Below are 288,358 nucleotides of genomic sequence, written 5' to 3' on the forward strand. Positions count from 1 at the left end.
ACACAAAATAAGACTTTGTTTCCATTATGAATATTACGGGCACATTTAGCAGTTCTTGGGAGTCTGATGTTTTGTTGTGTTTAAACTGCTAAATTCTTAGATATGCATGGATAGATAACATTTTACTGTGCTTATGGAAAAGGAATTCATTCATAAACATTTATTTAATAGAGAGTAGATGTGGGTGCTGTTTATTGAATACGTACTATACTGACTGGTGTAAAACTCTAAAACAGAAAACTGTTGTAGATTCGGTATTATGTAAATACTTAAATGGTTGCAATATGTGGGCTATTCAATTAAACAGTTATTCAGTTAAACAATTTCCACTGTATTGCATCCATATATTTTTGCTGAAGGTGGTGACAGATTAGAAATTATTTTATAGCCTTTTTAACTGGTTTTAAAAACCCAACTGCTTTTATTTGTGTAAAATAGAGTGAAGACAGCATGCTGCAGATTTGTAAAAAGCAAGATAATTAGAGCTGTATTTGCTGAGTTCCAGTGGGAGAGGTGTATGGGGCACAGGGGAGTTCCCTATTTTAATGATTTCAATTGGTGGTAGTGTACAACCTGCCAACGTTTTACAAGATGGTTTGACTAGAGCCCATTATTGCTTAGAAAAACATGAGTATGTAAAGAAAGACAAATTAGTTCCACAGAAGACAAACACTGGAACATCTGATTGTCAGAAGTCATTCTTTTGAATATTTGCTTAATTCAAAGCAAAAGACTGTTATGCAGTACCCATACAACAGCTGGGCAAGTACCATGTACTGGTAGCTAATAGAAATACATACATTTTTGTTGTGGACAGGGATAGGAACATAGTTATCAGCTGGATTGTATTATGTTACACAGAGAAGGCAGTCTACTTGGATGTCAGCTGTGAAAATGGGAAACCCTTAGAAATGCCACAGAATCCCACAGTGCAAAGAAATACAATTCCTCGCATTCTGTACAGCACTGCTGCCTTCCTGATCAAAGGGGAGCTTGCTAGGAAAGGTTTTCTAGTCATTAGCTCACAGTGAGTTCACTAAAAAGTCTGAGCTTCCTAAAAAAAATACGTCCTGTCTCTTCAGCGGTGCTAATTTATTATGGACCTGTTGTAACGCTATCATGATGACGAATGTAAGCTGTGAAGTTTTGTTAAGAAATCAGTTACCCTGCAGGCCTGTGGTGCATAAGTCAAGGAAATACATTTGGAAGAAAACCAACTAAAACCAAAAAGGATCCTGTTTATACTGTCGACAAGCTTGATGTAGGGTTTCAAATGGAGCAAACAGAACACACATTTGGACTGAATATTACAATGAGAGCAGAGCTCTTTGGCTTAAAAATGTGTATCCAGAACAGTAACAGAGTCTGTTGAATGCCTTGGAGCAATTGTTAGTGAAACAAAACAGACACTTGTCATCGATTGCGCATTCTTAGACATGTGCAGAAAGGCTTATTAAATGTTCATGCTAAAAAGCATTCCTATTTATTTTATTTTCTGTTAGAAACTTACATTTTTTTTTAGAAGAGTTGTCATCATTTGTATAAATATAACATAATTAACATAATGATATATTAATTTGTTACAATAGTGTTGTTTTTATATTCAACATACTGTGCTGCATAGAGAAAATAGATCAATCTAGTTGGCCGCCAGATTTGAAATTTAAATAAAATGGTTTATTAATATTTATGAGGATCCCTTCTACACAGTATGTGCATGCATTGTTTTTTTTTCTTGACAGCACTGCATTTATTATATTAAAATAATAATAATGGAGAATCTAATACTTCATAATACAAAATCTTACGTAGCAGAGATCATGGAGAACCAGTAACCTTAAACAGAAGCTGTCCCAAGTGAAGCCTAACTCTTTTTTTTAAATCGTCATTTTTGGCGCTTTACTATATTATTCCAAAGAATGTATGTTGTGGTAATCTGACCAAACGTGGGTCTGGCTCAGACTTCTACTGTTGGATTCGAATATCATTTAATTCCATGTGTAAACATTTGACCTCTTTGATAGGAACACCTCTCTAAAACATTACCTCATCTACGACAGCTGAGACGGGTGACCTCATTTGGAGATAGTTGTAATTTTTCCATGGCTGGAATCGTTATAGAAGTCTCTTTGTTGCGTTAGTTCCATGGGCTTGCTACTGTGTAGGTGGTAGGTGCTAGCCACTGGCTGTGTCACTGGACTACAAGGAATGATCACATAGAACACTAAATGTTTAAACATAGATTACACCAAGTTGTCAGTTTGCAGAATCATCAGTCAATCATATTTAGGATTTTATTTATTTATTTATTTATTTTTATTAAACAGACAATTGAGTAATTAACAGCAATGATAGATTTGTAGGTGTTACTAACCAGTTAAGTAATGCTTTATTATTCAGGTTTGCCACTATTCACCTGAGCCCTATCCCAAAGCCTTATTTAACAGGTGTTACAAATATTCGAAATGCAAATTATGAATGAACAAAAATGCTAGTGCTGCATGTGTTTAGCAAAATGAGCTTTTTTATTCATGAATCTTGTGGCATTTTTTGTCAAATCCATTGCATAAAAGTATTTTTATATTATGGTTTAACTTTTGTGCAATGGTTTTGTTGTCACACTTTTGTAAAATGTTGGAAAACAGTATTGGAGAAGTAAATTATCATGTAACTTTATATAGGGTAAAGAAAGGGTCAGTTCAAACTGGCTTTCTAACAGAGCTGTCCTGATAAAGAATCTGTTTGCATATTTCTGTCATTGGTACGAGCCGATATGCTAAACAGCGGATGAAGGAAAAAACAAGTCAAGTTGATGGAACAGTTTCATAAAAGGGTCCTATTGAGTACTGCCATGTCATTTTCCCTCTAGCACTCTTAAGCAGCAGAAAACACAAATGGCACCTTGTAACCAATGATCATAATGAAATAGTGGAGACTATTCACCATTCTTGGAAAACTGAGATGGCTGTATTACTGAGAGTTTCTGGAGGGGATAATAAACACAAAACTACATTTACTACCTCCTAAGTGTGGCTACAAAATAAATAATGCAATTATTTAATGCACAGTGACTAATTTAAAAGGCAATCTAGAATCAAGTTTGCCATTTCATGTCAGTCTCAATAAGCAGTTGATTGTAACAATAAACCAATGCTTGTTTGTTCTAAAATTATTTATTTATTTATTTATTTATTTGTTTGTTTGTTTATTTATGACTGTGATTAAGAAGTATTAAACAAACTGTTTTTAATGTTTCTGCTTATTATATCCCTGCTATTTTTGGGTAATTTAAACTTATATATAGGCAGCCTTGGGCTCAAAAAACCCCTAAAACTTCTTTCAACGTTCTTTTTTTTTTTTTTTTTACAGGTCCGAAACAAAGATTTGGTCTCCAACTGTTACAGAAGACAGCAGAGCAAATCCTTTTAAATTCAGCTTGGAGTCAGAACCTCAGGTATGCATTATAATTGCAATTTATTTACAAATAACAAGAGCAACATCTTTATAGCAGTAAGAAGATTCAGGACTCTGCACCAGGATCTGTAACCGTGGGAAGTTACAATAGTCTTGCAAACTGGTAGCAGGGAACAAGAGAAAGGTTATAAGCAGAAGGAAGTATCCTTTATAAAACTGTAGTATGGTACACTAAGGTAAAGGTGTAGTTCATTTTTGTAAAGCATTGTAATATCCTAGGGAAATCAAAGTAAAGATGGCAGGTAAGCCAGCATTGAATACATTATTGATAAATAATAACTCCCACAGAAACTTGATTTTAAGGTAATTAACCTCTTCCTTCCATGTTCAGTTAAAGGTATATGGTTAAGATTAGGAATTCTAGAGCTCTTTAGTGATTATTTATTTATTTATTTAACCAGGAGATTTACCCATTGTCATCAAGGTTTCGTTTACAAGGGTGTCCTGAAAACAAAAATACAATCGACAATAGACAATCGCTATGTATAAAAAACAATTGCAATGTATAGACAACACAATAAAAACATGTGTGGTTCGGTCGTAATCAGCAGCCTGCAGAGATTTAAAAATAGTATACAAGTCATATATAATATGTGTTAATGTGGACTGAGGGAGAAGCATTGGCAAGAGCTTCTAAATGAGAGCTTTACAACCAGAGAGGGAGAGGTTCTCAAATTCCAAAGTCATGCTACGATGGAAACAATTCCACGTCTTGGGGAGTTGATCTGCTGAAGAGAATTCTCCCATTCGTGTTCGAGCCCTTGTCCCATGTCATGACAACACAACTAAATTATTGAATGTTCAGTTTATTTCGGGTGAAATATAGGCTCTTAACTTAATCGGTTTTAAAACTGACATCTTTATTACATTTATACTCTGTTTCTGCTAGAAAGAGGCAGTTACCGACAATGTATGTGATATCTTTTGAAATACAGGTCTGCTTTAGTCCTGTTAGAGTCTGAGAATCCAAATTAATAGCACATGTTGCTTTACAAGATAAGACTTTAAAGATTCATTACCATTTTCCAAAAAAACTGTTCAGGAACAGAGGAGCAGATCCTTTTCTGAAGACAATAATCAAGCTTTCAGAAAACAAAAAGTAAAAAAAAGCATGTATTTATTTTACTCTAGTTCATAACAAATATGTTATGTAAAAATGTTTTATACAAAATTATGTTTTACCAAACTATGCTACCATATGCCTATCTGTAAATTGACATAGACAGCTGTACAGAATAATGACCTTTCTTGATTATTTCCTGTGATTCTATATATAACACAGATTGATGCCAATCAGTTTGATGTATGTAGGCACTTAGTGGCTGTATTGAATATCAGTAAAGTATGCCCTTGTTTTTTATACAAGCATATGTGTACTTGTTACAGATAGGTTTGATCCAAATTCCACCCAAAGCATTTTTTTTAACAAAATACATTGGCAATAGTATTATAGTAGCAGTAGAAATTTTACAAAATTAACCGATCATGGCATTGAGCAACAATTGTGAGGCACTGAGTTTGGATCTAATATTGGACAGTTAGTGGTATAGATATGTATTTTTTTCTAAGATATTGCTGTGGAAGACATAATACTGCTGTTAGTTTTTGCCTTTCAAAAAGGCTCAAAGTAAGATTTAAGTAAAAGTAGCATGTAAATAAAAAAGGAAGCTAAAACCATGAGGATGCAAAAGCGGCTTATGTGCAGAAAACGCAGTGCAGCAGCACAAGCGAGTTTTGTAAGCTTGTTGCACTTTTTCTGGACTAAGAAGCTTAGTCTGATCCTGCCAGCCTGTTGCAGTCATCGACGGGCTATGAATTCTCATGTTTCCTTGGTACTTGATACATAGTAACAGCTTATGTTCTTTGTAACCATGTTTACAAACACTTTCCTACTGGAATCATTGCAAAAGCAGTGGAGCACGCCATCTCCAACCTTAATCTGAACTTTGTATATAGCTTCCAGTTAACCTTGTCTAGCCACTAGCCCACCTTCCTACGCTTAATCTAGCAGGGGGAGGGGGAATGTTGAAAGAAGTGGGAATCAATCAAACAGTCATACAATCTACCTACACAGGATCAGACAATGCCACTGATGAGATCCGTTTAGATCACATGGGAAAAGACATAATCAAGCAATTTAAACCCCCCTGGGGTTTTTTTGCAAGAGCCCCTACACATGTACCTGTATCACGCATATACACTTGGGCTATCCCTGGAGACTAGCTCCTGCTATTTCAAAGTGGAATCTTTAACTAATGGTACTCTTTATGCTAATATGGAAGCATTTTAATAGAAGCATATGGTCCTGCTGTATCTTTTTGGAAAAGCTGATGTCGGATTTGACTCATGTGAGTAATTGACTGGACCTTAACTTGTAAACCTTGACATGCTTCGTTATTGGGGTCACATCCTTTGCAAAAAAAAAAAAAAAAAAAAAAAACCTTTCCTGAAAAATAAGCACAGTTATTGCTTCTGAAAAGTATTGTGTGTGTGTATATATATATATATATATATATATATATATACACACACACACACACACACACACACACACACACACACAATTAATAAAAAGAGAGAGAGAGTCCCGTGGGAGAAAAAAAACTCCTGTAGTCACTGTTTTATGACACTTAGGCTGAACAATGCAAGGTGTTTCATCTCAGATTACAGTCCTGTGTTGAATTGTTGCACCTGTGTGTTGGAATTCTGTAATGGCAACTGCAGTGTCACATGGTTTCCCATTTCACTCAAAGTAAAATAGATGTCTTTTTGCATTAGAAAAGAGCGTGAATATTTGCGGGAGCCCTATTCTTTTTTCCAACCTTGCAAAGAAACAGAAGATTGTTTTAAAATAGCAATCTGAGTCAGTCTGTGTGTGTGCATAACACAATCATCAATCAGCAACCCTTTTTATATAGGGTAAACCTACAAGAGTAATTACAGCAAATTGTGTCTTTACCAGGGACAATGTACAGATTTTAACATTCATGGCAAGTCACAAGATGTGTTGCACCCAGACTTAGCTTCAAGCTAATTTACATGGGGAGTCCCTGGGCTTATAAGAAACCAAAAAACATAATAATATACAAGCAACACATACAAACAGCACATTACAATACATACAAGAAGATTAAGAGATTAGTTCATGTAAACCAAAATCCCATATACTGTATTATAATTATAAATACAGCAGCTACCAAATACCAATACTGTTGTGAGCCTAATAAATAGAACTAAAATGGATTCCCTTAATAAATACCCACCCAGCCTTTATAATATATTAAAATCGTTCTCTTAGAGATATTACAATGCATACTGTATTACACATGTATTCATATGTAATTGCATATTTTTTTTAAGTTTAGTTACATTCATCAAAATGCAATATGTAACCTTGCAAAAATTACTATACTGCAGTATTATTACAAAATCCTCATGTTTGCCATATATGTCTTTTGTGTCTTAAATAATTGTTGATGCAGGATTCTGCCAATATAAGTCTAATTACGCAACATACAGGAATATTAACACAACATTACAATCAGTTAAATAGTTATTTATGCCTTGCAAAATGACGTGTTAACAGAATAACTGTATATCAATCCAAAATAGCTCATGCTATTATAATACAGTTGGATGCACTTTAGACTGACTGCTCCATGATAGAACAATTTAGTAAAACTGTACTAAAATTAAAATGACTGTGATTATCAGCAGTTCAACAAATATTGTTCAAGTTACCACATAACAGATTCATTAAGTCTGCAAATAAGTACAAGCTGTTTTTAAATCTGACTGTCTTTGATCTTCCTGCGGGCGGTCATGTTCAATTTACTATAATTGTGCTGCACTGGATTAAAAACTAATTTGATCAAAAATTGCTATTGCAACATAGTAATCCGTTGTGGTGAATGAACGCTTTTCAAATCTACCTGAAAGCATTATTATTATGTTTAATAAAAGGTATTTTAAAAGAGTGATATTGTTTTGAAAATAGAGGTCTTACCAACTAGTCATAGCATACAGTTTAATTCATATTAAAATCTTTGTTTTGAAAATATTGCCTTCGTACACTCTCAATGGGCTTTTATTTCAATGACTAGTACTGTGCATACAGTGTTAAAAATAAAGGCCTTTTTGTATGTGGCTATTAGTGCAAACCATCATGTGAAATGCTATTTTTCCAAAGGGATTATCTTGGTGTATGAAATCATAGGAGTTAGGAGCAGTTAGGAGGCATGTGATTTCAATTAAGCCAGTTCTCACAATACCAAATATAATAAAGCAGAAATTACAGTGTCATAAACAATGCCGGGGGGGGGGGGGGGGGGGGGGGGGTGGGGTGAGGTGGGGGGACTCACAAAACAAAAAAAATTTCCTGAGACAAGACTCTGTTTTGTTTTTTGTTTTTTTATAACATTACTCTGCACAATGTTTTTTTTATATTATATATATATATATATATATATATATATATATATATATATATATATATATATATATATATATATATATATATATATAATACATTGCTGTATAACATGCAAAAAATAGTAGATTTTCTGAAGGCGTTTATTACAAATAGGTCAAGTGGCGCCCGGCCCAAACTGGTATCTCAGCACTTCCTTAATTTTATTCAGTCAACCACAGCAGAGAGACATGCTTGGCTGCCTTTGTAAAACAGCTCGGTGAAACTTGAAGACTGGTTCAAAATGCTGTTTCTCATGAAAAATAACACTATATTTTATAAGCATCAACACTAACTCACTGTAATTCTCTCAGTCTCTCTCTCTCTCTCTCTCTCTCTCTCTCTCTCTCTCTCTCTCTCTCTCTCTCTCTCTCTCTCTCTTGGATTCAGGCTCTGCTTTCATTATCTGTAGTACAATACATAAACAACATTACTAGAAAAAGTTGTCTTTTGCAAGGAAATGAATGGTGGTAATATGTGAACATACACCGATAATGTTTATTGTACAGTAACAACTAGCCTGTTGATGCTTTGCATTTGCTATTTTTTGTGAAAATACTTCCAAATCTGGCAGGCAAATGTTTTGTCAAAAAAGGTCTGCATTAATGAAATACCTGATCTGCTGGCCAACAGTATAAGTATGGTGAGTTCAGCTTCAGGAGAAGCAAGTCTCCAGATTTGAATATCACATGGTGTTGGAGCTGGGCGTTGGTCATTTTCTTTTAGTACAATATTATAGGGTAGTGTTTTGCATTAGAAAAATGGAAAGTAAATGCTTTGCTATCGTGCTTAGAGATATCGTATCAGCAGTTGTAAACAGAGGTGTGCTGGAAATCTTGCAGCAATTGCTATGTCTCTGGTGGCACTGACTGTGCACAAAGCTAAATTGCATGAAACTGCAGCCATAGCACATTAAAAGTGTAACTGGAGGCTGGGTGTGAATGATGATCACACACACTGCGAGTGTCATCTAGTCTGCATTTGAGATTATGGACGTTTTAACCTCCGTTCACCAACAGGGGTCACACTCTGTAATGGCAGTGAATCACACAACACTGCCCATCGTGGCAACAGAGGTTTTGTTCATTTCCTACTCCTTCCATCTTGTTGTTTTGAGTCCCTTTTGAACTGGCCGAATGCCATGGTCCTCAATACCTCTTTCTGTTTAGCAAGACAAAATCCTTTATATGTAACACATTGCCTGGAAGAATTACCCTTTCGTGTTCTAACATGAGTACGTGTACGACAAGTTTCTGCAACCATCTGTATTTCTCAAGAAGCAATATTCCTGCAGTATAACAAGCCAAGGTTCAGTGCCAGGTTTTGTTCTAAAGTTAATACACACACACACACACACACACACACACACACACACACACACACACACACACACACACAGGCTGTCCTGCACAATTTAACATTTTATTTATCTTTGTCTTTTCTCTAGGATTTTGGGCCTTTCAGAAGTGGACACAACAGAAGACCAGCCCCCTTTGTGCATGATGGGCCTATGAATAATGGCAGTTCAAAACCAAATGCACAGTACAATAATCCCATGGGACTTTATGCAAACAACAACAACAACAACAACGAAACCTCTTTGCCCAAGCAAATAGGCAGACTCAGTATCAGTTCTCCACAGAGGTCTGTGAAGTTTATAAATTAGACTCCTGTCAGCACGCATTTCATTCTATAAAGAATTCGCTGTAGTCCACGTTATAACTAACTGTGTCAGGACTTGCACACTTTAGTCTCTTACTATACCCTTAAGATAAAATGAGGTCGAAAACAAAACAGTTTAAAAAAGATATGTAGAATGTAGAATGAAATCTGATTATTGCAGAGTTTTCATATTTTTAAATGAGAGTCATATTATACTTCTGCTTTTCCTTTCTTACAGTCCAGAACCACGGATACATTCCCCAAACCCCAGAAATGGTGTTGACACAGAGTCTGACGTCTACAAGATGCTTCAGCATAGTGATTATGAGTCATCATCAGAACCAAAGCAGTCTGGGTCCTTCAGATATTTACAGGGAATACTTGATGCTGAGGATACTGGTAAGCACACTTTGGGGTAGCATTTGTCTGTTATTACTGTATGTAGTTATATATTGCTGTCTTGTACCAATGCATGTAACTGTAACAGTGTATTTAAAGTTATGCAGCTTTAATCATATACTGCTGGTATAGCAACAGCACTGTTACATATATATATATATGTATCATATATATAGATATATATGTATATATATATATATGACCATATATATATATAGTATATATATATTATATATATAATTGCTTAACGTGCTTTGAAGATTATTGCGCACAAAAACATTATTATATTACTTGTGATGCATATATTAAAAAAAAAAAAAAAAAAAAAAGCAAATAGCAGGTTTATCAGGGCCTGTCATGATAAATTCAAATACACTGCAGAAATAAAGTGTTGTGGTTGAAAGTGTCTCTGACTGCTGAGCTGTTTAGGGCTCTGTATGGGAACACACCCTCTGAAGAAGCCTGCTTCCAATGCTGAATGCACCACTTACTGTGCAGTGTTAAATGGGTCACATTCACAGGCAGCTACATGTGCTTTTTTCTTTATATTTCGTGAAACGTATTTTGGCGTTTTGCAATCATTCTGAGGTTTTCTGGGTTCAGTTGTTCCCATGTTGATTCAAACTCAAAGCCATGTTCAGGCAGATTTCTAAGGCTATTGTTTATCAGTAATTCCAGAAGGTAGGAATAATAATTTTTAAATATATATTTTAATAGTTTTGGAATCAAGTGTAATATTTTCATTACATTACTTTAATGTGAAGGTCTGTTGAACCTTGACGTGAGTACTAACATGAGGAGCTCTGGGTAGAGAAAGGTCATCCAGACTCTGGTGGGATCTCAGGAATGTCACCTGGCCACTGTATTCTCAATGGAAACTCGTGGTTATTCTGGCTGCTGGCAGCTGTATATTTAACAGAGAGCAACTGTTTTTTATAATGTGAAACATTTTGTTGCCAGTGACAACATTACTCTCATAATGACCTGTTTCCTGCTGTGTACTGACAGCTCTGCTCAAAAAATGTTTCATCAGTTAACTGAGGCTGAGCTTGGAGCTTTCCACCAGTCCAAACACCAATGGCTGCAGTATTTGGGGATTTGAAATGGGCAAACAGGAGTAATCCGCCCAGGGAGTGACATTAAACAAAGGCTCTATTGATTTGGTATCATGAGGCTGTGGCAGCTGATTTGCCCAGTCTCTAACCGTTTTAACAGGGAAGTCCAGGGAACGCTGCTTGAGCTGCCTAAACTAAATCACTTTGAAATTGGAATCTTAAGAGTGCTTTTTTCTTAGCGTTGTAAACCGTTCATTTAATGTTTAAAACTCTTAACATTCCTGGTTTCAATTCAGGGAAAATGGGATAAGGGTTCTCCAGTGACTATTTCTTTTTTAATCCACATGGGCACAACTTATATATTTTTTCTTGTTTTGGCTTGTAAAAGAAATGTATTTCATTGTTGTTTTTTTATTTTCATTTTATTAAAAATAACCAATTGATCTTTAGTGCCAGTGATTTAAAATACCCAGTACATCTTAAGAAAGTGTATTTTAAAGCCTTGGTCATCACTCCTTCAAGTTTACACAGCTGACAACCAATGGAAAGCAATAATGTAATGTTTTCTTTTTTTTTTTTTTAAAGCCATTAGACTGCATTTTAAACTTCTGGAAGTACAGAATTCATTTCTCAGTGTTTAGTTCTTGACAGCCTCTCCGCAGCTCAGGGAGAGTGTGATTTTAACACTTCTGTGCTCTTGTTTGTCTCATAATGTGGAATGTCTTAACTGCCAGCCAACTACATTTTTCTTCTTAATGAATGTGTTCATGCTGTGCCAGTGCTGGCACTTGTGCTGTGTTTAACATTAGCATTAAAAAGGGCTGTGGAGAGAAGTGTCTGAGAGGCAAGGAGTGCACAGAAAGTAACAGGCCCTTGTTACAATGATTCTTGTTTCCATGAAGGCCTACACATTGTTAACGGCTTGAATTAAAATGGATTCCCATTAGGGGTGTATAGGGGTATACTCAGTTAATTTAAACCGCCACTGAGATCATTTCAATTTGTGTTGCTGGCTCTGAAAAACAAACCTCTGTTTGTAAAAACAGGTTCAACACAGGATATTAAAATAAGCAACCTACGGTAATTTAAACTCAAGTAGACACGTAGAGATCTGTATACTAAAATAAGCAACCTATTATAGTTGAGCAATTTGAACAGTTCATTGAAAGTGACACTTTTGGTCTCATTTAACCACTCTCTTTGTAAAATGTGAAAGGGCTGTATTTTTTTTTTTGTTTTTTCCATTTTATTTAACATACCAACAGTCATTAAACTCTCCCTCACCATTATTTTCATCCATTCAGCTGGTATGGTGTTACACTCCTAAACTGTGCTTCTAGTTCCTAGGATCTACACAGTTTTACGAGATTGTTTAACTATACAAAGATGTTGTTTGAAAACTGTTGTTAACATTAAAGTTTTTTTTTTTTTTTTTTTTTGTTCAATAAGAAACAAGAACTGACTCACTATGTGCTCTATAAACCCTTTGTCAGGCGAAAAACCAGAAAGACCAGCCGTCACCAAAAGTGTGAAATCCCCAGTACATAAAGTGGGTAGCAGCGTGCCTGGACTGCAGAAGCTCCCTGAGTGTACCAGATGTGGGAATGGCATTGTGTAAGTATAGGAGGCTTGGCTGAGCCTTAGCTTTCTTATGACTGCAAACGGTATGCACTAAATATTTTTATGTCTTTTTTTGTGTGTATGTTCTTATTTATCCATCTTACTTTTAATGAATTCCTGTTTTGGATCCAGGCATGCACATGAGAGTATCTATCCTTTTTATTGCATGGAACAATATCAATAGCGTACAATTTCAGTTTGCAAGCATTGCTTGTACGGTATCTCTAATTAGCACAGTTTGAGCAGACAGGCTGCACAAGATGACAGCTGTTATACAGTAAGAGACACCCTACACAGAACTATGAATCAGAAATGTCATTGTTTTTTTAGCTCACAGTTGTACTGTATATTAAGCTCTAGAATTCAGCTACTGTTCTCAATGGAGTGGGTCAGTAGTGCAGGGCATTCAGAAAGCTGATTTGATCTCGAGGTTGCAGAAGTGATCCCTAATTGGGCTTTCCTTTGTCCTCCCTCACTCTGCAGTGGTACAATAGTGAAAGCACGGGACAAGCTTTACCACCCCGAGTGCTTTATGTGTGACGACTGTGGCTTGAACCTGAAACAGCGCGGGTATTTCTTCATTGAAGAGCGGCTCTACTGTGAGAACCATGCAATGGCTAGAGTCCAGCCTCCAGAGGGTTATGATGTCATAGCTGTTTACCCCAACTCTAAAGTCGAACTGGTCTAAGTTTGCGCATTAACATTGAAATTTTACTATTATTATTTTTTGTTTGTTTGCGTAAATTAACTATTAATGTTCTGTCCTCTTGAATTAGGATATCCAGTTACTCATAAATAATAATTTGGTTATCCATGGAGTATCTTCATTCCTATTTAGTAGAGTAGTGCATTTCTTATATTTTGTATTATTCAGAATTAAATATCTCATCCTTTTTTTTTAAACGCACGTTTAGTACTAAAATCATAGTGTCATAAATTCTTTGTTAAAGGAGGCAACAGGCTTTAAAAAATAATGGCACTTTATCCTGCATTTGATAAAGTGTGTTTTGATCAATATATCTGAATAATAAATAGTTAATTAAACAGTAAAATGCACATTCTATTCCAGTGGGCAAGCTTTTTTTGTCTTATCACAGGCTGTAAGACTGGTTGTGTAGATATGAATTCCTGCATCGCTCCATGTGCTAATGATTAAAATAGACGTCCTAACAATCCTGCTAAAGCTTTGTCAACCTAATTGTTTGTTTGAGCAACACAGCTTTCAGTATTGGATACATTGGATTTTGAAACTCAGTTGATGCCAAACCAAAATCTGTCAAATTTCCTTACATGTTGAAATTGTATAACAGACTTCTGGCGAAGTGCACAGCCTTCTAGTTAAATGTGCACGCTTTTAACTCTGCTTCTTCAACTGACAGAGACAGAGACAGTGCCATCATTATAATTGATCGTTACATTTTAATTCAGTAATCAAAGTAGTTCATTGTATTTTTTAAAGATGTTACAAGATGACAAGTTTGGATGGTTCTTATTAAATAACCCCAATCAGTCTAAATTGTGCTGCTATGTGTTTTCGTAACTATAGTCCTGATTGATTTTGTGATCAAAAGGGTATAAATATTACTATGTTTTGATTGGTTATGTAACTGATATGACCGGCTTTGAATGATTTCAAAGGTTAAACTTTGAAGAGCATTTGTACAACACATAAAAAAAAAATAGAAAGAGGTTTGGCTTAATTAAAATCTGAAATAAGTGATTCTCACAAAACCCAGCAGGCTATAGGAATTTCTGACCATTAGCAGTGAAGTGTAACCAATTCAGTGTGTTTTAAAAGTGTTTTAAATGCACAAAATACAAACCTTTTCCAACTGAAACAATGAAATTGGTAGTTTTGTTTTCACCCCTCTAATAATGTTATTTTACATACTTTTTTGAAGTTCTGCTTGTATGTTGTACTGAGTGTTTGCAAATAAAAATAACTGTTGAAAGTGATGTGTCAGGTAGTTTTAACAAAAACATTTTTTTTTTTTTTTTTTTTTTTTTTTGTTCTGCTTAATTTATTTTCAAGCAAGTTTCCTTGGTTATTTTACCTGGGTTGGAACATTTGTTAAACTGCATACCTTGTATTCAGTAGAATAATGAATTTCACCATAGAATTTTCTACTCAGTGATTAGGGGGGGGCTGGTGACTTATTTACTGGTCTTTCGTGCCTTTCACCAGTCCAGTTCAGGTCACAAATTAAGTGAGTGATCACATGATTCAGCACAGAATTGTTAATCTTGTTTAGGAGAGTCCAACATCTGAACGGACAGCTGACCTATTTGCCATTGAACAAAACGCTATCAACGATTACCATCCCATTCGTATTGACCCCTAGATGCATACTAGCCTGCTGGCATTGATTTCAGATTTCAACATGCTCAGTGCAGCCATATGAAAACATAACTCTTAAATATGCCTTAAATTAGAAACGTGCCTCTTTTTACCGATAAACTAATTAAAAGAGGATTTGTGATTTTAGGACTTTTTCTATTATTAAAAGTAAGCACGCAGGCTCACCTGCTGCACATGTTAGCATGCTAGCAGGAGTTGATCTTTATACTGTACATCTTTACATTTTGCAGTGGCACCAGTAAAATTACTCCAAATCTCTTAAATGAATCAATCTGATTTTTAACATTAAAAACCCTATAGATCAGTGTCCTGGTTACATAATGACTGGAACAGATCCCCTGGTTTACCTGCCAACCTCCTGACTCAGTCTGCCTCATTTTCCATAGGTGGGTAGGAAGGGAGTTTGACAAGCTCATCCAATACACCACGCATTGAAGGTGCACTTAAATGTTGCATTAAGCTTTAGTTTAAGATGCCTAAATAATCCCTTGCAATGGTTAGATGATCCGTCCATGAAACACACCGGTGCCTGGAACGTGTTCACTTTTCCCACTTTTGGATTGGATTTCACATTTCTTTGTAGCTCACTGACCACTCACCCTACAGTCTGACTGCTGAACAGCAAACTCTTTCAAGCAGCACAGTTGTGCCTTGTTTTTTTCACTTTAGGATTATTGATTGATTTTAAGTTGTTAATAGTAACTGGACAGTTTATTCATGGCTGAAGGATGTGTGTGTCACAGTATATACAGAGCTCTGAAGTATATGTTGGTTTTAGAGGAGATATTTGGCTTATAAATGATAAACAGTGGAGTGCTTTACATCCTGTAAAGTTTTTCTTCTATGAAAAGTTTGTTAAATATCCTGAAAAGGCTCAGGAATAGTAAAAAGACACTTAGCATGAGTATAAAACACCACAGTCATCTTAATTCTTGTCATCATCTTGTTGTTCATGTTCTCTTTCATATCCTGGTGACTTTTTAAAACTAAAAACTTTGAAAGCTTTCCAGTGGCCTCCCTACATGTCTTCTCTAAGTAAAGCAGGTATACCAGAGTCTAACCATTAACAACCCCTCAACACTTACTCCCAGGTTGATGTTAGAAATACATCAATAAGGTTTGAGAGCTCTTGGAGGCCTCGGGCGCTGTTACCCTGGATTTTAAAACAAGTTAAAGAAAGAAGAATACATTAGGTAAGAGAACTGTTATATCAGCTGCACAAGAGCTGCTCTTAAAATGAAATCATAAAGGCATATAGTAGTTCACCAGAATCCTCATGTTTTTTTTTTTTTTTTACAGGACAGCATGTCTCTTTAAAGTAGGTTTCTTGTAAAAGGTTTTCCAAATGTTGTCAAGCATGTTTTAAAGTATTCCCCTTTAAATATAAAACATGGACATCGAGCCGCAAAATAACATCCTGTGCTGTATTTACCCTGGACCCTTTCCATTTTCTCTCGCATGCAACAGCGTATAGCTGTAACTGAGCTCCTGGAAAATTGTTAAAAATCACATTTCTTTTGAGTTGTCTGTCAGTGGCAATTGCATCTTGCCTTCTTGAGTGAAATTATGAACATAAAGTATGTCGTTATCTCATTTGTTTCTTTGCTGCCCTGCTGTTGAGTATTTTTAAGACAACTAGCCAGATTTACAAAGGCTTGCTCTCATGCAAAATCATGCACAACAAGGTTATATAAAAAAAAGAAAATATATAAACTGTTAATAACTGAAATAATTTTCCACTCATGTTTTACAATATTAACAACTTGTTGATGGCACCTGCTTTAGAGGGATAATATAAACCAGATTAAAATTAAAATCACTTTCAGCTGGTTTCATGGACTCTGATTAGCACTAATCTTAGACTGTATATGTCTGTTAATGTATACTACAGTAATTCTCAATGGATTTATTCATCAACTAGGCGTGTATTGTCAATTTAAAGCAGAAACATTGTGTGCAATTCAAAAGTTTGTTTACAAAATATGAACAATGCCAAATACATAAGACAGTTGTTTCACTGGCTTTAATAAACTTGTCCTTCTACATTTATGTAAACTTCAAAACTTGTTTAATATTAGCTGAAGAGTTTGTTATGTGTTTTACATCTTCACTTCAGTATTGACTTAAGGTTTCCAAATATACACTTTGGATGTGTCTTAGACTGCAGAAAGACATACATTTCATTGCTATATAACCCCAGAAAAAAACAAAAAACAAACAAATAACAGACCTTCACAATGTGCTTGAACAGAAAGGCTTTATAAACCAGGTCAGCCAAGCACGAGAAAAAAACAAACAGCTTTGAGTGCTCCTATTGAACAAGTTTTATTTATTTACCATCAGAATTTTGTAGACTGAAGAATTTAAAATTAAACCTTTGTTACGATATCACAGATGTACATAGAAGAAAAAACTAAATGAAGAATATTCAATGTTTTTCTTTATTTATTTTCTTTTAACACATTCAGAGGGAATAAGCTGCCCGGCTGAGGTAATAATGTTATTTTTCAGCTGCGAACTCCAATCTGGATGCTTATCAGTTCGTTTTGCATATTGTTATGGCTTTATAAGATTGTCAGCCTGCCAGTCACCATAACAAACCCTCAACTCACTGTTGTGCTAAGGAGCCTTCAGCTTCAAATAGAGAACTGCATTGTGTAATCTGAGGTTACAGACCATCTGATAAAACGTTGCCATAGATCAGTGGCTAACAAGATCTGTGATCGAATCCAATTAGCTGACTCTTGCATTGTTGCCATCTGCACTGTGAAAGCTTTAACCTCATCTCATTCCAGTAGCAAACTGGGCCAGCCACCGGTTCAATCTCCACTCATCTACAATTCTTTCAAGAAGTATTTTAAACTCGTAGCCCCAGTTCATCGCTTTAAACTCAATCGGAGTGGAAGACGGGAAAACAGCACATGTGAATCAAGTTCTGGAAGTCTCAGCCCAGGTTTGTGTGGAATGACAACTGGATAAACGAGGATCAGCACAGATGGTAGGACATCAGATCAAAGGGAATCTTAGCTAGCATTACATTTACACCAAGTTCCTGCGCAAAACACTTCTCTACAACTGCAGCCCTCTCTTATTTTACTGATCTTGCAAGAACCCTCTCTTGAGTGACACATGGGATAGGAAGTGAACAGATGGGGGTTTGTTTTGTTGTTTGGGACCAGCTCCCTGACTTAACTTTCTTAATTTCTCCTATAGCCAGCACTGACAGAAGTGCAGCCAATAGGGTGTGCAGCCAAATCCACAGGCGTCATCAAGTCTGCTGCATCGTGATCTTTCTAATGGCAGGGCTTGTGAAAATTGTTGTACAGGAGTTTGCTCACAATGGTCAGAGGTGGGTTACAGCTAGTCGGAGCGTGTTCATTTGTTTGTTTTTATTTTTAAAACTCATCATTCAGGTTCAAGAGATGCTGCTTCTGGCCTAAGGTAGATTTTCGTGCTGAAGATAATTGTATTAGTGTTTTGTTTATTAATAATCTCTGCTCTCAAAACAGATCTTGTTCCTAGACCATTCTATGAGCTAAACAGGCAATTCCTTGCAACAGCTTGGTTATACTGTACCTATTATACCACAGCCTGTTGATATAGACTTCATGTGGAAACATTTGTCATACAACACTGACACAATTCTATAGAAAAAAACTACAAAGATCATATTTTCAAAATAGGAATATATATATAAAAATAATTTAAAAAAAACTACATGAGATGTCACGTCTGCAAATGCTGTTAATTAATCTAGGCGCTGTTGTTTTACTGTTTGATTTTCAAGGGCGTTCAAGTTGTTACTGGAATATTCTGGTAGGGTGTACACCGGTAATCACTCCTTCTTCTTGATAACTTTCCTGCTTTTCTTTGAAAGGATATAGCTTTGCATTCAATAGCTATTACCTTGTACAGCACATCCAGGGTTCCATTCCATTCATTCTGCCACTTTTCTGTATTTCAGTTTCACAGAAGCTGTTAAAACCATACAATTAACAGACTGTGAAAAACAAGACACACCACAAAAGAGGTGCATTAACCTGCAATGAGTGTGGAATATATTGGAACACGACCATAAATGCTTCTTGACATGAATTCAAAAGTGAATAATATATTAGTTCATGCATACTTGTGCTGGAATGTTCAGCATTGTATTATTTATAAAGTGTTTAGCAGCATTCTTCCTTCTATAAAAACATGCACTGTGGAAAATGACCTTGAATGGGTGAGAAGCTCATTTCATAAAAGCATCAGTCACTACAAAATAGGTTTATTTTTAAAATTGCCATCTACTGAAAGCCACACCGCAATGGCCTTCATTTAAACATACAAAAAGTTACAGCTAAAAAAAAAAAAATTGGTAAGATCCAGAGCCAATAAGCCCTGTCTGCTAAAACAAATCCCCCAAAATTTGATGCAGAGCTACAAGGGACATTAGATCCAAAGGGGCAGCCAGACTCCCACCCTCGTAAACATTCAGAAACGCAGACTCAGACCACCAGACTCGACAATGTGGAATTCCAAAGCTGCAGGACAGAAAGAGAAACAAAGAAAAGAAAAGCATGTGTCTAAACTGTTCAGAGTGTGGGGGGGGGGGGGGTCCTTTTTTTGCTTCACATTTAGACAACAGTTTCAAGCCATCAGCCGTTTGACTCAAGTTTGTACTGTAGTTTGACGTTCGTTAACACGATCTTGTGAAAAGTGGAGCAGCTACATTTAGAGCAAAATGAATGTCTTGCTTAGGGGGGTATGCCAAATCCTTGGTGCATTCCTATTCAGAAACCCTGCAGTTTTATAATGGTCCCTCCCAGGTAGTACAATCAAGGAAGCAGCAGTGCGCCACACATACAGAACTCCAAGCACACAATCAAACAACTGCTTGTTTATCGAAATACATCTTGTTAGAGAATGTTAACTAGAGTTACATTCTTCCACTTAATTCTCATTTGCAATTCACAGCTTAATTCTACAGATGCTCTGAACTAACAAAACGAACCTGTCTTCAGCAGATTCATTTTGGAGTCAGGAAGCTGATTGAATCATTTGGCTCGGCTCTCCCGCACAGTGTTAAATTGTTAGAATTGACCAATAGATATCCATCTATTGCAAACAGTAGAATCACAAGGGCGCTGTGCCTTTGGTTCCCTAACCTAGGTGTCACTGTTTTTGCAGTGTTTCAACAACGGCTTTCAAGAGTCAAAAGTGCCACGGAAAGCCTGATAAAATGAACACTGTGCTTGCAGACCGGCTGCATTGAATAGCGTCAAACCTAAGCTACTGTGTTAGCAGCAATAGCAGTCATTTATTGGAAAAAAAGATGTTACAACAAGATTTTTGTGTACACGTGTCTTTCTTTAAAAGAAAAATTCAGAGGAACACCACGGTAAAAGTATAAAATCAATTTTAAAATGATTTACCGGAGCACGAAACAGTTTTTCTGCCTTGCTGTGCTGTGACAAAATGAACTGCACAGCAGCACTTTAAAAGCATGGTAAAGCCCAGAAAACCATGGTGATAACAGAGTGGTATTGTAAAGCATGATAAACTATGAAAATGCATTGCAAGCATTCATGGGGAGACACAGATGAAGGTGGAAATATTTTTCTAGTGGACTAATTGAAATAATTATTATGGAAGTGTACTTTTATGGGTAGCAAGGCAACCACAAAGTGTTTCAACAAGACTATCTGGGAACATCCTAACAAAGTAGCTATTTATCTTCATTTTATTTACTCAGTCGAAAAAACCAAACAGACAGAAAGAATGTTTTCAAAACTACAGGCATCTGATGCTACTTTTCATTCAGTATGCTACTCATTAAATTACATGGGCTGCTTAACTATAGTTCAGTTAACATGATACAATCAGCATGGTATGCACTGATGTTGTGGGTTCTTTTAAAGACCGCTTTGCTAAAACTGCATCAATATAATGTGAATTTAAAGCATGAAGGCACTTTCAGCCAACAGTACATGGGCAGGGTGCCCAGGAGATGAAAATTGTCATGGAAAGAAACACTCGTTAAAATACTTTCAATTAAAACAAAAAAAAAAGTGTTCATCAGTTATCACATGTCAGCGAGGAATCTTCTCCCAGAGCTCTGTGGCTGCGATCCTGACACAAGTGAATAGATGAGATACTCAAAAATTATTGATTGCCTGAAAGCACTTTTAATTTCTCAACCTAGGAATGTGTGAATCTGCTGTGAACTGCGTAGGCTGTTAAATTAACTACAGATCAAACGAGCAGTTTATCTGTCACATTGAAGTTAATTTTTAGAACATGCCTAAAAATTCACAGAAACAGCATGAAAAGTGTTTTACTGTTTCTGTAATTGTAGATAATTTTATAAACAGTGTAGATTTTCACTTTTAATTAGATTTAGTTTTAGAGAATAGCTTCTTATCCACATAGTTCTTTTGTTATCTGCTAATGTACACAGTAAGGTCCCTACATTTAGCAGTGATTAGACTTTCTTGTCCACTAAATGTATGGAAAATGTCCAGGTAATTACTGTGTATGCCCACAAAACATGTACAACTTCCCCACATTTAATATCATTTTTATCAAACAAGGATAATTCTGCAACATGCTTGGTGAATCGATATGCCACTCTTGTTGCAGAGGGCCCTATTCACAAAGCAGTTAAGGACTGTTTTAATAAACATTTTTAAGGAATGTTTATAAACATTCCCTTAGGTTAAACCGTGCTTGAAAATGAAAATAAACTAAGGAAGGTTTCATGAACTGACAAAAAAAAAGTGTTCATTACCAAAACACCACCCAACTGTACCATAGGTTTATGGTATATGCCCTAAACAGTTCTTAAAGGGATCATTACAAGGTTATTCATCCAAGTGTTGCCCAGGAACAACCCTGCTTCCAGTAGCTTTGAGACACGGGGGCCGGATGCAAGGAGGTATGCCTCCAGACCTGCAGGCCGGCTAACTCTGCTGACTGCTGTATTAAAACCACCCTGTTTTAGAGAAGACAGTAAATATTGTTTTGATTAAAAAACCTCAAATGTCCTGCAGGAACGAGATGAAAGCTCTTAGCATGGGTCGATTGTGGAGAGGGTGAGTAAAAATAAAAGAAGGGAAGTGTGCATTCTCCATCCATCTTTCTCTTGCTGCGGGTCAAGTTAACTAGGGACACCAATGACAGCCCCAATTCCAGAGGGTCTGGCTGCCAGCTCTGTATGCACTGTGCAGTAAGCCAAATGAGACCCAATAAAATTCTATGCAAGTAACAGCAAGCTTAGTGTGTGCCGTCCGGTGTCAGCACATTGTGTATCTTACAACCCCAATGGCTTCATAGAGATGGAGTGTAACGGCTTACTCTATAATCCTGGGCTTTATTTAGTCTGCCTTCAACAGAGTATATACAATTTGAAAGGCCAACATTACATTTATAATTTTCCTCTCCTTTTTTTTTTTTTTTTTTTTTTTGCTTCAGTTCCAAATGCCTTACAGAGCTTCTCATTTCCAGCCATATCATGTTATTATGGTTTCCTGTTTCAGATAACATCGACTGTCATTATTTTATTTATTTTTGTATTTCTTTCTTTTTGCAAACATGTAGGCTTCACGGTATAATTGAAGTAATCTGTGAAGGCTGCCGCAGCATCTCTTTCCTGTTTTGCTTTTCTAGATAAATCTTGCAGCCTGAATTGTGTGTAGTAACCATACTCCTGACCCAGCACGGCCCGCAGTGGTTGATGGAATTGATCCAACGCTGTCTCATTTTTACCAGGCAGTAGCAGATGTTGCTGACATCGTTCAGCTGTTTTACTAGTTGACTTTTTGAATAGTCCAGTAATGTCTGACAATTAGGATACAGACTCCCCAGTATAGTAAACAACTTTTCATTAAAGCATTTAACATTGCCACACATCTTATATATTGAGTATCTACAGGTTTTTAGATACAGATAGAAACAATCACATTGTATTGCTTGATAATAATGCACACACACTATCTGGTCCTTATATTTATTCACATTTACCTTTACTTCAAAAAATGTTTTAAATAGGGTTTTCATTTAACAGACAATGCCACTAGGTGTCCAAATGATGTAATTGTGGCACTGTTGCTAATTTGCAGGCCTAAAATGAAGTGGTTGGGGTTATGGCAAAATACAAGAAGAAAACAAGGGTTCTTTATTTGCCTTTGTCATTTTAAATCATAAAATCCTTGTTAGCAATTTTTAAACATGTGTTCAAGACTGTTCATTCGGAAAACATGTAGGCACTGACACATGGACCTGATTACAGGATTACTCGATATAAAATAACAGTCATCACCTTTTTTTCCTGTAATTGGAGCCAATGCCAATGAGTCATGCCTAGTTAAGGTTCATTCCCCATATATCACAGGTCCAGCTGTCTCCCTGCTTTACTGTTTATGAATGTTTACTAGTTACTGTTTTTTTTTTTTTTTGTCAGCTAGGCCAAACTGATAACTCTTCCAATGGTCCTTGAACTTCTCAAGAAAGAAAAAAAAAAGTGTTATCCTGTTTAAACACTTGTGTCAGTAAAAACAAAGCACTTCTGATTATTGTTACAAAGCCAAGAGGGTTGGAGATACCTTGCCGCTGATTGGGAATTATACTGTCTGCTGATTAGAACTGGTCAATCCTACAGAAGCAGCCTTTGATAATGCTAACTGAGAAATAGTGCAATAGTATTATGTGTACTGCATTTCATCTGTGCCCTGTGCCCAGTCTGCAAAACTCAATCTCATCTCGTTCCAATATCAAATTGAATCTGCAGCTGCTTCCATCCAATCTGTAACCAGGCATTACACAAAAGTACCCTGTATCATGGTTTTGTATAATGGCTATTCATAAATTAACAACATTTCCCTGAATGTATAATACATTACAGGCCCTCATATTCTTCTTGAAGTTGAATTTAGGAGTTCAGCTCATTGGCCCGGCATTAATTAAGAGGAGGAGGTTTGTCTTTCTAGAAGTGTCTGTTTCATATATCAGGCCATTTAACACTGCATTGCAAGCTTCATAAGTCTTAGATAAATTCCAGCAAGAGTACAAATGATGAATGCTTTTAGTGTTGCATGTGGCTGTTTTCAAGATAGAGATGAATTAGGCCTGTATGGGATACAAGAATTTGAGGTCAATCTGCTGCAAAGTATTAATTCAGCCACAGCAGGAGGCTGCAATGTGGCTTCAATAAATAGAATTATTCATACTGGGGTCTGTTTCTCCCTTCTGAATCTGAATGCAGGTGTTCTGGGTTGTGATTGTATTATTATTCCAGCTCATGTTTGCATGCTTTTGGGATATATTTTTTTTATATAAATTATATTTTTTTCCCTGATTTTCTCCTTAATTTAGAATGCCCAACTGCTTTTCCCCTCACTGCAGCAATCCCCCACATGGCTCAGGAGACCCAGAGATTCATTGGGCAGCCTCTGATCCCAAAACCAAGACAGCTTCCTTTTTCACCTAGGAACTTGAGAGTGGATATCAGGGAGCTACTGACCTCTGGAGGACAAAGCCAGCACTGCAGATGTCCACTCTGAGCATGCTGGGTGTCTGGCCAGCAGGGCTCACTGTAGAGCGATGAGGAGAAACAGTCCCTCCAGTTTTACCTCCCTAACCCATGGGAGTGCCTGGGCCAATGTGACCCTCCTTTTGGGGTCCCCAGTGAAGGTTGACCTACTCTGCACAGCCAGGATATGTGAGCCTGCGCTGTGTGACTCACCCTGTGCACCACGTGGCTGCGTTTCTACCAGGTGAGCCACTCAGGGACGCCCCACTTTTGGGATATATTCTAAAGGGTTGGCGTCTTTAAGAATGAGTGCTTATCAGACCTTATGTGGGATATTGGGAACCAATCTTGGTATGTGATTTCTGGTTTAAACCAGTTTTGTGAAACAAATGGAATCCTCTTTTTCCCCTTTTAGCTTGTCTAAAACGACAATCTTGCTAAAGACACAGTGCTTTTCTAAATCCTTTTGTAATAAAGTACTAATAAAAGGTAATTTACATATCTGAACAAAATCTAAGAAAATCTTAACGGATGTGCCAAAATGTTATTTTTATTTTTACTGATAAATCCATTACAAAAAAAAATTCTCGCTTGAACTAAAAACTATTTTAAAAGCTTTTCTAAAAAATATATTAGGTGCTTTTTTTCCCCCCCAGACTTTTTACACCAGTATTAATCTTATGTTAGTAATAGATGCCAAATAGAAACTGCGGTCATCTGATCGTGAATCATAGGCCCCACTAAAACTTGCAAACATTCAAGCAATTTAGTGCCATACAAAGGCGTTATTCACAACCTGCACTGTTGATTGAATTTAAGGCAAATAGTTGAGGATTACAGTGCCCTGGCCGCACCCAGCACAGTGCTTTCTTTTTCAGCCCCAGTAGATCTTGGTCCATTGTTTGTGAGTTGTGGTTGTTATTGTACATATGACAATTTTTTTTTTTTTAATGTTTGCCACTTTGGGTCATATGTCCAATGGCTTTTACTCCAAATTGAATTTCAGCACTTTTGCTGAGGAACTCCAATTTATAAATTACCGTCTACGCAATATTGACTATTTTCAAGTCCCTTGTCTGAGTTGTTTAGCTTTGAGAACTTAACCTGTTGTGTTTGCAGCATAGTGGTATCCTGCCTGCGACCTTCAATCCCACAGCACACCACGCTTCCAAAATCGCTGCCAAGCAAACGACAATATCTTCTGCCACAGCCTCCTGGCGAACTACTTTTGCAGTTCTCACACTTGGATGCTGCGATGCTGAGTAACATTCTGTTCCACTCATCAACTTAAGTTTTTTTTCGGAAAAATGGGCTGCAAAAGGAAGAGTAAAACTAACCACACACAAGTGTTCCTTTTAAAACCGCATCAAAAGGCATGCATTCGGACCAAACTCACAAACCTTTTTATACTGGTTCTTTTTTAAAAAAAAAACCACACACACTACTTAAATATAAAAATTTGTATGACTAACAGAGTTCTGCAGTCTGTTTTGTTAACACATGTCCTCATCAAGGAGAAGCTAGACCTTATTGTATTGTATTTGTTTACTAACACTGCTTTGTAGACAACGGTTGATTAAACTTTTAGGCCAAGTTTAGGCCAAACACAATTTCTGCACAGGCTACTCTTCCCAAACTAAAATATTTTACAGCATGCTTTGAGGGGTGTTATAAAGTCACTCTGCCACTTTCCTATCCAAACTGAGGCAATCTCCTGTATCCAGTGTTGGTACTGCCAGTCTGACCATCTTGTGGCACATAATCTGCCAAGTATATATATTTTTTTACTTTTTTTTTTACTTTACTGCTGTAATAGATACCAAATTACGTTATCACCCTCTGGCAAAAGCATACTGCATAAGGGACTATCTATTATTCAACAGTAGAGATAGACTCCATAGTTTAGAAACACTAAACAAAACTTCATAAATTCAGTGATCCGTGTTTCGACTAAAAGTCCTTTTTAAATGTCTTCAGTAACAGTGGAAATGCTTATCAGTGAATTTATTAAGTTTCTTCTAGCATTTAGGATCACAATCATTAAGAAGCTTTCAATAAGCACCACGTTTGTGGTGTGCATGATTTTATTGAAGTAATCCTTTGTCTTTACCTTTAATTCCTGTTAGTTATTGCCTTGATCCAAAGTTAAAAAAAAAATAAATAAAAAGCAGTGGCTCAAGGCTGTGGGTGGTGCATGTTTGATGGGTAGTCGTTAAGAGTTAATGAAATGGTATAAAAATACTGTTATGTGTGTCCTTTCAAGCAGATACAATTACAACTACTGTACAAACTCTCCGTTTTTATGTCTGATGTCATTAAACATGTCATTTGGCATTGGTAGCCAGAGCATCTGGAAAAACTGCTGTGAGAGAATTTATTTTTTATTTTTTATATTGATTTATAAAAGACTGAAATATGACTGAATCATACAAATAACTTTTTTTTTCTTCTCTAAGATAGAAGTCCTTTTTGTGTGATTGACAAACATTTTATTGTTCCCTCCCAGCAAATCTTTCCTCTCAAAGTCTACTGTATAGAATGATAATCTAACCAAGAGCTGCTTTCCTGGAAAGTACAATTGATCACAGGGTATGGGAAATACAAGACAGTACAGAGCATGTCTACCAAAGTAAGCTGTGGCAGGCAGGGGAAACCAATGGTATCAGAAGCAATGTTTTACTCCTCTAAAGGGATCATTTGTACCATCTACACTGCTCCATTATTACATTTAAATTGAAATTATTATTTAAATGTCTTACCTGTTTAATATCTAATTATGTGTGCTATGCAGGGATGGAAATAAAGCTCCTATTGCATAGTGGCTTCACCCATTCCAGGTTTTACTTTCAGCTTGTGTGTCTTATTAAACTAATTAAACCAGGAATGGATATGAAAGGGGAAGCATGTTTCCATGCCTGATATGTATGACTCCCCTCTTGCCTTGCTTACTAACTGTTCCAGAAAACGGTGGTCCTGAAAGTGAGGTGGACAGACATATCAGTGTTGCACGGGCTCCGATGCTTTGCTATTACATTTTTTCAACAAAAGTTTCTCACAGAAAATGTGTCTTTATTTATATAAATCTTCACAACTCTTAATGGCTAGAAAGCATCGTCTGTTTGGCTTTTTCTGTTAAACAGTCAATAAGGCACCTAAAATGACACTCAAACAGGCTTATTTCAAATGCCCCTTTTTTCTAACAGGTATTCTTGTGCCATCTAGTGGACAGTTTGATAGCTGTAGTTAAATACAATGAAAAAAAAAAGAAAACTGGCTAGTTTGGTTTATTATTAATTGCAATGTACGCCATTTGTATTTTTTTTTTTTTTTTTAGCAAACTCATCTCAAAGGTAACACAAGCTAAGATGTTTTATCAAGAAAACCAAGAGACTTCCCATCTGCCACTTGCAAATTTGATGTACACAGAAGCATTTTGTAATGCAGTGGTACTCAATGCTGGCCCTTGAGATCCATTCCAGTCCTGGTCTTTATTCCAATCAAGTCCTACATTAGTTAATTGACTCTTAACAGCTTAAATTAACTACATTAGAACCTGCTTTGTGTAAAACCCAGGAATGGAATGGATCTCAAAGGCCAGAGTTAAGTACCACTGTTATACTGCATACAAGTAAATACAGGGATGCAAAATAAGACTCTTATTACATAGTAGTTCCACTTATTCCAGGTTTTAATACAAGCTTGATTAGTCACAGTGTGTAGGTATAACAAGCTGAGGTGTGACTTATTAAACTCACAGTAAAACCAGGACTGAATCAAACTGAGTCTAGTTTCCATCTCTGAAATACCAAAATATGAACTGCAAATGAGTTTGAGTTTCTGACAATCTGACAGTCGCGATCGCCCTGAGAAGCCATTGCTTTCATTTTTAAAACACTGCATTTCTACAGTCACACCATCTCAGTAGACTGGTGCATTGAAGTGCTATTTTAAACTGTAGCGCACTAAAATAAACCTGGTGCCATCATGAGATTGAGAACATACTGTAGGGCCCCAGTCAGTTTAATATTTCAGTAGATCTGTGTCAAAATGCTTCTCAAGCTTCTCTTGAGTGCTAGTGGCTTGCCAGGGACATGGGTAACTAAGAGAAGATCAGCCAGTATGGCTTTGTAGGAGCGCCAGCACCACCTTATGCTTGTTTGGATGAAGTTTTCTACTATATTGCTGGCAATACACTACTGAGCAATAGATTGTGCCAGTGCTTAGTAATAAAAAGACCATGGTTGAATTTTGAAGATAATTACTTAAATTAGTTTAATTTAGTTTAATTACTTTGTGCCCGAAGGGCCAGCATAGGTACATCTAACTAGTGCAAACACTAAGAGACAGCTGACCATACTCAATAAAACAACAATAGGACAACACAATAATCCAAACAATTATTATACAGCTCAAGTCGTTTATGAAATGGCACCCCGAGATTAAATATGTTCAGCAAATAAATACATGGCAGCTATTGTTATTTTTTATATTACATGGATTAAAAAAATATGATAAACATATGTTGTTGTTCAAGATATGTGTCAAAACTACGCAGAACAGAACGTACTTTACGGGTTTATCTGCTACTAACTACAGTACCGGCGTCTTTTCGTAATGCATAAACACAATAACAAAATGTTGAATTCAGAACGGTACTGTAATCTTAAAAAGACGCCACCTACCGGCTTTACAAGGAAAATGCAACGCACGTTGCTCCAGTTTCGTAGCCTGACCAGAGGCTCTGCGGAAAGGCCGCATTGCTATACAGCAATGTTGTATAGCAATGGCTGTTGAAAACGGAACATGTTAAATTTGTGACAAATGTTTTTTGCTTGAGCTATTCTGGGTTGTTAATAAGTAGTTAAATTAGTTTCTACGTGTGTAGCTCTCATATTATGTTATTATTAAGCAGATAATGTGAAGATAAGAAGCAGATAATATAGCGTATGAATGGAAGACGGGACAGCATGGTTTCAGCTGTTTACACGGCAGGTTCCCTTTCAAGTGGAATGACAACCATTACCGAACGGGAAGAGCCTCTCTGACCGTCAATCACTGATCATAAATACACTCATCGGGTTTAGATACTAATCGAGGCCATGTAAAGCCAATTTTATGCGAAGCAGTATAAAAGGCCGAAGACGCAAAATCGACCTTTGAGGCTACGACGGGAGTGAAGCCGACCACCACAACATGTAAAAAGAGAGGGAAACAGTGTTTTTTCTGGGTAAAGAGTAAATTTCGTCAAAAAGAGTGCATCTCGACTCGACGACGAAAAAAAACATTTGAAATGAACCATCCCATCCCATCCCATCCCGAAAGGGGGGGGGGCGAACGGCCCCTCCCGAACGACCCCGTCTGTTCGTTGCTTGTATACCGAACAGTGCGTGTCACAGATTCTTTGACTTTCTTTGCTTTTATATATTATATATATATATATATATATATATATATATATATATATATATATATTATATATATATATATATACCTCTGATATAAACCTCTCCAAAAGTTCGTGACCCGCTGCTCTGTTGATTCCGCTCTCGTCTGACGCTGTACGGGTACAGACCACTAGAGAAAGCTTTCGTTTCCCTTCAAGTACGACTGCGCTGCTAGTTTCACTTGATTCAACTCAGTTTATGTAATAATTACAGTTTTATGAAGACCTATTCAGCTGCCAACATTTCCCGGAAAACGAGGAACATAATATCGACAACATAATACCAGCATTCTGACACAAACAGCGACGCTCAGGTTGTATTGTTTTGTCTAATGCCAGAGATATTGTAATTGAAAAAAAGATATCAATGGAATTTCAAGGTTCAGTGTTGTTATGAAAAGGCTTTCGCAAGCTGTGCCTCATGTGTGCGGAACATTGGATGCATATATAATCAGGAAACGGGGTTCCACAGGTCACTCGAGTTAATCACTACCTAGACCCGTGAAGGCTGTAAAGCACGGATAACACAGTAACACAGAGGCAGTATCGGCAATGCTTTCCTCCGGATAATATAACAACAGGGCCGTGCCGTCAGAGTCACTATGACAAGAGATTATGATGAAATTACTTCTTTTTTAGGTGAATGGGGACCCTTTCAAAGGGGGATTTTCTTTTTACTGAGTTCCAGCATCATTCCTAACGGCTTTAATGGTCTATCTGTCGTTTTCCTCGCTGACACGCCAAGTCACTGGTGTCATATTCCCACAAATACCAATATTAGTCTTCAATGGAGAAACGTGAGCATTCCTTTGGAGGAGGTGAATGGGGAATTGCAGTACAGTAAATGCAAAAGATACAGCCTGGGCGTGATCCGAAACCTGTCCGCTATGAATTACCTGCCACATGTGGATGTAAATGTCACCGAGATAAAGCAGGAGCGTTGTCTCGATGGCTGGGAATACAGCCAGGAGACGTACATATCCACAATAGTAACGCAGGTGAGTAGGGGTCTCATTTCTGACTCGGAGACGCCAGTTATATGTAATACCAATAGTAGGGAGGGACGGTTTCAGCTTTTTATCAATTTATTTGTGTTAGTTTTTTTTTTTTTCTGTAAATATGCCGTTTAATAAATACGTTTTTCATCTAAACATTCAGATATGACAATGTAAACATTTTGTAGCTATTTATAAATAAATAAATAATAAGAATAATCTGTCCATTTTCTTTGCCATATTTCAATTGTTATTAGTTTACTTTAAAAGGAGTTGACTTTACTAGCCACGTAAGGTCAAGTATTTAATTACAATAACATCTTAGTAAATCTAAATTTCACTTCTTCTAAAACATCAGCCCTGCTGCTAGATTTGAAATGTGCCAAACTAGGCAGCTGCTTCATAAAGCACTATAAACAACTGCTAAATATATCAAACTTTGGCACCAAATAACTCAACAAATCTCAATTTCCAGGATGTTTTCTCACCTGATTTTTATAGCTAGATTGTGGAAAATATAAGATGCAGCCAAAGTAGGCACTTAGTTCTGTTATGTCACACAGTATGTCAAAGAATTAACATTTCCAGCATCTTTTTTCATTTGACTCTTGTACTAAACTGCCCCCACTGCTAGGCTGTGGAATACAGTAACATTTTATCTTGGAATATTTGAGATATTGTATGACAAACTAAGCACTTAAGACGCACAACCAATGAATAATAGATTGCAAACTTGGATCTAAATCTAATGGACGGCAATCATTCAAAATGCTTATTGTTACAAAAAGTAACTAGTTTGGCACACAATATTTCAAATTTTAGCAGAGAAAATAGTAAAGTATAATATTCACCTGAAAAAAAGTTCCTGGAATCTGAGATTTAAATTTTTTTATTATTTTTTTTTTTGCATTAGGATCAATAGAATGCAATTCAACAACAGTGGCTGTTGTTTTTTCCTGTGTATTAAAATGCTTTGCAAATGTAACTTCTCAGCTTTCAATAAGTACCAAGCTGCTTACTTTTTTTTTTTTTTAATCCCATTTTAATAAATTCTTTGTTTTCCTTATTACTCAGACCAGACCAAGACAGCAGGTTCCAGTGTTTCTAAAGTGTTTAGTGTTTCTTTGTCACCAGCATTATTAGGAACCAGGAAACAGCAGGAATGTTTTTTAATTTTTATTGTGTTATCTAGAGTTTTAAAATACCTCCATATTGTAGGTGTTAATTGCAAGCAAAAACAGAGGCTTGTGATATATTGAGAGGTGAGATGTTATATGTTTCCTTTATTAAAATTCTAACATGTTGGTTATTATTATATAAAGATAGTGAATGGGCTCCAGCCCCAATGTTCAGAGTTGTCCAGGCTCAGTTTTTGAGAGGGCAGACAGGCCACTGTGTGTCAAGGTCTTGTAACTGAGCCCTGCTCCTGTTCTCTCTGTTGCAGTGGGACCTTGTGTGCGGCAATGACTGGAAAATACCTCTTACTACTTCAATCTTCTATTTGGGGGTGCTGTGTGGATCCTTTATATCGGGACAGTTGTCAGACAGGTACTCTGACAGAATGGCATTCCCCATTATTTCTTTATTGATTTATTTAGTTATTGGTGAATTTTACAAATACGAAATACTGCTGGGAACCACATCAGATCCCCAAATATATATATGTTGCTCCACGATTCAGCGGCTCATCCAGGAAAGGCACAGGTGCAGTGCAGGGTGAGCTGTTTCACCGGGAGCCTGCTGGTTGCAACTGTGGTCATGAGCACTTGATCTTGGCTGAGTTCTCATCAGCTTTTGCGCTCGCTTGGATTGTCAATCACCTGAGCTTAGTTTAGCTCATGTAGCGACTCCTCCTGGTCCAACTCTGTGCAGAAATGTTCCTTACACCCACGGTTCAGTAGCCTGGTAATAGCCGTTGCTTAGTTCAGGTGTAAAGAGGCGATTGACACCAGTAATAAATGGTCAAGTGAGAACATGCCTTGTTTAACATATAACATACTATCACTATATAAAAAAAAAAAAACATTTTGTAACTATAAGCTTGCATAGCAGCTGTGTGTCTTATTGCTAAATACAATATATTTTTTTTTTTTTTTTTTTTTTGGAGGTATGGGAGGAAGTTAGTACTGTTTGGGACCATGGCAGTTCAGACTTGCTTCAGCGTCGTCCAGGTCTTCGCTCCAAACTGGGTGGCATTCTGTGTGCTCTTCTTCATAGTGGGGATGGGTCAGATCTCCAACTACGTGGCAGCATTTGTACTGGGTATGTTGGCTTTGTGTCGACCAGTTGCCAGTTACAAATAGACAAGCCTGCTTGCCTGTAAGTAGAATGTGCATCATGTTCTGCAGTATGAGATCCGTCTTGTATAACTCATTATACAGCAACCACACGCCCTTTCATCTATTATCTTCAAATGACACCTGCTGTAAAACAACTGCTTGCTGATAAAGGGACGCCTAAGCCCTGCCCTCAGAAAGCTTCTGTGGACTACAGTGGTAACTAAATAAATAACTTAAAAGAGATGTAGTGTAATAGTGATAATGGCATGGATGTAGTGTGTTGCTCTGTAACAGTGAAATACCCTTGTTCAAATAATGCACTTGGCCACAGCAATGCCATTATACCCTTACTTATCTACCCCAATTGTAAGTTCAGGAGGTTCTTTGGAAACTGCAAGCAGCATCGTTCAGTGGAGATTAGATTCTATGATAAGTTTTACTAGAAAGGTTGTTACACAAGGGACTTGGTGGTAAATTATGTAGTTAACACTTTGCTTATGGGAGTCCAATTGATCGTGTCAATGGGGGTGATTCACTAACATTCCTTTAATCATTAAAGCAAATTAGACTTTAACTTTGAAATTGATCCATTCAGCATTTTCTCTGTTGTAATCTCCCTGGAATGACTTAATCAGGTTAATTTTTTTTTTTTTTAACTGTACCAAGTCTTTGTACAAGTGCTTAGGCTCTATTAAGAAAGAGGTGCTGATGTCGTAGAACTATGATTCCCAAACTGCAGTCCGTGGATGATTTCCCTGACATCCACACCTTAAGTCAATCATAATTACAATTACATTTACAGCAGACTTATTTGCTGAAACTGCAATTACAATTACAATGCTATTGTGTTCAATTACAATTACAGTATCAATTATGCTGCAATTCTAATTACAATTACACTAAAAAGTAATACAACCAATACATTAACATGTTAACTATTTATTCTAAATAACCCAGCAATAAACACTGGGACAAATACATAAACATTATATATTATCATTTTTCAAACAAACAGGGTCAAAAGTGGATGAAAATACAAGAATAACGATCGAATGGCAAATAGTTGACCCCAGGTCTGCTGACATCTAGCAAAGCAATCTACAGGAACGGAGTTAGCAGACTTTAATTTTCTTCCCAACAGGAACCGAAATCTTAGGCAAGACCGCTCGCGTGCTCTATTCCACGCTGGGAGTGTGCCTTTTCTTTGCGATCGGCTACATGCTGCTGCCTTTATTTGCTTTCTGCATCAGAGACTGGAGGATGCTGCAGCTGGCCTTATCTGTCCCTGGGTTTCTTTACATCCCTCTCTGGTGGTAGGTTTGAATGATGAAAATGATATAATTTTTTATTAAGAAGCTTTTGTAGTACAAGTGCAATGCAGCAGGTTGTTTAAACACAGTTTATATGTGGTTGTGGATTAACCTTGTTATTACTATGTAATCACACATGCAATTACATAGTAAGTGCAGTGTCGATAGAAAGACTGAAGTGTTAGTATAGTTTGTAAGAATTGGCAAGGTCAGAATAGGTTCTTGCTTAGCTTTAAATCTGCATACAGTATGTGTTTGTTCAAAGTGCTCTAACTAACCACTGCAGAATGTGGTGCCATTGCCTAGCTACTGGTGTTCATTGAGTCTGATTTGCTAGGACAGTACTAATCTTTACGTTTTTGCAGAGTTTGCAGTAAACAAGACATAACGTTTTGTATTTTCTTTTTGGTTTTTTGAAGCATGGTTTTCAGTTCTGCAGTACCATAGCTTAGCCAGTTGAAGGCAGCTGTTAATATCTGTGCTGGTGTGTTCCCGGGCTGCTGGATTCACGCTGGGTTGCTGTTTGTGTTGCAGGTTCATCCCAGAGTCTCCCCGGTGGCTGCTGTCGCAGGGCAGAGTGGAGGAGGCTGAACAAATCCTGCAAGATGCTGCCAGGAAAAATGGGGTCGCTGCACCCACCAGAATCTTTGAACCTGGAGAGGTACCGGCACTTTTCCATTGCACAGGGGTGGAAATAAGCATAGCCGTTTCATTCATTCCAGATTTTAATACCCACTTGATTAGCCACTGTGTATTGGTAACAAGCCCAGGTGTTTTCTTATTAAACCCACAGTAAAATCGGGAATGGATCAAACTGCTATGCAGTGGGAGTCTTATTTCCATCCCTGTAGGATATCTTAACCTTTTCAATGTCGCAGTGTACAGTTCCATCAGTATGTGAGCAATGGAATCATTACATGCAGAGGACAGGGTGATACACATGTTTATTAACCCTACCTTATAAGTTATGTGTGCTGTAATTATAGCTTACTCAAAACCACATTCTACAAATTCTATTCTACTCATTTTATACTGCGGGAACATGTTATGATAACCGTAACATCAGACAGGTGGAAGTTGGATTCCATACTAAAAATGAAGTTCTATTCTTAAGTTCTATTCTTAAATGTAAACAGCTGGCCTGCATAATTCCACAGTAATAAGAAGTGTGGTGCTATAAGAATGTTTAGAGGGGGCGGCACTCATCCTTACACAAGGTTCACACATCTGCATTTGTGACAATTCGGACATTGAGTGACTTCAATGTAGTGGAAACTGGAGTTTCTTTACAACAGTTTCGGTTTGTCTAAGGGTTTTGTTTTTTAATTGGTAGCTATGTAACTGTTTTATTTGCACATCATTTTTTTAAATGTTGATAGTATACATTTACATTTACATTTAAAATAAAAACTACAGACAACAGTAACTAAAAATAAATAAAATGCTAAACATCTGTACGCAGCCCAAATATATTGCAATTGAAACATGTTTTAATTCAATTTGGTCAAATATCCTTTTGTTGAAAAGGGTCAAATATGATTTGGGATTTGGGTTGAGAATATCACATACACCTGTTGTATAAGAAAATATGTTTTAGGTGCCATTATTATTATTATAATTCTGAATTCAGATCTTGCATTTGGAGTTGGGAATGCAGTCAGAGGAATAGGTGTTTGCATGGGCTTTATATAAACTGTGTAACTTTATACTGTCTATTGAAGTGGTGTCAGTTTACTTGACATAATTACATTATGTTAAAGTAAGCCTTGCCAAGGTTGCATAAATATACTGTACAAATAAACTGAGCATTACAACTTGTAACTTGATATCCGAATGCAAGTTTCAAAAAGAGAGCACAGCTTTAAACTGGGATTAGCAGCAAATGGACCATTAGGACCTTTCAGCTGAGCAGGCATTGTTTCTGAAAGTACTGCTTGCCAATTTGGAAGTAAATCGGATGAATTTGTACAATAAATCGTTTGTTCTGCTCAGTGCTTGTTTAGCTGGATCATAATGGGGTTTATGGTCCTATTATATAAAAGGCTTTGAAGTTTCTGAGTCTTTTAATTATTTTAGGGTTTGTCGCTTCAGTTTTTTAATACCTTGTTAATGGACCAGCTAGGGTGTCGCAAAGATTAGAGAACCTTTGGAGAATGTAAATGGCCCTTCATCAGGTGAATATCGGCTTTGAAGAATATATTATAGTGTACATAATTACATCCTCATTCATAGATATACTGAAAACTCACTATTTTAACAATTAGCCACAACGTTTCAACCTCTGCCTTTGTCAGATAGCATTCTTCTTCATGAAGTATTTCCAGTGATTGATGAGTATCCTGTTGGATCCTGATTCTCCATGGATACAGAGCTGCTTGCTGCTTTTGAATTCTCCAGCTCTATCTTGCTGGTTTAAGAAATAGATGGCTCAGTTTATGTTACAATAGCAAGCCTGTGTAGGTTACAAGAAAAAGAGAAATACCAAGAAAGCAGACTGCAGCAACTTCGTCTGCTTTTTGAGACGAGAGATGAGCTGTGTGGTTGTTTGTCAGTCTGCCTCTGTGCTTGGGAGAATATCCTTCATGTTTGACTCTTCTAACTTCGTAAAAGTCAAAGTATGTTGTGAGAATGTGTGTAATGTTGTACTGTGTACTCGCATACCTGATAGTGTGTGTGTGCATCAAACAAAATTATGTGAATTCCTGCCACACACAGAGCACAATATTCATTTAGATATATATTTCTACACACACACGCGCGTATGGTTGATTATGTGTTTGTTTGTAGAAAAAATGCTGTTTTGATCTTCAGGTATCAGATTGGACATCTAAAAGTAATCAGTCCCATAGCGTCCTGGATCTGCTAAGGACCAAAAACATCTGCACCATGACGATTATGTTCTTTACTGTGTGGTGAGTACCAAGGATTGGGAGCAATTGATTTGATGTGCACTGCCCTGCCAAGAATCACTGGCATGCTGTATGCCCCTTTGGGTTAAGCTGCAGCTATACGGTATGTATAGCATTAGTGCACACTATGGACAGCCCCATTGGAAAATAATCTAGTGTACTGCACTGCAGGACACATTACCATGCCTCGTTGACTCCGAACTGTTGTGCCCCATTTCCTTCTGCCACGCTCTTCATTTTCTTTTCTTTTTTAGGATGACAGTAAGTGTTGGATACTTTGGCCTGTCTTTGAACACACCCAATTTGCACGGTGACCCCTATTTAAACTGCTTCTTCTCAGCTGCCACTGAAGTCCCGGCGTACATTGTCGCCTGGTTACTCCTGCGATGGTTTCCGAGGCGGTACAGCATGTCTGCCACACTCTTCCTCGGTGGAGCTCTTCTTTTCTGCATTCATCTTGTTCCACCAAGTGAGGTTTACCTTCAGATACTGAGAACCATCTGCAGTCATTATGAAACAGCATGGCTAGTGGTTTCAAGGGGAAGTGATTGGTCGTGATTATTGCATTCCTCAAAGTTTCCCTATAGCTAAAGTTAGCGGAATACAATTGCCTGAATGATTGAGTTTTATTAGACAAGGCCCCTTGTCAAAATATTTGTCTACCACAAGTCTCTGAGTATTTATGATTGAGTATTATGGATAAATCCACTATTCTGAGCTTCTTTTAAAGGTCATCGCTTTGCAAGAGATTTTTTAGGTAAATGATAATTTTAAAAAAGCATATGATTGTCAAAATGCTTGTTGAGTAGACATTGTATGATTGAGTGTGGATAAAGAAGCAAATATCAAAAACTAGCAAGAGTACGTTAAAGGTGAAATTTTGGCCACGTTGTCTGAAACCCATTTGCTTCTGTCTTGGGTTTCATTCCCGGCACCCTTTATTGGAGATTGAATGTTTACCCAACCTTCATGATATTTTATTTGGATTTTTATTCCAGATTTAACAATGGTGTCTACCGCACTAGAGATGGTTGGAAAATTTGGCATCACAGCTGCGTTTTCTGTAGTGTACGTCTTCACAGCAGAGGTGTACCCAACTGTAGTGAGGAACATGGCGGTGGGAACTTGTTCCATGGGGTCCAGACTGGGCAGCATCATCTCTCCGTACTTCATCTACCTGGGTAAGAAACTGCACAGCCCACCTGCTTCAGGGAGGGCTGCTTTTACCTGTTCACCTGACACCTGAACGAAAAGCTTCAACACCGAGGCAATACCTTCACTGGTGGGATACCAGGGACCACATAGTTTCAAAGTGTTTTCTCCATTCTTTAAGTAACACCTCATTTTTTTTAAAGGAGAAAAAAAAAAAAAAGCATATATATTGTTTATTTATTTATTTTTTAGGTGAAAATACACTGAGACAGGTATTGTTTATGGAATAATTGTATTGCCTATTATCACTTTAAATAGAATGGAACATGTGAATCATAAAAAGGTCCAATGTCCAGAGCAGTCAGGATAGTGGGGAAATATTGAAGTGTGATGTTGGCTACAGCTGTCCCAATGAGTAAAATAAACAGAGCACCCTGTGTGCATTCTTGGTATCTTAGTAACAGAGAGTGTATGACCACACTTTTTTTTTTTCCCTTTCTATTTATTTTTTTGTCTGCATTCTGACACAGGTACGTATGACAAGTATTTGCCTTACTTTCTGATGGGGAGCCTCACAATGTTGTCAGGTGTTCTCATTCTCCTTATACCTGAGAGTTTCAGAGTGCCCATGCCTGAGACCATCAACGAGATGCAGATGATTAAAGGGTAGGTAACACCGTGTTACTGGATCAACCAGAACCAAACAAGCCTGCCCAAGTGGCTGTTTTACCCACATGCGATATTGCAGGAAGACTAGCAGCTCTACAACCAGGAAAATTAAATAGAGAACATACTGTAAACTCGGAAGAATATTAGAAACACAGTAAAGCCTGTTGTAAGAAAACCAGTGTTCCCAACATTAATTTTTCTTGTGTATGTGTGTATATATACAGTGTGTATGTGAGCTCTGTGTGCGCCTCAGTCCTATCCTGATGACCCCAGCCTGACATTCAGATCAGGACCTCTTTCAAGTTATAAACGTACAACCTGAGTACTAGATTACTTGTATTATGTGGAAATGATGTCACAGTAAGTCCTGTCGCTGTCCTGTTTTTTTATGATTCGGTGCTCTTACCTTTGGTGGGTTTGGTATCAGATGTGTGGTGATTTAGTCGAATATGTCCACCAGAGGGAGATAATAAGAAGAACTGCGTTCTCGACTGTCTAAAGAATTAAGGTTTGAGAACTCCTCCAGTGCAGTGTGTTCACTGTATATTCTGCAGTTGTGAGTTGTGAATGAGTTTTTCTCCCTGACAATTTTTTTCTTTTTTTTTCTACAGCCTGAAACCTAAAATGTCACACAAACCCCGAAGCCCTGCTGAGGCAGAATAAAGGAATACTGCAGTTTTTAAAGAAACAGAAGCTATGCTCTGAGCAGCATCTTCTTCAACTAGACTAGTCTGAATCCAGTGTGCAGAATTGGCACCTACAGGACAATACTCTTTCCAACCGTGTGCTAATGTTGAATCTATATGCCTTATCCATGACAGTCAGGGTGCTGACAGTTTTATAGACTCAGATTAAAACTGGACTGGCAAGCAACATTCTCCATACTTCATTATTGTAAATCAAAAATCTAAATGAGAAACAATGTATTTCTTTATTTATTTGTTTATTTATTGCATTTATATAGCGTTTTTTATACAAAAGCATCGCAAAACACTGTGCAGTACACATCGGAAAAAAAAGAACAGACCACAATCCATTTGTATAGCATGTCACACACACAACTGCCACAGTCAGACCATTTAAATAACAGTATACACATAGTTATACAAAAGCAACACGTTTACAGTTACATTAAAAACCACTAAGATAGGAAAGCCATTTTATAAAAGTGTTTTTAGTCTTGACTTGAAAACTGTAATGGTCCCAGATTTTAAATCAATTCTATGCTGCACAGGGAACCAGTGTAAAGAGGTCAAAACAAGGGTAGTATGTTCACTTTTCGTGGGTTTAGTCAGAATTCACTTTTTCTGGTTTTAGTCAGAATTCTAGCGGTGGTATACTGAACAAGCTGCAAGCGGGATACCACATGTTTTGGGACACCAGAAAAAAGTGCATTACAATAATCAGTTCTAGATGAAGCAAAAGCATGTCATTGAAAACCTTAGCGTTTCCCAAGTTACCCGAGGTGCCTTAGCTGTAAAGTGTAATACAAATTCACATACTGTACTTGATGGAAGTATTTCATGGGATGTCAGAAAAATACCACCGTGTTCATTAGGTGGCGCCCAAGTCATGCAGTCTTGTTTGCTTTTTATGGTATTAGTAGCAGTAATCATTTACAGTACTAGTGCCTCCTACAAATATGTACTGATGGTGAAGAGCCTGGAGGTTACTGTTTGTCCAAGCTATGTGAGATCAATATAAACTCGGACAGAGGTGATGCTAACATGTAGTTTTAGGGTGTCTCCAAGCTGTAGTGCAATCTTTCAAACACGACTCAATAAATTAATCATTAGTTCAGTAATAAGTTATATCAGATTTACAACTACACAATTGAAGAAGTATATAATGATGTCATGTAAAACCATTTTCATAAGCAGTGTAAACACATTTTATTCATTAGATTGCAACCTTTTAGGTAAGGGGTCCAGCAGTGACAAGTCAAGGGATGGTCTACAAAGTACCAGAATAATGAGTGGTGATGTTTTATCTGATGTGGCAAATGAGCAAACTATTGTATAGACATAAACAATATGTTTTTCTGTACAAAAAGTGTTTAGCAAAACTGAATATTAAACACACAAAATTTATGGGCAACATAAGCATCTGGTAATCTCTTGGCAAGGGTATCTTTTTAAATGAAAAACATTTATCATTTTGAGCGTGTGCAAATACTGGTATGTGTTTGGCTGCCATTTCACAAAATAGTTCACACGGAAAGTTAAACCTCCCCTAATTGATCTTGTCTTCAAGCAGCAGGTCCCGTTGCTGCAGGTTGCTCTCTAGCTGTGCCCACTTGACTATTTATGGATTATAAAACTGTCCTAACATGAGAGGAAGATTACTCAATCTACAACACTCTGGTAGTCTGATAGTTTTGTTCCAGGAAGGAGATGAACAAGCAGATGCTTTTGTTAATGGTGCATGTATAGCATGTACAAAGAGTGATGCCCACAAAAATGCAGACTTGAAAGTTCTTGTCAGGTCTTGTCAATGCACTGAGCAGTGTTTCCATGGAAGGAGGGTGTGAATCTCTTGGTATTGTATGGGAGTGCTGTACTAATAAACAACAGTTTGAAAGAGGTGTTGAAGTTCAACTGGTATACTTGATCTATTAGTACAATTACAGAAAACCAAAAGTGGAGGCAAAAACATCAGAGATGGTGACAGTGACACCTACTGGTCACTGCATTGCAGGTGGGATAAGAGGATGCCCACTCACCATTTAATTGATCTGTTTTATTTTCCTGCTCACGAACAAAGATATCAGTCGCTCTACAAAAGTTGTGCTTCCGTTAATAGACCATCAACTGGGAAAAAGGCAAGCCTAAGTGATATTCAGTAAGATGGATTAAGGCTTGAAACAAGATACCATCGCTTGGCATAGTAAAAGTACCTTGATGCTTCTGTAGATAATGAAGAAGAAAATATGAGGCATTCCTTCTTCGTTCCACACCAGCAGTCACTGCAGGTTAACTCAGCTAATGTAAATCAGCATAGCATTGAAACAAACAGTGTTGGCCTATGAAGTTACAAGCTATACCATGATATATGCCAGAGTATATTCATTTACTGACAGTGTTCAATTTTAGTCTTGGGATGTGTAAAAGATAATAACACCTGTGCGGAACTTCTGTTTTTGGAGTCATGGTAACTGCAAATACTGTGACTATGAATGAAAATAGCCTGGATCCTCTGCAGTAGCGGCTGTTATAACACTGAGATCAGTCTCTGCACTGCCTGTTATCTTGAACTTAAAAAAAGATATTGAAGAAGAATTGTAACCACTGTTATACAATCTATATTCTTACTTGTAAGCAAAAGAAACCTTATCGCCTCATAGGGTTGCAGATTATTGCCCAGCTAGCTGTGTCATTAGTGAGTTTGGGCTGTTCAGTAAATGGCAGTACATAGAAATAGATTAAATATAAAATAAATTTGTCCAGGTCTCCTACTGCAGCAAAAATATGAAGGAGAATATCTGAAAATGAGATTTGCACTCTCAATGTGTTTTTAACTGGTTAAACAAAGAATCAACAAGAGACTCAATCCTATATGTAGTTAGATTATCAACTGCCACTGAGCAGGAAAACTCTTGAGAAACCGTTGCCGTGGTATTTTGTGGTATTTCTGTACCATGCACCATTTCTGTATATCTTGTCACAAACACCGGAAACAAAAAAGGCTGTTCAGTCCTATCCCTTGATGCCTCCAGGATCCAGGGGGGAAATAATACAATTACTCTCTCTCTCTCTCTCTCTCTCTCTCTCTCTCTCTATATATATATATATATATATATATAAAGAAAATGTAGCCATTTTTTCCATCCAGCTAAAAAGGTAGGTCGATTTTTTGATAATAATAACATTTTTGTGTACCTACATTACCTTTTTCTTTTTGATTTTGCACCTTTTGGTACACAGCAGTTTTCCTTTTTCCATATATATATATATATATATATATATATATATATATATAAACACACACACACACACACACTCTACCGGTCAAAAGTTTTAGAACACCTCCATTTTTCCAGTTTTTATTGAAATTTACACAGTTTAATGTCTCAGTGTACTCTGAAATTAAAGCATAGAACAAATAAACAATTGGAGATAAAAAGAAATCATGGAACAGTTTTGTTTAATAAAATTTAATGTAAATTTTTGACTCAAAGTAGCCATCTTTTGCAGATATAAAAGCCAACATTCTTTCTACAATGGAAATCAAATATTGTTCGGAAAGTTCTTCCCAACACTGTTGCAGAAGTTCCCACAAATGTGTTGCACTTGTAGGTTGCTTTGCTTTCACCCTTCTGTCTAGTTCATCCCAAACCAGCTCAATGGGGTTGAAGTCTGGAGACTGTGCTGGCCATTCCATGATTTGAAGCCTACCATCTTGTTCTTTTCTTCTAAGGTAGTTCTGACATAGCCTGGAGGTATGTTTTGGGTCATTATCTTGCTGTAGGATGAACCCCTGACCAACTAGGCGTATTGCATGGAGCTGCGAAATGCTGGGATAGCTGTTTTGGTTCAGGGTGCCACTCACTCTGTGCAAGTCGCCGACTCTGGATCCAGCAAAAGAGCCCCAGACCCTCACGCTTCCTCCTCCATGTTTCACAGTTGGTGTCACACACCGAGGAACCATCCTTTCGGCTACTCGATGGCGTACAAAAGCCCTGCGTGATGAACTGAAGATTTCAAATTTTGCTTCATCGGTCCATAAGACCTTCTTCCAGTCTTCAGCAGTCCACTGGCGGTGCTTCATGGCCCAGGCAAGCCTCTTTTTCTTATTTTGCCATCTTAGCAATGGCTTTCTTACTGCTACTCAACCTGTCAAACCTGCAGCTCGAAGTCTTCTCTTCACAGTTGAAACTGAGACTTGCTTACTTCGACCAGTGTTAAGCTGTGCTTGAAGCTGTTGTCCTGTGAGCCGCCTATCACGCAAGCTGTTGACTCTCAGAAACTTGTCTTCTGATTCTGTTGTGGCTTTGGGTCTGCCAGACCTCTTCCTGTCAGAGTTTCCTCCAGTTTCCAAGTGCCTTTTGATGGTGTAGGAAACTGTACTCACTGACACCTTGGCTTTCTTTGCAATTTCTCTAAAGGAAAGACCTACACTTTTAAGGGTTATAATGGTCTGTCTGTCTTCCTTTGTTAATTGCCTTTTTCTCGCCATTATGATAGCAATATACTACTTCCTGCAGTACAGTACTGTCCAAAGAATGCTTAAGAGGGTGTAGTAACACAGTCTGTTCCAACACTGCTTTTATACAGACAGAGGGTTTGTAAGTAATCAACAAAAGTTGGGACACCTGTAGGAATTGTTAGCATCAACTTTCAAGGCTTAATTTACTTCCATTGCTGCAGAACAGCTGTAAGTTGTTAACCCATTACTTGTTCCCTGAAGAAGGCCTTTTTGTATAACTCTGAAATGTTCATTATTTTTCAGTTTTTGGTAACCTAAACTTTATTTTTTTTTAACCTCTGGCAGTTTACAGCTTACCTTTGTCCCATTTCAGGTTATTTACTGGACTTGAACTGCTTAAATTTCAATAAAAACTGGAAAAATGTGGGTGTTCTAAAACTTTTGACAGGTAGTGTGTGTGTGTGTATATATATATATATATATATATATATATATATATATCCTATATATATATATATATATATATATATATATAGTATATGAAAACTTTTCACAGTTTTAATACCATTGTAATTGTACCTGGCAAGATGGCATTTTTATTTTGTCACTCAGTTAAAGCCTGTCCCCACCCCCTTATGCGTTGAAAGAAAAAGTGAAAGTAAAATCAACTGAATACTGCGTATGGAACAGAAAAAACAGCCACATGCATTTCAACTAATGGATTTTAAGCTTTTCAAATGGATTTATTGGAAGTTATGTCTACAAAAACAAATTATCTATTTGATTTATTTTTGACAAGGTAAGTCAGATTATATGTTATTTTAAAATATAAAATACAACAGTAATGTATACAGAATAAATGCAAAATAAACAAAATGGGGTTTGAAACCATTGTATTAGTCTAGAACACTTCTTGACAGCTTTAGGATACAGCTATGAAAGTGTGATACATACAAATTAGCAAAGATTATATAAATGCTATTCCACAGATTTGTTGTTTACCATCTTAAGCGTTCCGTTAGAGGTGAATTCGAAAGTAAAACTTAAGTAATTTAATAAAAGCAATTGAATATATTATACTTTGTAACATTAAACTATATAAAGTGTCACATTGTTGCAAAGTAATTTGAATGATAATGTAAATATATGTTTTTATATACATGTATATTTTTTTTAAAAACAGTACTTTTTATTTTCACTTTCTGTTAGTGAAAGTGCGTGTGGCTTAATTACTTTGCTAAATAAAATGTGACTTGAACTTTCAGAACATCGTATTAGAGTTTATTAAATGTGAAATGTTATTTATATATATATATATATATATATATATATATATATATATATATATATATATATAGGTGGTTGGTGAGTTCATATCTCAATCAAATCTTTGTGATGCAGGATTCACTGCTTCAGGTTTAAGGTTAGAATTTTAAAAAAGCATCCTCTTGCACACAATGTTGTTTTTGGATTCATAAGAAGTCATTTGTGCAGTTACGTTTATCTTTATTTACCTAAATATTTTTGCAAAAGTATAATTACAGTGCATACATTAAGTCAATATAATTAAATACTGATACTGCATTTAAACATAGCTATGACAGATTAAACTTTCATGGCATTCCAAATCATAGCGTTGGAATCCAATTTGAATACTTCATGTCCCTCTGATATTTCAGACTGCAAAGATGGCCGATGCAAACTGAGCCAGCTTTTTTTTTGGGTGGTGGTGGTTTTTGTTTAAAAGGCTAAACTATTTCTATTTCCATTTAAATATGAAAATAAATACTATACTGTCACACGAATTTGGTAGAATAATTAAGTTTAGGGTCTTATATACTTGGTACCAATACTGTAACATGTGTTTAAGTTTATCTTTATTAAGAAACCTTTATTAAGATAAATGTTTAAAAGGTTATAAATGATGGAATGCTGTCAGTAGTGTGCAGTGGCCTGCTGTAGAGAGCAGAGAGCTGTTGAATGTGGTGGAAATTGGTACTTGAGAGTTAAGGTGTTTTTTAGATGATATCAGAGATGGGGCTGCCTTTGGGCAGAGATGAATGAACAGATCTGATGCCGTTGCAGAACCTGAAAGGATGGAAGTGCGTTTGCTCTGAGGCTGCTGTAAAACATATTGATTTGATCAGGAGCAGTCTATGAGTGTATTGTCCATTGCAGTATAGGAGAACAATTTGACTGAAATGTTGAAAATCGTAGGGCATAGTTTCCGAAAGTGACTGGTAGCTCAAATTGAATGAAATGGACTTTGAAAGTTGTCTTAAGTGCCTTGATGAAGTTGGGGCAAATGAAGAAGCGCAAATCTGGGAACAGGAAGGTTGCAGGAATGGCCTGAAGCAGGGAAGATGGAAATTAATGTGAGGGTGGATTCTTAGCATCTCAGAAAGCTGCTAAGCTTGGCTTCCTGACCAGGTCCTCGAGGGAAGAGGTCTGGATTTGAAGAATTCAAGTTAATAAATGTAGCGAAACGGTTGAGGCAGACAGGGACTGAGAATCCCTCGGAGTAACAACGAACTGCAGGAATTTATACAAAGTTTGGAGTGTGCGGGATTCGCCCTGGCAATTTACCACTCGCAGTGGAACTCCATGAAGCAGGAATAACTTGGTCTGCGGGTTTGCTATAAAACAAAAACAAACACAGACAGACACACAGACAAATAACAAACTAACAGATTGACAAGTGAACCGACTCGCCCCCAGGTAGTTTGCGTGGCTAATCCTGCCAGGGAGGGTAGAGAAGCCGAATACAACTATAAAACTTGGAAGCTCCGCGAGGGAGGGCCTTCTACAGCATCCACCGAATTACACCAAAAGGTTAACATCAAAATGCGGGTTTGGCGTGCTACATATGATAAGACAAATCCTCATTTATTTGCTACATGTAAATATCTGTACATTCAGAATGCATTACTTCTTTATTTTATAAATTGTCAATGTTTTGGGTTCTCACCAAATGTTCCAATCCAAAATAAGAACATTTTAATTACATTCTCCACCTTGCAGTCAACACCGGGATATGAAACAACAGTTTGTGTTGAAAATGTAAATACTTTTCATAATTACCGTGATCCCGTGTTTTACCACAATCGCCACGGTTTTATTTATTTGTTATTGCGTCTTCGGTTTTTCTCAAAGCGGGAGTCGTTTTACCTGAGCATTTTTCTCATTGGATTTCCAACACTGTTACGTCGGTAAATTCAAACCTTGCACAGTTGATAACTAAGGAAATAATAAATGCAATTAAGTCATTTTAAAATTTTGACTGTGTGTTCCCACTTTTGGTACCAAGCATTGCAGACTGGCCCCTTTCACCCTGTCACACCTCCACATAAAAGATATCTTTACTTCATCACAAAAGTTACACAATACTACCTATTATGAAGTGAATCAATCAACCATAACTACAGATGCATTACATCAGTATTAAAACCTATGTGATTTCAGAATTCCCCGAGGATAATCACGGCTTACTCTGAAATCCCGCCTCCTGTGTTTGAGAGACTGTTTCGCCTTGACTCTGTGTCACAAGGTTTCCAATGAAAGCAGAGTGCTCGGAAACACAACACCGCTGCTCCCGCCCTCAAAGTTTCTTCTGGTTCCTATTCTGCATCTAAAACGTTTTCCCCTTATTTATATAAAATGAAAAGTGATAATGCTACAGTCATCTAAAGAAACGCTAAGGTGCACTTAGTAGTTATTACACCAATTAACATAAACATGGAAAATAGTTCATATCAATGTTTTGTTTCCTTTTAGAAAAAAAAAAAATAAACATCTCAACCAAAAGTTAACCCCCGTTAACAGATATCATAATAAAAGCAGCTGTGGTCAAAAAGAGTCAAGTAAAAAGTAAAAAGAGTCAAGCGTGTTACTGTAGTGAAGTGTAAAGCATTAGAAATGATTTGTTACACGTTGCCGATATGCTATATTGTAGAACATGCTATTGCAGCTTTATGTAACCTCGACTTAGATCTGTGCTGGATAGCTTTTTTGTACAGTCGCTGGCAGACTTGCTGTAGGGGGAAAAAAGTTACAATTTTGCATTTGGAAAACAAAAAAGTTTGTTTAATTTGGTGGGTGCTCAAATAACACTATGTAAGACCATTTTTGTTCCTGAGTAGTAAGTATTATTTCCTAATTGCTTATGCCTCAAAAGTATAGAAAATGGCTATTATTCCCCACAAACTTTGCTTTTGTGACCAGGACAGTGGTATTTTGAAATTTACCTATTTCCAATGAGAAAATGGGCGAATTTGGGTCTTTTCGTTCACATAAAGTAAAAAAAAAAACAACATATGAATCCAAATTAACATGTATTTATACTAAAGTAATACAAAAATGACTACAAAAGATTTAGAAGTGAGTAGTTTTTCGAGATTTACGATTATACTGTAAATCACTTTAATGAGTCAGCCCGTAAATGTAGTCTCCCATCACGTTCTCGTTATACTGTCCTTGGTAGCGACGTTCAGAGTCCAGTATATCCTGGTGGAAGCGCTCGCCTTGCTCCTCCGAGTATGCTCCCATGTTCTCCTTGAATTTATCAAGATAAGCATCAAGGATATGGACTTTGAGGGACATCCTACAGCCCTCTGTGCCATAGTTCTTCACCAGAGTCTCAACCAGCTCCACATAGTTTTCGGCCTTGTGATTGCCCGGGAAGCCCCGAACCACTGCGACAAAGCTGTTCCAAGCCGCATTCTCCTTAATAGTGAGCTTCTTGGGGAATTCATTGCACTCCAGGATATTCTTTATCTGTGGTCAGACGAAGACACTGGCTTTGACCTTTGCCTCAGACAGCTTAGGGAAGAAGTCTTGAAGGTACTTGAAGGCTGCCGACTCCTTATCTAGAGCTCTGACAAATTGTTTCATAAGGCCCGATTTGATGTGCAGTGGTGGCATCAGCACCTTCCGGGGGTCCACCAGTGGCTCCCACTTGACGTTGTTCCTCCCCACAGAGAACTCGGTCCGCTGTGGCCAGTCCCACCTGTGGTAGTGTGCCTTGGTGTCCCTGCTGTCCCAAAGGCAAAGATAGCAGGGAAACTTGGTAAAGCCGCCTTGGAGACTGAGACAAAGTGCCCTCCCCTGTGTATGTTATCTGTTATATGTTGTGTAAATGTTGGTGTATAGTCACTGGTACACGGGATATAAACGGGTCTGTAACACCAGTGTTTAAAATGTATATTTGTATTTAGGCACATGATTGTACATCACTTCACGTACATTTAAAGTAGTTAATATGTGAGCACAAGGTTGCACATAATTAATTCACGTGCTGGGATTCAAGTGAATAATTAATTCTGACGCCGCCCACTTCGGCCGTTTCTGTGACAGAGACCCATCAGGAATGCCACCATTTTGAAGTCTCCTATGACCTCCCAGCCATACTCACGTATCCACTTAGGCAGCTGGAACTAAACTGAACTGGTGGGCTTAAGGCCCCTGTATTTATACTACTATTTATATTACTGGAAAGTTCTAGAAAGTTCTAGAAGTTACTCCACGTTTACTCAGCACTGACTCTATCTGGAATGTTCTGGAAAATAGGTACATTTCAAAATATCACTGTCCTGGTCACAAAAGCAAAGTTTGTGGGGAATAATAGCCATTTTCTAGACTTTTGAGGCATAAGCAATTAGGAAATAACACTTACTACCCAGGAACCAAAAAAAATAAAAAAATTGTTACACGGTGTAATCAAATGGCAACGAAAGTAAAATGATCTCTAAACTGTTATGTAAATGACAGAGTGTTACTTAAAGAACGCAGGGCTGTAAACGGTCCTGGTGGATTCCTTTTGAGGTCTTCAGGCTCATTTCCTCCCCTGCGCTGCAGTGACTGTGCTGTTTCCATCAGCATTCCACATGTTTCTCAAACATGGAAGTCATTGCTCATGCTAACTCGCTCACTCGAGTGTTATTGTTTGTTATTTTGCTGAAATTCTGAAAATATTCGTTTATTTTACGTATAAAAAAACTAAAAAAAACTTGTACGCTATTGCATTGCATATTAAAGAAAACAGTGTGTTGTTTTTGTGCATTTTCATTTGCAAGGGAACTGTGACATTAGGGCCTTATCGAGCACTATATTCTGCCATTTGAATATTTTTGGATACTGCTTTAATTCTGGAAACTGTGTTGTTTGTCTGTTTATTTTTTTTAATATTTTGCTAAATTGCATTAACTTTTACGTTGTACGCTGTTCTGTGCATGGGTAACATTTTGATTTAATTTTACTGTTGAGTCGTTAATGTGGAATTGTACATACTTCTACAATAAGTACTGGATTTAAAAGTATGTTTACATTTACACTCCACATGTCCACATATGGCAAGTGACATTTTCATAATCATGTCGTTCTGAATTAAAATACTTCTATTGAAAATATAGTACTGTATCAACAAAACCAATTTACAGTACATCTAAGTGGAAGCCTACCTATTTTAAAACACAATCCTTTCAGCTAGGTATTTTTGACATTGTGTTTTTTTTGTGTTCCCTGAAAAATGTGCAAGGACTGGAACGGGCCAAAATGAAATAATCTGATTTGCGTCACAGTCTTTTAACCATCACTGAAGTCAACATTTTGTAGGGTTGGATATGGGAGTGTTGACAGTAGAGTAACAAAGAAAGTGTTAGCAGTGCCTATCTTGTCCTGTAGGCGGCAGTATCACTCTTTTTAACACGTTTTAGTAAAGTCTTTGTGTCCCCCAGTGCAGCTTTTAAAACAAAGTTCCTTTCGGCCTCTGTACTTTTTATATTTGAGTGGAAATTGGGTATTTATTTTCAAGGGTTAACAGCCTTTGGAGCACAGCCAATGTAGCTTGGTGTTTATAGTTTAAGTCGAAAACCTGAGAACAAAAAACCTTGAACATGACACTTCTCTTCACATTTATTTATTTATTTAAACACTTGAGACCGAGGCCTTGTTTACAAGGGGTCATGGGAAACAATAAAAAGGACAATCCCCAATTACAAACAGCACTGTAAAAACATGTGGTTCAAACTTAATCAGCAGCATCATACAGAGATCATGAAACCTAAATAAGACAGATATCTATCTGATAATGTGAACTGAAGCAGATCCCAAATATGAACTGTATAACCAGAGAAAGAAGTGTATCGAATTCCAGTCTAATCCTATCAGCTATTCAGTTAGGTTAAAATAAGTGGGTAGTCCTTACAGTAAGGTAAAATAAATAACTTCTTATATAAATAGACTTAACAGTAGGGAGAATGTAAAACAGTATTTGGTCACGTTACACACACACACACACACACACACACACACACACACACACACACACACACACACACACAACTGTTTGACTGTACAGCCTATTAAAAAGTTTCAACATTAATTAAATGTTTTACTACTATTATCAGCTCTCTTACACAAATGCTTAAATCACTTTCTAATGCATTTCCAGGAAGTCAGGCTTTATGCAGGCATTGTTTGTCATACAGAAGTAGTGGTAGCCTTAGTGCCAGCTGAAGAATACAAAGAGCTGTTTTAGTCCCTAACAGAGAACAATAAAACTGTAGCCTACATCTAATCAAGTATCATAATCAGAGATTCTGGTTTTCGGTTTTTCATTTTCCTTCTCTCTCCCTCCCTTTTATACCAGAGGTGCACAACTCAGGTCATGGAAGGCCGGTGTCCCTCCTGGTTTGTGTTCTAACCATACCCTAAATTAGTTAACTGGACCAATTAAATGAATACCAGATTGTTTAAATTAGCGACGCACTACTAGAAACTAACGCAGTGGAAATTAATAAGCTGAATTCGGCGATCAGAGCCAGAACGAAATGTAGGTTCAGATAGAATCAGCAGAGATCAATGCGCGTCTTTTGTGAACTCAATCAAGATATGAGGGTAAAAAGAAACAACTTCCTTAGGGAATTAGTGTTTGATTAAGAAAGCGAATCGGCTCAAAATATGTTTAAAGGGACATCACGTGATCAAAAATAAAACCTGAAAACTCGAAGCCCTGCTTATGCACCGGCATGTAGTGACTCTTCCAGTTTGTCCCACTTTGAGAATGCTTGAATCTATTACTGCATTAACTATTAAATTGATTATTAGAAAGTAAAAATACAGAACCTTACAAGCGGTTTCAAATAGCACTAGATAAAAGGCTCCACATCTAAGAACCTTTTTGGCTCAATTTGTTTGACCGAACAGTACAACAAATAGTCGAAGTTTTCTTCTAGTGCTTAATCAGTAAAAACAAGATCAATGGCATGATATTGTAGTGACCCGGACTACTGGGGGCTCGAAAGACCCGCTGCTGTGGGTGTTATGTGTTGTACGCGTTGTGTGCGTGTGTTGTTAAACGGGTGTGGATGCGAGTGTGCGCACGCAGCCGGGAGTGAATGTGGTTAGTTAGATTGCACGGCTGCGGAGGGTTGCGTGTGTGAATGGTAGAGGGGAGCCGTTAAAAAAAGTGAGTGTGACCGCTTTGAGTGACAGGTAGTACCTGCCAGCAGTGCATGAGAGGAAGCCAGCTACAGTTCTGTTTGTACTTAGTAATTAAAAGACTAAACGACACTCACGTTGTCAGCGACTTAAAAGGGACGGCGCCACAATATTCTCTGTCAATTTGTTGGTGTTCCGACCCAGTACAGTATTAAAGTACTGATCAGTGTCTCTTTGCAAGTGTTTCTATGAAGGCTGAAACTGTGTGAAGTGCCTAGTCTGCTAGACAGTACAAATCAATGAGCATCCCTCAATATCATTCACACCATTTTCACACCTATTCTTGAATTTGCAGTGGTTCAATTAATATTAGACCAATTTCATGCAGGGGATGGGCAATTAAAGGAAAGGTTGTTTAACACTTCGAACAGTTTTTGTCAGTATGTTATGCACATGGCTGTATTACATGTCAGCTGTAACTTTTTTGTCCCCTGTGCAGCTTCTGGGCGGTTTTAGTAATAAAGTTTATTGCACAGAATGGGAAATCAATAATGTTATGTTGTTCTCACAGGTGTGAGTAATGGCGACTGGAAATGAGAAGCAGTCACAAATCAATTAGCAATGAAAATAACAGAGAGGAGCCACATTCTGAAAAATGATTTTTGGCAATTTTTTTATTTATTTATTTATTTATTTTTAATGTGGGAAATACAATACAATAATACAGTACAACAAAACATTTAACAAAAGGACTAAAAGGGAACAAGGAATAGTTTTCTTGAGTATAGTGGATAGAGTTGATCGAACTTTATGCCAGAATACAGCCACATCTGGACATTCCCAAACCATATGAAAAAAAGTGCCCATGGCACCCAGAGGACTAAGCGCACACAGTGGGGTATCAGTGAGATTCATTTGGAATCATCTCCGAGGGGTTAGATATATTCTGTGAATAAAATTGAAATGGATCAGCTGGTGATTAGGGTTTTTGGAGCATAGATTATCCCAAACAGTAAACCAGCAGATTTTTGGCAATCTTGAACAATATATCATAAAGTGTTAACATTACCACTGCCCATTTTATGGAATCCTGTTCAGGTTGGATGTTAAATTCTTGCTCTTTTAATTATTTATTTATTTATTTATTTTTGTTGCTGCTTTGCCATGCAATACAATGTAAACAAAGGATAGCTAAGATCACATGCACTCAGTTGGAGTGTGACTAAAACAACCCAAACTAGAATCATGTCACCTGCCGCCGTGGCACACTGTCATCACAGCATCTGCACTGTTTCAATAGAACTGGAGGCAGGACCTGTGGTGTAATTGTGCATTAATGCATTCAAATTAGCACACTGCACACTTCCCAGAAGAAAGGTAAAAATGGACGATGGACCTCTTTTTTATGTTTGGATGGACCGATGCAGTATTTACTTGCTTCAGTTTCAAAATAAATATGAACCAAGTTTGTGCCTAATTTAACTGATTTGCCATGAAGGTCAAAGGTTTCCCAAAAAGCTTTATACTGTGTGGGACCTATGTTGCCTGTGTGACAGTGCCCTCTAGTTTTGTTTGGTACAGTATAAATGCAAAGAACAGAAGTTGTTTGCATTGTGCACTACGCTTTGCAGGGCTGCAGATAAGGTAACCCTTTTGCAAGATGCTTTAACTATTGGTGTCACGCTTATGTTACAGAATGGCTGCATTAATGTTTTATAAAGGTAGGTAGGGCTGTGACAGGGTACAGTACCTTGCCAAGGTTGCTCTGCCTCAAAACAAAGGATGACATTTGCCTGTTCAAAACATGTGCCAGCAGGCTGCTCACACAACCTGAAAGGGGAGTGAATAGCAATTTCAACTATAAAGGGAAGAATAAGCTTTTGTAAATTTAATGATGCAGAAAGGAAGTTCTCCACTATTAAAGGAAACAAGGCTCTTTATGGAAGTTGTGTGACCTTACTGTACCTGGGTTTCTTGGCAGTGTAAACTAAAAACATATCTGTTTAGCCGGGCCTGTGGTGTCTGTTATTGTTGTGCAAACCCGTCCAGTTCAACTTGGTTTGTGGCAAATCAGTATTCTTTTAGCTGTTTACAACACAGTGCCCTGAGATTCCTCTCCATGAAAGATGATCTAATAGTTTTTCTTTTTTTTCACATTGTATTGCATTGTATACCATATCTTAGCATACAGAATGTATTCCTTGTGATGATCCTTTGTGTCAATAGAATTATGAACTTACACTAACATCAAAAGCAGTTAACACAATTGCAAAACTGTGCATGCAATGGAACATATAATATTACAATTGCAAAACTGTGCATGCATTGGAAAATAAAATACTACAATTGCAAAACTGTGCATGCAATAGAACATAAACTACTACAAAGTTACTTTGCATGTAACTATTGTACCCCCTCGGAAAAAAAGTACAGCTGTTTTCTTGGGAATTTTATACATATATAAAAAATGTAATAGTCTAATCAAGTTGTGTAGGGGAATAATTGCATAGAACCATTCCTGTACCTGTTTGTTGCTACCCTGTACTACATTTATTCACTGAGTTATATGTTTTAAAATCTTTTGAGTTTATGATCTATTAAGTTTATAGAAATAAAGTAAATGTATTAAACTGCAGGTAAGTGTGACTGAAGATGCTAAACTGTGGGTGGTGTGACAAAAAGGAACATGTCTCCTGCTTATCTGTTAATTAACCCAACTGAGCTGGCTCCAGCTTATCGGTTGAAAGGGAAACGACCCTATCTTTCTGTAAAGGTATAATAACTGTATGCTAACTCTGTATGGCAGAACACTGCTCGGGCTTCCTAACACTGATGTGTTGAGCTGTTCTCGTTTGCGCAAACTAATAAAGCTTTATATCTCTGAACACCTGGTGCAGTTGGCTCTTTTAATTGCGGACCTGAAAAGTTCCATGACATTTGGCGGTCATTTCTCAGGCTTACATTTTACAGTACCCTTCTTTCTTAGTTTTCCCAGGTGCTTATCATGTTTTTATCATGTTTTATCATGTTTGTTTATTCTGTATCATACTTTTTTTATCCTTTTTGTTTTGCCATGGCATACTTTCATGAGCATGATCATTTTAAATTCAAATACCTGCCATACACGAATGCCAGATGTGGGCTTTTGCATAACATAAAAAATCTGTCAGTTTTATATGAACGGCTGAAGACCTGCTTAAAATAAGCCAGTGAGTGGAATTGTAAGTATCAGAACATTGTGTGGAATGTTGTTTTTCAGAGCTGTAATACCTGTTTGCACTCCCTCGGCTGCTGTCCTGTGCTCAGTAGATAAGATGCTGCTCTTGTGCTAGTTGATTTAAAACATAGGCTCAGATCTCACATAAGTGATTTAAAATAAATCACTCAACGTGCCAGAAGATTGTTTTATTTAATGAAATATGTGCATGATCACTGCCTTGGTCAGTAGAGAGCCAGAGAGGAGGGGGGTAAATATAGCAGGTATGATGCCTCTAGTTCAGCACTACAACAGGGGTGAATGTTTGTATAGAGGGGTCACTCCTGCTGACTCCATAAGGCAGGTCAAACCATTGGCTTTCTACAGTAGCATTCCCCATCCCTTCTGAAGTCAATCAGACCCACCTGGTAGAGTAGAGATCCTTATACAAGTTTAACACTGTATTTTTGCATGGCACTTTTACTATGCTTTTCCCATAGTTATGCTACACATTTACCATGGCTTACCCTGGTTTGCCATGTTTTTTTATATGCTTTACCATACCGCTTTGTGCTTATTTATGCTTTACCGTGCTGTCACTGTGCTTTATTACACTTTGCTATGTTTTTACTATAAGAAAGTTTTTATAAGGCTCGAACAACAGCTCATCTCCACAGCTGCAGCTTCTGTACCATGTCATGTTAATGTGCTGGCATGCCTAACATATTTGTGTGCATTATCTGATGCCATACAAAGTAGCTGCAGCAGAGTGTGTGGAATTCTGCAGAATATATTGCTGTTAGTTACTTCTCATGTTAGAGTACATGTCCATGTTTTTATATCCACTTTAAAAGAATCATAACAATTTAGCATACTATCATAGCAAACACAGTGCCATCTTTATGATCACGGTCAATGCAAATAAGCTTATACCAGGAAACGCCGCAGTTGTAAAACTGGCTTTGCCAGCTGCTTACGGGAAAAGCTGTTTCTCTCTAATGCCCTTAGTTAACCTATAATTTTTTTTTTTTAATGAAATGGCATGTTGCCAGTGAAGATTGTGTAACAGGGCGGAGACTGGGCATGCGCCCTGCAGGCGAGCGTAAACTGCAATGCTGAAGAGCCCAGCCATGAGCCGGATCTCATAGATCGTCGAGGTTAAAAGGGGGGTGGAGTGTAACGGGCAGTGTTGTGTGATGCATTGCCGTTACAGATTCTGCCCTGTCTCCTGTTAGTGAGATGAGATGAGGTTAAAAGCTCTGAAACCACAAATACAGACGAGCCCGGCTCTTTTGCATTATGGTTTAGACGCTCGCTTGCACTGTGCCCTGTTGCACTTGCACACTGTTTGAGTATACATGCCTACCATCGATTTATAGTTTGTGTAAAGCTGTATGAAGGCTGACTGATTTGCCATTTATACATTACAACCTTTAAATAAATTGAATGTACCTTTCGCAGCAGGACTACACTTGCCAGCAGTTAGTGTGTGAACCTCCTCACAGACATCACCTTTAAATCAGGAAACAGGATATGACCCAGACTTGAACTGTGTAGTTATGTGTAGAAGGTAACAGTTTACCTGTAAACCGTAAAATGCTGAGCCTTTAAAAATGATCTTGGAATTACAGGTTAATTGAATACACCACTATACAAAGAGGTCCTTTATAACTACAATTGAATGAATTGCAGCCTGCTTATATTCAGTGATATAATGCATCTTTTTTTGGCTGTAATGCACATCATCCATAATGTTGAACGCTCCCATCATACATTTTGAGTTGAAGAGCTAAGTCAAGTTGGCAAGCAACCTTCTGCAGAAGGTGATAGTTTGCCAATAAAGACTGTAGTGCCTGTGAACTTTGTACTGAAAATTACAGAAATCTGATTACATTGTTCAGTGCAAAAAGAAGAGACAGACTCCCATTAGGCAAACTTAAGCCATACTTACTGGATACTTTAGAATTCTGTACATTTTTTTTCTTTAATTTAACTACAAAGCATTACAAGCAATGCATTACTCTCTGAGACCGCATTGTTTTTCTTTTAAGATGAGATTCTCATAGCAGTAAAAAACAAAGACAACATATTTGCGTGAAAATGACAAGTATGATTGATGGGTTATCAAAGGACAGATCTTAATCAGCTCCTGAAAAGAATAATTGTGTTATGGATGCAGACCTTGTTTTTGACACGAAAGAAGAATTCTTCCTAAACAAGTCTAACTTGTTGACAGGTGTGTGTGCATCTGAAACTTGCAGCCTCACATTGGAGGCAGTATACACGGTGTGATGTGTTGATCTGAAGGGTCGTTTTTCATTTTCTAAAATGCAGGGGTCGCTGTGCTGAGTCAGACAGTACTAATCAGACACAGTGGATCACAGTAACCATCTGTGGTTGCTGCAGTCCAGGTGAATTTCCTGATAATATAAAATCCCAAATCCAGCATTGGCTTATCCCAGCAGTAGGGTGATATAAAAGTGCTAGGAAATAAAAAATAAATTTTTTTTTTTCCTTTACTTTGATTTAAAACCAGGTTTTACAGTAACTGTTGCCTGCTGTCTGTGGCTATGTGGAAAAGCAAGCTAGTTCTCACTACATATTTGAAAAGTCTAGTGCACCTTAGGCCTATTTAAGTAGGGTTATCATATGACTCTGTGTACACTAGGACAGTGTGGGACATTTCAGACTTTTCAACTCACATTGCAATGCATTCTGGTACATTTTACCTGTCTCAGGTACCTTTCACAGCAGGACTACACTTACCAGAATGTATTGGGGTGTGAGTTGAAAATCCTGACCTGTCCTTGTGTATGTGGAGTCATATGGTAACCCCTCATTTAAGGCTCCTGTTGCGTTTGAAAAAAACTGCAAGGGCAATCTTGGTGGAAGCAAGTACAGTCAAAATGCAAATAATTTTGATGGTGTGTTTAAGCATGACATGTGTTTAATTAGCACACACATACTGAAGCTGGGTCTTTTGCAGGCTGGTAAAACCTTATTTCTTTTTCAAATGTTCATGTCAATGGTGTGGCTCTTTTAAACAAAAAGGTTGGACAGGTCTGTTCTGGGTTATATAACTTGTATTAGCATTGCAGGCATGTGAGCATAGGTCAGTGACCACATGTCACTTTTTTGAAAATCAAGAGGCTTGTCAGCATTGCTCTGTAGGATCCTTGTGTGTGTGTGTGTGGGGGGGGGGGGGGGTTATATAAACTTACCTTTGTAATAAAAACTAATCACATGTAGTGTTAATAAAAGGGATGTTCTACACAGCCTGTAGCACCTAGTATACCATTTTCAGTATCAAAGCAATGTATCTGATTATACTGGCCGCTGAGCTGCACATCAGGTTAAACTCTAAAAGCCCTGCATTCTCTTAGTACACTCTTTTTTGTGATTATAATTTTAGCTTACCTTACCTAACCTTACCTTACCTTACCTTACCTTACCTACTCAATATAATCTTATAAGCAGAGAGAATGCACGATGAGTCAAGCGATCCACTGCATGATTCAAGATTAAAATGTTAACATGCTTAAACCTTATATTTATATATATATTATATATATATATATATATAATAATATATATATATATATATATATATATATATATATACGATTTACGAAAGCTCTCCAGAAATACCTGTTTCAGACCCCTCTGAAGGGTTACGCTAAATCATGAGATCAATGCTGTCGAACCCCACAGTTTTTTCAAATGAAGGCCAATAGAGCGTGTGGTTTCCCCCATTGGAAAGAGTGACAACCTTTCATCTGTTTTGGTGTCTAAATGAGTAAGTTACTTGCTGCAGTTTGAAGTCGAGATATATTGTTTGCCTTTTGGATCTGAAGCTTAGTTTGTGATTGAAACTTATTATGTTTAATTGTGCCACAATACATTTATAAAAGAAAGAATCTAAATGTTTTTTTCATTGACTTTTAAATAACATTACACTGGTGAATTATGCATTCATCTTTTAATAAAAAAAAAAAACAACATCATGGCCTATTTGGTGTTTTACAATGATGACAGGGTGTGTGAATTTCTAGTGTAATAAGAGTTATGTCATGATTAGTGTAGTCTATTGTGAGTCTTATTTTAACTCTGTATGATTAGCTCAATACAACAGTTAGTCACTTTAGACTAATCGTTTATTAAACATCACATTCACTATTCATTCCCTCCACCCTCATCCCCGCTAATAAGGAATATATCCTTATCGGTAACTTGGATTGAATTTAAGCAAATATACAGATGCAGCATAGAAACATATAACATAAATATTACAAATACCACAGCGCTTTGTCTAACAGTATGAAAACCACAGTAGACACGCTATGCCAGCTGAAAGAAACAACAACCAAATGGATTGCACAAGCAGCAAAGAAGACCAGACCCTTTAAAAGGTCTTTAAAAAAAAATAATAATAAATGATCCAATACAGCACGTTTAATTCTTCATTGTCTGTATGGGGTTTGAACATTTTCATTGTCTGTGCATTTCCCAATAAGAGCTGTGTGGTAGTTGGAATCTGCAATGGCTGTGGTATTATTTATTGCTGTTATGCGCGGGCAGCGAACCTGCAGTTTACTGTTTACTGTTTTCAACCACATGTGTGAGAATGATGCACAGTTTCTCAGTATCGTTGTTCAAGGGGGAAGACAGATGCAAAAGAGGGGGGGGGGGGGGGGGGGGGGGACTCAAATGTATCTGAACAGTTAGAAAAACAGGTTGGGCTTAGAAAAATGTAAATACATTTTAAATATAAAAAGGACACTTTTAGCTATAATGTATGAAAAGTATAACACTCTGACTTTCCCTTTGCTACTCATACCTGCCTGGAAAATCAGAAATAAACTGATTTCTTGAATTGTTTTTGATACAATTTTCACTGTGGTAGCATCATTCATAAAAGAAAAAACATTAAAACTGGAATAAAAGCAATTTCTATACGTATTACCAACCTATTTTATTTTTAAACACTGATATGAAGATTGTTGCAAAAACACTTATAAAACTTTTTTTTGTTTTGTTTTTACAGTTTGCAAAACCTTTCTCAAAGATGGAAAATATATTTTTTCAGATGCATAGAATAACAAGTTTTTCAACAAGTTGTGTTGTTTGATTCTGTTTGGGTTGTTATTAAGAGTTCTTGTTTTTCAAGAATGGGTTTGATTGAAACATGTCTCCATACAATCGATGCTACTCAAAGTGTGGCTTTAGGGCATTTAGTTGCAGACCAACGGACACCCTTCACGCTGTTGCTGTTTTGTTAATCTTGTGACTCATTTAGTCATTGCTGTGACTGCTCTGATTGTATACTGGGTGGCACTGCATATGCTTAGTGACTTTGTCAGAGCTACAGATTGGTGCAATTTAAACAATTCTCTACCGAGTCTGTGTTTTCCACTGTGAACAGTTTGCTTACATATATAGTTGTCTCCATAGTAACCGTATGACGTGTCTGGTCAGCATCTCCACACTGGAAAATTGCCCCAATTGCCTTAATGAAGTGGTTGATACAGTATAACTTTCCTTATATCTGTTAAGTAGGAACACGTATAAAGTATTTAGAAAGCATGTTTGTTCTTTAAAACCTTCTACAATGTACCATAGTAAATGTGTGCAATGTTTTTCTGCTTATATTGCTTTGTATTATATTTTTGCATGTACTAACATAGTTTGTTTTTCCATTGTTTCTTTCTCAAAACATGTACTGTGTTTTGCTTAACTGTGCTATGATTTTTCCAGGGTATGCTGCAGCTCATATTAGAGACAGGTTTGTGTTATCTGTGCAGTCCCTATTTTGATTGAAGCATCTCCCGTGCTAGACAATGAGACAGGTCCCAATGTGATGCTGTTTATCATGAGCTAATCTAAATTAAAAAGACTGCTTGACTACTTTTAGTTCCAGTCTAATTATTTATGACTCTGTGCCAATTATAATTCAGCCTGAAATGTACTGCCCAAATAAACTGTAGCTGTAGGTTTAAAAACAGGTTTGTTTGTGTACCCTGTGTGTCCAGGAACACGTGACCGCTGATAATATCATCATGGAGGCAAGTTCCATATTTACACTGCCAAGATTTCCTTCTCCTTCTTCAAAGAACCATCTGCCTATATCAACTAGACCAAAAGTGTATAATGTAGTCTGTGCATATGCACATTATTTTTTGTTCCCTTAATGCATTATTTATATCATTTGTGATGGTTTAATAGACAAGAGTGATAATTGTTTCATGCATCTCTGAACAGGACAGACAGTGTATTATAATCCTCTTAGTCTTGTCTCAGACCATTAGGTCATTACAGCGGTCATTATCCCATAGTAGATAATGGCAAAAGCCCAGGATTTTTAAATGTCTCTCACACTGTAGTCCCTGGCATTGCTACATTATTAAAAACAGTGAACACAAATCTAAATGACAGCTATTGATTTTAACACATTAGTTAAGTTCATTTTTACAGTGAGTAATGCTGGCTTGTGGAAAATAATTACTGTAAAAACATTAAAAACCTTTGTATAAGTCTATTTAATAGGTATTTTTGGGGGGTGCTAAAGGGGGGCACACTTATACATCAGTTTTTACGGTATTTGGTTGAACAACTAAATAAAATACCTGAAAAATGATATTTAAACAGACCAGTGAATTTCACTGCTAATAATAATATTTGAACTGGAGTGGTTTAAAAAAAAAAATGTGAAAAGATAGAAGTGAAAATGGCCTGTTTAAGAAACTAATAGCATCTGTTGATAACCCCAAAGTCTCTTTAGTGGCAGGATGTTTGAAAACCCAGCCTTCTGAAGAGTGATACACGATCTAACCCACTGCACACCGTTGCTCTTTGCAGTCCATAAGGTTGTTTTTTGATGATGAATTAAAATTAGATTTGAATGTAATCTTTTTTAAGATCTCTCAGTGGCAAAACTTTATAGTACATTTAGGAATGTAGATGAAAAGATGTATGCAAGGAAAGCATGGTTAGTTGTTAGCACATGAAAACAAGCTTGTGTAATAATGAATCTGTTCTTGTGCAGCTCTTGCTGCCATACAGCAAAGCACATTGGACTAGGAGCTGCAACAAGAGGGAGATTTACTCAAGAGACGAATACTTGTACATCCACAATGGACTTGAATCAGAAAGGGCTAGAACAAGAATGTTCCCTCTGATGTCTTTAAAGATGTAAAACAATTGTAGTGTGAAATTGACCTTTTAAATTAGAAATACATTTTCTAAGACTACTTGATGATGGCATAATCATATCATGGAAATGTAACAAAAAATGAGTCATTCATTTTCTAGTATGATTTGCCAATTTATTAGTTTTTTATTTTGTTGTGTTATTAAACCTGCATGTCTTGTGAGGCCATTGTTAATCACAGGAGTAATGTCATTGGAAATCTATTTTATTGATTATATTCCCCAAGGCACATTCTTTGGCCAGTGATCTGTGACTGCCTCTCCCAGTCTTTGAGAGTTTAGGAGCTGAGTGTACACACACTAGTTTTGTTATGAGTGAATGCAGTTTTGAAATGTGATTTACAGTAAATGCACTCCCTTTCTAATGAATTCTCCTGAGAAGACTATACTTCAGAGCGTGCATAGACTTCACACACAGGATCCTGTTATATTGAAGTGCTACAGCAGTATATCATGAGAAGACAAGGATTAACCCTACCGGTCCCTAGAGACAGGACCTGCTCCTTATATGCATGCTATGTAGGTGGTATAGATTTGATTGTTTCTTCCACATGGTTTTGGCCAATACTATTGTTTGTAGGTTTGCACTGTTATGATTCCTAAAACACTACCTGTGCAAATCAAGCGCATTTTATAAACTTGACCTATTTTAATATCCTTCCATGACCTCATTGCAAGACTTGAAAAATTCAGCATAGAAGGTGGTTCAATTAGTCCAGTGTTAATACTTTGCATTCAAATATGTCATAATTCTATATGGCGTGTTTTGATTTCTATTGCTTTCCAAGCAATTATGACAGCTAGCATGGACAACTAAAAACCTAAAAGCGTGGCATTTCAAGCCCTGCTGATTATAGGGCTGTAGGTTATTTTTGTGTTTGTTTTTGTTTTTTATTGTGGCGGACAAATATACTGTAGCAGTATATTGCAATTTCACTGTAAATGTTAGCATTGCAGATCATACAGTATGCAGTAAAAATATTTTGTTTGCATTCCTCTATGAAATACCAGGCTAATCCATGTTAGACAAACCACTGGTACAAGGTAGGGTTTGTAATTAATATATAAAGCAGGCAGCAGTTACTGTATCAGTAATTAACATAATTTACAGAGCATTTAATATAAGGAATAGTGTACAGTGAGCCTCTTATTCCAAATCTCAAGAGCCCTAAACCCGAGATGGCATTACAGCCTTATATGTACAAAACCAGTAAGTAAATGATTTTATGTTTTTTCTCTGGAAGTAAGTTCCTTTGATGCTTGCTTTCATCTTGGTTGGTAAAGCTATCCTGAGTCCAAAACCAATAAAGTGTTTAATCTTTGTGCTGTCACACAACAACTCAATTACAAGGCTGAAGTGTACAGTATGTATCCGGTACTACTTATTATTATAAGGTAATAATCTTTTATTGTTGTCGTTAAAATTGTTAGCAGTTGTAAGCAGTTACTGTAAAACTGGTGTTTTTGCCAGATGCTAAGGAATTAGCAAACTGGTCCAGTTTCTGTGGTGGCTCACAGTGCTGGATGCCCTGCCTTTTCAATTCATTATCATCAAACTGAAGTATTGTCCTTATGTAATAAAAGCTATTACCATATATGATTGTTCGAGCTGAGGTTTCCTATAAACCATGTGCAGTGAGATTCAGCAAGACTTTGACCCTGATATACAGTACAGGCTCTCACATGTAGTGGGGTTGTTAATGAGAGACCTTCAATTACTGGTGGGGGCATTGAACTGCTACTAAATAAAGCTATTGAAAAGTATTTGAGAGGATTTGGAAAAGAAATTGCAGTGCTATTGCATCCTCCAGTTGGAAACCCACAAAAGGATCCTACAGTGTGTTACAGTATCATATCCCTTTTACAATGCACAGTACAGATGTTATTTTTAACAGGAAGAGCTACACAGAAGAGCACTATTGAATCTAAAATCTGGTCTTGTATTTTGCTTGTATTTCTTATAAAACCAAACCAAAAATGTTTTCCTTTGTTGTAGAATTACTCTGAAATGTCTTTTGTATTGTTATTCACCTCCTAGCAACACCAAGTAAATAGATCTCAGGTGATACGAACAGCACCATACCTGTCATGCTATTTGAAGAGTACAATTGGTCCTTCCCTATTTATATACTGACATATGAAATATATTTAATTATCTATTTATATATCTATATATAAATTAATCTTTAACAATAACTTGCATGACCTTGATATTGATAATCTTTGCTGTAGCTGCAGCTAGGTTTGGGTAAATGTAATCCATTATTGACGTTACTCGTTTATCAAATTGTTTTAGTGTTATTTGTGAACTGTTGGGCAAAGGGCAGAACACATAGCTGCTCTGGGAAATGTTGAGCCCTGCATAATTAGGTCTCCAAGACCAAATAAGGAATTTTGTTGTCACTCCACAAATAATTACAGTACATTAAACCAAGAGATTAGATATATATATATATATATATATATATATATATATATATATATTCACTCTGCACACAATATGTAAGCACATCTTAAACGTATTGATTTGTTTGCAATATTCTTAGAGAACCAACATTCGCTTGGTTAACTGCTATAAGCTGTTTCCGGTGAGAAATGTTATCTCAAAGGCTACTGCACTGTACAAAATCCCAAATAAAAAATGGACCACACCATGGTGTATTTGAATGAAACCAGGATTTGACACAGTGTTATTCCAGTCTGTGGAAAGTTATATTCCACGTTTGTCCATGTTTTTGCTTTTCAATCATAAATTATTTTTTTAAACTCAGTTGTAAGTGGGACTGTGCCTCTGTCTTCCATGCACCCGTCCCCTTGATAAATAATATGAAATATACGTTGTTTGTGGTCCTGTTGACACACCACTGTGTTGCTAGTTTCAGTTCTGCAGGTGCAGTATCTTTTGATGCAATTTCCTTTTAAAAGCCATTGAATCATTTGTTTATCCTGCTTCGTCTTAATGGAGGAAACTCTAAGTCATTTTATTACAGTACCTTTGCAGTATTTTATAAGGTTGCAGCTGTGATAGTTTAAGTGTCATACAAGAGAGATTTTTTTTCATCATCATCTAGTGTGTGCAACCACTGGTGATGGAAAGTGTGCATAAGAGCAGTTTTGCACTTTTAATCCGACCACACTTTTTTACTCCTTGCTGTCTGTAAAGGTAAACAATGCCTGCTTTACATGTAAACTCAAACGTGAAAATCCACTGTTCATGCCAGCTGGCAGCCTGGTGGATACAAGACATATTTCTTGATTCACTTTCCTAGAATTATGTAGTAATATGTAGTTTTGTTTATTACAATACATCAACCTCATCTGCTAGTGGAATGTTTCATGAGGTGAACTGAATGTGTGCTGGTTTGAGTGCAAATCCAGTTGATTCAGTCTCACTAGACTGTTGTTACCATTCCCCTGCTGTTTACTTCGGTGACCTGCTCAGTACATGATCTGAAATGTGCCACACAAATCTGCTGCCTTGTCTTTCCACATTCTTACACGTTCTCTCCATGTTCTCCACAAAGCTTTTTAAATCTGATCGATAGAGGCTGCATGTCCACGTCCAACACTGGCACAGCGGTCCTTGTACACTGATACAGATCGGGGTCCAACACTGGACCTCAGTTGCATTGAGTGCCTATGAGAGTTAGCCTATGACAGTCCCCCATCATTTTGTTCATGCCCATCATTTGTAAATCTACAATGGCGTAGTTATTATTCGCCCTTCCATGGCAGTGCATCATGCACGTTGTTTTTTTTTTTTTTTTTAATGGCTTGCTCTCACCTAGTTGAGTCAAGCATTCATGTATTGTAAGTAGAGTGGGCAAACATTAGTATAATAAACAGGTCATGAAGCAGTGCTGATAAGAGGTTGTAAAGCAGTATATTCCTGTAAGTGCATACGTGAGGTTGCTCGGGTCCAACATGAAGGTGATACCCGCCCCTGGTTTCTGTGCTGCACGAGTGAAATTAAATGAGAGGTCCATATACCATGTTTTCTGGTTAATGGGTGGCTCAGCTAAACGTCACTGCAATTAACAGTTAAAAGCCTTGTTAAGTGGAATGGAACGTTGTTAGTATTATTATTATTATTATTATTATTATTATTATTATTATTATTATTATTATTATTATTAGTATTATTATTAGTATTATTATTACTTTATTTAGCACAAAACAAGACCCTCCAATAAAACCCTGTATTCGAGTATACCTGTAGCGATTCTGCAGTACGACAATAGTGGTTTTGAACAAAAAAGTTACTGGGTTGTGTTTTGAAGTGCAAAGGCAAATTCTTTTCAAAAATAATTATTATTAATATAAAACATTTTGAACAGCATCATTTAACAATCTTTTAAGTGCTCTTTTCTGCAACTTTTATTGTGTAGTTTTACTGTTGCAATAGTTTTATCCTCTGTGTTCAATACTGCATTCATTTACTGAAAGTGTACTACAGTTTGTTTTAAATATATACATAAGGGAACTGTCCTGGATGTACTGTGCATTTGTTAATATTAAGTCGTTGACCCTGATATACTCTATAGCAGCAATATTTGCACCTTGCCACTTTAATTCTGCTTACTAGTCAAGTTTCACAGGGACTTAATTATATTTCCATTTTCTAGCGGGGGAGGTGCAGTGAATGCAGTGTTTGACTTGCAATAATAGTTCTATCAATTTGCCTCCCTGTGCATGCCAGCTGTCTCAAAGAACTGTCTGAGCAGTAGTTGAGGTATGCACAGACGGTGCTTCTAAAAAGACATTAGTATCCTCTTATTCTAAACAAACAGGCTGTGGCCACTTTCTTTGGCACAAGGCTTATCCCTTGCAGTTGTATCTTCTGTTCTTCCCAACACAGACCAAATTGTGCAATCAGTTTGGGTTTGTATGCTTTTTAAATAGAAATAGACTTGCTTTCTATAACTTGTTTATGTGACAAAGCATCAGTTTCTTTCCAATCCCTAACACAAGATATTTTGTACCACATGTAGAAAGATCTGTAATTCTCTTCTGCAAAATCTGTCATAGTTTTAAAAAGACAATTACAATATATAGATCCCTCTGTGACAGAACAATATGGGGTCAGATGTACTAAACGTTGGCTTCAGCGCAGTGTTCTCAGAATAAGGCAAAACCTTCTATCAGCTATTCAACAAACTTCTCATGCAAAGTTTACATGTTATTTTTTTTTTTATACTTTCCTTTGCTGAACAAAAGTAGATCCTTATTCAGCACACGTTATAACAGCCTTATAACATGATCTTATAACACAATAACATAATATATAAAAGTTAATAGCATAATGAATACATTTTTTATAGACTGATTCCCATGAATTCCGATTCTGCCTATAGAAAGAATCGTAAACTGTTGTGACATAAATTATATATTCAATAAACAGGGATATTTTTGTTAATAACATTATTTTGCCTTTTATTGTAACTGTGTTACCATTCAGTGGAGAGAAAATCATACAGGTGTACAGAAGGGGTACAGTTTTAAAAAATTAATTGTATTATTAATTGTAGAGTATATGGCTGGATATCTGTTGTAAAGGTGCACTGCAGTATACCATGGTCAGAGTACAGCAAAGTGTTAAACTACACACGTGGGATAAACCCTGGAAAAGCAGATTCAACTTCAGAATGGCCATGAAAATGTATAGCAATAAAGTAATACAAAACTAGCTAGAACGCGTAAAACTAAACAAAATAGCTTGCAGTTCTCTAGTAGCACACTGACCTCTTACACTCCCCTTACGAAAGCATTGTTTGTGAAAGATTTTGGCAACAGCATGCAGATGGCCACTAGAGGGAGGATGGGCAGAGTACATCATTTTTATGATTGCTGCTTCTGTTTGTTTAAAATACACAGGAAGCTGTTTAGCTCTGCTCAACACAAATAGAACCCAGACAGCAGAAAACTGGCTCAGACTACTAACGTTTAAAAAATATTTTAGTTTATTTTTTATCAGTATAAGCCCATGAATTACTGTTTAGGCAGGACTGTTTTGTTTGTCTCCCTGTGTCCTCTTTCCCTTAAACACATTCAGCATTGCAACCACAGCATGTCAGATAATAGTTACTTCACAGAAACATCTCATTTGTGTCAGTTCTTATAATGTGATCTCCTTTCTTCTGATCTGCACTGTCTTTAAAAATATACAGAATAATACCTTTATTAAAACTGCTTGCTTTCTACCAATGAGATAACAAAAAACGTAACTTCTCAGCTGTGTATCTCTAGCGAATAGAGGCCATATATTGTGCTTTACACAATGAGAGTTGGAATGGTATATCACACTGAGGCCTGTATGGTTATAGTGGTGCAAGTTGGTTTATGTGTTCTTATATTTCACAGATGAATTCCTTATGGTCTGAACTTTATTTACTCAGTTAAACCTAGGGAAATACCATAAGGCAAATGTTTTCTGTTTGGTGTTTTTGAGGGGGTTACCTAATCCGCACTGAGAGTGAACTACAATACATTTATTTTAATCCTGACCTCATTCCTCTGTTTAGTGTACAGCACACTGCTTGGAGACTGCAAAAAAGCAAGTACTGTAGTGTGTGGTATACAGAAACTTGGGGGTAGGGGGGAGGAGTATTTATATGAGGCAGGATATCAATTTTAAAATATGCTGATGTAAGGCAGTTTAAATATGTTTAACTGTTTCACTGCTGCGCTTACTGGTAGATATTGAAAAGTGGTTCGTTTTGTGTCTCGTTATTACCCATGGGCTGCAGCTATGTCGTTACAGTGTAGCTGCTAATTAACTAAAAGTGCCACAGAGTTTGTATGTGTTGCGGAGAACAATACAAAGGCCAGGCAACTGCTTGGCTGACAGCCATGTACTGAATTGTATTAGTGTGGTGAAGGATCTCTGCCATGCTGCCCTCTTATGAAATCTTCCAGCCGCGATCAACTAATCCTTGAAATCACGACACAGTCAGAGGGTTTAGATAAGTTCCGGTGTCAAGCAATTAGGATATACATGTAACATTATAAAACAAACTGCAAAAACTCACTGAGTATTACAATTCAGTTTACATCATCAGATTCCACTGTGTGGTCATCACTAGAGTCACTTAATTTTTTTATTTAATTTTTTTTTTTATTTCACCTTTATTTTAGCAGAGATTCAAGAAAGTGGCATATAAAACATAAAAAAAAAGCACGTGTTTTTCTTGTAGTCTCAACTTTATTTATTGGTTTAATAAATACAAATAAATACAAAAAAAAAAAACATTCTTGTCTTCTTCACCATTTGTGACCAAAACTCACTTCACAGCACAATATCACTGGCAAGTGTGTTGAACTGATCTGATGGAGTCATGGCCCATTTCCCTACTCTAATACAGAGCATCTGAACCCTGTAGTCATTGTCTCTGAGTACAGCAACATGTTGCTTCTTCCTGTAGAGCTTCAAACAAAGATCAGATCAGGGTGAGATAATAACCCAGGGTGACCTGGAACTGCAAATTATGGACTCTGTAAAGACATGCCAACTGATATAACAACTGCCAAACATTCATCTCACAAATCTGACAGGAAAGCAGAACAAAAAAAAAAAAATGATACGGGTTAGTTCTCATACAGAGCATTTTGTGTGATATATCTTTGTAGGTTGCAGACTGCCTTTCTGCATGACTGAATGATGGACCAGGTTTTAGCATAAAGACTTATTGGAATGGTAACTTATATGGTAAAGACTTATATGGTAATGCATATTGAGTTGTGCACTGTACTTCACTGCTGCACTAAGATATGCATGGCCAGAGGACTGAATGTCCAAAGTTTGTGCAAAATGTAATATATTATGAAGATTTGAAGTCATTTGAAGTACAGGTATATAAACATTGCCATTTTTGCTGTATTAGCTAATGGCAGGTTGTATGTGTGCAATACTTCACATGGCTGTAACCATGCTTGTGATATTTAGAGAGCCCATTATCACACCAGTAGCAACATGCTCACCACTTCCTTGAGAACGCTGCTATTTTGTGGGCCCACTGACAAACAGCTGCTGAAAATAAGTCAACACAACCAAAAAAGCAGAACTAGAGGTGTGGGTCAGAGAAGACGGCAGGTAGTGACTGGAACAAGTATAGAGTAACTTTTTTCCAAAACAGTTTTATCAGATCTGCTTTTTAAAAAAAATGTATTTATTTATTTTTTACAGCGAGTAATGTCTGTGTGGTTAAGGATCACTGGATTGCCATAGCTACCAACCGTGAGGTTGTGTCTAAAACCATGATTCTGCTGTACTGTTACTGGTTTAATTTATTTTTCCTATCCATATTGGTGACCACTTTCCCTTCGTTTTACCATTGCAAATACACTGATGACTGGTGTGTTGGATACTGTTCCCACGGACTGTCTTTTCTACTGTGCCACCTGCTCAAATGCATAGACTGCATAGACTGTTTCCAATTGTGCTGCTCATAAATCTTTATGGTGCTGCCAAATCTAATGAGGTAGACTGGTCCTGCACTTAATGTAAATATATGGAAATTATGTCACAATGGAGGCGAGGTTATGGGACAAAAAATGTAACCATAGAGATAAGCAACTGTCAGCAATAAGGGAGTTTCATCTTGAGGGACTTGTTTGGAGTTTGGAAATCACCAAGTCATGTTGGACCATGCACATGACTTTGTTTATGACAGAGTAGCTCTGTGGGCTGGGTAGTTTGGTGCTTCCCCATCAAAACCGCTTCCTGAGTTTAACATTCACACGCGATCGTTCGTCCCAAAATATCAGAGTAAATAAACTACAAGATTTGTAATAAATAAAATACAAAATGAAGTTTCAGAAAACAGGTTATTTAAAAAAACGTAAAATGTCCATGTGACAGGGCGAGGAGCCCTGCACATGAAAAGGGGGCAGGGCAAAGCCCTGCCAAAAATGTATTTTTTGTATTTTTAGAACAGGGCACCCCTCCTCTCCTATGCAGTTTATTATTATTATTATTATTATTATTATTATTATTATTATTATTATTATTATTATTATTATTATTATTATATGTGACGGTGTAGCTGTATGTTTTGTTTTTGTACTGTGCTGCAGCGTGGATGGGAAGCCCCATCCACATTAATAAACTCATGCAAATAGTGGCCGAGGGGTAATAGAATAATTGCTAGCTAGTTAAACCCCTGGGCCACAATATATAAGTCTGCGGCTCTCTGCACTGGGGGTGGCTGTTCAGAGGAGTGAACGAGAGCGAGAGAGGAGGGTGAAAATAAAGATAGACATAAGTAGGATCAGTGAAAGCTAATGCCCAGCCTGATCGCATTGTTTAGTGTTTGTGATTTGTTTTTGTTTGACTATTATTTTTGCTCTGTGCGCAGTGTGTTTTTGTAAAAATATTTTATTTATTTTTGTTCTTCAAAAATAAACACCGACACCAGGCCTTTGCAACTGCAGTTGCTTTGTTTGTTTTTGTTCCTGCTTCTGGCCTGATGTCACCACTCTGCCAACCCTGTCACAGCACAAGAACCTGAAAATATTTAGCAACGTTTTATTTTAATTGTACCCTGCAAAACCATGTAGCTTTCATGAAGGCTATTACCATAACCCGTCATAATCTCTTTCAAAACCATTTTTTAAATGTTGTCATAACTGTTGTTATTAAAATGCTGCTAACATCTTATTACCCATAGATCTCCATAAAACCTGTTCAAGTCATGTGATTGTGGTTTTTGAAGTGAATACTGCCTGTATGAAATTATACAGATTGTTATGCCATTGCAGTGTAATTACTACTCCTATAACATGTATAATTACACAATGCAGTCGACACAATCCCTTTCCTTGACCTGAACACTTTTATTGATTTATCATTATTGTAACAGGGTGTTATTTTTATCATGCAAACTCTGTCTGCTGTTATATCCTGTAGACACAAGAATGTAAGATGTGAACTCAAAGGTAGCAATTGAACAGGTTGTAAAACTGGGAGTCAGATCCCAAGGTTACCAAACTACTGTAAATGTTTAAAAACAACAAAAAAAACACACAACTTGTAATAACTCTGAATGTTATGCTCAGGGTCTTTAAACTTGTCGTAATCATTTATAAGATCCTTCATGGATTACGGCTACCATGTCTCCAAGAACTACTAACTCTGTATATTCCTATTCATTCCTTGAGATTAGTTGTTTCAAAAAATGGTCTTAAATCAGAGCCTTTTTGTTGCTGTGCTCCTTGTTTGTGGAACTCTATTCTGGTTGACATTAGGCAGGTTGAAACATTGGATTCTTTTAAGTCATTAAAACATTTTTGTTTAATGTGCTTTCATATAAATGGTTGTAGCTGGAGTGTTTTGTACATACAATCTCTTTTGTTTTGTTTGTATCTTTGTACATGCTCTGGAATGCCATTGCATGAAGAGTGCTATATTAAAATATATTTGTATTGTATTGCATTGCATTTTTATACACCGTAATGCTAGATTTGTAACAATTTGTAACAGTCTTATCATAATTGTTCACTTTCCCAAAAACTCCAAGCTTTCATGAATGTCCCGCTATCTGTGTTTCTCTCACTAATCAGTCACAGACGCAGGGGAGTTCACGCACAGGTCCTCATCAGGAGATGTCACAGAAAATGTTGCTGGTGTTTGAGATACAAAGTGTGTGGTCGTGTAAATAAAAAGCAGACACTAATATGCTGTAGGTTACCTTTATATAGGGAGATTCAATAAACAAATACAGCCATTGCTGTACAATTCGGTCACTTTCTGGAAGCGTAGTATATGGGTTTAAAATGTGGACTTTAAGTTGTGCCACAGAAGTTATAAATAACACAGCTCTGTGTGTGGATTGAATCGCCCCTCCTAGGAATCCAGAGGAAAACATGAGAGATGTTTCTTCCTGAAGAAGACAGCACAGCCAGCTTTCAGTCCTTCCAATCAGTGGAAAACTTCCTTGCTATTATTTTACTCAGCGTCAGTAAGCAGGGGAGGAAAGCAGGTATTCAGCAGGGATTCATTCAGTCACGATTACACACTTGGCAGCCAATCCAAGTGCTGAATTGTACAAAGCCATCCACTGACCTACAATTGTCCAGTCATTTATTATCATCCCTGGTATAAAAACACAAAACCATTGTGTGTATATACAGTAAATAAATACAGATCTAAATACAAGTTACCTTTCAATAGCTTTTGTCAATCTGTAATCTATTGTGTCCCTTTTTGTACTGAAGCATATGAAAGGCTTGTTGCATGGTAACTCTACAGCCATTTATGTAATTACAGACTTATTTTATTGCAATTATAGTGTAGTCAGAGACACGCAATACAAAGTGTTACCAATAAAAACAGGTTTGCAAAGCAATGTACTGCAAGGAGAAGCACGGTGTGAGTGTGTAAAATTACAATGACAGAGGATTCTTGGAATCTATGTTGAATGCACTGTCATTCGAGATAAAGCGTTTACTTACAAATGTGTCCTGACCTAGCAGCCGCTTTCGCTATGATAACTGTGCGTTTAACCATGTCTGATGGAAAAACTTTGAAAATGAATCTGCAACTTCCAGAACCACATTTAAACAGTCGAGAATAAAGAATATTTAACTATTAACGTGTGTCAATATATTTCTCAAAAAACAAACATTAACCTTCCTGCGTTTCTTTTTTAGTTGTAAGAACCAGTGCACGTTCTGAGTGCAACTACTTTAAATTAAACCAAAGAAATCGTACTCTAATCTGTATTTGTAATGGTGCTGTCTTCTCTGTTGTTTTAATCGTTAAGGTATATTAAAGTAAGTTTACGTCTGTTTTAATGGATGCATAACTGTGTTTCTCACCACGCTTGACAAGCTGCCATTTTCATTTTTAGCTTCCAGTAGAAAATAGTTTTTCCATGGCTACTGTTACATTGTGAGTTGATTATTGTGTATTTGACCGCAATGTAATGGCGGAGTTCCACAATGTAAAATAGAACTGCCAGCCGTTTATGAAGGCGTGAGTGGCTAAGAGATAAAACAATTCAAATAAAAACAAAAGCGAAACAAATCAATTTACAACGGCATTGGCTTCAATCTTTTATTCTAAACAATTACTCACAGATACAGGCAACGCGACTAGCTCGATTGCTAGCAGGTTTATTGCTGTTTTATATAGCGCCCCTTTTAATGCAAACACATAAAATAATGAATACTTCAAGCCGTTTCTTTGTTAATGCTACATGCTGCTATTTGTTAAGTATTTTACGAAAGCAGCGGTGTGTAGTGTAGAAAGCAACCCGCTTTCATTAAGGAATGTAGAGCTACACAATATTTGATCTTGACTTAATACAGCCCATGGTTAAACGATGTTAACTACAGCTTTAAAAGGCAGTTAAACAGAACACAAATACATATAAAAATCTACCAACCCTATATTAATAAGTAACAGTTGCTACCAAATGCCCAGCAGTCGTGCGCTGCCTTTAAAACTGTAACTGTTTCCCAATGCGTCTACACAACGAATGGACAAAAGGCAGAACTTTCTTGATTAGCGATGTCTGGTACATGTTTTCAAGTCTGATCTGTGTACGTTAGAGACCAGGACAATTTATAATGTGTGAATAGACCTATTTAACGTGTCGAATTGAATGAAAGCATTTTCATTTGTATTTTATTGTATTTATTTTAAAAAGACATCTAAGGACAGTACATCTGATTTGCAACGTAGTTAATACGTTGTCTTGTTGTCTGCTTTGGGGCGCGGTTTCTTATGGAACTCACTTGGTTTGTGCATATTTTGATGGTGAAATGCACACAGAATGACAATTTTGTATATATTTAAATATTGCCGGAAGGTGCCCCCACCTTTCATTTTCAGCACCCCGGGTCTGAAATTCGTTCCATGACTAGAAATATTTGTACTTCCTTTGAGCAAAAATCATTACTAGTTTTAAAACGCAACTTTCTACTGTTCTCAGAGGTTACCACTCTAAGCGCGAACCGCGCAAACCGGCGACCCCGCGCACTGCAAGCAACTCTTAGCCAAAGTGAAAAAGAGCGGGCTCCTCTGCATTCATAGTTTTAGGGCTTTTAACGTTCTCTAATCTCACCGACAGGTGACAGGACAGAATCTGTAACTGCAATGCATCACAAAACACTGTCCGTTACATTGAGTTAAGGGTTATTTGCCAGGCTAACATCTGACTCAGTAGCTGAAGAGAGAAAGCTTGGCAGGGTAACTGATTGCTGGTCGTGTTTGTTTGTGCTGGATACTGTATGGATTTGTGTTTATGTTTTTGGTCATAGCTCTCTGATAGGAAACACGTAATGCCTTTGTAGTTTTCTTATTTAACAGGTTTAAAACAAGGCCCAATTGAGATTCTACAGGGTATACCACATCTCAATGGCTAAAGAAATATCACCCTAAAGATGTGTTAGAGAGATACTGTGATGCTATTCATCTGAACATCAGTAATATTAAAATCCACCACTGTATACAAATGAATTGCAGTCAGAGAGTTAGTTGTGATCCTATAACACTGAGGTTTAGAAGGAATGTCAAGTCACATTTGTGTTTATTTGTAAAGCTTTGTGGAAATGTTCTTGCATTCCTCTTGCTTTTGTCAGTTGCAGGCCTAGTTGTTGTTTTCATCTGGAGATAATCTCTATGCTGGCCTTACTTGGTAAATAATATCAGGAAAACCCCCTCTAATTGAACCGAGGGCTGTGGCTGCAGAAAAATGCAAAAAAGTCCATAGCGGTTGGTTCAACTCGATAGTAGCCATGCCAAAAAAAACAAGCTGCTGTGCTGAGTTTCCTTGTCAGGTTTTTTTTTTTTTTTTTTTTTTTTTTGTAAAAATGTTGCTTATGTATTAATATAGTGTTGTGGTTTCAAAACGGGCACATAAAATGGGAACAAGTGTTTGTTACATTGTAATTACGGACAATAACTCACCGATTAGGGTTAGTGTTACAAGCACCGCAGCATTCATTTTCACCTGTATTTTAAACAGCTGTGATATGATAATGTACCCTCTGTGATGAATTGTCTCTGGTGATGATTTATACCTGGTGGTGAACTACTGGTGATGAATTGTTGGTGATAAACTGTTTGTGATGAATTGTTTGTGATGAATTGTTCGTGATGAATTGTTCGTGATAAATTGTTGGTGATGAATTGTTGGTGATGAATTGTTCGTGATGAATTGTTGGTGATGAATTGTTTGTGATGAATTGTTGTGATGAATTGTTGGTGATGAATTGTTGGTGATGAATGAATTGTTGGTGATGAATTGTTTGTGATGAATTGTTGGTGATGAATTGTTGGTGATGAATTGTTGAATTGTGATGAATTGTTGGTGATGAATTGTTGGTGATGAATTGTTGGTGATGAATTGTTGGTGATGAATTGTTGGTGATGAATTGTTGGTGATGAATTGTTGGTGATGAATTGTTGGTGATGAATTGTTGGTGATGAATTGTTGGTGATGAATTGTTGGTGATGAATTGTTGGTGATGAATTGTTGGTGATGAATTGTTGGTGATGAATTGTTGGTGATGAATTGTTGGTGATGAATTGTTGGTGATGAATTGTTGGTGATGAATTGTTGGTGATGAATTGTTGGTGATGAATTGTTGGTGATGAATTGTTGGTGATGAATTGTTGGTGATGAATTGTTTGTGATGAATTGTTGGTGATGAATTGTTGGTGATGAATTGTTCGTGATGAATTGTTGGTGATGAATTGTTGGTGATGAATTGTTGGTGATGAATTGTTGGTGATGAATTGTTGGTGATGAATTGTTGGTGATGAATTGTTGGTGATGAATTGTTGGTGATGAATTGTTGGTGATGAATTGTTGGTGATGAATTGTTGGTGATGAATTGTTGGTGATGAATTGTTGGTGATGAATTGTTGGTGATGAATTGTTGGTGATGAATTGTTGGTGATGAATTGTTGGTGATGAATTGTTGGTGATGAATTGTTGGTGATGAATTGTTGGTGATGAATTGTTTGGTGATGATGAATTGTTGGTGATGAATTGTTGGTGATGAATTGTGTTGGTGATGAATTGTTGGTGATGAATTGTTGGTGATGAATTGTTGGTGATGAATTGTTGGTGATGAATTGTTGGTGATGAATTGTTGGTGATGAATTGTTTGTGATGAATTGTTCGTGATGAATTGTTTGTGATGAATTGTTGGTGATGAATTGTTTGTGATGAATTGTTTGTGATGAATTGTTGGTGATGAATTGTTCGTGATGAATTGTTGGTGTGATGAATTGTTTGTGATGAATTGTTCGTGATGAATTGTTGGTGATGAATTGTTGGTGATGAATTGTTGGTGATGAATTGTTGGTGATGAATTGTTGGTGATGAATTGTTGGTGATGAATTGTTGGTGATGAATTGTTGGTGATGAATTGTTGGTGATGAATTGTTGGTGATGAATTGTTTGTGATGAATTGTTGGTGATGAATTGTTTGTGATGAATTGTTGGTGATGAATTGTTGGTGATGAATTGTTGGTGATGAATTGTTGGTGATGAATTGTTTGTGTGATGAATTGTTGGTGATGAATTGTTGGTGATGAATTGTTTGTGATGAATTGTTTGTGATGAATTGTTGGTGATGATTGTTGGTTGTTGGTGATGAATTGTTGGTGATGAATTGTTGGTGATGAATTGTTGGTGATGAATTGTTGTTGGTGATGAATTGTGATGAATTGTTGGTGATGAATTGTTGGTGATGAATTGTTGGTGATGAATTGTTGGTGATGAATTGTTGGTGATGAATTGTTGGTGATGAATTGTTGGTGATGAATTGTTGGTGATGAATTGTTGGTGATGAATTGTTGGTGATGAATTGTTGGTGATGTTTGTGATGAATTGTTGGTGATGAATTGTTGGTGATGAATTGTTGGTGATGAATTGTTTGTGATGAATTGTTGGTGATGAATTGTTGGTGATGAATTGTTGGTGATGAATTGTTGGTGATGAATTGTTGTGTGATGAATTGTTGGTGATGAATTGTTGGTGATGAATTGTTGGTGATGAATTGTTGGTGATGAATTGTTGGTGATGAATTGTTGGTGATGAATTGTTGGTGATGAATTGTTGGTGATGAATTGTTGGTGATGAATTGTTGGTGATGAATTGTTTGGTGATGAATTGTTGGTGATGAATTGTTGGTGATGAATTGTTGGTGATGAATTGTTGGTGATGAATTGTTGGTGATGAATTGTTTGATGTGATGAATTGTTTGTGATGATTGTTTGTGATGAATTGTTGGTGATGAATTGTTGGTGATGAATTGTTGGTGATGAATTGTTGGTGATGAATTGTTGGTGATGAATTGTTGGTGATGAATTGTTGGTGATGAATTGTTGGTGATGAATTGTTGGTGATGAATTGTTGGTGATGAATTGTTGGTGATGAATTGTTGGTGATGAATTGTTGGTGATGAATTGTTGGTGATGAATTGTTGGTGATGAATTGTTGGTGATGAATTGTTGGTGATGAATTGTTGGTGATGAATTGTTGGTGATGAATTGTTGGTGATGAATTGTTGGTGATGAATTGTTGGTGATGAATTGTTGGTGATGAATTGTTGGTGATGAATTGTTCGTGATGAATTGTTGTGTGAATTGTTGGTGATGAATTGTTGGTGATGAATTGTTGGTGATAAATTGTTGGTGATGAATTGTTGGTGATGAATTGTTGGTGATGAATTGTTGGTGATGAATTGTTGGTGATGAATTGTTGGTGATGAATTGTTGGTGATGAATTGTTGGTGATGAATTGTTGGTGATGAATTGGTGATGAATTGTTGGTGATGAATTGTGGTGATGAATTGTTGGTGATGAATTGTTGGTGATGAATTGTTGGTGATGAATTGTTGGTGATGAATTATTGGTGATGAATTGTTTGTGATGAATTGTTGGTGATGAATTGTTTGTGATGAATTGTTCGTGATGAATTGTTGTGATGAATTGTTTGTGATGAATTGTTTGTGATGAATTGTTTGTGATGAATTGTTCGTGATGAATTGTTTGTGATGAATTGTTTGTGATGAATTGTTGGTGATGAATTGTTTGTGATGAATTGTTGGTGATGAATTGTTCGTGATGAATTGTTGGTGATGAATTGTTGGTGATGAATTGTTGGTGATGAATTGTTTGTGATGAATTGTTGGTGATGAATTGTTTGTGATGAATTGTTCGTGATGAATTGTTTGTGATGAATTGTTTGTGATGAATTGTTTGTGATGAATTGTTTGTGATGAATTGTTTGTGATGAATTGTTGGTGATGAATTGTTTGTGATGAATTGTTTGTGATGAATTGTTCGTGATGAATTGTTTGTGATGAATTGTTGGTGATGAATTGTTGGTGATGAATTGTTTGTGATGAATTGTTTGTGATGAATTGTTTGTGATTTGTGATGAATGTGATGAATTGTTTGTGATGAATTGTTTGTGATGAATTGTTTGTGATGAATTGTTTGTGATGAATTGTTTGTGATGAATTGTTTGTGATGAATTGTTTGTGATGAATTGTTTGTGATGAATTGTTTGTGATGAATTGTTTGTGATGAATTGTTTGTGATGAATTGTTTGTGATGAATTGTTTGTGATGAATTGTTTGTGATGAATTGTTTGTGATGAATTGTTTGTGATGAATTGTTTGTGATGAATTGTTGGTGATGAATTGTTTGTGATGAATTGTTTGTGATGAATTGTTTGTGATGAATTGTTGGTGATGAATTGTTTGTGATGAATTGTTGGTGATGAATTGTTGGTGATGAATTGTTTGTGATGAATTGTTTGTGATGAATTGTTGGTGATGAATTGTTGGTGATGAATTGTTTGTGATGAATTGTTGGTGATGAATTGTTTGTGATGAATTGTTGGTGATGAATTGTTTGTGGTGATGAATTGTTGGTGATGAATTGTTGGTGATGAATTGTTCGTGATGAATTGTTGGTGATGAATTGTTGGTGATGAATTGTTTGTGATGAATTGTTGGTGTGATGATGAATTGTTGATGTGATGAATGTGATGAATTGTTTGTGTGATGAATTGTTTGTGATGAATTGTTTGTGATGAATTGTTTGTGATGAATTGTTTGTGATGAATTGTTTGTGATGAATTGTTTGTGATGAATTGTTTGTGATGAATTGTTTGTGATGAATTGTTGGTGATGAATTGTTCGTGATGAATTGTTGGTGATGAATTGTTGGTGATGAATTGTTTGTGATGAATTGTTGGTTATGAATTGTTCGTGGTGAATTGTTCGTGATGAATTGTTTGTGATGAATTGTTTGTGATGAATTGTCATAGACCCGCTGACAACGGTTGTTGTTTTTGTCATTAACCATGGTGTTACACCACATGTGTAATTACTGCCTTGTTACACTGTAATTACAGTGTAGTTAGAGGCAAGTCAAATACATTCTTACCAATAATCACAAGGTTGCAAAGTAGTTCAAACCTAATATTGGAAATTAAACCACATTGTGTCTAAATCCGTCAATGGCTTCTCCGTGAAATATTTGTCAAAGAATTCTCTACTGTAGGTTTTGGTCTTTTTGAGTATCACACAACTAGTGGTCCAAACCAGGTTTCTAGTTCTTAAATTCTCTCCTTTCATAAAGCATGCTGTGGGTGTTACTTGCTATATGAACTTATAAACAAAGCTATATGCAAATAGAAAAATTATATCCTTATATAAAACACATACCACGAGCATGTAAATGTATTGCACTGCAATTATTTAAAAATGCATTTATATACTATAAGTCCTGAAGCCGTGCTCACAACTGAACTGAACATCAAATACGACTGTCTCGATATTTAAAATGAAGATATGATGGCCCTGCTTTTCTACACCTTTCATATCAGTTTAATTCATACCCCCACCCAGTGTAGTGCAGTCACCATTTTTTGTCTAAGTATCCACAGCAGCACTCTACCTTAAACTAGGAAGCAAAGGCATTAAGAAACACATGTTAACTACACAGACAAAAACAGAACCTCAGATGTCCCAGTTCTTCAAATTGAAGAAACGTACGTGCCTGAAAGCCAACCATTACAGGAATCCAAATGAACTAATAGTAAATATCAGCGTTTGCAATAATATTGTGCAGCATGTATCCAATCTTTTCACTTCCCAGCTAAGACTGGCATATACTGGCACGCGCATCATGTTCTCCAACACCGTCTGTCTGGGTGCACTTCTCTGTAAAGCAATACAAAATGGAGTGGGCTGTAAAAAAGCCAGCTATACTATTGGATTTGTGTTTTGCAAAACACCCATATGACAGTAGTCTACTGTCGGTGAGGAGCATTTGGTCCAAGCAATAGAAGATTTTCTAAAATAGACATTACAAAAAAAAAAAGCAGTGAAGCTGTTTCAGTGTTGTAAATCGATACAACCAGAGTGCTCTTCTTTTCTGGGAAAATAAAATACTAATAAAATACTTCACTGAGCTCAAACAGAATGTAGAAAGCAGAAGATACCACCATGCTGTGTTTCATAGCACTGTATTTATAGAAGCCACATCTCTGTAGCTTTTCTTTTCCCTTGTGCTGGCCTCAACAAATGTGTAGGAAATTACTTGGCAGATCTTCTACAGTGAAGGCCCAAGCAATGTGTTTTGGGAAATTGCCATGTTTTGTTCTGCTGCAGTAGTATCACTGCAATATGACTCACTTCAGCTGTGGTTTTGTGTTCGAAACTAGAGGGAACCACGTGTCTTATCAATTTGACAGAGCTAGCAGTTTGCTGACTGATTTTCCTGAGTTATCTGAATACTGGGAATATATTCAGTAGACAAGCTGAACAACAAGTGAAGGATGGTGTGCTTCCCAAAATAACACTGTCTTGCAAATAACAGTTACCCACACATGTGACACAAGTACCTCGTCACAGACTTTTATTGGGTTATACTCATTTTTCAAATGTGATTTAAAAAGGAGGAACAGGATCCCTATCATTTCCCAGAAGCCCTTCTATTGGTTGCACTACAGACCACCTGTTACACAACATGCAAAGGAAACTTGAAAACTACACATTTTTTATTAATCATCCTAAGAGCACAAATGAACTTTGCCAATCATAAATTAACCTATGTAAAACAATTTTTGTTCCTGGGTAGTAAGTGTTATTTCCTAATTGCTTGTGCCTCAAAAGTATAGAAAATGACTATTATTCCCCACAAACTTTGCTTTTGTGACCAGGACAGTGATATTTTGAAATTTACCTATTTCCAATGAGAAAACGGGCGAATGTGTGTCTTTTCGTTCACATAAAGTCAGAAAAAAAACAACATATGAATCCAAATTAACATGTATTTATACTAAAGTAATACAAAAATGACTACAAAAGATTTAGAAGTGAGTAGTTTTTCGAGATTTACGATTATACTGTAAATCACTTTCACGAATCAGCCCCCAAATGTAGTCTCCCATCATGTTCTCGTTATACTGTCCTTGGTAGCGGCGTTCAAAGTCCAGTATATTCTGGTGGAAGCGCTTGCCTTGCTCCTCCGAGTATGCTCCCATGTTCTCCTTGAATTTATCAAGATGAGCATCAAGGATATGGACTTTGAGGGACATCCTACAGCCCATTGTGCCGTAGTTCTTCACCAGAGTCTCAACCAGCTCCATATAGTTTTTGGCCTTGTGATTTGCCCAGGAAGCCCCGAACCACTGTGACAAAGCTGTTCCAAGCCGCTTTCTCCTTACTAGTGAGCTTCTTGGGGAATTCATTGCACTCCAGGATCTTCTTTATCTGTGGTCCGACGAAGACACTGGCTTTGACCTTTGCCTCAGACAGCTTAGGGAAGAAGTCTTGAAGGTACTTGAAGGCTGCCGACTCCTTATCTAGAGCTCTGACAAATTGTTTCATAAGGCCCAATTTGATGTGCAGTGGTGGCATCAGCACCTTCCGGGGGTCCACCAGTGGCTCCCACTTGACGTTGTTCCTCCCCATAGAGAATGCGGTCCGCTGTGGCCAGTCCCGTCTGTGGTAGTACGCCTTGGTGTCCCTGCTGTCCCAAAGGCAAAGATAGCAGGGAAACTTGGTAAAACCGCCTTGGAGACCCATCAGGAATGCTACCATTGCAGCCTCTTGATGCCATCTCAGAAAAATGCAGATATGTATCCACTTAGGCAGCTGGAACTAAACTGAACTGGTGGGCTTAAGGCCCCTGTATTTATACTACTATTTATATTACTGGAAAGTTCTAGAAAGTTCTAGAAGTTACTCCAAGTTTACTCAGCACTGAATCTATCTGGAATGTTCTGGAAAATAGATACATTTCAAAATATCACTGTCCTGGTCACAAAAGCAAAGTTTGTGGGGAATAATAGCCATTTTCTATACTTTTGAGGCATAAGCAATTAGGAAATAACACCTACTACCCAAGAACCCAAAAAAAAAAATAAATTTGTTACACTGTGTTACAAATATAATTCTGAATAAAAAGGAATAATAAGCAATACATAGCAACTATATCCTCTGGTACTTTATACACTCTTCTGGTAGGGGATTTCTCAGTTTATTCTCTTTGAAAAAGATAATTGAATAGACATTGTTTTTTCAATGGCTATTGTTTGCTCTTTACTGACACTATGCTTGCAAACACATTGAAATGCATTCAAATGTGCAGGTAGTACATGCCGCCCACTGATTTGACCATTGTATTTTTCTTAATAAATCTATTTGCAGCTTTGCCCTAATCAGGGTCCTATCTGTACTGTGTTTTTAAACTTAGAGAATGCATCTATAAACTAAAAAAAAGAACAAAAAAAAAAAAAAAAAAAAAAAAACAAGCGGAAAACATATGTTATCATGTCAGATGTTAATCATGACATTTTAGAGGACTGTATTTTACAAATATAACCCACAGTTGTAGGTGTTGGAAAACATGGATCGAAAATTGATTAGCAGTTTGCTACACATGTGGACTGGCAGAGCTATACTGGTGTTCTTTTCTGAAAGGAGACTAATATTGCAGATAGCAGACTGTTTGGTTCAAATTGCATGTACTGCTAACCACTGATAGAGACATTGCGTCTACAAGCTCTTGCCCAACATTGACTGCAAGCTAACAAGATAACAATGCTGTGGACTACAATTAGCACAGGCTCTAAAGACTTCAGAGAGATCAAAAGAGATAATGCCACTGGATCAAATGGGTCTCAAGAAGAAAACAAAAGGCAGATTTATGGACCTTTTGTCTCCAGGAGTGTGAAGAATGCACTGAGTTCAGAAGTTGTCACGCTAGACTACGCACACAGACACACACACACACACACACCACACACACACACACACACACACACACACACACACACACAATAAATTAACAGAATAATGTGCTGTACCTTGGCCATTGGTTAAGTGTCAGAGAAAGGGAAGGTGGATCATCTACACAGAAGGGTATTTAATGTCATGCAAACATTGTAATGATGAGTATTCTGTTTGTCCTGTAAATGGGACCAGACTCCCTGCATATTTCAATAAACCTAACAACTGATTGAAGAACAGGACTCTGTGCATTACCTACTCACCATCCATTTTTTTTAAGTTACTTCGGTAGGAAACAACATGGATGCAGTTGTCACCAAAAACAGTGGAAACCACACGATATGCCAGTGTAGAAACTTAAAAATGCATCATTCAGTGTTTGTATGGGTTCAAAATTAACACAAAAAGCAAGTGCAGTTAAAATGACAGAGACAACAGCAGAGTACACATGACACAAGTAAATAGACACCCAAGTTTGAAAGAACACCTCTTTATTTTGGAAGCATACTGTAGCACTGGCAAAATATAAGTGGGGTTAATACTTTGGGTTCCAAACCTGTGCCTTATTTAAGGCAGAAACGTGCTGACACATTGTGTCATTAACTAAAAACAAATTTGTCTTTCCCTGTTTGCAGATCATCTGGAGTGCGTCTACATTACCATGAACACTGCAAGACTGACAAGCATCGAGAGCATACTGTAGTGGGTATATTTACCTTTTCAGTAGTTGTTGTGTATTCAATGAAATTTGCACACTAATTCTTCTATGCAATGGTGCTTTATTGCAACAACTGTTCATGATAACTTACGTATACATTCTTAAAAGCCATCTCTGGTGTACATCCTGCTTCGATTGGCTGCTTAGCTGTCGTCGTGGGCTCACAACAAGAACTATATCATCTCGGTTAAGCACATGTTAGTAAGAGCATGCTAATCACATACTATTCACATGCACAAGAATCCCAGCTATTCTGTTTTTGCACCTGGCTAGTCTGCAAATACATCAAGAATGCAGTTTACTCCAAATCACAGGTAGTGCAATTTTGTATCTGAAAGCAACACAAAAATAAACCATAACTGCTCACAAGCCACTGCTTTAAATGTTGCTTTGTTTACTCACGGTTTGATCATTTAATTAGGTGTGGTTTTACTAGCTGAAAAAAAAAAATGCAGCACCACTGGCACTGTTACAGCACTGCCAATGAAGCCAAATCTATAATACTGCTTAAAATGTAATACTAGTATATGTCTTCATGCTGCACAGCTGTGTATTGTGCAACACATTGGCTGGCCAGAGCATTATGACACTTTACAATGCTGGGTCATCCTTGTAGGTCAGTCAGACTTTCATGAATTGTTGTAATGTGTGGCTGTATGTTTTTAAAAATGATGTGTCATTATGACAAAGTGCCCGCCCGTGTGTATTTTGTGTTATGTGTTAATGTTGGTGTATAGTCATTGGTACATGGGATATAAACGGGTCTGTGTAACACGAGTGTTTAAAATGTATATTTGTATTTAGGCACGACGATTGCACAGCACTTCACGTGCAAGTAAAAAGTAATAATATGTGAGCACAGGGAATTGCACTTTATTAATTCACGTGCAGTTGTACCGAGACTCCAATTGAATGATTGATTAGCAGTCGAGTCTCGGTACAGCTGCATAAAAGCAACATGTTTTCACCCACTCGAGGTTGTGTGTTTGGTGAGTGGAGAACGGGATTAGAGACGGAGGTAAGAATAAGAAGAAGAAGAAGAATAATCGTTAAATCAGCTCACCGTGTTTGTCTGTATAGTCTGTTTTGTTTGTCTCTTTTGTTTTGGCGAATGTGCCGTGTCCTGTATTTTTGTTTGTTACAACCTTTTTATTTTCTGTCCTGTTTATTTATTAAAATGCTGAGCAAAACCATTTGCTCAGCTTCACCAAACTCCACCTCTCTTGTTGTTTATTTCCTGTTTCTGGTCTGACGTCACCCACTCTGGCCGTCTTTGTGACAGTCATGCATTTCTGTTAATTTAATCTTTCTCTGTTACCGTCTCAACAAATAAAAGTTAAATACAAACAAAATATACAAGTTCAGTGTTTTTTTCCAATCTGTAATTCACTTAATGGTTGCAGCTGTAGAAAGCAATCTCAGCATGTTTCATTCCTTGCTGGTTTTGTGTTAAACAAAAAGTAGTCAATGCTGGTGGGGTTCAGATTAGGATCAGGGCTGCAAGCAAATCACTAGTCTAAGCAGTCCCAACTTTCTGATAAGTGTTGTCTATCATGGTAAGTGCATAAGTAATGCCGTGTTAAAACATAGGACAAAACAGCTAGGGTTGACATAGGACAGCTAAGCAAGGTAAAGAATTGCAACAAATTAAAATCACTGTGGCATAAAAGGGTAAGCACAAAACAAACTGTAAGCAAGCACAGGAAACTGCTAGCATGACTTCCCCCTGAAAATCAGACTTTATCGTTGTAACACTTTGAAAATTTGAGAACAGATGGTTCACAATAATTACTTGGTTGTGTATTTTCGAAATGTTTTACTTGGCAAGAGCTTTTATGACATTAACTGAAGAAGGTGAATTTTGCTTTGCTCAGGTTGGCTCCCTGCTGCTCCCGCCATCAGCAATACAGTAGGACTGATAATACATGTTAGAATTCATGTTTTTGAAAAACAGGTGAAAGACAGCATATTTGATTTACTTGATAAAAAGTGAGCAAAAAGCGTGTTAGAAAATACTAAATGTACCAAGCTCTTTTTTGTACGGTACTGTAGATCATGCTTTGAGTTTTGTAGTTCGATTTTATGATGCAGTTTTTTGGAAATGTTTCATAAAATGTTTCAGACTGAAAATACATAAAATTGCTTCACCCATAGTTTCATTTGAGAAGGTAGTCTATTTTCCCTTCAAAAGACAAACAAATATATTCCCTTTTGGTCATGATTTTTAAATAACATTTCTAGAAATTTTTAAAAAAGTTTGTGTGAACTCTATGGACTTAAGGAAGTTACCCTGCAAAAACATTATGCATGATAAAATACTTAGATAAGAGACAACATGGCATAACGATTATATATGCAGTGACTGGAGGGTCATACTACTGTATAAAACAGCCAAGAAGATGAAGTGGCACCAAGTGAATAACTAATCAGCTCTCTAAGGAAATCTAAATCTACTGTTCACACACCTTAACAAACTCTAGCAATCCAAAGGTGCAGTTTTAATGTATTACAGAATAAGTGTGAGTTTGTAAGGTATTTACTGGAAATGCTCCAAGTTACCTTACTTCTCTGTTAGAGACATGCAACTCGCATCAACCACGCACCAGGATAACATTTATGTCTACGTGCATCCTGGTACTGTAAATGCTGTCCTGTATCCATATTGGAAATCTTATAGAAAAGCCTGCTGTGAATTTCACATGGAGAAAGGGAATCACATCATAGGGTAAACCAGTGAGAAAGCAGACCGACAATGTGACCAATTCTTGCATCACTGTTATATATCTTACTGTAAAGAAGGCACTTTGAATATCGTGTCCACTTAGAATCTTTCAATAGCTATTTATCATTAGGTGGGGAATTCAACTCTAACCCAATCCCAAATTACTGTATGCAGAGTATTACAGGTTTTTAGCTTTTAAAAAAAAATTACAGTAGTTACTCAAACTATAAAGCCACTGGAAATATGTTTTTGTAAATCTGACGGCCACTAACCAAATAACAAACCAGATTGAACAGCAATTGAAACATACGCTACATTCATTTTAATTTTTTAATTTTATTATTTTTTAACAAAAACTTTCAGATACTCTGTACAACTTCAATATTTACAGCTATATACAGGTCACATTATAGAGCTTTTACCTAAGGGATAGCATTTTTAACAAAAGGCTGCATCAAAATATAATTTGAAGTTACATGGACTGTTGCATCTTATCCCACTCTTTTCTTACAATACCACATTCCGCAATACATAACTATGTAATGTTATGTGTGAAGCTGTCTTGTTGTCTCATCCACACATGAATCTCTGTCTCAAAGTGATGTCTAGCGCACATCTCCACTCATAGGCATGGCATAATAATGTTTGCAGATTGCAGAACATGAAAAAGAAAGTCTCTATTGCAGTATTGTTGGTGCATATGGAAACACAAATAAGAGATTTCACATCGTTTTAAATCTCAATGGAGTACTTTCTGAAAGTCTGATGCTCACCTGTTCCTGAAGACAGGAAAGTGCACTAGCCTAGTGGGGTACTGAAATTTAATTAAAGGGTCCATTAACAGAAGGAGAATAAGTATATGAATGAACAGCAAAATATTCAATAAACTATTTTAAAAAAAAATTAATATATTGGTCTATCCTGCACCATTTACCAATATAATGAAAATGTAATGAAGATGATACAAATGTCTGCAAATCATTCCTTGAAGTCCCTCGGTCAAAGTTTTTTTTTTTTTTAAGGAAACAATTTATACATTATTTACTGTACAAGCTTATGTATTTATTTATAACAACTACTGCAAGCAGGCAACGGGTGCAAAGCTGGATGACGATTGCCAGGAATTGATGGGGTCAAGATAGCTCACAAGATCCAGTCCTGTTTTCAGTTCGGTATAAAATCGTAATTCAATTTCACCTGAAAAGAAAGGTAGAAGCAGGAATTATTTTACTGAAATTAGATATGAAAAAAAAAAAAAAAAAAAAAAACACCATTGCAGTATTAGCTAAATAGCTTAATATGTTGTACTTGTTATTTGGAACTGCTGCAGCATTCATTTAAACAGTACATTGGATTATACTTTGGTGCGTTATTAATTTATCTTTCAAACTGTGTGCATTCACAACTACACTAGATACAGCAAGCTCCATTGCATTTTAGCTCATCATGCACAGTATTTGTGAAATGTTTTACTGTGTTATAAAAACAAATACAAACATATTTCATGTCAGAATACCGTCAGTCCCCAAAAAGTCTTAATTTTTGGCGCTGTCGAGGGGAGACTTTTTGCAATTTTATTAATGTAATCTGAAGTGACCGCTGAGAGTATTACCTGCAACATCACTCCAGCTGTGATTGGTATTTTGTGGCGTTAATGACGTGCCTACTGCATTGCTCAGGAAACCTTTGCCATTAATATTGCTTTGCTGCCACTGTGTCTGATCTTGCTCCAATTCCTGTGCCATCTGAAAGAGCAAAAAAGGAAATCTTTGGAACGACAAAAACAAAGTCACTATCTATTATGATATATATATATATATATATATATATATATATATATATATATATATATATATATATAATATACACTTAGAAATCAGGCAGTCAAAGTGTGGGGTCTAGCCACTACCTATTAAACAAAACAAATGCAACATACTACACACCTCAATGACATCATGTAGGTTACTGTCCTCCACTTCTTCCAGATCTGCAAAACAAAAGTAAAAACAAGTTGAGTATGCGCTCGGGCCTTCCTAAACAGGCGCAGTACGCTCTGCCGTGCCCTTTCGGTTTTGTTCAGACATTTTGTTGAACGGGCATGCATATGAACTCTGTTTTAAGGTAAACTATGCCTTTATCCCCACTGCCACTAGTAAATAGACCTTCTGTATCAATCACTCTGGAATGGTGGTGTCCCCACTGCCACTAGTAAATAGACCTTCTGTATCAATCACTCTGGAATGGTGGTGGTATAAGTGTCGAAGCTATCAAAGTCTAGTTTATCATCGTCTGCTGAACTGTAAATGATGCATCGATTTTAGTGTGCCGCCTTGTTAAGCTTTGTGGAATAGGGCAATACCAACCTGGAGCGGGTAAGGGGGACACCTGGAATGTGTAGATGTCATTTGTGCTGTCGGCTGTGGAGATCTCCACCGTATGGCTCCATTCTGAGGGCACACTAATGATGTCGTCGTCAAAGTGGTTGCTACTAAATTCTACTGGGGCGAAAAAAATGACAATTATGGAAGGGGTTCCATTAAAAGCAACTACTGTACCTATTATAAAATTAACTCTCCCAATGTTTTTTTAACAGGTAGCTAATTTGCTGTTCAACCTAATTGCTCTGCATATGCCTTGTTATATTGGTATAATTGTTAAGAACAATGGACGAAATGATAAATAATATCAGGCGTTTCGGTATAAATTCTTATTAAAGTTTCCCACGGTAAACGTGCATGGTTTCCCACAGTTATAATAAGCATTTCTTAGTTTACTATGGTTTGCTGTTTAAAAAACAAAAAAAATGTATATGCTTTACCATGCTTACCTACACTTTACCACACTTTCACTATGATTTATTACACATTTCTATAATTTTTGTATGGTAAACTCTTTTTAAAAGAGAGTCATGAGAATCCAGAATACACAACAAAAAGGAACGTTTCTGTTAAAAGGTTCTCATACCTAAATGATTATCTGTGCAGTCAACCTGCGCGTCCTGTGTTGGACTGTCATGTGGGGCTGTGTATGTGCTGTGATCATCTGGAAGCTCATGTTCAATGTAGTCAGAGTCTTCAACCTTCAATTTCGTGCTCATCACCTGTAGGCAATATAAGACCTCAGTAAGACCCAAGCAATGCTCTAACGAATAGCCTTACACTTACTGTACTCTCATGCAAACTATGCCAAGTGTCATTATGTTAACGTAGCATTAGATGGATTCAGACCACTTGCTTCACCTAAAGAGTCAATAGCATTGTAGATAAAGGGCACTTTTGAGTTTCCAAGCTCTGTTTAAATGTGTACTTTGTTACCTGTTAAAGTGATTACGTGTCTATTGCATATTCCACGTTCTCTATTTTAAATTCTAGCAGGATTGTTTGTACATGCACGACTGCACCACATAAATACAGTTCTACTGAACAACATAAATGAGTGAGTTGATGACATGCGTCCTACTCAGTGTATATGTTCTATCTATTGTTGTGGAAACCAGTTACTCTGTGTAATTCACCACAGACGTTACAGACGACTGTCTAGGTTCAGTAATAGAACTCATAGGCGGCTGTGTAGATGTGAACTAGGCTGCACACATGTTGTGCTGAGTTCGGTCAGACTAGCTCTTCTGGACAGACTTCTGGTTGAGGAATAATGAAACACCCAAATAAAAAGATGACAGGTAGTTGGAGGACGGGCTTAGCAAGAAAAGAAACCCGCTCAGCAGGCAAGAAAATATTTTGTTTAATTTACCTTGTTCTTATTTTTGTTTCTGGCCTCTTTTGTCCGTGATTTTTTATCTGTAAATAAATAGAGTAGGTGACATTAACGAAAACTAATTGTTTTCACATGGTTTTCATGATCCTATAACGAGATGTTTAAAAAAAAAAAAAAAGGGGGGGGGAATTTTTTTTTTTTTTTTTATCTGACAAAAACAGTAGAAGTGTTTTGGTATGTAGACCACTAGGGTTTTTAGGAAGCACGTGTAAGAAATCCACAACTAAAACAAAAACACTCAATGTAGGCCAATGAAGACACACTGAAAGAAATGATTACAAAACTTTCTTTACTGCGGCTTGCTAGTGTTTTAGGTGATTGTAACAGGTAATGTATTGCCTAGTTACCTTTCCTCTGTGCCTTGCTTACTGGAGGGAGCATTCTGTACACTCGAATTGCACTGGAACCCTTATTTATGCTTCTGTCCTTGACTTCTTCGATGTCTGGGAGAGAGTTCATTGCACATCGGAAGTTGGCTTTCCACGTTTTCGGGTCTGGCTCGTTATAGTCTTGTTTGAATTTCCCTGAATAAAAATAAATAAATAAATAAAGACAGAATTGCACTTTATATATATAATATATAATATAATATCTATATATAGATATATATATATTATATATATATATTATATATATATATTATAATATATATTATATATACAAAAGAGTGTATTTTAAGCTTCAGTCTAAATACTAATGGAACCATATTTATTTAATAAGAACTATAATAGCAACAACATAATTTCAAATATGCAACACTGCTGATTGCCTACCTGTGTGTATGGCCCACTGTTTGAACAGGCATGCGTCTTTGTCTAAGTCCCAGCCGTGTCGGGCCGCATGCTTCCAAGGGATTTGGAACATTTTCTTCTCCTTCAAAGTGATTAGTGAACACATTTAGTACATTATTTGTGAGTTCTGTACTGCATTATCGCTATATTACCATTGGAAATATATATGCATTTAAATAGTGCAATAACCATTTGTTTTTGCAAACCAGAACTTGTATACAGTTTGAACAGTAACAAAGACTGCGTCTTTGTAAATGCACAAACATATACATATTTAAACCATACATGACAGATGAAATGCACATCAACTATTATTTAAGAAAGATCAAACAGTTAAAAAAACATGTCTTACTTTATTGATCCAGACTAATCCTGGAATTTCATTGGAATCGATTTTTTTTTCCAGCCAGGGTCTCATGCGAGTTCTGGAAACGGGCATTTTGGCTGTGGATATAAAACCATTTTGCTATTTCAATACAATGATTATATAGATTTAGTTAGAAAGTCTCAAACTTACATTCACTCTGCTTTATTTTGCATGTATGTATATTTTTTTTCCTTCCTCTAAACAGTTAATTGAAACTAATACGTCATGCAGGGGCTCTGAGGCCCCTCACGGGCAAAGCAGTTCACACAAAGTGCAGAGAGGAACAGCAACAGTCCGGAAACGCAACAATATGCACGTTCGTTGCATTTAATTACAGAGCAAGATATTTGAATAGATGCCATGTATAATTCGAAGCAAGAACTAAAGCACCCTAAAACGTTACAGCCATGCTGGCATTCAGCGCTCTGCAGAACAACACGCCGGGGTCGGTGAATTTACAGTAACTTGGGACCAAAGGTCAACTGAGGAAAGTAAATTACAATTACAAATTCCACGCTTTGCAAAATTTTTCATCTACACCACTTTTATTTTAATTTTTTTAACATGACGGTAACTGTCAGGAAACTGGCAATTCTAATCATATAGGCCAGGCTTCCACGTGTTTTTCACAATTTATGCAGTTTACAAAGTTTACAGTAGAGTAGGGAATGTACGCTGTAACGTACAGCCAAGCAGATCAAACATCAGTAGGTGCTTGGGTGACAGGTATTCAAATGTTATTGATAGTTTAAGTCTGATAAAAAAATAAAAAATAAAAAAAAAAACCTTTGTTTTGTGTTAATAGTAAATGTGGTACATTGCTGAAAGTTCTATAGAATAAATATGTGTCCTACTGAAATATAAAACTATTCAAAAACAAAAAAAACAAAACAAAACAACAACAACACACACACACACACACACACACACAAACATGTTATTTAGTTATGGATCTATTTGTTATCCAATAGTTACTTTCTAGCAGCATTCAATGACCAGACCTTGAAGCGAAGTAATATGCACTTGAAACTTATTGATCAACCACATATTTTGAAAAACGACGGTAATCGCATGTTAAAAATATATGAAAATAAATTGTGCCTATGTGCGTCTATTCTGGTACAGCGACTTCCTGGACAAAGCACGGTAACAGCGAGTCTGTTCCATGCAGTTCTGAAAATATCCAAAACAATACAAACGACCCTGTATTTTAATACTTGTTTTAACATTTATTCTGCATATTGCTTGTATATATTAAAATACAGTGCAATAATAATAAAAAAAAAAACAAACAAAAAAAAAAAAAACATCAGTACAAATAATAACAATGTAACTCACTGTTTTATCTGCAAATCTTCAATCAAGAAGTTAATCCGATGAGTGTGAATGCGTCTTGGCTATATTAAAAGTACAGTATATCCTTTCGTTGCAGAGGTTGACGCGTTCTGAATTCCTCCTTGCAATATTCTGGCTCTTTATAAAAACACACACAATCGCGGGATTTCCCAGTGATATCACGCCAATGAAAATGCAGGTGGGATCAGATCTACTGCTGTCAATTCTCTCACATCTTATTGGCTGCATGCGGTCTAAGCTGATTTCCGAGAAATCATACCGTTGTCGCTCTAGTGGCAGACGTGATAAAAAAGTAAGTAGTGCGCCTCTGGTGTAAGACATATATGGCACAAGTGAACTGCCATACAGTTGTGTACAAAAATAACAAAACAATACAGTATGGGTTGATAGCTGGAAGCAGCCTACCGTTCTGGAATGTTTCATTCTCGTAGCCGTGCTTTTGTGGAATGCACCAAGTTCACATTAACCCTTAAGCACCAAATACACATTTCTTTGAAAAGAAAAATCTAAACTAAAGCTGTATGTAATTCAATACATTACCTTTAGACTTAACTTGTACGGTTACCATAATGAGACTAAGTTATCATGACAATATAGTTAAAAGAGAACATTCAAATAACAAGTAGATGCCAGATGCTCCAGAAAATTACAAAGTAGCCTCAAAAGAGCTAGTGCTCTACCATTTTTAGTACACTAAAGGATGTTTTGCATTAATTGCAGTAATACTGACATATGTAGTATTTGTTTTAGTACATTCAATTTATAAATAGTATCATTAAAAGGTACCGCTGTGTCAGTGTATTCATTTCAGTGCAATGCAATATCATCTACAGTAACATCTGAGCAATGCAGTGGGGCTGAGTAATTGTCTCCAGTGCAAAGTAAGTACATCCAAAATATTACACTGTAAGTACAATAAAAAATAAAAAAAAATAGCATTATCAAAACACATTGTGCTGTGCTAGAGAAAACATAATAAGGAAACAATGCAAACAAAGGGAGAATTTAGTGTTCAATTTTACAGCACTTTGAATCAGTATTTCTAATTGTTACCTATGCAAAGTATATTGTGTATAAAATATAAAGCACAGCATCTAAATGATGGGCTGCGGCATTCCTCTGGACCGTGCCCACAGGGCCCCTATAGATATACCCTACACCCAGCCAGTAATAACAGTTAGTTAAAAAGCACGCACGTGCATATCACAGAGCAAAAAAAAAAAAAAAAAAAAAAAAAAAGTTCAAACCCTCTTACCAAACTTTTCTTGATAGTCACGTGAGTCTGACTTGTGTTTCTCTTAACTGCAAAGCAGCTATTTCCAGGAATCGGCAGTACATGCGTCTGGCCAACAGGGGTAGACTTGAGATGTGTCCTCCCGGCTGCTGTAAGTGTGTACCTGTTATTGCAATTTAGCATTTGCATATTGAGCTGTAGAAGAAGAATGGCCAGAGCCTCTGGGACCCCCTCAATTAGTTAACAATGCATACGAATTGAATACACTTACAGTCTAGTTAGTTTGACCATAGTGTAAATGCTCTGAGAGGTTCATAAAATCTCCCGTGCATACAGATATATTTCAATACCACGTTGTTAATAATAATAATAATAATAATAATAATAATACAATGTTTTAATGATGTTCAAGGAGCTTCCTATTAAAAAAACATCACAAAACTTCAGATTAACACTGCGAAAGTGGCTGCAATTCATTTGCATGCATTTTAACTGCAGCAATTCGTGTTTAGTGTTTTGTATGCCGATAAAAAAAAAAAAAAAAAAAAAAGAATCTGATTAAATGAAAAACAATGATGTTGCGTTTTTGGAAGGAATACCATATGAGGTCTATGAAAAGGTGCTCGTGTACAGCGAGTGGGAATGGTGGTGATTTCCTTTGGAATTTTTCTCTCCAGTAATGTAGTGCTTTGGGTTTTCCCAGCATGCTAATATTCCAGATGGCCTTTCAAAGAAGGCGGGTCTACAGCGTCCTGGCACTGACACGTCCCTTTCTGCTACGTACCGCTGCAGTTAACTGGATGCTGGGAACGTGTGGGTTTTACCAGGATCAAGGGGACGGATAGGAACATAGCTTGTTAAATGTAAAGCTTCTATTATTTCTTCCAAATAATATGCATCCACGTGTTTTCTTCCCCTAGTACAAACATGCCTGTTGAGCTTCACGTACAAAGCGGGAGCAGGTTTGATTACTTTAGTATGTATTGTTTTGTACAGTAGTTGCAGGTCGATGTGGCTATGTTTTATATACAGTTAAACCACAATATTTGCTCAGGCAATTTTTGTTTTTGTACACGGTCTATTTGTATTGCCGTTGCGCCCGAAGGCTTAGGGTTACCTGAAATGACAGCAAACATGGCACGCAATCTCACCTGAAACGCACTGCACATTTGACGTGACTTGGTTTAATTGGGATACATTACTTTCAAATTAACCGACATTGCTTTTAAAAGCTAAACATGTTCGCGTAGCACAGTGCGGTGAGTACGTGACTACGCTGCGACTGGCGTAAATTGCGTAAACTACGTTGAAATCTTGATGGAGCTGAGTCTCGTGGTTTGGCTGCTGTGTCACCATAGTAGTAGCCTATCCTTGTGATAAGATGTGATTTAATTATGTTTAATTTCATGTAGAAATACATTTTAAAAATAAATAAATAAATAAACATGAATTTAGTTTTTTTTTTGTGTGTGTGTGTGTATTATCTATATGTATATATATATATTGTATATATATATATATATATATATATATATATATATATATATATATATATATATATATATATATATATAATTAATGTATAAATTATCTATTTAATATTGAATCACGATGTGATGTGATGCCCTTCTTTGTCTTTCAGTTTAGAAACAAAAAGTATTAGGTTTAATATAAACATAAATATAGGTATGTTGCCATTGTAACATATGGTGTAAAATAACTAATTGTTGTAAGAATTCATTTGTTGTTTTTTTAATTGTAGCCCATACCATATCAAAGGTGTTTTTGTGTTCCAGCTGCTATTGGTCTCTGTAGGTGCATTTACTAGAAGATATCCTTACTGGATTAAACCCACCAGTGATGTGAATGTACTGTAAAGTTAGACCAGTAAACCAGGGTTCATCACCACTGTATAATAAAAAAGATGGCACATCCGAAGATATTTCTGGTGGATCAGAGCATGAACTATAATGGCCTGAAATGGATACCTATAGGTTGTTGCATCAATAGCTGATTTTTTTTTCTTCTTTGAATTTTCCTGTGCTATGTGCAGCCTTGATGTGATAAGCAGTCCCAACAGATTAAATTCCTTCTTGCCAGTTTATCATTGCCAGCCCTTCCCTCAGTACACTGGCAGTGCTCCCAGAAAACAGTGGAAGCATTGAGTGATTTAGGAAATGCACAGTGGTGAAATGACTCCCCCTGGTGGTTAGTGCGCTGTTTCAGGACCAGTACCCACTATCCCATTGCAACAATGGATCATTATGGTGTTGTTGCATTTTTTGTTTTGGTTAGTATTGATTATTTATCACTTTGTAAAAAATAAATTACAAAACATATTGGCATTTTTTTATGACAGTGGTGTAGGCATGTGACAGATAAGATGTAAGTTAAATACAAGACCTTGTTTATTTTCTTTTCAGAAAGACATGGAGACATTCAGAGACATGGAGACATTCAGAGACATGGAGACATTCTGAGACATGGAGACATTCAGAGACATGGAGACATTCAGAGACATGGAGACATTCAGAGACATGGAGACATTCTGGCTTTGTGTCAGCTGATTGACAATCCTCCCCTGCATACAACAGAAAACACTTTGAGGAAACAAAAATAATTCACACATTGTTGCATCGGTTTTGGTTTGTGGGTGCCTTGTATTTTTGGAATCATTGCAAAATCACCGACCTCAACTGCATGTTTGTCATTGTGAATGTAAACATGTGAAAACAAGTTATTAACAGTAAATGGTATTAAACTGGATTTTAATTCAACCCCGAGCACACAATTCAATCAAAATAACCCAGGAAATATTGGAAAAATACAACTTTTTTTTCATCATTTTGTCTTGAGTGTTATTTTGCAGAGGTCCTGTAATAACTGATGCATGCAAAATTCCAGTACAGATCAGAAACATTTGATACCGGTCTCCTGTTTTGCTAAATTTAACCAGTTCCCATTTCCCAGGATTGAATAAAGAACACGACCCATTTAACATTTCCTCGAATTTATAATACTCTGTAAATGTTGAGGGACGTCCTTTGATCTCCGGAAGCCCAACATTCATGAACAGATTTATACTAGAATATGATCCTGGGTGACTATACACAGCATTCTTCCTTATTCTACTCCCATGTGCTTATTAGAAACCAGACTGGCTTCCTCTTTACTCAAAGCCTGCAGCAATGGGGGTTATAAATGATGTCTGAAAATAGCTCATAACATTGTACAGGAACCTTCTGATAGGGAAGCCTAAGACTGAAAGATGAACCACAATATGCATCATACCCAAAGAGTGAATGCTAGTGAGCACAAAGCGTGCTGTTTGGATTTTGAAATGATTTTAAATGTGACTCCTTAATGTTCCCATGTAATGCCCTCTTACTGTACTGTATGGGTTTATTTATTTGTTTGTATAATTCTCTATTGCTCTTTCTGTATACCAGGCTTACTAACTAATGCCATTGTGCTATTGGGAAGACTCTTATTGAAAGTGAGTTGGTTTTAGAAATGACCTCTATGGATTTAAAACTCATTTATCAATCTGCTCTTTAGAAACTCATCTTCTCGGACGCTGACCTGTGGTTGAAATGGAATTTGCTGGAATAGTTAATAGGCATAGTACTGCTAGGACTTTAAATAGTTCAGGAAATCCTTGATTAAGTGTCCTTGCTATAATTATGTACCCAGTTCCTAGTATGACAGCAATAACCTGTTTTGTTTCTTTACAGTGTTACCCTTGTGTAGAACATTGAGGTACTACACTATGCTTTAGCAATGTGAGCATAAGGGCTACCTTATGGAAAATTAGTGCATCTAGTGGCTGTGTAATCAGCTACTGTAGTAGCATGAGCTTGAAAGCAAAGGGAAATTGAACTATGCATCAGTTGCAGGGTCACTTGCAACAACATCTCAGCCGAAAGACGGAGCATAAGAAGATTAAGTGACTTGCTCAGGGTCACACAATGAGTCAGTGGCTGAGCCGAGATTTGAACCGGGGACCACTGGACCACACAGCCTCCATTATGTTGATATACTGGAATTTATCGAATATATTAGATGCCCCATACTATTAATATATACTGAATACAGCTTGCTCCTCCACTCCAGTAATGCACTTCAGTTTTCAATGCCCTGGTATAGTGACATCTGGAGCTGTTCCCCACCTATCAGCCAGTTGCATCTGCCTTCCCATTTCCCCTTGAAGAAAACCCCATGACACCAAGCATGACAGACAGACAGAAACACCCTTTCTTCAGTCATGTGCCAACTGTCAGCCATATCACTCCATTTACAAAACACAAACTCTTACAATACAGCTCTCCTTGCTACTGTGATAGACTATAAGAAACTAACCATGATCTCAGTTTATTACCCCACACAGACCTGCAGAAGTGTGCAGGTGGAGACTATAAAGTCCTGTGTGCATGTGTTTACTTGGCCACATGGTCTGTTTGCATATGGAGAGAATCAATTTCACTGTGGGTGCTCACTTTGTAACGGAATGGTGACTTTCTCTGACTGGTGTGTATGGGATTCTCAAGCCTCACAGCCTGGATCTCTTTAGAAAGTGGTCTTATGATTTAAGCTTATTGGATGGCTTTATATCATCTTAGCTTTCCTAAAACTTCTCATCTGTTTAATATTATTTCGATGAGATTGTTATTTGCCAGATTACTGACTATTCCTGAAAAAAAACTGATTTTTAAGGTGGATTGTGAGGATGTGAGGTGGGGAAGCATATTAGCGTTGCGCTGTGCACTGAAGCCCCTACAAAAATCTGGTGTACTGAAGCCTGTGCAATGTTATTATTCTCCCCCACCTCACTTCCTCACAATCAGCCTTGAGGATTCTTTTCAGAAACATGTTTTGCTGCTTGTAACACTTCATCAAAGCCGAAACAACAAAAGAAACCCACACAGAGCTAATGGAATATGAGTGACACCTCTCATTGTATACGATGTTGCTTTAAAGGTTAGGAGACAGACTTTGTGAATATGGTCCTCTGTGCATACAAATCCCCTCAGAGCCATCTGTCTGACAGACCAGTGGACAGCCCGTCAAGACAAGGCCAGTGCACTTCTGTAATTTACAGCCATTGAATTGAATGGTGTCGGCTAGAGTGATACAATACTGTTCTGAGATAGGAATTGTTACAGTACACCACTAAAACATAACTCCCCCAGCAACCCCCCAGTCGCTTTCATCTGGTTACATCCTACTGTGGGATTTTCACTGCTAAACTACTCAACGGGAAATGAGTTGACGATAATTAGAGAAGAAGAATCCAGAGGGTGTTGTCTTAACAGCCACCCAGCCTGAAGAGACGGTTGCATGTTTACGATACAGATTCCGGTTCACCGTACAGCCAAGTTACGTTGCTTACTGGCAGACACAGAACACCATTCTAAACCCTGCAGATCATGAACAGGTGGGTGCTATTCCATATTAACAGCTGCCTTCCACACAGTGTCTTTGAATGTCTTTGAATGTATAGATATATATTTATACACTGAACAAAAATATAAACACAACATGTAAAGTGTTGGTCCCATGTTTCATGAGCTGAAATAAAAGATCCCAGAAATGTTCTATATGCACAAAAAGCTTATTTCTCTCAAATTTTGTGCGCAGATTTGTTTACATCCCTGTTAGTGAGCAGGCCACTCTAAAATGTGAAGTTTTGTCACACAACACAATGCCACAGATGTGTCAAGTTTTGAGGGAGCGTGTATTTGGCATGCTGATTGCAGGAATGAGATCCACATCTGACTTCTTCACCTGCGGGATCGTCTGAGACCAGCCACCTGGACAGATGATGAAACTGTGGGTTTGCACAACCAAAGAATTTCTGACAAATTGTCAGAAAGAGTCTCAGGGAAGCTCATCTGCGTGCTCGTCGTCCTCACCAGGGTCTTGACCTGACTGCAGTTTGGCGTATTAACCAACTTCAGTGGGCAAATGCTCACCTTCGATGGCCACTGGCATGCTGGAGAAGTGTGCTCTTCACGGATGAATCTCAGTTTCAGACAGCGTGTATGGAGTTGTGTGGGCGAGCGGTTTGCTGATGTCAACGTTGTGAACATAGTGCCCCATGGTGGTGGTGGGGTCATGGTATGGGCAGGCATGAGCTGCAGACAATGAACACAATTGCATTTTATCAATGGCAATTTGAATGCACAGAGATACCGTGACGAGATCCTGAGGCCCATTGTCGTGTCATTCATCCTCCGCCATCACCTCACGTTTCAGCATGATAATGCATGGCCCCGTGTCTCAAGGATCTGTACACAATTCCGGGAAGCTGAAAATGTCCCAGTTCTTCCATGGCCTGCATACTCACCAGACATGTCACCCATTAAGCATGTTTAGGATGCTCTGGATCGATGTGTACGACAACGTGTTCCAGTGTGTGTGTATATATATATATACTGAAATTCTTAGTTGTTAAAACATTGAATTTTCAAAGATTGTTCCTAGTTTTTGTTTTGCAGAAAGCAGATCAATTGAGTATATAATTTGAAACTGTGATTCCTCATAGTTTTGTGGCTCTTAGGGATCCTTCCTTGGATTGAGCAAACCCACATGGAGACATGTCTGCTCTGGACATTAAAGCTGGCTTTTGTTCAAAGCTAAATGTATTTATCTAAAAACTGCATTCAAATGATGAACTGATGCACTGTACATTACCGACTGCTGTGTGGTGTCGTTTGCGTACAGCCTTTTATAGGCACTTATTTCATACTGTCGTTTATCTTTGTGCTGTGAATAGTGAATACATATTTACAATTAACAAAATTCCAGGTCCCAGTGTTTTCAATGTAATAGTACCGATCTTAAACAAATATCCCATCTTTTACTTTTGAGCCGTATTCTCCTGGACATGTTCAGTTATATTTGGGAAACTGACTTAAACCATACACAAGGTAACTATTACAGTTTGTTGCTACCGATACCCGACATTAGTGGTCGCTGTAGAGTCGAATACATTATCCAATCAAGCTATACCTGTTATGTACCTGAAAAAGCGGAACATATAAGGAGAACACAATGTAAGTACAACGGTATATAATACTCGTTTTAAAGTAATGCCTAAAGCGTTGTTTGTGGACTGGAAATGGCTTAAAATATATTTCTGTTTTTAAATATCACTTGGCGAGTACGATTCGCACATTCAGAATGAATTACAATGACAGTTCCCTGCGCTATAATAATGCAAGTTCCATGTGTATTGCGTAACAGCCGCATTTAATAAAAAATGCTACGCGAGTGAACATCATATTATAATACGTAAGGATGCCGTAAAGAAAACCGGAAACGAAGATGGGTAGAATAACTTCACCTTGTGCTGACCGGCTCACCTTCAGCTCTGATGAGTTAAATTGGCAAACGTGTAGATGATAAGAGATAATAAAATAACAGAACAAAATAACGATATAAAAACTGAAGCTAATCGGGTAAACAAAACAAAACCCTGATAGCAAAACCCCGGGCACGATTGCTTTGCAATCCACTGGTGAAAAGTCGAATCGACTAGCTCAGTAGATTGTCGTCTAATCTCCCAGATTGCCCCAGTGTTGCTGCAGTGTCTACTGCAGTCTTCAACTCCTACACCGCCAGGCTCTCTCTGCTGCACCGAGCTCAATGCGAGAGAGATGATTGCCTTCGTTCTAGTCTCTGGGTCCATTTGGATGGTTTTAGGTAAGTGAGTCAATACTACTACTACTACTACTAATAATAATAATAATAATAATAATAATAATATAATAATAATAATAATAATGCTGCAGTTAACTGATGTGCACATTTCATGTGTCAATTGAAAGCGAGCATTATGGCATGCTGTCAGTACTGTGTAAGCATGTCAGTCAATAACAAGTATAACAGAGCAGTATCGCAATGCGAAATGTTAAGTCATATAAATGTATTTCTATCTACCAGTATGTAGAATTGCCTATGCAATTTATATTTAGAATTAACTCTTTTTTTTTTTTCTGGTTGTGTGCTGAGATCATTTTGGCATGTTCTGTAACAAACCGACACCCTTTTAAGCTTAGTAGACGACGTATATTTAATATTAATACCACGGGAGCAATGAATATGATATCTAACAGAATCAAACCATTTTAAGATTATAGTATATCCCAATACAGAAATTTGCTAGATTACATTACTTAGGTGAACGTGTGCAGTGGATTGAGAGAAAACAAATGTAAAAAATAGATTGTATTCACCAGCACACTGTGATTAAAAATAGATAGCTATTATTTCAATATTAATTATATGTAGCCTTTACCATAGTTGTTTAATATACACTGTTAAATGTGTAGGGTTGCCGATAATGCTGCAGTTAAACCACCGTTTCAATCTCTTTTTAATGGTAACTACCATTTTACAATATTTGTAATGTAAAATTACAGAAAACTAAAAGGAAAGCAGGATTTTTTACAGCTGCACTGCTGAAATGTACGGGTTATTGAAATTTGAATGTTCATGTGTTATTATTTTTACATGATTTTCACGTGGTTGCTGCATATAATTATTTATATTATTATTATATACATGTTTTATTTTAATTCGTAGTGAAGTGAGTGCTATTTAACTCAACCGTTGGTTGTGTACAATTCTGTTGGGCCTCCCAAACAGAAACAGCTGAGTCGAGAGTTGGAGCTGTCCACTGGCATCGAGGTGCTGCACACCGCCAGGCCGGTGAGCGCAGAGGTTTGCAGATCACGCTTTAGTTCTTATGAGTGACGGGTAACTCACTTCGGCTCTTTCTTTCTTTCTTTCTTTCTTTCTTTCTTTCTTTCTTAAATGTTGCTTGACGTCATATTTAAAAATAGATTTCTTGTAGTTTCTTGAATTTACAACTGTCGCTTGTGTTTATGTGCACGCTCAGGGGTACAATCTAACTATTGATATTTACTCTTGAAAAGTGGTTGGTTTATTGTAGGTCTTACACAGTGGTGAATACTGCATACACTATATATAATGTATTTATTGCAGCTTCTTAACAGAACACCACAAAGCTATGTTTTCATCAATAATGCAGTGTACCAAAACTAGCCAGGCTAGGGGAACATACAGTAAGAACTTGTTCTTCAGAGTTTATCTTACCTCATTAAAAAAAAAGGGTTGCTTTAAAAAATAACTGACTTAACATCATGCATTAGACAAAAATATACGTGACACATTTGTTCATATTTTGTATTTGAGCCAATAAATGAAGGAGAAAGAAACCATTAACATTTTTTAAAATAAGGGAAAAATGCACCAAATAAAGTTAACAAATCAGAAAAATAGCAACTGCTGTATGTTTAATTTAGGGGTTGGTAAATAATCAAGTGTTTCTTATTCATTTTAGAATTGTGCTAATTGTGAGGAAGAATACATCTTTGTAGAATCTATCCATTGGTCCTAATGGCACTCTGGGTTAAATATAAAAACCCAAGCAAAGCTATTGGCTTGAGAGTCTGATAGAGAGTGATACAGAGGCCTGCCAAGAACCAACCCAGACTTGCTCTCTACAGCTCCCACTGGAGATTTGCATAATCTCTCTGTAGCCATGAGTAGAAAACACATTTTCGAAAGGCAAGCCACTGAAAATAAAGCAAGACCACCTATCAGTCATTGCCTTTTTTTTTTTTTTTTGTACGTTACTGTGTCTTTAGTTTTCCCCCACTGGCATTAGTTGGTAGTCGAAGGATGCTTGTTTCTCCCAGTCTTCTTAAACAAGTCAACACAGTGCATAGGGAACATATATTGACATGCTGTATTGCTTGATGTAGAGACAGATCCAGAAGGCAATTAAACTAATCAGATTAATTTGACAGCCGTGTAAATGGAAAACTATTGCAGGGGTTACCTCTGAACAGCAGTCTCTTCACTCATAAGCTATAAGCTGACATTGCTGGATCCTAATTGTCAGTGACAGTTTACAGACAGAGAGGTACAAGCTTCATGAGAGCCTCTTTATTTACTATTGTAAGCCCCTGCAAATCAGAGTTAGCCTTGCTTCCAGTCACCAAGTGGTGAATTGATCTAAGAGTAGTATTTAACTTTCTAATGGGCAGAAGTAACAGCCACTGGAAATCGTGAGACTCTGTTGCTTTAATATCAAGTGCTGAAGCTTTTGTTTCACGTAGTGCTGCTGGAAACTTGACTCCCACGCTCGTTGCTCCCCCTTTTAAATGGAAAAAAGTGCTCAGAGCTATCTATCACAGATCAGGTTGTTTTTGAAGGAGGCTTTCTTAGTTCATCACACAAGCCAAAGTTGGAGGTTGGTGAAATAGTACATGGTTTCCTTTGTCTGTCTGTTCGGATGAATTGTCTGCAGTGGTAGGATTTAAATGGTTTTGTCAAAGGAGGGCTGGGAAGAAGGAAGTTGAAGAGTCTGCTCGTCAAACACAAATAACTTTCTCCTTCCAAGTCTGTTACACGTAATTTGTTAGATGTCTTCTAAAGGACAGCCATTCTGTCACATGTGGTGGTTTGTGATTTCTGCTATCTTGCTGAAAGGGTTCTGTGTGTCAGTCACTGTGTGTCTGCAGTAGACTGGGTATCATGTTCATACTTCTCAGTGAGCTACAGAGAATCGTGAGCCCTAAGGGGCCTACTTTGCACTGTGAAATAATTCCTTGAGAGTGGATTTATAATTGAATCTGTATGCCACAGTGCAGCACTATTTAAAGCAGGATGTATTCTATTGAGGTAAAAAATTAAGGAAGAGTTCCCCTTACTCTTAAATAGTATTGAGCCTCATCTTACAAGTAAAAAGCGAAGGATCGTTTTAAGCGTGTCTAAGCTTTCTGTGTATTTTACCATTAGTTAGCGGTGTACAGTAAGTGGTAATGACCAGTGATTGATCATCAGTTGTAAACGTGAGGGAGGGACAACTTTTCTTGTTTTGAAATCAACACGTTAATGAAGGGATGTATTGAATACCTGCCGATAAATACTTCCTAAAAGCGAGTACGGGTGTCTGTGCACCCCTGCCAATAACGGTTATGAAAATTGAGCACCATTAGCAGCTGGTTAATTCAATTAAAAACCTTCAGGACGAAGCATCACATTTTCTAGCTTATTTCAACAGCAATTTACATGGCCCAATGCACTTGAAATTAGAAACTGTGTGAAATATGATGAAAAGATGATGATTCATTTCTAGCACAGTGGAAGGTCAATTTATTAAGATATAAATCAAGCTGTCACTAGAGCTAGAGAAGAAAAAAGGCAAGATATCCTACTGGTTGATATGTGTTGTACTGTAGCCAACTAGTTAAGGATTGGGTAACTTGCAGTGTAACCAATACCAATCTATGTCAAAACTAGCTTTAGTGAAAACATAAAATAAGCAGACATGAATTAGGCGATGCAGGTTGCGAAATTACCCATTAATAAGTTAGATCTATTTGGTTTTGCTTTTACAAAGTTTAACTCATACTTCTTTAAAGATTGCTTGTTTAAAGTGTGTTCTCCATGGTTAGATAGCACTTAGAAACACAAAAATAGAAGTGTAAACAAAAAAACACTAAAATGCCAGCAGCACAGCACATATCAGGAAGCAACCAAAACAAGCCTTTAGAAATGTTTAAATTCAAGTAGGCCTTGAGTGTAATATTTTAAATTGAGATGCTTTTTCTTCAAATTAGGGACTTGCTGGCAAACAATATTTTATTGGCAAACATTCATGTTTTCAGAACTAATGAAAATTAATCATTTTAGCCCTGCTATTAAATAGAAAGATCAGGTTATTGAAGGCCCCCAGAGATTGTATCAATGGCAGTTGTGTACACTCGAGGTACTTTGTCAGACGGTTTCTGAGTGGAACATTCAATTCTGAACCCTGGACAATACAATATTTTTTGGCTAGTGGACAGTCATAAGGGGAAGCATCGGTGTATCATTTTATTATCTGTTAGGATTACTGAGATGGAAACAGGCAATGAAGTGGTCTAACCATAACGATTACAAAAAAGTCAAGAAAATCAGCCATTTAAAGAAGTGTATCTAAACAGAGGCCAAGTATACCGTGACTTTCATCAGTACTTTCCATGAAGTGTAGGAAATGGATAGTCACACATGAAAGTCAATATATTGTAGTCTACCATAAAAATGAATCGTACACACCATTGCAAATAGGACCACCTTCCTGTACGCCCTTGGTTTTACACATGGCAGAGTTGATACACTAGTGAAGGGAATACCCTATAGCAGAAATCAAATTATGGATAAGCAAGAAAAGCAATAGGTGTTCTACCTGTTCTTCACCTAGGTATCACTTCTTTTCCTACACCTTTCAATATAGTGTATTAGAAAGGCATAAATAATGCCATGTGGGAATTGAAATTGTTTAGAAGTTTGAACACATAGAGCTGAAAACACTGTCTGCTCTTAACCTCTAACACAGATCTCTCCATATTGTCTGTGTAATTCTTCACTGCATGCAGGCTGCCATCAATAAAGTTTTAAAACAACCATGCATCATGCTTGTTATTGCCATGGCGGCATTGCAAGCTAGGACGTTCCACTGGGTCCTTCATCCAGAGCCATAACACACTCAGTAGTTCTAATTGTAGAAACACAATACACCCAGTGACAAGGGTTTCAACAAGAAGTCGTTTTCTCAATGCACCCCTTCTTATTGTACTCTCCAATACATTGTCTTCCCTCTGAAGAAGAAGCGAGTCCCCACTGGGTTCCATTCCAAAATTCCATATTCCATTCACCTGGGATCTCATCTGCTTTAATGTGGGAGAAGTGAAAGACACAGAGCTGGTTTGGTGTTTTGTTCTGAATAGCCGTGACTATCCAACACAGAGAGCATTGGAGGAACATCTCGGGATCAGCATGGAGGAGAGATGCGCCCTTCAAGGTTAAAAGATAAGAAAACCTGTTAGAACTTCTCAACTGCACAATTTCAGCAAGTAATTATAGTATAGCAACCGTCAGGAAATCGGTTGACTTTAATTGTTAGCTAATGTTATTGTACACATGTATTAAGTATATATCCTACTGTGTAGTTCTTTACTTGTTTATTAGTGCAGTCTGATATGATAAGGACCCTATGTGTACTGTTGTATGGTAGAAATAATACATGGCAATATACATGCATTCATTTTGTAATGCCTTTTTCAGGAAGGCTTGCTAAACAGTTTGCTGCTTTATCATTATCGGCTTATACTGTGCAGCCTACACAGTGGACAAACTCTGCATCAGTCTTGATGCTGCGGTGCACAGAGATATGCTGATTCCACATTACTGCAGCTAGCAGTGTTACTGGGTTATGGCGTATACTTATTTCTTTCCCTCATTTCACTGGGGGATACTGATATTGACTTGCTCCTTGAAAAGCACTTCGCTCAGGGCTTTGTGCTTTAGTTCTGTATCAGCTAACAAAAGAGGAAAAAAAAGTCAGCTTTGGAAAGCATACATTTTTTCCATGGAGGCTAGGTTGGACAGAGCAGAGCAGAGTTGCTGTGCCAGCCTTCTTTAACGTTAACTGCAGGGCGGCTCCCTGGAACACAGCCCTGGAGATGCAGCTCCTCATGTTTCTAGGTGATCCTTCCTGGGGGACTGCAGTTCATTCAGTTTAAGAGGCCATTCTGATCAACCACTCAAACATGCACTGACACAATAAATATAGATCAGATAAATCATTTACATCATGAATGAAAGCAAAACGGACTGTGCATGTTTAATTATAGGCAGCTTGTCAGTCTTAGGAGCTTGCTGTCCAAATGCATGACTGCTGGGAGTCTTGGCATTCCTAGGGCTTTGGCATATAAACGTACCATCCCTGGATACCATCGTTATACTGAGACAGGGTGATCTTGAACAGCGCCTCAGCAGATGAGCAAGTAAACCATCCTACTGTGAGGAAGTTTGTACAGTAATGTGTGTTTATTACCATACTGTATCTGGTGACTTTATGTACCAGCTGAATTCATAACTTCTAGAATCCCCATAAGAAAGCTGGCCAGGACATTGAGTTGTCCTTCATTCAACTTTCCTCAAATCTTGTCTTATAAAGCAAAGAATACAAAGCCCAAGAACGAGAAATTCCATCTAGTTTGCCATATGCTTGGGATCTGCTTTGCCATACATGCCTGTGACTTACCATTGGTGCTTCCACCATGCTTTCACTGTGCTTCTCTACGCTTTGCTGTGATTTACCATTGGTGTTCCTTGTTGTTAAGTTTGAATTGTAGCTTTGCTGCTTATTTCAATTTATTCTGGTGCTGTGATAGTCAATGTTTTCTGGAGTAGGCAATGAAAAGATCACTGCTAGCAGACACCATGACAACAGAGTGGAATCAGCCTTTCCATGTGTCATTCGTTCAAGCAAGTAAATGACCTGTAAGCTACAATATCTGTCATGTGCTCTTTACTCAGATAAACTGATCATGCTGCACGTAGGCTTTTTAATTGAATAATTTTCAAGCTACGGTCGTTTACAAGGTAAAGTGCGAAAACTCTCTATAGATGGCATAATCTCTAAATAACTGCCTTTCTGAATCATTCCGGTGAATCTCTGAGACTGGGTTGCATTACTGTGGGCTCCAGTTCACCTCCAGTAGTTACAATTTCTGGCTGTGGCCTCCGATTGCTGCAATTCCCTTTTAAAGCATTTTCTTTTAATTATATCCAATGCAATTGGTCTGCAAATGCTAAAAGAAAGCACTGAAAGTGAAATAATATTTGAAAAGTTTTGAAATAAATACTTTATTTTGATATTGAATTGCTCCTTGAAAAGGGCTTGGCGCTTTAATTCTGTATAAGATAGCAAATGAGGGACAAAAGAAGGGGTTGGAAAGCATTATTGTTCCATGGAGGTCAGAAGATAGGTATAGCGATTTGGGGATATGCTGTCTATTTTATGGGCTGTAAAAGCAGAACTAAGGACTGTATGGTACGAACATTGGGTGTGAAAGCAAATACAATTCCACATCAATAATCAAGAGACTAAAGTTGCTGTGTCAGCCTTCATTAACGTGAACTGTAGAGTGGCTCCCTAGAATGATTTGTCTTATTTGATGTGTTGACTGTGGCCAGCACGTCCCAACCACTTATTTAACACTGAAGTGGCCCTGTGCTACTTGCTGGTCTGTTGGCTGTAAAGTGCATCAGACATTAGGGAAAATGAACAGGTTCATCATGCATTAATTTATAGTTTGTAAGCACCTGTTAACTGTCAAACTTTGCAAAACACCAGTGTTTTAGTTAATACATAGACTTATTAACTTTAACAACTATGATAAAGATTAATATGAAACGTTATTGCATTAATCAGACTTTCATACAGAGTTAGTGGTTTGTGAATAGGTACCAGGCATAATCTCTTCAAACATCATATTATCTCAATTAAGATAATATAATTTCCTTAACATTTCCCTTGAGTGATACAGTAAATTGAATTGGTCCGTGGTCCTCTCTTCAAAGTGCAGTGCATTACACAGACAGCATGTTTTTACAGGGGCATTATGGTAGGACACAATTAAAGGATTTTTAAATGTCTTTTCTTTTCTGTAACTAACCAAATGAAAAACGAATGCGGTGTTGGCAGCGTTGGAACGGGCAGGTTTAAACTGTCCGTTTTAGGGATTACAGAGTGTGTAAAAAGGGTTTATCTCTGGTCCTGTCCAACACCACTCAACTCATCCCTGTAAGACAGCTCAGGCCTGCCTGTGAATCACCTTCTCTAGTCTTGCCATCTAATGCAATTACAGCAGAAAGCCCTTTTGCCCTTGATCTCGAACAAAAGAGGGTGCTGCTTTTTTTTTTGTTCTCTAAATAGCAGAAGAGGTATTCGAGACATCTGGTCAAATATTATTACTGTACACAACATGTGCTTTGCAACTGATGGCCTAAATACTGCGATAGCAGTCTCTGGAATACACACCCATTTTACTTGTCAGATGAACACAACCTTCCTCATTTTCCAAAATAAATAAGTATCTATTACCACTGAAGAAGAGTGCTGTTTATAGGATCAGCTATGAAGACTAAGGCATTGGATGGTAAATGTTACATAACTGCATGTAGCATGTAAAATATGTCCCAGGAAACCTTGCATGGAACACGAAGAAGACAAGTTTTTAACCTCAGGTTGAAATGTGTGGGTTTTGTTCTGTTATGTATTGTTTCCATCAAGTTAATTTTAACACCTATAATAAACTGAATGATTGTAATTTTTTTGTTGTTGTTGTTGTGAGGAGCATTGATGTAGACCTTGGAATTGTTATCATGGGACACATGTTAATGAAAGATTAAAAACCGAAATTGTAAACGCTGTATGTGAAACCATGCTGCAGGAATGGAAGTGATTTACTGAAGAACTCCCAGGCTGCATTGCAAGCGGCTTTTGCCAGAGGAACCATAAGGCACTTTCCTTACAAAGGCTTAGTTGTTTTTGTGAACTCTTAATACAATGACATAACTCCACATTGCAACATAATCAAGTTAGGCTTGTGTAATAGTTAGGGATCTACTTAAAAAAAAAAAAAAAAGGTTTCAAAAGTACTAAAAGTGGCTGTTTAAGCCACATTTAGTACTTTTGAAACCTTTTTTTTTTTTTTTTATCTGCCGTTACAGATTCTGTCCCCTGGCAGTGAGATGAAGTTAAAATCCCTATAACTAAAAATGCATACGAGCCCGGCTCTTTTGCATTGTGGTTAAGATGTTCGCTTGCAGCTTGCGGGGTCGCCAATTCACACCCAGCCTCCACTCTGTTACTTGACAAATGTTTTGAGATACAGACTTCATATAGGTTTTGAAAACACCTTGGGTGAAATTTTGCAGGAGACTTCAATCTGATACATCTGTCATATGTGTTAATTGATCTTTACAATATGCTGCCCTGCACTGAATATGCAAGCACAAAGCCGGGTGCCTCACTGTTAAAGCTTCTCTTTCTCTGCAGAGATTAGTAACACGTTGATTGAGAAGATGCAGGCCCAGGAGATCCTGAGGAGCCTGCGCCTGCCCGAGCTCCAGGAGTTCAGCCAGTTCTTCCGCAGCCTGCCTGCCCCCACACTGGTCGGGATTGGGGCTCTCGCCGCTGTCATTGCTTACTGGCTGGCCACCAGACCCAAGGCCATGAAACCTCCCTGCGACCTCACAAGGCAGTCCGAGGAAGTGGAGGTAAGCTGCTGCGAGGTGTCATTGCAAAACAGTTTCCATCTGCCACTGGGGTTGGCTTGAAAGAGATTTATATTTGTAAACTCAGAATAGTCCTTCATGCAAGCAGAAAGGTCCAAAACCCTGAGGTTGCAAGTACCCTTTACCATCCTTGAACAGACATTACAGCTGAGAACAGGAAATACTTGATGAGTTCTGTGCAACTGCTCTTTGTTCCTGACTATATTGCAGAAACTCAGTCTGTAGGAATAAGTCTTGTTGACCTGATTTAACCTATTCCTGCAAATTAAATTTTTGTTTTCCATTTTGTGGCAATATTCCTTTAACACTGTTACCCTGGTTCGTCTGGTAAAAAAATGCCTTTAGTTAATGCATTAGCTGAAATCGTTTTACGATTCCAAGGTAATTCTGGCACATTGCTTGACCTGTAATTCCAGAAGCCAGAGAAATAAAAGTTGAGTCTGTGTTTGTCCTTTATGTTGTAGCGCTACGCTGGTGCACGCCGCTCTGTCCTGGGTGACAATCCCAAGCTGCTAACACACTATTACGATGATGCGAGAACGATGTACGAGGTGTTCCACCGAGGGCTGCACATAGCAGGCTAGTACCAAGCACCATCACTGGGGCAATGTCATTCCCTTCAAACAAAACAAACAAAAATAAAGTGGTTTACAGTAATATGTCAATTTGTTAGTAAAACTACAGCACATTAAATGATAAGAAACATGCGTTGGCACAGCAAGCTAACTAATGAGAACAAAGTCTCCTGAAGTTTCTCAGCATGTCTGTAGTGTTCCATACAAGCATCAAAGTTGTTTCAGCATATCTCTGTTGACTTCAATTGGACCACAGTCTTTGGGAATGATGCCCTAAACAGCTATGCTTCCACCCCCAAACCAGCAGCCCTGCTTTCAGGCAAGCATACAATATGCCTCCAAGTTGTTAATAAATTACCCTGTATTGATGTTTTATTGCAGTACTGAAAAAGTGCACATATTAATTTTTAGTGTACTGTCATTTTCTTTTTCAATGCTGGTGTCAGTTAGCCAATACATTTTTAGTTAACCTGTGGTTTGTTCCTGTGTAATTAGGTGATGGTCCTTGTCTGGGCTCCAGAAAGCCCAATCAACCTTATGAATGGCTGTCATACAGGGAGGTAAGTAAGCCTCTGCACTGCAAGCAGCATCAATCCCTTGTGTCTGTGCTTGATAGAATAATCACTGAACATGATCACTAGGTTTAACTGTACCTGCATTCTCAATAGAAATGATGCAGACATTAGGTTCCAAAGTAGCTACTTTGTATAAAAGCTGTGCTCTAACCATAAGCAATCACAGCGTTAGGATTTTCCTCTGGGGTTCATCATGTTGTGTATTTGGTCTTAGTTGACATGGTACTATGCAATTCACTTAAACAGAGATTCTTGTGCAATGCTTATCTGCAATGAGTTATGTGTTTCCAGATTAGCATGTTACATTCAGCATTACACAGTGGTTTGAGGCATATATCTTAAATCCTGCTAATGGAACACCATTGGTGTTCAAACAAAATCATGTAATCGCAATGCAATCTGATATGAAGGAACTCAACCCAGTAAAAGTTTACAAAAAAGCTAACATACCAAGCTCACACAAGAGGGATCAAAATTGATGTCTCTTTCACATGATTGTATGCTTGCACTGGTAGTTTGCACTCTGTAATAATGAACTGCAATGCAGTGACCCAGAGTAACAATGACCCTGCAGAGCAGTGTCTCCTCATGTTTCTTGCAGACGGTGGGTCGTTGTGTGCTTGCATTCAGCATTCAAGTGCACCCCCACCCCGACACAATGCTCCCCCCTGAGCATGGGGTCTATCCATTTCAAGTGTCTTCAAGTGGCTTGGTTGTGTAAGCTGTGTACTGTGACATTGATTTCTTGTGAGCTGAGCTTGCTTAAACCGGCACATTGCGAAGGGATCCTCTGCCAGTTAGGAGCAAAGGGCAAATAGCTGAGCAGCAGGCGAGGGAAACACAGTAGCTGATTAATGGGAATGAACTTTGATTAAACTCTGTGTTTATGGGATAAACTTCCTTGCAGTTGTTTTATTAAACTGCAAGGAAAAGATAAACATCTATTTTTTTGCTGGCTTTTTCCAACTGTATGCATTCATTACACTGAGGTGTTCCTGCCGAACTTTAGCCTCTTTTTTTAATCAAGCTTTTTCATTGTGCTTTATCTGTTTTGCAAAACAGGAATATATATATATATATATATATATATATATATATATATATATATATATATATATATATATATATATATATATTTCCTGTTTTGCAAAACAGATAATAAACCTACCCCTATTTTGGGATGTAAGACAAACTCGAGTTTAATATGTCTTACAGACCTAGGGGTTAGTTTTTCATTATCAAAATGTGTTTGTATGTATAGTATGTATAGGGGCTGTACACAAGAATCCTGGAATGGTTTCTTACTAGTTTTGATTAGCTATTGTCACATCACAAAAATAAATGGTGCAATAGCACGTTTGAGTAAAAGCCTATGTGGTTGTAAGTACACTTCCTGTCCTTGTACTGGTTAATACAGCATGCTGCTTATTAATCACAGTGTTCTTGCTGCCCCCAGGTTTCAGACAGGGCTCAGTGCCTGGGCTCGGGGTTGATTTTCCAGGGATGCAGACCTTGTCCAGAGCAGTTCATTGGGGTCTTTGCACAGAACAGACCGGAGGTAGGGCATCAGCATTTCAAGGATTATTATGGACAAATGCTGCATGTTATTTCCAAGATATTATACACCAGAAAAATCTGTATTATTATTATTATTATTATTAGTAGTAGTAGTAGTAGTAGTATTAGTAATCATTTTATTTCCATTGTATACTACATTCCTGGCTTGGTAAATATGCTTCAAACACGTGAAATTATAGATGTTGGGTGTACATATGTAGAAAGTTCAGCTAGACTAGACTTAGATCCCAACACTAAGGCATCCCTGAAACGTATTAAGGTTCACTTACTTAATCTGTTAAAGTACATTTTGTTACTAGCTGAAATATAAATGTATAAAAACAGAAGTGATCCCATGCTGATAACCCTTGGTTGTTGTTCTTCTTTGGCGTGTGCAGTGGATTATCTCCGAGTTGGCTTGCTATACCTATTCTATGGTGGTTGTGCCACTTTACGACACTCTAGGACCAGGGGCAATCCGCTATATTATTAATACAGGTAAGAGAAATCCAGATAACCTCTTGATGTACCTGTTATTTCAATATTTTATACTTACAGTGCTAGTAATACAAGAAGATAATTGACAATGAGAAGCTGTGGAACCCAAGAGTAGCTGGCGCTGACCAAGGCTATTCCACTGAATGATTACTGCGGCTATAATCGCATACTTCTATAGTGAAGGTTATCCACCAGTATAGCCATGTGCAGGTGAACTGAAAGCATTACAAAACATAATACTGTACCTACAGAACTGTATTTCTCCCCATTGCTTTGATGGTTCAGAAGGAGAGCTTCTCTGTTTGCTTGCCTTGCCTTACTTTCAGGTAGTATGTTACAATTGCACATTTCACCTCACAGAATGTCACTGGCTGCATGGCGGTTGTTATGGAAATCAGCTGATTGGTTAATGACAGGAAAGGAGGGATTGAAAGAGGAGGAAGAATGATTAGGGGAGTGCCAGACCACGCAGGCCTTCTGGGTAAACCCTTATAACCTCTTCAAAATCGTGATTGCACAGTGCTGCTGTTTTTTCTAGCTGAGATTTCTACAGTTATATGCGACAAGCCGGAGAAGGCCAGTATCCTCTTGGAGAATGTGGAGACGCTGCAGACCCCAGGGTTGAAGATTATCATTTTAATGGACCCGTTTGACCCTGGCCTTGTAGAGAGGGGAGACAGATGCGGGGTTCACATCCAATCCATTAAGGACGTGGAGGTACCCACACTTTGCCACTGCAATATAAGCATGTCCATTTGAAGAGTGAGAAAGAGCAGATCAAAGAAATAAGCAACGGTCCATACTCATATTTATAATATTGCACAACAACCATAACATATTTTCGGACCCCTTCTATGATTAATTATGCTTCTGATTTTCACCTTCAGAATATCCTGAATGCACTAATTTGAGCTCTTGTTAGTTTACTGCACAATGTAATCAGGGAGCACTGACAGGTACTGCGTCATGGTAGATGATTGCAGAACATCTCGGTAGAAAGTCTACATTTTAAATAACGACATGAAAGAAAACCTCATATCAAAAGGGTAAATAAATACCTGTGGTAGTTTCAAGATTGAAGTATTTGCACGATTAATTGAGCTTCGTTTGGCGGTTTCTATGCAATGACAGATTTGTGTGCATTATTCACAATAACAGCACTTTGTGTTTCCATTGCTCCCTCAGATGGAAAGTAGCACTTCAGCCTCTAACCTCAGTGATTGAGCTGCCTTTTGTGGAAACGCTGTTTTCCATTTATTCTGAGAATGTTGTTTTTTTAATTTTTTTATTTGTACCTCCAGGCGCTGGGGAGAGTGCACCATAAAGTTTCTGTGGTATGTACTGCGTTTTTACTCTCAGCCTAACTAATTCATTACAGGTACCCAAAAGCACAGAGAAGGCAGGTATAAACCATCCTTAATACCAGTACAGACCGTGTCAGATGTGTGGTCTGTGAGGCCTTACTACAACTGCTTATTTAAACCTTATGCAATAGTTGTTGCTATTATTGATTATTTCTCATCACAGAGTCTGCAGAACTGCCTGTATCATCAGGAATGCGTCTGTCAAATAAGGATACACCTCCTAACTTAATCTCTTGCCTTTGGCTTGTGGCTTTTTAATTTAAACGCTGGCAAAATGGATAGCTGAGTGATTTCCAGTTCTGTAACTTCTACTGTGTATTTTCAGTGATGTAAGCATTGATATGTTTGATTGACATTAGGAGAGGCACACCTGACAGATGCTGCCCAGAGAAGCTCCCTGTATTGTGAACAGTGTGAATCACTGAGATTTTTTTTTTCTTGAAAATGTCGTTGCATGCTGTTTAGTGTAGTCAGTTTCTAAACGTGCAGTGCACTGAAGCTACTGAAGGGCATTCACAGGGATCATTTTAAAAACATGAGCAAGAGCTATTTAATGTGCCTGCAGTGACTCCCCTAATGAGTGAAGTGAAGCGTGCCATCGGAAACTAGCACATGAGCAGGGTTGCTGTTAAATGGAAATACTGCATGTCTAATTGTAATTTTCTTTTCATACAGCCTCCTCAACCAGATGATTTATCCATTGTGTGTTTTACTAGTGGAACAACAGGTCAGTGTCACTGTGTATTGGTATTATTGTATCATCTTATTATATTACCTGTGCAGGGGTTGCAAATAAATAGAAACCATAATACTTTCTGAAGGGTCACCTAGTGTGTGCAAAATGACACTTCTCTGCAAGTATGCATTGTTTAACTAAGCTAAAAGTCTCCCTTGAAGAGGAAATAGATGTTCTGTGGTACTTATTGGATGAATGCAAACCATGGATTTCCCGTAGCTGTCAGTGAAGTCTTGCTTGCAATCAGAATAGATTTCCTTCCTGAAACCATGAGCTGGAGCAGAAGTTTCTGTCTGTCTTCGGATGGCGGACACATGTTCTCTGTTTTGCACAGAAAGATAATCCATTAAAAGAAAAGAAATCAATTGAGCCTGTTAGTGTCTCTCGGGTGGCTCTCTCATTTCCGTCACACAGTTTACAATTTTCCGTGCATTCAGTGACTTTACTCTTCTTCACAGCAGTGCCTTGTCATTGATAGTGACAGGGACTGGGGCCCTGAAGTACATCATCCCTCCTTGCCTTTTACATGTGGGTGTGCTGCTGCTGTCCAGCAATCTGCAGACACTTGCAACACCTAGGGCAGCCTTTACAGTTGCATATTTCACAAAACACTTCACTGCATTTCACTGTGTGTATTTAACAGGACGTCATGCATCACGCAAGTGGGTGTGAACCAGGCTTTGTGTTTTCATTAGATTCTTGTTTAACAGAACTTGCTTTAATTTCAGCTTTTCTGGCAATTCCTGCTTATGTTTTATAAAGGTGATGCGTCTCTTGTTTACACCATGCACTTAAAACATTATCTTGATTTGCATTTGTGTGCACGGTGGACACACATTCAACTATAGGCTCTTTAGGCCAAATCTCTGTTAGCACAGTCTATTAAAACAAAGGACCGCACTTGGCTACGCTACGTGATCTTTCTATACTATACGGTAATGATGTTATTTCTTTCCAGGAAACCCTAAAGGTGTCATGCTGACTCATGGGAATGTAGTAGCTGATTTTTCCAGCTTTCTGAAAGTCACTGAGGTAGGTCCACATGGCTGTACATATTGAAACAAAATGATTTTGAATGTAATCATTTTGTATTCAACACGTTAAAACCACTGAAGTTGGATTTAGGGTTAAATGATTAGTTCTTTATCTTCACACGTTGATGTGGAGGATTGTAGGTGTTACTGCGAGAATACCTGAGTCTGCAGCTGCACTGTAGAAGTACATGGGACAGTGCCTGCCTTTAAATGATATTCCTACCCCTTAATCAGCTTGGAATACTGTACGTCTGTTTGGTGCCCTTCTTTCACATAATCATCCGCTTCCTCTAACTTTTCCACATTCTGTCTGCTAGGATGAGTTGCCAGCTTCTCAGCGTAATTATCCTTATAGCTCAGTGTTGAGAATAGCAGGGGATGTGAATTTCCTGGAAACAAAACTTCTCTGGTCAAAATGACTATTCAAGCTCAAATCAATCCCCCAGTGATTTTATGTACTGTGTCCCCTGACCTGCAAAAAACAAGCAAGTGCTGCTGCTGCTGTCAACAGGGACTTAGGAACACATTTCTGTCTGTATGTGGTCATCATGGAGAAATTACTTTTACATTTTAAATAATTTATTTGGTGTCCAATTCCGCAGTGATTAGTAATTCAGCGTATCCATTGCCCTGGAAAAACACAGGTAATTACAAAGGATTGTCCAGGTCATGACAGAGGCTGGCAGCTTTACTAAGCATTATAATCTTTATTAGCGGCTACATAGACCTGCATAGAAGCAAAACTTTCCACTTGTTTTTTTTTTTTTTTTTGTCTACTAATACCGTGTTCTAATACTTGCAATTCTAGGCTTCTTTTCTCTCTCTCTCTCTCTCTCTCTCTCTCTCTCTCTCTCTCTCTCTCTCTCTCTCTCTCTCTCTCTCTCTCTCTCTCTCTCTCTCTCTCTCTCTCTCTCTCTCTCTCTCTCTCTCTCTCTCTCTCTCTCTCTCTCTCCTGCTATTTTCATGTGGTTATTTGCTATCACTATTTCTCTCCTTTCTCTCTCCCATGCCCTCCCCCATGATGCAGAAAGTGATCTTTCCCAGACAGGACGATGTGCTTATCTCCTTCCTGCCTCTTGCTCACATGTTTGAGAGACTTATTCAGGTAAGAATGCTTGTCTAACTAGGCCTCGCTTGGGCCCGCTTGCTTTGTCTTCCAGACACGTTGATCTCCTATTAGTGAAGATGTACAAATTTCCTACTTGACTTTAGCACACATGTTTGAGAGGATGGTTCAGGTAAGGTGTTTGTGTCAGCATTTGCTCAACGTAGTGGCTGTTTTGGTTTTGCCTTCTACTAGAACAACGTGCGCTTGTAAACAATGAACAAGCAAAATAAATAGCTTTTAACAGCAATTAACCCAATCCATCTGCTGCCATGTTGTGTGTGCAAATGATTTAACATGGAAAGGTTTGCATAACACTAATAATAACTTCCACGTTATGCTTAAATTATCTTGTTTTCTCTTATTTAATAAGGGATATGCATGGGTGTTTACAAAACTGGCACTTTTAAATCAGGAGACTTGATCGGATCAGAAAAATGATCGGATCAATATTTTAATAGCAGCGGACATAACTACATTTAAAATAAAAGTATAGTTGTCTCGCCCCCGTGTCTCAGTGAGCTGCACTGTACTGTACTCTTATGGACTGAACCCCCACCCTCCGCCCTTCCTGTTGTTTATTTAAGCTGGGCTACTTATTGGTACATCTTCCTGTGCTCTGCTGGGTCTTTGCCATCTTCATGTCCATCAGCAGAATAAAAAACAAGGAAACACCCTCCCACTGCGTGATCTCAGTGCAAATTCAGCCTTGAAAAAGAAATTACAACAAGCTCAACTACACCGCTTCTTAGCATGCCAACCTGCCTACATTTTAAAAACTTCAACACAAACCGCCCTGCTTCAAATAAAACAAACAGAAAGAGGCCTAACGTCAAACATCCAGTAAAAGTTAAAAAAAAAGGTACTTCAGTTTCTGAGTTCATGTACAAGTTCATGTAAAACAGTGGTTTTCAATCTTTGCTCTGCTCCTGCAGAAGCAGCACTTTGCTCTAACCCCTTCCTGCTGTATGCTATTGAAAAGCATTCTCAAACAGGGGAGCTTGTTCTTCCAGACAGCACTGCTGCTGTAGCTCTCCTAACCCTAACTTCAAAAGCGACCTCACCTCAAAGTAGCAGGTAGGACTGGGGGAGTGAGGTCATAATGTGATAGGTGGTTCACTGTTTTGTGGTAGGGTGGGGTTTTTTAAGTAATATTCCACAGAGATCAATGCCAGTCCAGGTTAAATCTAAATTGCTTTCCAGTGCACATAAAAGACAGCTTGCAGTCTTTGTAAATTCAGGTAGTCTGTGATGCTGCATATGCACCTGTGGCTTCTGATTAGCAAAAAAAAACATATTCAAACACCCTGGTGGCCATGTCTAACAAAGAGATTTTAATTACATTTTCTGAAGAGTGAGATTGATCGAAGTGCAGGAAACAGCTTCAGCTGCTCTGCCCTGATAGTACAACAAATACAAGGATCTATGCATGAGCTTCTTTTGTCACTTAGCGTCCTCTAGTGCGGGAATTAGAAATGCTGAAAAAGAAGAATAGGTTTAACCCATTAAGTGCCATTGTCCTCATTTGAGGACAGGCTGCTTTGTAATTTTTTGGAGCATTTATTGTTTTGTTCTCTAACTATGTTATGATAACTTTGTTAACCACAAAGCCTAAGTCTAAAGGGAAAGTACCAAATTATGTAAATGCAGCTTGTGTTCTGATTTTTGCAAAGAAAAAATAATTAAGTACTTAATGGGTTAAACATGTGACGATCCAATCTTGGAATCATGACAATTTGATAACAGAGAAGGCCAAACTAGTGAATACATTCTCAATAGTTCGTAATGATTTTTGTTTTTTAATTATGTTTATTTGCATTTACATTTGGACTGGTTGATTCAATAGCTGTACTGTAGCGATTGTCAGATAATTACAGTAGTACATAGCAGCTGTACATGCCTGCCCACATAAGACGTGCTCTGCCCCGTGTAACGCTAACGGATTCCACACATTCTGTGAAACACGTGCTTATCCAGAAGGAAGATATCCATACGAGAACAATAAGGCTGCTGGCCATAATGTTGCTTTGTGTCATTGTGTTGTACCTAGTCTGTAGTTTACTGTCACGGAGGAAGGATTGGGTTCTTCCAAGGAGACATCAGGCTCCTGTCTGATGATATGAAGGCACTGCGCCCGACAATCTTCCCTGTGGTACCCAGGCTGCTCAACAGAATGTATGACAAGGTGAGCTGCAGTCTGTCTTTCCATTGGTATAAACATTCACTAAGATGCACTCGGGTCAAGGCAGGTGAAAATAAACTATCCAGTTAGAGAGCTGAGGTGTGCAGATACGCACTGTTTAGAGTATTCCAGTCTGCCCCACCATGTATTTCATTCTATAGTACGTGCTGTTGACCGAAGGTAAAAGCTGTCATTCTACTAAATGGCTACTGTGTACTTCCATCCTTAATAATGCCGTTTGCCTCACCAAAGCTACAGGTATCCTGACACAGAATGCATTACCATACATTAAACACTGAAGTCTACTGATTTTTTGGGGGGATCTTTTTTTTAAAGATCTTTAGCCAGGCAAACAGCCCAGTGAAGCGCTTTCTTCTGGAATTTGCAGCAAAGAGAAAAGCAGCAGAAGTTCGAAGTAACATTATCCGGAATGATAGTCTGTGGGACAGACTCTTCTTTGGCAAAATCCAGGTGCGTGCGGGCCTCAATATTTACTTTACAGGTGCGTTTTGTGTTGATTTCTCACCACTGACTACCCTTAGAAAAACGTACCATAGTAAAAACACAGCTCAGAGAAAGCATGGTAAAACACAGATAAGTATTGTAAAGAATAGCAAGGTAAGGTAAAGTGTATTAATAAACATGGCAAACCAAGCTAAACTATGGTAAATGCAGAGTATAACCATGGGGGGAAAAGCATGAGAAAACTGCAAAACCATAGTAAACTTGTATAATGGGATTTACTCAGTGTACATCACATGGATAGTACAAGCTGCTAAATTACAAGCAAATAAATTATTCAGCAGACGAACGTATCTGTGACATTTCACAAGTCTCGTGTGGTTTCCGATGTCCCAGAACCTCTCTTTGCAATCAACATGCCTGCAATTCACTGCAGCCCAAAAAGGATGTTATATAATTTGTAGATCTGAAATATGCAGTCTGTTAGGAGTGACACTTGTCCCTGGTGTTTTGAGTGAAATGTCCTCCAGGTTTGAGTTGTATTGCATTGCACTCTCTGGATCAGCAGTGTTTTTTCTTGCAGGCTAGTCTGGGAGGCCGGGTGCGAATGATTGTCACGGGAGCAGCTCCAGCTTCTCCCGCCGTGCTGGGGTTCCTGCGGGCAGCGCTGGGGTGTCAGGTGATGTCACCCTCACACACATGAGCAACTTTATTCAAGCCTTTCAACAGGACAGTGCCTTACTGGCCATTTTAACAATTCAATTCCTCCAAGAAACCTTTCAATAAACATTTGTCTCAATTCAAAGATGCATCTCTGATCAATGCTCTAGAAATCTTTCCTGTATAGAAAAACAATACAAATAATTGATAGCAAGTATATTCATTGCAATTCCAATATCTGTTTGCCGCTTACTGTAACGGTCTATCTGAGGTTAAAAACAAAATAATTTGCATCATTTTTTATTTTATCAATGCAAACTACTGTATTTGTAAATTGGGCTCCCGATAAAAATTAAAGAACAGGCTGACACAAGTCTTTAAATAAAGGATTAGTTCAAATCTCCTTATTAGGGTCTTTCTAAGCAAGGTGTAACTTGCCATTGTCTTTGCAGGTCTATGAAGGTTATGGTCAAACAGAGTGTACCGCTGGATGCACCTTCACCACACCTGGAGACTGGACATCAGGTGAGATTTTCAGTATCTTAAAATAAAACCCTTTCCGCGTTTATGTGTGGAGTTTAATGTGTGCAGCACTTATAAATAATAGAGGACCCATTCCATGCCCTGTTTGAAGCTGAACTATATTCACTGTCACATCTGCCAGTCTGACCTCCATGTGACCTCGCCTAACCCACATCCTGTATTCAAAACAGAAATGTCAGTTATTCAGAGCTGTTGCAGTAAACTAGTCAGACCAGCAGCGTGTGGGATCTCTGCAGATTATGTATGCAGGCAGGTGATAAACCCTGTCATTTAGTATACCACACTGACTGCATTTTACCGTTTATTTTCATTTCCAAGTCTAAACTGTGCAGATGTCTTGCCAGGAATACACACACACACACACACACACACACACACACTATAAATATGTAGTTTCTTTGTATAAAGTTGTTACTTACAGGTTAGCTGTCATCGTTGCTATGCTGACAATATGACTATTAATGGTAATCTGATACGTAATCCTGTAATCATTCTCTGTGTCCTTACAAAGTCAGTATGTAAGCTTAAGGTGGGTTATTACAAAGTATATCATATATTTTATCGAAGCTTTGTACTCTTTGCAGTTGAATAAAGGTGAATAGGGATCCACAAAAACAAAGAACCAAGGTTGTTTTTGAACGTGTTGTTTCAGGTCATGTTGGAGCTCCACTGCCCTGCAATCTTATCAAACTGGTGGACGTGGAGGAGATGAACTATTTTGCTTCCAAAGGCGAGGGAGAGGTATGATCAGTTACTTCGGTGGGGGGGACACCAGTTTTCCATGGGGTTCGTGTTAACACAATATGCTATGTTTGCAAGACTGGAGATAAAGTACTGTATACTGTATATGCATTCAAACTATGAGAACTGCTATATAATGCCACGATACTACACAATAGGAACATCAATTTTCTACAACCTTGCACAGGATTTGCCTTGGAGTGACTGATTTTTGTTCAAGATATTTGCTTCTGGTTGGGCACATTTATCTGTGATATGCCACAGAAGTTGGCAAAAGACTGCCTTTGTTGAGCAGCTCATTTAAAATCCATTAAACACCTACCGTTATTGATACACAACTGGCCATTAACAATTAACAAAGGTAGTTTGTTAAAAATGCATGAGAGATATAGGTTTTCAGTGGGATGAAGGACTTTATTGAACTTATGAAACTGTTGTGTAAATTATAAGGACATGTTCTGTGTATCAGTCTACACACTAGTTTAAGTTGGTGGTGGGCGGTTGATCCATTTGAAAAGCTTCACCACTGTGTTCTTTTCACTGTAGGTCTGTGTGAAAGGACCGAATGTTTTCAAGGGCTACCTCAAAGACCCGGAGAAGACTGCAGAGGCGTTGGATGAGGACGGATGGCTGTACACTGGGGATGTTGGGAAATGGTTACCAGTAAGTCCTGTAATAATATCATCAGTATTGTGAACCGCTGCTAGAATGAGGCTGCTGTTGCATTTCCCATGTGTACATGTGACGACATGTGTATTGTTTCAGTACCCCTCTGTCTGCATGGAGTAATTTAACATAATTACCTTCACAAGATGGGTCAGGCCATCCATGCAAACTGATATTGCATCTCAGTGAATCAATCCTGTAACATACTACTGTGTTGCCAGGAGAACTCCCTTCAGGTATTAGATATATAGAAAAATAACTTTAAAAATATTATCTAATTAGGGCATTTTAAGTAAACTTGCATTTTTTTTAAAAAATAGTAAATGTCATTGAAGTGTGATTTAGAAATTCTGCAATAACATAATCTTGCTTTATTGACTGGGCTGCTGCCCTCCCTTCACTGTTTTTTTTGTTTTTTACTCCTGCATTTTTGTTTTTGTTTTGTTCCTTTACTAGAATGGTACGTTAAGAATAATTGATCGGAAGAATCATATCTTTAAACTGGCCCAGGGAGAGTATATCGCCCCGGAAAAGATTGAAAACATTTACATCCGGAGTGAGCCAGTCGCCCAGGTGTATGTCCATGGGCACAGTTTACAGGTAACCCTGCTGTTAAAGTGCTCTGCCTGGAGCACAAACCATGCTATTCAAATCTACCTGTGGGATATTTTATTCATAGTACCTTGCAGTATCTTTTGCTTTTACTATCTGGTTCCTGTGCTTTATAGTACTTCAGACAGGTCAGCCTGTGATTTGCACCCCTCTTTACTTTCACTGTGCTTTACTGCACTTTGCTCTGCCTTCACTGTGCTTTACTGCACTTTGCTCTGCCTTCACTGTGCTTTACTACACTTTGCTCTGCCTTCACTGTGCTTTACTGCACTTTGACATATAAAAAGTAATCTGGTTTCAAGACTAATCTTGGACTACATAATGTTACCTTAGATGAGATAGTCCACCACTGTTCGCAGCCTGTGGAACGGTTTTCCATTGTAATGATGTGGTTTCCTGACTCTTAAACGTGTGATGAAACTAGGACTCTGTTTCAGTGAAAGGTTTAGTGTAAAGCCACTGTTTTCAATCACTGCAACTGACCCGACATGTTGTCTGAAAACAGAATTGAACCTTTCAACTTTTTGGATTATATTTTTACCAGGGTCTTGCTATTAGGATTACCAGCAGCCGGAAAAAAAAAACAAGCTTGCTTTGCAAATCTCCCTTTCCCTGCATTGCTGGAGAGGCATTCACCCCGCTAGCATGTCTTCCTCGAGCACTATGTCTGTCTTCAGGGTTATATAATGTAAGAACAGTAGATCTTGTGGTGACAATGCGAACTCCACTGTTAGGGTGATGGGTTTGTATAACTGTGAATCAGTGCTTTAAACATTCTGCTCAAGATTGAGTCTCAGAAGCCAGGCTGAAAGTACCATGCCTAGTTTTAAACAAGATATAACCTGATTCAACCCAAGTTCTCTTTCTTTGTAAGCCCAGCAAGGTAAGCAAAGCCGCACTTCAAGGTAAGGAAAGCACAACCTCTCAACAGTAAATGACTACAGTGCCCCCTTGTGGAAGATCAGGGAAAATGAAACAATTTTAATTGCAAACATTAAGTGACCCTGAAGAGGACTTGTAAAGCCACTGGCAATGGGTGCCCCCCCTCCCCAGTAATATTTTACATTTTCACTGCTCCCTTTCCATGAGTTTGTCTTTGTTGAGGAACACTCTTGTCTTTGCAGTCCTGCTTGGTGGGTATTGTTGTACCTGACCCAGAAGTTATGCCACCCTGGGCAAGGAAAAAAGGCTTCAAGGGACAGTATGGAGAGCTGTGTAAAGATAAGGTGTGTATCCTCTAGGACTTATACCATGTAAAGGGGTGTATTCACCCATCAGAATAAATAAAAAATACTTCATATATGAATCAGTTGGATGTAGTTTAAGTTTGACCATTTCTGTTGTTAAGGACCCTTGTTGGGAGTCGGAAGGGTTTTTGGATGAATTTGGAAAGGGGATCACTTACACAAGTGTCCAATAGATGGCAGCAGATACACAGACTAGAAAATTAATAAGTTGTAAAATATCCTTTTAAAAAAGGGTCAGAAGCCATATTTCTGAAGAATTGTCAAATGTATACATTCACTTTTTTTGTGTGAGCAATTGTGCCTTATTTTATTTTTTGAAACAGGACCTTAAGAAAGCAATAATGGAAGATTTGGTCCGATTGGGAAAGGCAAGCGGACTTCATTCATTTGAGCAGGTGAGGTGATACACACACACACACAGGCAGCTCTGTAACTTGCAGTTCGGAATCAGTCACAGGTATAGAGCACAGCACACACTACTTTAAGTGAAGGCAGTTTGGATGAAGCATGTGATGGTGGCCCATGCCGTGCTATGATAGTAGTAAGAGAGCCGCTCTGTTCTTGGAAATGTATGACGTCAAGAACGTGATATATATGCCAAACAGCAGGAATGGCATTCTGGTTCAAAACATCTTGAGTCTGCCAAGATGCAAGCACAGAGCAGGAATGGCATTCACAGTGACTGACACAGCAACTTTTCAATGCACTGCCTACTGACCGTGTTCCCTACGCGCAATGTAATGCGATGTACTGTCAATGTGTTTTAAAAACAGAATCAAAACAGTTGCTGTTCCTGTCACATCTAACCAAACCCCTTCTCCTTTCAGGTCAAAGACATCTACATCCACACTGAAATGTTCTCCATACAAAATGGTCTTTTGACCCCAACATTAAAGGCAAAGCGACCAGAACTGAGGGATTATTTTAAAGAAAGAATAGAAGAGCTTTATGCCAACATCTCTATGTAAAATATCCATTCAGATGCCCTGTTTCAGAGACTTTTTTAGCAATACTGCTGTACATAAAGCACTTGTCGTTAACTCTTAATTAAAACGGCATTCCACTGCGCAAAACCTAGAAAAAAACAAAGCTGTTGTTCTTGTAACTGCTTGTGGTTCCCATCCTGAAGGCGGTGTGATTCTGAAGTGCACAGCAAACTCCACAGTCCTGATACAGTGCTGCTAAAACCAAATCTACACTTTTTCCAAACTGAAGGTTTTATATGGTCTTGAAGGTTTTATACGAGCACAGATTATTCACTGTAACTCGTCCCAATGAAAGCGAATGCTTCTGAAGAATGCAGTATTTTAAATTACACATGAGCGGCTACTGGCCCAAATGTCAAATCAATCCTCTTTGTTAGAAGTACAAAGCAATACAATTTCTTCTATCACAGTGATGTTAGATACATATTGGTTCCCTTGAACAGCGTTTTTTGTTTTGTAAAAGGTGGGCTAAATCCGCCCATTTTTATTCTGCTGATTCAGAGTATTTTAGGAACCATGAGTTCTGTTTGATTTTAGAGACTGGAGATCATTAAGCTTAGTAAATGTATTGGAAAGAAATGCATTGAGTAGCGAGATAAAGATTGTGAATCCGAAAGTATCTGAGTAATTATAAAAACAGCTAGACCTTATTAAAACATGGCACCCAGCAAGGGCAATGGATGCCAGTTATTTATAATAAAACTTCTTAAATAAATTTAAAAAAGCATATGAAACAAATTTCTTCCCATCTTTTCCAAAGGTTTTATTAAACACAGTATGGGTGGTGGCAGTCACATGTGCATAGGAAAGCCAATCATATACTGGTTTTTGAGGGCAAACTTTTCAGTGAAAATGTTAAGAAAGTGTACTGAAGTATATTGACTCATAAGAACATAAGTTTGGGAACAGCAAGGGGGTCATTCGACCCACCAAGGCTCCTCCTATCTGAGCACATGAAAAGTGATATCATTTGATAGGAACCTGGCATGTGACATGCACACAATGAACCTCGACGCTCACAAGGTTAAGTTTGCATGTTGTGTATAATTTGATTCAGCTTTCACACATGAACAAACTGGCATTCCTTGGATAACCCTCTATGCCTGCTCTTCTTGTATGCAGTTTGGTTTTTCATTGAGTGTTCTGTAAAGACTGACAGGCTGAAGGGAACATGTGTTTACCATCACAGGAACACAGACAAAGAGGTTGTACTTATTGTTTCTCAAGGTTAAAAGAAAATGTTCTGAATTACTGAATTTTGCTCCCAGCTAAAATGGGAATAATGCATTTGAATCATGCGGTTTGTGGATTGTAAAGTGTTTGCACAGAGCAATAGAGAATTAAAGACATTCAAAAATACACTTTTGTTGAACCTTCATCTTCCAGACTGAAATCAATTAAATTTTAGCTGGGAAAATATAAATTCATGTGATAAAGAGAGCAAATTGAAGCAATTTATATTTTGGCCCAATAAATCAAAATAAAAACAGATCAACAGGTACCTTGTTTATTTCACGTATTTAAGAGATTTTTTCACAGCTAAAAATGAATTGGATTAGGGGAAGATGAAATCAGCTAATACAGTACATACAGTTGTTCTATATATTGTTTTATAATAAGAGTATTGATTATTAATACAATCTAATGGCATGTTACAGCACCACTGTGTGTTTAAATTGAATCCGCCCTAAGAATTTTTTTTAGATTTCTTTTTAATTGTTATGATTGATTGAAGTTTCGAATGGTAATCTCATAGTATACTAATATATATATATAGTATTCTATATATATATATATATAATTATATTATATTATATATATATATATATATGGCTGATATATAGATAAGACCGAGACTATTCTATTCTGGCTCTGAAATGACCAGATGCATACATTCACATTGTGTTAGCTTTATGCATACTGTAAATACTATTACTACTAATAATAAAAGGATATAAAGGTATCTTTGCTGTATCTGTGTTTGTAAATTGTGTACTACTGTAATATGAAAGCACACTGAAGAGACTGAGGAACAGTATTTTTGCTTGACAAAAAATAAAGAAAAACAACCAACCCTTTCAACAACAAAACATTCTCCCAGAACCAAAATCCTCTACTGGACGTAAAATGAATGAAATGCACTGGAAAACCATCCTGTTGACTATTCTGAAACAAAGCATGCAGCAAAGGCTGTTCAAACATGTTTATACATGATATGTATAGATAGACAGTGTATAATAATAATGCAAGCGTTATTAACATAAGGGATTTTTAAAAATAGTTTTATTAACATTCCTGCATGTAACACAAAGAAAATAAATAATTATTATAGGCTCCATGGTATTGGTCTTTTTTTCTTTACATATTTCTGTAATGTCACATTTGCACTAGTCTTGTGCTGGGAGAAACGTAATCATGAAGAGGACATAGCTGAAACTTTCCTGTACGTCACTGAGACTTAAAAGTTATGCTTGAAAAGTATTCGGAGGCAACACTGAACTATGTTCATGTTTGCTATACTGTACATATCAAAAATAATTTATAGACAACATTATACCAACATTATATCATACAATATTATATGTAAGGTTTGATCTAACGTTTGAAATAGATTAAAAAAAAAAAAAAATACACACACACACACACATAGAACAGTGTTTCACTCCTTTGTGTTATACAGGAAAGTGCATTGTGTTTGAGTGGCTTGCCTCCTTGATCGTTTTTACCCGAGCTTCATTGGCAGAACATGAGATTCATTAGGGGAAGCATTTGGTTGGTTAATGACAGGAAAGGCCTTGAAAGGGTTTTTATTCTCCTGGTGAAGTGAAGAATGTGCAGGACTACATGAAAGCAATACTTTCAGAAATATATTGGATTTAGTAGCATGTACACAATTTACATTGCTGGGTTTGTACTGTTAATGAAAAAAAAAACGACTCTTAATGAAATGCAGGTGCTGCCCTGGCTCACGAGAGCGGCGAGGTCTACAAACGGACTTTAAAATGTTAGCGTAGCCTTCCCGATATATTAAAATGTTGTAACGTACACGGAATGAAGTCTATTGAAAACGTTTTTACTCGTCGATTACAATATATATTTTTTACTTTTCTTGAACTGCAGTATGGTATAATAATATTCATAATTAAAATGAATAAACAATGTGCACTACAAAGATTGAGCAAGTAGGTTTTATTATTAGGTTCCAATGTAACCGCATATTTCTCGCAATAGCAACTAGAAAACAAGAATACTAACTCGTTCCCAGAGCACCACTTCATTTTTGCAGATGCAGTGATAAGTAAATCAAATATTGGTATCTGATGACATTTCTTTATTTTAATTGCTGTTAAACCCTATGGTAAGTATAAATGAGCTGCCTTTAGTCGGCGGTCAATCATCATATCCGCTTTGTGAGGGTTTAGCATGCATGATACGAAATGATCCACCACCTTCCCCGAAGGAAAGAAAAAAGGAGAAAAGGGGGGGTCAATTAAAAATATTATTATTAGTCCTATTTAAAGCCAATTAAATGGGACCGTCCAATGTAGAGGACATCTCCAGCCATCTAATTAGCATCCTCAATTTGAGGATGCCAAAAGGAATGGGCTTTTAACTAATTTAAAGAAAACCGGTCCAAAAACGACTGCAAATTAAATGTTTAAACAAAACCGGGGAGGTGGTACAGAGCACCCCCCCTAGAGTCCACTGGTCGACCAACGATGCCCTGTCGCCAGCAGACTCCGCGTGGGCGCGCTCTAAATTAACCCACGACAATATTATTAGTAGTCGTAGTCGTAATGGTTTTGTTATATGAAGCCGTTTCCCCAAATAAACTGACACAAGTAATAGTACAATGTGTTTTGTACGTCAGCGTTATGCTGCTTATTAACTCGTATGTCCTTCCCAAGACGTGCCAGGATTAAAACACACACTGTACATACTGGTCCGGACCGCGGCGGGAATGCGCACGTCAGTAACTACTCAACTGTCTAGCCGACTGATAGTTCAGTTTGATTATGTAGGTTTTATCAGAAAGCCATTCGAATTGTTTTGATAATTAACTTAACAAGCTTATCCGTTACATTTCGTTCTTGTTGCTAGTATTGCATTTGATAAAGAAAAGCATGTGCTAGTAGCCGTAGTACTCATAACGCCAGTTTATATTGTAAGCGTAGTATAATATAATTGCACACATGCCAACAGCCCCTATATGGTCGGGACAGTCCGATTTCCTAACAAATGTCCCGCGTCTCAATGCATAGGAAGAAAGTCCCGATATTTATCCATAGAAAAAAAATATTTATTCTGCATAGTAGTTTATTGAAAACCACACGCTGTGCTATTCGTGCGGCTGACATCAGCTGATCACCAACTTATACAAAGCTAAGAGCGCTTCACTGTCTAGTTTTACTGTCATGATGGTCGTGTTGAGATACGTCTATTTATATGATAATATATATTGTCAGCGTCCCGCTGAACAGTTTCCAAACGTTGGCAAGTATGTAATTGTATATTACAAGTACAGTATAATCTTTATTACTGTAGGTTTTGATTGTACTGTTTTTGTTTTGATGTGATTGAAATGCCATTTCAGTGTCTTTTAGTATTGTATCAATGCAGTATACACTGTGTGCATGTTGTTTGGAAATTACATTGTATACAAAATGTATGTGCTTTAGTGTGTTATTTTTTCTGGTCCAGCATTGCAATCTAGTGGAAGTTTTGTAAAACCATCAATGCCATATAGTCATCACTGAGGTTTACGACACTCGGATGCGTCAGTCGCGTTTTACTGTCTTTGTATTAAGAAACTAATTAATTAACATTGTTTATATATAATCGGTGGCAAATCGGCCTGTATGCAGTTACACTGCGCTTTCTCCAGTTTCACCAGACGAAAATGCAGTCAAAGCAAAGCGAACGAGACGAGCTACAGTAATGTCAAACAGTTAATCATTTAACAGTTTTAGATACGTTTTTTTTTTTTTTTTTTTTTGTTTAAATCTGTGATCTTTAGTTTTTGTGCGTTTGCAAGTGAACAGTGATATTAGGGCCTTATCGAGCACTATGTTTTGCAATATTGAATACTGACTTTGGATACGGTTTTAATTCTGTAAACTGGTGTTTGTAATTATTTTGCTAAATTGTATTAACTTTTTTACGCAGTTCTGTGTTCGGGTTAGAACAGGCCAAAATAAAATAATCAGATATGCGTTACACTCGTTTAACTGTCACCAAAGTCAACATTTATAGGTTCGGATATGTGAGTGCTGACTGTAGTAGTACCAACTTGGTGAGATCCATATGCGTGTGATGATTTAAGGGAACAGTTAATACCAGTGCACAAATGATTATTTGTGCAATTTACGCATTTGTAAAGCTTACTGCATTTCTGTTTAACCCAGGTAAAATAAACTTCAGTTGTGAAGTGCCGGAAAGTGGTTAGTTTTGCAGTCCCCCTTGAGGCTACTTTTCTATCAACCTGTGACTCAGCGGCTGTCAAAGAAAACATGAAAAGCGCTGCTAAATCTCCCCGAAAAATTGCTCCTTCTAGTGCTCCAAAGACGTCGGCGGAAGACGGCCAAAGAATCCTTCACAATGATAGAAAGAAGGTAAGAGACCCTCAAAAGGAAAAGGCACAACTCAGACGTCTGAGGGAGTAGCTAGGATCCCGCAAACTGTTGGAAAGACTATCCCTTATCTGGGTAGCAAAGCAACGATTTGCCCCAAGAAAACAACTAGTAAAGATACACCTGCTGCCATATCCAAGAGGATAAAGAAAGAGTCTGGTGCACCCCAAACTGATGAGAAGAAAGCTTCTTCTGTGGGCAGTGAAACCAGCATTCGCCCAAAGAGAACAACTGCAAGAATTCCACCTGTTGGCCAACACTCTCTGATAACACAGCTTTACCATCATAATAAGATGGATGTAAATTATAATGTATAGTAAACCTTTTTTTATTTAAATTGTAGCATTAAAATACTTTGAGTGGTCTTTTAAATTAACTGCCCTACCTGATGGATAAATATGTATCTCATTTAATTTCCAGTACTAAGGTATACCCTATCTGAAGCAGAAGGATGGAAAATGAGTGGCCACTATGCCTCAATTCTATATGAAGGTATGGAAAGATCATCTTCATTTAGTATAAACCTTTAATTGTTTTTGTGTTTGTTATATTTTACAAACTGTAAAAATGTTAACAGTTAATCCATCACTAGTGTAACTTTCTATTCTGGATACAAATTTTAAAAAATTCCAGCAGGGGGCAGAGTGCTCAATTACACGGTCAATCTGAAATTGATAGAGGTACAGAGAAACGCAGACCAATGTGTTTGAGTAGCATTCATTCTGTTAGATTGGTGCATGAGCTTGCGTGGGAGTTTTTTTTTTTTGTTGTTTTTTTTTCCCTCCTCATGGAATCATATTGCTAAGTCACCAAACCCGATTCTCATCATTACAATGCGAAAGTCACATTTGACTTGCACAATATACGCATTGATTTAATCGTAAATATTTCAGTGCTGATTTGAAATAGTTACTACAGCACACACTTTGGAAGTTTGAGTTTACCAGGGGGCAGAGATGTACTCATTGGAAACATAACGAACATAGAAAAGAATGCTGCAGTGCTAACATAACTGAAAATATACATTTCTATCCCTCAGGTGCCTTTTTTTGAGGAAGCTGTTCAAGTCTGCTTTCTTACAACACACTAATCACACCTTCTGGCGGCACAAAGTGAAGCCTGCACACTGGCAGTGGACCCCCGAGAATGTGATTTGGCTCCAGGTGGGCATCTATAAGTCCCCAAATCGTACTATAATTTGTGTACATGCCTTTGGTGTTTAAACGCTAGTACCATGTGCATGGATTATGGTCACATTAACAACGTCATTACCTTTATGTAGATGCTTTGAAATTTGGCATGCAGTGTCTGTATGCTCTTGTAGAAGTTCATGGGGGATGCATCATGCAGTATTGAACTAGTTGTTTTGTTGCCTACATCAGAATTGTTTTAAAGTGAAAAAAATATGACTTCAAGAAAAGTTATGAAGCGTCCTGAAAAGTGTCATGTTGAACAGAATTTGTCTGAATTCAAGTCTTCACTGCCGCTTTTTTCACTTGGTCTTGAGAGTTGTTTCCCCTTGCCACCCCCCCCCCCCCCCCCCCCCCCCCCCCCCCACACACACACACTTTATATATATATATATATATATATATATATATATATGGAAGGTTGTTAACTCAAAAGCCCAAGTTAAAAATATTACATTGTAAAATTTGAGTAAAATAAATAAATAAATAAATTTAAAAAAGGCCATAAAGGTTTCCATTCTAGTTTTGCCTTCCTGGACATATGGCATTCACCCCGTTACTGTCAAGTGGTCTGGAAGGAGCGACTGGCTAGCTAAATGTACGTAGTTGTCTTCCTTGCATACGACAATATTAGCAACGAGATAAATATCAATGTATTTGTTATTGCAAAACAAAATTAATTGGAAATGGTTTCACTTTTGAAAGCATATGTAACCCATGAGTTCAATATGGGTGAAAATACTGCTGTGAAGAACACTGATCCGCACAAGATTTCACTTCAGAAAGTTACATCGTCGAGATTGTCATCGAACACTCATATGCATCTCCTTTTCAAAGATAAATAAGTTTCTGTAAAATACATAATTTGCTTTAAGAGATGACCAAAGATCCTTGTTTGCATGCTTAATACAGTATATCTGAGCTATTCTTCAAAACATCAACACAGCAATTATGCAAACCACGTGTTGTTTTGCCCAAAATAACAACCTATCAAACAATTTGAAAGGCAACAGAAATCTCTTCTGTTATCCAATCAGAAAAATCTCTTGGTGTTTCCTGGCAGTCTGCGTGACTAATGCCTGTCATATGACTCTGACACAAATGGAGTTGGATTCGAGGAACTAGGTGTGCGTCTGCATTGATGAGACAATTTTTGTACCAAAGGTTTTTCTTTTGGTACAAAATGCCTCCGACGCTGTTCCAAAAACTTTTAAATAAAAGAAGTGGTTTTTCGCCCCCTGTGAAATGCACCAAAGACGATCAGAAGTGCAGGTAGGTGGGTTAATAGAATGATGCGATTTGTCACTGTCGCAGTATATGTCTTGAAATAATTTAACAAGTTATCATGGTGGTGTGTGTGTGTATATAATTACACACAATTTTCCTGTTTCTAGCTGATTTTGAATAGAAACTGGCAATTGTTTTAATCGATACAATGCGAGTTTCCTTTATTTTGGCATCAACGTTTGTTTGGATAAGATGGTAGCATGCAAGATAAGCTTATTGTTTACGACAAGTAAATATAATATATAGAGTATGGGAATTGAAAGTCTAAATTACAATACGTTATATAACTTTCAAAAAGCACGTACTGTATGTATATTGAAGTCTTTTCATGCGTGGTAGAAAATAATCGCAGGATGAGGTTTCCAGAATCGTGAAAGCTGTGCGTATCTCCTTATGTTGACCCACGTTGTATGTGCTTATCTTGCTTTGTATAAGTGTGTGTGTTTTCGCTAGGTGGTACAGTATGTGGAGTACAATCATATCGCGATCAGTATATAGCAGTCATTCAAGAAATAGTTGTTTTTATTTAAGTATTCCAAGGTCAGGCACTGTTTGTTACCTTTCATCCGTTGGACAGAATTAACGAGTTATTTTTACACGAAATTAATGTAAAGTGTTTCATACAATCTAAGAACAAATACTGGCTTGCAATTGTACGTTTTGTTGGTATAGTGGAAATCCAGCAAACCCACAACGTGACTAACTTGCATGTTTTTTTTTTTCATGACAGTATGGGTCATATCCTATCCACCCACTATAATACCAGTAATTTAACATTTCCATGGCTGCCAGCAACTTTTTTTTTTTAGTTAATTACTATTTAATTTTTATTCTTTTATTTCTAAATCGGCATGAGAATGCAAGTTTCTATAACATGTTAATATTACCATGTGATAGGGTATTACTTGATAAAGTATTAAAATTAGTTATGTACATTTGTATTTTATTGTTGATATTTAGGGAATATACTTTTTATTTGGCTGCAACAATTAAACAATCACAAGGCTACCTTTGCCTTGACAACATGATTGAGGAAGTGTAACCTGTGCACCATAACTTCTGCAGGGTTTCCTAGCTGAACACTTCCCTGGCTGCATGTACTGTATGGGCTTATGCATTTAAAAAGTTAGTGTGTTTAGTAACTATTTTAGTAGTTTGTTGTGCATGTTTCTGAAAAAAAAAAGTTAAATAAGTCTTCATAGTCAACCTATTTCTTCGGCTGCACACAGTAATATCATTTAGATTTTTTTTTTTTTTTTTTAGTGATGGATTTTTTTTAGCTGCATATTTGGGTTTTCTTTGTTTTTCTTTAGGTCGATTTTATTCTTAACATTTTAGGTTCCACACAAATAGTTAAATTTTTGATAAGAAGTGGCATCATTTTCCAAACCCTGTGATTGATTGTGAAAAAACAAATACTGGCACCTGTATTATTTATTTATTTTTTGGCATTGAAACACACAATGAATGTTTAAGTTTCTCCACACTTTAAGTATGTTTAAAATATTTATTTACCTTCAGTCATTGTGCTTAATTATGCCACGTTAAGCTTCCATTCTATTATATAGTGCATATACTATATGTTTTATTTTCAAAGTTTCGCCAGGGCAGGTTCTCAAACGCCATCGAGTTCACCCAAACTGTTTTAACCCTTCTAAAAATGAAATAATGTAAGTGTGAGTGAAGGATATATATTTTAAACCACCAGGTCCCAGACTGCCCTGGGGTGCGTGTCTTGAAGTTTCTTGGAATGCATGCCAGTTCTACAACAGCAGTGCTGCACCTGTTTACTGTTTTTAAATTAACAACATGACATAGAAAAGCTGAAGCTCATCACAGTGTCGTGTTCGGATATTTTACAGCGGGGGCGGGGGGGCAGTGATACAAGTAACAACCCCCCCCCCCCACAGTAAGCAAGCACTGTAGTGTTTAAATGGAATAGGTTACATAGCACTGGAAATGAAAAGAGAAGATGACACAGCCCTTACCCCTGGCTATCTGTTCAATTGTCATTTTCACAGTGATCTGCATTGTCAAATATATGCACATATGCACGGAGATTGTATGTTTGTAAAAGAAAGACAATACATTTAAAAAAATGCATGGATTTTGATTTTCTTTCCTCCCATGCTCTAATTAGCTGATTCATGTACTTTTGTTTCTTCCACTTTTTTAGAGCTACAATTAAACTGTTTTTATCTAACCTAACTAATTCTTATGTTATAAAATTAAGAATTGTTTTACAGTATGGCACATATAGGACAAGAGGTAAACCAAAAATGAGTAACAGACCTGATTATAAAACGTTCTGGGGGGCCTAGTATTTCTTATAAAGCCTGAAACATTCCTAAAAGCATCTGAACTGGTGCCCTAAGTGCAACATTAATACACTTATGAATTTAGACATTGAATAATACTTTTTTTTTGCCATTTGTCGTATATAGGAAGAATTGTATCTACACTAACTTTCCAAAAACTATGTTGACAGAATAAGCATCATAAGAATAATTTAAGCCAATTTTGTAATCTCCTAACCATTATTGATGTCGTCTGTGGAGGTTAACAACACTATTGGGAGAACATGTGCACACATTAGTGCAGACGTGCATGGCTGCTTTACAGAGAAGAGTTTCTTTGAATCTCTAGTATAAAAGAGATCAAAGAAGACTGTATTTCCCTAGTTACACACCTACGTGATACTTGAAAACTAAACGTGTGGGAGAGTATTGAGGGGTTGTTGGAAAATACATCTAGTTACAGTAGAGGGGAAGCAATTGCACCTTACTGGAAAAAAGTCAGTTGTGAAACACCCCCCTTTAACATAAGCCTAGTCTGGACCAGTGTATCATTAAAGACTCACAGTAGGTCAGAATAATGCTCTGATCTATTACTGAACCTGAAAGCAGTCTTCTGAAGACAGGGCAGTGATGTCTGGGACTGTCCCTTTTTATGCTAATGTTAGAAAATCCCACTTGCTTGTCCGTTGCTCAGAAATAGATCTGACTTTCGGAAGAAAATGATTATTTTACTAAATTTAGTGTGTTTCAAAATATGACTCCTTTTAATTCTTGTAATGCGAGACCTGCTTCTGTCTGCACAAGTTTGTCAAAGGAAGCGCTATGGAGTTTGGTATTGCCACATTTATTTCATGTGACAAGCATTTCAGAAACTGTAGTTTTGCAACTGTAGTTTTACACATCATTTACTTAAGAGCAAAACATCCAAACATCTGACAGGCAAAGGCATGAAATAAAAAAAGCAGTTTGCACATCAAATAACCAAGGTCAAGCACTTTTTATTAATGGTTAATGCAACAACAACACTTCCTAGCAGTGCACAGCTGGGTTTCAAGACAGCTTACCTTACAGACAAGTGTGTAAAAAAAAAAAATCAAAACACTCGCAAACAGTAGTTAATTACTTGGCACTTTTTCAAATCTTGCCACATTTTACACAGCAGAACTAGCTTAAATAATCAGTGCCAGCAGTAACTACATCAATGTCTATTGGCGTTAACTGTTCACTTTTTTTATTTGCGTGTGGAAGATCATTATTTCACAATGTACACATTTAAAGAAAAATTGAATAAATTAAACTCTAGTTAAACGGTTTGTTAGAGTGCACTATTATCTATCATAATGTTTTTGAAATGTGGTGTAAACACAGCTCCTAACTCGTCGTGTAAATGCAGTGAAGTAACTTACAAAAAGTGATGGTGAGTAAGTAGATTCAAGAAAATGCACAGAGTCCTTTTCTTCAATCAGTTGTTAGGTTTATTGAAATATGCAGGGAGTCTGATCCCAGGTACAGGACAAACAGAATACTCATCATTACAATGTTTGCATGACATTAAATACCCTTCTGTATAGATGGTCCACCTCCCCTTTCTCTGACACTTACCCAATGGCCAAGGTATAACACATTATTCTGTTAATTTATTGTGTGTGTGTGTGTCTGTGTGTGTAGTCTAGTGTGACAACCTCTGAACTCAGTGCATTCTTCACACTCCTGGAGACAAAAGGTCCATACATCTTCCCCTTTGATCCTAGTGGCATTATCTCTTTCAATCTCTCTGAAGTCTTTAGAGCCTGGCCCCTTCTAGTCCATAGCATTGTTATCTCGTTAGCTTGCAGTCAATGTTGGGCAAGAAGCTTGTAGACGCAACTTCTCTATCAATGGTTAGCAGTACATGCAATTTGAACCAAACAATCTGCAATATTAGTCTCTTTTCAGAAAAGAACACCAGTATAGCTCTTCCAGTCCACATGCATAGCAAACTGCTAATCAATTCTTGATCCATGTTTTCCAACATGCAGCTTTACCTAATTCACTCCCTTCCAGATTTCTAGTTATACCAGAACCCATGATACAACACACACACATAGACATATCATGCCAATGCTTCTCCCTATTAAGCTCCATCTAAAGAACCAAACCAAGGGCTTTCCTCAAGAATTCCATCAAGGTTCACTGACATCAGTCCAAACATCTTCTGTATCTCCACATGGCAACCCGTGGCAGGGCGAGTGTGTTTGTTTTCGCTGTGGTGTGCGTGGTTGAAAACAGTGCAAATGAGTGGACTGCGGGCCTGTTTGCACAGTAGGGAAGTTGGCTATTACATATAATATTGGAAGACTACCTTGACTCGTATTCGCTTGGCTCGCATCACTGTCTTATGACATGGGTCTAGGCGTGATTATCACCATGTCTAGATGCTTTGCTTTGGCTGTGAGATCAGACTCTAGTTAAGGGGGGTATCATTAGATACATATTAAACGTATTATTGGAGAGGTTGGGGTCTATACTGCAGCCAAGTTTCTTAGTTCCTGATTTTTTTCTAGTGTACTGTGGGTGACCTTTTCTTTGCTAAACCGCCTTCTCTCCCTCTTGTTTAATTAACAATAACACTATAATAAATCTAACAGGCCATAGTGCTTGTTAGGCTATAACCTCTGTGACATCATTCCTAGCCCTATTTATCAGATTCATTTTGCGTATTAGCCAAGACCTCCTGATTTCACAAGTGCCTAAACCATAAAATAAATGTAATAAATAAATATTAATAATAATAAAAAGTTGTCTACATATTGCAGTAGCTGTATTCTGTGATTCTCTCAATCAAGTTCCATTGCTGCTGTTGAGATCAATAGAAACAAACTGTTTTGCTGTATCAGTGATACAGACCATTTTGTTCAACTCATTTGGGTAATATGTGTTTATTTATTTAGCATATATTTTACAAGTTGCAGAGTAGAGCTTCTTTTTAGATCCCTGCATGGCTTTCGTGCTTTTCACTATGCTGTGGCTGCTTCCGTAACGTGGTTTCAGCAGGGTCATTTGTGCATTTGCACTGTAGTGAGCTGTTACTCGTCAGTCTAGTGTGCAGCCAGGCCTGTCAGCGTGTTCCACTCGGCTATTTCGAGTAGCATGTAGAGTTCTTAGAACTGCTGGGTCAAACTCAAGTTGAATAATAATAAAAAAATAAATCTTACTGCAGCTGCATATTGCACGTCATCATCAACAATTTTTATTTTTCAAGAACAAGTGCACCAGTATTCATGGCTTTAAAATACCAGCAATGACTGTTGTGTCTTCAGCGAGTAAGTAAGTGAAATGTTGTTTCTAAACTGAGGCTGTGAAAGTTGAGGAGAAAGAGCAGGACGTGGGGGAGGAAGCTGCTGCACCAAGGATTTTCTGCCAGGTTTCAGGGCAGACCTCTGGCAGTGATTGCTACGGGTCACATGATGGCTGTTAGTGCCTGCTTTTCTACTCGCCTCGCCCTGCTTGTCAGCAGCACACATCGTAGGCACCCTGGAGCTTCAAAGAATGTTGGAGATTTTTCTGTTTTTGCAGGGGGAGGTAGCTTTGCATCTCCCGGCATCTATCTCTCCTTACGCTTGAGAAATTCGGAGCAGGGGTGTATGGTGCCACAGATGCAGTTGATATGGGGGCTGTGGCCAGGAGGTTGAATTGAGTATCGGATTTCGCTGAGAAGAAAGCATGACTGTTCTGGCACGGAATGCCTCATAGCATTCAAATCAGAATTAGATGGAGGGGCAGCTCTTGAAGAATCAATAACAAAAATAGGGATGGTTGTTTTTCTTTGTCCTCTCTTTGCTGTGTAATACTGTATGCACATGCTGTGCAGTCAAGGAGATTGCTTCATTTGTGCAGATTCTGAGAGTGTGCAGACTGTTTTTATTTCACTGGATTACAGCAACATGGCAAGTCTTTTGTCTGAGTTTCGTCCAGTGCTCTCTGGATGTCACCTGACAGTCTCATGTTTTTGGATGAATTTAGTTCAGAGCTATTATTAGCTGGTGTTGGAGTGAGAGAGCAGGCAGAGTGACTTGGGGGAGATTTGGAAAGGACTGGCAGCAGGACAGAGATGCCCAGGTACCCAGTGTATTTCTGTAAGGTTGTTGATTTGTGCTTTTATTTATTTTTTTTGTTTAAATAAATAGGCTGTGTTTAAAATCAGGAGAGGTGTTCTGTTACACAAGTTATTTTCAGATCCACGTACAGCACATCCCATGTGTTATTCCATGCCTTGGATTGTTGTCTTGTCTGAAGTTAAGTCGAGTATTATATTTAACTATCATCAATCTCCCCACGAAAAAACAAACAACCACCCTTCATCTCTTTGTATTCATTATTTGTCTTTGATTGAGTTGAATGGGTGAATATGCCGGTCCTATTTGAACTTGAGTATGATATTAGATTTGTGTAAACTGCATTTTCAATGCTTCATCGTTTTCTATGCACTGCAGCAATTACATCTCAGCAGTTCAGGTTGTGGGATAGTTCTGAATTTATTTCCCTACCTCTGTGTTTGAAAAAATAATATTAGTGTTCTACCAGGCAGCAGTGAACAGAATTAATTGTATAAGTAATGACCAGAAAATGTTCACTTACAGTACAAGATGCTGCTCGCAGGAAAGAAGACATTTCTGAAAAAACCTTTACTGTCACTGTAAGGTGTATTCATTATAACACAGCAAGGTTTGATTTAGTATCCTGAGTTGACCCCCCTTTTTGTAACTGTCAGAGCTGCAAAGTTGGCATGCATAGGCAAACTAGGAGAAACTATAAATATGTGTAATGCAAAAATAGCTTGAAAGTGATCTTCAGCGATTTCTGGCTGGGGCTCACAGTCATGCTGTTGAACACAATACCCTTGTTTATTGCCCTCCTGTTTGCTTTGATGGACGACAGTACTTAAAGAGTGCTCCAGTTATGATTGTTCTATTGGGTGTGGATGAAGCACTGGACTATTCACTGGGGAATAGGGGTGCACATATACATCACATGGGATATTAAAGCAGTATTATTGGTGTTCAGACCAGCAGGTTCCATTCCCTGTATTACAAAGCAGTGCTATACCCTTGCTTGAGTGGGCTGTATAGTACAGTGCATATTTACTAAATGGTGTAACTCTGGACAGCAGGGTGTGTGGCAGTAGGGGAACTGCTGAAGTTAATGGAAACGGTTTTAGATGGTTTATTACTACCACGACCTTTCCTGAAAGAGTGAGACATTGTTTTGAGTTTTGCCGACACACAGCACGGCCACAAAACTGTGGAATTTTTTAGAAAAGGTATCATGAGATGCATGCTAAATACCCTTGCTACGATAGCAATTTTGCATAAGCACACAGATCACTTTACTAACCATATTGGCACCAATTTGAAACGCCCAAATCCCAGAGGTCTTGGCATTGTTTGCACTGTGAATAACACTGTTTAAACTGAGCATAGGGAGGGGTGAGTCTGTTGCTGCGTTTCAAATGAAATACTGTGAAGCACAATATACTGTATGTCATATTGCTGCTGCACTGGGAATATGCCTGAAAGAACTAGATCTTTGGAAAACACATGCAAATGAACCAAAAAAGAACTCCTTTTAACACCCAGGCGAACTCATTACATTTTCTTCTGGGTGTGTGTGTACAGCAAGCAGACTGGTTTGTTGTTTTAAACCAAGGGGACTGATCTGAGCCTGAGTGTAACAAACCCAATGTGAACACGACCTTAGTGGAATTGCACATTTGAAAATGGGATGACTGGATTAAAATGGGTGGGATTCATTCATTTAATGTAACTTAATAACAGGCCACCAGGCAGCAGGAAAACACCTGATTCCGCAAACGCCACCAATGTTTCCAGTCAATATATCCCACTCGAGTTCACTTTCTAGGAATCTACACTTCAGTTTAACATTTTAAAAAGTCATGCAGTTTGTGTGTGATAGCAGTTAACTGATTATTCTAAATGTTTATGAGCGATGAAATGTGCTTGTACGTGTGTGTGTGTGTGTGTGTGTTTGTGCACTGAAACTTTAGACAGGGTCTGGGATCCTGACTTTATTGTACCCTGCACTCCTGTCAACACCCAGAATCCCTTCCAATATACAGGGCCTTCCGATAAACAGGAGGTCACTCTATCCAAGCTGCAACAGGCTTTTAAAAAGTCTTTCAAAAATAGACCTTTACACACTGGTAAACTCCTAAACCAATCATTGAGTTTTCCGTAGATAATTTAGATAATGTGGGAAGAAAGTGTTGCAGTACAATATGCTTGAGGGTCAAAACAGAGTGAAAGATCATCAGAACTGGTGCCATTACACCAGAAAGCTTGTCAGATACAGAACTTGCACCACACAGAACGTGTGTCTCATACAGCAGTGCCGTACTAGCTGACTTACTGTAGCATGTTATAAGTGATGCAGAAATGTTCTCTTGTTTTCTTAGCTGGACTTCTCCGAAGTTTGACCCGAGCCAGATCAGGTTGATTGTGTATCAGGACTGTGAGAGACGAGGGAGAAATGCTCTCTTTGACTCCAATGCAAAGAAGAAGATGACAGAAGAAACACCGGTTTCGGTAACGAGTAATAGCAATCGGATAAAATAAAATAAGTTAACTAGCCTTCTAATACATACATGATACAGGCCTTTTTTAGGAAGTGAGGTAGAAATGTTGGGCTTGAGAGAGACAGAGAGATCATATGATTCTCATTCACATGTTCCAGCCATTGTGTACTCTGTGAGGGCATGGAAACACATTTGTTTGTTGAGAGTCATTAGCGAGGTGTGGTATTGCACGAATTCCACATAGACACTTAAATGTGGTTTGTCATTCCATAGCATATGAAGCATATGGTGCAATAAGCTTTTACACACACACACACACACACACACACACACGCACACACACACACACACACATACATATATGAACATTATTTAATATAAGAATCTTTTCTGTAACAATGTAATCAAAGAGACTACAAAATGGTATTGAAAAATGTCTACTGGAAGCCATAATAGTAGTGTTTTTTTTGTTGTCAGTTTTTCGTTAAGTATATGAGAAAACTACAATGCGGTGTGTAATTCAATATGTTAACGTAACATTATTCAGCAGGTTTCATTTGACTTTAGGATGCAAAATGAGTTAATTCTATAGGGTGATGCAAAAGTTTTGGCCATAGCTGTACACTGTGAAAAGATGCAAACAGGGCAATAAGCAGAGCTGATATTTTTAAACTTAGGTTTCAGTCTACAGCTGGCAGTATTTGTATGACTTCTTGGTATTTACCGTTCAACCTGCAAATCTATGTTACACGGCAAACCAAAAGAGAAAACGAAGGAGTCTTTATGAGAATATTTACATGAGCATCAGCACATTGATGATGCAAAAAAACAATCAAGGACACAACCTTGGTATCCTCATAGCTAGTGATGGCCAAACTCACGCATACAGAAGAACTTCCTTTTTCTGAACTTTCCCAGGGGACATAAAACACACACAGACAAAAAAAAAAGAAAAAGAAAAAAAAAGTTTGTTGAACAGAGAAGTTTATTCCTGTTGAATTTGATCGTGGCGGAATGAGGATGAGCTGTTTGAGTTCTCTTTCCTGCCACTCTACAGCGTGGAGAATGCTCACACTGACTTGAGTGTAGCTCCTATCTAATATCATGCTTCCCTCCTAGGGTTCTCGCTGTTCATCAGATGCCAACATGCTGGGGGAAATGATGTTTGGGTCTGTTGCAATGAGTTACAAAGGATCCACTCTGAAGATCCACCAGATCCGGTGAGATTGTGTTTAAAGGTCTCGTAATGAAGACATCTGATTGCTGCTGTTTGAAAGTAGAGTGCAAGATAAACTGAAGTCCTAATGACTTGCTTATTTTACAATGTCTCTGCAGCTCCCCTCCTCAGCTCATGCTCAGCAAAGTGTTTACAGCCCGCACTGGAAGCAGTGTTTATGGCAGCCTCAACACGTGAGTGATGAGTCCTTTCTCTTTCATATTCATCGCAATTAATAATACACGTGTTTTTATGACTATCACATGTAGGGCAGCCTTGTTTCATTTTTCATGGAACAGAAACATGTGCAGTACGTGTTGAGAGCATTGCAGGCTCCTAAGTTGATTTTCAAGGGTTAAACACACTGGAACAGATTTTCCGCTGTGTTGTAATGATAAGGGATGACTTTTAATTTAGTCAAAAATTGACGCTGTAATTGCACTTTCTGTTAATTATCAATCTCAAAGTGAAATCAGTGCAAAACGTATTTGCTAATTTTTTTTAGATTACAAGACAGCCTGGAGTTCATCAACCAAGACTCAAACACATTGAAGCCAGATCACAACAGTGGGAAGAATAGCCTTTTAGGAAATATAGGTAAAGTTTTCAGATTTTCAACATCAAAACAAAATGCTAACCAAATTCGTATTTCTATTGCTTTTTGAGTATTTTAATTTTTCATTATATTTTTTTTTTTATATTACGTACGTAAATATCTTTAGGCACAATTTTGGATTGACTTTCCAGTGGGAACCATGGAATGCTTAATTTGTTAAGAACTCCTTTGACTTAGAACTGCTTAGCTTCATTGACACCCACATCGTTGTCCCTGCAGACATGCATAGAGGTTTTTTGCAAAAGAGCTGCTGGAAGAGTTACAATTAATAAAATCCTTAAATACCAACCAGGCACGCCCAGATTTCATTTAATTTAAAGATTGTTGACCTGCTTCTGTAATCATTAAAAACCTTCCTAGTGTATGGTCCTGCGTTGTTCCAGCTCCTATATGAAGGATCGTTAATAGCATCCCATATTTATTATAACGGCATGGAATGCATATGGCAGTACTTTTATTGGGAATTTAAGTTAATAATTAAGATTCATATATTTTAATCCCTTGAACAATCTCTCCCAGCCATCCATAGTGTTTCTTTGCTGCTTCTACAGTATTAAGTTCTGCTGGGATATAACTTGGTTTCTGCACCCATTCTCCTCTTGTCCCTTCTGCTTCACTAATCCTTATTTTATGTCTTATTTTACGTTTTGCCGTGCAGGTTTCTCTCAGCTTTGCAGCCCCAGGCGGGCGTTCTCAGAGCAGGGCCCGCTCCGATTGATCAAGAGTGCCTCTTTCTTTTCAGGTTTGCTGCATGCCGTGTGACGTGTGCAGTGTGTGTGTGCATGTGTGTGTCTCTGCATGCACCGTCCGCATTTCTGCTGTAGCATGTGGCTCTGCTGTGGAAATGAGATACTAGCTAATGGATTACTTCAGTTTGACAATGTTCTCCACTTCTACTTGCTGTTATTATTATTATTGTTATTATTATTATTACTATTATTATTATTATTATTATTATTATTATTATTATTATTATTATTATTAAAGTTTTTCTGTCTGTGCTGCTGAAACATATTATAATGCTAGCAGTGTGTAAAATACTGCATGGGGGAGATTTACCAAGCCCTGTATTTCAGTGTCATTAGCACAGTTTTACTCAGCAAGGAGAGAAACGTTTTTTTCTAATGTTACAAAACTCTAAATAAACAGCTTAAGAATACACCAGAGCCCTTGAATTCAATTACTGGGTTGTTTATTTCAAGTTTTGTTACTTCAGTAGCTTTGGGAATGTCCCCCTATGTGTTTCAACAGAACAAAAATCACCTGAAGCAAAAATTAAGCAAGTAATAGGCACCTACTATTTCTGTACAAACTGTAATCTGTTTGCAAGGGTACAGTTGATTCTCTACTTTTTAAAAAGACTGAAATATGTAACTGTGTTTGCAATAAATGCAGTGAGATGGAACTAAAGTTTTAAAGCAAGTCCCTAGGGTCTTAATTAGCAACATAACATGTCTGTGCATGACTGGGAAACTAAACTTACGTCTTAACTAAGTCACTTGCTCCCCACCCAGTTTGAATTTAGGAAAGGAAAAGGTTCTTATTTCTGCATCTGTGTAGCGTTTTCATTATTTGTTAGGGATGTTTGATTGGTAGTTTGCAGGTCATGATTACAGTCATTCACATCTAAACCTGGTGATTGTGTTTAGTTCAATGTAATCGAATTGGTGTGTTGGGTTATTGGAACTCCTGTTTGGCACGGTGGTGGGAGAACAATGTCACGTTTTTCTTTCCGTTTGTGATTCCTTGGTTTGATGTGGTTGTCAGATGGGTAATCGGCGTCTCAATAACTTGTGATCAATCTTCCCTGTAGGTCACAGTAACCCAATGGACATGCCAGGAGGAGGTCAACATGAAGACAGAGAAGGTGGAATAGCCAGATCTGGTAATGGCAACATACAATATATACGTGCTGTACTATCATATTGGTGAGGGACAGTGACATTAGGGGCTAGCAAAGTGCCGTGACAGCTGGAAGCACACCTCACGCCTGACCTGAACACCCCCCTGCCTTTGTGAAGCAGAGACGGATGTGCTGAATGGTGTGGGAGGGTTATGATCTGGACTCATTTCCCTTTCACTTTAGTTTTTTTCTTCATAAAGCCCATCCTGAGGAACTGCAGTAACCACTGGGTGATTAAAATGAACACTGTATTTGTATTCTGTATTGAACACGGGCATAGAACTAGGATGTAGCATCATGCAGTATATAGTGGCGTGCTGGTTGGAATGTAAGGCACAAGTCGGCACAAGATACCTAATTGCCCGCAGTAACACTGAGTGTTAAACTGTATTTAGACCCCAATTCCGTTGGTGAATGCGCCTCTAATGCACAGGCTTTCAAACAGGTTGGGAGGGCCTTGAGGGGGTGCCTAAGTGTTAAGTGGTTTGATGAGAGGAGAATGAAAAGGTTAAAGGTGCCACACTTTTGCTGTATTCCACACGCAGCATCAAGAAAAACACTTTGGACGCACGTCACTGAGACATACCTGTCCTGAGAATGCTTGCGATAGGGTGTTGGTATGCTATGTATAGGGTGCTAGATGCTCATACGAACGCCCTGGAATAGATCTGAGAATGCATGCGATAGGGTGTTGGTATGCTGTGCTACAGGGTGTTAGATGCTCATCCAAACACTCAGGAATAGATCTGAGAATGCTTGCGATAGGGTGTTGGTATGCTATGTATAGGGTGCTAGATGCTCATCCGAACGCCCTGGAATAGATCTGAGAATGCATGCAATAGGGTGTTGGTATGCTGTGCTACAGGGTGTTAGATGCTCATCCAAACACTCAGGAATAGAGAATGGAAGATGATCTTTTGGCAGAGCCATAGACCCCAGTTTCCATGTTGTGCTTAAATATATACAAATACCATAAACTGAACTGATAGGAGGCTCCCTTCTCCTTGCTGTCCTTCCAATTGCAAGTGGGAGGCGTGTCAGGACACAGCATTATGGAAATGCTTCCGTGCTGTGTTCTAGTTTTAGTTGTAACCACTTTTTTCTTTATATTTTTACAGCGTCTTTAAGCAGCCTGCTGATTACCCCGTTCCCATCGCCCGGGTCTTCTCTCACTAGCAGCTGTGCCAGCAGTTATCAGAGACGATTGCTCCGCAGTCAGACCACCAGCCTAGAAAATGGGGTTTTCCCAAGATGGTAGGGGAAATGCTTCATCTTCATTAAGATTTACTATCCAGTTACCGTTGGTTTAAGGTCTGGTGTAACGCTTATTCAGACAGTAAAGTCAAATGGCAAAATACGTGTGCTCAGACTATACAAGGTTTCTCTGAATGACATGGCTTTATTGCACATAGATGGGTGCTTATTTGACTTAGAGTAATACGCTAGAAGCCTGACAACATTACTAGTTCACAGCACGTCAGTCAGCTGATTTTTTTTTTTTTTTCCTTCTTGGAATTTGGTGTAACATAGATCAGATTCAGAGTAAATGTCCATTGATGTCAAGAATTAGGAAGCGCTTCATGGAAACTTCACAGAAAGTATTTGAGCCGAAAAGAAGCAGAAGTACATGTAAAGGTTCCGTGTGAACGTGAAAAGTGACCTTCCTGACACGTCTATGGAAAAACATGTTAATGTTGTAACCTTGTGACACCCTGTTTAAGTGTGACTCGTTTCTGCTTTGATTAGCACTTTTGTAGAATCATTGAGAGAGTTCATGGATTCCAAAGAACCTGATTTGCTCTTGGGAATCGATGCATGAGGATTAGGATGCACGTTCATTTCCATTCAAGAGCATAGCATGTTTGTGCATTATATCCAGGTCAGTAGAGGAGAGTTTCAACATGTCTGATGACAGCGGTGGTCCAAATCTCGGAGCCATGAGGAAAAAGAAAATTGCAATCAGCGTCATTTTTCTGCTCTCGCAAGACGAAGAGGAGAACATCAAGTTTCACGACTTCTTCTTCTCTCACTTTCCGCTGTTTGAAAGCCACTTGAACAAACTCAAAAGTGCAATCGAACAGGTAATACCACTGTGTTTGGTTTTTGTGTTTTCGAAATGACCTCCCTTTAGTGCTAGAGAGAGAGAGAGAGACAGAGACAGACCTCGGGTGAGGTTTCTGATTAATTGTCCCCTGGTATGAACTGCTTGCATTCCAGTTAGTCTCCCTTCCAGTGCTAAGAGATCAGACTGCACTACTGTGAGCTGGGGGAAAGTATAAATAATAAAGCAGGGCCTGCCTGTGCTTCTATATACCTGCTGCTGCTAATAGCTTTTATTTTAGAAAACAACATTAGATAAGCAGATGCTTTCCTGCCCTACACACATTGCATACAAATTAGTGTTACAGCTGCTAGATGTACCTTTTAACATTGCCAAGTGTCTTGAGGTTTTTTGCCAGTCACGGTTAGACGATATCAGCCTACTTCCACACAGTTTCTCTTAACTGCAATCATTTATTGACCTGGCTTCTTTTTTATCCAGTTTGACCTGCGCTGTCAGGATGCCGTGGTCTAAGTAACGTCTTTTCTTTTGCCTTAACGCTACAGTAGAGAGCACATGCCATACACCGCAGTGTTGCTGTTTTGATGTCAGTACAATGTGCTTTATCAGATCAAGCACTTAGCACCTGACCTAACACTGTTGTTATTAAAGGCTATGAAAATGAGCAGACGATCAGCTGATGCAAGCCAGAAGGCTTTGGCCTACAACAGGACTGTGGATGCTCTGAATGAATTTAGGTAAGTGTCTTTTTTATATATATATATATATATATATATATATATATATATATATATATATATATATATATATATATATATATGATGGAGGGACTCATCCAAATCCCTCTGCTCATTAGAGGTTTACATTCAGAGACGCAGTAACAGGTGTCTCATTAACAGAAATATCTACGCTGAAGATATTTTGAACATTTATCAGCAACAAACACATGGCTGTAAAAAGAGCAGTGGAAAATAATAAGCCAGTTGACTTGCAAAATGCATGAATAGACAATAATTCAGCCTGCAGTTTGAGTAAATACAATATCAAGTTTAAATGCCTGAGGCTGTTGACACTGGGCACACACTTTTATCAGTGTGTTTATCCTCTAGTAGGTAAACAGAAAGCCCAGTTTGTTTTTGCGAGCTTTGCAGCTTTTGCTGTGATGTGTGCTGAAGGGCTGGTAGCTCCCTGCGATGTGTGGAAGAGGCTGTGTTTCTGCTCATGAGTCGTGTGGAAGAGACTGTGTTTCTGCTCCCAGAGACGTGTGAAAGAGGCTGTGTTTCTGTTCCTGAGACGTGTGGAAGAGGCTGTGTTTCTGCTCCTGAGATGTGTGGAAGAGGCTGTGTTTCTGCTCATGAGTCGTGTGGAAGAGACTGTGTTTCTGCTCATGAGTCGTGTGGAAGAGGCTGTGTTTCTGCTCCTGAGACGTGTGGAAGAGGCTGTGTTTCTGCTCATGAGTCGTGTGGAAGAGGCTGTGTTTCTGCTCATGAGTCGTGTGGAAGAGGCTGTGTTTCTGCTCATGAGTCGTGTGGAAGAGGTTGTGTTTCTGCTCCTGAGACGTGTGGAAGAGGCTGTGTTTCTGCTCCCTGAGTCGTGTGGAAGAGACTGTGTTTCTGCTCATGAGTCGTGTGGAAGAGGCTGTGTTTCTGCTCCTGAGACGTGTGGAAGAGGCTGTGTTTCTGCTCTGTGTTTCTGAGTCGTGTGGAAGAGGCTGTGTTTCTGCTCATGAGTCGTGTGGAAGAGGCTGTGTTTCTGCTCCATGAGACGTGTGGAAGAGGCTGTGTTTCTGCTCCTGAGACGTGTGGAAGAGGCTGTGTTTCTGCTCCCTGAGACGTGTGGAAGAGGCTGTGTTTCTGCTCATGAGACGTGTGGAAGAGGCTGTGTTTCTGCTCATGAGTCGTGTGGAAGAGGCTGTGTTTCTGCTCATGAGTTTCTGTGCAACTGCTCACATGTTTGCGGTAGAGGGTTCCCTTTGCTGCAGTCACATGCCTGCTGGAGGCCTGCCAAGGGAACCTGATCTCTCTCAGAGGAAACACTATCAGTTCTAGACAGTGCCAGGGCTACCAGAATAGTAAATACTGTCAGGGCCACGAGATGGAGTCCATGTTTTTAATATCTCACCTCCGTGGCTAATTATAACGTCAAACTCAAATCCGCATTGGAACTACACGGCTGCAGTTTGTTTTTCATTTAAAGAGACTGATGTTTAGAAAAGTGCAGTGCAGCGCAATATAGGCACATCAAGCTATAAGGTGATTTGCGTTATTTGCATAATATCCATTTGCTGTAGATGGATATATTAACCGGTTTAAAACAGACTCCTAGAAGTGTTGCAGAGATGTACAACGTGATATGAAAGCAATGCTTCGTTTCAGTCTTTCTTTCTTTGAGAGCAGTATACTGTATTTGAAAGCATGAATGCCAGAGAACTGTGTTTCCTAATTGGAAATCTGATTGATGAAGCCCCTTTCCCTTGGCTTCCCAAACAGCTGCTTACTGGAAGACCAGACATTCATTTTAAAGAGCAAGTGCTCAAGGCTTGTAACCTAACTAAAGGCAACTGAAAATCTGCTTGTTGGCGACTGAAAATCTGCTTGTTGTATTTGAATATGGCTAGCAGATATTAAAATGGCTCTACATTTTCAAACAGGATCATTCATTTTAATTTAGAAAAAAAGTACACCTAGCTGGGAAATGCAATCAAGGGTCTCTCTCTCTCCTGTGTTTCTGTCAGCAGACGGCTCCTTACGCACTGTGTTGTAAGATACAATGACATTGCTGTTTGTGTGCAGGAGGACCATCTGTAACCTGTACACCATGCCACGGATTGCAGACCCAGTGTGGCTCACCATGATCTCAGGAACCCCGGAGAAGAACCAGCTCTGTCACCAGTTCATGAGCGAGTTCGCTTTCCTGATGGAACAGACAACCAAGAACCAGTTGAGTAGCGTGTGTGCTTTTGTATGCCCAGAAATCCCACAGACATAATTTCTACAGAACCATGTTGTAGCGCTCCCTCCCCACTTCACCGTCAGATCATAATGAGTTAACGTTTTATTTCCGTTCTCAGGTTCCTGCCAGCGCTGCTCACAGCAGTACTTACTAACCACCTGGCCTGGGTCCCCACCGTCATGCCAAATGGACAGCCTCTGATTAGAATCTTTCTGGAGAAACGCTCCTCGCAGAGCGTGGACATGCTGGCGAAGACACACCCATATAACCCACTGTGGGCACAGCTGGGTAGGCAAGACAGGATCAGATAGCGAAATATCAGCAAGTGTACCTTCCCACAAGAGTTCAGGATTCAGACTAACCAGAGGCAGATACAGTAGTAGGAGCCAAAAACAGTGGCTAACTGGGTCCCAAGAAATTAAAATGTTTATATTTTAGTTTTAAGTATCAGTATATTTTATTCTGATATATAAAAAATATCAGATGTCAAACTGTAAAGCTTGATGTGTGGGTCTGGCAGGTCACTGCTGCCCTCTAGTGGATATCCGGGTGAATGCATTAGAAAAGTTCAATTGTTATTTTGTTTTTGCTTATTAAAAGTCAGGAACTTCTTGAATTGACACATTCAAGTGAACAAGAAGCTGAACCAGTATATTCAGGGTAAATTAGAGGTTTATTTCACCATTTTAATATCATGATTAACAGTTGTAAACTACACAGTGTGATTGTACTGTGTTTTTCATTCCTTTTTTAGGTGATTTATATGGTGCTATTGGCTCACCTGTCAGACTTTCGAGAACTGTGGTTGTTGGAAAAAAACAAGACCTAGTTCAGCGATTGCTTTACTTCCTCACCTATTTTATTCGGTGCTCGGAGCTCCAAGAAAACCATCTGATTGAGAACGGGGAAGATGAAGCAATAGTAATGCCTGGGACTCTCATTACAACATCCCTGCAGAAAGGAGAGGTGGAGGACTCGGATTATGTACTTGTAACTATGCATAAGCACAGGAGTGGCCTTGGACCCCAAGGGACTAAAGGGGAAGAAAACTGCAGCTCAGAAAACAGTTGCCAAAGCAACACACATCCCACGCAAGGGAGTGTGAGATCTGATAACCCAAGCCAAGATAATGAATGCAGCCAAAAGAGTTCTAACTGTGCTCTCAGATCCCTGTTGAATAAAAGCGTTCTTGAAAATAGAGTGCTGCCAGTAATTTGCACGGAGGATGTCGGCGATATGAAACCGTGTAAAGAAATGGCTAGCTGTTGCCTGGAAACGAAAATGGAAACGGTGGTGTGCGTAGGATCGTCCTTGAGGGACCAGGGCTCAGGGCTGCCGGTTGGGCTCAAGACAGATGTAGAAGCCAGGGGCGATGATGAGACAGCTGAGGCTGGTAGCATGTCTGTCAAGGTGTTACGGTCTTCAGGAATCCCCTTGGAAATGAAGCCAACAGGTAAGCATCTGCCTTCTACTTTTCCATCTGATGACAAGCAGCCTTCCACCAAAGTGACTTTTCTGATTGGAGATTCAATGTCGCCAGACTCCGACACCGAAATCAGGAGGCAAAAAGTAGAGGAGCAAATTAAAAAGCACAAAAAGCAACTGAAGGAGAAGCAGAGCAGCGCTGAGCTGAAGACACCCGAGACAAAGAAAGCGTCCGAGGACCAAACCAACAAAACCAGCGAGGCTAAAGAAATGCCACTTCGTGTTGCCAGCAAACTCCCTGATTGGGACCCTCCCCTTGAAGGGTGCATAGACATGTTCGACGAGTATTTTGCGGATGATAATCCTGTCGAAACCAGGACTATCGATGATGTGTTACAACTGAAGGAACCAAGCGGTCCTGAACAAAAAAACAAAGTGCACTTGGATCGCTCGGAAACTGGTTTCACTGGAAGCCAAGAGCAAAATGAACTCCCTGCCAGTCAGTTTGGTTGCAGCGCAATGGACGTAAGAAATCAGAGCTTTTGTCAAACTTGTTCTGCTGAGCAGGACAAAGGGATCGTAATCTCTGTTACTGTCCCCCAAGGGGACCAGTTGGATTTGAAGAAGGTTACCCCACCCTCCGAGTGGGACATCCCGAGGAACGAGAGCTCTGACAGTGCGCTAGGGGACAGCGACAGTGAAGACACAGGCCATGACCTGCCGAGAAATGACAGCAGCTGCTATGGAGAGGAACAGGAAGAATGGCTGGACGAAGTGGAGATACCTTTTCCAGGGTATGAGAATTAAGATACATGTAGAAATATACTGTATATGTGTGTGTGTGTGTGTAATGTAGAATTTGTAGTTTTAGAAGAAATACAATTAGATAATGTACAATACAGAAGAATAAAGGAAAATAAATGGATAAATAGATTCAATACCACGATGCCTTAAGGTTTAAATAGATAGGAATAGTTGATTGTTACATCATTAACTATGGAGTAAATGACATCAAAAACACATTCATAGATTTAAATAGAAATAAATGAGTGTAGTTACCATGGCATCAAAAGCGTGTACCTCCACTGTTTGGAATGTTTGGTATGCTTGTAGTTTAAGCCGTTCACAATGAGGATCATAAATTATACCAGTGAAAGGCAGCCCAGCTTGGTTTAATCAAGCTTTCATGGCTATTGAAACACATCACTGAGCAGCCACTTGTAAAACTAACAGCTTTGTTATAAGCAGTAGCAGTTTAAATGGGGAGACCCTGATTGTAAAGTAGTCACTGAAGAGCATTTAAAGACATTTTATTATGTTAAATGTCAAATGTTACTTTTTCATATATGGAATGCCGCTGTTTAGAAGTGTATGCCATCTAACTTGGATATGTTTTGTCTGTCAAAAAAATCTAACGAAAGTAGTGTGTTTTAAAGCCTGCTATATGATAAGTAACAGCATATCTACAAAATATATATATATTTTTTTTTTTTTTTTTTTTTTTTTTTTTTTACTAGTTGGCCTACATGCAATTCATCAGTGACTTTTGAATAATACAACTTGCATGATTAAGTTACCTTTGCAAGAACGGTCTCCTGGTGAAAAGGGCATCTTTTGAAACACGTGGTTTTATAGTGTACCAGGTCAAACACTGTGTCGAAGTAGAAAAGCGGCAGAACCTGTCAATAAAGTGAAAGCAGGGAATCTTGTAATAGTAAATGAACGAGTTCCTGAAGAGCGTTAACAGATGCTTCATATGCTAGCAATACATGAGAGTGCTGCAAAAGTATTTAGAAAATAAAGAAAAAGCAGATATGCAGTTCATCATTTGTGTGGTTAAATGAACACTGCTTTTTCTTTCAGACAGACGGTGTTGAACGTATACAGGCCTGCACACACATGTTGCATGTTTGGTTAATGACTGCTTCTTTCATGCTGTAGGTCTAAACTAGTTGAAGCCAACTTCTGCAAGCCCAGCATTGCAAACTTTGGAAGGTCCCTGTTCGGTGACTACTGCCCAGCTTATGTGACCGACTTCGTTCTCCATGGAATAGCAAACGATGAGAAGCTGAAGCAGTGTTTAATGGCGGATTTGTCCCATGCTGTACAGGTAAGCGGTCGCCTGTTCGCTAGTTGTTGCATATTGAAATGGCAAGTGCATCTCTCAGTTATTACAATATTTAATAAGCAAGACAATTTACAATTTGCAAGATTATTGATGTCAATGGTGCCTGGACTGCTTTATAGAACGTATTTACTATTCTGTTATTTTATCTTAAATATCTATTTGGATTAATAAACATTGTAAACGTGTTGCAATAGAAACAGGATTATATATTTAATATAATAAGGTGGGTACCAATTTCTGAGGCTTGTGATGTCACACGTTTCATCCGTATATAAAATAGATTTTTAGTAAATTGGCATACTGTATAAAATCACCTAAACAGGAATATACATTAAGACATTCCAGAATGGCATTTGTGCTAGCTGAGTGCACTCCAGAGTACAAACAGCATATACTTGTATCTAAGATACAATCGCAGCTCTGGTCTTGAATGCTGTCCTCCTCTTCAGCACCCAGTTTTGGATGAGCCCATTGCGGAGGCTGTCTGCATCATTGCAGACGTTGAGAAGTGGACGGTACAGGTGGCCAGCAGCCAGAGACGGATGCCGGAAAACAAAATGGGACACGAGGTCCTGGTGTCCAGCCTCGTCTCCAACCTCCTGCAGTCCACCCTGCAGCTTTACAAGCTTAATCTGTCGCCAGACTTTGTACGTTTTATTTCTTCCATGCACACCCCCCCTCACTTACACATCAGTTGACAAGGGGAGTGGGTTTTACAGAACAACCTTTCCCCATTGAGTCACACTGAACACAATCTGCCCAGTCTGCTGATACAACAACTGTGATTGCAGTGAGCGGTAGGGTCCAAGGTGAATGATCCCAGTGAAACCATTGAGAAACTTCAGTGGCATGTTACATTCTGAAGCATGTTGGACAGATTACTGTTTAGTTATTGGTATATTTGGGTAGTGGTTTAGATAGTGATAAGAATGTTATTACATTGTTATGAATGGCCATCACCTAATATTTTTATGCTCATGTATTAGTATGCAAAGTCTGTATGTGCGTCTTCTTGGTTATTGTAAATTTGCAGGTGTAAATGCATCACATGTTCTTGATTTTGTACATTTAGTCTTACGCTTATTGTACTATTGTTCATTCTTTTTTCAGTGCATTATGCACCTTGAAGACAGACTCCAGGAGCTATATTTCAAAAGTAAAATGCTGTCGGAATACCTAAAGGGCCAGACGCGAGTGCATGTGAAGGAACTGGGAATGGTACTAGGGTAAGAGTTCTCTTCTTTCAGATGTTCCAGTCTAAACTGTGCTTCTAGTGACAGACAGAGATACACAGTAACACTAGTGTTACATTGCTCTTCCTAACAATGAAGCCACAGAAATGTAAAGTGCCCTGCAACTTGTCATTTTATATCTGGCTTTTTAAATTTACAGGTATACGCCCCTTTCTGTTTAAGATGGAACTTTAAATAATTGTATAGTTCAGAATGGCCTACTTCCCTTAAATTTTTGTGCTTTCTTTATGATATTCTTATCACAGGTTTTGATAACTTGTATAATGACACATTTTTCATATTTACTCTCTAGGATTGAATCTGGCGATCTTCCTTTGCTGGCAGCTATAGCAAGTACTCACTCTCCTTACGTGGCTCAGATACTGCTGTAAATCTGCAACAGGCAGAAATGGAAACTGTTTCAGTGGAAACCATAGGAATGGCTGGGATACAGCTGCAATCTAGACGGAACATGCTGACCCCAAGCCATCTGCCTTTGGAGACTGAGCCCTATTGATGTGCAGCGCACACAAGCAAGTAACGGAGATCCCCTGAATGGGAAGAGACCTGGGACAGAGGAGGGGAAAACAGCATGTTCCGCTATTTTCATTAAATCACTTCATACCGGGAAACAATAGCTACCAAAGGGAAGACTGTGTCCTCGTTGATTTGAATGTTTGAATTATTATTTTGACTCTTAAGACGGTTTACACTGTAAAAAGAAAGAAGTTTTTCGAAAGAACTAGCCGAAAAAGAAGAGCTGCAAAAAAAAGTACTTTTCCTTTGAACGTTGTTGCAAGGAAAGGAAGAGGATTAAAACACCAGCCTATTCATTTTTCGGATTTCGACAGCACTGCTAACCTTAATCGTGCGTCTGCACACAGTGTAAAGCATCTGAACAAGAACACATTAGTGTACCACCCTTAAACACGCATCGGATATTCATTCTGGAAACACTTGCTCTAACGTATGGACCTGCAGTTAAGTGTGTGTAATACTGTATCTTTCAATTCCATGTATAATATTCTGTAGAATCAGTTGCCAGTCTCAGATGTATTGGGTAGTCCTCTCTATGTCTGCGTAATATCTGTGTTCTTTTAGGTTTTCATTTTAACTTGCATCTGTCTGAGAAAATAACTCGTGGTAGACGTGCTTTTGGATGTTCACAAAGGAACTAAGTTTTACACCCTGAGTATTGCACATCTTTTTGATACAGTTCAGAGTTGACTTGCACTTTTAAAATAATACTTTGTTAATTTCTTTGCGCACATAGTTTTGCCTTTAAAAAAAAAAAAAAAAAAAAAAAAAATTATACAGTACTAGAACAACCTTTGTGAAGCTCTTTAGATACACATAGCCTAAAGATCGAGTCTGAAAAACAAGTCGTGGCTGTCTCAAAGGTGCAATACTGCTTCTGACCTATAGAGGGCTGCACTGAGGGTTTGTCACTGCTCACTGTTTTTTTTTTTTTGTTTGTTTGTTTTTTGTTTTTAATCTGCCAAATTGTTTTCATCATTTATCAAACTGCTTTTGCAGCAAAACACACTTTTCACAAGGTATGTAACAAGGGATTCCTCCCAAGGATGTTGCATTTTTATTATTCGCCAGAAGATATTATGCTAAATGAAAATGTCTTTAATGGATTCATTATGCTTTACAGATACTGTGCCTCCACATAAGCAGAATTAACATTTCTACAGCAAGTTTTGACTTTCAGGTTTTCTACCGACATAAAAACACAAGCATATTCAAGGCCTTTTCCAAGTAAAAAATATAGTCATTACAGTATGTACATTTTATATAAGAGAGTATAGTTGTGTGGGATACATCAAAGGGCAATTTTTTAAAGAGATCTTTTTTTCTGATATTTGTACCACACTTGCTGCATAACTACATAATTTGTATTTCTGGATGCTATTGTGTGAATGTTACTGTTAGCTGGATATGTCATGTACTAAAGTCTTAATGTGGCATGCTGCGTACAAAAATGTGTCATAGGAGTGTTGCTTTTGTCCTTTTAATAACTGCTGGGTGCTGTACATGTAGCATTCATTGTGATTTGTAAAGAAAGAGCCTGAACAAATTGTTAACTACATATATATATCGTATATAATATATATACATGTAATATTATTTAAAATATTTTTATAATTATTTTATAAATGGCCATACATACCGGTACGTTGACATTAACATTTATGGACACAATAGACGCTTATCACATTTTGTACATAATGTCTTTCAATATACACTGTACTTCTGAATTATTATTTCCCAATTTTATGGGAATGTTGTGCAATAAATATGCCATTATTATTATTATTATTATTATTATTATTATTATTATCAATCAATCAGTCAGTCTGTCAATCAATCTTTATTTTATATAGCGCCTTTCATAGTGGACCACCGTCATCACAATTATGATTACTGTTACCCCTTTCTCTTGTTCCCTTCAGCAATATGGATCTATTTGATTATTCCCTACAGTAATATTTCAGGCAGTATGAAAGCAGTAACACACTACAGGGTGTTAAAATATGGGCTAATATCCAAATGCCTAGAGATGTTGTTTGGCAATGCGCTTAAAAAACAGCAAGTGAATTGGATGTCACGTGAATCAGGCAGAATGCTTCTGAAAGTTCCAAGCTGTGTTGGTATGCGCGCATATCTGCACAAGATGGAACATATGTTAGCCAATGAGATTGCTCCCAGTGTTGTTGCTCTTGTGTAAGGTATGGGCACGGTTGCTGTTCAATATGCTGGGGATCTAGGGCTCGCCAACATATTTCTTCACAGGGCTGACACCTTTAAATCATCAAAGCATCAAATTATTTTTTCTTTTCAAAAATCACAGCACAGGCTGTATTTATGTAATGGATACATTACATTTAGACTTCACTTTTGCGGTAAGTTAGCATAACAATATAGTTAAATTGAAAATTTAAATAACTGCTAGATGCCACTTAAAAATGCTTCAAAAATGATTAGTAGCCTTGGCCTCAAAAGAGGACAATGGCAGTTAATGGGTTAATGTGTGATTCATGGCCTTGGCGGTGGAATATGAAAGGTATTAAAATACCATGTTCCGTCAAGCTAGACTCCCATCCCTGACAAATTAGCGTGTCAGCATGAGCACTTCCATATATAAAGAAATGAGACCGAAAGAGGATATGACTGATTTGCACCAATCAGGAAGAAATTCATATGACTGCTAGTCAAGCCATTGCAATACTCCAATAAAGTTAAACATTGTATTTCAAAACTGCTGTTCATAACTTCCAAATAGTGCCACAAATACCAACAAATAAAAATAAGCATGGCGACAGCGAGAGGCTCCTGTTATTGTAATCTGCTTTAACAAAGTCCCGAGGCCTAGTTAAACAGTGTCATGTGTTTGCTGAGGCCTAGCTAAACAGCATCATGTGTTTGCTGGGCCTGGTGTTTGGTGCCTCATTTTCAAATAACATATTGTGTCTTTTGAGTAGTTTAATATATTTTTCAGCTGAACTACCCTTATAAAATGCAGTACTGCTAATGTGCTCAGTACCTATGCTTGATTATTCTGTCCTATGCTTTTATTATGCTAAACATTTATAGGGGCACAAGTTACTCATTTGTAGCTGTATGTTTTTTTTAGTAAGTATTGATCTTTTTTTATTATTTCAGTTATTGATGAGATGCATCAACCTGTTAGGAATCCATATCGATCTAATATCCTATTCATGCATGTTTTGTATAATTCTAAGTCACTGTTTCTGCTCAGACCATTATTCACCAGACTATATAACCATTAACAACTAATTCAGAATTGTTTGTAGTTCTTTAACTTTGACCCACACACAATAGGAACTGCCTGCATGAAATGTCTCAGTTAGTGCATTTGGAAGGTGGCAGGATTTACAGCAGACTACATTGTTCATAGGCATAGACTGCAAGACAGTGGAATGATAGGCATTTCTGAATGGAATGCTCAGGAATCTCAAAAACTGTTCTTTAGGTGTAGAATCATAGAAGAATGGGACTCCTCGGGATAAGGGTAATGTGATCTCTCTTGTATTTTCAAACTGAGCTGTTACACACATGATCATCTGGAATCAAGAGTAACTTTAAAATAGTGTTCTGTTATATTTGTCTTTCAAACGGATCTTAATATCACTTTCACCTCTGAGTCTACATTTGTATGATTTCCAAACTGGCCTGTTCTACCCAGCCGGTGATAATCTTCTGCAATCAATGTATTTTATTTGTGTATACCACCCTGCACCTATCCCTAAATTATTACAGCAAAAAAATTATTGATTACTGATAAGAAAACATACATCCTAAAATAACAACAGAACTATAAGAGCAGGTCATCTTATAGATTATTTATGCATGTAGAATTACTATAGTTTAAGTATTTTACTCACAAGAAGCCTGGTAAATTATTATTATTATTATTATTATTATTATTATTATTATTATTATTATTATTATTATTATTATTATTATTGTCTGGTATTTAGGTCCTATATATAACCAGTCTATATATAAAAGGGTGCAGTTTATATGGGGTGTGTAGCTGTTCTCTGTATATTTAATTGAAATGTTTAGATTATGTTCTTGTTCTGCCTTTTCCATGATGTATTCACGATGCTTGCTAATTCGCTAAGGAAATGACACACTAGAACAGGATGTGCAAGTTTCATCATAGTCAGGGAGGGCTGTAGCACACGCATATTTAAGCGCAAGATACATCTTGTAACAAGCCTCAGATATGTCAACTATTTACACTGTACCAGATCATCACATTTCTTCTTACAGAAAGTACCATTTTCAGCCTTTTTTTAAATGTAGTTATTTATATTTACTTTTGGTGCACAGTGCACACACCATTGCGTTAATCTGGGCTTTATCTATGTAGAACTTACTGTGACCTGTTCATGTTCTCTTAAGTTCTTACACTTTTAACGCACAAATGTTTATTATTATGTTTAGGGATCGTTTTAACAGCCTTCTCTGTGTTGACTTATCCCTAAGCGCAGTTACATCCTCTTACTGTTTGTGTATATATTATTTTTTCAGGCTCCATTAGTGGTGAAAGTGCACAGCTAAAATAAATTGTGGTAGTTGAACTTTTAACAATGCTTAGTACTGTACTGTACCCCCCCCCCCCCCCCCCCCCCCCTCCCCCTGAGTTCCGTGGGGAGACATTTAGTATTCGCCCTCTCGCGATGCTTTTTGAGCGGGGCCTCTCGCGATGCTTGTTGGAGCTGGGCTCTTTCCAAGGTTACTGCCCAAATGCGTGAGTCAACTTCAGAGTTTCGAGCCAAGGGAAACGGAGAGCATGTGTCATTCAGTCCGGAATAACACAGATGCAAGATTCATTTAACGTGTTCGGACATAGCGACAGCGCACTTTTTACAAAAGCAGCAACTTGGTCAAGTACTTCAAGGTTTTCTTTTTCTACCGCTCGGGACAAAGGAGCATGGACGTTGTTTTAAAAGTTGTTACATAGTTTTTCCCTGGAGTATTCAAAGTTAAGCCAACTTCGGCAATTACTTTTTTTAAATTTTTGAAACCAAACCACGTGAGGCACAAATGAACATTTGGAAATGCAGGTCTAGTGTAACTTTGTTTGTCAATATATATATATATATATATATATATATATATATATATATATATATATATATATATAAGATATGTATATATATAATATTAACCCTGTTCGTTTAAGTACTTTACGCCTGTGTTGGTGTATTTCTCTGTTGCTTTTACAGTCAGTAGTGCTAGTCATCGGTACAAGTATAAACCAAATTGCAATTCTTGTTCTATTTATTTTTGAAGAGTTTGACTTGACAGTTGTTTATTTATACTGCCGTTTTACTGGGATAACCACGCAACGTTGTTGCTGATGTAATTTGCACGAGAAGCTCAGAGTAATACAACATAATTGTACATTTAATTTTAAATAATTGGTACCATTTTTGTTTAAAATAAACATTGACATAAGATACGTGGATGGGAGAAGATGGAAAATGCTCTCAAGACTTATTTTATTTTCATTCTTGTTAACGGCTTGATCATGGTTAGTTATTATTACAAAACACGGATAGCATGGGGAACGCTGAAGGATTCATGGAATACAGAACCGCGATCTTTATTTAAACTCTGAGCTAATGCGAGAGAAAAAAAAAAAAAAAAAGAAGAAGAACAGACCACGACAGGATCTGAAACACAGTTTTTTTTGTTTTGTTTGTTTTTTCGGGTGATTTGACTGAAGGAGAATTCTTAGTTAAACGGGCGCCTTGGAATTCTGCAGGATCAGCTCCTGTGGAAATGACATCGTCTGTGGATATATCGTTTAAACGGGCTTTGAAGAAACAGCCATTTGAAAGGACAGAAGAGGTAATTTTATTTGCCTGTAATAAGATATGTTTTATAAACTTCTGAGTCCAGTAAAGAAAGAGGTACCATCATCACACCGGGTGCTGTGTCTGTGGGCTGCATGACCAGTCTTCGTGGCATCTGCATTTGCAAACTTAAGCAACCCCCACTACATCATCAATCATTGAACTCTTCTTTTGTGTCACTGCTTTGTAGTCTTTATGCTAATATATCTATGTTGCTTTGTTTGTTCGCGTCAAGTCTGATGTAGCTGGCTGACCAAAATACAGATTAAGAATTCCCGTCTTTAATTAAATTGCACAACTCTGAGAGCCTGAATGGGATATGCTTATGGGGGTGAGCCTCACCCATGACGCGTTTTGGGCAGCAATCCTAACCAGATTTTGAACTGCAGTTTTTATTTGGCATTCGTTGTAAAACTGTTCTGTATCGAAATTCTGTGCAACCCACGTACGGTAAACTCACCAGTACTGCAACAATATCGCACTGTGTACTCGGGTTTAGCACGCAGTGATGGTTTGTATTCTTTTTTTTTTTTTTCTATATTGGTCGGTCTTTGTACTTCTCATGATTGAAGCTGCACTCAGCTCTAGAGTAATGGGGGCATCTTCTGACAACCGTCCGCATCGGCAAATGTTCTTTTCTTTGCTGCAACTTAGACTGAAAAATAGTTAAGTACTTTTCACAGAGCTTCATGACCGCGCACGTAGTTTTAATAAGATCAGTGGTATGCCGAGCTATGCTTACAGCAGATAGTCGGTATATTACTATATATATATATATATATATATATATATATATATATATATATATATATATATATATAATTATATATATCTTTTTTAGTTTTGGATGCTATATAAATGGCGCGTGTCCCTGTTAGTCGCTTCAGTCACGATGACCACACAGTAGATATGATAGACTTTAATAGAAATGTGTACTAATGAACACACTGCTGACGTGTTGCCACAGTGACGGTTCAGTAAGACCAGCTTTCTGGTTGTGGTGAGTTATTTTTTTAATTTATTTATTTTTCTCTTCCTCGCCATATGTTTTTTTTTTGGGACACACGCTGTTGAAACATGCATATTGTGTCTGGCTTCGAAAGACCAGAGACAAATTAAACCATGCGGTGTGGCCTAGTTAGCAAATGGGAGTTTTTGTTTTGTTTTACTATTTTTCATTCTCGCTTTTTGAAGCCAAAAAAAGTCTGTGTTTAAGATACTGTACTGTATTTGCTAGAGGTAAAATAGGGTTTTTTTTTTCTCGCACCCAAATAAATTATTTAATGTGCTGTGCCATTTTATGATTGATATTGTGTACATTTGTAACAGGTTTTTTATTAGAAGGCATTAAAAAAAAAAAACAATTTTATTCTGCACTATATATTTTTTATTCTCCGTTTCGTTTTCATTCGTCCCAGTGGCTCTTCATACGCTCTGCCTAGTCTGCTTCCCTGACCTGGGTCTCCTGGTTCTTCCCTGTGCTCTCTGTTCCTGTCATGCACAAGTATCCTGCATTGTTATTCTGTAGCTGTGGGGAAGCAGATTTATAGCAGCCTCAAATCTTTTTCTCATACAGGCAACCTACTGTACCACTTAGCAACATTTACTTTGCAGTCTTCATGCTCTGTTTATTCAGTGTTTTGCAGAAGGGTCTCTCAGGTCAATCGTTAGTCACTGCGCTCCTAGTACCTTTCAATCTTAATACATTTTTTTCTTTCTGTTTCAATCTTCTAAATTGACCTGAGTGAGTGTAAACTACATTGGATTGCCATTGGAATTGCAGTGCAGCAATGCTAAACATGCAGTCAGCGCATGGTTTTAGTTTGACACATGAGACATGTTGAATTGACAGCTGGGTGTAGTCTTTACTCTGTCACCTTAATTGATAGCTCATGGATGCATCTGGACTGAAGCTGGACATACTGTTCCAAACAATTAGCTGTTTGTTATACTGGAACCTGCAGTAAAGTACTGAATAGTAGTGAGACTGTTGCACTACAGGACCTTGCACTGAAACAAAATAAACTTGATACTCCATAATGAGGTAATGTTCGGAAACCAGTTTGGGTCGTAGTTGTGCATTGTATTTCTCAGGAGTGTTGCTTCGTGGCCTGCTGTAAGCCATAGTTGGTTTGTTTTGGGTTAAAAATACAAACGTTGTACTCATTTGCAGATGGACACTTGTACACTTCCAGCTGGGCTGATATAGCTCTGGTCTCGATGCAAGTGAACAGTCTTTATTTCAATCTGCTTTTCACTCCTTCTCATTGGCAGATGGAAACGAGGCATGCTGTAACGTTCTCTAACTCTGGTGTAATTGTGTCTTCAAAGGTATTCCTGTGATAAGCTGCTGTAAGGTTATGAAAAACTGTTCTTCCTGAAAATGCATCCACTAGCACAGTATAACACTAAATAATCATTTAGATTGAAGCTGAAGGGGAAGTTCTGCAGATTCTTTCTATTTCAGAGATCTGGGTTCTTTTTAGCCTTGACTATTTATTCCCTCCTAATGTGTGAATCCTAATAAAATAGTCATCGATAATCGAGTCACTTTTGAAACATGTTGGATTGTTTAGTATGCTGACCCTGACAGTATATTCCCCTAACTTTTACCATATGACACGGGGCACATTTAGACAGTATGAAATAATGCCGTGCTGTAAACTGTGTTAAGGTTTGACAGCAATATTGTGGATTTACTGGGTTAATGGTTGTATTGTAATCTGGATGTGATTATCCACATTTAGGTAAATAAAAAGTCAAGGAAGGGTAGACCCCACAATATACAGTACCGTAGAAACTGTGGAGAGTGAAAAAAAAGCAAGCTTATTTCCTATTCTACAAAATACAGTAATAATGAGGACATGATGGTTAGGGATCATGCGCACTGCATTCTGGGCTCTGTTGGAATCTGTTCCCCACAAGCTAAACAATTATTCAAGTCAAGAAACCCTTTATAGAGCCGATGGCAACTTTAAAAAAAATAAAATAAAAAGTGATTTGCACTGTATGAATAGAACACCAGCCTGTTGCTGTGACAAGCTATGTACTTACTTGTTGCCCGGGGTTACAGTAAGACATGTAAATAGTGGTGCTGCATATTGACTGTACAATAGCTTTGTGCACTTGCTGTAGCGTCACTATGGAGCTTTTGCACGCAACTGCAAGACACAGAGATCCTGTTTAGTTACTGCATGTCTAACTGCAGCAGAAATCTTTTTTTGTATCAGTCATCTTCAGAATTGTTATTTTGGAGACAATAATTGCTATGATTGTTTAACTGCTTTTATTTGAAGCCAGTTTAACAATGACTTCAATTTAAGTTATTTGTTGCCTAATGTGAGAAGCTCGTTTTAACTGAATACTGCTACTTGCAATTTTGATTGATGGTGTGTTTTGATATTGATTAAAAGGGAGTGGGAATTGGTTTTCGAATGGAAACTTCAACCCTGATCCTCGGCATTTATTTTGGAATTTGACAAACATTATCTGACTTGCAAGATGGAGAGCAAAAATCAGACAGTAGAACATTATCCTGCTGTAAAAAACAGTGCAGGCTGACATTACTGTTCAGATCGCTTTCTCAGACACCGAGTTCATTTGTGTCACGCATGGAAATGGAGAGTGTTGCCTTGCATCAGTCTCCTATATGTTTCGGTGCAGATTTAATTTGCAAAGTAAAATCGATGGCTGCTAGGTGCAACTGAAGACGGGCTAGTCAGTAAACTAGTGATTTCCGTGTCTCTGCCCAGATAATTTATTACAGTAGGTGAAACTCATACAGACATGCAATATCAGAATGACACATCTCTGGATCAAGTTTGAACAAGGAAGGAGCCTGAGGAATCTGTTTGGATTCTGCCATAACAGACACTAGCTGACAGGTTTAGATGTTTACAGGGTGTATTTTTTTTTTTTTTTTTTTTTTTTTTTAAATTGAGCTGTGTTTTATTGTATTTGATGTAAAATAATTTTCTGAATAATGATCATTTTTCTCAGATACAGTAGTTAAGCCCTTCTGTCTGTTATCCAGTATATTGTGCTTTTCTTGCATTCAGTTCTACAGTAGTATGCACTTTTAGGCACTCTTCACCGGTAGCATTATTTAAAAGCTGAAATGTTTGAGCTGCCATGTGGTGCAGTATTTACAAGGAAGGGTCATGCTGATCTGACAAGCCTGGAATGTATTATAATGTTAACTCCTACAAAATACCAACTATTACAGAATTTGGCTAACAAATGTGAACAGGTTGTAGCAGTACTTATAGAAAGCATGTGCTGCAGCACTAGCCATAGTGTCCTTCCCGACGCTTCATGCAGGTCATCATAATGATAACGTTTAGCGCTGCAAGTAGTGTGCAGCCATGCTTAATTTGGCATTGTTTTTATGGCTCCATTGATCACGTCAGTCACTTCTTAATCAAATATTGAATTTTCTAGCACCGTTTACACCCACTCCGAGAGAAGAATTACTGGCGATTTCGGCCACTGTTTGTTGTTGACATCACTATGGTAACCTTGACTGAGTTCAGACTTTTCTAATTTTGTTGTTTTGTAGTAGCAGCCAGGTGTGGGGGAAAATATATATATATATATATATATATATATATATATATATATATATATATATATATATTATATATATATATATATATGTAATTAAGTAAAAGTATCCTTCTAGAAAACGACTTGAGTAAAAATACAAGTGTCATATCTTAAAAGCACTCGGGGATCAGATGTAAACAGTAGCCGCCCTTAAATTCTACCCATGGAAATCCGCCTGAAAAAAAAAAAAAGAAACCCTGTCCTGCTTGATAGAGGAACATCTCCCTTCTTATTGTACACTCAATCTGAATGCAGCCTGTCAGTGTCTACTTCCTAGCTGTCCTTTACTGTATCTTTTTAAATTGAGACTAGCAGATATTCACAAGCTGTAAAGCAAACGGATGCAGACTGACATTCAATAACTTTATTGCAACGGATCACTAGCAACACTGTTCTCTGACAGTACTTTTAATACATTTTATGAACCCAAAAACACAAGTACCAATAACACATTTAAAAAAAAAAAAAGTAGCCTAATAGTAAATACTGATATTTAGCTAGCTGTACAAGTATGCACTCAAATCCTATTAAAAATAATAATAATAATAAAAAACTATAACAAACACTTCACAAAACATGCAAGTAGAATATTTTAATTAAATACGGTACTGTAATAAATTATTTATGCCACAACTGGAAGTAGCCTACAGGGCCCTAAAGAGTCTGATGTTCAGCAAGAAATAATAGTTTTTCATAAAATCAGGATAAAACTATTAGAAAAACGTAATTTTTATATTGTGTGTAACGCACCCATATTCTAATAGCATCTGAGCCTTCGGTGCGGGCATGTAACTGCAAGAAGCGGGCATTACCACACGATTACGCCCGCTTCTTCGGACTCAAATGTTTAATTTAAATCTCAATTCAGGAATTTAAATTTTAGTTTCAACCTTTATCCATAAATAAAACACAGTTCATGAAATAATTCTAGTTGTCAAATGTAAAAATGTTAAATCCTGTTTTTTAACTGCTTGTAGATTCCAGTTACTCTTTTAAACTACTACTGCATCCTCCGTAGCTCAACGTTGTGTTTGTTGATTGGTTATTTTAATCATCTGAACGGTCCCTGGTTAGGCATCAACATACCATGTCATCGTCAGAGCAAGCTTTATCCAGTCAGAATCCTGGCCAGCACAAAAGTCGGGGTGCGTTTGCAGAGAGAATTCTGTGCAGATTCTGCAGAATCTGACCAATTCTTAGAAGACCATTGGCTAAATTGGTCAGATTCTGCACAGATCTCCCTGAACTCACCTTCTGTGTGTTGAAAGATTGAGTAACGAGGTGCTTCTGGGAAATGTAGTGGAGTAAAAAGTACAATAGTTTCTAAACAAACGTACTTGAGTAAAAACACATGTATCCCAAAATAAATACTTGAGTAGTGTAATTAAGTATTTCTACTTCATTATTTTACACCCCTGGTGACAGCATAGTGCTGCAGGAACAGTGAAGTTTCTGTGTTCAGTAATCGGGGAATGAGCTGCAGTGTTTTACTAAAAAAAAAAAAATGAAATGGCAAATTAATATTTACTTCCCATTAATTGTTGAGAATGATGATCATTTAGAGTATACTGTAAAAGAATGAACACAGACCTGCATGTACAGTGCCCTATGTTTCTGATGTTTGATGACTAATGCAGAGGAATGTGCTTTATATGTAAAATATTTTAGGAATGCTAGTTAGTTATTTCAGATGCCTACCCTGGGGGATTAATGTATCGTTAAGAACTGTGCTGGCCATTGTACTGTGATGCCGAATATGAGTTCGTCTCTAATGCTTCCTGTTAAAAACAATGAGCGATTTCAGTGACTAAGTAATAACTAAACAAAAACACAATGCTTTACATAAGTGTTAGTCTTGGTTTTTATTGTACTACAGAGATTTAGAGAACCAAGTTGTTTGTAATCCTTTCTTCAAAAAGGTTTTCCCTTTGTATGTAGGCTCTGTTTCTGTTAATTTGTGATCCATTCCACGTATTGTATAACTGTGAGCTTCGAAGGCAATCAGAGTTAAATTTGACCGTAAATAAAATCTATTAACAACCCAACTGAGTTATAAAACATGATTTAAAGTTATCTTCTGTATGTATGACCTTTCTGTAAAGTCATGCTGCAGTTGGAATTGTACAGTAGCTTGCAGATAGAACGGGTGACACATACTGTATTGTATAAATAGAGGGAATTCATCTTTTCCAAACTGATCACATGCCCCGCCTGCCTGCCCAGTATGAGGAGAACAGAGTGACTGTGTAAACAGGATGACCCAGGAAGTTTGCTGACCTGTCAAACAGAAGCCTGTGTTGACTGAGCCGTCCTGCTGCTGCTTCTTCTACAGTAATGGTAAGAGCAGACCGGAGACATTGCCCTTAATCACCAGCCATTGAACTGTGCAGTTTAAGAGACTGAACAGAGGAAGCCGCATCTTTTATCACATTTCGTTAACGAGTTGACACGGAAATAGTGTGTTGTTCCAGATGTTCTCTGAACTTCTCTTCCTGTGCAGTATGATCATGACCATGGCTGAATTCCTCCCTGTAACACATCTTTACATTCCTGTAGTGAAGTGATACAGTGATAGGGATCAGAGTGAATGTTTGGAATGCCAGAGCAGGCTGGGGTGGAAGAAGCAGGGTAGAAATGGTCCTGATCTGTGTAGACCTGCAGACATCCCTTATGACACAGTCGGAAGATTTGCAAACAAAACCTGTGGGATTGCACACATTACCTGGAGTTATCATGACTGTAGATATAGAAAGACATTTCCTCTGTGATTTTAAGGCAGCTATTGTAATGGTAAGTGTTATGCAGTCATGGTAGTCTAGCTCTCATTAATCTAAAATGTGCCAAACTTTTCAGAGAAAGCTAAACATCAACCCGGCATAGCTTTACAGTACTGGACATCTAATTGGCAGTGAGGCCCAATGGTGAGCTAAAACCTTGTAAAAATGTACTGTATGCAACTCTGAAGTGACTAGAATGATTTCTTTGTATTCATGTGGAACATTTCTCTGTTATGGACAGCGTGAGAACATTTTGAATTACAGCAGCTAGACTGAGGGCTGCTGTTGGAGATAGTGGAGTAAATCTTTGCAAGTGTAGGTTTGCACTTATTGGAAAATGGAACAGATATCATTCATAGTTCCTCCTGAACAATCCGACTTGTGTAAATGACAGTGGAGCCTCTTTGCAGTAGGGCGTGCTGGGGTTCACTCATTGGAGGGAGAAATCAGATCCCTGTCATTAGCCAACTCCTTTCATCTACTGTGGCTTTAATTGAATTCAACAAACAGTTAGGCCTGTATTCATTTGCAACACCCCCTGATTAAATGAAATAAACTCCACAGTACTGGCAGTGATCATATACATTTCTGATAACAGTTAAAGGCATCTGAAAGGCCTTAAGTGGTAAGGGAGCCAAGCTCCAGTCTACACTGCAGCAACTGTACCATTAGAAATGCCTGACTGAGTGAGTGTATTTGATAGAAACCTTAACTGGGCCAATGGTGGGTACAGTAGCTTTACTGCTTCTATAGAACTGTTCTAGTTTAAGGATCCAAAATAGGCATTGTTAAATTCAATGACATATATATATATATATATATATATATATATATATATATATATATATATATATATATATATACACACACACACACACACACACACACACACACACACATTATATTATATATATATATATGTGTGTGTGTGTATATATATATATATATTAATTATATCGATTCTTAAAATTGTTAAGATTTACAGTATGCGTAAAACTCATTGTTTTCCTACAAAAAGCTGTATACTTTTTATATACAATGTGTGTCTTATATATTTGTTGGCGGTTAACCCTACTGTAGGCACTGTAGCAGTCTGACTGCAAGTTGATTCTGTACAGCCGTTCAGCAACTGTTTCAAATGTTCTGGTTTTGTTTTTAAGTCAGTTTTAAAATGAGATAATTGACAGAAAAATATGCTGTAGCTTAAATCTAAAATCTAGTGCACGTCCAGCAGCCTGTCGTTTTCCTTTGAGACTTTTGTTGCAGAGGCTAGTTTCTGCTTTGCATTCAGCTTCCAGTTCATTTGCATTTGTCATTATAAAAGCAGACCTGGTGTACAGGTTTAAAAATAACTCGGACGACAGACCACACAGTCGTTTGTTATTTTCTGACTTATAATTTTTTTGGATAATAAACAGATATGAAGAGCGTGCAGTAATTTGTTCCATATTTAGAGCCTGCAATTCATTTGAATGAACAGGCATCACAACAAGGGTAGGCCTATACAATAGTTTTTGGTAAAGACTGACCACAGTATAAATACAGAGTTGAGAAACGGTCAGTATTTCGTTAATGAAAACCAACCCATCATCCTTTAGAAGCTGAATTTAGCGTTTGCTCTAATTAGGTGAAAGCTTGCTTCCCCTTTTCAGATCATACCAAATAGGCGTTTTATTTTCTATTACTTCTAGATTTGGCTTGCATGTTAAAAGTAATTCTGCTAATTACACTATCGTTTCTTATTCTTCTTGCGAGGCGTTGTGTGCCTTTCTGGGGTTTATTTAAGGTGTTTAAAGTTGTATTTAGGTACTATTAGTAGTAGAGTGTTCAGGTTTGAAGCCTTTTTAACCTTTTTGTCTTTCTTTCTTTCTGTGAATGCTTAGGAAACTTAACATTTTCCGGCGACACTGATCTTTGTATTATATATTTGTTGTACAGGAGTAATCTAAATCTCTTCATTCCTGTCTTTCGGTGATACTAGCATGTATAGTTTTAAACAGCGTTTGGAATATAAATGTATTGTTCGGAAACTAATTGCAGAAGACTAATTCTCTCTCTCTCTAAGAATAAAGGAATTTACAGTAAACCTAGTGCAGTGAAGTATAGAAATAAATATCATCTGCTGTGTCAGTCAATTCAAATTCCTTAAGCTTTATATATGTTCTTCATTGTCAAACTGTATAGTACGGTATCTTGAAAAACGCCCAGGTGAAAAGTGAATGCCAATAACTCTTTACAGTACAGTAAAAGTACTGCACAAGTTTTCACCTGCTGCATGCATGTTCATGTTGCATGCATGTTAATATGTATGCATGTTAATATGCATGTTCGTGCTGTATTTGTCCGAAACAGTTGCTGTTTTTGTTTCTGCTGTGATCTAAACTATGTGTTTTCTGTTTGTTTAGTGGGGCATTCAGCAGTTTCTGTATCGTGTTTAATGCAGGATCAGTTCCCTTATAAAGCAGGAAATGAACGCCTGTCCACCAACCATATGTGTTTGTTTTGTGATCTTAGGAAAACAGGGATTTTTTTTTTCTTGTTTGAATGCAGTTTGTAGTTTTTCCATTAACAGATAACCTAGTTTAACATTACTTTCCACACAACCCCAATTGGCAGAAGTACTTCACACAAAGTATGCATTTGAAGGTGATTTATTTATACAGTACAGCAGTTTGGAGCTGTGACTATATAGCAACCAAAACAAGCTGCAGTGCTAATCATATTGTGTCCTTGTTACCTATTGTATACACCTGTGGCTCGCAGTAAAACCTGGAATGGCTGAAACTGCTATGCAGTAGGAGTCTTTTTTCAATCCTGGTAAATTAAGTAAATCGCTTACCGTAGCAATTCTAAACCTTCATATTGTTTCAGAGGAGGAAAGTTTTTAAAATACCGCTGTTGCTTTAGTGTTCTGTTCAGTTTGTCTAAACTGTGGCAGGTCTCAATACTGCTGTTTTTTATTTAATTCATTAAAAGAAAGGGTCTTTGAAAAACATCTCAAACTTTGTGTGTGAGTGTACAGTTTTTTTAATATTGAAATGCTGACCACATGATCTGTACATTGTAATAAAGTCTGATTTGCATATGTTACTGAAGAGCGTGCGTGATTACTGTTATCGAGACCGCAAGCTTCTAGTCCTGCTTTCCAGGGCTGTACTTTAGCTCCGCAGTTTGTAATTGCACTGCCTTTCATCCTTGAATCTTTTATTATCAAAGCTTTCCATTTTGAGAGGCTGGTGGTTTAAATCAAATTGCCCGCAATAGAAAATATTGAAGATGCAGTGAGCAATTAAGTGTTTGAGATAAGAGTGCCAAGCTCTTTACTATCCAGAGTTCGCAGGATAGTCACGTGGTTAATGCACAGAAGTGTCGGATCATCAAAAGTGGATTTCTTCAACAGTTAAGTCACAGAACACAGTGGTTTATTTTGCTCATGCCAATATTTTGAAGCCTTTTGTGCTTTTCTTACTTTACTGTATGTTTTTAGTCATGATTTTACAGAGTACAGCTGAACAAAGAAAAGACAAAGCATTGTTTGCACCACTAAGCAAACGTTTTGTAAGGTGGAACTTAAGAAAGTGGACCTAATGACACCCCCCCCTACCCCATTTCTCAGTTATGCTGTATGGTACTGAAGGATGGTTAAACTTTACAATAAAATACATCTTGTCACATACATGTGGTAAGTTACTGTCCTGTATCTTTTGTACCAAGTGCAAAGCCGTGGGTTGAGGTTCTGTTACAACGTGCACATTATTGGGGGGGAAAAGGGGGACCACCCAATGGTGTAATTAGAATTTTTTTTAAATGAAAGCATAATACAAGTTCTTCTTCTTCTTCTTGCATAATTATTTTATTTAAACCTCAAGGTATATGTTTAACATGTCCTTAATAAATGGGCAACGTGTTTTGAGCTTTTGTAATGCTAAAGGTGGCTGCCAGACCTGCTCTCGTGCTCTGCATATACCATAGTACCGTACCGTATTGCACTTTGTTATCTGGGGGTAATACAGTAGACTCAGTCTGAACTCTTCACATAATCACGAGATAATCTAACAGACCTAAAGACACTATTTTAAATGACAGTAGGTGGCAGCAGTGAAGTAGGATCTTCTACTGTAGCTTAATGTAACGTTTTAAAAACCATGGGGACGTTTGCTAGCAGGATCTTTCGTGCTTGACCTCTGTATTCTTGTATTGCAAAAGCAGGTCAAGTGTGTGTAAAACAGAGGTTGCAGCTCAAGTCAGTCACAATGTGCTGTGTCCAGCAGACCACTGCTTAAACCGTATGTGTGGATCAGCAATTCTGAACCTCACTCACCCATGCTTCACACACAGAGTGCATGGCATTAGTTCAGTTATCATAGTTCAGTGTTCAATTATTTAACTCGGGGTGCTTTAGAATCATTGCAATTGCTCTCTTGTGTCAAATTTTAAAATATATTTTCTTGTTTTTGTTGTAAATCATGCCAGATGTTTCCAAAAATATAGTAGTTTGTAGATATTTTTTTTTTCTTCATTATTCTAAAAGAGTTACATGATTATCTGTGTCTAGCCACATGTTAATGGATTAAGGTTTCACATTTTGTTGAAAAGGCTGAAACACATTTGAATTCCCAGTATTTCGTTTTTTCTGTTATTTGTATTCGGAGGAGCAGAGCAAGAGCATTCAGGGAAAGGAGAACAAAAAACGAAGCTGTTTTCCATATTGATTCTCCTGCTTCATGCATTATGGACGGCTCTGGTGTAGTAGATTAGAAATGTGCAGCCCTGTAAGGAGCCTTCGTATTGAGTGCAGCATCATACCCTGAGGAAGAGAAATCGATAGGAGCTTCATTGCACTGCTGTAAATGTACCCATGGAGTGGCTTCAGGCATGGCATTGTGAGCAACACTCTCAATACAAATTGTTGCATGCTGGGTTTCTACTATTAGTGACGCACAGGCCAGAATGTACAGAATAAGCAGGACATGTAAGTTACAATATGAACAGAATTCATATGGGACATATGAGAGCCATGATTCATTAATGTCTTGCAGTGCACAGTAGCAGTCATGCACTGCTGTACAGTTTAAACGGCTGTCTTAGATGTGTCCTGTGTTGACATATGTATGTAATATTACATAGTCTTGCACTGCAAAGTTTGTAGGCACATGCTACCTTTTTATAGTGTTTTTTGTTTTATATGTATAAAATCAGTAAGTGATCCAGTGCTATATATTTATATACAGTACACGATGGTACTGTCCCTCTTTGTTCACATCTTTCCTAACCAGATCGAAGGACACCATTCATCATGTTTACAGCAGTACCAAAACTGAGGCTGTAGATATGCTTTCAGGGGAAAAATAAATGACTCATTTTAGACAGTTGCTGTCAGTCACAAGGGGCAAAACCACACTCCTAACTAGCAGTTTTATCATGGACAGTATGACAAGCCGCAATGAACACTGTTTGACTTTGGAGCTGTAATGTACAGTATGTGTACTGTATTGCAGTTACTATGTCATTAATAGAACATGAGGATGTACTGTAGACCGCTCCATCGTGTGCTAAATGCTTGTGAACACTCATGCAGGGTAAGACTTCAAATTGGTGTCCTCTGTGTAATTCTGCTTTGTGCTAGCTGCTGGTGACAGATGGAGTTTTTAAAAACAAGACAAATGAGCAGCTCTTTCTCTTTATTTATATTTATTTATTTATTTATTGCACTAAACCATATGCCGTTTCTAAAGGCAAAATGAGAAAAATGATCAGCCTCACTCCCACTTTCCCCTTTAGCTTCAATCTGTTCCTTGGTACAGTAGCCTCTAGCTCCTGATCCCTCTGACACTGACCTCACTCCTGTTCTGTTCTTTTCTCAAGATGCTTCATTTCTCAGACCCAGGAATGACAGTTGTACTGCATGCTGTGTGCTGATTGCACACTTACACTGGTATGAGTTCCACAGTCCTCACATCATGAAGACAATAAGAGGCTACACATCTTGAATCATATTTATATATTTTATCTTACTACCATAAGTACACTCAAGTCACAGCCTGCAGTACTATATTTTCACATTTTGAGAGGAGGCAAAAAATAAATAAAAAACAGCATAACATGTCAACAGTTTCATTATGACAAGCGGATAACCTTTGATGGACAGACAACTATTGTAGTGCTCGTACTTTTATATGATCTCAACTGTGAATGTTATTTTTTTTCAGATCGTATTATTCTCTTGCCAGTGTGTGCTGCTGTGTAAACAATCTGTAATTGTACATATTTTCTGGGTAATGTATTTCTTATCAGATCAGACTTGAAAAGCCTTGCTGAAAAAAAGGAAATGCTATTGTTGCTGAATTGGGTATAATTAAGGATTTCAGTGTAGTTGTTTTAGGATGAGTCTATGTTTGTACAGTACATACAGTACCAGGTTAAGAAGGGGTTTTCGTTATATAATTTTACTGTGTGCGTTCTCCGTGTGTTCAGGGCTCGGTGCTAACAAGCCCACCTGTTTATAATTGCTGCCTGGCTGCTGAAAAGGTTCAGTGTTTTTCCTGCCATATGGCTGATTTTATATTATTTCACCCATGCATTCTTTGGACTCCAGTGGCCCCTGTTCACAGATGCCGTTCAAACAGCTGTGTTTAAGAGTATTGCTATTTTAAAGTTGCTGTTTTCTCTCAAGTGCAAGGGTGTCGTCCGCCACTGTTTTTACTGAGCAAACATCACACATGAGTAAGGCTGAAAGTAATCTAAAATGATATGAGGTATTGGAGAAGGGAAGTTGGGTGGTGTGTGCTGGCAGTCAGGCGATTTATTTAACCTTTTTATCCCATTTTAACAGTCTCAGTTTGTACACTGTACAGTAAGTTCTAATCAAGTTTAAAACAACCAAATGACCAATACAGCCTACAGTACTTACTGGAAAACAAAGATCATCAAACACATAGCTTTATGTTCTACGTTCTTGTTCTTTTAAAATGCGTCTAAACGTCCTTTTTATTCAGGTGTACCATTCTCGCAGGTAGGATGCAGTTCAAGGATTCTCTGGATTAAATGATCTTTGCTCACCTGAGACTTGTGATGCCTTAAAATAAAATACAAAAATGAAATCATGTATTTAAATAAAATGTGTGGTGTTTTTTTTTTTTTTTTTTAGGATTTAAACACTATTTTTTCTCACCTTCATGGCATGGATATTTTATCTCATCTCCGAGAACATCAGCTCAGGTAAGTTAAACATCTGGAGGAATGCTAATAGGAAACACACACTACCATCTGTAACCTACTGTAATTCAACAATTGCACACTAGATGTCTTGATATTCTGTGTGCAGGTCACTGCTAGGGAAGTTTAACCCTTTCAGTCCTGAATTAGGTTTGTTTACTTCTATTTCTACCCTGTCTCAGCCTGGGGCCTAGGAGTTCCACGAGGTTCCACCATGATTTCCGATGGTATATCTTAAGATAGATAACACTAGAGCTCGTTCAGCATGGTTGGTGACAGGTGGTCAGAAGTGGGCAGATTGTCTGAAAGATGTACGTTAAAGGCTACCAAGTTGCAGTTTAAATAACATTAAGGGGAAGCCCTAGAATACGTTTACTGAGGGAGTTTTAACTGTATTCAGATTCCCCTTGGAAAGCACCAGCATTTCTTACGATATCATAGCTGTAACTCGCTGCATACTGTAGTTGTTGCTGTTGAGGAAAGATTCCTTGGGTAATAAACAACGTTAGGCTTTAACAGCCTTGTATGGTAAGAGGGTTTGCAACGTTCGGGCATGCATGGTTGAAGCTCATGTTCAAGTGAGCATGCGTGTGAGTCTACATTACATTAACAGCCAATGAAACAATGATTATAGGGCATTACATTGGTAGACTATCTTATCTGTACGGTGGTGCTCTACTTACCTAACAATTATACACCAGAGTAGACACTAAGAACGATAGTGAATTTTAGTTGTAAAATAAACACGCTTTAAGGTTTGGTTTGCGGCTGTTTGACTGGATCTTCCAATTAAACATTATTATATTCAGTTACTGTACGGTACGTGCTTGATTTAACAGAAGAAAAAAAGATTGGTGAAGTATACAACACAGATTGCACAGATGACTAATGCTTTTGGAAGTCCTCTTTTAGACCATGGGTTTGGCACGAAACCGTTTATCTCTGTACCATACCATTTTATTAAACTTGCATTTTTCACTTAGAAAAATAAATATGCTTAGGCTGGCCATAGCAGCTTGCCACTTAAACACTCAACTGCTTTTTGTTTCTTTTTTGTCAGATCAATGTGTACCACAGCTCGTTATGAGAGGCATGAAGCCCATCGTGTCCTGTTCTAGTAAGTGCTTCGGATCACCAAGTTTAGAATAAGGCTTACGCGTTTGATAAAGCATGCTCTGTATAGTCTTGAGGTGATTGAATGGATGTTGCTAGCAATACAGCTTCTACTATAGACGCACTTTATATGGGCAGCAAAATCACATGTCTCATTGCCATCACAGTAAAGCCTATTGGAATGGTCAACACGGCTTTGTAATTAGTGATTAGTCCCCAGCTAATGTTAAAAGAAGAATTTACAAGGACACATGCATGGAGTGAAGCTGCTGCTGCTGAGCCACACCACACCCTAGTCACTGGACTTGAGGAAGCTGGTCTTTTGTCACCAGAAATGCATTTGTTTTCTTATCACATGATGGTTTATTATTTTATTTTTCTTCTTGTTTATTGTATTTGCAGCCCCCACAGCATTTCTACATGTTGGTATATCCTACTCTCAGGCTCAGTGTTCATGAAGGAATCCATGTTTTTACCCAGATGCTGGTATGTGCAGTGCATTATACATCTATGCAACATCACTTCCATACTGCAATAACAGTAAAAGAGTAGTTATTTCAAGCCTATTTTCAGACTGCAGAGGAGTTGGTGAGTCACCCCCCCTGTAATGATTTTGTAAAGATGTTCTTTAATATTTCTTCCAAAGAAGTTAAGTTGATACAAAAAGATCATACAGAAATGATGGATGGTTACTGAAATGCGTAGTGCATTTGACAAAACCAGCTTCATACAAGGTTGCAAGCATTACTGGCATAACGTGAGCACGCTAGATCATTTCTGAATATCATGGACTTTGTCTGTTATTAAAATCCACTTGAGTCTTCATTTCCAGGAGAACTTTCACAGATAGACTTAGGATGTAATGTATCTTGATATAATCCATGTAAAACATTTCCTGTAAGGTCCCAGTATGGAACCTACAGTAAGGGTATTTCTTAAGTACAACTCCCCAGGAGTGACAGGAACTGATTTATTTATATATTTTTCACTTGGTTTATTTCTTGATGGATTTTGCATACAACTTTTGGTAACACCAAGATAGCTTTAGAAGTGACAATAATGATTTTATTTTGTTTAAATAATTGGAAGCTTACACTTGTTGTAATTCTGTAATATATAACATTTTCTAAATTAATCACAAATAACAACTTAAATTAAGTTTTGAATGTTGTGTGTTTTTTTTAATTTTACAATATTATACTGTTTTTTATGAGCAGGGCTGCAACCCTACTTCATTACTTTACAATGGGTAGTAAAGAAAGATGAAAGCCTCGCCAAGTTTTTAATGCCCTAGTTAGCTCACTGATTTTCTAAGTGCATGTTGATGAAACCCAGCTGGTGGGCAACAATCAGGGCTGGGTTCTGGTATGCGGAACTGCTGGCAGCCTTGTGACTGAACCATGTGTTCCCTGAGCTCAGCCAGCCAGGAATGAGAATGCTTTGCACAGCGCGACGCCAATCTGAGCTCTCGTCTAACCACAAACCACGAGAAGCTAAGAACAGTCGAGGGAAAACAAGCGACTTTAAACTTGAGATTTGGAGGGAAAGAAGCCAGAGGATATTTCTGGATTACAAGTTGGGAGGACACTTTCTAAAGTTTGTGTATTATTCTTTTATTATCTACTTCATCATTTTCCTATTTTTATGTGTCCTTTGTTTCTGGTTTTATAAAACCTATTTTTTATTTTTTATTTTCAAGATTTGCCTTCCATTGAAGCAATATTATATATATTTAAAAAAAAAAAAAAAAAATAATAATAATCCAAAGGTGTTTCTGGGAAAAATGTAGTGCTCTGATGTTTCCCCCTTACTGAGCGGGGATTTTAAATTGAGTTGTCAACAAGAACAGACCAAAGCAGATTGGATTTGACAAACTTCTCAGACCAAGGAATGAAGTAATGTCGTAATGAGGATTTGTATGCATTTGCTCTACCTTCACAGGATTTATTGAAGGTAAGCCTGAAGTGTGTATGTAAACTCACTTTTCGTGCATACTGTAGTTGCTGTCTGATTCAATCTGATAAACTTAATTACAAAGGCAGTTGTGGTTTTAATCTTTTTTTTTTTTTTTTTTACAAAATGGCAAAGGGTTTGAAAAGGAAGTTTTGGGTCCATTTAATTATTTATTTGTTCAAGTTTACTGTGGAGCTTCAAAATGCTGGCCTTCCCAAGTTATAAGGGAAAGGGGTCTCTTGTGGCTTAATTATGGTGTAACTTATTTTCCATCATGCCTGTACTGTTACATTAGTTACATAAACTGGTTCTTGCTTTGACTTAGTTGATCCCTTAATACAGCTCCATGAAGCTTCAGTGTACACTAAGGCTATGTTCACACTGGGTCCGTTTAGAGGGTTTTGTCTGCGTTCTGTATGGTTCGGTACGTTTGGTGTGAAGTGTGAACAACAAAGTCTGCTTAGGAAACGAACTGTACAGAGTCCATTTGAACTGACTGCAGCCTTAGAACTACTGCTGCTGAATAATAAAGAAATGTTGAATCACAGCTTCACCCCTGTTGTGACCTCATTCTAGTTGGTGGTGATTTTACTGGATGGATGTAAAAATAGACATGGATAGATCGAGTAAATGTTTGGCTTGTCATATAAATGTTACACATTCTGTTGAGAATAAAGTAGTACCACTCCTAGAATTCCCCACAGAAAGATTTTCAGTTTAAAAGCGCAGCCATCAATAACAGGATGTACTGTGCAGTGTACTTTAATCTTTGATTTGCCATCAGTGTTAAACTTTTTTCATACATTTTTTTTTTCTGTACAAACTTGCATTTTAATTGGAGTAATGGATACCTTCCCCACTAGTTTGCTGTCGCCATGCTACTGCTTGCTGTAGGTGCAAATGGAAAAGCGTGGTAACATTTCTGAAAGTTACTGCGGCAAGTCTTGTGACTATTAGAGCTAAATCAGCAAATTCTGTTTCCAATGTTATGCAGATAGGAGTATAGGCTACCCCAGCAGTGAGCAACATCTTTTTTTTTTAAAGCAGGCTTGAAGTGTTTTTAATTAAATTCACTATCTGTAAAACGCTAATTAATAAGAGCATTTTTGCTCTATAATGCAAAGGTGAAACATTTACTGTAAAAAATCTTTGGGTTTCTACTTTGTAAGTGTTTTTAGGGGGTCCTAAAAAGGTGGGGAGTGACTTATACACTGGTGTAACCTATAGGCTTTTTCTTGAAATTGTTGTCTCAAAAAGGGGGGGGGAGGGGGTGACTTATACACCAGTTTTTACTGTAAATACTGGAAGAACTATAGAAGCATGGGTCAAATGTGTTGGGATATAGAAATAATAGTTCATCTTTATTTTTAAATTAGGTAATAATATTTTATTGTAAGAGTAGATGGATAAATTAATATTTCATGTATTTGCACTGTATGTGTATGTGAAAGTTTTGTGTCAACATTACACCTACCCCACATACCCAAATCACATACAGGCACCTGACCTATGCACACACAGGCATCTGACATATGCATACATGCTGTATGCACACGATTGGTCCCAGTGAAAAGTCTGAGAAAGAAAGCACGGGAGAAGTTATCATAAAAGGAAATAACCCTTGATTCCTTGGACTATTGAATTGTATGCCGGTGAAAGTACAAAATAATAAAAAGTGTGCAAAAGGAATTGTGAAAAGTCATGAACTGAGTGCAATGAAGCCAACTCACTTTAAAACTAAAATCCTATTTTTGACAGTTCAAGTACAGCCTGCAAGTAAATATTCGAGATTAAGACAATGTTTATTTTCAATCTAGTGTGTGTGTGTGTACTGTATGTTAGGTTTCCCCGCAAGTCATAGTAAACAACTCTGGGGAAAAAACTGAGAACTAAGAAAACCCTGGTTATGATGTACGCTGATAAGTATTTGTGTGACCTACACTAAATACAAAGCGGTATGTAATTCGATATGTTAACAAGGTAACATTATTTCATTTGACTTTGTGAAGCAAATGAGTTCATTCTATAGGCTGATGCATAGCTTTTGGCCATAACTTTAGCCATAGGCAGGTCACAGATATAAAGTAGCAAGCCCTGGGGAAGCCAGTGGAGAGAGCTGATAAAATCTAAACAGCAACTGAACTGAATACATTATCTTCTGCTGGCTGGGGACAAGAAGCTGCTTGGCAAAATCCCCACCAGCTGACAGCAAGGTTTAACTTCACCCAAGTGTGAAGAGAAGTGTCCAAGCAAGCCAGGACAACGAATCACTCTGCTTTCAGTGAAGATATTGAGTTTGTGTAGAAAGAGAAAGTCAGGGCTGATGTAGATACGTGCATCCTTATTCAAAACGTAATGGACAGTGAGAGTTTGCCTTTATAGCGGGTTGTCAGTATAGTCTCCAGCATGGATAGAATATTACCAAAGGCCTTGGCAGTGCTTGAATTAAATATAGTGCATTCATATTCAATGTGGGGCTGATGGCCAACACTTAATTCCTTTAGCATCCTGAAGCATAAAAGGGAACATTTTGAAAAGACATCTTATCTCTGCATCAATACATAGTGCTGTCAGCACATTGCATTTTGAGTGAATTTAGCATGCGATTTATTGAACGATCTGATAAGGCAACACTAATTCTTTATTGTAAAAGCTGCTGATTGTGACAGTGTATGAAGTAGTTCTGCTTTGCAAACTTGCTGGATAGAGAGCATCTTCCTTTTGTTAAATTGGAGCATGTATTTTTAATATGGGGGACTCCTTTTGATTACTGACCATTTTAGGGAGCTGTGATCCTGCTGAGATTAAAAACAAATACATCAAAGAAATGAACGTGTTGCTGTTGCCTGTCGGGGCCCAAAGCCAATGTTCTTTCAGGTTCAATTGTATAGATTTTCTTTCTCTCTGTATTTGAAGGTAGATTCTTTGTTGCTGTGTAGCTTAAAGGAACAACGGAAATATATAGGTCAGCAAAACGAAAAAGAACAAAAATGTCTCAAATTGAGTGAAAGATTATTCCCTCCCCCCCATGTATTACCGACTTGGTTTTCAGACTTCTCATCAAGTAGAGAGGAAATTGCTGTCACAATGTGATCAGTAAAAGGGTCTTTTTGGTGTTAGCAACTACTGTTAACATGGTCATGTTGACTGATCTTATCCCTGCTTCATCTTGAATTCCTCCCACCTTTCTTGAAGTCTGACAGCGAATTCTACTGTATACTATATCCCCTTCAGGCACTGTATGCAAAATTGTACCATGGTACATTTTCTATCTAAGTATCTATTTTATAATGCACATGTTTTTTTCAGAGTGATGGCAGGGCAACTTCTCAAACTCCATGTAGTTCACACAAACTATTTTGCATTTTAATAAAAAATGGTTTGTGTTTTTATTACATTTTTTCCATTTTATTTAATGTAGTAACTTTACTAGTTTAACTAGATAGGGGATTTTGATCACAAAAACTAGCAAGTCTTGAAAACTACCGTTATATTCTATCCCAGAATTAGTTGCTTCTCACACTGTTGGTTTAAAAGCTGTGGTGGGGTGCTTTTACCACAGTCTGTCTTAAAGACGAAGGGCTTTTTCGTCCAGTTTGGTTTCATTTCTTCATTTTGGATGTATAGCAGTTTTTGGAATATCAGCGTTTTTGGAAAATTTTGAAAAATCAAAGATGGTTATTTTTGAAGATCACCACACATCCTGATGTAAATGTGCTTGGATAGTCCCTTTTTTTTAAAGCCATTTCACCCCTTTGCTTACCAGTTTGAGTTTACTATACATACTAGCGTTTGTCTATATTGATTCATTTCTGTAAAGGAGAGCTACAAAAGTAAATGTTTTTTCTAACCTCCTGATTTGTTTTTATTAATATTATATTACTGGTTTATTGTTGGTGCTTGGAATGTTTTGGTTTCTTCAGGATATACAAGTATTCAAATACAGTTCAAAAGATAAACTGCTCCATCCTGGTAAGTTAGCTGTAGGTCACAAGGTCAAAATGCAACTCAACCAGTGGTTTGAATCTGAAGTCGTGAGATACCAGGAAGCAGCAGGTCCTTATCTTCTGTTGCATTGTCTTTTGAGGTATCTGCGTATTCCTATTTTTAAATTATAACATAAGCAAAGGAAAGGGCGGGGCCAGTGATAATATAGTTAGATATGTTCCTACTCCTTTAAAGCAGAAGATGCTCAATAGTGTTGTTGTTGCATTGATTTTTTTGGCATGAGTTTGATATATGATTGTCCTTTGTGTATTTTTCTTTTCTGTGTGTTGATATTATCATTATGTTTTCCTGACAGTTTTGGCAAACAGTCTGGGGGGAGAAGAGGCTGTGAATGCATCATTTTAGAGCCATCAGAAATGATTGTGGTAAGTGGACTGGTTTCTGTGTGTTTATCAACGTGGTCGATCTACTGCGTGGTTGTATTAAAAAGTTACAAGCAGCTTCTAATGGAATGCCATTACTGTACATTTTAAATGGGCAGCCATCCTGAACATGTAGGTTGTATGCTTGCATAATTTTACACAATAATACCAATGCTGCAGCTGAGAGTGTTCCAGTGATTGCCATTATCGTGATTCAAGCGGGTTTGACGCCTCCAGCTCTTGTAGGCAGTAAATTAGTGTGACACATGGAATCCTACATGCACTTTGAAAATGGACAGTGCAAATAGAAATAATTTCCATGCAAAACCATATAAGTGATGCCTATGGAATGCTCATGTCAATGTTGATGCTGCACAATGCGTATTACTTTTCTGTAAAACTTGTCTTTCCCTAGCATTGCACAGTAGGTGTAACACACACTCTTGGGGAATTGGTTATGGAGCATTTCTATTCATTCAGTATGGCTGCTTGTCTGTGCCAGCTACTAGGTTTTGCTTATTAGCAACAGTCTCGCTAAAAAAAAAAAATCTATTTAGTACATTTCATAGAGGTTATATAGGGGTTCATTTTTCTTTTCCTGATTTTTAATTTGCTATGTAACTCGAATCACGTAAGTGCATTCTGTAACATCCTAAATTTGCATTTCCCTATTGCGAGTGAGTTTAAGTCCTGATGGGCAGGTGTAGACATTACTGAAGTTTCAGGGGGGAGGGACCGATTGGTCACCTATCCCTCCAGAAGAGTTTGTGCAGGGAAAACCAAGCTCACATGGTAGGTGTTTCAGTAGATGATCATTATTTATTTATTTATTTATTTATAAACAGTCCACTCATGTCATCAGCGGTCACCCAGCTCGTGGCATGCTTGATTGTGGGGTTATAAATCGCTGATGCCAGCATGGTCAACAGCTCGGCTCTGTGGGTAAACTGCTGGCGTAACAGTGAAAAGGGTCACTGCAGAGTAGGACTATGTTTGAAAGAGGCTGTCTACGGAAGTGGCTGTATGTCCCCTTTAGCTGATGGACCAGGCGCACACAAAAGAAGGAAGCCCAGCAATAGAGCAGAATGGAAATAAGGATCCCATTGCAGAGAAGTTTGAGAGATTCCAGCTTTTACTAGGAGTATTATTAAATACACCCGAAAGTGTTAACTATGCATGAAAGATGATGAATGAGTTTGAAAACTATACCCATGTGCACATGTACACACAGTAAGGAGTAATGCAATGATTGCATATTAGTTTTGTTGTAGTCTTAGTGATGTCTCCGATCTCATCCTGTAAAAGATTTGTTTTTAAATGTACAAAAACACTGCTGATGAACATATGATGAACATACACCTTTTTGTTAAAGTTCCCATTTCTAACTGCATAATGAACAAGCCCTGTCTTTTATTGTGGTATGATTGTGCTTATTGTCTTGTTTGTCATAATTATATGTCAGTTGAGAAGCATTGGTTTAAAGAGTGTATTTAGTCGCTTTGAATAATAGTTGCCATTAGTAACTGGGCTAGATTTATATAAGTCATTGTTGACCCACAATTCTTAAAATATAATGAAAACAATTGCCCAATGCTTGGCAGCATTTAAATAAAAATAAAGCTTGTTTTTTCTTACCAACGTTACAATCGTGCTTCCTTCTTCGTATGCTGTGTTTTGTCCAGGTAGACTAGACACACACAGCTGCTCCTATATGATTTCAGCTGATTTAGTAGAAGGCACTTTTCTGGTTCAGTGCTAGAGTGCAGTTTGTGCATTAGAAAAAAAAAAAAAAAAAAAAAACCATCAATTTCAGTTGATATATTCAGTTAAGATATGCACATTAGTTTGAGGTGGAATATAAATACATATTTTAAGAGTGTGATAAGCAGAATAACTCACAGGGAGGGATTAAAAGAGTGGATACTTTCTCTTTAGTTAGGCCTAGATATTATTGCATACTTCAGTTCAAGCTTTTCCATATCTCGTGCTTTCCTTCAAGTTTTCTTTTTTGTTAATTTTAAGTCCTTTCATTTTCACAGTAAACTGCAGTTTACAGTTTGACGCAGTTTAAGTTATACAGGGATAGATCTGCCTGTTGAGGGCTGCTATGCCAGTCCTGGTTCAGTGCTTGCCTCCATTCCCTTGGATCAGCAGGGTGTAAAGCCCTTGAACGGAGGTCTGGTGATTGGTAAGGTCAAAGTGTTTTCACTGAGGCTGGAAGAGCACCGTGCCATCTTGGGATATGAAACTCAGTTGAAGGCATGCTGAGTGTCACCCCTGCACTCGTCTCTGGCTCTACACCCTGGGGCTGTGTGGCGGCCTGTGCTGATGCCGCTCATAACCGTCACACTCCTCACTCCCCATCAATTGGCTTGTAGAACAAAGGGGCCAGCGTGACTATCTCCAGGTCTCCATCACACATTTAATTAGCCATCTGCCTCATGGTGCAGACAAAGTCACATTTCATCCAAAAGCCATCAGAAATCACCAGTGATATGAGCAGCCATATCAAGAGACTGGACTGTACTTGCCCGGTACTGTATATCAGTATCAAGAGACTGGACTGTACTTGCCCTGTACTGTATATCAGTATCAAGAGACTGGACTGTACTTGCCCTGTACTGTATATCAGTATCAAGAGACTGGACTGTATTTGCCCTGTACTGTATATCAATATCAAGAGACTGGACTGTACTTGCCCTGTACTGTATATCAGTATCAAGAGATTGGACTGTACTTGCCCTGTACTGTATATCAGTATCAAGAGACTGGACTGTATTTGCCCTGTACTGTATATCAGTATCAAGAGACTGGACTGTACTTGCCCTGTACTGTATATCAATATCAAGAGACTGGACTGTACTTGCCCTGTACTGTATATCAATATCAAGAGACTGGACTTATCCTGGGCCTGGATTTGGTGGTCTCTGTCATTTCCTTCTTTAGCCAAAAGGTTCTGTCCAAGCCAGCACCATGAATCGTGTTTCCTTTAGTTTACTCATCAGTAGATGTGACCCAGCCTTTTTATTTTAACTAATTTTCCTGTAAAAAATTTTTTGGTTGTTGTTGTTATTATTATTATTATTATTATTATTAGTAGTAGTAGTACAAGTGTTTTGCGTGTTTTTTTTTTTTTAAGAAAATAAAATGCTCGATAAGTAAGTGTGTTTAGGGCAATGTCGGTTTAGACTAGCTTTGCTTCGAGAGGATATTTGTATATTTAGTTTCCTTCCGGGAAACAGTGGCCTCTCTCTCGTTGCAGTCTTGCTTTTTGTTAAGTCTTCAGACTGTTAGTCAAGTCTGGTTTCCCCTCTCTGGCTGTAGAGATCTTGTAAAGGAGAGACAGTTGTGTACACTTGCTTTTTCAATGTACATGTTCTCCTCATGAGTCTGCTTCGGTTTCACAGGCTTTCTGTAATATGGAAGAACTGGGTGTTTAATCAGGATCCGGAACATGTTTTTCAGGTGGAAAACACCAATGAGAACGAGGAGAATGCCTTGCAGCGGGAAGATCCACGTCGCCAGTCCAGACGCAGATTCACAAAAGTCAACCAAAGGGGGGAGAGGCAGATCATCACAGACAACGAGGAGTCCTCCAACAACCCCCCGGTAAGAGAAAAACCTTGTTTTATAAAGTATTGACAGACCTGGTCTCATCCACTCTCAAAACTGTTTAGATAAAATGCTGATCATGAGTGAGATTGCTACTACTTTTTATTGTTTAATAGTAACCCACTGTAGCAACTTGTGTTCCAGAAGTTTAGGGTAGATGACCATGTGGTATTGGATGTTAAAAATGTTTGTTATTATGTACAGAAATACACAAGCGGAGCGTGAATAAGAATAAACAAAGCAAACTGAACGTTATAATTAAAAACATAAGGCCCTTGACAAAGCAGGTTTACCAACTATAGATCTCGTCATACAGAAGTGATCTGAAGTCTAATAACATTACTGTTCTATTTAGCTCTTCGTTCTTGATTTATGTCCCAGTATAATAAGCCCACAGGAATCAATATGCCTCTTGCCACCAACTGGTACAAATAAACGACCACATTACAAAAACAATCCCGGTTGTCCCGTGCTGGGTAAACTGATCACTTTGTCCCTTGGTTTTAGCTTTGCATTTCCCTGAGCAAAAAATGTTTAAAAAGTGGCTTGATCAGAACACTGCTAATGTTTTGAGGAGTTTTAGAATCTTCAGGACAATTAAAATGCAAAGTCACAGAAAGAAAGAACGTTCATGCCTTTTTTGAGGATGAAAATGGTAGTGCCATGAATAATGTAAGCAACAACATAGCATTTGTAATTGTTCAAGATGGCACCAGACTCGTCAACTGATTTTATACTACGCTGCAGATCAGTATCTCCTGGACTCATTTTTAACTCTAGCTTTAAGTGCAAAGCTTTCTTATGTGCTGCAGTAAAGTTTCCGCTTCAGTAAAGATAAGACTGACAGACGTCAGTAATGCTGCACTTTGTTAGTTGCAGAACTACCGGTATTTCTGAAATTGATAGGAGAGATAAGCATAGACGGCTCGCAGCAATGACAGCGACTCCTACGTGGCACTAATTATTTTAGATGTTTAATAGTGGAAGAAAAAAAAAAGATCTGTTTCTCTAGGGGAGTTCCCACTCATAATCATTCCAGCTAACGTGTCATAGAACCGCTCTTCCCCATATTTCATCATTTAGAGATGACAGTTCATTACGTTTTACTGTAATGCTGTAATGCTGTTGGGCAATTCGGGCTACTCCTTCATGAGAGCACGTTCATCCCCTCCACTGTATCTTACAAACATTAATACAGGGCTTTCTGTATTCGAATATTCACAAATGTGTTTCATTCACGCTTGGGCCATGTTGACAGTAAAATGGTACATCTATGTATTACGATATCAGAAACCTGATTCACTGCATTGAATAATTGACGTTGTATGATGTGTAAGCCAGGTGGCAAATTAACAAGGGAGTGCAACATTTTCAAAACTGACTGTTGTCTGTGTGCTCCATCTGTGAAGTTTGGATAGTAAAATAAAAAGAGGAAATTTGCTTTAAAGACTAAAATATAGCCTATGTTGTTATAACAGCACTTTCTTTGTTCATGTATGAATGTATGTCTGCACATTGAACTACGCAGATAAAACAGATCATTCCCATACCTGTACTAGATAAGAGTAAGATATTGAGCCGGAACATGAAACTGTGTCTCCTCTAAACTATTTTCTTTTTGCCCCCCCATGTTTTGTTGTCCTGCCTGCTGGACACAAGGATTATGCTGATAACCAGGTAGGAAACTTTATGACTAATCATGACACATAGTTTAGTGTTTTCTGAGTCATCCGATGCACCACACGTTAGAATAATTAAAATTCAAAGACAGTGCACAGTTATTTCTTTCAGTCCTCTCACAGCGGAGACACCATCATGTGGGGATGCTGTTGTTAAAGTGAGATCTGCTGTTTGGAACTGTGTCCATTGCTAGACTCTTGTAAGCTGACAACACATATGTGTAAGCTGAGAAAGTACGTGTTTAAAAACTGCTATTCAGTTAAATTAGATCGGACAGCAGCGTAACAGTTGTTCAAATCGCTGTTTGCACAACGGGTGTTATCCTATGCAAGGCATGAATGAGCATGATTTGGTAATGGTATGGATAATCTTTTAAAGGGTAAACTCATTATCAGGAAACGAAAAGGCTGCTACCTATATCCTTTCCTCTGTGTATCTTTTTTTTTCTCCTTCTTCAAAACAGAGGTAATTACTGTAGTCCTGGAGGTGGTCCTGGGAAGTTCTTAACGAACCATATTATTAGAGGAATGCAGAGTCTGAGAAGGCCAATTGGGGAATCTAAAAATAAAGGAGGTCCCACCATTAAGACTGTAACACATCCGGGACATTTAGCTTCTTCATGCTAACATGGAGACCTTTTATACCATCAGTGCATGGGAATTGGTTCTTGGTCATCTGGATCTAAAATAATTTACTGCAGGACAAAATGTCCCAATTTACTTAATAAGCCTGTTTTTCTTCTTTTCTTTTTCATTTATGCTCAATATGCAGTAGTTAGAGGCTGATGAAAACAAAACTAATTATCAGATGAGCTAATCAGTACGGTTACAATGATCAAATGAAGAGTGTAAAAAAAGAAAGAAAAGGTATTATTATTATTTATTATTATTATTATTATTATTAATATCTCTGTCTGAAACACATGAGCGGTCATTCTCTAGCTTTGTACAGTATGAGTGTACATTTGTAGTGCTTAAAAACGGAACTAAAATGTATTCTGTTCGTAAGCAACATGGCAAAGTTGTAAGACTGTAAAAAGGAAAAAGATTTTGAGTTTCAGTTTGTGGTCACATAGACACAGAACAACACAGGACGTGGTAGGATGAGGTGCCAGTAGAGTCTGCGGCATTTTTTTTCTTATCTGATGTCTGTCTTTGTTTTTCCTTCCGTCTTTAACGATATACACAAGTCTAACTTTAGACAAGTCTATAACAAAGATGTCTTGAATACTGAGGCTTGCATACTACAGAGGGTATGCTCTTCCTTTTAAAGCTGTCCGTATGGATAAAGTGTCATTGTTCCAGTGCCAAAGTTCATTAAGGATTGTACAGGCTTGTTTCTTTACATTTACACACTGGAATAAGTGACTTGAGATCTTGAAAGGTAGTGTTTGTATATCCCAGTTAGTCAAATAAACAGTATCAACTCATCATTTCTCCTATCAGATTGGTAGAGAAGGTTAAATAACATGTATGTAATCTTTTCTAGTTTCTATGTGGTTTTTTATTTGTTTTTTTTATTTTGTATTTAGACGTGTTGAGAGGAAGCTGTAAGATGATATATGCACCAATTTGGTAATTATTTATCTAGGATAGAAAATGAGGAGGAGTAGAGATCAGTGTCAAAAAGGCACTTGTAAGTTTCACTTTGAAGGAGCTTAAGAATATTTGTTTAAAAAAAAAAAAAAATTTAAATGTCAGCTGTAAAGTTTACCTTTGATGTTTTCACCCTATAGATTAGCGTCGTCATAGAGATGGCCTTTCCAACCCCCTGATGCTGTAAGAGATCATGTGATAACACATTAACCTGGTCTACCACAATCGCTACACTTGCATTTTTTCCCTTCACTGAAGGCTAGCTTGTAGTGTTGTGGTAGACGAGTAATTCCTCAAGGGCATAGGGTTCCAGTTCTGGGATCCAGAACAAATACTCAGAGTTCATCCATAGAATATGCTAGCATTGTAACTAAAAAGGGTCCACACAACTTTACACAATGTAAAAAAAAATATGTATTTTAAAGCAATAAAAATAAAAAAGTTGAAGGACTGTTCAAGTGCGCAAGTGGACCTATAAAAACAGTGCAAAGGATTGTAGCAAAACTAAATGTTGTTGTGCCTTCTGTGGTGCTGCTGCTGTTGCTAATTTTAGAGGATTACATCATCTCAGTCTGGATGGCAACTCCCCCCTCGGGATGGATCATATTTTCATTCCAGTTAGTGTCTTGAATCTCACTGATGCTATAATCAGGCTCCTTTTCATGGTCCATCACAAAACAATTGGCAGCAGCTGGAGTAGTCAGTACCCTATTAAACCCTGCAGATTAAACAATATTTCACCTCTGGGGGACCTGCCAGGGCTTTGGGTGCAGGGAGGGCTCACGTCTCTCGTTCACAGATTTCAGGAAGTGGGTGGAGACGGCTTTTTAAAAAGCAGGAATTCCTGAGCAGTGTCAATACTGAGAGTCCCGGCCCAGCTTTAACACGATACGCAATAAAAAAAACAGTTTTGGAAAGTTTTATAGTGGAACAAAGTGGACCGGACATGCTGTGGCAGCAGAAGAACACAGCTCCCCAATCCCCAGCCCCACTACTTTATCAGTTAGGTATTTATTGTTGGATTAATTGCGTTAATTAGGGTAGTGGATTGACAGCTAAATTCGTCGGTTTGACTTCAGGCGGTACACCACTGGTAGTGACAGTTCACGTTTATGCAAAGTCTCCTGCCGGTTCTCCTCAGCCATGCCCTGGAGAGATGTGCCTTGTTTGTTGCGGAGTGTGGGGATAGTTTTGAGATGTCTAAATGATTAAGACAACCAGCCAGGGAAGGTGACAGTCACTGCTGTGTGTGGAGCCATCAGACCCTCCCCCCCACCATGACTACTTAATTTCTTTCCTGGGTTTATTGCAGTAATCTTACCAAATTATTGTTGCATATTATTCTCTTTTTAGAATGTTTATGTGAAAGATTATGGTTGTTTTTAATAATCGCAGATGGAGAATCATACATTCTAAATAATTTCACAAAATGTTTGCTTTCTGCAGGCTGCAACTGAGACCAAAACACATTTGTATATAGAAAGCAGTTTCCAACAAAAGGAAAAAAAAAGCAATAATCTCCTCTAGAGTAATTTCATTGTGTGCTCTAGCTTTAGTTTGAATTAAAAAATACATTTCATTAATTGTGCATTAGGTGAGATGTTATGCATTTTAGTTTGGGGACATGCAATTATATGCAGTTTGCCATAGTATCATACTGCATACATTACAAGGAGTAACGTGCCTTAAATAAAATATGAGAAACAATGAGTGCATGCCTTAGATGTATATACAGGGAAATGCAGACAGCCTCACTGAAAGAACAATATAATGCGCTGGAATGAAAATATATTTTCCTTGTGATGGCTTTTTATAGATGGGTAATTTCTGTAATGAAAACAATACAAATAGTAATAGTAATAATAAAGAACGTGGTCAGTTTTCTGTCCACATCACTTGCAGGCTGGTACTGTAGCCCTGCATGCTGTTCCTTGTGGATGAGATTCTCTGGGGAGTTACATGTGCTAGCCTTGGGTTGGCTGCTGGTAAAAAAGGATGATGTCATCCTTACGTGAAGGCAAACTGAGAAGAAATAGAATTTAGTTCCCATTATTGAGCCGGTGCAAGAATGGTTCAACGAATAAGACATTTGCATCAGTAACTGAGCGTAATGGATTTATTAGATCTTACAAGCATAATGAGAACAGAAATGCTGTGCTCTCAAGCAGCGTGCACAGTGAGTGCATAGTTTCCTGCAGATGTAAACCTTATTTTTAGGTTACTTATCTTTGCTTCAGATAGGAACAGTTTTTATTGTTCACAACAATAACAACTTTGCATAATGTGTGTGTGTCCAAGTGTTTTTATGTTTGGGTATTATTTTGCCGCAGTTTCGGATAGTGTTTCTTTTTGCAATTAGTCTTGTCCATCTAAAATGAGAAGGGTTTGTCTCTGGTCTAGAATTGTTACAGGGAGATTTGAATTTCATATGTATTTTCTTTAAGAAATTAATGGTCCAAGTCCTAGAAACACACAATCTGTCATTATGTTCGGTTTAACCCAACCATTTGAATTGTAATGCGCTTCATATAAATGAATTCAGAAACCTACTTGTATTATTTGTTTTTCCAGCAATGCCTGCTTGGGGGGGGGGGGGGGGGGGGGGGTGGGGGGGGGGGGGGGGGGGGGGGGGGGGGGGGGGGGGTAAAGGGGGTGACTGATGGAACACTTACAATATGCAAATGATAAGATTGAGTTTCAGTTAAAGAGAGAAGAGAATAATAGCAGCTGTTTTGTGGATAACATTTGATTCAAGAAATGACAGCAGTTTAAAGCGTGCCCCTGCTGAGAGTTATTGTTATTTCTGGGTACTTTTGGAAATGAATGCACTCCAGTTTGTGTTACTTGATCAATAGAGATGCTCTTCTAGATGACTGTGCCGGATAGCCAGTTGGTCTGATGCAGTTTCTCAAGCTCTCTCTCTCTCTCTTTATACAGGTGATGTCATCTTTTAGCTCTATTCTCCTCCCACTCTTCTCCTTATTAGATGTTTCATCTTGCACTGCAGAGTCCAATCGATGGGAGGTTCTCCTAGGGGAACAACTGAGAAACAGCCAGAGATATATTCACTAGGAATTAGGGGAACTTGAAGCTCAGACTTGCTCTGGCTACGGATAAGCGTTTATTTGTAAGCACAGCATGTAAATACCGGTGTGCATTATAGCTGGCATTTGTGCTGAATGCTGAGCAATGATGGTCATTTAGTTTTTTTTTTTTTTTTTTTTTGTTTTTTTTTTTTGTTTTTTTCATTCCTGCAGTATCTTTTGGTGTCAAAGCAAAGAACAGTTTTTGAATAGTTAATTTTATGTTAACCAAGAGGTGGACACAAAGCTGCACAAGCTGGGAATTTAAACTGCTGTGGTGTTGCACTGCTTTGTAGGAGAATTCTTTTTTTTTTGCTTCATGGTGCAAGAACTGCATAGTTTAGTTTTTTTTACTAGTTGGTTCAAAAGTGAACTTTTGCAGGTGAATTAATTGAAACCTGGTTTTATTTGGGATTGCTATGAAAATCTAGATTATGAGCAGGGATGTTTTTAATTCTTCAAGTGGAGTGCAGCACTGCAGAGTCATTGGGAATGGTCATTTTATAGCCTGCTAGTTACCTGCCTATATTTAAAGAGCTGGTACTCGAGAGATACAATACAGGCTCATTTAAGCTCAAGCTATTTGGGCTCCTTTATTTCACTTCCTCTCACCAGTGTAATCACGTTCATGTCTAAGACAGGTCTGCACTATTTCTCACATGCTGATAATTGACATTGTACAGAACTGTGAAGCAGATATACATGTTCCTATGTCAGAAGAAAGTCTTGGACTTTGACGTACCTTCCATTTGAAAGGGTTTCTGTTTCCTGAGACGACGACTCCCTGCAAAATCTCTTTTGTAGAAAGAAAAGGAAAGAAAAAAAAACCTCCGCTTTTTGTTTTCTGTGTTTGGAAAAGGAAACTTTCCCTCCCAGCCCAGGAAATGGCTTTCCTCGTCCGTTGCTATGCCAACTGCTTGCAGCCCTGGTCCTCAAAAGTAAGCAATACTGAAACGAGTAATGTCTGTGTAATGTATCCTGCACTTTGGGCACAGTTATATAACACTGCATTTATCTTGTTTCTAATTGTGAATAGTAAGTCATTTGGTATTGTATTGTCAGGTGCTTGTCTGAGAATTGGAATATAAAGTTAAAGTATAATGCGGCTTATGGGCTAATTAGAATCTATGGTCAAAGATGAGATCAACTGTTAGCTTATGTATAGTCATATTTCTCTGCCAACACAGAATTTTGACATGTATATTCTGAGAGAAAAAAGTATACTTATCACTGTAAGATTCACATATGTGTGCCTGTTGATAATGGCTTCCACTGTACATGCTTTTATGCATATGTACAAAATATTGAAAACTTACATATTACATTTTTGGTATCTACTTAGTGATTATTAAAGAGATTATAGTCTTTATGTTTTGAAATAGCATTTACATGTACTGAAAAATTGGTTCATTGTGTGATATGAAAAATACAAATGCAAAACAGTTGTCATTTGGAGTTATATATATAATTTTGGGAAACAGGCAAATGTAATGCAGTAAAAGTACTGCATAATTATTATGGCTATTGCAGAGTTACAGTGTTCAAAATAAGAAGCGTTACAGTATTCAGTTGTGATTTGAGCTGTTGTGTTTATTTACATAGTGGCATTAGTGTATATTCGATTGAGTTAAGGACTACGTTTATGTAGTTTCCACATGTGTTTATCCGATGAATGCAGCATTTTTAATAAAAACGCGTGCCACTAGCTGCGCATGTTCAGCAGTGGTGTAGCTGGAAAGCTGAAAAGTAATTGCTTGAATCTTTTCTGAATCTGAAGGGAACTGTGGGATGGCATTTAGCACTGATCCTGTCAGTCTCCTGCAGCCTCAGGGCTAGACTAGTCTCCACATGTGTCACCCCAGCTTCCTGTATTAATTACAAAGAAAGAAAGCAGAGCCCTGCTGAAATCTGGAGCCTGGCCTAAAGGGTTACTCTCTGTCTCTGTCTCCTCTCTCTTTCTTTTTTCACCTTTTCTCGAATTTATTTTTCTTCCTTTTGCAAGATGAGTGTTTGAATTGTGTTTGTGTCAGATATTCTAGGCTTTTATTTATTTATTTTTTTAGCACCAGTTCAGCTTGTCTTCTATTCACTGGAGGGAACCTGGCAGCCTTTAACATGAATGTGAAATTGAAGAGTAACCACGAAATGAGAACTTTCTGGAAAAGAACTGTATGGGAATTCAGTTCTGCTGCTTTTAGCACACCATATAGTGTGTGTGTGTGTGTGTGTGTGTGTGCTTTTCATAATGTTTTAATTGCATAATGAAGAAGAGCCGAGGGGTGACCTGTAGTAATTTCTTTATTAATCAAATTATATTGGGAGACAAGGGACTCTATTCACAAATCAGGGACTTGTTACTGATTATTGATTTATTATTACTTTATCGATTTTAATTAAATTTGAAAAAAGAGGTAGTTTAGACATGCAGGTTTCAACTATCATGTATAGATTACAAGCTTTGATTTACATTGGCAGTTTATTTTTAATCCATTGCGGTCAAACGCTTAGAACTAAACAAACAGTAACAAAAAAATAATAATAAACTCCCTATTTCCACAATGACAGACAGCTGTGCTCTCTGAGGTGAGATATTTAGATTTATTAGGTGAAAATTGGAAGACCATAAATTGATGAATAGCAAATACACCAGTGAACACTTTGTGTAATGAAACAGAAAAATGAAATAGAAAGGCAGCTTGGTAGAATGCTGAATTGCAGGCTGTCCGTTAAGAATGGGCAAACTGGCGTTCACTTTGTGACACCGGAAAAAAACAAGCAATGAATCAGAGGAGCGACAGTATAGCATCTAAGTCATTTTAATCTTGTGTGGTTTTTTTTTTTTTTTTTTGGTTTTTGCAGTATTTTCTTATATTATCTATCTATTGTAAGGTGATTACACACGCACACAGAACAGAAAGCAAATGCAGTTTCCTTAAAAAAAAAAAAAAAAGATTCCTTTTATTGGCAGCTGAAATATTTTTCTATCTAACTTCCAACGACTGATTGACTTTGGGATGTGTTTTTAAAAATAAAGGCTGAAACCTGCTTGACAGGATTACCGCCCAATAATCTTGTGTAAATTGAAGCAGAAGACGGACTCGGCCTGACCATGCGGTTTTGTTGTCAACCCAAGTAATTTATCGCCATGTAATACAATTATTACCACGGACCATGTTTGTTACTGATTTAACTTGCTCTTCTGTTGTACCCTGACTTGGTAGTCATTGTGCATAACTGATGATGGATTGATCCTCGGCACAGTCGTCTGTGTAACCCCTATTGTAGGACAAAGCTTTTTTTTGGTTACTAAAGGTCATTCCCTAGTGGAGTCCTGAAAGTACCATGCAGATGGTTGGGGCAATTTTGCAAAGGTTATGCGACCTACCCCAGAGACTGTAAGTGACCTGGGAGTCATTAGTATCTTGTATCTCATCTCATCTCTATTGTATCCTTCAACAATATTAAGTTGTTGCACATGTAGATTTACATAAACAGGGACAGCATATTGTTTACTGTTGAGATGCAATCTTACAAAAAGATGATGTATGGATTGTTATTGCCTAGCACTCCTGTTCCTCTCACATTGATACACCTCCCTGGACAGAACAGTTAAAAGCCCTTTACTGCTACTGATATCGATATGGTAAAAGCAAACACTTACTGTAACTATGTACGTGGGTTTTTTTTTTTTTTTTTGGCGTATAGTGGTGTTCACAAATCAGAGTAAAATGGAAATCATATGACTGAGTGTGGTTTTCCAGGCCATGTGATTTGGGGGTGGCGGTGCAAGATGTTTAATATACACCAGGTGATTATCAGTTAACAGTCTGTAGACAGGGAGCAAAGGCCCAGAACAGGCATTGAAAGTAATTGGATTCTCAAACTCGATGACATGAGGTTCCAGCTTGCTACTGAAAGTAAAAGAAAAACAAACATAATCTCCCAGTTTATTATTGTCAAGCCAAATGAACTACCCTATATGGTGTATTGATGGTAATTTATAATTCATATAAGCAGTGTCGTACACTACGTCTTGTAAGGCAGACTTTTACATGTGTATAAAAACGCATTGGTTTTGTTTTTTTGCTTTATCCTATTATGATTCTGTTCACAAACCCTGAAGCTGTGTATAAATTTTCCACAAGCATGATGTTAGGCAAGCATTCATTTTACAGCATTATTACATCTGATTATATGTTATAAATATATTTTTTGTACAATTTCAGCATTTCCCAGTCCCAGCTGTTTCTATTCTCTTAGTGCTTAGTATTGATTATTTTTTTCTCCCCACAAATGGCCATGCATGGGAAGCCCTTCTGGATACATTTCAAGGGCATTCAGTCTGTACAGTTCCTAGAAACTTTAATTCCAAAACATGTTTTTTTTTTGTTTGGGGGGGGGGGAGGGGGGGGGGGGGGGGGGGGGGGGACGGCAACACAGCTAAAGAAAAACATGGCTTTGATAACTTATGTTAAAGATATAACCTTCAAGTGTATACAGAGGAAGGATAGGGAATGGTTAGCTCACACAAGTAAGCTAGCTGAAGTAGTGTGCCAGGATCACTATCAAGCCATCTGGAGGTGCTGTGTGTGGCTCAACAAAGCACTGCCCTCATGATGACCCCTTTTGAAATCCCCCTCGCCCTTAAAAAAAGGGCACTTTCAGAACTGGATAGAACGCGAGTGTGTAAAGTCAGCTTGTAAGGTATGTAGTTGGGCTCAGCCACTATCCTATTGCAGCACACTTCCTTGAGCTAGGAGAAGCCTGCAAGCTTGAAGTGTGAACTAAAACTGACCTGAGGAGATGTAAAGATGGCACTGATTCTCCAAATAATCTGTTGGCAATATTACATAGCTAAACTGTAGGAAACTGTGTTTGTCTGGGAGGGCACGAGGGCTTTTTCATCTTGGCAAAAAAAAATGTTCTTCTGAGCAGTGTGAAACACAAGCTCCCTTGTCTTGCAGTGCCATTTGGCGGTGTAGGTTTAGGAGCGAGGTCTCTAAGGAAAGCGCTGTAGCCTTGAGCTTTCTCCTGTGAGGTCAGGAGGCAGAAAACTGGTAGACACCAAATTCAAGGAAAAAAGCGATTAGACTAAAAATAGAGCAGATTGTTCCTGATGTTTTGTTAAAGGCTCCAGGGTTTTACTGTATTGGAAAATAATTCTTAAATCATTATCTCCAATGAGAGCCAAGAAAGAAAGTATTGCGAACATGTGGAACTACTCTTTCTGTGCTCTTTATTGAGTTCAGTTTGGTGATTTGGGAAATGTAATCCAGGTGTGTAACTTGAATCAACTCTATGCATAATATTAACCAAACATGGAATCTATTTAAGTGTTAACTACAAGGTGCAATGAGTGTGCAAGGAGAAAAGTCTTGTGAGTGGATACAATCTGAGACAGAGTCGAACTGTTTATACTACCGAGGGAGTGTGCTGGCTCCAAGCGCACCATGCGTCCTCCACTTGTAGCTATTCTACTTTAGTACTTTGGGCTTTCCTTTTTTGTTGTTGTTGTTTTAAAAATCAATAATGTGCTGCTTATGCTCTGAGTAGAACTACTGTATAAATTGTGTTTAATGTTAAACTTCATTCCTTTGAAATCTCACATAGGCTGAAGTTTTGCTTCAATATGAGGAAGGGGATTGTGTGTGTGTGTGTGTGTGTGTGTGTATATATATATATATATATATATATATATATATATATATATATATATATATATATATATATATATGCATATGCATATGCAACCGTCATGCTGTGGTATATAACATGGAACAGTAGCCTGGACTCTGGGTTTTGTACAGCATACTATATCGATAGATACTGCACAGTGTCTTGTGTCAGTACCATGTTAAGAAGTTGTGGTATAAATGGGTTACAGTGCGACCAGCATGACATTATCTCAGTTTTGTTGCCCTGGCTGGCTGCAGAAAAAATACAATTTACTGCACTATTTCGCATTCTGCAGTTCTGAACAGCTTTACAGCCAAGTAGAGCTAATAATACTAATGCTAGTCATGCTATTACTAAAGGCGATGATAATGATATGTTTTTGAGATATGGCCAAGGAGGTAGCTTCACCTTAAAATCATGATCAAGTCATTATTGGATGAGGGGGCTGAGCAGACTGACAGGCATTGACAGGCATTCTCTTCTGTGCTTTGCATCCATAGACGATTTTATGCTGCACAGCTTTTCTTTCGCACTTGTCACATTTAATTCAGAGTTCACTTTATCTATCAGGTCTGTGTTCCATGCAACCTTAGAAGATTGTTTTTTTTGTTTTCAGTTGAATGTTTTTCACCAACAAAAGCTTACATTGAACTAAATACACAAAACAAGATGACCTGAAGATGACTAAACCCTTAAGGAAATAACCTATAGAAAGTCCTATAGTAAATTGGTCAAGTCTTATAAAATATCCTATAGGATTTCTTTTAAAACCTTTTTAGTTCTGTAGAGTGCCCTATCGTACTACTGTAGAGAGACCCTTTTGAGTACTATAGGAGGATTTTTTTTTAAAAGAATCCTGTAGGATTTCTCAAACATTTTTAGTCCCATAATGTTCTATAGTACCACTATAGGTTCCTATAGGTCATTTCTGTATGGGAAGACAGTGGTCTCTTCAATTGGCATATTGCTGTTTAAGCAACAGTTACATTTAAGTCTGTCAATTTCTTCCCTGCCAGGCGTTACCAATCACTGCTATAGCCAGTACAGTATCACAACCAAACGCTCTGGGCCATATGTATAAAGCATTAATGTGTCAGTAAATGCTTAAGAATATTTGTTTACATCTCTTAGCAAGCTCGGGGAATTGGATCCATTTACAGTGAGATGCTGTTATTTAATAGGTCAAAGTGTCATTCCTCTTTCATGCCACTATATATGAAAGGTCTCTTGTTGGTTTTATATTGGAGAACCGTGTGGGCTTTGCACACTTTTTTTTTTTTTGTATTCTGTGTGACCTTTTAGTAGAGTAGAGCGGGATATCTTGGGAAAATCATTTTTAAAACGCAATAACTTCTGTGGCTTAGGCAGGCGAGGCAAGTACAGAGTGTTGCAGTAAAATTGACTGGCTGTGCGTTTTGTAGAAATTGGCTTTCGAACATTTGATTTGTTTAATTACTTCCATATTTGTCATGCATGGTTTCAAGATTCACCATGTTGGTAATCTGTTTCTGAACCTTATTTGTTGACTGGGCAGCTGATGCTTTTATGAATGTGATTCACTGGGCTGGAGTCATTCATTTACGTCAGGGCTCCCCTGTAATTGTGATTTCCTTGTATTCCAGTATTGTGTTAAATTGACATGTGTAAAGGACTTGCTCTCACATTGGTTTTGCAACTCAAACTGTGGGGCAAGTTAATGGGCATGCTTTCAAAACATCCTGTTTTGGTGGCTAATTTGTATGTGCTTGCGTTCATTGTCTGCCAATATAACGGAAATGAAAGAAAAAAAATTGTTATTTCTGCATGATTTATTTATACGTTTCTAGCCATTACCATTTGCATAGAGAAATGTTTACAGTATTTGGGGGGGGGGGGGGGTTATAAATTTTGTTTTTGCTATTATGCAATATCACATGTCACAAAAAGGTGAGACATGTTTGCAGTTATAACTGCGGTTCTTGGGATCCAAACAGTTTGCAAGCCAACATGTTGCTTACTCTGACGAGTTAATGTAAAGGATAGTAGAGATGCTTGCAAAAGATTGATGTTTATGCTGGCTTTTAGTTTTTGTTCACAGCTAGAGAGTGGGCGAATATTATTATAAAATGCCAAGAGATCAGTGTTTTAAAAATGGAAGTGATGAAAAGTAATTATAAAGAGCTGCTTGTCATAAGACTTTATTGAAGATGAATGGTGTAGCTTTAAGAGCGCTTGTCATTAATTGACTTGATTGCAATCCCTCTGCTAACAGCTGGTACTGATACCTTGTAGACACTTTATTCTGTAGATTCACTGCATTTCCAAGGTGCCCTTACAAAGGATTTAAAAACACAGCTTCTATAAACGTCTCCATCTGTTTATAACTGCCAGGCTTTTATATGTGCTTTTATTTATCTTTCTTTACCGCAGAATGAATATAAAGCACCATTTCACTAGGGCATGTTAGCATTATACAGTATTCCCTTGTACTGTAGGTTAGGTACAGTGTATGCCATTGCTTAGCAGTTACTTCCACACCTGTTTTGCTGTGAGTTTAATAAGACTTTTAGTTTGAGTTTGTTACATATACACTAATCAATATTGTAGTAAAACCTGGAATGAGTGAAGCTGCTACTGTATGCAGTACAAGTGACCATTTTCTAACAAGTACAACACCACTGCAGTGTCTTATATTGACGGTATACCTTACCTTCAGTTATACAATACAATTGCATGTTTGGGGCTTTTTGAGTTAATTCATAAACTTGCTAAGCATGATGATATGTAATAGTTTGAGAAGCTTCATTTCACTTTTACTTGTATTATTAAGATTGTGCAAAGCTGCCTGCTAGGTTGAAAGTGATTGAATAAATAAGGAAGCAATGTGTAATGATATATTTTTGACTATACTGGCTGTAAGATTTTGGCAATTACGCTACCTTAATGAAATGCCTCAGTAACACCGCACGAACACCTGCTTCGCATCTTAAACTTGGCCTCCTGAGGGATCTTCAGAGGCTTGTTGCTTCCCATTCTTAACATGAATTGTAACGCTGAAGAGGAACGCACTACGTTTAAACCCTTCATTTAAAAAAAAATTGTTAACTTTCATAATTTAAGAATATGTTTGTCTGGGTAAATAATTGAGACACTGTAGGGACCTTTTTAAAAGATGTATCAATTAGTGTTTTATTTAAAAAAAAAAAAAATAAAAAAAAAAAATCAATAAATGATATAGTAGAAATCTTCGTTTTTTGTAAGCGTGTTTTCCTTAAATAGATATTCTTCTGTTTTAGTGTTGTTCGCTTCGTTTGCGTTTTATATATTGTAGTGTTTAGAATGCGACTGCAAGCAAACATGTATATTTAATTTAGTTTGATTAATGATTTATTAAAGATGCTAACTGGAGGCCCTCCTGTTAGGCAGGACATTGTCGTTCACCTCTGATTAGCAGGGGCCTCAGCCTCAAATCAAATCATCTTAGCGAGGATGATGCCTTTTTAAACCACATCATTAATTAAAAGGAGTTTTTGCTGACATGGCTGCAACGCTTGAACAGTAGAACTTCTTAGGGGGCTGATTCGTGCCAAACTTACAGCTGCGCTATAGTCCTGCTCTGTAGCAACATGTAGTCAAAGTCACAGTTTCTAATTTTTGCAAACATAGGAGACTAACATTAGTCAGTAATGTACTGTATGTGACCGTTGAACAGGGAAAGACTTTGCACCTTTAAAGCAGTGCTTCTATTCAGTCCACCTCTTAGCGCTCTTAGTATCTGTCATTACTTGCTGGGGGGAGGTGGGAATTGACTAATCTACAATTCCAACAGTAGACTAGTAAATGATTAGATATGGCCAGGCCAGTTCGGGTTGAGAATGTACCATTACAGTAGTCTGAGTAGTCTTTCAAGCTGGGGTTAGTGAAGCTTATAGATTTAAAATAAATAAATAAACAAATGCAGTATCCCATCTCTCCCATATATTCTGTAGTATACTGTAGGTAATGAAAATAAGACATTTTGTTGGAGTGGACTTTATGCACCTCCTCAGACAGCGCTATCTCTACTGTGGCAAAAGCAATTTCTGCACCAGGTCACGTGAGTGTTTGCCTGAAGGTGGTGTTCTGGTCATGGTCTTGCTCTGAGGTTATGTTAGGTCAAGCAGTGCTACCAGTTGCTATAGGTCATATATATATATCTATATATATATATATATATTATATATATATATATATATATATATATATATATATATGACACACACACAGTGCCGTGAAAAAGTATTTGCCTCCTGTCTGATTTTCTGCATTTTTGCACATTTTTCAGATTGAATTTGGTCAGATCTTTTTCTGGGTTGTAGTATATAGAGGGAGTCTGAGAGAAAAAATGACACCAAAGTTTGGTGCTTTCATTTGTTTGGTGTGCAAGGTAATCAAACATGCAATCTTCAGGTGTGAAAAAGTTATTGCCCCCCTAGTTAACTCGACCCAATTAAAGGGATAGTTAGGGTCAGCTGTTTGAATACTTTGGTTTTAAACCCTTTGCATGGAGATCACATATGACTGATCCATGCATTGTGTGAGGTTTATAATTGAATTTACACTGGAATACATTATTTGCTACTAACATCATTGTATGCCCATAAGTATTGCATTGTATTAGGTACTTAAATTTGGAATTCCCAGAATGAATTGCACTTACTGTTTTACTGTAATATTGCTGTGGATTTGAGAATGAAATAATTCCTTTTAATGTAATAAAAAAAGGGAATTATGATGGGTTTTAAAGTTGTTTATGGGGCTATGCTTTTGCATTTAAAATATTTTTGGGGGGATTTTTGTTATTGTTTGTTTTTATATAAAAGCTGGATTAGTCTTCCAGATTGCAGCTTCGAGCAGAGCTGTTAAGAGAGAAACACCAACTCATTCTTACACTTTCAAACTGTCAGTTTGATGCAAAAGCATCCTAACGCAGCATCACTGCTCTTCGCTCTGACAGACTGGAGGGTCCCAGGTTATAAAGATGATGTCCACAAGACTGTTGCGGTTGAGATTTACTGTTGGAAATCTGCCAGAGAGCCAGGCAGCACTTAAAGGTCACTTGTCAGCCATAAAACTAATGTCTCTTTTAAACTTTCAAGAAATATTAGGCGGTACTGTATTTCAACAAGGTCCTCGCCTGCACAGATTTTAAATGTTTAAGTGCTAGGAAAATGTTATTCAAACTGTGAGTCAATCCATCAGATTTCAGGTCCTTAAATATCACGTTTGTACAAGAGGAAAATGTATAAGGCACGACAGCCTTGTTTTATGGATGTGTATAAATGCCTATAATAATTCATTTATCTCTGGCTTAAATACAAAGCTGATCCCGTCTGTATATTATAAGCTAGGGGCAGATTTAATGAAAGACACATCTGCTTTGACTTGTATTTGGCTAAAATGCAACACTCAACTTTTTTTAAAAATAAGTCAGTGATTTAATTGTGTACTGTATCAATATGGGAAAAAAAGTTTGTTTAAATGTGGGTTTGATCTCGCTGTTAGATGTGTGCATTTTTTTAGATCTCTAAACAAGGTCTTCAGTATTTAAAAGGTGTACACGTCTTGGTGCCGGGAGTGGTTCATCTGAGGTCCATGAAATGTATTATTATGTACTGAATGCTACTATACTGAATAGTCCTAGTGTTTGGGAAGTCAAGGAGTAGACTAATACATCTCTGTTATCTTTCAGCAAAGAGTTTAGAAAGAAAGCAGACAAAAAACAGTAACTTATTTTTGCATTTTTCCTGTTGTGTTTTTTTTTTTTTTTTTAACAGCTTCCTGCAGACCTCACCAAGATGCACCTCACAGACAACCCTCATTCACACATGACGCACGTCCCTCCCAGCCAATCGGGGTGTAGCATTGCCAGTGACTCTGGGAGCAGCAGCTTGTCTGATATCTACCAGGTACTGTACAACCTTTTTTTATTAAGTCAGAAACACTTGGTCATTTCTTTACTATACAACCATGATTCCCCTGTGTCTTGTGTTATAAATGTTTAATGGTAAATGACTTGAAAAACAACTGTTAAAGTTAACAGACTCTGTTGATCAGTATTCACATTTCAAAAGCCATTAATTTGTTTCTCAGAGTATTATATTGATATTGTTTTTTGTCAGAGGCTGTGACCTGTATATGACCATAAGTACATAAACAGGACAATGCTTTTTAGACACAAGAATGTAAAAAATGCCACAAAAAAAGTTTTAAATAAGTTGTTAATTCTCACAGCTAGCCACAAATATAACTATTACCTGCACTTTTACGTACTACTTGAACAGGAATTTTGAAAGATATGCTATCAACAAAACCTCTTACACAGATAACGTATACATTGACTGTTCTTTTGAGGATGGAAGTTAGAAATGAGAATATGCAGTGTTTAAGTAGAACAAAAACTAAATGTCACGATGGCAGAGTGGAGCGTTTTGCAAATAACACGTTTGCAGATCAAACAGAATAAAAATGCCACTTTAACCTTTTCAGACAACGTGCTATGTTTTTTCTAGCATTTGTGGGAATGCTTTGAGTGCAGGACTCTTGCTGGCATGTAATCATGCAGGAGCCCTTTTTATTACACGTATTATCATAAAGATTGTGTCCAGCTGCCAAGGAACTTACATTACGGTATTTGCCCTCAAATGCTACTTTTTTATGTCCTAATACATACCTTCATCCCTATAGCAGATCAGTAAATATCAGGGTACATGACTGTTTGGCAGCGGTACTCCTTGAGAACAGAAAAATACTTTATTTCTAAATGTCCAGCCTTGTCAAAGTACTGCAGTTCTACCAAAAAAAGGATTTTATGTCATTGTGCATCAGGGCTTTCCCAGGTTGAATGCAAGTGGATTGCAGAAACAGTGTTCAGTAACCATGCACAGATCTCACAGGCATTCGTCATTGCACTTTTACCATTCTTGCCATAGTAAGTCTCATGCATATGTTAGAGAGAAAAATGGCGCAGTCTTTGTTTAGCGCATCTCCTTAAAGATTTAAAAAGTACAGTATCTCCTGCTTGAGTGCTAACCTGGTCATGTTCCCAAGCCCTGTGAGGGTTTGAAGAGGAAGTCCCAATCTTTTGTTTTTGTCCCATGTTTCATCGCTTCTAATTATAGAGGATTTTGCTTGGTTTCCTGTTGCTCTGGACCCCAGTGATGTTAGTAGTTGGAGCCCTTTCTTCCCAGCTGTGTGCTTTAAGGTCAAACAGGAAAGGAGCATCCTCCTTTGACTTTTTAGAGAGAGTGATGAGCGGAACCCAACACCATGGCTGTGTTTTACTGTGTTAACCCTTCTGTGTTCAGGGCTGGTCAGTGTTGTGTGATGGCAGTTAAGATACATGTTTTGTGCAGTTTGCCAGTTTGCACTTAATATTGCACTTTTAAAGATCATTTAGCATCTGTTAGCCATAACTTGACATCTTTAAAACAGCCCAGATTCCGATGGGATTGTAGTTTGGTGCACAGCGCTCCCTGGTGGAAACACTAGGGTTGGTTTTAAATGTATTACAGTTTCTTTGAACATCAGATTTTCTGCACAGCTCAAATGAGCTTTGCTCTGACAAAGAGGAAGTACATTTTTGTGGGGTTGCCACGCCCTTCTGGTTCTGTTGATCTCAAATGTATTAGTGTCCCAGCTGCATATGTTAAGCAGTCATCAATGGAAGAACATGAATGAGTGAAGGTAGTTGTGAGAGTGCAGAAGGACATGCTCCATTGGTTTTGCACGGCACACCTGGCTATCGGTTAAGGGTTAGGAGGGCCCTCCGATTTCCTGTAATGGTTTTGCTAAGCAGGTCTCTCACTATACATGGAGAGGACTACAGATCACTTTAAATACAGATTTTGTCTCTGTTAAATTTAAATGTTTTTATTGGAGCCGATTGCAGGCAAAAGTGGCAGAGAAGAGTGAAACACCCCCACCATTGGCTGCCTGCCACTGACTGCTGTCAGATTGCTTTGTCTCTTTCACATCATTTTCAAAAGAATGGTTTTGTACACAGGAGTACTTGATATCTGTATACCCTGCATGATCTTTGCCAGTTCAGGTGTAGAAATAGTGACAAGGCTGCAGTGAAATGAAACTGATGTCTCTGCCATTTCTAATAGGCACTAGAAGAGAGTTCACAGCAGAATGAAAATACTGCATCAGTGTGCAAAGGTTATAGTCTTATCATTTACTTTGGCACTGACATAGCAACAGGTTTGGAATAATATCTTTTTCAGACTGCCCTTCTGAACTTACCCTTTTTGAAGGTTTTGAATTTTCATAGTTTTCATGCAGAGGATAGTGCATATAATACAGCATATTAGTCCTACTTTTTGTAAAGAATATATATTTTTAGGTTTGCTTTGAGTTTCAAATAGCCTGCAGATTTTATTACATGAAGACATTTGTTTGCCTTTTTTTTTTTTTTTTTTTTTTTTTTAATGAAATATACAGCTATATTCTGCCATCATGGAACATTAACATATAACCGTGAATTTAACAGCTGATTTAGCAGTCTTCATCCAAGCTTTTGGAACAGATAGTACAGTGAGTTTTTGTTTAGCAGTGAGCCAAATCGCATGAAAAGTTGAGCATCAGCCACTGTGTGAGTGTGAGTGTGTGTGTGTGTGTGTTTCAGTAGTTATTTATACATATGATGTAATACTTTTTCAATTGCTGAAGAGTGGCCAAAGCAGCTCTTATTATTAAATCTCCTTTTGTAATTTTTGCATCTCTTTTTATCTCATGAGATTAACTGCATTGCTTTCATTTACGTCAGAGCTGTGGGTGCAAGATTTAAAAAAAAAAAAAAAAAGCAGTAATATTCTTCAGAATGTGTAAGTGGTTATTTTAAAGAATAAGTGCCTATAGAAGTCAAGCCCATGAAGTATTTTCTGATGAACACCAAAGGCTTTGAGCATCAATCTGCAAAGAGCAAGGTATATTTAGTTTAAGGCTGCATAGTAGATTACACAGGACAATGCACATGGACGTTTGGAAGATATGGTGTGACTGGATGATTCTGAAAGACACAACCAGTTTTAGGGGCTAGCAACCGGTGCAATTGTCCGGGGCCCCAGGCAGCCGTGGAAGTCATCCATTGTGCAGGAGGGAGGAGAGTGGGGCCCACGCCTTGGCCTCTGCTCGGGGCCCCCTGGAGTCGTGTGAAATCACAGCATGTTGTTGTGTTGTCCCTCAGGCTACAGAAAGCGAGATCGGGGATGTGGATCTGTCCGGGCTTCCAGAGGCAGCTGTCGATTCTGAAGAGGAGGAGGAGGAAGACGAAGACATCGACCGGGCTTCAGATCCTCTTCTGGGAAGGGATGTGGTTCGAGACTGTCTGGAGAAGGAGCCAGCCGATAGGACTGATGATGATATTGGTTAGAAATGCCCTTTTCCTTTCTCCTATTGCTTTTTACATTCATCATTCATTTCTAAAATGCTGAAAAAGGAAGGTTATTTTGTAAGAGAATTGTACATTTTTATTTTTATTTTTTTTAACAGATTAATTTGAATGGTATATAATGAAAATTGACCAAAATAAACTAACCTTTTAAAATGTGTGTATATATACTGAGCATCAAAAGAATCTTATCGCATATATTTGAGCACCAAAAGAGAGGTATCACTTATATTTGAACATCAAAAGAAACTTATCACTTATTTTGATAAAATTCATTAGCTGTGATCCAGTGTCTAGTCAACTGTCTCACTGTGATTAAGTGATTACGTGCATATGCTTCAGTCATGTTCAAGGATGAATGATCGAGTGATTAAAAAGAAACCAAAAACATTTTGTCAACATCCATCATTTATATACTCTTATTTTTTTCTAAAATAAATGTGTTACAATAGTGATAAGTTTCTTTTGATGCTCGGTATACACTGGGTATTGAAATCTCCCTCACTTTTTAAAGGGAAATGCATCACTCAAACCTCATTTATAATCTTCATTTAAATTGGATTTTGATTCCGGATGAAATAAAAACCCATAGTCAGTTTGATCTTTCATATATATATATTTGCTGTACTCTGCTGTGTTTTTTTTCTTTTTTTTTGCAAGCACAATTCAGTTGTTGGAAAGAAATGGCATATGAGTTTCAAAAACGTAAACACAGGCATATAAACAGTTCAGAGTAAGATTTCTATACTGATTTTTCTAGAGCGGAAGTCTGGTGTATTTTTAGAAGAGGTAATGACATGGGAAGCCCATGCTGTGCTCAGTTGGACCCTGTCACTAATAGCACTTGAATGCCAGCTATTCCTCCTGAGAGAGCATTTTAGGTTCCTGCAGGTAGCACAGTATCATTGATCCTGTCTGCTATTCCATTCTGAATTGTTTGTCTTACTGCCCTAACAGATCACTTGCTGGAGTTCATGCACCAGCTCCCTGCTTTTGCAAACATGACGATGTCTGTCAGAAGGGAGCTGTGCTCTGTCATGATACTTGAAGTAGTAGAACAAGCCGGGGCCGTCATTCTCGAAGATGGACAAGAAGTAAGCGATTGAACACTACAGGATCTTCTTTTTGTTGCATGCAAAAGAAAGTGAAATGTCTAGTTAGAGATCGATACCCTAGCACGCCGACCCAGCCATTCATCAAGTATAATGTTTTATTAAATGAGAGAATTCCACTGTCAAGAAATAGACACAACGTTGAAGTAAGTGTAAAGAAATATAAGAACTGATTATAACTGAACAGAATTGTACAACCTTGGTTGTTTTTGTTGTTTTTATTATTTCCAACCAGTTCCTTAATTAATTGATCCAACTGAAGTTAAATTCAGTAATTAGTGAGATAGTTGGAACAAAGTCTTGAAATTAAACAGAATAGTTGAGTCAAGTGTCCTCTGCTCTGCAAATTAATAGTGTACAGTGTGTGATTAAGCTACAGTACTGTTCTCCAAAGCGCAGTGTATTTAGGAATACCAGCTGAAGGAAGCCGTTATCAAAGGAGGATTTTTAGTCACGGCAGTACAATCTCTTTTTCTTTCCAGCTGGATTCCTGGTACGTTATTCTGAATGGCTCGGTGGAAATCACTCATCTTGAGAGGAATGAGATTCTTTGCATGGGAAACAGCTTCGGGATTTCTCCCACTCTGGATAAACAGTACATGAGCGGACTAGTGCGGACCAAAGGAGATGACTGCCAGGTATGGGGGGTGTTCCACAGACCGTTCTACTTGCTGTGGTTTAAGGTTTTATAGATCAGAGATGCACTAAAACAGGCGGCTATCCCAGAAATGCAGCCAGGTGAAGCTGCTGTTTTGTTTTTTTTTTACCTGGTTCTGCACTCCTCATATAATTTTATATTGGAAACAATATCACAGTTTTTATGTGTAACAAGTGCATGAATTATACTGCCATATTAGTTTATATAGATTGATAAAAGATACATTGCGTTGCTACAGATTGGTACACATCATGAAGAAATATGTAATTCATAGTTAATTTCTTTATATATAAGTAAGGATACCAGAAAGCTATGTAGATACTGTGGGTTTTTTTACTGTAAAACATTTGATTGCTAATGTCAGATCATGAGGTGCTACTCGGTAAAAAAAGAAAAAACGTAGGACGTCTTAGTTCCTTTTATTGAAGTTTCTGTTTCTTTAGGAGAGTGAATAAAGGGCTTTGCTAAGGATCTGCCACCAATGTGTCAATATAATTATTAGTTATAATAAAAAATAGATCACAATCCCTTGGGTTTCAACTCTTCTGGGGAAAATAATGACAGCAAGCTTATAGTTTAACAAGCCAAAGGAAAAAGATGAAATGAGAAACTATATTTCTCCAAAGATCACTCAGAAAATGTAAAGAGATTTAAATACATCATGTCATTTGAAAAACCAAACCATCATTAAAAATGGTTTCTCCAAATCAAAGAATTGCTGTTACAGTATTTATTTAGTTTTTGTACAATTAGCTGAAACAGTCTCAAACCTTCCCACTTGGTCATAGGAAATGGGAACTGGGTCTTAATATAGAGATGTTGTAGTTGCAAAGTGGCCTACTTCAGGTTTTTGGAAAGTTTAAGACATGTGGTAAAAGCAAAGGTTATGATTAGGCTTCACTTTAACAATGATATAAATGCATATTCAAAAGCTCTGAGTGGCTGTTGGAGTCCTGCAGCTCAGGGTGACAGGCTTGGTCTGACTCGGAGTCATGGCTGCCCATCGCTGATTGCTATTTGGAGTCTTTTTTTTTTTATTTATTTTAATTTTATTTCTTTTTTAATCTGAGAGAAGTTTATGCTCCAGACAATTCCAATGCCGAACCAAAAGGACTTTTGGCTACTGTTGCCAGAGTACCCATTGATTGTGGACAGCAGTGTTTTTATGTACTACAAGTTTCTTAACTATCCTCATGTCACTGTGGGCCAGTTTGTGTGTATAGCCCAGCAAGACTACTGGAGGATTGTGAACCATGTGGAGAAGAACACACACAAGGTAGAGGAGGAAGGGGAGATTGTGATGGTGAAGGAGCACAGGGAGCTGGACCGCAGCGGCACAAGGAAAGGGCACATCGTCATCAAGGTAATTTTATATGTATGCTGTTTTTAAGACCTGGCACCAGAACTTTTACTATGACTTAGCGCAATCAAATTCTCAGGAAGAATCTTAAAAAACACTTTATAAACATTCTTTGAATTTCTGATGGTCGTTTCCTTTACACAAACTGAAACACCAGAAAACCTTGTACTGTCTGACCCAACCATTGCTTTTATTACAGTATGCAAAGAACAATCAAGACATACATTGCTTTAGAAAAAAAAAAACAGCACACTATCAAATCCACTATGTGTGAATGTTTTCTATATGACAATTTTGTAATTGTGTTTTTTTTTTTTTTTTACTAGTTGAGATGTGTTTTCGGTAAGATTTGGAGGACTTGTTTTGTTAGCTTTAACTGTGTTTAACGTTACCATGTTTTTCTTTAGGGAACTCCAGATCGGCTTATAATGCACTTGGTAGAAGAGCATTCTGTGGTGGACCCCACCTACATCGAAGATTTCTTGCTCACCTACAGGACATTCCTGTCGAGCCCCATGGAGGCTGGAAGGAAATTGTTAGAGTGGTTCAAGGTTGACAGCCTCAGGGACAAGGTCAGTATGAGCAGCCAGTACAGTGTTTAACAATTGATCTGCAGTCACCTGAGAGCAGCATGGCTCACGTGGATCAATACTTGTTTTGAATGCTGTGCAAACAGTGCCAGAAATAGCAGAAATCTGTCCTTGTAGACACTAATTTCACAAGTATTCCCAAAAATATATATCAGTTGTTTTGAGAATGTACAGTCATCAAGGTTGCTTGTCATGATTCTGTTTAGGAACGTTGATGCTTGTTAGCTCCTTTTGATGTTGTTTGAATACAGGTTGTTAATAATCATGACTGCTCTGATGTTTAGATTTCAGGGTATGGGCATTCAGTTAGTGGCTCTTTAGGGGAACAGTTATTTTGTTTAAAAGCTGTCACTTCGTCTAAGGTCCGGTTCTTGCATTGTGTAATTTCACATTCTATTAATCCTTTTTCTGTGTTACTAGGGTTAACGCTTTGTTCTCTAAACTTTGTTTTAGGTCACACGGGTGGTGTTGTTGTGGGTGAACAATCACTTCAATGATTTTGAAGGGGATCCTGCAATGACGCAGTTTCTCGAAGAGTTTGAAAACAATTTGGAAATGGCAGTAAGGCTTGCAAGTTTATTAAAGTATTACAATTCTATTACGCCTGAGTTTAAAATACAATCCCAGTATCATAATATTACATGTTTAATCAGTGGCATCTCTTGTATAACGAGATCACCATAGTATGCAATGCAGAATACTGTAACTGTACAATACAGTTACATAAACATGCAGTTTTGGTATTTGTTTTTTGAAATGTACTTTTCTGAATAATAACTGCTTGTAAGTTTGCTTGCTTGTTTTGAATGTCAACATTATTGTATGCTGATGCATAATTAAATTGTAGTTGTTAAATAGTTATGATATCTTGTCATGCAGTCGCATGCAAATCAGTGATGTTCTCATTCTGAAACATTAGGACGTGATTAGATGCCCCGTTAACTGCGCCTTATTCTCTTTTTAAGAAAATGAAAGGTCACCTCCGACTGCTGAACATTGCTTGTGCAGCTAAAGCCAAGTGGAGACAAGTAACCCTGCAGAAGCCATCGAGAGAGTCCCCCCTCTATTTTAGCCTGCTGGGAGGAAGTGAGAAAGGGTTAGGGATCTTTGTTGAATCTGTGGAACCAGGGAGTAAAGCAGCCGAGGCTGGACTGAAACGGGGAGACCAGGTATGCATGCGTCTGAAACTCTTGATCAGTCTTGCTTCTTCTTTTTCATTTGCAGTATACAGGTTTGTTAAATCTGTGCTGATCTGTGTTACTCAATGTGTGTTAAAATTTTTGATTAGGCATTTAAAGAAATAAAATAAGTATTTTTTATTGGGAATCAAATCAAATTGGATTTTACATTTTTAAAGGGTTAATTAAAAGCATTTACTTACCTCTCATTAGTAGAACAGCTGGGAGCGCAGCTGGGACAGCAGTTGCAACGTAACTATATGGCAATCAGCTGTTTATAACTTTCTAAAGGATGGGAGGTTTAACCATAATATATATATATATTATGTTCTTTTTTTTCCCTTTCAGATAATGGAAATAAACGGGCAGAATTTTGAAAACATTGCGAATGCTAAAGCTGTCGAAATCCTGAGGAATAACACGCATCTGTGTATAACGGTGAAAACAAACATATTTGGTAAGCAAGCAAGCAAGCCTTAGAAAGCACCTGCGATCTATTAGCAAAGTAGAGGGAGTACTAAATAATCAATAATTATCAATGGCAGGTTGATGTGTTTATTTTATTACATAATAATATGATAAATATAATATAATTAATATATAATAATATACAGGTCCTCATAAACCTATTTCTGATTATTTAAAATTTATTTTTAAAAAATTTGTATTATAGTTTCAAAAATTTACTTATTGATGATACCGCTTTTATGTACAGTTCTTGGGCAAGCATGTTATTATTATTATTATTATTATTATTATTATTATTATTATTATTATTATTTTTAAGGACCATTTATTTTATTTCTTCTTTCAGTGTTTAAAGATCAGTTAAGCAGAATCACGCACGAAAAAAAGAACGGAATGCCGCATATTCCCAAAATCCAAGAGAAAAAAGGCAACCGCTACTCCATCCCAGACCTGCCACTGGATATGGAACACATGTTTCCTAATGAAAAGGGAAACAAGAAGATGAAAGCCAGCACTGTGTCGGGAGGAAGGAACAAAATCCGAAAGATCCTGGGCTTCAGCATCCTGCCTCCAAAGCCTTTCAGGTAAGCAGGCTGTGTACAGAAAAGGAATTGCTTTGACTGCAAAAGCCACTGGAGGCAGAGCAATTCAATGCTGGAGCTGCAGAGTTCCTCCCAGCTAGGTGCAAATGGGAGCACCATGCCATTTCATCTGGGAGCTCACTAGAGTAATCCCTTCTTATTCCTTCAGTCTCAGGGCTGGGTCTCTATCTTACAGTGCAATTCCAACTGAGCTTCCACCTGGCTTCAGGGATGGAAATAAAACTCTGATTGCATAGCAGTTTCACCTATTCCAGGTTTAACCAGGAGCTTGATTAGCCACAGTGCATAGATAATTGGTTCAGGTGAGTCTTAATAAACTCGGAGTAAAAACAGGAATGGATCAAACTGCTATGCAGTGGGAGTCTTATTTTTATCCCTGTTGCATTGAGGAACCATGGGGGTTTCAGACACTAGTAATTGGCAGGCAGTCAGTCATGGCTCAGGAGTATTGCATTAGCTCAAACTTGAGTTCATTTTGCTGAGATAAGAAAAACACAAAATACAAAAATATGTGAAATTTAAAGAAGACTTAACCTTCCAAGATGTTAAACAGAACAGTATGTGGAGATTTGAGATTGTTGGTATATTGTAGAAGGAAATAGTTAAAATGGAACTAGGTCAGAATACTGAAGTTTATTCAATGCTTCTATTAAAAAGTCATTTCATTTACTGAAGGTTTATTTTCTTTTTTGCTGCTCTTTTATAGGGGAGTATAGATAGGAAAGTAATTGATGTTGGGATGATAATCGCATCATATGATTGAAATACTTCAAACATTGCAAAAAAGAGAGTAGAAAGCCTAGAAGCATCCCCAGCTGAATTCAAAGCTTTTTTCTTCAACATTTTATGATGCATCAATAGTTAATTAAAATATCTGAGTCTATTACTGTAGGTGTAGGATTGAATCCTGTCTTTATTATTATTATTTTGAATTCTTTTTTGACAAAGAGCGTAGGAGGTGGTGTTCTAGTGAAAACGATTCCATTTAAATGGCCAGTTTGAGGGGCAGCTTCCCTGTTCTTATGCACAGCACACTTTTTCATTTGGATTTGTGTCGCGCTTCACTAGCAGGACATGGCACAGCGCAAGTTTCATGCTTGGTATTCTCTGAACCATTCAGTGTGCATGTAAATGTATACGGGTATGTTTTCAATATACAGTCGAAATGATCATGCGTGTTTATTGTCCTTGCATTGTAGTAAAACGTTGGTCTTTTTTATTCTTCATCTTAGTGTGCCCTGGGGTGAAGCGATATATTATACATTTTCTTATGAAAAGCAGAACTCGTATAACAAAGAGGTCTTATACTATTAGAGAAGTGGAAACTGTAAGATCTAACCTCAGGGCTGTGTATTTAATTTGTTTAATTTAGTGGAATATTATATATATATATATATATATATATATATATATATATATATATATATATATATATATATATATATATATATATATATATATATACCTATATTATAGGAGGTTTTGTGCAATAGATTTCCTCACTTAGGGTTTGTATTGCTGGAACAACTGAAGGTGGAGCTAATGTTTGCTAGGATGGGTATTGTATCTGTTTTTTTGTAAATATTGTATTCTAGATATCAAGGAAAAGCAAAGTTTTAAAAAAAATAAAATTGAGACAACTGAAGACAGGACATTCCCAAGGTTCATTAAACATTTATAAAGCTTGTCTGAAGCATACAGCGGGAGCTCTTAACTGTACTGGACTTCAGCTCAACGTTGTCTTAATACATCCACGCTGCTTGGGCCACATCAATTACATACATTAAGTTTTTTTTTTTTTTTTTTTTTGGTAATGTGCCATTTTTACACAAACAAACTAAAATGGAATGATGTATATAAAGATGATAAATCCTGCCCTTCTTTCTTTGATGTGTTTTAGCTGTATTAAAGTATTTTTTTTGTATTGATTTGTGCTTTTATAGTGGTGTGCTCCTTTTAATCTTGGGTTCTACCATGTGCTTCTCTGTATTGTCTGTAGTCTACACAGTGTAATCCATTCTCATAATGCTCTTCAATGTTGTCTTTCTTTGTAATTGCATCATGTGCACAGGGGACTGTTTTGGTAAGAGACTGCATCATTTTGCAGATTTGTAATTATTATTATTATTATTATTTTTTTTTACTAAGAAACAACCTCAGTGACACAGTGTAAGTAGTCAAATATCCATGGGGTATATGTTATTTACATACAGAAGACCCACCCTAACAATCCATGTAGTCTATTAAACATAACTGGGTGTATGAACAAATATATTATTGATATTCTATTTGTCCAAGGTGAAATATTATAAAGATTCTATAGCTTGGAGACATGGTGTTGTTTCTAGTGCATTCAGTCATTATGTTCCTTTAAAAACAGTCCCAGGTTCAAGAGTTGAGATGTATAGATTAGATTCTCTGCAGTACATATTACAATATCTGTAATGTAGTATTTATTTCTAGACATGTTTTGCAGTATTATGTTGTTTTTGTGCTCTAAGCCTGAAAGTAGTCATTTTAATAGTTTCTTTAAAGTGCTTGCATGTGTTAAATCCATGAGCATGTCATTTGTTTATTTTACTACAAAGCTTGATCTATATGATGGCTTTGTAATAACATCATTTGTCAAAAGGGTATGGTTCTAGTGTAATTTTCTATTTTACAATGTGAATCTAATATGAAAATGTCTCTTGAGATATGAAGTGATTGAGATGTTTGTCAATTTAAAAACTCAGTGTATATATTGCATTGCACGGTATGTCGTTACTGACGTATGAGGTTTTCATTTATATGCAACAGCACAGGGATATAAAAAAATATTTAAGATCTAAATTATGGAACATTGGCATTTTGGGATTACATAGTACTGCTCTTCAGCTACTGTAGTAACTGAGAAACAGCTACTGTACAGTATATTTTTAAAGAACCCTTGTATGATGTGTTTTTCTCTCCTGTGTGTTTTACAGTGAAGGTGGAGTAAGTCAGTCCCAAGACGACAGTATCGTAGGGACCAGGCAGTGCAGACACAGTGTAGCCATCATGCCCATTCCAGGAACTCTGTCATCCAGCAGCCCTGACCTCCTCCAGCCTGCTGTCAATGTGCTGGACTTCTCCAACCCTGCAGGTGAGGGTTAGAGCCTGTACTGCATAACACCTGTGTCTCAAACTGAATTTCTAAATGCTTAAACATTTACCGCATTAACGAACAAAAAAAATACAATACACTTTTTTTTTTTTTTTACAGTAAATTTCTGATCTGTATTTATTTCCTATTTTAAATCATGTTTCAAATACATTATGAGAGCACAATACTAAGCAAATGGCTTCTGTACAGTACTGTACAGGGTCTTTTTTGACATGTTTTCAAATTTCAGAATCAATGTACTTATTGGTAAAACTGCATTGTGAAAGTTTTTTTTTTTTTTCAGTCATAAGAAGAATATATTTTGGGAACCATTCATATTGTACATACAAAATAACTTTGTTTGGATCAGTGCATATTTAACATCCTGATGTGTAACATTCAGGATTTCCCCACTGATCAGCTTAAACCTGTTCATGAACAGTTAACAAAGTATGTGAAAAAAATTAGCCTTTTGTTAGCTCTTTAATGTGGTGTATTATTGTCGTTTATCAAGGACCTAAGCAACCACAGTATACCAGCCTTTTATTATGCACAACCTTGCTCACATTATTCCACTCACCTGCCAATTTCGCTATTAAAAATAAATGGGTTATTCCGTTCACATCAGCGAGGCAGCTTCTCATCGCTTGCACAGTGCATATTAAAATGCATTGGCTGTTTTCCAGAAGATACATTTATTTCACTGAGGCAAGGGGAATTTATATTAAAAAAAAAAAAAAACACCCAAATTCAAAATACCGTTAGTCTAGCCTTAAACACTGTTTTCCCAATGAAGCTAACATGCAAATTGAATTCAGTTCCTTTAGATGCTGGTCTCCCTTGTGTTCTAGTATGTAGCACTGCTTATCCAGACGGACGTCATATACTGAGCCTTTTGCAAAACTTGAAAGTGCATGTATTTTAAACAGCTGACCTTAACCATGTTTTACAATTTTCCATTTTGCTACCACAGCCGTAGGCTTTTACTGTAAGTATGAAGTTCTCAGTTGCATGCTGTCGTGTAGCGTTGGTGATCTCTAGAAGGTCTTCTGAATGGCATTTTAACCAAACAAGCCCACCTTCCACCTGTGTTCTTCCCATTTGTTGTATTCACTGCATCAGCATCTTTTAATTTTTACTTTGTGTTTCGTGAACCATTGCATCATGTGACTCAAAACCCCACTTGAAAATCTGTCATAACTTGTATTGTATTAAAAACACAGTTTGCAAGTCAGGTGTGTCTTAGAAGTGTACCTCCACAATAATAGCAGCAGACTGGAAGAACATTGTGATCATTATCAGCAGAGCTGCCCCAATCCATAGTTCTTATTGTCATTGAAGGTGAAAGAAGTGAAGAAGCAGCCGCTCGCTTCACTAATTTCAAGAAATTAGCTGTCACCTGATGTTCAGCACCTGATTTCTGTGGAGAGCAGATTTCGAGTAATGGGTTTGGGCAGCACTAATTATCAGTGCAATATTTCACCATTGGGTAATTTAAGATGTTGATTAACCCCTGAACCAAGTGTACCTTTTTATACTAATTCACTGTATTCAGTAATTCACAAATAGAGAAGTACAGTATTTAAAAAAAAAAAAAAAAGTGCTAAAATAAAATACTTGAGCAAAAAGACATGCTGATAAACCAAAGCCTTGAAAATTTCTATATATATATATATATTGTGTTTTTTCTCTCCACAAATGAAAAATTGACATATGATCCCATCATCAATGATTGAAATTGTAATGTAGGGACAGACAGGGATTTTGTCATTATTAAAAGCACATTGTATTTCCAGAGTCTTGTCATACACCGGGTGGGGGCAATAATGACTCGGAGTACAGTGCAGCAGACAAATAACATGTCATTTTGACAGAAGTGAACACGTTAAATTTTGTATCAAGGTTCTTGAATTAGCTGAAATTGAAATTTATGGTGACTGTTGCATGTACCTCTAGGGCAACACAGTCTTTAATTTGCAGAAGAATAACGATGTGTTTCATTCTAATTTATTTTACTCACTCTCTTGAGTAAATGACCTGCCTTGAATTATTCATTTTTAATTATGTTATTGTAAACCTTATCCAGTTTTATAACACTTGGGTTACAAGATATATGCATTACTGTGCATTTTACATATGGCTAAGAGATCACTTGTTTTTAACACAAAACACAATGTGTCCTGTGCTGTGTGTATCAATAGTGATCAGTCTGTGGCTTCAGGGTTATAGCAGACTGCTGCTGCTTTAAAGGGCACTGAACAAATGCTTTGTTGTTTTCATGGTCTGGAATAGCTTTTTCTTCACAGGTTGTTTAACCTTTTTTATGCAGGTCTCTTTTTTTCATCTTCTGCCATTAGCTGAGCCATTAACTATCATTGGCGACGTCAATGGGTAGCATTACATTAGAATAGCGGGAAGTAGACCAGGTTATTAATAATAATAATAATAATAATAATGTTCTGCATTTTATTTAATTATTTTTACTAATGTTTTAGTAGGATACCTACATGTTTTTTTTTCAACAGCAAAGCAAATACCTGTTTGAAATGCTGCAGGTTTCAACTAAATGGTTCATATGCAGGCAGCCTCTGCTTACTTGGAAGAAATTAGATTTTCATTTTTTGTTTTGGTTGTTTTATAACTTCGTTCTGTATTTGTTTGTTTCGACAGACATTCCAGATCAAGTGATCCGCGTCTTCAAGGCAGACCAGCAGAGCTGCTACATCATAATAAGCAAAGATACCACAGCGAAGGACGTGGTGTCGCATGCAGTCAATGAGTTCGGCCTGACAGCAGCGGCTGAGACCTACTCCCTCTGTGAGGTTTCCATCAGTCCGGAGGGAGTGATAAAACAAAGGAGGCTTCCTGACCAATTTTCCAAACTAGCAGACAGAATCCAGCTCAATGGAAGGTATGGAACAAGTGAACACTATGGGAAGAAAGAACTAACTTGAGTTTCTTTCTAAACTGTTGCTCTTTGTTTTCTGAAACCGCTTCCAAATCATTGTATCCCAGTAGTTAAGGATTAACGAGGTACAGGCATGCAACTTAGAGGAGCGTCTTAAACCAGTTGCATACATATACAGCGTTATATATTGGTCTGGTCATGTAAGACTCGTGATTGTTATTCAGTAGTGGCATTCTTAATGAAATATTGGCATGTCACAAGGGCAATCCAGATCTATCTTCCCTCTTCCCTCCTCAGTTTATCTGTGCTTCTTGGCTTGGTTTGCCATTCAGAATTCAATGGCTCTGAATGCAGTATACAGGCCAAATGTATTTAATTGGTGTATTTTTTAAAAAAAAATGTATTTTAAATCTTGCATCCTGTTTGAACTGTATTTATTTTTTGCGGGGTAACCAAGGAATTTCAGTTTGTGTTATTTATGCTGGGCTCAGCATGTGTTCAACACAACATTTAAAAAAAAAAAAAAAAAAATTAGTTCTTCAGCCCATCAAGGCCACTTTAATATTTAATTCTCGGTGCCTGTGGAACTTGTTTGAAGTAATGTATGTAGTGCTTACAGAGCAAAACACAGCGTGCTGTAGGATACAAGCTTTTATAAAATGGAAGGAAAAGAGGGAGCACCGTGACTCTGATTTACTTGGCAACCAATTGACTTTGGTTGGGGAGCGATAGGGTGGGGTTGCCTTTTTGTAATCTTAGAGACACACGCTGAGGTGGTAAAATATGGTCCAGTATCCACAGTTTAATAGCACTTGGCTTTGTGTTATTTATTTTGTAGCAAATACACTTGTGTGATTTCATGCTGCTTTGCCTTTGAGTGGTTAAATCAGTTTTTATTCAGCCCCCTTTCACTACTGGGTATTGGTGCCTGTGTCTTTAAAACATGTTTACCAGGAACAAAGGGAATAGTACACATTAAAGATCAAGATGCATACATTCATACAGATGAATACTTCTGTAGCTAGCTAACCAGAAACATGTGCTTTCACACTTAAAATTGTAAAATGTGGATTGTTGCCTCTGTCTGTCAGATACTATCTCAAGAACAACATGGAGACAGAGACTTTGTGCTCAGATGAGGATGCCCAGGAGCTGCTGAGAGAGAGCCAGATCTCGCTGCTCCAGCTCAGCACTGTTGAGGTGGCCACACAGCTCTCCATGAGGGATTTCGAGCTGTTCCGCAACATCGAGCCCACGGAGTACGTGGACGACCTCTTCAAGCTGAACTCCAAGACCGGCAACGCTCACCTCAAACAGTTCGAGGAGGTGGTGAACCAAGAGACGTTCTGGGTGGCCACGGAAATCCTGAAGGAGCCCAACCAGTTCAAGAGGATGAAGATCATCAAGCACTTCATCAAAATCGCTCTGCACAGCAGAGAGTGCAAGAATTTCAACTCCATGTTTGCAATCATCAGGTAAGAGAAAAAAAAAAAAAAAACTATATTAGAAAGTGTTGTCTGGTAATAACAAAGACACACAGTGACTAGATTTAAACATATACTCCCTCAATTCCCACATGTGTATTTGTCTTGGGGCTACATCGTCTTTACAGAGCTTTAAAATGCTGGCAAACTTGTTCTACTCTTAAGTACCTCATATGATTGCATTAACACCATCATAGTAGTTCTTTCAGTGCAGTCATGTTATTTGCAATTATGATCATCTACTATTGGCATCTGTAAGATAACCAAATGCAAAATATGTATATAACATTCTGATACCAGGGATGGAAGTAAGACTTCTATTTGCATAGCAGTTTCTCCCATTCCAGGTTTTACTTCAATGCTGGTTAGCCACAGTATATAGGGTAACAAGCTCAGGTGTGTCTTATTAAACTCGTAGTAAAACCAGGAATGGATAGAATTACTTTGCAGTGGGAGTCGTATTTGTATCCCTGGATACTGTTGCAATAAAAAGCAATGGTTAAGTGGCATTAAAAATGTAAAGCTCAGTATAGTTTTTTGCTGGACGAGAGGCCATACAACAGTATGTTTCTTTTGTTGTGCATGTATTATTTATGTGTTAGGCTATATATCAGCAATTTGCAGTCTAAATAATTTGTTATCCGAATTTGATTTTGTTATTTGCAGAGTTCAGCATCGAGGGGGGTTTAGTAGACATGCCGCTTGTTTCTCTTGCAGTTGGAGTGAGTACAGTATCCAGTGCTGTACATTGCTGTTGATGGAGTACTTTATTTATTTTCAGCGGTCTGTATCTTGTTCCAGTCGCTCGCCTGAGGGGTACATGGGAGAAACTGCCAAGCAAATATGAGAAACTTTTCAGGGATCTTCAAGATATTTTTGACCCTTCCAGAAACATGGCCAAGTATCGCAACGTGTTGAGCAGCCAGAGTGTGCAGCCGCCCATCATTCCTCTTTTCCCAGTTGTTAAGAAGGACCTAACCTTTCTTCATGAAGGTAACATGTTGGCATTACATGTATATGTATTTATTTATGATTACGGTAAAAATCACATGTAAGAAATCATTTTAGGAACATTTTATACTGGTATGAATGTGCATTAGAACATATGACAAAGTAGTAAAGTTATTTCTCTATATAGGGATATCGTGTTGCACCGTCAGTGTAATTACTAGCTAGAGCTGACATCTCGTACAGAACAATGCATTAACTTTAATTTTAGATTTCATGCTTCTAAATGTATGTGAAGTAATTGTATTGGATGAGGTCCGTATTTTCATTTCCTTTTGTTTCTGCATTTCTTTTCCAATGTGTTTTTTTTTCTTAGTCTCACATCCTTTTCAGAGTCAAGTGTTAGAGGGAGGTAGTTCAGAAACTGCCTTTAGAACAGCCTTATTAGGAGAGTTTGGCGAATTCAATGCTGAGTTTTCCTTGACGTCAGGAGTTTCCCGCACATAGTGGAAAATTGATTTGCAGGGGACTTGTATGAGATAAATGACTTAACAGTCCTCTGAAATAAAGATACTATTGAAAAACATCATTGTTTAACAAGAATTATTCAAAATCAGCATAGAAAACATTACATCAGACGGTTCTGAATACATTGTTAAAGATATTTTTGCAGTCGACGCTCACTTGTCTCACATTCTGCATTCCCTGTTGACTTCTGCTTGTTTACAAAACATGGATAATGAATAACAATAAAAAAAAAATCAATTAGAAGCTCATTAGGAAGATACCTGTTGCAACGCACTATCGACTGTGTGTTCCCAATATATCTGTTGGGCACATCAGGGTGTATGAATTAATGTGAGGGGAATAATTGGCTAAAAACAGGCATGTCATGTTTTAACCTTAAGTATTTTGCACAATTGCAGGTGTTTTTCCCCATTTTACGAAAAGAAAGGCTCTGGGTAAACAACTGTGGTGCTAGTAGTAGTTAAATGTACTTGTCCAATGTATTCAGTTGTGTGTTGCTGGCTTGACACCATTATCAGACCTTTGAAAGAACGGTGAAAGAATATTGACAGTCGGACCCTAACTAACGAAATCCTCTGCCTGCTGTTCTCGTTCCTTAAAAAAAAAAAAAAACATTTAACAATATCCTTTTGTTCAATTAGGTAACGATTCAAGTGTGGAAGGTTTGGTGAACTTTGAAAAACTGCGAATGATTGCCAAGGAGATACGACATGTCACCCGAATGACCTCCGTGAACATGGATCCAGCCTTGATGTTCAGACAGAGGTGTGTAATCTCAGAGGGGCATGAGAGGGCGCCGCTGTTTCTACAAAGGCACTCGACTTCCTGAAAAAATATTTATAGCAAAGTCCCTGAGACCTATGAAGTGTATTGCACATGCGAATGCTGTGATAGTGATATGCATTACATGTGTTTGTTTTAATATAAAACGCACGTTCTACAGAGTATAGTGCTATTGCTATGTTACCTGTTTGACAATGCGGGCAATAACCCTTGCACTATCAGTGCAAGAGAGCAGACATTTTGAAAAGAGCTTTGAAACAGACGTTAAAGGTTTAAGTGTATAAGGTTGTCAGGATGTTAACAAATGAAAATAAAAAATGACAGTTCCGCTAGTTAAGCAGTTGGAGCAGCACATGGAGACGTATATTGCTATAGTCTTCAGAACCCCGCTGCTTTCTCTTTTGATGTGAATAGATTTCAATGTGACACCTACTTTGCTGTTTGCATATATAAAGCACACACGACTATAGTGACAACAACAAACTAGATTAAAATGGGTTTCAGATTGCTGAATTTTACTTTGCTTTTTCTTTCGTTCTAAACTGTTTCAGCCTCTGCTTTATTATTCCAAGTTTTATGTTAAAAAAAAAAAAAAAAAAAAAAACTGTGTTTGACTTAACTCTTTGTTTGCCACTTCCACCATATAATCAAATATTCTTTGCAGAGGGATTTGCATAAATTAATGTTTTGCCATTGTGAAACAAAAACGAAGGAATGATGCGTTCAAATTAAGAGTATTCTTGCAGCGTTGCTTCTGAGCTTTTTATTCTTCCACGTCTCCTTCCTGTCTGTTTTCTGACTCTTCTGTCCTGGTTCTCCCTTGGTTTTTTTTTTTTAAACCATGCTTCAATGTTCATGGCTCTTGCTTGCAGGAAGAAGAGATGGAAAAGTTTAGGGTGAGTAGTGCTGTGGAACAAAGCCAACGGTTCGAGCACTTGAACCCTTTGCATCCTGCTTACCTTCACATATAAAAAGCATGCATCCTACACTATTAACCTAGGTGCGCAGGATTGGTACCCAAATATAATTTCATCAGCCACAGTGCATACGAGCTTGAGGAGGAGAACAGCAGCAAAACCTAACAATACCTTTATCTTTGGATGGCATCTTGATCATAATGCACTGCCATGTTTTATTTATTTATCCAGTGCAAATATTTTCTAACCTCTGTTTTCATGTACCAATTTCATTATTCATTTGTGTAATCTTTGGCATGGTACAACTCCAGCATGGTTTTGTTTTGTCCTAGTATGTTTATTATAGTGTATATACTGTAGTGTTCTACAAAGAGTTGCATGAGTTTCATTATGGATAAAGCTCAATTGTACACATGTTCTATATGAAAAATAGGATATCGACCTTTAATGAGTTAGTGTCAGAACACAGATTTAAAAAAAAAAAAAAAAAAGAAATACATAGTTTAGTTAACAAAAAGGGACGTGTGCTGTAAATTGATCAGGTGGGAGCCAAAATTTACAGAACTCCTAGAGTAGGGTTACTTTACACAATTAATAGCAATTAAAAAGCATGCATCGCCATTAATGTGATAACCTGCTTTTTGCATGTGCTCTTTTAATATTTTATTCGTCAGTCATGATTTGCATTGAAAAAAACGGTCATTTCTTTTTTCTTTTTAGATCTTTAAGTCAGGGCAGCACAAACTCTAACATGCTTGATGTACAAGGAGGGGCCCACAAAAAGCGTGTGCGTCGCAGCTCCCTGCTCAATGCCAAGAAGCTGTATGAGGATGCACAGATGGCACGGAAAGTGAAGCAGTACCTTTCCAATCTGAATGTGGAAACCGACGAGGAGAAATTCCAGATCATGTCCCTCCAGTGTGAGCCTGCCTACAGCACCTGTAAGTTAAATAGTGCACTTAGCAGAGCGTGCGTTGATAACGTGTTGTATCGAACTCTTTACTGCTGTCAGACAGCACTGACAGCAAGGAAATGAGCGTCGGCCGCTGGAACGGACGTGAAAGCCATCTGAAATTGTCCCTTTTCAATCAGCGGTTGAACTCGGCCACTGTCGGACCGAGTTGATTATTTTCTGAGTTGCAGAAACCAATCTGTCCAAATAAGTGGCCTAATGAGCACCCCAAAGACAAATATTGCATGCAGATGCGTGCAAAACCATCGGCTTTCATTCTACACAGGCATCTTATTCCCTGATCCAGATGGATCTTTGCTGTAGCGTATCGGACATGAAGCAATGCACTACAATTTTCAATTTGCATTCCGAATGGAAGATCTAATTAGTTGAAGCCTACTTTGCATTTTGTAATTATTTTTATTAGATGTCCTCGCATCATGTGGCTCGTTATTGTATATTTACTGTATTTCCTTGTGTTAACATTCATATTGCCTTGTGATGTGTTGCCATTGAAACTGCAGTCGATTTTTGGCAGAATGGTATTCTGCAAGATCAGTAATACATTGCTTTACACTGCCATCTGCTGGATTGATGTGGGGTTGCACAAAAAAAAAAAATCTTAATTTAAGAATTAGGTTCACTGTAGTACATACATATAATTTGTGACATTGTAGTAATAATAATAATAATAACAGTTAAATAACATCTGCCGTCACAATGCCTGTAGTTCACAGTATAATTTCTCAGTCAAAAACAATGGATTAATCACAAGCCAAATCTTACCTTGATTTTGAAAGTTAATCATACTTCCCTGCAGCAACCTAATGAAAATGAAATTAGAGTTGATCATCATCATCATAGTCTTCCCATTTCACCAAAACGCTACTTGCTGAATTTCTTAAAAGCGGTGTTGTTGATGTAATTTTTTGATTATTGTCTTTGGTGGGAACAGAATAATCTTGCAATGATACATGCAAGATTAATTATTTCCTATTTCAATTTAACAGTGTCCAAGAATCTAAATGACAGACGAGCAGGAAAATCAGATCTGTCTCCAGTGTCCATGAGGTCCTCAAACCCGTCTGGAAAATCTCACCAGCAGCACAGAATCAGCCAAGTTCTGCAGGTGCCTTCTGTCAACCTGCATCCGCTCCGGAGAAAGGGGACCTTGAAGGACGTCGCCTCATCCAGTACGTTCAGCTTCTCTTTTAAGTAGTGCAGCACGTATGTTCAAAAGAGAAAAGAAAATGACAGTATGCAATATAGTAAACAATATTAGCATCTAACTAAAGAATGCTAACATCAAAGACTCTCCATATTACAGTCAATGCATTTTGCTTCAAATGTTTAGTGTGCAGCTGGATTCACCCTTTTTTATTTTTTCATTGTAGGTGCTGGTTCTCCCCAGTGTGTAAAGAAAACTGCCGGCACGTCTGACGATGTCTCTTGTAAAAGAGCTGCCGACGATGCCATATCTACAGCCTCCTCCCTGCATTCCAGCCCCCCTGTATCTCCCCAGGGATCACCACACAAAGGTATGCCCTGGTAGATCAGCAGAGTTTCATTCTGTGGTTTCACACACTGAGATGAGCACTAATCTTCCACTGCCTGAGGTTGGTTAGTCTAAGATTGGTGTTAATCTCAGTCTGTGAAACCAGCCTTGGGTGTTAACTTTTTTTCAACATACGGTTTATTAGTAATGGTTTCAATTTAATATATTAGCATTGGTGTATTTTGTAACACATTTAAAATAAGGAACCTCACCCCCATTCTATACTTGACTCTTTTCAGTTGGGAGTATCCCGAGATCTCGGAACTCCAGCCAGATGAATCTCTCAGGCTCCTCCTCATCCCTGACCAGCGAGACCAGCACCAAGAACAGCGGGCCACGCAGCTATGGGATAGGTGGGGCTTTATTATATAAGAGAATCCAGCAGATGACAGACTTGAGGACAGAGGCAGCAGGACAGGACACTAAGATCAGGAAGAGAGTGAGGTCCCCCTTCAGGATGCTCAGGGACAGGAGATTTTCCAGGGAGAGAGTAGAGCCTTCAACTAGAACAGAGACAGGAGATTGTACAAGAGACACAGGAGAGAACAGGGGGAGCCTGGCAGCGATGCATTCACCGTTCAGCAGTATTGGTCATAGGAGTAGCAAAGGCAGAGTTGAACAGCAGAATAGACCTTTAGCATGGCTTTGTCCCAGGATGAGACATAGGAGGAGGAGGACTGTGTGAACTGGATTGAGTAGGACAAAGGCCAACATATTGTTCCTTATAGATACATGTATGTTTTTACTATGCTGTGTTTTATGTACAGAGACTTTGAAAGTCCTTTAAATTAAAATGTACAGAAGTGTGTTGTAACATTAAGAAAAGATATCGAAGCTATATATATGTGTGTGTGTGTGTGTGTGTGTGTGTGTGTGTGTGTGTGGAATGGGGGGGGAAGCCACATGAGTCTATTGGTTTAAAATTGCATCTAGTAAAAGATGGTTAATTTAGCTTTATATTTAAAAAAATATATATATATTGAAGTGTGTCCTATGGGGCAGAAAACTTAAGGGCTGCAAGATCAGTTGCTTATTCTAAATTTACACAATATAACAAAGTACAGATGTTAAAGACCTTTCACTAGCAAAAGCTTGGTCATGTTACTATGTGGAAAATGTCAGTTTAAAATACAGTGCACTATATCAGACTGTTTAATGAGAATTGATACTTTTATTATTCAGCATTGTCATCAGAACAATTTCAGCCCTTTTTGGGGTGATTCTTGGTCGAACATATATTTGTACTGTGTCCCTCCTCTTTTAAGGTCAGGCCAGATTAGACCTAGTTTCTTTCACTGCTCCAGAATAGAAGGTTACATTGCAGAGACGCGCACCAAGACGCAGATGTCTAAGCACCTGTTTCACCTTCAAAGTCTCCTGCCTTCTCTAAAATAGCTTGTGATGCGGATGGTGTAATTGGAGCATGCATTTTTTATGTTGGTGTTGTCATTTAAAGTAACATGACTCCTCTGCATTACATCATCTCTGCAATTATTTGATTGGAACATGAATGTTTTAAGTTTCTGGAAACATAAATCCGGGTGCATATTTCTGGAAACCTGTCTCTTCACCATTTACATCGCTGTAAGATTATGTGCCTGTCTGAAAGAAAAGCAGGTTTTATGCCCATCTAAGTGATTCAGATCAGCCCCATTTGAGAAATATGATGTAGGGCTCATAAGTTCCTATATTTTCCTGTTAGTAAAACAGACCCAGTATGATAATGCCTAGAGTTTTTTGCCTTTTAAATGCATTAAGTAGTCTACAGCTGTAATAGCTTATTAGATAATGTTACCTTACAAATTGTGCTGTTAGGCATAATTGCAAATTCAGATATATGCCTTCCTTTTGTGTGCAAACATCATTGGAAGTTGTTTTACATATTTGCTTATGTTCTTTATATACATTAAAAGATGCAATGTTACAAATGCATTTAGCTATTGTACATGACAGGGAAGCTAATCGTATATCTTTAGAATTTATTTTTTGGTAAATAAAAGTTGTTCTAGTTTATGAACACTATGGTGCTTTCTTACTGCTGCATTAGTGTAGTTACTTCAGGTTTGTTCATTAACTAAACAGTTGCATGAATAGAAGCTCCAGCAACACTTCTGTCATTGCATAATGAGACAAGCTTTGTGAGTAGGACCCCATTTTAATAAGTAATACTGTTGAAGCCGACACCCTGGGATCCTTTAAGAAGCTGCTTGATGAGATTCTGGGATCAGTAAGCTACTAAAAACCAAACGAGCAAGATGGGCCGAATGGCCTCCTCTCGTTTGTAAACTTTCTTATGTTCTGACATAGCATATCTTATTTTTCAAATATAACCTGGATTTCTGCACTTCAGTTTCTTAGTCAGTACCTACAGTTCTTTTACACTTATTGCAGTGATAAAGGTAGATTTGCAACTCTGAAAGCAGAACAGAATACACATGTTCAGATCGCAAGGTCTTTCTGATTTACAGACTGCTCGTGGTCTTCTTTTATTTAGGTTACGCTCTGATGCCAACCACAAAATCTGATAACTTCTCTGACTCGAGCCACAGCGAGATCTCCTCCCGCTCCAGCATTGTCAGCAATTGCTCTGCTGACTCCACGTGTGTCACATCAGAAGAGCGCAGCTTAACACAGCATCTCAGCTTCCCAGAACCCACTGCAGCTGCAGACAGGAAAGAAAACATGCCAACCGCAGCACCCCAGTGCAGCCACCCCTCCACCAGGTGAGTTTTTCCACAACAAATTCAGTCAAAAAGGAATTTGGCACCTCCTTACATTTTTTAAAATATAACAACCAAATTGTGTCAGTCGAGATTATTAACGGCTTTGTAATATGTCCCTGTGGCACGTGATATGTTTAAACTGGCTCAGTTGATAAAATGCAGTGTAACTACTAAGTATCCCTAAAGTCTTCCTCTTTGTGGCATTCTTTTATCTAATTCCTGTCTCCAAATTGGATTTTTACTTTTGCACTCACTCCACCTGGTGGTCCAATGTTGTAAGTGCATGAATTATCTTTAAAGGGAAAATCTGGATTAAACTCTGCACGCACCTAATGGTATATTTAATTTCTATTCTAATGTCCCAAACTAAGAGTAGAAAGAAAAACAATGCTACGATTGCTGCAGAAATATTAAGTAAAATGACTGATATGGAATGTTGCTGCAAAGCTGTGGGTTTTGAAGAATTGGAGGTTCATGTGCAGGGGATATTTTAGATTTTTTTTTAAATGGGAGTGTTACAAAGTTAATCTTTTTTTTTGTTTGTTTTACATTTTGTATTATATTGACCTTTATGATTACTGCCGCACAATATAATTGTCATTCAGTATTTAAATGCCTTATTCTCTTTTCTCTGCTGTGCTTGTTATAATTACATTACTTTTAAACAAAATACAGTAAATAGAAAAGTGGTTCAATGCAGCATTAAAGTATACATGTTATATCAACCACAATCTAGAAAAGGTGAATAATTTAGTTTATGTTACTGACCTCGCCTGGACTTTGTTCAGTTATTCAGTGCCAAGGCCTGCTGTAACCAGGGGCTCAACGTGTACGCCCTCCACAAGCCTCGATGAGTTTGCCCGTGGCCACATCTTCACAGACACAGCAGACAGTGGGAGGGGCAGCTGGACGTCATGCTCAAGCAACTCCCACGACAACTTCCAGAGCATCCAGAACCAGAGAGGCTGGGACCTGGGCTCTTTCCACCACACCCAGCTTGATGGGCCCATTGTCGAGGTGGAGCCTACAGGGTCCTTGGCAGAGGAGGACCTTCAGAGAAGTAATAGGCATTCCAAAGACAGCTTAGAGCTGAGCCAGTCGAGGCAAAGCTGGGCCTCCTCCAGCTCCCTCTCTGACACGTATGAGGGGAACTACGGAACCATTAAGAGGAGGGTTCTGGATAGTTCTGGAGTAACCCAGGGCGAAGCTTCAGATTGTGAACCAAGCACAGATGCAGTTTATAAAACTGTCACTTCAAGCACAGAAAAGGGACTTATAGGTAAGCTTAAAAACGGTCTTCGTGCTTTTATGTACAGTATGTTTTTTTTTTTTTTAAATGATGTATTATTAATTAGAAACTGATTTAAAATGACATCAGCAGATTTGGGATGTTCCAAATGACATTAATAACACTATCTTTTCTTTCTCACACATGGCTTAAATTAACCAAATAACTGCATTTCTCTTGTTAATGGGGAATTTTATTTTACGGACTTAACATTGAATTTAACTTACAGATGTTTGGTGGAGGGGAGGGTGCTAGCTAAAAATAAAAAGACAAATCTGCTGCTGCCATCCTACGCTCTACATGCATCGCTTGTTTGTATACCCTGTTGTTAACATCTCATTGTTTTTTAGTTGTCATTTCCTTTTTCTCATTAACATTCCTGCTGCTTGTGTCTTGTGCCAGTGTACTGTGTCACTTCCGCTCAGAAGGACGATAGATATAGGGCACCACCACCCACTCCTCCAGGATACCTGGGAATCCCATTAGTGGCTGTAAAGGAAGGAGCATCCTGCCACCCACGTTTAAAACCTCCAGACTATAGTATGGCATTGCAGAGGTCAAAGTTGGTCCCACCCCACTGTGCCATTGCTAGGCAACCAGAAGCCAAGACGCTAGTTCAGTCCCTGACACAAAAGCGGCAAGATTCTGACCCTAGACTAGCCCATGTTAATCAACAGAGAGAACGAGCTAGTGAGGAGGATGGTACGTGTTGTGAAACTGAAAACATTTTTCAATCCATTACTGTATATATAGCCTATTTTAAGAACAGTGTAATGTTTCATGTTTACATGGTCATCATTTATTTTTGTTCATCACAGTTAGGTATGATGGTAAATATTTGCTAGTTTATATCTTTTCGTGCTTAAGCTGCTTATAGTTTTAAAGTGGTCCAAATGTTTGGTTGGTCTAAAGGTTTAGTAAATCAGCCTCGGAGTGTTTGTCATTCTATTTATGGCCAACAGATCATTAGAAATCTTAAATCTTTAGTATTATTCAGTCAAATGGGTAAAACATGACTTTTTTTCTGTTTTTGCTGGGAATTGCAAACCTAAGAGAAACAAAAAAAAAAGTATGTTTATCAAATTGACCCATTTCACATTGTGATGTCGTTTCCAAGTTTTCAAAAATACAAAGTGTGTTAATGTGTTTTATTTTAGTAGGGTTGGATAAGGTTGTATGTTTTACTTTTTCTTGTGTGGGTTCTTATGTATAATATAATAATTTATTTTTTTCTTTAACAGAAGAGCAAGTGTCAGCTGTGTAACCAGGACCAGACTGTGAGAGAGTTTGCAACACTTTGTGGAGTCCACAGCACAGGAGGAAAAGAAGAATATCAGTTTAGAAGCTGACTAAGACTCTTGCTGCTTTCTTCAGCTGTGGAAAACTTTAAACATCAGTGGCATCAATGCTGTGTGCTGCCCAGCAGTATGTATTGCTGCATATGTATTAATTCAGACTAAACAAACATGCATCAAGTTATTGTTCATTTTTTGTTGGATTGATATTTTTTGTCTGATTTGTTGTACCTCAGACAGTATTGTAAATGGGACTGGATCAAATCTTCAGGGACCACAAAATCTAACGGCCTTTTAATTATTTAAACCCGTTCAGGAATCAACAGCGGGAGTTTAGTTGTGATAGTGGACTGGGGGGGTATTAAAAGGGTTTTAGGCATGCAAGCACTGTAACTGCAGGAGACTGATAGAAATCCTTCAAGCCTTGTTTTAAGATAATGGACTGTACTACAAAGGGAAGCAGACCTGTGCATTTACCAGCATGCTCGCGCTTTGCAAGTACAGCCCTGGCCAGTATCATTTGAAGTTTAAAGAGTCCATGCAGAGGAAGTTGATAGGGGCGCTGCAACGTTACAGTAAAAAAATAAAAAGACAATTCAAAAGCTATTTCAGAAGAGTATGACGTTATCTGAACTTTTGTTAGGTCAAGGCAACATCTGTTTTAGTTCCTTAGCGTTTCAACCCTTTATCAGCATTGTATAATTGAATGTGGTTAGCAGTACTGCATAGAAAACTGTTGCTAAAAGGCATCAGCAGGAGGGGCGTCACAGTACAGTGCTGCCATCTTTCCACTGCTGTTTACAAGCAAGCATATGACAAATCAAGTATATAAGTGAAAGCATCACTTAATAGTGGATTTGCATTCTGTAAAATGAACAGCAGCATGTTAATCACAGTAAAGTGACGTCAGTAACAATATTAACATTCTTAGCTGTACACTCTAGTAAAACATACACCTGAAGCACTACAAAGTGTACAGTTTGCAGAGTACTAACTATATTAGACAAACGGGGTGCCGGGTTCTTTTCGGTATGATCCTAGAACAATATTAATCATATTGACAAACTGTTTCATTACACTGCTCTTGTATCAGCCCCTATCAACGTCTCCTGCTTTCTTCTTCTGCCAAAAGCATTGGATAGTTTTATATCTAGGGGGAATAACTGGATTATAAGCAGATTCTTTTCAGTTTACATGCATTTTGGTGCCCAAGATTAATATTATTATTATTTATTTATTATTATTATTATTATTATTATTAAATTATTATTAACGTTATGACTTTTCACACTTGAAAAGTGTTAAAAATTTTATTTTTATTACAATTAATTATGTTAATTAATAGTAGGCATGTGTACAGATTTAAAAAAATATATATATATATATAAATCTATATCTACAGAGAATTGTATTTTAATATTTTGTTATAATAAAAATGCCCTCGTCCCAGATTGTGATTGTCCCAACACTCTTGGCCAGGAATCTTGTGACGGTGTGTTTTTGCTTTTGGTAGAAAACAAACTTTTTGTTGACCAATTTAAAGATAAGGAGGGGTTCAATATCGCCAAGCACTGTACAGAGCTGTGGGTATTCTGCACTGAAAACGCAATGCCCTGTATGTTTTCTTTTTTAAATAGATGTTGTCTACTTCAGAAATGTGCTACTTTATGAGCTCATGAGGAAAGCATCACAGCTGTAGGTATTTCAAAAACTGCATGTGGAAAAATGACAATCGTCGTCGTCGTCCCCCGTACCCCTGATCCCCTGATCCCCATCAAGGACAGAAGGACACTGCCGGTTTACAGTAGCCTCTCGTTGTTAATATTTTCTGGGACTTCATTGATCTTGCCTCATCCGTCCCATCTTTACATTTCTACTATCGTTGGAGAAAAGACACAACTGGATTGTCACGTTCATAGTGGTCTTACATATCGAAATATACTCAGAGGATTATTAAAACTGATCCTGGGAGCAGGAATGTCAGCTGGCGGATTCCTGAATCGTCATACAATGGAAATGTTCTTAGGTCTATAGCGCTCCCACTAACCGAATCTAAACGCACACTGTTGAACGTTATTCTTTAAATCAGCCTTGTTCTTAGCACTGTGTGCCCCGGCTGTCTCGGTTTCGATCCAATTAACCTTTCAACGAATGTTCCAGTCGTCTGAAAACTTTGCACGTTCCCCAGACACTTTACAATACTTAGTATTAAAGATTACCGCAACATTTTAATGAAAAAAAAAAAAAAGATAAATCACAGATCTATATTCTTGATCTTTCTATTTTCCTAATTTAAATGAATCGCAGACCCGTGTAAATAAAATAAATCATTATACAACGTTATTGTTTAAAAAAAATAATAATTCGCAGTGTGGCTTGCTTTTGCATGGCCTTGCTGTTGTTCGTTTTCAGGTTAGCCGATCATATTGATCAGTTGTGTCAGTTGCAAAATGTGTGTGCTTTTATATTGTAATGAAGTTAAAGAGATCATATATCTTCCTGCCTGGGAACTACTTTGAAAACCGCTGTTTTCTCAAATCTTTAATATTTTACATTTGATGGGACAACTGGAATACAAAATATACAACGATTATGATGTTACCGAGTACAATATATAACCATTTATGAAGGGCACACTGTCTGTCTGGCAGGTAAATTAAAAAAACAACAACAACAACAACAACAAAAAAAGTAGACTAAGAGTAAAGTAACCCCAGTACTTGCTAAGAAATCAGAGTTTTATAACTTGGGATACCCCTGTCTTGTCCAGAATTAAAAGCACGTTCTTAAAAAACAAAACAAACAAACAAACAAAAACATTTTACTGTTACCTGAAGTAAAATAAAATAAATAAAAAACCCACACCAGTTGAACAATGCTAGTAATTTGTTAAAGTACAGAAATTGGATACTGGAAGAAATATTAAGGTATTTTTGACCTGCTGTGCTGCGCGCACACGTATGTGTGGAGGAGTCTTTCAATTTTTGAAAGGACGCAATGAATGTCAAGCGACACTTCTGTTTCAAATTCAATTAACCGTGCTCTGCTGAAAGCAATGTGACGGATTACAGCTGGGCAAAATGCGGATTGCAAAACACGAAGCAGATATTCTCTCTTTAACCCTGCTTCCTATAGTACTGGAACATTTACGCTGACTTGGTTTGAGCTTCTCGTCACTGTTGTTTTGTCCTTTTTTGATACATCTGGAATGCACTCAGTGAACTGTGTAATAGATGTAAAGATGCCGACATATGGCGGAACTGTACCCATATTCAACAAGCAGAAACTGTACGGCACATGTCTGTGAATAAGTATTATTGAATAAGTTGCGTTGTCTCCCCCTTTTGATAGCTGTTGTAATTTATGTCTTTTAGAAAGACAAATGATTCGCCTGTATGCTTTTGTATTTTTAACAGTGGGTGTAAATATTTGTTATATTTTGTTTAAAAGAATGTTTTAAAAAAAGTACTGTTTATTCTTACATGTCTTGGACAATATTAAACTAAGTAAATACAATCTGTTTTAAGACTTATTATTATTATTACATTTATTACTATTTTTAAATAAAAAAATATTTCACGAATAGGCTAAAATGTTTACCTTTTGGAAAACCATCTGCACGAATTATACATGTGGAAATTACGCGCATCCAAAAATAATCTCTTATTGGAACAAAACTAGTAACACTTCCAGGTTATATTTGTATACGTTACTTGTATCCGCTTGCCAAAAGAGTGAATAAGAATTTCATGGATAAAAACACTACACTGCATAATCAAGGAATTCTTCTAAGTAGATCGATCTTTCCAATTCACTTGTAAGACTGAGGCATAACACATGTACAAGATGGAACTGTGTGCAGTTTGAACACATATAGGTAGACAAAAGGGAAAGGGGAGGAGGGGGGAAGGGGGGGCTCCTGTTGTAATAACTATCTGCCTCCACTGGATCGTTTCTGGTGAAATAAAAGCAGCTGATTGACACTTTGATCCTTGCTTCCTCTTTCGAGATTGCCATTTGCAAGTCATTTTCTTTTTTTGGTCCGATTCTCTGCCCTGTTGATGTGCTGTCTACCTTTCCAATCCTGTGTGTTTGCAGGCTCTTCTCTATCTTTATCATGCTGCTGGACACAGAGTGTGCGGTGAAACTGCAGTACTGGGACAATGACCTAGAGATGGCATCTTCTCAGAAAAAGTAGTTGTCTGAGAAACCCATTTGAACAGGCTTGGTACAAACTAGAATACTCCACTGTGCTGGACTGCCTGTAAAGAACAGCGAAACAGCACCCCCCAAAGGCACAGCACAGTACAGCAGCTTCCATTATGCTATCTCCCCCTGTCCAAAACAATTTTAGTCGTTTTTATCAGCATGCCCCTTTCATTCTGGAATATTGCCTCTGTCAATATCAATTTACAGTAAAAAATGAAATAACAGAAACCACACACACGACAGCTGCATGTTGTAACTGCTGTTGGCTAAAACATAATAATACAAAAAGATTTCCAGAATTTTCTATTATTTTGTAAATGAAAACAAACTCACATAACACCCAACCCCACAATCAAGATTGTATTATATCCAAATGCTACACAGTGCCTTACCTTTAAAAAAACAAACAAACAAAAAACTAATACTTTTAATTATTTTCTGCTTCATTCTGCTAATTAAGGTGCGCCGGTCAGTAGTCAATTAATGAACACGCAATTGAAAAAGGTGTCACGTGACATCACTACGGGTTCAAATTAACCCTAATAATAGTTACAACCTGCGTACAAAAATGACGTTTAAGAAGAAAAAACACAAGATAATAGTTAGAGTTACCAATGTGGCATACGAAGGCATGTAAGTCAAGACGGAGCGACAGAATGATTGTAAGTAAAACAAATATCACGGTGCCGTAATTGTGTTTTTCGGTCTTCAACGTACTCCCAACAACTAACTCTGCTCCAGACCAAAAATCTAAAGTTTTTTTTTTTATTATTTGTTGTTGAATACGCCGCCTCTAAGTGAAAGTTTATATAAACAAAGCAGTATTCTGCCACCCAGCGACACTCTGCTTATACTTTTAACCAACATCCAGTGTGAAAAACAAACAAACAAACAAACAAAAAAAAAAAACGCGACTTGATTAATTAACAGATTTTCAAATGCTTAAGGAGCAGCAACTATGTAATTAGGTTACAGAAGCAAAGTATAATTTTTGTGGCTTTAAAAATAAATGAATAAAATAAAACCACACAAATGAAGTAGTGATGCTGTTATGAATATTGATTAAATAACATGAAACCAGACAACCTATTGTGGTTGAGTGTGTAAATTTGACTGAATCATTGTGTGTAATTCGCCCATCTGATCACAAGGGAGCACTGTTTTTGTGCGTATTAGAATGCACTCGAAAAGGCGATTGAAACGCAGCACATTGGAAACTATTTGTTTTTGATGATACTCTGTAATGGCAGTGGTTGTTGTATTTCACAGCACGTAAATTAGAATGAAAAAGTACGAACATCCCCAGTCTGAACAAACTCAAGGGTTTCCCAGTGGAAAGTTTCATTAGCCTTAGTTTTTACCTGCGCACTTGTCAAGTTATTAACCAGGCAATACAGATCCATACAACAGATGTATGACCTAAATTTGTACACCATATACAGTACTGTAACCTTTGAAAGAGATGGTTTAGAAAGCCTGGTAAAGATTTCTGTGATACCTATGAAACAACGAACAAAGAGAGGTATGAGACGGTATAACCAGACGCACAAGTGACAAGTTTCTTTTGATGCTCAAATAAGTGATATGTTTCTTTTGATGCTTGGTATACTGTATATGCCATCAGAAGTAGGGTGGTATTCTGTTCTCAGATGAGTGTAGTAGTGTGTAGCTGCTTGCTAGTTTACTTTTAAAGTGCATGTCACTTAAAAATCAAGCACTATAGCTTCAATGGTCACCCTGTTCGTGTGTTCTCCTTTGTTCTGTCTGTATGGTTTTGCGATCCCTGTGAACAGTTCTGTTGCTCCTCTATTGCGTGATCCTCGTATTTGTCTACTTATAACTTGCATTGAGCTTGTCTGGAGAAGTCCATCGTGACAATGTGACCCTTTCAACCTTCCTGGCTCCAACGTGATTCTGAAATAAACCACACGTTTCTGCGCGCTAATGGCATGAGGGATAGGCGTATTTTATTTAAAAACAACGGGGGATCTGTACTTTTTCGGGTACCTTTTTGTTTCAGTTCTTCAAAACGGTAAAACGGCATCTGTACACCTTTTGGTTTCCTAGGGTTAACTGACAAACCGCTCCACTGTGAGCTAAAGGCAATGAGTTTAGAACAGTTGCAACCCCCAGCTTTTTTTCTAGCTGCGCTTAATAAAAGAAGATGCACCTATCTCCTTGAAGTGTTATTTATTTTATTTTTTGGGGAGGAGTGTAACAATTTTTTTAATATTTCACATTTAGGCCTGTTCACATTGAGGTGTACAAATGTGTTATTTCTTTATGCTGAATAAATTATACTGTGTACTCGGAGGATGATCATATACGATATGTATGAACATCCTGTTATCTCTACACATGAGCTGTTTGTCGGTGGGCGGGACACTTTACGTACATTTCTCTTGTGGAAGTGTGTTTTTTTTTTTTTTTTTTTTTTAAAAAACTCCAAAGGGGACATCGACTTGAATGAAAACGGGATGGGTCTATAAAAGCTACCCAGTTCCATCCAGCAAACAAACATTTTACTGCAGTCACTTTACAAGCTCATGGGTGCATCATATTAACAGGCCTAAATGTGTAAACCATAACACAAACTATAGCAGTATTATAGTCGTCTTTAACCCTATCCATCCCAAACTACCACCAAACAAACTAGTGATAAATTTACATGTATTTTAAATTGACACAGCAAGCCAGAAAAACGTGGGCTACATAAAATCCTAAAACCTGATGGAATGCCACCTAAATGAGAAAGCAATACAGCTACACTTGGCAATAAGCTAATAGGTCTCTATTGGTCCACCCAGTTCTAGGACCAGTTCGGCTCTATATTCTCTGTAGTTATTTCTGAACTGCAAATGCACTTGAAGGCTTGGCAGCGACGAGACTGTTCCCTTACCTATCCTCTGTTGTATTGAATAGTGATTGAACATCTGCACAGCAGCATTGACTGCTATGCTCTTGATGACCTCCACTAATGATATTTTGTTAACAGTGCAGGAAAGTCAAGGGAACGTCTGCATAATTAAGACTTTTGATTTTGCTGTATAAATGAATGCTGTTAACTTTAGATAAGCCTATACGTGGAATTCGTTTCTAATCTCTTTTTCTATTCCGTGTGCTTGTCTATCTGCATGCACAGGTAGGTGGGCTGATAGAGTGATGTGAATATTGAGAGAAGGGTGCTTGAAGAGCAGTTGTCTTTTTATAATGTGATGTTATTCGTCAAGCTTTGACTGATTATATTCATTACATTGCCACCATTTGGGAGAAAAGGAATGCGAACATGTAGATTGAAATCACAGGATCACAAATGCATTAACTGCCCATCAAAACTCGCACCTTTTCAGATCAAGTATTAAAGGTGTATTTAAAACATGGCAAAAAAAAAAGCCACTGTATTTCATCAGCCTCAGTACAAGAAGATTTGTGGACACAGCAATATTGGATATTAAATGTTAAAAGAAACTTTTTCAGTAAATTCAACGATTTTTCTTTTCTTTCAGTGTCTTCAATGGATTTGCTATTGGAAACGTTCTTGATGGGCATTAGTAAAAATGGTACCGCTCATATAAAATGTTCTCCCCCACATTTCCTCCAGTAGTGGAGTGTTCTGTAGATGCTGGTTTCTGTAAATCTGTCACTTCATCCGCAAGATCCCTTTACAACAGTAGAACAGAAACTAAAGCGTTCCTTCCTAGCTGAATGCATTTGTATTGAGACTCCAAGGTGATTGCTAATTGCATACTTGTGGATCTTGTGTGTTTCCAAAGACCCCAAGGTTCACATCAATCGCCTTTTGTTCCAGGTTATATAATGTAGACTGATGATTAACTCGTGACAATCCGTTCCAGGTCTGACTTCATCCAAAATTGACAGCTTTTTCTTTAAATCAAAGATGGACATGATTTGTTTCTTTTTTAAAATCACTTCTTGTTTTATATATGTTATTTTGCTAAACCTTCCCCGGGTGGGCATTTGAAGCAGCTAATTGCTCATGTTAGCTTGGTGTATTGCGACTGTCATTGAGCACAAACAGGACCAGTGGATCTGACCTTTTGTTGCTGGCAGGCCTGCAGGATGCAGACAGCACTGATCACTGCAGGCTCACGCGGTGCTTCCTTTGCTGGGGGGGGGGGTGCCTCACCATGCATCCCATGCACCCCATGCACCCCGTCTTCAGCATACAGGTGCTGTGCGTCCAGTCACTTCATTGTGGAGCACTCAATGCAATGACTACTTACCCTTGGGACAAACAATGTCGTCCTACAAATCCTATGCGGCATTCCACATTAAAGGTGCAGTGGAAATCTATTCAGCTGCTGCATACTTACACTATAGCGTTCCAGATTACATCTATTCATTTATGTGCTATAGTGCTTTTCATCCACATAGTTGAGTAAATACGATTCCCACCCTCAATGATGATGATAATATTAAAGTAGCTCTTTCATTGTTACAATGAGCCATTAAGCACTAGATTAAAAACCAGCTTGACTTAATTATATAATTTAAATTATTTCCTTAGTATGCTTCTAATGATGATTATATGTACGCAGTACATTTGCTGGGAGAGTAACTGATTGTGCAGCACACATGTTTAGAAATATGCAAATCTGGAGAAACTCTTCATGATAGTTGTAGGACCAAAAATAAATAAGTAAAAATGCTAGCCTATAAGAGAGGACTTCTCCTTTTTTTAAAAAATATATTCCTATCTTTAACCTTGACTCACTTTACAGACTACTGTAGTGCCCTTGAGGTCTACTCGGGAGTTTGGGTTTGCTGATTGTAAATGGCAATAATGGAACTATATTTAGTATTCCATTTTAAAGTGTGATAACTAGGTAGGTTACCACATGTGTAAAGGCAAAGGGGCAAATGATGTCGTTTATTTGTTCAGTTACAAGTACCCTTTAGTTTGGACTATAAACCATATCTTAGTGGTAGTAATGCATAAGAAGCACGCCATAACAAGACAGTCCAACCCTAATGTCATTTTCAATATTGCTGGTATTCGTTTCAGTTGATAATTTACAGAAAAAAGGGGCATTTATTTTCCTCTTAGTCTGCTTTTAGTGGGCTGATAAATCAAAGTTTGAAATTCCCCAAAGACCATGTGAAGCAGACTCACAATAACAAGCCTATATTTAGATTATCAGGTACTTCATTATCTGTTCATCATGAAGTAAGTCAACTGAATACTCCGCTAGACTTCCATAAAGACAGATCGATGTGTCTATAACTCTTCCATTTTAACGCAGAGTATTATATAACAAGTAAATACACAACATGTACGCATATAAAACAGCTCGTTCCACTTTAACCCTTTGAGCACCTCTGAGCAGCACTGTGTGTGAAGGGCATTGTGCCAGACGTGTATCTGTAAAAACCAGAAGGTGGTGCTGTATCCCTCTAATGAGGACAGTGTACTCTTGCGTGCCCTAGTTATATCTCGCAGATAAAATCCTATTCCTTACTTCAGACATGCAAAATGTTGTGCCTTTATTGGTTATTGTAATCGTTAATCCATTGTTCACATCTTATGCTAATGTTCAAAGGACTGCTACATTTATTATCCAACCACATGACTGATCTAATGTTGTATGCATGTAAATCAAATGAGATGCACAGTTCAGTAAATGCAATACTCACTCCCTACCTGGTCTCTTGGTGTTCTGTGAATAGAAACGGCAGTTCATTTTAAATAGATCTCGACAATTCCCTAATACTAATGCAAGGAGTGTACTATCTGGGAGAGCAAAGAATCATGCTGCATAATATTTATTTGTGCTTTTTGACTAGCCTACTACCCCTGCGTCGACAGTCATCGGAAAATATGGGGCAGTTCTAGGATTAAGGTGATGTGCAGGAGTTTAAGAGCACATGCATCATTTGCTTTATTTTGCAATTAAATACTGACCTATTTCAAAAGGGTTAATTGAATGACATGCTCTGCTTCCATCTGAAAGGAGTGAAACAAGGTTGAAGTAATAGCATGTTGCCGTGTCTATTCAGGTACTGCCAAGGTCAAAAAACAGTGAAAGGCTGCCGACAGCACCTCGCTATTCTCTCAGCAGCCTGTGGGCACCCTGGTTTCATTCCATAGAAGCTTGCCACATGTTGGAATTCTAGCAGTGAGAGCATTCGGTAGGAAAGCAGGACTTTCGGGTGCAAGGTGTTTTGCTATTGAATGCTGTCAAGACTAAGTATGTATTCCACAGTACAGGAGATGCAATAAAAGTTTTGGTGTAGAATATACTGGTACGAAACCACTTTCTGTCATAACTCACTTTTCAATACCGGTACGGTACCGACACAGTTGTGAGATACCTGTCATGTACACCTGACCACATCCATTTTCAGATCTGAAATTGGCACCCCAGTAAATTACTAAATGTCTATAATGGGTAAGGATCCCCATCCTACTATTTAAAAGCCCTTTGTGTTCTATGCATAGTTTTCTATTTGTACATCCCCCAGTATGATATTTGTCTGACTATCGTTGCTCATTGTAGTGCTCGACTGAGTCAGCATTTCAATTTTAGGATTCGTGCAAATGCTTTGGAGATCAAACCATACTATTTTGTTTATATAATGTTAAAATAATATATAATAATTCTATATGGTTTTCATGTTTTAATGTAGATGGTAATTGCATCATTATGTTACTCATCTGTAGAAGGGCTGGTGGTTGCACCATATTAGCATAGTCTGTGCTTTCAGGAGGAATGCAGTTTCTATTCTTCTTAAGAAAAGGTTCTGCTGGTTTATTCATATTGATGTTTAAACCTTCCTGGTATTTCTCAATATCCCTTAAGCTAACATGGATGCCTTTTTTATTTTGATAGTAAAACCTATTCGGTGAAAAGCAATTAAAAAAAATAAATAAATAAAAAATACTTGCTGTGTGCATTTTAAATAAATGCGTGAATGCTATTCTAAACAGCTTTTATATCCATTGTCCATGATCTCATGCAGACAGTCCTACTCGGGTAAAAACAGGAGGCTTGGCTATTTATTCTAATGAAAAGCCACTTTCATGCAAAGAGCCTGTTTTTTAAATTATTTCTGCTTGAGTTCAATACATTTCTGCTGACTTTGGATGGTAGCTTAATGTTCTATTGAACTTTGGAAAGAAAGGAAATGGGTATGAATGAATATCTGCAGCTCTTTGTGTTTTCATTACATTTAAAAAAATGAACATTTTGATTTTGTTTTCATAATCTTCTCAATGTATATGCCTATCGCATACAGCAGTACATCTTTTCTTTTGCTTTACAGACTGCCTGACTAGCTAAACATGGTTTTGATTGAACCTAAGAACTATAAAGTTTGACATACATTATGCCACAGTATGTATTCTATAATTAAGATGTTCCATTTCTAATTTAAAACAATGAAGACTAAATTGTAATCCCCATTCAATGGATGCTGAAAACCCATGTGCCTTGGACTCCACACATTAGATTTGAGTTTTGAGTCCAGACAGGTGCTTGAGTCCTGACATCAGTGCATTTGAAAACAAAGAACACTTTTTTTTTTTTTCCTGGAACCAATGTTAGCTGTAGCATTTCATTATTTTCATCATGTTACCTTTTGAGCATCCTTCCACTTCATGTGAGATTGAAGAATGAAGTCTGTTAGCAAGGATCAGGGCCTGACCTTTTGATGTGTTTTTTTTTTTGGTTTGTTTTCCTTGGGTTTTTGCTGACATTTGTTGATGCATTTTTATGCCCACGTTTTCCTAAGATCAGAAATATATTGTGAAGTTGACTTTTTTCCAGAGCTTGATCAATACATATTATTTATTAACCTAATGCATATCTAGTAATGGGATCCTAGACAGAGCCTAGGTTTTCATACATGTGAAGGAGACCAGTTTAACTGTAGATTGCTGCATTGTGGCCCATAATAAAGCTTTACATGTTTTCTAGTAATGTTGACAGCATTTCTGTTAATGCACATTTTAGTGAAATATTTTGCTCCATGTTGTAAAATAGTTATACTCCGATTCCGTTTCAATGTCATATGAAATATACAATACATGAGGGAAAGTACCTGCAAGCTTTCAACTGTGGGGAAACTTCAGTGTCAAAGACAAAAGGGAACTGTAATAAACAAATACAAAACCGAATTGTAATTCTCAATATTTATTGCATCCCAGACAACGAAAAGTACAGCATCAGTGGAGGTGCACACTATATAATTTAGTTTTTCTTTTTTAATACACAGCATGGAATATTTCAACATACTTATCTGGGATTAGAAATTATGTCAAGTTCTGTATTTTGCAAACAATTTTGACATCTGACTGATTTTAAGAGCAGGGGTTGGCAAAATAAACACTGTTCTGAATACCACCAATATTTACACATGTCTTCATAACCACTTTGGTTTAATCTCCTAGACAAACATTAGTGTCAAGTTGTGATGCCAGACCCTGCATCAGAAACTGCTGTAGATGGGGTTTTTTTGTCTCTTATCTAGACGAGATATAATTTCATTAAAAGAAAACTGCACTGCACATTAATCCACATTGTTTTAAAACACACCTGAGACTAGTGGCATACAGATTTACTGGGGATGTGTAGTGTCCAGTTGGAGGAATGTGTCCGTTTTATTTGTCTTCCTCCTTCCTTCCACTGAGCTGGCAGTCTGTTTTTAATCCATATGCAGAGCTGTCATTGTTTTTCCTTCTCCTGGAAGGATAAGTACAGGATATACAGATTGCATATTGGGTGTGGTCTTTATCCCACAACTAATGTAAACAAAGTTTAATAGAAATAGTATTAAAGCCCTGTTATAGACTGCAACAAATGTTGTTCTTGAGGGAAATGAAAACGCAAAGCTCTGTGGTCCTAGAACTCATAAACAGTCTCGAAATATTCAGCTAAATGAAATCTGACATTTCCAGCTTAAAAAATATAGAAAATATCCCCTGTGCCATTCAAAAGAAAAATCGATAAGAAGGACCATTTGTGACGGGTCATTTGAGAATGACATCTGGTTCACTCCTTCATGATGTTCCTTATACACTATATCCTTTCTGACATCCAGCTACAAACCTTAAGAGCATGTAGCAAGGTTCTAATATGAGAGATATTAACACATACACTGCCAAGTCCTGTTAAGATCTATCTGCACAATTTGAGTTTCACCCTGGCATGAGGCTTCTTCATCTGGTATGGCCGGGTCCCTTCATTACTCTAAATTAATTTTATTAAAGCAATTGTATTTCCCTAAAGTAGTTAGTTATCTAATTTGACCTGTTAAACCCGTCAGGGCCGTGATTGGACACCTCCTGCTCTGGAGGGATGAACAAATCCCATAGTTTACTTGCGTGTTGCAAATTACACACTGTCAGGGCTGTGATCAGGGAACAGTAGCTCAACCTGATATTGGGTATGGATCCTAATAAAGCGATCGGTGAAATATATGGGCTGTGAGGCAAAACTATTGATCAAACCAACCCCCTAAAACATAGTGTTTATTAAAATGTTTTAATATGCACTAATTAAAAAAATAAACATAATTCCAGTGAAATTAACATCTGAAAAAGGTGCAGTAATTTACAGCCCAACTTTCTTTCAAATATTTAAATTTTATGTGAAGTACAGGGACATTTGTCCTGCTTCAGGTTTGGTGAAACTGTTATATTTGTTTCTTCCCCATGCTGTTCTGGCTGCAGAGAGCAGGTATAGATTGTTTTTTGTATTACACTATAACACAATTTTTGTTCCTGGGTAGTAAGTGTTATTTCCTAATTGCTTATGCCTCAAAAGTATAGAAAATGGCTATTATTCCCCACAAACTTTGCTTTTGTGACCAGGACAGTGATATTTCAAAATATCACTATTTCCAATGGGAAAACGGGCAAATGTGTGTCTTTTCGTTCACATAAAATCAGTAAAAAACAACATATGAATCCAAATTAACATGTATTTATACTAAAGTAATACAAAAATGACAACAAAAGACTTAGAAGTGAGTAGTTTCTCGATTTACAATTATACTGTATTTAATAGCCATTTTCTATACTTTTTGAGGCATAAGCAATTAGGAAATAACACTTGCTACCCAGGAACAAAAAAAAATAAAAAAAAATAGTTACACGGTGTTATTTGTTCACACCTCTGGTCCTCGCCACCCGCTGACAGAGATGAAGCATGGGAGGCTCGCTCAGCTGACTATAAATGACGTGCTTGTTTTAATAAGACGTTTAACAATTGACAGAAAGGTATGCACTGCAGGCTGAGAAATCTCCCATAGTGAAAGCAGAAAATGGGCTATTAGACCACTGTTTGAATTAAAGATGAGCATACAAGTGACAGAAATGCATATATGCAGATTGACTCACCTTTAATCCTCTGCACAAATCATTACCAACACCCTGCAGCCTGTGTACAAAGACACCATACTAGCTAATATTTGTGTAGCATGGTTGGCAAAAAGGAGCGATCTGTATGTGTTACATCATGAATACACAGAATAGCAAAGTTTTGAGGAAAAAGAAAAGGGCTCCTCCCTTGTTAGCACACCATTCTCCCCTTCCTGACGGGGATGGGGGCAACTAATTTGAAAGCACAGAATACTATTTATTATAACTTTTTTTTTTTTTTTTTTAGTGTTTCCAGTGTTAGATCCTACTGCTTCACCTGGTAGACTATTCCATGCTTTTATAACTCCCTATGGAGAGAAAAAAAGAGGAGTGGGTTCTATTCTAAACCTACTTGCATGTGCTCGGTCTGAAGCCCATTTACTTCTTGGGGTGCTCATTTGAAGGTGTTTATATTCAGTCCTTCTCTGACTGCAGCAGGGAACTGGCTTTGAAGTCATACGCACAGACGTTTAAAATAAATATATGCTGAAAGGCTCACAGACTTGATTCTGCCTGTATTTACAGAGGTGCAGATTTTCATAAATGTTTTCATATTAAGATTGCCAATTCACAAACACAGGGAACAGAACGTCATCAGGAAGTGTGTACAGCTGAAAAAGTAGCTTTTTAATCTGAGTGACTAATAGATATTATCTACATACATTTTTTTGTAGGCTTAGACTATTTTGCATATTTGTAATTCAAACCTGAACTTACTTGTGCTTGAACTGTAGTCCTTCAGTTCACTTTTCGTCGCTGAATGCAGTAATTCTAATGGTAGCTTTGTCTCATGACTAGATCGGTTGTCTCCTACAAAGGTTGTGACGTTTAATCATTTGTATCCTCCTTCCTAGTTTTCCAGGGAGCTGATCTGAGCTAAAGTTACACCTCATGCTAACCCTTACCTTCTGAAATAAACTGCACAAGGAGCGATTTCATGCTCCCAGAGGTTTATTGATTACTGTCGTCTTTCTTCAGCCAGCTGCCTATTAAATTTAGAACTCAGGTTTTTTTTTTTTTTTTTTTTTTTTTTTTTTTTTTTTTTTTTTTTTTTTTTTTTTTTTTTTTTTTTTAAATCTTTTGAATTCAAATCCATTTGCTGCACTGAATTTCAGATAAAAACTATTCTATATTTTATACATGCCATGAAATGAACCCATCTTTCATTTCTAGTCATGACTTTTGGAGCCACATATGATGCAAAGGTTTAGCTAGGCTTGCTTTTGGAAAATGAAAGAATCACCTGAAGCTTCAAATGCGCATCATTTTTCGGTCTAATTCCCAGATAATTACAAAGAGGTTGTGGATGAAATCTAGATTGATTTCACCAGCGCCGGAAAGTGCTCCAATAAAGTCGAGCTGTGGCTTGGTACAGGTTGATCAGACACACATTTTGATGAGTGCCTTAATCGGTTTTAATTATGTGATGAACACACTGATGAAGGCATAGTCAAAATGTTTGTCTTCTTGAAATTATGGAGTGTTTGAGGTTCGTTGGCAGCTTACACCAACAAAAATATTTCTGCTAATGTCAAATTTCCTCTCAGCAAGTACTGCAGTAGCTGTTGTGATTGTCAGCATTGATCCCATCAGTCAGGGCGAGGGTCTGCCTGTTGTCTTCTGTTGCTGGGTATCTATAGAATTTGACATAATGCATCATGACAGGCTTGCTTACTTGACTGAAGACCCACATACGGTAGCTGTGCGCCAAGCCTAAGCCAGTGCTGGTCACATCCTGTCGGAAGAGATATTTGTGTTTCTTTTTGCAGTGATTAATCAACTGAATCTATTTCCAAGGCTGGTCTGTCTCCAGGGCTTTTTACCTGGTCCATTAAAACATGCTGTTGTAAAACTTTATAAACAGTCTTCAGCTGTGGCCAAAAGTTTAGCATCACCTAGAATTTTAGGATTGAGACATCAATTAAAAATATAATATTACACAAATTTAGATCTTTTTTTATTTAACATCATCAAAATGATATCTGAGAAGTCTACCGGAAGCCATATTATTAGTACAGTATACCATCTTGCATTTCGAAATGTCACATTTAAAAAAAGTCAGTTTTTCGTTAAGTATATGGAAAAACTACAAAGCGGTGTGTAATTCAATATGTTATCGGAACATTATTCAGCAGGTTTCATTTTACTTTATGGCGCAAAATTAGTTAATTCTATAGGGTGATGCAAAACTTTTGACCATAGTTATGGCCTATTTGTGCTAACCATTAAAACATAACATTGCTGCCTGCTGTTGATCAGACTTCGTGTGGCACCCAAAATAATTTAAGATGGTGGTTGTTTGGATCTCTTATTTTTAGTAGCCCTAGTTTGTCAAGGACTTAAACATGGCATCTTTTTAAATCTGAAGCACCAAACAATGAGCCTGTCTCTGAACAATGTAGCCATGCATGTTGAATGCAAAGCAACAGAAAGGATGATCGTGGCAGAAGAACTGGGGATATTGTTATTACCATCTTCCTGCATGATCTGGCATGTGCTAAGACTTGAGCAAACTGTGTTTGGCAGACACTGTTTTTCACAGTGCTGCTGAAAGAGCCTACGGATCGATCTCCACAACCAACATAATTAAATTTGCAGCCATCAAGATAAGACCCAATTACTCCTATTGTGTGTATTGGCATCCAGAATCAATATTGAACATTAAAAGCACCTAACGTTTAATTCTTAAGTCTAAGGAACTACATCTCAGCAGAATGTAGATGTTATCTTTATTGTTTAGAGAACAAACTGGTACTTTTTTTTTTCTTGCTTTTGACAAGTAGCGTTTTGAAATTGATGGCACATCATCGTATTTTCCTAGGTTAAATAATACAAAACCCTTAGCACCTGGAAACAAATCACCAACAATTCAAACAAGGTCAAAGCATCGACAATTTATTGAAGCCTTGAACTCAGTATTATTTAGTCTTTCCATGCCCTGTTATTAATTATCTTCCTATAGCAATTTAAACACGCACTTGAATTGTACTTGTATAATTGTACCATGTCAAATTTCACTGTACATTTACAGTGCATATAAACAGTTTAAACAAATTATAAAAACTACATTAAAAAAAAATTGAGCAAGTGGGATATAATCTAGGAAAAAGATGCTTTAATCGTTTTTGTTCATGTTTGTGTACTGGGTCATTTTTAATAGGTTAGGAACTGCAAGTGAGTGTAGCAGGGCAGTAGCCCTGCTCATGAGTGGGTTTGTGTATATATTGTAAATAAATGTGTGTAATTGTTGTAATTAATGAAGTATGTGATGCTCCTGGTGTTACGGCACCTTATTTTGATAGTTTTTTTGTTTTATTTTGCATTTTTCTACAGCTTGCAGTATGTGTCTTATGTGAGTTACCTTGGCTGGCAATGTCACATGACCACCTTTTATTTACTTTCTTTTTGTTTGTTAATAAATCCTGCGGGGCGTGTCAACTTCAACCCCTGTCTTGATCTCCTGCCTGTCACTCAGCAGTAAATGCACGCACCCACAAGCAAGACCCTGTTACAGTGAGATATGATTGATCCACAATCACTGTGATTCTGACCTGTGAATGAGCCCGAGAGCTTAAGTAACCTATTAAATCATTTAAAGTAACGTTCTATCCTCCCATGCATATAATGGCTTATTAACATGATTAGTAATTTATCAAAACAGAACTTTAAAAAACTAATAACTAGCAATAGTGGCTTCTGTTAAAGTTGTGTGTGGTGTATCTCTTTTTTTTTTAACCAATACAGGCCATTCCCAATTACAGTACCTGTGGAAATAAATATAACATTTTTGAAAAAAGTCTTAATTTATCTAGAGAGCGGGGGATAGTCATTAAAATAAGTATAAACCTTTGAGTTATTTCATATTTTTACAGGCAGAAATCAAGTGGAGACTAATGTGAAATGTTGGATGTTCTGTTTTTATAACCTGTGACGCAATTTAGATCTGCTAAGGTCTGTACATATTGGAAAACCACATGGTCTGTGTAACTTTTTGGGACTCTTCTGGAGACTGGGTGATAGTTCAGATATTTCTATGTGAACTGCAGTACTTGCTGTTCATCTAGAGTGTTATGTTACTCGCTAACACTTGGCTTACCTGGTACCAAGATGTACCTTCTATAGCAGTACTGAACCCCACTAGAGCAGCTGTGAATTCATGGGAACTTTAATAGCTGATAACACTTAAGTAGCAGTAGGCTTCTACCACCTGATAGCAGCGTTGGAAGCTGATTGGCTTACAGTACTGAATCGTTTTTTTAAATTTTAACCCCTGCTCTAACTGGAGAGACTCTTAGTCCTACTGAAATAAATAGTTCATTTTTTTTAAAATCAATTTTTGTGCATAAGCTTTAGAATTTAGGTGATACATTGGAATCCCCTATCCCCCCCCCCCCCCCCCAATATTGATCCCAGGAAACAGGTTTCAATTGATCGGAACCTTTGCTGTGATGAAGAATAACAGCTGGATTTATGTGCTGAAGAGGTCAGATTGATAAAGCAGATTTAACAGCAGCTCCTTTGCATCTCGATGGAAAGAGCACGCGTGTCGCTGCTAGATAGGCTGGCTGTAAGTGATGGTGTTATTGCTCCACAGGCACCTGTTTAATTAAGACAGAGGACGCTGCTTTAAGAGTCTTGCTAACTTTCTTTACAGTTGTTTTCCTATAATGTGCTGTAATGTCTTATAGGAGTTGCTTTGCTCTTTGCACGTGGTCCCAGTGCAGATGCATGTGGCACATTCACCTGTTACAAAAGCTGTCCCAATTTCACCTGAAGTAGAGCCCCACCAAAAAAGAGAGAGCTGAAAACAGCTCCTGGATTAATATAGTCTTGATTCATTTCTCATACGTTTTTACTGTGGAACCTTCTCTTGCAAACCCATGGGTGAATGGAGATTGAATTTTAATAAAATCAATTGTTTTTTTTAATTTTTTTTTTTAACTCTAACCAATTATTGCGCATACTTCTGAAGTCAACAGCTGAACAAATAATTGTTTTTTACATTATTCAGTAGTGAAGAAATTATGGATATAATTATGTGAAAACATTTTGTGCAATGAAATCTGAATAATGCGAGCGGTTGTGAGATGAAGTGGCATAAACGGAACTGTTGGAAAAGAAAACGCTTGCTTATTGTGTTTCTATAATTACCTCAACTAATCTGCCCTTTTCTCAAAGGGCAAAGTTAGGAAAAAAAATTCTTTCATACAATCAGACGGTAGTGTTTGTTTTCTCGGAAGCAAAAAAAACAATTATGAAAAAAAGGGAGCGTGAACCGAGTAGACTTTCAGAATTGAAAATGACTGAAAGGTCAACTTGATGTCATTTAGGATTTATTATTGAAGGCTCGTACGTCTGCAGCTAGAAATAAAATCTGCTACGGACCAGATGCTTTATGGTAAGCTTGTCACGGTCTTGGTTTTAAAGACTGATAACTACACAATATGACAATCAGACTTTTGACATGCTGGTGTGATTTGAATTCACCACACCGAATCCTCCCTGGAAAACTTATAGGGTAGCAAAATTTGTGACTCAATCAACCATAGGCCTACCCCATTATAACCTATAAAAAACATTCAATTGGTTTCTACTATAGCTCTATACACTATCACTTGTGGATCTCTTAAGTGTAATTCCACATTCTCTTCATGCTACCTAAATATCCATCCATGTGTTCTTTAGAATGGGCTGGCCTGGAATCTGACAAAGCATCAATAGTGTCAGATGCATTGTTACAACCATTTAACAGGTGAGTTGTGAACATGATTGAATTGGAAACGGGAGGGATAATTGTGGGGTTATACTGTGCTGTAATATTTGTATGAGGCAATTTCAGAGTAGTTTCTGGTAGTCCAGTGCGAAAGAAATAATCGCATGAGAAATATTGCACATCTTTCAGAACAGTGATATTAGAATTTTCCTTCTTTCATGGACTCTTTTTTTTTTTTTAGTAGACACTTTTTTTTTTTTTTTCCGCCCTGCAGCAATACCAAAAAAAAAGCAATTGCTGGTACTGTACATCATTTACTTTATAACCAGGTCACACCAATACAAGAGGTGTGACTAGTCTTCCTGATTGATTAAAAACAAAAATGCATTGGCTGTCTAAGCAGGTAATAAAGGAAACTTGTGCATAGAGTCCAGAGTCGGTGACATTATAGTCGCATTTCCGTCTAGTAAAAGCCAAGGGGATGACAACTGATGTTTCTGCAGTAAAATTCACAATTTTACAACAGATGAAAGTGAAACTACATTTAAGGTTTTAAGATCTAGTGGGTTTACAATGTGTTGAATTTTTATCTGAGGCCACAAAAATATATATTTATATATAGCTGGAGCAATAACGGAAAGCTGGCTTTGATTTTTTGGTTATTTTTGAGGCTTGGGTGTACTTTCCCCAGCTGTGCTGGAACCCCAATCCAATCTGCACCGCTACTCAAGGACTGTTTGTGTCAAACAGAGAATATAGAAGGAAAATGTCCTGTGGTGAAAGGTATCAAGTAATGGATTTCGGACTCGGAAAGGTAAAGACCTAGGAAGTTCAAAAACCATTAATCTCTTCCAAAAAAAAAAGCCCTTCCAGAGTTCTCCTGGTAGATTTCTCTGCTTTACAGACTGTTTCAGAGTACAATGCACCACACAGACCGAGGGTGCAGCATCTGATAAACAAAACCAAGAGGGCACAACAACAAAGACATGAAGCTTTTAAAGAGCAAAAATAGATCCATTTTAATGGAACCTCTATTTGTGCATTGCTTTGAAACACACATCTTTAATCGTTAGTCAAAAATTCCACATTGTGATTTGAGTTTTGAACTTGAATGATACCATTAACAACTTCAGAGTGTGGATGGAGGGTTTATTTGGTTCAATTAAATTGGAAGAGAGCTGGAACAAAGACCAGGAGTGGATGGGCAGATGGTAGCATATTTCCTCTTTTTAAAATAAAATAGGCCAACATTTACTGTGATGCAGAATCCCCCATTGTGGTTGAAGTAACTTAAAAAAAATAGATGGTGAGTAAGTAGATTCAATAAAATGCACAGAGTCCTTTTCTTCAATCAGTTGTTAGGTTTATTGAAATATGCAGGGAGTCTGGTCCCAGGTACAGGACAAACAATACTCAACATTACAATGTTTGCATGACATTAAATACCCTTCTGTATAGATGGTCCACCTCCCCTTTCTCTGACACTTAACCAATGGTCAAGGTAATTTAATTTATTGTGTGAGTGTTAATGTGTGTGTGTCTGTGTGTGTAGTCTAGTGTGACAACCTCTGAACTCAGTGCATTCTTCACACTCCTGGAGACAAAAGGTCCATACATCTGCCTTTTGTTATCTCCTTGCGACCCCCGTTGATGCCAGTGGGATTATCTCTTTTGATCTCTCTGAAGTCTAGAGCCTGTTCCCTTCTAGTCCACAGCATTGTTATCTCGTTAGCTTGCAGTCATTGTTGGGGAAGAGTTTGTAGACGCATAGTCTCTATCGATGGTTAGCAGTACATGCAATTTGAACCAAACAGTCTGCTATCTGCAATATTAGTCTCTTTTCAGAAAAGAACACCAGTATAGCTCTGCCAGTCCACATGCGTAGCAAACCCCTAATCAATTCTCGATCCATGTTTTCCAACAGTGGTAAGAATGGTTCTTTGGTGACTTGTCTTTTGCTATGTTAAATATATGTTGAAAGTTAAAGATTTATGAGTGGTCACGGCCAGCCAGGCGCGTGTGAGTGCACAGCGCGTGATCGTCAAGGTGTCCTCTACAATTCAGCACAGAGAGCCTTCTGAGAGACAGACAGGTCAGCCAGCATATCCTGTGAATGGATTGAGCTGCTAATTAAAACAAAACAACCTGCTGTGTCATTAATATCAGGGGCTTAATCAAAAAATAATGTCGAGGCGCTGCCAGTGTTACAGGGGTGAAGCTGCAGCACAGGTGTGTGTGTTGTGTTTTTTTTTTTCCCATATAATGAAACTTACACGTGGCTTAAAACTAGATCTTGCTTCGGCAAATATATAATGTCTTTACTGTTCTTGCAGTGGGGTTTATTTGTGACTTGTTTATTTGTGATTAACCATGGCTGACCTCTGTCCATCAGTCAGTGTGCATATTCACTCTACATCCATGCATTTGCATTCACCATCACTTAAACTTTCTAGTGCCCTATCTCTTTCCTTTTCCTTTTAAACTAGATGGCAATCAATAAAAACTCATGCATGTCATTAACAGACTCTAAAGAAAAGTAAGAATCAATAATAAAAAAGTGAGACAAATTGCATCCCAAAGCTACATAACTTAAGAGTGATCAATTCAGGACTGTGGGGCCTTTTTTTTGAAAGCAGGGAGCTACAATACTGAGCCTCTCATTTATAGAAATAGACCCAATCTTGTGCAGAATGGTAACTTTTTTCCATGATTTGCACATCATGGCACAGATCATTGCTGCACAATAATTAACCAGAAAAGACAGTTCTTTGTCTAAAATCTTCACCTACAGTACCTGCCTATATAAATGAAAATGTTGTATGACATCCAGCAATTTAAAAAATGCTCATAACTTTCAGACAGAATGCTTGCATTTGCTGTAATAAAACCGGTATGAAGTCAGTGGAATTTTCTTCAGTCAGTCAGTCAGAGTTGTCTGTTTAATTTTTTTGGTAGCCATCTGGTATGCCACATAATGTTGGACTTTAACTGCAGAACAACATACCGGTACTGCAGAATTACAGTGCTCAAACTTGCATGGTCTCTTTGACTAGGTTTTATGTTCCATGTGTATTACTCTTTTTCCTTTTTGGAGAATTAGGGGGACAGGGGGAAATACTATTATAATCCAAAAGATTCTGTACCTATCCTGGAAATTGTATTTAAAAAGGAGCATTGCAATCACAGTAGTCACACACAAGGCAAGCCTATGTATTTAAAAAAATAAAATAAATAATGTAATCTATTGCTTTAAATAGATGGAGGTAATGCCCGTGGAATTGCTGCATGTTGTGCTTTTATGGTCCTATTTTGAACACTGATGTCTTTGTTGTCAGAGCACAACGACGCGGTTAACAAACCACATGTTGCTGTCAATTACATTTATTTAGAATATTTCTGTGTGTGTGTATACCTTGCTGTAAGACTGTATGGTTACAAATAAACCTGGTTTATTTTTTTATGAAAGTTTAGGATTCATAATACCATTTTTATTGATTTTACAGGGATTTGCATTGCCTTGGAACGCACACAGTGTTTAACTGTTTCGAATGTTAGCGTGATAAACCAGCAAAAAGCTCCTGCAATGACCTTTTTCATTTGACGTTCAGGAAACTAAAATGCATTAGTTTCAAACGAAACATGCACATTCAAAAACATTCACTGTTCGCTTTAACAAAAGCTTTTAATGGATTTTGCATAATTTACATCTGCTGTTGGAATTGCAGCAGAAAGCATACTGCACCTTTAACTGGACTATAAGCTGACTGATACCTCAGTGGCCCAGCAGGAAAAATGTCCTAACAAGCCCTGAGTGTGTAACGGCCAAACCTTGACCTGTACAGAAGGTGGCATTGAAGAGCACGCCATCACCCTATAAATAATTCACTCGGTCGCTTCAGCTACCATTCACTGACACTTCTTCTTTAATACTCCATAAACTAAAATGTGCTGTGCTGTTTCTCTTAGTTTCAAACTGCTCCCTCGGGGCTGGGAAATGGAATGGTGCCATCAGACCTGAAGGAACCGAAGTGCGGGTGAAATTGCTGTGGCACTGATGTGTGTAAAAGGACCTGATTTCCTAGGCTGTATAGTTTAGTTTAGATCAGAGTAAAATCAAGCCATTTTTCTCTGTTTTGCAATCTAGCACAGAGCAACAATAAAACCTATGGTGAATCTTAAAAAGGTCTAGTAAAATATTGTTCTAATGGATTTGCTTTAGTATTTTAGGCACTTTGTGTTGCTCGCAGGTCCATTTGATTTAAAAAAAATCATTTGTCAGGATGCAAGAAATCTACAAAACGTTGTCCCTATTACCATGAATATAAACGACAGTTTGAGATGACATTTTTCTATCGCATGTAGTCCCATTAATGGAACAATGCTCTAATTGCAGTAAGAATGTTGATTCCTGAGCTGTTGAAAGATATTTAATTGACATCATTGTATTTGTTCTAAAACTTTTGCATGGGAGGGTTAAACTGTCCCCAATAAGAGACTGTTTATAATTTCTTCTGAACTATTCCTTTATTTACACTTTCTAAACAACATGCAATGGGGGGGGGGGGGACCTTAATTGCCATTCAATTCATTAACAATGAAATTATCAGAACGCGAGGCTCGCACATTACTGTATTTAGGTAGTGAGATTTGCAGTATATCTGAATCGGATTGATAAACAAGCTAGGTAACTTGATTAAACTAAATTCCTACAGTATAATTGAATTTGTTTATTTCGATGTTTTACTATTTCAAACCAAACTTCCCTGTTACCCATGTATTGGTTCAACTGCACAGCAAATCCCACTTCAACATTTCAAGTTCTTTTGGGGGGGGGGGGGGGGGGGGGGGGGGGATTGTGAGTTATTATTATTATTTTTTTTTTCCATTCACAATTTCACATCCAACATCAATCGTCACATCACCATTCTTGATTGAACAGTGAAACTTTCCACTAAATGTCACTAATTTCTATGTATTTACATAGCAGTTCCTTTGTACATACTGTACATGTGTGCTTGCATGTAATTAGTGTTATTACGCATAGCTACAATGCCTTTCCACAATACAACCTAAACCCTTTTCTGAAAATTGTGTATTGTGGAAAAATATTTCTGCATCAAGTACAGTGTAATTGTGCATAATAAAATTTAATATAAATACACAGGAATTGGGGACACAATGTAAAGTGTTAACATTCCCTATGTTTCGTAACTGTTCCACAAACAATTTAAATGCAGTACAAATGGCTGAAAATATCATGGTTATCATGGCTGGGTGATTCAGTAACCCAAGGAGTACATTTGAATTATGGTACCAATGTAATTAAACAGACCAAATTACAAAACCTATGATAGCGGTGTTGAATTAACACTTGCACTGTGTACAATAGCAAAAATGCAACGGTTTATTTATTTTTTTCCCGAAATGGGCTACAAAGGATGCAGCACTACCATTAATATTTTATCCCAGGGTAAGGAAATCAACTTCTTTTGGAATCGCGTTTCCACAAAATTACAAATATGACAAGCACATAAATACAGTAATACAATTGCAGTTGTGAGATTGAGTCTTCTGAGATTGGTTTAGAGACCACGCTGTTATTCTGGTCAAGAATAGCATTACATGTGTATAAAGATCACATCAAGTCATTGATGGAGCACAGAGAGGTATTACTTGGAGTTCTGCAAGTGGAAAGCAAATGTATGAATGCCAGGAACTACTAAATAAAGTACTAGGGACTATACTGAGATTGTCTTGAATATATCAGAACAAAAAATACTGCATTCTGCTTTTCTAAAATCTGACAAAAGGATATACAGCACATTTAAAAAAATATAGTGGGTGAATTTCTTCATACAATATAGTACAAACATATACATTTAGTGTTCCGTCACAATGTGTGCAATGACTCCTGATTGATTGACATGGTGGTATTGAGTGCTTCTTGAGTGCACTGAAGTGTGTTTATTTCCTGGTTGTTAATTCTAATTCAACAGGGTAATAAAATGGTTCTTGCCGCTTTTATTTTACTTGATTTATGAAGACCGGCTTGTTAAAAGAAACAAGAATAAAGTTATTGATTGCCATTACTGTTATCATACCTGTGCTTCATGGGATTTGGTGTGAGCAAATGGGCACCGATTAGCACCAACAGTGACCCTGCCAACTTGAGACTGCACAACAGCAATGATGCGGAGGCATTAGGTGGCAAGCAACCATAGTAGGCCACAAAGAGGAAAATAAAATGGAGAACTTTAGAATAAAGTAGTAGAACGAACCAGTTAAAGTGTGACCAATCTGAAAGAATGACCTTTTTATCTGCCCACAGCAGGGCTGAGGTGTGTCTCTTTGTGTATTTGCCTCACTGTGATTTTGTTACCATAAGGACACGCATAAAGAGGTTAGGGGTATTGAAAGTGCTTCTAGCTTTTGCTGATTAAGTGTAACAGGCATTTATTTACTGCCCAGCAACCAATCACTCATTTTATTTACTTAAAACCCTGCACTTTTAAGAAATAAACACTACAATATATAAAATTGCTTGATTGTGAATATTTGGTGAATTGTTTGAAAAAAGTTGTTCAGCATGACTGTAATCTTTGCTGCCCAAGCAGTAGCATACATGGTTTAAAACCCTCACTACTTATCCTCCTGTCTTGTGCAGCACTATAATCCTTCCTACACTTGATGTTTTACTCTAGCCTGTGATCAAAGGGGAAAGCATTGCACTGCAAAGAATCATTACTATCCTCAGGGAGGCAGTATGCACAGCAGGGTAGGGAAATAGCAAGGAAAACAAGGTCTCATTTGTACCAATAGAGCAGCACATTTCAATGGGCAGTGTGTGCAACATATCTCGCTAGAAACAGCTAAATGCATAATCCGCAGCCTTACAGCCGCAGGTTTAGAAAGCTGCAGCCCTGTCCGAGCAACCAGGCGTCAATTAAGAACTGGAGTCTGAATTTAATCAAAGTTTATGGCAGCGCCAGAGTTCCCGTTTACATTGGCTATAACGATGCCCCTTTTGCTCTTCAATCATAACTAATGATTGAAAAGGACAGGAGTGAGAAAATAGTAAATCTACACTGAACAAAAATATAAACGCAACATGCGACAATTTCAAAGATTTTATTGAGTTACAGTTCATATAAAGAAATCGGTCGATTGAAATAAATTCATTAGGCCCTAATCTATGGATTTCACATGACTGGGAATACAGATATGCTGTTGACTATTAGATCTATCAAGTGATTAGGTTTTAACCAATCAGATGCCAGAATGTCTAAGGACTGATTGGGTTTTTTCTTTTTCCCAATTCACCCTGATTATAATTAATTGAAAGCACTAGTCATAACAGAATGTCTACCTCGTAAAAAAGCCCCTAATCCTGGTGGAATATGTTACTGGAAGAATATAGCTCAGAGTCAATATTTTATAATGAAGTGTTTGTTTTCTTTCACTGTCAATATGGGATAATGAAATTCAAAATTAAATAGAAATGAAAGGTTTATTTTAGGCAATGGGGAATACATAACTTTGTAGTTGTGTTTATTTATTTTGTCACATGTATGCTGCAATTAATTCATAGCAATAACTAAATAAACCACTCATTTGACAAGGTGTCAAACGGAAGTCTGTTTCAATATTTATTAAATGAAAAGGATGTCTAGTCAAATCTACATTGTCATCGTCATTTTAACAATGAAAACAGCAATAGTGGTCCATATGGGCAATCACATTGATGTAAATTGTAATACTGTAATGCAGTAACTTTGTAGACGCCATTGCTTTACAGGACTGCCCTTGGGGAGTATCCACACATGCTGTGACTTATCTTGTCAAAGTGCTTTATTTTGCCTTTGCCTCAAACACAGGGGCCCTGTTGGTCCCGTATATGTGTATATCGCATGTTAACTGCATTAAGAGCAGCTGGAAAACTGTGTTTGAGTCCGATGTGTTTCTCAGGGTAATAAACACTACTCTGGGGGACGTGTGAAATGTATATCTGATTAAAACGTGTCGGTGTAATATTTACAGAACTGACATACCTGAAGGATTCTGCTAATGTTCTACATTCTGAAAGAAGTGGATTAAAACAAACAGTGATTTTGAGCCCAAGAGACACTTGATTTCCCTGGGAAATCTTTGACAGATAATGAAAAGCCTCCTTGTTTCTTTTTATACTCGCAGCGTCCATGGTTACGTGATAAGCTAATTATGAAATGTGTCAAGACTGCCTCTTGAGATATCACTTAGGAATCCCTGAGCAAAATATCTAGTCCACGCAATACCTTGGCTTCAGTATATACCACAGACACAATTGTATTCCACTTAAATTAGTTTTCTCAATACAATCTGTACGGTTGCATGTAGACACACACTAAGGAATCTGTAATGTTTCCATTCAATAACTTCATAGTCTATAGTTCTAAGTTATGTCCGTCATTTGGGACGGAATGCTGTTTCAATTGCAGACAAGTAAAGCTGAAAAGAACATAAGTCACGTAAAACTCCCTTAAATACTGCACCTGTGTAGTGTATTTTGCACAAATGTGATCTGTTTTGTATACTGATATATAATATATATATATTGTACACCATGCTATAAGTAATAATTTTCATATTTGGCTTTCAAATCCAAGCTTGATATATAAATTTAATAACGGAATGAAATATATATATATTATGGTATTATTATTATAATATATATAAACACAAGTGTGCTGTTCTGTTATTACATTTATTTATGTTCCTGTATTGCATAGCGTATGGCTCGGGTTACTTGTGCTCCATAATTAATGTAACCCATTGACTGCTATGTCTGCTCAGAGAGTGCATTATTAACATTTTTATAGATGAAAATGGCCCACTCTGAACAGGAAGATTGATAGGTCTCTTTTAGCACAATTTATAGTGCAGTCTATAAACATGTTTGCAGGGGGCATGTTTAAAAGCTTTCCTAGCAATTTCATTATCTGGCGTTCTACACGAACGAGAAACATCTCTGGGCACTTTTGCAAGCTAAGAAATTAATAGCACTTAGACTGCCAGTGAAGGATATGGTTTGTTTTTTAAAAAGGTACTTTTTCTCTGCATGGAGACTACTGTTTGGAGGGATTCAGTACTTTGAAACATTACATCTTTGTACAATGCCTGCCGTTTTTAGCCCGTTCGCTTAAAAGTAAAAAAAGTATATATTAAGAGAACGATTCCAGAAAAGGCCTTGAGCTGTAATATATACACGTTTATTTTAAATATATCTGTTAAGGTTTTCTCCAAAATGTTATAATATAATGCAGAACAAAGAGATGACTCACTGTCTTAATTTATTTTGCTACCTGATGTGTAATTTTGCTTATAATCCTCCTGCAATGTAGAAGTGGAAAGCTTTGGCTATAGAGGAATATTCTTTTGTAAAGTGCAATTGGCTACAGGGCAAACCTTTGATAGACTACTTATATGTATATTGCTCTGTAACTGGATGCACATTGCAAAGAAATACAGTAGTAACTACAGACAATAGTAAACCACTTTCTGACTGCAGCCCAGCAGAGAGCACTAGAGATCATAAACATATTTCACACCAGCTCAAACTGCTTGTCATTTCAGTGTCTACGATGGTTAATCCAAAGCCAGATTTTCTGCGTAATACAACTTTTAATTTAGAATTATGCACTCCTTATTATAAGCACACAGGGAATTGATGAATGGGGGTGGATAGAGGGTTGGGCTGCAGTTATTTTACCCATGTCTAGTGCGGAGAGAGAGAGAGACCACTTGAGCAGTAATTTACTGGCAGGGCAAATGGGATGTGTTGCACTACATTATGTGAAATGGTTACCTTGTTTTAGCGAGATTCTTTCTTTTATTGAGGTTGGCAAATAACATAGAACTGTTTTCTCTTGTTTTTGGTAGATCGCAGACCTCAGAAGGATAATCCCATGCATTTAAGTTTCTCCTAGCTTTTTAATGCCAATCTTTGTTTTTATTGTACATTTCCCTTATGGTACATTTTCGCTCTGAGTGGTTCAGAGTTAATTTGCTTCTATCATGTTTAGCCTTTATTTATCTTTTGAGCTTGTTGGAAGAATCCAAAGTACTCTACGCATACACAGTGTATAGACGTTGAGCCACTCCAAATGAGCAGAGGAAATGTATAAAAGCAATTCATATTGCATTTGAAACTACTTACACTTCAATTAATGGTAACAGTTTACTTGTGTCTCTAATTACTGTGTATTTACAAAGTAATTACTTAAATACATGTGTACTTACACATAATTAACTTATTATGCACAGGTGCAATATACTTAATGTGTAATTATTTTTGCACGATATAACCCTAACCCTTTTCTGATATAATTGTGTACTTGCATACATTGTGCAAAAAAGATTTACACTAACTGCTTTGTAACTATGCCTAATAACATTGTAATGTATAAGTACTCATGTATTTATTAAGTAACTGCTATGTAAATACACTGTAATTATTTACTTAATGTAAAGTGTAACCCAATTGATATAAAGCCTGAAATTATCCTCCTGAGGTACTCTGCTCATGAAACCTTTTCTCAGATGTTTTAGAGTTCGGCATTTACTCCTTTTTAAAAGTTTTAATCTGAGGAGAAAAAAGAAAAATGGCTCTCTTTCTCAGAGACTAAACGACAGCTTTCATGACACTTAAAGCTGAACAAAACACCTCTGGAAAAATAATAGATTAATTAATAAAAGAGCATGCTTTACACAAAGTCTGTCGCGGCGTCAGGACAGCGTTTGTCGTACACTTCTGGCTAATATATTTTTAATTGGGTTGTTACTGTATGGCAAGGAATCAAAAAGCTTTTCTAAATGTGTTTTTATTTGCTGAATAATCCATACAGTTTGAAAAGAGAGTACATTTTGCACAGTATTATTGTTTATGGAGACACTGTTTTTCAAGCCAGTCTTGTGATTTAGGACCAGACCAGTATGCTCATAACACTTCTGCCTGTGCTTGTAAATATTTGTCGTTCACCCCAAGTCTAATTCTACACTGCAGCTTTGGCAGCTTGGTCCCTTTGTTGAAAACAAAGCTTAAGCACGCTTTATAAAGACAGCGAGTATACTGCAGCAGTAATACAAAACAATCCTCTGCATCAATGCAGTTAGACCATACAGAGTAGTTGTACCCTGTCCACAGTGGATGCTTTCCAGTCAAAGAAATAGTCTGGAGACTGCCGGCATTATTGGAGTAGCCAAATTACAGCAGATTTGCAATGCAGTGCTTTGTCTATCGCTTGTTGCTGCTGTTAATGTAACACCTTGTCATCTCTTTATTCCTAATTCCCATCCTGCTCAGAAATGTGTGAACTCATCTGGACTTCCGGCAGAGCTTCAATAGGCTTACGCTGCTGGTGAAGCCTTCCTACCCCTAGGTGGAGCTTTGGGACTCGAGCGACCTTTTATATTTCTAACCAACACATTTCTGTGCTTGACTAACAGGTGGGTCAACCTACCCTCATTGGCTTGATCTGGATAGGCATCTACACTGCCAATTAAATGAGTGTAATTGAATGAATTGATTCAATCTGATAATCAAACAGCTGGTTTCTCATTGTTTGTTACAGTTCCTTGTGTCAGGTCAAATTGAACCACGTATATAAACGTGTAATCCATTTTGTTGTATTTCTTTGAAGTATTTCGCCAATTGGCCATTTAGTTAGTAATTTTAAAAAAGAGAGAAAGGAATGAAATGCAAGACATGCTTTTATGATATTAATGAAAGATGCACCAGAGCATTAATAATAAATACTACTACTTATCAGAGATTCATGGATGTGTTCTAACGCTGTTTCTTGTGTTTTCAAGGAGTTATTTAAAATACTCTGATCCTCTATTTAAAATTGAGACCCAGCTCTAATAGTGTCTCTCTTTTTTTTTGTAATCAATTGGATTTGTTCGCCTTCATTAATATTTTACAATTTATAGAAAAACTGTAAAGGGAGAGAAATGTACTGCCGAGTGATAACTATGCATTATTTAGATACAGTTGGTCGAGTTGTTAATCGGGTATTGGATGATATGGATACGTTGTGTACTTGGAGAAGTAGTGATCTGCACTGCACAGACCTGCTAGAAAAGGGCAGCCAGTTCCTAATGGAAAGTGCGCATTCTTCAAAGTTCAAGTTTTTATCTCTTATATCTGTGGGATTTACCTCTTGCTATTCATCAAAGCTTCCTTTTATTTATACTGTTTTTGTGTGTGTGTGTATGTATGTATGTATATATGCGATATATATATATATATGTGTTGTCACAATATAATATATGTATAAAGTTGGTCATTGGTATAATTATATAATTATGTGTATATGTATTATAATTAGTAACCAATTTACACTGGATGTATTAATTTCATTTTAATGCTATTTTTGACATTTCAATTTAATTAAAGAATTCAGGGCTTTGCAGGATCATTTTCAATAAATGTTAAGTACTTTGTTTATATACACTTGAGTTTATTATTAAATAAGCATATCAGACAGTAGCTGAGCTTTTTAATTTAGCACAGTTGTAGCTAAGGTGGAACATATATCCACAAAGGCATATTGAACTTTGTACATTCTGTATTGTATTACGCACCCGAGCTGCTACAACTATTACAGTGTAAGTAATTCTGGGGATTCGCAGAATAGTTAATTTTCCTTTTAATAGGAACATTGCCTATCTCTTACAAATATGCAGCAGTAATTTATACATGGTACATGCCATAAATGGCAAACCTATAAAATAAAGATGAAATGTCTTCTGAAAGGCATTAGAAGTTTGCAGCAAGTATGTGATGTCTTTTTAAAAACATCTTGAAGTCGGGTGGAAAAGCAGATGGCTTTTCTTGTAGGGGGCAGGGGTTTCTGTGAGTTCTCAAAAAAGCAGCTCTTAATAGATCAAGCTGTGTGTTGAGTAGTGTGTGTAAAGCAACGTGGTGCGAAAGGTTTACACGTGTCACTGGGTTGTGCCCTTTACTGGTATCAAGGCGTAAAAAAAAAAAAAAAAAAAAAAAAAAAAAAAAAAAAAAAAAAAAAAAAAAAAAACTGTTAGTGCTTTCCGTTCTGTATGAGTCTAATATTTAATGATTTATTCAGTCTGTTCCTGGCTGTAATTTTGTTTTGTACAAAATTACTGGTAGGTGCAATTGAATTTCAGAGGGTTTACCCCAATACTCAAAGCAATCGTTTTGCTATTGGCTGGTATCTACTATTCACCAGTGTTTTACTTGTCATCTTGCACCATAGGTGCAACACCTGGAGCCAGGAGAACAGCAGATATAAACCAATGGGTCAAACACATGTTGTTGGAAGAGCCTCTCCTTGCAGAGTAGCTGAAGACAATAGTGTCTGCTGTGTGACCTGCAGGTTAAAGTAATCTGGAAGTCCATTCTTCCCCTGTCCACACATAGTATTGTGCTCTTTTCTTTTTTCTATTATAGAATTGGTACTGCATTAACCCCAGTGTCTTTACATGGAAATGTTGTCTTTAATACTGGAGAAGGCAGAGGGGGTTATTTCAGGTGTAGCTGCTTTGAAAAGAATGCAAGAGACAATGTTGTGTTGCTTTAATGAATAAGTTAATCTTTTAATGCAGGGGTAAAACGGACAACACAAGTATAATATGGATGCAAACAAAACTGCAAGTTTGCAAAATGAACATGATGCTCAGTTTCCACATTTGCGAGACTCCATCCCATTATTTCAGAGCCTTGAGGTGCCTGTTCTAGACACCGTCTCCTAATTTTCAGGTTATTCAAGGTGAGTGTATTTATTAGAGTCCTGCGTTTCTGCACTGACAACACTTGGAGGTCAGGCAGAGCAAGATATTTTTCCAGCAGATCGAGCACAGAGAAGCTGCCAGGAAAGCAAGCTTGCTGTAAACTCCTCGTGATGTAAAGTGGCTCCCTGATTTGCCCTATGATTCATTGTCTTGTCATACCTGCGCCTCTGTTGAAAAGAGCTCACTTCTTCAATCAATCCATCTCCATTCACTGCAGACACATTTAGTTAAAAAGTCACTTCTCTCTTGACATTCTCTAAAAGTAGCTATTGGCGTTTGGAAAAGGAATTAAAACTCCAACTGATTTCTAAAGATACATTAATCAGTTATCCTGATTTAAATGATTTGATATGCTAACATGTGCGTCGTGGTGGTTATTTATTTAACCTTAGGCTATATTGCCAAAAGTCTCTTTCAGGAATCGGTCTATCTTCTGTTTTTGTCTGAATATACCATTTGTCAATATAGAGTTTAAGTGGCATGAATTACAGTGTAATGTATGGTTACATATTTCATACATCTGTACAGTAATATTTTTTTCCTGTAAAAAAAAAAAAAAAAAAAAAAAAAAAAAAAAACACTTTACCCTTCCCTCTTATTAAAGTCCAGGTGCTTCAAAATGAAGGTGTTCATTAACATACAGGATTGTGTGCAGACTGCTGATGGAAAAGATTGAATCGATTCCTGGCGCAGGCTTGGCCAGGAATCTTTCACAGGGTCTGACATTTTCTTTTAAAGGGCAGCTTTTAGGTGAGGTAATCCTTTGTTGCTATTTCTACCGCTATTGCAAGTTTTATATTCTTAGGTTGTCTGTCATCGGAAATTGACGAGAGACGCTGGTTTAAAAGGTCAGCTCATGCTCTCTGAGGGGTGAACATAACCTCTGACCTGAGTCTACAACTCCCCAGGATTTCATCTGTACCTCTCTTTGCATTGTTCTCACTCTCCGTCAATATGAAATTTAACCAGGAAAACCCTGAAACAAGGCATGCCTGCAAATTTACAGAATTAGAAATGCTTTATTTTTAATGTCAACCGGGCTACCAGGCGTTTGATGGCTGTATTGACCAATTAGGGGAGAGGAGAGGGCTTTTTTTTTTTGTTACTCCTGCACACCTTTTTAATTAATCTGCAGCCATAAAGTATAATAACTCTGTGCACTCTCTGGAAGTCCTTGCCATGCGCTGTATTTACAAGCGAGTACACCCACAGTCAATTGAAATCACCCGGTGGGCATAAATAGATAGGCACTCAATATACCGTGAACAAATGGCTCTCTTGTAGACCAAGGTTATGAAAATGCAAGTCTCTTTTAGTCTGCAGTATTTGAGTCTGTAAAATGGTTAAAAATGTAGGTTGTATTTGAATTGATCACTGTGTATCTTTTTTTAAATGAACAATTCACAACTACAGTACAAAAATCTATGACTGCAGCCAGAGCTTTGGGATGGTGGAAGACATTCTCCAAGGTCAGGCTGGAGTCTCCTCATAGGATTTTACTAATTGCCCATGTTAACCTTTCAATTGCAAAAAGGAAGGCAGCATTACATTACCAGTTGACTTATAGTGGATAACAATGTACAGCAGCAATGTGCTCCTGCAGCTTTGGGGCATATAATAACCCAGTGCCGTTATCTTTTAAAGAAGTAGATACTGCCAGTCTTCTTCAACCCTTCTGTCTTCTTACTTGTTCTTTTATTCTTTATTCTCTGAATTCACTTTTGTTATCATTTCATAACCATAACAATTTTTGTCCAATTGAATCAATTTGGAAGCAGCACAGTCTTTTATGCCTTCTAAATGCAAATGAGTAGAGATTAATTAGCTGCCAGTAGCGGTAACACACTAAAGCATGATTAATATAAACCACACCATTTCTGTTAGTATGTAGAAGACCCACTAACATGTTTGATTTTTGGTGTGCAAAAACTTTCTCTATTCCCAATGCAATGATGCGATTAAAAAACTATTTTGTGAAAATCTGTCTGCACATGATAGCTAATTAAATGATTTAAGACTGCAATATCCTCTAAAGTATCATCATCATCATCATCGTAATAAGATTAGATTTTTAGATTTTGTTTTAGAATAAGCATTCAGTAGCCAGACCCTAATCAGAAATGTGGGTATTTACAGGCTAGCAATTTAGCACTTGTCTTGAATCTGACTTGATATTCTTCATTGGAAATTTAGGAGAAAAATAGCATTTGGTGGAGGGGAAAAAAAACAAAGATCACAAACATTTCTTAGAGACATGCAGCATATTTTGGATATCTTTGTTTCCTGGACTGAGAAATATTTAATACCATAATCCTGTATGTCACAATTGTATCTCCCAAACATTTCAGAACATAAGGGAGAGAAAAATGAAAGCCAGGTGATTTTCCAGAGACAGCCACTGTCCTCTAAGGTGTAAAGAACCTGCAGACTAGATCCAAGATGCCCCAAGGTAAGCTTTCAAATGTAATGTGAAAGCACACTTTTCAGGGCTGCCACGGGGAGGGAAAAAGCAAGAGCTCTTTGAAATGCCTTCAGAAGGGGATAAAAGAGCACTGTGCTGTACATTGCCTGCTTCTGTTTGCTGGCTTCCCATTGTTTTAAAAAGAAAACTTTGAAGGAATTAGGTCAGTTTGGGAGGTTTTATGGAATTACTGTTCTTGAAAGAATACTAGTGAAGAGATGGCCAGACAATAAAAATAAAATTCAAAATCCCATGCAGAGAACTACCGATTTCTTTAGATAATTTATAATATAGCAGCCCCAGAGGAAAGACCTGTGGGTTTGTGTAACGGATTCTGTCCTGTCCAGTGAGATGAGGTTAAAACTGTATAATGATGAATGAGAGTGGACTCGTTTGCATTGTGGTTAAGATGGTTTATTGCGGTGCACTGAGTTTTTTTCCTTACCTGCAAACAGCTTGGCAGATGGCTGAATAAGATAGCAAATTTTATTGGGTTGTTGAAATGCAACATGATTGATCTGCAAAGAAAAGAGAGAAAAGAGAGACACACCCCTGGGAGATCAATATAAACAAAATTTAAAATAAAAAAAGATCCAAAATATGTGTGTCTTGTGTTAACTAATGGGCGTCTGCATCGGTAGTTGTAACCATCTTTTAAAAACCATGCACAGCTTATGGAATTGTTAGGCAGAACTAAATTTAGGTTGTATACGTATTGTTCTCTCTCTCTCTCTCTCTCTCTCTCTCTCTCTCTCTCTCTCTCTCTCTCTCTCTCTCTCTCTCTCTCTCTATGTAAACTTTTTAATACCATTTTTAGCGGTATGGTTCCAAGAATACTTTTTTTCATTTGGGTACTTGTGCACTAGAAACAATGCAAATTTAATAATATAACTTCACAAATAATAAATAACTATGGCAGTGTCCCGTATGAAATGATGGTTCACCAATTCTATTCTATAGTACCATGAAAAATGGTAATGCTGGAATATGTGTGTGTGTGCGTGTGTATACTAGGAAACACCAAGACTTAATATTGCGGTGTTTCTCAGGTTTGCAATAATTCTGAGCATCTCTTTAATATTCCCTGTGCAGAAACATGTGTTAATGGAGAATCTTTAGTACAAAAAGAGCTCAAAATGGATCATGTAATATAAATGAAAAGAGGACCAGGAGAGGTCATGTTTAGAGAAATAATTAAACTCTGTACCCCCAGGAGATGAGGTATTTCCAGGTCAAGGCTGAATACTCTATTGCTGTTTTGGAGAATTGTACTATTTTTCTGTTTCAAGCACATAGGGCCATATATATAAAACATTCCATTGGATGTTAAACTTGACACGTGTATTTTTGTGTTAGAACACTTTCAACAAAATGTCATACTGTGAATATAACAGTTTATTGGATACTGTTCATGTGACCTAACCTAACCTTAACCCTACCTTTGTTTACTTATTGTATTACAACTGAAATGTTGCTTGTATCTATAACCCATTCTCACTACCTAAATAACGCTTAATCCTACACAAGAGTGTGTCAAGAGGTTGCGTACTGTACAAGTTGATATGTCTCCAGTATTTGTCGTCTGCGATGGTGATAAATAAGCTTTAAAGACACAACTGATCAGTAGCCCAGATCATCGAAGGATGACAGACTTGATCAAAGAAGAAAGAAAAACAAAGAAACTTGTACAAAGAAAAACTATCAAACTGTAAAAACAATGAACAGAAATTTTGCATTGCCGCAAAACAACCTGGGAAGTGGTGGCAATAAAACTGATAGAAAATATATATTAGATTATCTCTCTATAGTAAAAAAAGCAAGCTTCTCTCGTAAAAATAATAAAATAGTCATGGGGAAAGTTTGAGGGCTTAAGCGTTGATTTTCTTAAGTGATGCACTAAAGATAAGCGAGTCTGTGTGGGTGACCCACCAGGGGGTTTGTTAAGCAAGATAAATGATCTTGATCATTAGCGCTTTTATTTCAACAGCTGTCAACACTTTAGTACGCTGAGCTTGAAGCTGTCACTTTCAACTCAAAGTAAACACTCAGAATAAACACCATATTATAACAATACCTATGGCAATAACAGCATAAGTGTTTCGTATTTATTTTATTTTTAAGTGTGAATTAATCAACATTTCCTCAAGCAACAGTAATTAAATTAAAAAAAAAAAAATAAAAAAATTCTAGTGTTTCTACAATTTAGTTGTTTAAATATTTAGAGAAGGATGATATATGCATACTTTTATAAACTGAAAGTTATGCTTTATTTGATGTATATTTAAAGACATTTTCAGTTAGTTCATGTTTTAGTAGTAGTGGTTCGTAAATAACCCTAGGCCTAACCCTAACCCAATGCCCCATTCTATTTCCTTTTTAAATTACTGAAGAACTACTCTGTTCCACTTTTTCATTCTAGGCCCAACCCTAACCCCAGTCCTGCAAAAATAATCCTGCGTCTCTTTTTTTTTTTTTTTATATATTCTAAAAATGTACACTTGGGTGCAAATAAACGGTCATACATTTATTATTATTATTACCTGTTGTCGTCATTCTACTGTAATCTTTGGGAAAGCCAATACAAATGGCAGGAGGCTTTCTACCTGGAATCCTGAACACACACTGGGCTGTATTCCCAAATGTCAAAATTTTTCATAATATTTATTTCTAGTGGCTTTGAACTTCATGCATTTCCAGTTCAAAATGGATGGGAGTTTTGTTCTCCAACCTCGCAACATGTAAAGTATTGCTCCCTATTGTACAACTTGACTCATGCTTGGCATACGCCATTGTGAAAGTTATAAATTAACTTAATGAATGTAATAAATAAAATCTTGTCACTGTAATATGGCAAAATGCCATAATTACATGATACAAGTTTTGCTTGTCGCCTCATTCATATGTAACTGACTTACAGTGAGTTAAAAGATCAGGGAGGTGCTTTATAATGGTCCATTACAATACGCCTTAGAGTCAAATAACTACTTTATGTCAATTAATAGATTTATGATTCCATTTTTATTCTTTTTTTAAATATAATAATAAATTGAAATTACATGTCTCACCATAACGTATTGATGTGTGGCTTCATCTATTTAAATTAAGGTCTGCATGGACCATTTGTGTCCTGCAGTGAAATTACTGAAAGTCTTTTTTACGGTCTGCTATATAATATTTTTTTTTTTTTTGTAATCTAATTTAGAATAGTAAATGTTAAATGCCTCTGGTAGTCTTAACATTTTTGTGATCAACAATATCTTCTTTCTTTTATAAACGATTTTTCAATTATACGTCCAGTGGGGTTTATAATAATTAGATGGGGATGGTTGTAGCACGGTACAGGGTTCGTTTCACTGAAAAGCATCTCAAGGGCCCAAGCCATGTGTGAAGGCTTTTTCAAAGAGAACAGGAAAGTTCAGTACAACAATACAGCAGCTGTGCATGTATTTATCATCGCTGAACGATAAGTAGTGTTAACATTAGAAAATGTAAATAACTTCTAGTTAATGGTGTTGTAGTAAACCCAGAGTTTACTTCACATTTGTAGCAGTCTGTGACTTGGAACAGTACTGACTTCCCAGCACCTGAAAGTTGCCCCACTCCTCCTGCATCAAATTGCCCAACCTGCCCACACAATGAATGGATTTGCAGTACAGCAGATTTCTGACAGTCATGTGGTGCATTAATGCACAGAGGTCCATTGCCATGTGAATGGTCTTTTCATTTATTTGCATGAGGGGGTGATCCCTGTTGATATCTGTTCTCTGCACTCATTTACTTTGGGTAACAACAATGTGTCCCACTCACTCACTAATCCATGGATCTGAGCATGTCCGTTTATCATGCTGTAAACAAGACTAAAACACATGCTGCATTCTGGAATGAAAGATTACCACCAAAACCAAAAAAGAAATCTCTTGCTTTTTAAAATCCAGTAAAATCTAAGATGGTATATATTGACAAACTCGGGGGTTGGAATTTTAGTTGGTCATTCGGGATACACTTCAGTATATAAGTACATTATATATAGCTCAATATCTTCTCTCTCTCTCTCTCTCTCTCTCTCTCTCTCTCTCTCTCTCTCTCTCTCTCTCTCTCTCTCTCTCTCTCTCTCTCTCTCTCTCTCTCTCTCTCTCTCTCTCTCTATATATATATATATATATATATTATATATATATATATATTAGAATTTATTAAGGGATGGAAATAATCCCCCTATTGCATAGCAGTTTGATCCATTCCTGGTTTTACGACGAATTTAATAAGACACAGCTGAGCTTGTTACCTATGAACTGTGGTTGTGTATGTATAAGTGTGTGTAGCCATAGCGTACCTGGCATTTCTTTTCACTGTACTGTCTCTTTGACAGACATGTCATTTTTAACAGCATGTTGGGAAGGTACGGGTTCATGCATTTGTAATTGCCCAAACACACTTGGACCTGCTTGGTTATTTTGGTTTAATGGGGAGTGTTGCATGATTGGATGTTTGTTTTGTCCAGTGTTGTAAGTGATGAGTTATTGATTTGCTACCTCTGCAGGGCTAAAACACAACATCTGAAGAGGTTCTCCCTGCAACACGAGTTTTAATGAAAAAGAAATGAATAAATGAGAATCCTGTTTACAGGTACTTGCATCTGAACGACATAGCCATGCTCTGTGAATGCTAATTTTGCACAAGTTGAATTGAAACGTATACAATTGAAATGTGGTGTGTGTGTGTTTATCACATTTTAAAGAATAGTTAATAGGCGGTATGACTCCCCATTAAATGTTCACCCAATTCTCAAGCACTGTGGTTATTTCTTTAGGTATCTTGTGAGCAGATATTGAATTGTTTTTAATGGTAACTGTGCCAGTAGGGTTGCTATCGTGTGTCTCTGAAGTGATACTGTGCTATTTAAAAGGTGAAAATGAAATCGTGAAATACGGGTGATGCCAACAGATGCTTTAGACTAAAAAATCTGGGGTGTTAAGTAGATTTTTTTTTCATCTTGGATTTGATAATTTGTGTTACATGGCTTGTCAGTAAAAGATAATTTGTCAAAATCTCATTTACTGAACTTTAACTGAAGAGTAAGACTGCTGGACTTGGTGTATGCTAGTACACTGTTACATCTTATACTGTGAACAGGTGCCGCCCCATGCATTGAAGATACTGGACAGTTCTAAATATGTGTTTAAGCACTTTCTGAGTACAATCTTATTTTTAATGATCTAAAACAAGTTCTTGTACAAGTTTTCTAGAACTAAAGTACTTAATGAAGCAATTGTAGATTCCTGGTCATACAATAATTGTTCAAGACATTCTACATAATTTATGGAACAACTATTATTCCCTGACAATTCCTTATTGCATAGCTACGCAGGTGGAGTTCTGTCCAGCATTTCTTGAAAAAATGTGAACAGTGTCCCTGTTAACGATACATACAGTGTGTACCAGAAGTCTGGTAAGTCAAAGTAAACAGCTCTGCCTCCCCTTTGCAATGGATCCCTGGTTTGTTTTTTTTAATTTGATGTAGAGTGGTGTTGTAATTTTACAAAGGCAGAAACAGTAGTTTTTTTTTTTTTTTTAAATAATAATCATTGATTTGACCCTATTCTATCCTTTCATTGCTTACTATTGAATAACTCCCTAAATTGTGTTAGTGTCATTATACTTCCAGTTTAGGCTGATATGGGATGTGAACACAAGACTACGCTGGAGCTGCTCCACTTGTTCCACAGCAGGACTGCACGATTGAGTGGTCCTCAACAAAACTCTGAGTAATGCTTGCATGGTCTGAGCAGCACCCAGAACCAATCATTTACTTGAATCCGCTCAGCCCAAGTATATGTGTGTGTTCGAACTTTCCACAATATTTACAATCTATTTGTAGTAACAACACTTTTGTAATTGTGCCAAGAGTGATGTTTCACCCTCAGAATGTCATTGACATCACGAATGGCTGCTTTTTTTTTTTTTTTTTTAAGTTAAATGAATTTCTGGCTAGGCGTTGTTGTGGTTAAAAGCAGATTCTTGTCATATCAACATTGCTCCAGCTGAGCCCAGGGAGTTCACTTGTCTAAGAACTCCATTGTACAGCATCACAATCTGCATTGATGGATTCTGGGGTGTTGTCAGTGTGTTACACATTGTGTCCATGATGAAACCTCTTTGGGGAGTTCAAATAAAAAAAAAAAAAGTAAAATTTCAACAGTAAATGTGAGTAATAGAAATTAAAGGTCAGTGTGGGAAGAGCTCTAGTGGGGTTTATTGAGGCCAATACAGCAGCCCTGTGAACTATGGAAGATTAACGAACTGGGCTGAATTAGTATTTTATTTTTAAAAATAATTCCTCTGCATAAAATTGTCAGATTTCAATTAATTGAAAAAGCCTAAAATACCTTAGTTAGCTGCCTTGTAGTCTATTTGTCTTAACCAAAAAAAAAAAAATCCCTTACTATTTCCATTGCTGTTTTCTGCGCTCATGCATCAAGTCAATGTGCTGTGACTTGTTCTGCCAGAGTGGAATGAAAGGTTAAGGTTTTCAATCTCACGGGGCCCATAGGGACATTTCCGTGCAACACCTCACTGGTTCCAAAATGGAATTCTGGTTACCAAATCTATCAAGGACAGGAATAGTCTTGTGTTCCTCTTCACAAAACATAGGGAAGTAAATGCCACACTGTCAGAAAAAAAAACCTAATACTATTTTCATTAGTGTCAATTGCATTTTAACACTCCAGTCAGTGCTTGATAATTGAATTTACAAATCCCTGTCGATACTAATGCACTGGTGCTCTTGTTAGGATTAATGTTATATTTATTTTGAAAAATGTCAGATAATGAGGGGAGCATTATTATAAACAGCTGCCAAAGAACCCCCAGAGGAGTGTTTGAACTATTTCAGGCTTGTTGGCCATGGGATGCTGGAGTGCACACATTAGGATGCGTTATAGTTGGGGTTATGCTGGGCTGGCACCAAAATATGTTTTTTTTTGCTGCCTTAAAGTTACAAATACTACATTAAAAGTGTGTTCAATGCATAACAAAACAAAGTTTGAGAATTTGGCAGCATTTGTTGTAATGACCCGAAACAAAGTTTTCCTTGTAAAACATAGATTCATTAATCATGTCAGTGGTGTGTTAAAGAATGTACAAACCAGTAACCTTTTGGCAGTATTTTAGACCAGCCAACAAGAGAAGGAAAAAATCAATATTTTGTATTTCACCTTATGAACACTTTTTTTTAATATGTCTTGGTATGTATGGTAGGTTTGGTATTTAACAAATCAATAAAATACAGAGCATCAATAAGCTTCCATGCAGCATATAGCTATAATAGAACCAACATAACAGTAGCACCTAATTATGAAAGCTGAAGTGCATTACAAAGTAGTCTGCCAATGCTTTTCTGGATGTAATAAAAACATGCCTCTCATTTTCTGGGATCACCGTGCATCAGATTAATGTATAGGGGCTGGACGAGATGAACAGAGTGTGTTAGGTAGAGAGACCAGCTCCAGGGACATTACCTCTCTTAGATCCCAGATTGGTACTATATTACTGAAAACATAGTACCTGTTTTATCCTGCTGAATTTGAATGTCCTCCTTAGGCTTACCTCTCGGCTGTTTTGATGCGCAGTGTGCTGTACATTTTCCCGCTCATCTATGTGTTTTGGTGCACTCGTGCATTTGAAAGAGACTGGCAATAGCCCTTGTAGTTAAGGACATTTCTGGATTGCAGTAGTGCAGCCACACATTGTCTTCTTGGTGAAAACATCTTTGCATGCTACTGATTTTTAAGTGGTTGACCTGCTGTCCTTTTGATGCTTGCAAAAACCATCGAAATAAGTATTGATGTGTCCATTTTTAATTAAATGTCTGCATCTTCAATTAACTGACAAAGAAGAAATCTGTGCCTTGCATTCCTCGAGGTGGATCTGATATGCACATGTGAAAGGAAACATAATGAGAAATATACTTGCCTGTATCTGTAAACTCTAAGCTGAACCCATGTTATTCTGGGAATCTTCCCAATTTCCTGTCCCCAGCTCAACTTTTAAAGCTTTATACAGCTGGATGTAATAATCTAATGGGATTCTGAAATCGGGAATTGCCACACATGGGCATACAAAAAGGTATCCATCCTGGAATTACATTTTCCACTGGGAATGAGCAGCACACAATTTAACTTCTCCACTGTTCAGCAGATGCAGTCATTTCATTGAATTGTTCTACATGGATTGGGAGCAATTCAATGGGAAGACCAGTAATAAAACAATACAGAATTTGTTATATTCATTTACAGGAAATCTCATCCTTTAATCACATACATTATTCTGATAACAACCTTGTTTCTCTGTCTATTTTAAAATGTTATCATGGCATATGATTTAACAAATGCTGTCCACCTGGTATAGGTAAATAAATCAATTATTCCCCAGACAGCCGTTCTGTCTTTAAAAAGCAGAAACAGGGTCTTTATTAATTGACTTGAGCAGCTGCAGGAGCCGCACCAGAGCTGAATTTCATTTCGCATCATCTGTAAAATGCAATGCATTCATTATTGCATCTCTAGATTTAATGAAGATTTAGGATGTCATTATGTTTGGTTGTGCTTATTCTTAGTGGTCGGCAGTAAAACTTCCCTTGTTTTGATTACAATCCTAAATGTAACATTACAGTCAATTCCCTTCCATAAATAGTCTAACAAAACACAGGTGTTAAATTGTAAGTGCCTTTTCTGGTTCAGTGAATTATCAGAGGATAGAGCAGGGTATTTGTGGAATGTATTTTCTTTTAGAAGAATAAAAAGTTACGATAGATACAGGGTAATGTATTAGATATGTTCACTTTGATCTTCTCCACAAGGGCTTCGTCTAGAATCAATCACACGCTAAATCATCAGGTTCTCTCCGCCAAAGAGATTTCCATAAAGACATATTAAAAAGTAGCAGATGGGGATGTTAAACTCGGTCCACTGGACACAGATGAAAAATCAGAAGTGCATGCTAAGCCCATCTGAGCAAGCAATGTGTGACATTCAGCACGCAGCTGCACTGCCAGGACCATATTGTCCCAGTGATCGGTATACTTAAGTAAGACTTGTTATCTGCAGAGGCCTGAAAGTGATGGAAAGATATTGGCAATGTTCCTTGCGGGCACATTGTTTGAAATAATGGAGATGGATTCCTAGCTGTAGAACATGCTATAGTCTATACATTACATTATCTCTACCCTGTTGCAAGGTGGCTCGGCTTCTTCTGAAACAATGAATGACATTGGCTGCAGGGAACTTGTTATCTCAAATCTGGAGAAAGATTGACCCTGGCGAAGGTCCATCCTCTGGTAAATCTATTAAATGCCCTTCACACCTCTCCCACTTGCACAGCTGTTACAACACAGGCTTTTGCTGGGTTATCTACATATACAAGCGACTGCAAGTTTTTAAACAGACCAGAAACTTCAGCACAGTCCAATAACCTGCTGTGGATATACTGTAAACCCATTGCAATAACTGTCAGTGAGTACACTGTAAACCCATTGCAATAACCTGCTGTGGATATGCTATAAACTCATTACATCAGCTGTCTCCTAATATTAGACACAAGCTTTCTTTAGCCCAAGGCGGACTTGAATAATTGAACTATCTGGAAGAATTATTTATGTCTGTTGGTAGCTGACTTAATGGAGTGTAATCATTTAATGCTTGTCAACAGCTATGTACTTTAAACTTGACTAGGCAACCTTCATGGGAAAAAACAGCACACGATTTGAAGCTGTTCTCCATGGATAATGCAGATGATTTTTGTTATCTTGCCCTGTTTTTGACAGGGTAAGGTAAACTAAAATATATTGCCAGAAATCAAACCAAGAACCGATGTAGTTGTTAAATATGTGCTTTATATTAATGTACTGTGTCTGGAAAGGCGTTTTAGAAATGTTCTTAATGCCTTTTATACCTAAAAAATGAGTTTTATTTTTAGTAAATCAAGAAGCATCAATTAAATCAAAATCAACACTTTTTTTTAATTTCAAAATTGCAGAAAAAGGAAAGTTTACATCCCAGGCAACACCATGTACTTCTAGTTCTTTACAGCAAGTGATAACCCAGTTACCTCACTTGTGAGTTAGGTGTATTGTAAACCATTGGGTAAGGTAAACTGGTACTTAAGGGGTGAGGGTGGAGAAGATTAAAATATACAAAACATACAGTTTACAACAGTACCAGTGGAGAGGCCATTAATAAAACAGACAACAACAGAGACGACACACATTTGATAGTGAAAAGAACTAATGTAACCACTGCAATGATGCCAATAAGATCTTACCAGACTGTTAAACAATTTAAAAAGCATACATCTCTATAGCTAAGGATTGAACAGAAATCCCCAGATACATACTGCAAGTTAATTAGATTGAGCTGAAAGGTCAAACGTTCCCTCCCAATTCTACCTTTGTTTGACCCACTGATGTCATAACTGAGCTGCTGTTGGATTGGCTACTCGTTCACCCTTGACACCGACGGCTGCATTAAGTAATAAAGCTGGAAAGCGCAATAGCTATTTCATATATTTAGGCAATGTGTTGCATAGAGATAGACCAAGCCCGGTGACAGACCGGTGTATTTATTGAATAAAATAAAACCATTTACCTTATTTTAGCATCAGTTGGTCTGCAAGTGAGTTAAAATAAAATCATCTACTGGATTAAAGGGGGACCACACGATTCTTCACATACAAACCTTGCCAATAGGACAGCCACTTATCAGAGCTAACAGCACTACTCCAAGAGAATCCCCACTAGGGGAATAACATCACAGTGGATACAGGAATAAAGGAGTCTTCCAGGTGTACTGTCATTTGATTTCATTTCTACTTATGAAAAGTCGGAGCTAATGTCTCTACCCTGACTACCGATGTAGTCAGTGAAGACCAAACACTGTAAAGTACATAGCGCATACAATTGATTTGTGCTGTTCAGCTGTTACGTACAGAACAGGCTTTACAATGCTTGGTAGGTCTGTCCATGTGCCTTTTACTGCAAGTCATGGCTTCATCTATGGAGACCGACTTATCAGGGCCATAGGAGGGTTACATTTGAGATAGGAAGGGTACTCTTTGAACAGATACAAGATGTTGTAACAATGTAAGAATATTAATACAGGTGAAATATGCATTGGAACATGATACCTATTCAAAGTGCCCTTTTGTTTAGAGTTGTAGAGTTACAGTGACAAAAAGTACAATACCAGTATAATGGGTGCAACAACAGATGTGTTTTCAAACGATATCAATGAGTCTAAAGTCAATTTAGGCTTTGCCTTATTACCAGATCCCCCAAAAAACAAGTTAATCCCTGAATATTAATTTAAATTAAATCGGCTGGAGTGAAACATACAGTTGCAATGCTGCTGTTCACAGCCATGGTCGCATGGCTGCTTTTTTTTAAATTCTCCTTTTGTTTTTTGTTTGTTTGTTTATTTTTTTTTTTACAAATTAACTTCATAAACACACTAAATCCAAATGCAATCTGTACATTTTTAAATTCAAAAGGTGTTCTAAACAAGAACAATAATATGTACAACAGTGACTACTACCTAGCACACCAAAATGATTAGGTCTGCAATGATTTTCTGGTAATAGGGTATTAACTGTATGGATATCCAGAATGTGTTTATATATATATAATTTGTAGGATTTTAAACTTAAAAAAAAAAAAAATCAAACTCTGAATATTTTATAGGATACCTGCATGTTTGGGTACTAAATATTTTACAAAGAAAAAGTAGGTGTATTGTAAAATTAGGTGTATTGTATTTCTACCTGCATCATCATTGCTGTGATTTGACACATTTAGAATATTAGTCAACAATTGTAAACTGTGTGTGTGTGTGTGTGTGTGTGTGTGTGTGCTCACAGATTAAAATCATTGCACTTCTAACATTTTTATCCCAGTCTAAGGTTCAAGGCTTGAAAGCTACAGCAGCAGGTTTGAATATTTCATTAAAGGTATCGCTGTTTTTCCTTTTTCGTGAAAAAGTAACCCCAGCAATTGCAAAAGAGGCTGTCTTTACTCTTCAAATTAAAAGCGTGAAAATCATACAACAGACACTAGCTTTTAAATGTCACAATTTAAGCTGATCTGTTTTCAGTGCAACAGTGGTCTAGTTGTTTCGCGAGACACTTTTTACATGCGGTGCCTATATTCTCTAGTATGGTGAAGGGATAGAATTTGTTTTTTTGTGTGTGTGTGAATTGGAAAGCCAGTATATAATCTTAATGCCAAGCTATACCATTGCTTGTGTTAAATTCAAGTTTGTGTAAGATTGAAAAATGACATGGCAAGCATTGTGACACAGAGTTAATACAACATGCTTTATGTTCTACTTCAATTATAGTTCCCATCACAGACCTGGTCTTATGTTGGCCAAAATGGGCCTTGCAACAGTAATGAAGAGTAAACCCTACATTTTTAAAAGCAGAATTTAACATTTCAGCTCTGTAGGTATATAATGGGCTATAGGCTAGTTCACAAGATAATTGGTAAAGCATATGGCTTCTATGCAAACATTTCATCAACTTACATGTTGCTTCGTGTCTAGTTTTGTAAAATGCCTTTTTTGTAATTTTCAGAACAAAATGATACATTCCTCATAGAATCCAAAAGCTCTAAAAACTGAACTGAGTTTCTCTTGATTATTACATCCAATCAAGGTTTCCTGTTCAAGGTCTGTGTGTGTATATATGTGTAAACAGTATATACACAGTCAGCTGCTGTACGGTAATAAATAATTACGTATGCAACACCTGAACTAAAGTGTGAGTGAACTTTGCAATAAACCAGAGAAACATCCCCAAGGTTTCAAGCTATGATGTTATCAAGGACAAAACTTGTGGAAGTCAGTTCCAATAGGTTTTACAATAGGAGGATGTCTTTAGAGTTGGGGGAATAATTACGCTTTAAATCAGTAATTAAGACAAGATAGGGAGATCAGTACACCTATTCAATTACTTTTCTTCATTAAAGTTTGGTAAAATCTAATGTTCTTTACCTACACTTGAGATTTGTGTGTTCAGAAACTTTAGCTGTAGCGGAGAGTGATTATTTAACATTCTCAGTAATATCTCTTTCCAACAAGCAGAATGTTTCTGTGGAGTACCATGACTGATTTATATTTGCAGTGGTATTTACAATAGAGGTGTTTCATGAAGGGTGACATCAATTCCATACATATTTAAATATGGTCTAAAAAAAAAACACAATATAGTTTAGGTTTGATATTCTATTTGAAAGCCATACACAGTAGCCAGTTTAAATAACAGCAGTACTTAATTTGAAAGAATGCTTTTTTTTTTTTTTTTCCTTTGGGTGGGTTGGGGGTATTTGTTTATTTAATTAGTACCTGGTTTTTCTATGCTATATATATATATATATATATATATATATATATCTATATATTATATATATATATATATATATATATATAATATATATAGTCTATACGACATAGGGTCGGTGGGCCTGGGCCGGGGGTATATATATTTAATTGTTAGTACGGGAGGGGGTGATAGGCTAGTCAACATATTGCGGAGAAATATACTTTGTAGTATCAAAAGTAAGTTCAGTTTAAAATAGCCATAACATATATCGTATAAGTAAGACGTCGTATATATATTTTTTATTATTATTTCTATTATTATTAGCCATATATTAAAGGCAAACTGAAAATATTCTTCAGCACTGGCATGATTTGCTTTTGATTTAAAAAAAATTGCATTATGCTAAAAGAAATTGTGTACATTGTGCATAGTTTTTCCCAGTGTTATGTTTCACCTCAGTGGTAAGTGCAATAATGTATCGCTGTCATTTGGATAAGTGCACGTAGATCACTGTTGCACTGAAGCCTCACAGAGTAAAAAATATTTTTACATTTTTTTTTTTTTACAATAACCGTACATTTAAACTGCTTGCTCAGTCCCAGCGTCGAGTCCATTGCATTCTTCCTTTATAATCCTATTTAACTTCTCATACCTCCCCAACCCATACAACTGTGTTACCTCTCTTTATATCTGAAACCTCACAGTGGAGGCGGTTCTGTTTCCCATT

At 37.6% G+C, this 288,358-nt stretch overlaps 7 protein-coding genes and 1 long non-coding RNA gene across 23 annotated transcripts in view; 6 read left to right on the forward strand and 2 right to left on the reverse strand.

The window, feature by feature from the left end:
- Positions 1–14,630, forward strand: part of pdlim4 (PDZ and LIM domain 4) — a gene marked incomplete at its 5' end in the record, with an annotated part of 25,711 nt that extends 11,081 nt beyond the window's left edge. The window contains 5 exons of the mRNA XM_041223771.1: positions 3,370–3,454; positions 9,390–9,586; positions 9,843–10,003; positions 12,552–12,672; positions 13,162–14,630. Of these exons, the coding sequence (XP_041079705.1) occupies positions 3,370–3,454; positions 9,390–9,586; positions 9,843–10,003; positions 12,552–12,672; positions 13,162–13,366 (769 nt within the window). The remainder of the gene's footprint in view (positions 1–3,369; positions 3,455–9,389; positions 9,587–9,842; positions 10,004–12,551; positions 12,673–13,161) is intronic.
- Positions 14,631–30,063: 15,433 nt separating this feature from the next.
- Positions 30,064–40,295, forward strand: LOC121297427 (solute carrier family 22 member 5-like). Of its 2 annotated transcripts, XM_041223746.1 has the most exons (10): positions 30,064–30,989; positions 32,431–32,534; positions 33,094–33,248; positions 34,407–34,578; positions 35,110–35,236; positions 37,387–37,487; positions 37,739–37,953; positions 38,483–38,665; positions 39,167–39,302; positions 39,917–40,295. In XM_041223746.1, the coding sequence occupies exons 1-10, from the start codon at positions 30,594–30,596 to the stop codon at positions 39,966–39,968; spliced, it is 1,641 nt and encodes a 546-aa protein (XP_041079680.1). In that variant the 5' UTR covers positions 30,064–30,593; the 3' UTR covers positions 39,969–40,295. The 2 variants fall into 2 exon arrangements, with proteins under 2 accessions (XP_041079680.1, XP_041079681.1); XM_041223747.1 differs by lacking the exon at positions 39,167–39,302.
- Positions 40,296–45,102: 4,807 nt separating this feature from the next.
- Positions 45,103–99,360, forward strand: LOC121297323. The gene is made up of 3 exons (XR_005947150.1): positions 45,103–45,249; positions 86,190–86,256; positions 98,940–99,360. It is a non-coding gene; the product is annotated as an uncharacterized LOC121297323 (long non-coding RNA).
- LOC121297322 (interferon regulatory factor 1-like) lies at positions 89,345–95,459 on the reverse strand. Of its 2 annotated transcripts, none has more exons than XM_041223575.1 (10): positions 95,265–95,459; positions 93,912–94,003; positions 93,542–93,641; positions 93,116–93,292; positions 92,745–92,791; positions 91,959–92,094; positions 91,358–91,492; positions 90,938–90,981; positions 90,607–90,739; positions 89,345–90,191 (listed from the first exon to the last, which is right to left on the reverse strand). In XM_041223575.1, the coding sequence occupies exons 2-10, from the start codon at positions 93,996–93,998 to the stop codon at positions 90,070–90,072; spliced, it is 981 nt and encodes a 326-aa protein (XP_041079509.1). In that variant the 5' UTR covers positions 93,999–94,003; positions 95,265–95,459; the 3' UTR covers positions 89,345–90,069. The 2 variants fall into 2 exon arrangements, with proteins under 2 accessions (XP_041079509.1, XP_041079510.1); XM_041223576.1 differs by having other exon boundaries at positions 89,347–90,191; positions 91,358–91,489; positions 95,265–95,447.
- A 4,411-nt stretch (positions 99,361–103,771) lies between the features above and the next one.
- On the forward strand, positions 103,772–130,958 carry LOC121297567 (long-chain-fatty-acid--CoA ligase 6-like). The gene is made up of 21 exons (XM_041223930.1): positions 103,772–104,220; positions 113,441–113,661; positions 114,144–114,258; positions 114,750–114,814; positions 116,286–116,387; positions 116,785–116,884; positions 117,423–117,601; positions 118,186–118,218; positions 118,924–118,975; positions 119,943–120,016; positions 121,046–121,123; positions 123,174–123,308; positions 123,642–123,776; positions 124,351–124,446; positions 124,880–124,952; positions 125,623–125,711; positions 126,258–126,374; positions 126,834–126,977; positions 128,114–128,215; positions 128,560–128,631; positions 129,064–130,958. Exons 1-21 carry the CDS (start codon positions 104,175–104,177, stop codon positions 129,202–129,204), a joined length of 2,169 nt encoding a protein of 722 aa, XP_041079864.1. The 5' UTR covers positions 103,772–104,174; the 3' UTR covers positions 129,205–130,958.
- Positions 130,959–137,140: 6,182 nt separating this feature from the next.
- Positions 137,141–161,806, forward strand: LOC121297171 (folliculin-interacting protein 1-like). 5 transcript variants are annotated; one of them, XM_041223268.1, is made up of 17 exons: positions 137,141–137,314; positions 146,078–146,207; positions 147,317–147,417; positions 147,533–147,607; positions 147,919–148,010; positions 148,688–148,771; positions 149,843–149,914; positions 151,051–151,186; positions 151,812–152,013; positions 152,646–152,731; positions 154,787–154,933; positions 155,065–155,234; positions 155,701–157,165; positions 158,313–158,481; positions 158,949–159,146; positions 159,610–159,725; positions 160,045–161,806. In XM_041223268.1, exons 1-17 carry the CDS (start codon positions 137,184–137,186, stop codon positions 160,121–160,123), a joined length of 3,453 nt encoding a protein of 1,150 aa, XP_041079202.1. In that variant the 5' UTR covers positions 137,141–137,183; the 3' UTR covers positions 160,124–161,806. The 5 variants fall into 5 exon arrangements, 4 of the variants coding, with proteins under 4 accessions (XP_041079202.1, XP_041079205.1, XP_041079203.1 ...); XM_041223270.1 differs by lacking the exon at positions 137,141–137,314 and adding an exon at positions 143,593–143,724; XM_041223271.1 differs by lacking the exon at positions 158,949–159,146.
- Positions 161,807–165,453: 3,647 nt separating this feature from the next.
- On the forward strand, positions 165,454–238,018 carry LOC121296772 (rap guanine nucleotide exchange factor 6-like). Of its 8 annotated transcripts, XM_041222542.1 has the most exons (31): positions 165,454–166,124; positions 180,659–180,729; positions 181,787–181,843; positions 182,242–182,325; positions 188,096–188,165; positions 191,628–191,771; positions 193,434–193,451; positions 209,604–209,735; positions 213,017–213,197; positions 214,178–214,314; positions 214,815–214,970; positions 216,201–216,353; positions 216,758–216,922; positions 217,394–217,501; positions 217,906–218,109; positions 218,467–218,575; positions 218,933–219,170; positions 222,155–222,312; positions 224,983–225,223; positions 226,312–226,695; positions 227,486–227,697; positions 228,822–228,945; positions 229,836–229,859; positions 230,601–230,821; positions 231,843–232,025; positions 232,227–232,370; positions 232,627–232,740; positions 234,882–235,110; positions 235,899–236,389; positions 236,801–237,100; positions 237,640–238,018. In XM_041222542.1, exons 1-31 carry the CDS (start codon positions 166,056–166,058, stop codon positions 237,660–237,662), a joined length of 4,944 nt encoding a protein of 1,647 aa, XP_041078476.1. In that variant the 5' UTR covers positions 165,454–166,055; the 3' UTR covers positions 237,663–238,018. The 8 variants fall into 8 exon arrangements, with proteins under 8 accessions (XP_041078476.1, XP_041078481.1, XP_041078477.1 ...); XM_041222547.1 differs by lacking the exon at positions 236,801–237,100; XM_041222543.1 differs by lacking the exon at positions 229,836–229,859.
- Positions 238,019–287,926: 49,908 nt separating this feature from the next.
- The window catches only part of LOC121296914 (follistatin-related protein 5-like), a 102,333-nt gene continuing 101,901 nt past the window's right edge, over positions 287,927–288,358 (reverse strand). For all 3 annotated transcript variants that reach the window (XM_041222822.1, XM_041222823.1, XM_041222821.1), the window contains one exon: positions 287,927–288,358. This exon is cut by the window's right edge and continues 622 nt beyond it. In XM_041222822.1, the coding sequence (XP_041078756.1) occupies positions 288,278–288,358 (81 nt within the window). In that variant the 3' untranslated portion in view covers positions 287,927–288,277.

This window comes from Polyodon spathula, chromosome 22, assembly GCF_017654505.1.
Source record: "Polyodon spathula isolate WHYD16114869_AA chromosome 22, ASM1765450v1, whole genome shotgun sequence".
NCBI classification, from domain to species: Eukaryota; Metazoa; Chordata; class Actinopteri; order Acipenseriformes; family Polyodontidae; genus Polyodon; species Polyodon spathula.

Coding starts and splice junctions, on each gene's coding strand:
- LOC121297427 (XM_041223746.1), top strand. CDS start 30,594: ATGACAAGAGATTATGATGAAATTACTTCTTTTTTAGGTGAATGGGGA. Junction 30,990..32,430: donor TATCCACAATAGTAACGCAG/GTGAGTAGGGGT, acceptor TCTCTGTTGCAG/TGGGACCTTGTGTGCGGCAA. Junction 33,249..34,406: donor CGTGGCAGCATTTGTACTGG/GTATGTTGGCTT, acceptor TCTTCCCAACAG/GAACCGAAATCTTAGGCAAG.
- LOC121297322 (XM_041223575.1), bottom strand. CDS start 93,998: ATGCCCGTTTCCAGAACTCGCATGAGACCCTGGCTGGAAAAAAAAATC. Junction 90,982..91,357: donor GTCCCCCTTACCCGCTCCAG/GTTGGTATTGCC, acceptor TTTGTTTTGCAG/ATCTGGAAGAAGTGGAGGAC. Junction 90,740..90,937: donor ACCTACATGATGTCATTGAG/GTGTGTAGTATG, acceptor TTGCTCTTTCAG/ATGGCACAGGAATTGGAGCA.
- LOC121297567 (XM_041223930.1), top strand. CDS start 104,175: ATGATTGCCTTCGTTCTAGTCTCTGGGTCCATTTGGATGGTTTTAG. Junction 120,017..121,045: donor GCTTTCTGAAAGTCACTGAG/GTAGGTCCACAT, acceptor CCCATGATGCAG/AAAGTGATCTTTCCCAGACA. Junction 126,978..128,113: donor TCCATGGGCACAGTTTACAG/GTAACCCTGCTG, acceptor TTGTCTTTGCAG/TCCTGCTTGGTGGGTATTGT.
- LOC121297171 (XM_041223268.1), top strand. CDS start 137,184: ATGAGACAATTTTTGTACCAAAGGTTTTTCTTTTGGTACAAAATGCCT. Junction 147,418..147,532: donor CTGAAGATCCACCAGATCCG/GTGAGATTGTGT, acceptor ATGTCTCTGCAG/CTCCCCTCCTCAGCTCATGC. Junction 147,608..147,918: donor GTTTATGGCAGCCTCAACAC/GTGAGTGATGAG, acceptor AATTTTTTTTAG/ATTACAAGACAGCCTGGAGT.
- LOC121296772 (XM_041222542.1), top strand. CDS start 166,056: ATGACATCGTCTGTGGATATATCGTTTAAACGGGCTTTGAAGAAACAG. Junction 214,971..216,200: donor CCAAAGGAGATGACTGCCAG/GTATGGGGGGTG, acceptor ACTGTGGGCCAG/TTTGTGTGTATAGCCCAGCA. Junction 230,822..231,842: donor TGAGCCTGCCTACAGCACCT/GTAAGTTAAATA, acceptor TCAATTTAACAG/TGTCCAAGAATCTAAATGAC.